This window comes from Pelecanus crispus, chromosome 2 (genome assembly GCF_030463565.1).
Source record: "Pelecanus crispus isolate bPelCri1 chromosome 2, bPelCri1.pri, whole genome shotgun sequence".
Classification (NCBI taxonomy): domain Eukaryota; kingdom Metazoa; phylum Chordata; class Aves; order Pelecaniformes; family Pelecanidae; genus Pelecanus; species Pelecanus crispus.
In genome coordinates this window covers 19,050,851-19,339,208 of record NC_134644.1, presented here as the reverse complement: position 1 = coordinate 19,339,208, position 288,358 = coordinate 19,050,851, and the positions used below count along the sequence as shown (strand labels likewise).

At 41.1% G+C, this 288,358-nt stretch overlaps 4 protein-coding genes across 18 annotated transcripts; 2 read left to right on the top strand and 2 right to left on the bottom strand.

Annotated features, from left to right (window-relative positions):
* The first annotated feature begins 49,358 nt into the window (after positions 1 to 49,358).
* APBB1IP (amyloid beta precursor protein binding family B member 1 interacting protein) lies at positions 49,359 to 122,949 on the top strand. Of its 2 annotated transcripts, none has more exons than XM_075705563.1 (14): positions 49,359 to 49,409; positions 67,619 to 67,690; positions 71,050 to 71,137; positions 72,956 to 73,248; positions 79,525 to 79,602; positions 82,054 to 82,213; positions 85,650 to 85,771; positions 93,708 to 93,782; positions 95,149 to 95,292; positions 98,825 to 98,935; positions 111,912 to 112,010; positions 112,983 to 113,100; positions 119,483 to 119,580; positions 121,959 to 122,949. In XM_075705563.1, exons 2-14 carry the CDS (start codon positions 67,619 to 67,621, stop codon positions 122,484 to 122,486), a joined length of 1,986 nt encoding a protein of 661 aa, XP_075561678.1. In that variant the 5' UTR covers positions 49,359 to 49,409; the 3' UTR covers positions 122,487 to 122,949. The 2 variants fall into 2 exon arrangements, with proteins under 2 accessions (XP_075561678.1, XP_075561677.1); XM_075705562.1 differs by lacking the exon at positions 49,359 to 49,409 and adding an exon at positions 55,420 to 55,472.
* An 8,664-nt stretch (positions 122,950 to 131,613) lies between these two features.
* On the bottom strand, positions 131,614 to 158,458 carry LOC104026279 (protein nucleotidyltransferase YdiU). Its single transcript, XM_075705157.1, has 19 exons — positions 158,260 to 158,458; positions 156,799 to 156,917; positions 156,424 to 156,552; positions 155,603 to 155,667; positions 155,442 to 155,498; positions 155,244 to 155,342; positions 150,640 to 150,707; positions 149,845 to 149,932; positions 147,982 to 148,051; positions 147,298 to 147,370; positions 146,470 to 146,553; positions 144,287 to 144,416; positions 143,574 to 143,618; positions 143,406 to 143,487; positions 143,223 to 143,315; positions 140,163 to 140,242; positions 139,245 to 139,288; positions 132,968 to 133,047; positions 131,614 to 132,630 (listed from the first exon to the last, which is right to left on the bottom strand). Exons 1-19 carry the CDS (start codon positions 158,456 to 158,458, stop codon positions 132,508 to 132,510), a joined length of 1,728 nt encoding a protein of 575 aa, XP_075561272.1. The 3' UTR covers positions 131,614 to 132,507.
* A 517-nt stretch (positions 158,459 to 158,975) lies between these two features.
* Positions 158,976 to 182,720, top strand: PDSS1 (decaprenyl diphosphate synthase subunit 1). Of its 2 annotated transcripts, XM_075705395.1 has the most exons (12): positions 158,976 to 159,110; positions 160,814 to 160,869; positions 161,419 to 161,424; positions 161,721 to 161,847; positions 162,222 to 162,352; positions 169,241 to 169,382; positions 170,178 to 170,289; positions 170,378 to 170,487; positions 177,154 to 177,234; positions 177,416 to 177,529; positions 181,685 to 181,765; positions 182,523 to 182,720. In XM_075705395.1, the coding sequence occupies exons 1-12, from the start codon at positions 158,976 to 158,978 to the stop codon at positions 182,661 to 182,663; spliced, it is 1,236 nt and encodes a 411-aa protein (XP_075561510.1). In that variant the 3' UTR covers positions 182,664 to 182,720. The 2 variants fall into 2 exon arrangements, with proteins under 2 accessions (XP_075561510.1, XP_075561509.1); XM_075705394.1 differs by lacking the exon at positions 161,419 to 161,424.
* A 1,399-nt stretch (positions 182,721 to 184,119) lies between these two features.
* On the bottom strand, positions 184,120 to 267,674 carry ABI1 (abl interactor 1). Of its 13 annotated transcripts, none has more exons than XM_075706016.1 (12): positions 267,418 to 267,596; positions 257,874 to 257,907; positions 243,348 to 243,515; positions 213,792 to 213,968; positions 203,808 to 203,822; positions 202,978 to 203,078; positions 199,341 to 199,481; positions 197,023 to 197,123; positions 195,758 to 195,838; positions 193,936 to 194,112; positions 186,521 to 186,706; positions 184,120 to 184,812 (listed from the first exon to the last, which is right to left on the bottom strand). In XM_075706016.1, the coding sequence occupies exons 1-12, from the start codon at positions 267,552 to 267,554 to the stop codon at positions 184,637 to 184,639; spliced, it is 1,494 nt and encodes a 497-aa protein (XP_075562131.1). In that variant the 5' UTR covers positions 267,555 to 267,596; the 3' UTR covers positions 184,120 to 184,636. The 13 variants fall into 13 exon arrangements, with proteins under 13 accessions (XP_075562131.1, XP_075562130.1, XP_075562132.1 ...); XM_075706015.1 differs by lacking the exon at positions 257,874 to 257,907 and adding an exon at positions 190,952 to 191,038 and having other exon boundaries at positions 267,438 to 267,596; XM_075706017.1 differs by lacking the exon at positions 257,874 to 257,907 and having other exon boundaries at positions 267,438 to 267,596.
* Between the last annotated feature and the right edge of the window lie 20,684 nt (positions 267,675 to 288,358).

The following is a 288,358-nucleotide window of genomic DNA, read 5'->3' as shown; positions in this document are numbered from 1 at the left end:
AGTCAGTATGGATGTTCACATTCAGAAACAGACTCAAGCCCAAAAGAAAGCTACCTGAAACATAACATTTATTTTTACAATTATTCGATCATTCAGAAATATAAGAGGAGAAAGATAACAAAATCTGTCTTGCTCAAAACATTGTACAAGGCAAACTGCAGACTGTGTATTCCTCTCCTTTTGAAAATGAGTATGTATGGGGGTTCAATATTCAATTACCACTCATCTAAATCTGTACAGAAATTCCTAGCAAATGGTTACAGTGAATATCAGCCGATGCATATTGTGATACATTTAAGGAAACAGAAAAGACAAAAATTTGTAAGACCAAGGACTAAAATGAAAATCTATCATGAACTGATTGCCCATGTAACTTGTAACAAAACAAATTGGGGCAAAGACTTGTCACAAACACAGCTGTTTAATGTATGGCACCAAAATCGAAAGACATCCTTTTCTTTGTGCCCAAAGAGCTCAGTCATCCCTCACTCCCTAGTCTCTGAAAGTCTCTTTACAAGAAAAATGAGTTAACTATGAAAGCAAAAGATGCCAAGAGTAGATAAAGAGATTGTTGTAACTACCTCAACTACATCTACAGTAATTTGTCTATCATTTACCTATAGCATTACCTACATTCATCTGATGAGCCTATCTGTCTCCAAGCCAAGAATACCTCCAATCTAGCAAGCAGCCATTTGTCAAAACCTCTCCCAGGTTGGAGACCTACCTTTTTACTGCCCTTATCAGCTAACTATTATTGCCACTTTTATGACTGCTAAGTCAAGGCAGTGATAAATGAGACCTTCCCCTGCTCAGAGCTTTTCACTGGAACAAAAAAAAAAATCCTCTCTAGTAGTCAAACCTGCTACTGGCAGCCTTGATGGGCACAGAAACACCTCTGGGGCAATGTGAATGCAATCAGCGCTTAGCGGCCCTGAAATCAGAAAACTTCTTTCCTGCTTCTGTTTCTCAATAGGCTGCTGCAGCCCCCCCATCTGCAGCCTTCTCTGGCCCACAGGGAACCGCACTGCGTGGCCACACGCTGCGGGCAGTGCCCGGCTTGGCTTTCCCCTCCGCCTGTCTGGCTGCAAGGACACGAAATCTGGGGGGATGCAGGCTGGGGCCACTGTGGCAGAGGAAACATTGGCGTTGGATGCATGAGTTTCTGCTTTTGAACGGAGGCACTGGGTGTTTCAGGGAGGGGTTGTTACTTTTTGCAAGGTCCCACTCATGTATAGCTTCTCACCCTCCTGGTGTAGAGACAGTCGTTGCTACTGCCCGGCTCCTAAGACACTGTTGTTAACAGGGCTACAGTGCTACTTTGGTGATCGCTAAGGGTATTTTAGTTTTGAAGTCTGGACTGAGCTTGAATACAGGTTGAGTAGCTGTCACTCGAAGCAAGGATCCAGACCTCAGTGATGTAGCTTATCAGTAACAGTAGTGCTACTGAAGTAAGGATTTTCAATTTACCAAAAATACTGTATTTCAAATACCTATTTCAAAGTGGTTATTTATTAGAAGAGAGCAGATCCATGTGGATCTTTTATATAGCTGGAAATTGCTAATAAATGATTGCATAAGAGAGTTCGTAGGTTTCACTCCATACATTTAGATGCACATGACTAGGAGCCCTCAACACTTGCTATCCGAGTCAAGTCCAGTGAATTTCTATCTGCTGGCTTCCTGGGAGGCACTGTGGTATGTCGCACATGCTACAGATGTGACCTACAGCACAGACAGAATGAAACCATGGTCTTTGAGTTATGTCAGAACTAGTTTTTATTTATCGATAGAGGACTACCCACAAGATTACCCCCATCCCTCATATACACCTCAGATGGGATACTTGCATAGTTTAGCATGCCACACTGAACACATCACACTGGCATTTTTACAGTACAAAAATTAAGGGTATATGTTACAGTTCCAGCCTAGAAAGGCCCTCAGTTCTCGTTTTGATCTGGGTTCTGGTATCTGACAAATCGCCGCTTTCCTCTCAGTCCCCAAACTCTGCTGTCCTTTGGTAATGGTAAAACCCACACAGGTGACCGTGTGTTGGGCAATTGGTGCCTTCCGTTTTAACACTCTGTCTCCCATTGTTCCCAAGAAGTTCAAAAAGATCAATAGTGTATCGTACAGATTCACTTGACTCTGTTGTCAAGTGACGTGTCCTGTGCTCCTACTGACTTGCGAAAATGCAACCCACTTCAGGAAGATCTCCATGATACAGCATCTTTAATTTCTAGGCATTTTGCTCAGATATTCAAACCAGGTTGGGCTCCTGGAACAAATTTCCCTTAAGCTGCAGTTAGATACAGCACTGAATACGGGCAACCTTCCAAGCAAAGCACTACTTACCCTTAGGAGTACAGCAATCAGCAACAAAAATGCTACAACAGCAAAATAGCTTCAACGCACCCCAGCCATACCTAAAGCTTAACATATCCTGGATGCTGGTCAGGTCCCACGTACTCCTGCTCCTGTGAGGGCCAGGCTGCAGTGGGACCCTCCATCATGCTGACTTCTGAGCTTCAGCAAGGGGTCCCTCTCACAGAGCCAGCCTGGCCTGTTTACTCAGCGTTTCCACACGCTCTCTGGCCTGTTTCTGGCCAAAAAATATTGTGCCCAGCTTGGACAGAAACAAAACTTCAAAGACTTTGATACCTCTATTGGGATTTGAATACTGCCTGCAGAGCTGGCCAAATCATTATCCCTTGTGTCCGCAGGCAAAGTTACAGAAAGTACTTTAACACTTAGGTGCCTTTTAGCAAACAACAGTGTCACACCAACAGATCAAGAGTCACAGACCAGTCACTGAGCATTATACACCTCCCACATTTGCCTTATGTAAATAAAATGCTAGCATTTACAGCTCGAGTCCCCCAGATCCTAACCATCAGTCACATTTGTTGTGCAAGTGTATTCCCATTACTTCTAGGACCTACAATTTTACACTTACACATACCAATACCATCTATACAAACAAATTCCTTGCAGCATTAAGGTCTGCATTTAATATTTTCTTCATCACATAAAGCTCACTTGAAGGGACTTTGCTAAGGGATATTTCATGTGAAATAACTGTCCAACCACTGTTACCAGGTATCAAGGATTGTTTATTTTGCCCACTGGAACTGTTACTGTTTATAAATCCAACTCAGAACCTGATAATGCTGCCAGATTTATACCAGATGAGCTGTGTGGAGCAGAGCAGATTGGTAGAAAGAAAATTTTAATCCAATTGTGCACTTTCATGGCCCTAAGAGCAACTAGAAATAAAATGGCTTCTGGCATAACTTCAGAAAAGCCATAAACTGTTCTACATGATGTAGCTGCCATAATCTCAGAGACCACATCTAAATAAGTGGGGTTGGGAGAAAAAAGCATCTTTATGATAGTCTTCACCAAAATAGCTTTTATAAAAAGTGTTTGTGACCACGAGCTAAAACATCCATTTCCCCAACCATGTATTGCAAATCTTAAAGAACTTGTGTTTCTTATTAGTCAGAATATTAACATTAGTATTAGGACATTTGGAGCATTAACCTTATAGTCATAATTAAACCAGCTGAAGTATTTGATCATTTGGATTACCTTGAAGATAAAGATTATCAATTCTGAAATAGATTGTATCAGTAGCACACCAATAATATTGTAGGTATTTATCATCATCTTGTATGCAGAATAGGAAACACACTGCTTTGTGTTTTGGCCTCTGGAAATCAAGTGCCAGGAAGACCGGATGAAAGCAGATCTTTTCTATATAGTTGACTTCGGGGCCAATTGAAAAGGTAAGAAAAGTGAGGTATGCACTCTTCTCCCGGGATATAAGTGAATTCTCAAGAGCACATGCATACACATGGACCTGAAAGAAGTTTTCAAGGACATCAATATTTCAACAGCCTAACTTAGAGCAAGGGATGGTACCAAGAGGTGTGAAATGCTGTGAGAGCACTGTAACAGAAACAGGTCACCTCTAGGTATGAAAAGCAGACCCATGGTAATCTGTTAGTGAATTTATATACTTCCTGAAGTGGGAATTGAGAAAATGAAAAACTCCACTGAGAACAGGGCCTATGGGTGAATGGTGCACCAAAGTCCACTCTGAATCTTACCCCAAGTTATGGAAAGAAGAGAAATGACTGCATGCTTCGTCATGGTAGCAAGCACATTGTAGGCTCTAGATTGACCATTATGGCTTACTTTACCAAATATCATTTCCATAAAAAGTTACTGTTCTTAAAAGCAGAGCTGTATGATGTTGGTGGATAACTTAAAATTGTGCACTTGATTTTTCCCCATTTCACTTTGGGCTCTGGCGTACTTATTCTGGCTATGAAGTGGTTCTTCAAGGCTCACAGCAGGTTGACAGGATCAGGCTTGTCAAAATATTCTCAAAGCTTGCAGCACGAAGCGCAGTGACACTGTACAATAGGAAAGCAGACTGTTTGCTGCCTTAGCTTGAGATATGCAAGGAATGGGGAGAAAAGCTGGAAAGAGAAAAATGCATATTTGTTCTTAGCATTATAAGAGTTTTTACTTCCTTTTTTAACCAAAGAAAGGAACTCCTGAGGACAGTCAAAACACAGAAGATCAAAACCCAGTCTTGACCAGAGGAGGGGTTTTGCATGCTTTAACTGTCTTGTGCTCTTCACAAATACTGCTGTTATTACTCCCATCATTCCTGCAGAATGCCACTACCCTGGTCTCCCAAGGGTGTAGGCAGGTCCAAACAGGACAAAACATCTCTGGTTATGCACATGTCTAAGCCTTTCAGAGGTATCTGGTGCTTAAGTGTATGTGGTGCTTCACAGATGAGTATGAGAAGGAAGCCTACAGCTAACAGAACAATTCAAACCACAGTCACACACCAAAACATGAGAAAGCAGAAGTAAAGGTGCACATCAGGGGTGGAGATGTGGGAACGGTGGATTTTCAGCCTCATGGCTAACCATGAGAGGAGGGTGGACAGCAGAATAGCTGAAATCAGAGGAAAAAAAACATTCATGGCTGATCCAAAACAAATATTTGCAGCTTCCAAGGCAAGACAGCTGTCACTGCACCCCTCTAGCAATGCCAAAAGGTGGGGGAAAGGTCGGTCACCTTGGAACATGGGCTTCAGGAGGCTGAAGCAGGTGTGGATAACAACTGCTGCCTCAGCCAGGATCATGGGGCTTGGACACTATTTTCCAAGGATTGATCAGATGTGTTTGAAATATATTATGTTTGTCTGGCATACAGGGAGAAAAATATCCTCAAAGAGATTCTAGCACGAATCAAGCCTATATTAAGTCCTTGATATGGCAGTAGGTTGAAGCAAATGTTTAAACAAATCTAGGTACGTGTTCAAGAAGAAGAGAAGTACAGAGCATTTTCAGGCATAAAGGCATCTTAAGCAATTTGTCTTACCTACTTGGCATAAAGCACACATTTTCATTTTCCTCTCCTAATAAAACCAACAAATGTACTTCTCCTTCAACAAACAGCATATTTTACAGTATATACTAAATCTTTTTACTTTTTTGACCTTCTGAGTAGAGTATGAGGCTTTTATTTGAGTTTGATGCAAAGCATCTCCAGCTCTTTATTCAAGACACCTGCATTTAATCTATGAATATTCTCAGAAGTTTTTTATACTCTGCAAGAGAAGGCTGCAATCATGCAACTCAGATGTGATTACCAGTCTAAATCACTCACCAGGTCACATTTGCTTTGAAAGCCCATATCTATCATATGGACTCCTGAACTGATTTCAACTTATGATTTAAAACAATGAAGCAAGTCAGGAAAAACTAACTGTGACAAGAACACTCCATCAACATCCCACATGTACAGAGGTCCTTAAGACACTTAGTACATGTCTACATTATTGACTGCAGTATAATAGAAAAATACCCAAAGGAGACTTAAATGAGCAACATTAGGTACCATTAGCAGTAAAGTGATGCTAACGTGGAGCTCAGAGAAGGCTCATTTATCTAATGAGAAGCAGTACCTAATATAAACACAGTTAAGAGGTAATGATGAAAACTGAGGTTTGCATGCCAAAACCCACAAGCATATCCAGAGGTTTCCCAATATAAGCTGGCACTCAGTTAACACAATTACCCAACTTAATGTTCCAGCTCAGCAAAATACTTAGGCATATTCAGGATACTCTAATGTTACTGAAGTTTACAGAAGTTGGTGTGTGGGAAGTGCTTTGATGAAGAGACAGAAATGAAGCCAAATGTGATAGACATCATTTTCAGTTGAACAAATTTTCAATTACAACTGGTTGAAACCCCAAGAATTTCTTTCAGAAATTTCTGAAAAAAAACTAGTTTAAATTCTCATACATTAAATTACCTGAATACTGGAGATTGATTTTTCCTTCTCCCACTTTTCTCCCCTTCTATCTCCATTCCCCCTACCTTCCTTTCTCATTTTCCTTTCTTTCCTCTACCTTTCCAGTGGAAAAATGGCAAAGGGGAAAGTTGGAGAAATTGTTTTCATAAGAAGATGTAGAAACTTTTGAAAATCCTTTTTCCACAGTTGTTCTTTTAGAGAAAATGCTATTTAACGTAAGGATATATATATATATATATATAAAAAAACACGACAGAGTTTTACTTCAAGCTTCTGCTAAAGCCAGGCATTAACACCCTTCTAACGAGGAAACTACATCCAGCCTTTTAAGACTACTCAAGAGATGCCATTTAACAAGATTGCACCAGACTGTCTGGAGAGCAGTTAGTTTCTCTTCTGAAGAGCCTATAAACAAAAGATGCAATCCTGCAGGTCACAACGTGCCTGCAGAGCTCCAAGGAAGGACTGAAGAAAGCTACACAAACTACAGCCAGCCAAGAAACTCTGTTTTAGCAATAACGATTCAATTATTTAATGCAAACAAGAGCATCTTGGATCCCTCTTTTGCAGTCATTTGGTTTTCATACATCCAGAGCCAGACAATGAAAGGCATGCATAGATGTAGAGGTGCTGAAATCCAGCATATTGGCAACACAGCTATTTTGAGGCCCCCTCACTACCTGTTTCTGTCAGGCAGCACTACCGCAGCAGCACAGGCACTGCCACTACCACAGTTAGTACCTTCTGAGCCTTATTTTAAGGCAAACCCTCCAGGCAGAGGATGGGGCACCAGACTTGGTTGCACGGCATGCTTCTAGACACATACATATGAATGTTGCACAAGTGAACGTCAGACCCCTGAAGAGAAACATAAGGTGAATCTGAGAGAGCCATTGTACACAGCCGTCAAAGATCAAGATGGTTTGGGCCATTATGGAAAGGCCATAAACCATATTAGCCCCTGAAGGCCAGAAGAGAAGGGGCAGTTTTGGATCCAGCCTGGAGGAGGATGGTTCTATTTTCACCAGTATTTCACAAATAACTCTTTTCTCCTTCCTCTGAATTTCATCCTTGGCTAATTTAGGCTATGTTAATTACATTTGTAATCCCCTTCTTATAGGAATTATTTCTTTGAGCCCTTCAAATCAGTACAAATGCTATTGTTGAAAAACACACCGTGTAAAATTTCTCTTTTTTCTCTTTTAATGGAAAAGGCTGAAATAAATACCAGTTTGGTCTCAAATTGGTTTTTGAAGGAATCTGTTTCAAAAATATTTCTAAATGGAGGTCATTTGACAGCACCTCTTTCATTCAGATCTGATAAACAATAACATCTCCGAAAAGAAGAAATAGTTGTGTAATTTAAAATAATCATAAAGAGTTTCTACTGAGAACACATGAGCTTTAACTTGCACAGAGCCTGACAAAAGCAGAGCTATGCTACTGCAAAGATCCGATCAGGACCCCGCACAACACTGTCAAAGCTTCCACATATGACAGAGAGCCTATGAAGCACCAAGGCAGGACAAATTTCTTCTTTTAAAAAAATGTATTCTCATTTTTCTTCTCTGTATTACTAGGGTGGTAGCAATGACCAAGGTAAACTGTACTGCTCTTTTGACAAAAGTATTTATTAGTATAATAGCATCAAATGCAGTTTTCATCTTCTCAGACCTACAGTTACAATAGTGGGAACAGTAAACAGGTAGACTAGATGATCTCTAGAAATGTGTACTACTACTGTTCTTGTTTAGTGCAACTTCAGCAAACACAGGTAACTAATTCAGATAATATCTGTGAAATCCTGGCCCCAAGAGTCAGGGGTAAAAATCGCAACAGCTGCAATTAGTCTTCCTCAGAACAGAACAAAAACACCAGTGAAGACTTAATGTTTTATTTATTTCAGTAAAGTTCTCTTAAAACATATTACAATATAGTATTAACAGAGGCAAGTGTCTAAACAGTATTTTTAAAACAAGGTAATATTTCAAAGTAGGAAATTTCATAAAAAAGCACCACTTGAAACTAGTGTAGTTTTCACAGTGTACTGCAATCTGCAGAGACCACAGAAGAGAGGAAGCATCCATGACATTAAAATAGACTTAACATATTCTGCCCAGTTTTGACTTCATAAAAAGCATAAAAAATCTGTATAGGTAATAAAATATATTCAGGTAAAATTTTTGAACTTGCAAAATGTTTCACAATCAAAACAATGCAGGTTTTTGTAAGCCAAATCCTCCTCCTTCTTGTATGAGCAGCGCTATACAACCTAAATTATCTTCCTCCTGTAATGGTCCGAGTTTTCTATAACAACTTGTTGCCCATTATCTGCAAAACGTAAGTGAAATAACCACCTGCCTTCCTCGATGTATTAACTTAAACTCATTCTGTACAGCTAGATTCTGCCAGCCTCATACTTACTGTATTACTTTATGAATACCTCCACTTGGAAACACTCTCTGGCAGAAAGGATTGGAGAGACTGTCTCCAGCTATTTTAACCATATTCATAAACGTGGTATCAAAAGACACAAAAGAAAAGTTTTTAAATTAATTCTGTACTTCACAGTATTATGTTGTGCTACTAACAGAAAGAAACCATATGAAAAAATAAACAAAAAAGTTCGAAAGTTGTAAATATAATTAATAAGATATACCTGTCAATAAAACATGCAATTTATTACAGCAAATGGGATAAGTGCCACAAAATTAGCATTCATTGTACATTGTCTTATTCCTCTTGAACTTTATCTTACTTAGGATCATAGTGCACCACTTAACATTGCATGGCATGAGGCAATATATATCATTTTCATAGATGCAAAGGCTATATACTATGCCGTTAATTAGGCTATCATAAATCCACACTGACTCCAATACACTCACTCCAAATTCCTGTTACTATAACCAAGGTCAGTGAGTGGCCTGAACTATGGATTCAGGCTTTTTTTTTTTTTCCCCTCCGAAAGGGAAAGATGCAAAAGAAGCTCAAATGATCAGCCTTTTCGTGCTTGAAATAAGGCCAATCTTGCTGTAAGTTGCAATTAATACTACATATTTAATAGGACTTTTTTTTCAGGTACCTCATCACAGATGACATTAGCAAACAGTATTAGACGCATTATCACCATCAGATGGATGCAAAATACTGCATTTCTGCCACTGTGCATCTAAAAATCTGAATTTAAGGGCAATTATGGGCACGCCCCCCAGAATCCTCCAAGAAGCTTTACTACATTGAAGAATTCACACTCCGAAACCTCTATAATAATGTTCACTTGTACCTCCCTGGTAGTTTCTACATCCTTTAATAATGGTGCATTTAAACGCAAGTACCACCGATGTGCATAATACAGGATTTGAGCATCAGTCTCTTCCATATTCAAGCAATTCCACTGATACCACAATCTCGCTCAGATAAAGCATACTCATACAAATCATGCCATTAGATTTGCTATATGCTATATATAGGCAAATGCTTATTATATTCAAGTAACATCTGCACTTTGCTAAAGTTGTACCAGATTATGTCTAACATCAGATCCTGGTATCTGCTACACAGGTTTAAATGTATAATGACTCTTAAGTTGTCATTATATGGGGAGTGGCAGCCTTTAACACAACTGCATAGCATAAAACAGCAAAGGAAAATAAAGGGTTATGGCTGTGAGAAAGTGACTTTCTTAACTCCCTCTAAAACAAAACCATAAGCGTATCCTTTTGAGCCTTCTCTAACATTGTCTTCCCCTGAAGTCTTACCTTAGAAATACCCAGGTCTGCTCTCTGCAGAGCTCCTCCGACACCACATGCCTCCTTCTACAGAAAGCAGATGGATGTATCAGAAAACTTTGACTCCTGTGGCATTTCATCTTTGTTCAGTCTCAGTAGACCTCCAGAGTGAAGCACCCAGAAAAACTGCTCTGCTCCTAGGTAATGCAGCTCTTCCGTATGTAATAGATACAAATGCTCTCATTCCAGAAGTCTTTCTCTACCAGTACAAAATATCCTCAGTAACAACAACAGTATTTTGCAAATGTTGAACACCTTTAATATTAATTTTAATTCATCCTTCCTTTTGACCTTGCAAGAACAAACGAGAGCCTGGCTGCACACAGGCACTGAGACCTCTGTCACAGACTTTGGGGACACCAGGATTGAACTTACTGTGGTTTGCATACTTACGCTGGCTTCAACACAATGCCCAGTGAGGTACCTTGTGATGGACTGCTTAGACTTTGCAGCTCAAAGCAAGAAAAACTACTGTTCTATATTTGGAGCAGGAGAGGAATTTATCCAAAGCCTGCATCTTTGATTATATGCTTGAAGAATAAAAAAGATGATGCAAAGAGAACTGCAGGTGTTAAGGACACAGTTATAAAGTTACAAGTAAAAACAGAACCACCAGATAGAAGTCTTCCACTTGGGTTCATTCTTTTACAGAAAATTATAGGAGGAGACCATACAGCAAAAACAGTGTGACAAACTCCAAAGCAGGAGAAGAGCGCAGGAAAGTACATGTATTTTAGATACACATACTCAGGCAGACACATATATTAAAGTCATATCGTGCATAATATTCCTTCTTTCAGTAAGGTTGATGTAAGGCAGCCTGCAAGTGCGTTATTAATGTCCCTCTTCTGTAATTACGTATGTGACATACATATGCCTATTCATTAGTAGGGATGGTAAAAGAAGGCTGGAAAGAGTTGAGCTGTGTGACAGAGCGTGCCATTTACTTCTAGCAAAAGAAATGAGAAAGGAGACTAAAGCAGTATTTGTGGAGGAGAAAAGAGAAAATGAGAGAAAACACTCTACATAGATTAGAAAAAAAAAAGAATAGTTTGATGGAAAAGTTGGAAGAAGACAAAATCCGTGTCGCTGAATATACCATTTCTTTGAATTAACTGAGCGATTTAACCAAAAAAAAACCCCTTTTTAAATTAAGTACCTGTTCAGCAAAATAAATATGCTTGTGAATGGTGTTCCTTTTTGGTCAGAAAAATATTTTGTCATTATATGAAATGTAATAAAAATGTGTTTAATTTCCAAAAGTCTCATTTTCAAGACATCCTTTTAATACTCATTTCTTTTCTCCTATATACTCTCACGTTTTAGAATAGACTTCCTTCCACCTCATCCTGCAACTTTTCACTGGCAAAACTAAAAACAGGAAAAAGCCTTCCCAAATTACTTAAATGCAGATTATTTCCAAATGAAATTAGAACAGTCATTAGTTCCAATGTTTTTGTTGTAAAAACAATGTTCTATTTTTGACCCAGGTCCATTTTTATAATATTAAGCATGTACACTCCAGTGTTACCATATTATCACCTCTAGTTTGAGGCACGTTCTCTCCATTTATAGAAAGCACAACGTTTTGTAAGATGTAGACAAATTAGCCTCAAAGTGCATTTAGTCTTGTTATTAGCCTGTGCAGTGAAGAAACTGAAAGCAGGTTTCCATTATTTGGCTGTGCTGCTTTCAGTTGCAGTACTGAAAGGTATGTATTTACCCTCACCTGCAATTTTTTGTGGTCCAGAAATAACCAATTTTAAGAGACCGCTTTATTAAAAAATAAGAGAGTTTGACCTGAATTCAAGGTTCCCCTGCCTGAAGATGTTAATAGAAGTAAAATCTTGGAATACTGAAAGCTCTCTTTTCTTTAAATACTGATCATTCAGTTAAGATTATATTTAAATATTCCTAAAATAGAGAGCATTTTAGTGGGACCATCTGCTCATGTCAACACAGTATAAGGTGTCAGGTATGTATAGAATCAGAGTAGAATCCAAATGCAGTTTAAACCCCAATTCTGTGCTAACTTCACTGTACAGAAATTAAGATGAAATCCATAAAATAGATATACTGGTTCCATGTTCATGAGTGATCTGATTGATCCTTCCACGCACACAGTCAAGAGAAACTGATACCAGTGTTCCGTTATGTACTTCAAAAGATGCACGAAGGGACACACTGGTCCATATGCTTCCCTCTGGCATCTGACCTCCAATCTGCTGAGCAATTACTGTGGGTTGCACATGATCCACGGTCAACTGATTGAGAGTCATTTTGAGCACACTGCATGAGTGAATTAGCTTCAAGTTAAATGTAAGGCTGGCAACTCCCTTTTCAGTAAAAATGAAATACTTCTGAGCAAGCTGTCCAGAAGAAACCAGCTGTATCTGTTTCTCACTGGATGAGACCTGGGTGAAATCCAGTAATTTGTTTCTCACAGCTCCAGTAGGCAGACCTGCAACAGAAACTGTGGCTGATATGGCACTAGAAACTGCTGAAGGGATCCAGATGAGGCTAAACATACTAATTCCAGAACTATCTCCAAAATACCGAACATTACACTGTGCCGGAGAAAGTATCTCAAAGCTAATCAGATCTCCAGCACCAACTTTTGTGGCCCCAGAAGCAGATATAGATGTGTCTCTGTAATTTACCCCAGATTTAAATACATTCATTAATTCTCTGTTGGTACCATTCCTATTGATATAAGAAATTAAGGAGAAGCCCTCCCGGACACACGTATGACCCATGGAATACAGTGCTTGATGGAACACAAATTTGACAACGCCGGTTTCAGTGAACTTTATAGCTCTGCCATCATGAGATAAACTTAGCATGTAAGGGTCGGAAACAGAAATTATTTTAAAGGCAGGTCGATAGTTGGTTTGGTAATGCATTGCTGTTGACATCTGTGCACTGAGTGCCACAGCACCCGTGTCGTGGGACAACCAAAACAAACTGAGTGGGGTATTAAGATCATAAATATTTAAGTCTTTACTTTGATTGCAGAATTGATTTGGGCTCCTCAAATACACAGAAAGAGTTTGGCTGGGCTCCACTTCAGCAGCACTGCTTAAACTAGCGCTCTGGAAATACTTTCCTTCTGGCTGTTCAATGCGAACACCGCTCAGTTCATAGCCTTCCTCACTGCCATTCAGCTTTAAGGAAAGCTGCAAAAAATTCCTGCAGTTGTGCTTTACTGCAAAATTTAGGTCAGTCCACAACAGACCATGTTGCCTGAATACCAGGCTGTTATCTTCAACGGATAGAATTTCACAGGGAAGCTTTCCCTTTATCTTCAAGTTCAAGCCAGAGTAGACCTGAGAGATGCCAGACTTTACAGAGGGTAGAATGATGTTTGCAGCCCAAGACTCTGAGAGCTTGTTTTCACTGGTTGCTGAACAAACTGTATCACTGACAGCCGAACAAGGAATGGCCACCATTCCATCTTCACATTTTAAACACGCTTGGCATTCCTGCATTTCCTTGTTAAAGAAATACTCCTCTCCACACGTTCCCAAAGCTGCATCTTTCTCAGCAATTCCAAGGCATCGGAAACCACCTGTTCACCAGAAATGGACAATTTTTATTGTCATACCTTTAAAATACTAAAAATAAGAACTCTACAGCTCCACATACCAAGTATCTTTGATACATCTAATCATAAGGGAGAAAACAGAAGACAATTATGATGTTAGATCACTTTGTGCTATTAAAGGAACCTTGATAGCAAACAGAGGAAATATTAGGTGTAACTCACCTTGTCCAAACCAAGTCCAGTGGTTTAGAGTGGGAAAGAAGCTATATAGGGGCAATTCTAACCAAAACCTGTAACGGATCAGATACAATCATATTGTTCCAAAGACACTCTCCCTTCCCTGAGGTAAAAGGTGTGGTGACTAACTGGTGCACTGAGCAGCAAAGATATTTTCCACTAATGGAGAGTTCCCCTATACAAGGAGAAATGTGCACTGTCTGCCCAGCCATGTTACGGGGTAGCACTGCTGTAGCTGTGATTGCTAAAGCAGTGCTTTTCAACCCAAGGGACATGGACCCCAGGCATTCTGTGTACAGTTGTTAAAGAACCTGCAAGAGACAAGTGGGAAAAACAAAACTGTAAAGAGCAGGCTTAAAATCATTATGCAGAAGTCCACACATCTAAAAGGTGGAAAACCAGTGCCCTAAGACACAGGACAGCAGTGGTCTTGATAGTCTAAAGTTAAAATAAAACACCACTGCAAACAGTAAAGAGAATATCTAGAGGTGCCATTTGAAATTACTTTATTTGACATAAAGCAATTTTGTGGTGTTAAATGGTACACCATGACCTCAGTGGATCAAAGAACGCACACCCAAAGAGCAGGTTTTAAAAACAGCCTGTAATTTTCTGTGGCAATTTTCCAAGAGCACCACCAGCTGCCAATGCCTCCAGCCGGAGCCACTGGTGCCCAAAACGTTTGTGCATGGAGCCTTCAGGATCTAAATCAACACACAAGATTTGAGGCACCCTAAAGAATAATCACTTGGAGTTTGTACCTCAAAGCTTAATCACTAACGCACTCACTTCTGCTTTTTTACCACCATAATCAGAACTCAATAATCATCTTTCTTATAGCTCTTCTTAAATATCCTTTACTATCTAAATACTGTGTCATACATTTCCTTTATTCCTCAGCTGGAAAGTTGCTATACCTTTTGCTCTGAGACTGGGACTGCAGAGATTTGACATGGACCCCAACAAACCATTTTTCTCCATTGCTAACTCCAGGGTGGAGCTGGCTATGCAGACTGCTGATGCAGGCAGAAAAGCACACCACACATACTGCAAACTGCAAGACAGAGCAGTACACACGCACCTGGCCCACAAGGGAGGTCAGAATATTGGCTAAAATTCACCTCTGATACTACATTATTCAGCAGAGAACACCAGACACGGTGTTAATTTACACAGGCTTTATATATTCACCCTCCTATCTGTCTATTTATGTTTCATTCACTTAAGCGATGATTCTCCACTAACACTGATATGTAGGACTACACAATTTATGATGTGAGAACATTCTTTCTGAGGCCAGGTATTATTTTCTCAGAAGAGCTCACTGCAGAACACTAAGAATTTTCCATCTGAAAAAAGTCAAGAGAAACTTAACACTTTGTTTCCCCTGAAAGTGTCTGGCTTTTTTTTATGAGAAACAAAAGCCAAATAAATAAGATCACATTTTTTCAACTAAGAACATTCTAGAGGGACTATAGAAAAAAAATCACAGACAAACTTTCCTTTTGAAATCAGTTTTAACCATGGTATTATTGGTCACATGAAACTTCTTAACCAGTTTTACTTCTCATATCAATGGCTTCCCCATCACTGAGAAATACTGGCTGAACTGCTATTGAGTACACAAATACAGCTGGTTCACACAGCAGAGATCTGCAGTAGTGCCTAGAAATACTTTTCATGCTATTTGGGTCTTTAAAATATTTTAATATATATTTAAGGATTTTTATAAATATCAAGTTTTACAAATACATGTGGTGACTACTCTCACCAATCAGCTGTCTAGCCTTTTATTGGTTAGATCTGCAGCAGGTGTTCCCCCTGCATGTACTTCAAATAGGTGACTTCAAAGCAGCACACAGGCCACTTTATACTGTGGACACAGCGGCAAGAGCAGCATCCTACCCTTTGCCCAGAAGAGGTCAAGCAGGAAATGATAGCCAAACATCAGAAAGCCAGCACAGCAGCATGCTGTGACTGCTTCCTGCTTCTCTTTACTGCCTGATAATATCTCCCACCTCTTCCTGGCTCCTGCTCTGGGCACCGCTGCACCTGGTTTAACAGCGAGCAGCCCAGCTGTACTCAAGCTGGTTTTGTGAAATTGAGTATCTCTGCAGCACATTCACCAGTCCTCGCCATTCACGGAGGCCAGGCAATTGCAAGGCAATTAGAGTAAACCATGCACATATTTTTTCTGCTGTTACTACTCATAACTGCCTGATGCAAAAGTGACATTCAAGCTGATTAAGTATGGGAATCCATCTCTTTTTAAAACCCCTATGTCAAATTTGGATCATCACAAAACAACACGACTATTTACAAAGTGGGGCTATCTGTCTAGGTTCTCGCTCCTCTTCCCCTTGCATCCCACAGTAAGTTCTACAGTAAGTCCTCTTTAGTTTGCATGGCATTCTGGGGAGAGTGCCTGCAGCAGGGGAAGAAGGTATGATGTAGAGGAAAGTGGAAGGGTGAAGAAAGAGAGGGTCCTAGTTGCATGTTTCTTTATTGTTATTTGTTCTGTCTCCCTTCACACTGTACAGTGAATTGCTACAGATGCAATAACCTTTGCGTGCAGCTCAAGAAACCACATACAACATCTGGAACTCGTATGTCAGATCACATCCCTATCTCCCCTATATTACCCAAACCAGACATTCAGTTTCAGCCTCCCTTTTGACAAGTTAATTGCACTTGTATAAGATAATGAGCTACCATGAACAGACAGGGTGAAAGTAGCAGTCCTCTCCAATAAAAAAATAAAAAGAATGCTCTCTCTTCCATGACAGACAGGGACAACATTGACAGGACATTGATTCCTGAGCCAGGTGATGGGAAATAGTTTGCTTTCACATCTTCACAAGCCACCATTAAAACTGGGAGAGGAGGAACCAAGGAAGAGACCTTTCCTTTCAAGTACATTGCTACTGCCTTTCTGTGGTCTGACACACCACCACTATCTGTCTGTTTCTTGGCAGTATTTTGCCCTCAGTTACTCTCCTCCAGCAGTTGTATAGACCCACTCTTGGTCTGGGTCCGCCCACCACAGAACCCACTGGATAAATTCCTTACAGCCTTCCCTCTTCCAAGCCACAGACTAGAGCAACACCAAATGACTACCACATTGGTGGCTCTCCTTTCCCAGGGCTAGGGCCTTGTAGGCTTCCTTCCACAAAACCACCAACTCAACAAGGAGACAAAGCCTTGCACCTTTCCAACACTCTGTCTCAAATTTTGTGCCCTAAGCTGTCTTGCCTCTAAGTGCCCACCACTAAGGCTGTATAAAAGTGTCTTGCCTCTTCTTTTGTAAGACTGATGGGACCTCCTCTACAGCGTTTACCACATAAAGCAACACTAAGTGCTCTCTTCCTCTAGTCATTTCCAGTTTCCTGTGGTGTTTGTAGTAATACCATCCAACCCACCACAGTTCCTGCCCAGAGGAAGTAAGGACATATAAGTGAGCCCATGTCCTCTTTTAGCCCTTTCCTAGGACCAATTCCCTCCCACTTTTTACTCCACCAGTGGCAGGGCAGGAATAGTACAAAATCACTCATAATCAGCTGAAAACAGTCCTTGCCCCTCAGAGGAGCCACCCTCTTTTTACAAATAAGAATTCTAGAGGAGGAAAAACATAAAACCTAATGAAGACCTCCCTTGGTTATTTGCCTGGGAGCCTTCAGGTAGACGTCACAACTGGTGAAATGCTCTATTTGATCACAGAGCTTCTTTCAAGTTTTTTTGGCTGACCAAAAGTTAGACAAGTAGAAAGCAAGCTAGTACCTGGATATAATTTGCTCCGTATGTCTACTAATTTTGCTCTTTTGCGTCTGATTGCCATGAGAAGTAATGAAGGCAAAGTCTGCAGTGCAGAACTCCAGTCAAATCTGTTCCTAAATGTCTGAAAAATTCCCCCAAGACCCTGCAAATTATGGAAACTGTTGATTGTTCCTCAGTATTTGACAATATTGTTGCTAAAGGAGAGTAAGATTGATGGAGGGAGGCCTTATAAGAACCTTCATTAGATCAAACCAAATATCTACCCCAGTGCAGCAGAAGGAAAATTACAAGTATTTTTCTCCATTTAGAAATAATACCTTTGATTTTGACCCCATTTGCACCAGCATAAACAAGAAGAAATCAGGTCATAAGTGAAAATTAAAACCAAAGCATATAAAACCCCACAAAAATAAGGTAAAAGGGACCATCAATGCTCCTAGTGGATATTATGTCCTAAATAGCCCTTTGTCCACAAGAACTGCTATCAACTTACAGCTGAGTGTTTTTCAACCCCTTTGATTCCAGCAAGCTGAGCATGTCATTACTCACAAACATACAGGCCTGAATCCTTATCTATCTCCTTGGCCTCTTCCTGAAGATCTAATCACCTTCATTCTTTAATTATCAGAGAATATAACTTACCTGGAGTATTCAGGCATTTTATCCTCTCACCACAAATGCTTGGAGATTCAGTGCATTCATCTCTGTCCTGTAAATCACAAGAATCATATTGAAACACTTTAACTCAACAACTTAAATTTGAAACAGGCACTTTTTCAGGCTCTGACACCCATCTACCAGTAAAAGGCGTATGTAGGGATGGAGAGGGGGCTGATTCCCTAAGCATGTCGGAGCAAGACAAGTTGTTTTGGATTTGTCACCTGTTTTAACAACTATCCAAAAAGACTGCGTGGTGTCCACAGAAAGTTAGTAGTGTGCAGGTGACAAGCTAAATCAATTGGTTGTACAACTAATGCTTGTTACGATGCGTGATCTGTAAGGCAGTATCACATCCCCAAAAGCAATGCATCATTCGATTGGTCTTAAGGACGTTGTAACAATCGAGACAGTGTTAGAAAAGGTTCTTAAAGACCTTAATGATAATGACCTTAAATGATAAAGTCGTATTTCCCATCACCCTACAGCAGGCAGAGGGGAAAGAATAACAGGCTAGATTTGCATTTAAATGCTAGCATTAAAGAAAACTGAGACTAGTAGAGAGGGAACCGGACAGACTCTTTCAGGTTCTCTTCTCAGTATTTCGGGCTTAGGTCACCAGCTGTTTGGGCTCATGTTAAGCTAAGAACTGGGGGCAACACTTGACAAACAAGACTCTGCTTTAAATATCAAGTTCCCCATACATCTTAGGACTTCTAAACGAGAGAAAGTGACCAAAGAACCATCTTATTTTGCTTACATGCTGGTTTTGTATTGTATAATAAAAAGTATTTTATAATAAAATGTATTTAATAATAAAAGCACCCATGTTCTGTATTTTTATGTTTGTATGTTAAGCTGGAACTAGTTTTTACATTTGTTTTAATTGACAACTTTTGTTTCCAAACTTATAGATAAGTATCTGACCTCTAGTTTTGCTTAATAAAGCTTTCCTCTGCTTTTCAGAGATGTCTAGAAGTAGAGTGGACCGGGATTAAATAAACAAATTTAGCATGCATAAGTACACGTTTTAGGATGTCATTTCCTACCATGATGAAAAGAATGAAAGTCCTGCCAGCTGTCAGGATTGGGAAAGCATCACACCCAACAGGCACAAATTAGTGCCCCATTTAGAGCAGTAAATGGTAAAGAGAAAACCCACAAAAAACTTCAGGCAGACTTTGAAGTGCCATAGACCCATTTGGTAAAACACATGCTTCAAAGTGGATCGCTCTAGCTCTCCAAGCAGTTATTTCCAGAATGTTATCCCAGTATGTCCAACACAATACTTCAAAAACAATAACTGAAAGATACAGAATTATATTTCACCTGGCAAATCCGATCAGAGTTTGCAGAACACTCGGCCATTTGGAAAAAACCAGCAGGACACAATGTGCATTTTTCACATTGTGAAGGTGTCTTTTGGAAATTGCAAAATTCATCACTTTCACAAAGGCCACAGTCCAGCAAAGACTCCCCAAGATTAATCACTTTTGCATCCACTTCTACTTTATGCACAGAGAATGACTTCTGGAGATGATTTCTGACCTGGTTCTGAAGTCCTTGAAGATGACTTTCAAAATAATTTTGAATATCTTCTTGCAAACTCCGAAATGACATTTGTTTCACCGTATCAAAAAGCATGCCATACTGGACTTTGATCAGATCCATTTGCTCATACATTTTTCTTTGCTGTTCAAGAATCTCCCGTTGCTGGCTAACCAATACGTGCTGCTGTTCAGCAAGTTTTTGCTGCAAATCAACAATGATCTGCTGTTGGCTTTTTAGCATTTCAGTAAATTTCTCATGCCCTTTTGCAAGGTGCAGCTGTAGTATTAGGGCATCTTCAGATGGAACTTCATTTTCTCCTGAAATACAAATGATCGATTATTGTTCAAGAAAAGTAATTTTCCAGCTTGCTGTATTATCTCTTTAAAGGCATTCAAATTTTAATAAGTTAATGAAAAGCCTCACTAAATTCAAGTCATGATTATAAGGCCAGTTCCTTTACTATCTTTGAAGCCCCTTTATGGGACCACAAGGTCTTCCATTTCATAAGCAACAACATTTATAGTTGCAGACATTAAAAAAGTCCTAATCAAGCCCCCTCTTCAGGGCATAAATTAATCATCACTCGGGTTCAATAACAGATTAATCATTCCTATGTACATGTTCAAATGCAGTAAAGGGTAAATGGTCAGTTTTCACTGTAGAGGTGATAAAAAAGGTGATAAAACTTGCTGAGAATACTCAGCTATTAAGGGTAGTAAAAGTAAGGGTCAATTGCAAAGAGCTGCAAAAGGAGTCTATGATACTGAATAGCAGCAATAAAATGGCAAAAAGAAACTCAAAGAGATAAAGGTGAAATGAGGCACCCCCTGAAAAAAGAAGTCTTAGTTTTTTATATCAAACATTGTACTCATAGATTATTACCACTCGGAAACTATCTTGAGGTAATATATCTAGATACAGATGTTGGGCTACAGAGCCATGTAATCATCAGTTCACTGCCCAACAGAGGTCAAAAAGGCAAATAAAATGCTAGGACTAATTAGAAGATGCATACATAACAGAAGAGAGTGTATCATTATGACATTATATTAATCAATAGAGCATCTTTAATACAGCATGCAGTCCTGGTTCCCCATCTCAAAAAAGGGCACAGAAGAACTCAAAAAGTTCACAAAAGGGCAGCAAGGAAAATCCAACGTATGATGCTGCTACAATATGACAAAGTAGGTAGGACTTTTCAGGCTCAGAAAAAAAAAAAAAGAAACCAAACAACTGTGCTATATTACAGGTGTCCTAAAGCAAGTAGATATGGAAAAACTCTTCACTCTTTCTTCCAATACAAGAATTAGGGGACATTAAATGAAGGCAGCAGTTTCAATACATGTTAAAAGTTCAATCAGGTGCAGAAAGTTGCTGGCCCAATATATAAAATAAAGTCAATTTGGGCCTAAAAGATACACAGACATCAAACAGGTTCAGGAAATCTGAGCAACAAACTGCTGGAGCTGGGAAAATTATCTAGGTAAATACCATGCCATGCTTTCTACAGTATCTGCTGCTGGACACTGCCTGAGAATCCTCAGTCCAATATGGTCACTCATCTATTCTTATGCAGCACTGAATTTTCTTCAAGTGCAGAACATCAAGGATGACACAATGAAAAAGACCATAGACAGTTCCTGTTTACAGTTCCTAAAATACTTTACTGTTCAGTTACTTCTATTCACAGATAAGGCACATGTTAATTTTTATTTTTCAGAATTCATTTAAATATTAAGGTAGTTTGCAGGGTACTGGATTTGAGAAAGTACAGACCAGGATCCAGGAAAGGCCACACTCCCCATCCAAGTTGGAAATTGCAGATTTTGAAATATCTGGTAAATTATACCCCCAGATCTCCTTCTGTCTGACATGAACAAGTGGTTCTGTGAAGAGCAGAACCAATGTCACCTGATTCTTTGTGGATTTGTGTCTTCATTTGACCGGCTAAATAAGTAGTACTACCTTTGCTACCTTTCTTCTTCAGAATACAGAGCAAGAACCAAGCTGCTTTTGTCCTACCAGCTGAAAGGACTAACAGCTAGAGGCAAACTTTCAAATGCTCATATTCCACTCTCTCCTCCCTTTAATCACCACTTACAAAGTTTATACAGCCTTGCCTACTTTTAATACCTCTGTCCATTGTCAAGTTTGCCTGAAATCAGCCCATGGATTTGACAGATACTGAGCAGCAAGACAGTTACAAGCACACTGTGATTGCCTATCAAGATTTTTCGTCAACCTACATGGGCTCCATTTGTGCTTGAGGCTGGACAGACATTAACAAACTCCTTTTCAGAAAAGGAAATACAGGCAGAAGAGCACAGGTCTTTGCCAAGTATTTTGGCTGTACAAGTGACAACACAGTGCAAAAGGACTACGCCATGCATCAGCAAGAGTTATGTCTCAAAGCAGACGGAAAGCCTGTTAGGAAAAGGGCAGCCCTTACCTGGCCAAATAAAGCATATGCACCTAGAAAAATAGCTGATGAAAGCTGGCATATTGTGGCTTTGGCTACCATGTTGACTACTGTTACTTAATTGTTTCCTGGCAGATCTCTCTGTAAGTTTTCTGAGAGAGACTTCATCCTCTTGTCCTGCATTAATGATTTCTTACATGCTGGGATCACATGAGAACAGGGCTCCATGCTAGTACTGCAATACAGTTATCAATAAAAATAATATAAACCTAGCAAATAATGAGCACAATATTCTTATAATACCAGAAAACCTAAAATCTAAATGCATTCCCCTGGGAAACTGCTACATAGTACTAACAGCCATTGCATTTACTGTCAAAGGAGCTGTGTACATGTTTGCCTTTATCAACAACTTCAGAAGGAGATGACCTTGACTTTTAAGCTTGAAATGTTAACAAATTGAGGTTTGTAAAGAACAAATAGTAATGAAAGTAACAGCATTAAACTCCCCCTTTCTAGGCCTTTTGACCCTCTTTCTCAATGAAAAAGGAAAAAAGAAATAGCCTTCACAGAGGTGAGGAAAAGTCCAACTGCACCACTTAAAAGCCAGCCCAAGGAACTGCCTCTGGGGAACTGCAAGAGGGAGTGAATCCCATAGTCAAGGATATATCACCAAACCACTTTTCTCCAAAACTACTTTTCCTCCAGTTCTCAGTGGCTCAGATTCAGGGACCAATAACAATAATGTTTTGAATGATTCCAGCCATCACAAATTCTACAGATGGGGAGAATACAGACTCTTCTAAGACAGGGTTATTGGGCTCTTCCCATGCTGGGAATCTGGGCTTTTCTTACACACACAAGCAAGCTATTAGAGCAAAGAAAGGTTAACTAAAGCCCTGATTCAATAAGAGACATAAAGTAGAGCTTATTTTTAAGCACATACTTAAGGAGCATTGTCTTCAACCAGTAACTGTCTGGTTTGCTGGCAGTAACAATAGCTATAATTTCAAGTACTGATTGCAGTGAAGCTTACTCACATGATGGACCAGCTTTCTATTATCTCTGCCCTAAAGAGCCTTACAGAACTGTGTAACAACAGCTACATTCCAGTCAGTCAATTTAGCTTTGGCTCCTTTTGGCTGTCTAAAGCTCAGCTGCTGAGAATATGAGGCCTAAAAAAATCCTTTGTGACTGTTTTTTTTCTCCCATTTTTATCCACTTTTAAGTACTATGACTAAACTTATACTTACCGGTACAAGAGGCCCTTCACTGCACAGTACAGTCGACACTACTGGCAGTTGACAATGCCAGAGCAACAAGAGAGCGTAATAAAGCTCTTACACGAAAGAGAAGGCTCTACTGAAAATAAACTACATTCAATTAAGCAGAAGGGATATCTTGTTTGCCAAAAGAATTCTGAAGGAGAAGTCTAAAATAGCTTAGATGCAGAGTGCCCTAAATGTGGCCTTATTTCTCTCCATTAACTATATAAAGGTAAACATGTCACATGGGGATGTCTCTATCGCAGACGTCTAAAATTATGAGAATTCCACTGCAAGTGATGTTTACACACTAGTAGATGCCAGCAATCCCACTTAAGTACCTTTCCACATTGCCCAGACAAACATCAAACAGGTACACACACTACCAACACTCAGATGTTCCCATGACCACAGATGCAATATTACTTTCCTCGCACATGCATGCCACACACAGCATGGCAACGTCTGTTTTGCAGACATCTGCTCCATGCTTCCAGGATCAATCCACGGTGCAAACACAGTATCACATACAAACCTCTGCTACATTTCCTTAGTATGCCTGGAAAGGACGCGTCATCCTGAGGTCATGCTGTATGCCTCCTCAGGCACAATCTGCAACTGCACAAGGGGCAGACGCTAAAAGCAGGCAGTCATTCTACTGTGAGGAAGGGAAGGTGAGATCTTGATTGGGACCGGAGAGCAGAGGGCCATCCGATGGTGCCAGTCACTCCTGGTAACCACAGGAGATGAAAGCAGTGGGCTGCAGGCCCATGCAACAGCATGAGAACCTACAACCTTGTTGACTAGGTTGGGCAGGTATGAGACATGGCAGCTGCACATTATTTTGCCCAAATAGAGGTGTCTGCAGCTGCAGAGAAGTCGGCCCAAAAGAAAACAGAAAGATGGGTCTGATAGGAAAAATGAAGGGTTTAATGGCAATTAATTAGTAAGGAGAGAAACACAGAGGAATACAAAATGCTAAGACAACAAAAACAGGTCCTGCGCATTCCTTCTTTCGGGATGGCAGTCCTTCATCTGAAGTAAGGTGTACTCATGGTGCTGCTGAGAAATAGCAGTGACAATCTTGCAGAGGAATAGGCTCATCTCATTTGAAAAGGGAGTACAAGTCTGCACTCCAGCATCTTCCTTCACCTGGCCAACAGAAGTGGCGGTTCAGCTGCAGTTGGCAGGAGCCTTCCAGATAGTAGTTGTGGTGCTGGTAATACTGGCTGAAATGATGATGTTTATGTCATCCCCACAGAAGGGCTGTGCTGGTTCTGGCAGGCAGCTGATGGAGAGTGACAGTCATCTGCCTCATGCAGATGAGCCTGCAAACACAGACACAGTGCTGGGAATCAGCTAGAGCCCCTGATACTGGCCAGTATCTTGGAGGGCTCACATCAGGCCTGGTCTTCAGCAAGGATTCAAGTAGACTGCGCCTCACACGAATGGGGCTACACAACAGGTTGAACAGAAGATTATGGTGCTCACCAAAACACAGCCTTCTCCACCAGGTAAACTGGAGGGGAGGTCTCTCTTAGTGACTGAAGAATCACTGCAAATCTACTCATGGCCTGTCACAGAGCTGGTAGTCATAGGACAAGGTGGACCACCAGGTCTCCACCTGTGGATGGTGAATTCATACAGGCAGAAAAATGGCCTTAGGGTCACCTAGGCAGCATATTCCAGCTCCCCTGCTGTCTGAGGAGTGGGCAATGCAAAGAAACACCCCATATGGCTTGCCTTAGAGTGACGTGCTGAAATGGTAACCAGACAGAAATGTGGCCCTAAAAGCAAGAGAAAGACAGGAGCAGACACTGACCTGTTTCTTCTTGAACAGACCGTTTCCTTTGTTTTCAGCTACAGCACCTTAGATGTCAAACTAAAGGGCCAGACAGCCTTCTGTTTCTTTCTTCCACCAGGAACTAACTGTACCTTTATCCTTGATCTAAAAACACTAGAAATCCCCAAGACGAATTCTCTGCACATGGCTGCCAGAGAAACCTCCTCTTTGGGGATGATTAATTAAGGAAGAATTAGGAGGATGGGTGAGGTTATAGAGGTGGCAGATAATCTGTCATAAACTTTCCGACTGTGTGACAAGTTCCTGGAAGCTAAAATAAACGTACAATTGCCTGGGCTGGAGGCATACACCTGCGCCATCCATAAAATGTACGGACATCACCCCACAGTCATGCAAAAGATGTACTGTGCACAGGAAGAAGAATCCTGCGATATTTTCTTTGCCTCCTACTCACTTAAGTCACATGCTGAGCACATGGAGCAGCCTCATCTGACAAGACACTGCAAAGAGGACTGGGAACACAGCAGCCACTCTGAGGACTAGAGGAAACTCTGTGCACTCTGACTAACCCCAGAGACTCCTAGAGCTCAGCTAAGCCTGTCTGCAGCATATTCACTGCTGCACTCAAGAGGTCCCTAGATTTCCTTCAGAGGAACTCTTGCTGGTCCCCACACGCTACTGACCACCACGGGCAGTTCTCCCTGAATCCAGTTCTTCTCTGTGAAGTTACTGCACATCTGTAAGACAGACTCTTGCCACACCTGCATGAGATTTAACCACAAAATTTGATGGCAGGAAAGCCACCATCTCCACCATACAGACCGGGCACACCTCTTCAGTGAGCTCTCAGTGACTCTTTAGACGACTAGAACTGCAGTACGCTCTTCATGACCCTTATCTGCATTTGCCCTGTCATGTTCACTGCATGCTGTTTGAGTAGCAACTCTCCCCAGACAACTGTAAATGCATTTCCCCTAATCAGATGTCCAATTATCACGCCTTGTTGTTGTATTTGTTCTAGTAGACAAGCCATGCTGGAGTTGCTATGAAGAACCATGCTTATTTCCAAGACCCACCGCTCCAGCTGCAAATGGGGATTGAACAAGGTATTCTCTGCACTAATGCAGGAAACCCACTGACCTATGTTCAAAAGAAGGTCTCAGGCAAATGCAGACAATGTTAGAGGTTGCAGGCAGAGCAGAATACCAGATGCTTGCCTGTACACTGACTTGAAGGAAACCAAAGACTGTCAACATGGCTTATTTTTTTGTTTCTGATGCCAAGAACATGGAATTTCTGCTAGAAGTTGATGAATTCAGTACACTATTCTTCCACTCTTAGGAGAGAAAGCTGTGCTGTGAAGGCCTGGGTCCAGTCTTTGGAATGGGCAAAACATGTATATATGTCCTTTGTCCAGTCTGGACAGAAGTATGGCTACAGCAGGTCTCATCCACACCAACTGCAGCCATGATCGCTGCAGTGGGCCTCGGTGTTGGCTGGTGTCAAGCACTGTCACTTGCTGGCCACAAGACAAAAACAGTGAGAGGGGAGAACTTCTGAGGGTGCAGTTGTCCTCATCTGAAAACTCTCTCTCACACATAGAAGCTCATGTGTTACCACAGGTTTGCTCACTGTGTGCTTCCGTGAGATTACACAGTTTAGTGGGCAGTGCTGTACACTGCTTGCCCTCCAACACATACGATGCTTCTCTCTGCCGCAGGAAGGAAATGCATGCACAAATCCATGACTGCCACCGGCCGTAAGGTATAATCCATTCTTGACGCATTCAAGGATTTTAAGGGAAACTTCTAACCGCACTTCTGTTCCTCCAAGACTTCACCCAGCACCAGGCCTACAAAGAGCATAAAACTGAAAGAGTACAGTGAACTCTGCATTGAGTCTCCAAAATCCCCAGCATCTTCACTCTCCGACCCTTTTGCTTTAACTTCCCTTACTCTGTTTTCCTCTGAGCCATACCAGAGGGGACAGAGGACCTAACCCTAAGGCCTAGGAGATGAGGCATGCATGTGACTCACCATGTTAGCTGGAACTGCTGATGGTACTGGAGACTGGGCAGCACAGACTGATCCAGGTCCTCTAAAGATGGCCAAAGAATAAGAGGATGTTTGGAGAAAGAGCTCATGCTGAGCTGGATGCTCTTTGTAAGACCTTCATGGAGATACAGCATGTCTGCTTCCAGCACCATCCAAGAAGTATTAGTCTTTTCTGTCCATGCAGAATGCTCTTATTATTTGCCAGGGCTTGTATTACATAGAGATGGATTTTGGTAAGGCCAAAAGAAGAAAATGCAAATATCCTGTGTCCTTTTACAAACGGGAGGCATGGCAGTTATGATGAAAGTACAAAGACTATGCGCAGAAGCAGAGAAAATGGAGGCTAACCATACTGACTTCTCTGTTTTCTGTCCACCTTTGGTCACAAAGCACACAGAGGTTCTGTAAGACATCTGGGAGCAAGATGAAGGCAGACAGTCTCACTGCACTAGGCACAGGGGAGGTTAAATCTCAGCCCTGGGACTGGAATCGCCACTAAGTGCTGGAGTCTGCTTTGGAGGAGACGTCACTTCACCAAGTAGTTGTTGGTAACGAGGCTTGGCATTGCGCTCCGGTGTCTGAAGCAGCCACAGCCCTCGGATCAGCCACATGGATGTGACAAAGTTTAAATGACCTTCTTCACGCTTTCCATGTCAATGGGGAGTAAATCACCCTTCCTCATGCAGTTTATGTCTTTCAGATAAGGCATTAAAACAGAACCTGAACCGCTTTGTGGTCATTAATAAGATCTGCTGGTGCTTTTCATTAAATCCACATATCCCAGGCAATTACGTAACACCTTCTGCTGACCTGTGAGTATAAACATGGACGTACCTGGCTTCCTACAGGGATACTGAAGTGACCAGAGCGCTGCTCTCATCAACTGACAGACAAGTGCTCCGAATGATGTGCAGTAAGAGAGGCTCCGCAATTTCTTTCTCTTTTTTTGCTGCCTATTACAGCGAGACAATTTGTCAGCGGCAGCAAGTTTCTTACCAACGGCACCGGTCCGTTCATCCGGTGCGTGGAACATACACACACCCCACTGAAGCCTCGTAGGATGTTGGTATAAATTAAAACCCCCAGAAATACCAGACTGTGAAGAGAGAGACCGTTAGATGTCTTACACTTGTTTAAAAATAGCACTAAAAGAGGTTTTGCCGTGTTTCATCTGCTGTGGGCCTCCCACGTGCACATGTGTGCGCGGAGGGGAGATGAAGGGGAGAGGGGAGCCGGGGCAGCAGTTCCCCCGTGCGTCACGAAGCCCAGTGCCAGATCTGCCTCCCAATTCTCCCGAAACGAGAGGGTCTGGTGCCCCTGCGCGGGCGCCCCCACGGCCGGGCTCCCAGAGGTGCTCAAGCCCCTCGGCTCCGCGGACTCCTGCCGGGCCTGAGGAGACCCAGCGCCCCTGCGACCGCGGCGAGCCGCACCGAGCCGCCGCGGCCTGCAGGAACCCCGGTGGGGGCCCGGCCGCGGCCCTCGCCGTCCCGGGGGGGCCCTCCCGCCCTCCCGGCCCCCTCGGGGCGCCCCGCACCTGGCTTGACGTCGCAGGTGAGCTGCACGCCCAGGGCGCCGCCGCCCAGCTCGGGGCCGGCGTAGGCGAAGTCGTCCCCCGCGAACTGGGCGGCTCTGTCGGCGGCGCGCAGCAGGGCGGGCTCGGGGCAGCCCTCGGCGGGGGCGGCGCAGCCCGGGCCGCGGGGCCGCGGCCGCAGGCGGGGCGGCAGCCGGCACTCCAGGCCCTGGCAGTCGCGGCGGGTGGCGTTGGCGGCGCAGTCTGCGCCGGGGCAGGCCTCCGGCGCGCCCCCCCGGGCGGCGGCGTGCGGGGCGCCGCCGGCCGGCGGGCGGGGCGGCGGGGCGGCGTGAGGGGCGGCGGGCGGCGCCTTGCCCTGCGGCGGCCGCAGCGGCGTGGCGGTGTGGAGGAAGGAGCGCGCCGGGCGGCCGGCCCTGCCGCCGCAGCGGGCCCCGCGGCAGGACGGCGGGGCCGCCTCGCCGCCGCCGCCGCCGCAGGGGGGAGCGCGGCAGGGCTCGGCGGGGCCGCCCCCCGCGCCCAGCAGCGAGAGGCAGACGCCGAGCCAGCAGCGCGCCCACCACAGCCGTCTCCCCGGCATCTCCGGCCGCGCCTGCAAGAGAAGAGAGGCCGCGGCGGTCAGGGGAGCTGCCCCTCCCTGCGGGGCCGCCCGAGCCCGCCGCTCCCTCCGCCCTAGCCCGGGGTGCGCGGAGCTGCGCCCCCCCCCCCGCATCCCATCCCATCCCATCCCATCCCATCCCATCCCATCCCATCCCTCTCCCCCTCGGTCTTGCAGGTCCCGCCAGAGCATCCCAAATCCGGGAAAAAAACTTTTTACACCACCACCCCCCCCGCCCCGTCCCGTTCCGTTCCGTCCCTCCCCGGCGTCTCCCGGCGTAACCTGCGGGAAGGTGCGGGGCAGCGCCCGGAGCAAGTGCGGCCTCGGGGCTGGGCTCCTCGGAGCGGCTGCCCGCAGCGGGGACTGACCTCCTCCGAAAGCTGGAGGGGAATGGAAATGTGCAACATTCCTCAGGCTTCGTTAGCATCAGATTTCCCAAGCGCCTCCCTTTAACTCCTTCGCTCCTCCAGCCCCTCCCGGCGGCCCGGGGCGGCGGAGGGGGCTGCCCCGCCGCTCCCCGGCTCTCCCGTGGGGGCCGCCGGCCGGCCCCGCCGTGAGCGTTATCCCAAGGCGCCCGGCAGCGACGTGTGCACGTCGCGAAAGGTGGGCTTTCATTCCGGGCGGTTTTATTTCTCCTGAAAATTAGTGACCCCAAACCAACAGGAATAAAGTACACGCGCGACGCGGTTTTTCCAGCGAAGAAAAATTCACGCGGCCGGCCGGAAAAAGTTACCGGTAGTTTGGATTTCTTGTTTCTCACTTTGATCGTCAGGAACCTACATCGAAGATAACCGCGATCGGCGGCTGCCGTTTTGCCTGAGGCTACCTACAGCCGCAGCCTAAAGCGAAGGGGAGGACCGATCCCGGCTTTAGATGGGCCGTGCGGCTGCGGTGATGCCTACTGCTTTTTGATAACGCAGCTTTCCTAGAGCCTTTCTGGCAGCGCTCACCGGGACCCGTGAGAAGCAGCATACCTTTCAAGCGCTCCGAAGCGTGAATAACGCCCCGCAGCAGGAGCCACCTCGCTTATCTAATCTCTTCCACATGCTACTGGGGGAACACGGCACCGGGTATGTGGCCACTTCAGCACCAACTGCGATGCCGCGTTTTGTCTTTGGGAAGTTGGCCAGCACAGATACAATAGCTATGGGCAGAAGAACAATTACAGAAAATACCATTTATTGATTCGTTATCTTCAGCTTCCTTCCATCCGCGGGCTCACACACATGTAAACCCCCTCTCAGAGTCTCTTTGCAGTGCTCTCACGCAGTCCCTTTTCTATCACACAGAAAGGAAGAGAAGCAGCACGTTGTGCTTTTTTTCCCCCCCTTCAAATTTTATTTCAAACTTGTGGGGAATCTCCATTTTTTAATCCAGACTGGCTGATTTACTGTTTCCCTTGCTACAGAAAAAGCATACCAAATACATCACTTACAACCGGCTGGCATTTTTTTGACTAAGCATTATTTCTTTTGAAAACACCAGCTTGTCAAAACTGAAATGCTGTGCAGCAGCAGCAGCAAAGGCTGCAGACGCGGAGGGGTGGTACCCCCAGCTGAATGCTGGGGGGCTGGTGACCTGCCACGTTGCAGGGCTCCTGCCTGGGACAGAGATACCTGGAAACCCTGCCAGACTGAGTCCTACATGAAACCCCCAACAGTTCCTAGACTCTCTGCCCTGACCTTCAACTGAAGTAGGACTCTGGGGTCAACTGCTCCTGGGAGATTCTAAGTTTTCCTATGGTTTCCAATATCCCTACCACAAAAAGACATAGAATAAATGGGGATAAACCTCCAGGATCTGTCCCTCTAGGGAATCCAAAGCCCACCTGTGGTAGTATGGAGGTCTGCATGACCTAATATTTCTTCTGAATGAATACCTCTGTATTTTCTCAGGTTCCTTGACAGGTTTTGTAGCCAATACATTGCTACCACAGCTGTATGATTTTGGGGACACATGCCAGTATATATAAAGTAAAAGTCATCTTTTGATCATCTTCAGAAATGACACAGAAAAGCTATAGAGTTGGGGATGATTCCCAGAATAGCTACACCTGCAGGCTAATAATTCATGAAATGACAAGAGACACATGATGTTCTCAGTCACAGCACAAACCGAGAGCAACTCTACTGAAATTGAGGTGTTTATATACCGCTGGGAAAAACAAGAACATAATTTAACTTCAAACCTGAATCTTAATAAAAATATTTTTGCAGAAAAAAAAAAAAAGCCTTTGGATAGGCAAACATCGTATCAGTGATAGTGCAAATGAGAGTACTGATTCATGCATTTTGACTTTGGGAGTGCCTACACTGCAGAATGCAACATCGTGAAATGCTGCCATCAGTTTGACAAGCAGCATAAACATGCATACGCTATCCTTTATGATTGAAAAACTTGTGCATCAATTAAATAGGCAGGGGGAAAAAAGAAAAAAAATGTTCTGCTGATATCTAGTATAAGGCATATAAGCTGTATGACACTATTTGTAGGTACTATTTACTGGTGCCACAGAGTCACCCAGCAAACCTGCCAAAGATCCAACCTGAAGTCAGTGACTTGTATGTCAATATGCATTAAGCAGTACTTATCCCGCTCTTGCTTTCCTTCCCTGCATGGGCTCTGTGTAAGCAGGAGAAGCCCGTACTTCACATGTTTGCAAGATGGTTTGGTGCGAGGCATTTTTTTTTTCTCTTCATGGCATTTTTTGGATTGGCTGTGTTCACTAGCACAACAGGAGCGGCTCACATGAAAGAAGTAGGTAAGGAGGCCCCTACATCTAAACTGTGTGTAGTTTGGGGAGGCTACTTCAGACTTTGCAATGATTAAAATTCATACAGAATTGGTCTGGACCCTTATGTCCCCAAACAGGCGACGGTGCCCATTTGGTGGTTGATCCAGAAAAGAGCTTATGTTAGGTACCTCCAAAATGGACCCCCTCTGCAAGCACCAAAACTGAATGCAATAGGTGAGAAAGACTGGGATAATTGCTTCAAAACCGCGGTGCTGCTTTGAACCAGCACACGAACCCAGGAAGAACCCAAAATCGATCTGCTTGGTACCATCTTCAAGTAGACGCAGCAGCTCTAGCGTGTCCCGTGCAGCGGTAGATGGGCTTTGCTCGCCTCGAAATCCATCTCACCGAGGCCAAAGAGACCCTTTACAGAGGCTCAGCATCTCCTCAAGGCCTGCCGGAGCCCGTCGGGGGGCTGGGGGGGCTGGGGGGCCCTCAGCCGTCCCGGGCGGGCCCGGGGCGGGGCGGCAGCCAGCAGAGGGCAGCAGGAGCCCGCGCCGGCCCGGCAGCCCCGCCCCGCCCCGCCCCGTCCCGTCCCGTCCCGTCCCGTCCCGTCCCGGTCCCGCCCCGCCCCGTCCTGTCCCGTCCTGTCCCAGTCCACCTCCCGTCCCGTCCCGTCCTGTCCCGTCCCGTCCCCGTCCCGCCCGTCCTCTCCCAGTCCCCGTCCCGTCCTGTCCCCGTCCCCGTCCTGTCCCCGTCCACCTCCCGCCCCGCCCCGTCCCGTCCCCGTCCCGCCCGTCCTGTCCCCGTCCTGACCCAGTCCACCTCCCGTCCCGTCCCGCCCGTCCTGTCCCGTCCTGTCCCCGTCCTGTCCCAGTCCACCTCCCGTCCCGTCCCGCCCGTCCCGCCCGTCCTGTCCCAGTCCACCTCCCGTCCCGTCCCGTCCCCGTTCTGCCCGTCCTGTCCCGTCCTGTCCCCGTCCTGTCCCAGTCCACCTCCCGTCCCGTCCCGCCCGTCCTGTCCCAGTCCACCTCCCGTCCCGTCCCGTCCCCGTTCTGCCCGTCCTGTCCCGTCCTGTCCCAGTCCCCGTCCCGTCCCCGTCCCGCCCGTCCCGTCCCGTCCCGTCCCGTCCCGTCCCCGTCCCGCCGGTCCTGTCCTGTCCTGTCCCAGTCCCCGTCCCCGTCCCCGTCCCGGTCCCGCTCGAGGAAATCGCTTTCTCCGCACTCCCCCGCCTTTCCCCTCCGATTTGGCTCCCCGTGGCCGGTGGTTTGGGGTCTCCCGAGGACATACAGCGAGGCCCAGGCCCCGGTACTGGGCCCTGAGCAGCACCGCTTCCTTAAAGGCCGTTTGCTTTGTCAAAACCCAGATTTTTTCTGCTTGGTTCCTTGTTTCTAATCAGTTGAGGCAGCTGGATGTTGTAAAGTGTTCTTTTCTGTGTGCTCTCTGCATGAGCCAGTATTTTGCAAAATTCCGGACAACCTGTATTAAGCATGTTTGAAGTTGGACGATATTTTGCAATATGGATAACAAAAAACATCCAAAGCAGTCGCACATAAACATGATTGCTCAATATAATTAATTTTTTCTTAAATCTCCAGTTTAACCATGCAGCAGTTTTGGAAAAATTCCATGCCAGGTGCCATCTAAACCCCATTTTGTCTTCCTGCCTTTCACAATCTTTTACAATAGCAATGTAGTACAATTATTTGATCCTACAGGCTTTACAGACATGCTCAACTTAGCAATCTGAATTACTATTATAGCCAGCAGGACTGCTGACAGTGCATACCTTTCATGATCGGCATTGTTCTTTAATCAAAACCCAAACCAGAACAGAATAAATATTTTTGTCTGGTTGTTTTCAATTATTTATTTTTTACAAGTCTTTATTTTTCAGGCTAAAATTCCACATATTATTGTCATTTTTAGTAAATGTTGGTTTCCAAAGAAGATTGATAGTTAAATAAAGAAATAATTACAAACCAGATGGAGAGAATGGGAATAGTTCTGAGTTTTTCCGTTAAAGCTATTGGTATTTTTGCATGATTATTAACTAAGAAAGAAAGAAAAAGAAAATAATGAGAAACAAATCCTGCTACAATATATCTAACTCAATATCAGCCAGCATTTGAAACACCTTAATTTTGCTCAACACCTTGTATCCTTCACTGGTGGTCAAAGCATTATCAAATTTAAATTCCAAGGTGTTTTCAGTATTTTCAGAACTGCTAAGTTTCCTGTTTAGAAATGCTTGTTAATGTCTACTAACCTTCAGTCTTTATTTCTTGACTGGCTTTCAAGCAATTTATTCTGTACATTGTAAAAGGTTTCCTAATCAAAGTATAGATGAGCTGATTAATAGGACGTGCTTAGGGATTGACAAGTTTCTCCTCAAAGAGCTACCACCAACAGTGGCTGATACAGGGTGGATAGACCTCCAACTTTTATTCCTTCTTTCCTTTAATGATTTTGTGTCAGGCAAAATGGCACACAATGATATCCATGATGATTAATTTGCCTGTTACTATACCTTAGAGGACCAAACACTAGATAAACAGAGGAGAGAGCCATGTCACTGAAGTAGTATTGCTCTCTATGTCCTCCATAAAGAACTGACATCAGATCTTATGAGCTAGCCAACCTCCCTTAGATGTCTAGACTGTCATCCCTTTACAGGTAACAGTTTAACATCTAGTTGGTATGGGGAAAGAAATATCAACTCACAACTGTCCAAATGGAGAAGACGCAGAAACCCCACTGAACAATGACAATAATAAAACAATAGCCCCACAGAGATGCTAGGTTTTCATGCAAACAATAAAAAAGGGAAATAACATAGTTCAAAGGATACACTTTACTGTTGCTAAGTCGCACACAAGAAGTCAAGTTACCCTGGCATATGGGTACTGAGAGTCAGAAAAAAGAAGAGTTATTCTGTGTAAGAAGACCAACGCCATAGATCTCAGATGACCCATACTGCCAACCCCCACCTGCACAAAAGCAATAGCAACAATTCTGCAGTGTAGCTACAAACAAAAGAGGAATCCCCTTTTCTAAGTCAGTTTGGGAATGACCTCATTATCTGAACAATTTTAAGGCATCACTTAAAATAATTTCTGTATAGGTTGGTAAAAAAAAAACCCACATCAAATTAGGCTGATAGTACAAGTTTAGTCTTTGTAAGTTATGCTTCTATGGTTAAAACAGTACAAAGACAGGAAATACAAATTTTTTTTTCCAGTTGCTGAAAGAAAACTAGATCCTTTTCACAATGTAGTTCTTAATTGTACTATAGCTGAACAGGAGAATGCACACACCACAGCTTGAAAGGTTACTGATGCCATTTCACTGTTTCCGCAACCCAGTGTAGTATCTCTGTACGACAGTGTGCTGCGTCATATCGGTGTGCTAATTTGTTCTGCACTGGCTCACAGGGTTGCAGACAGCTCTGCAGATGTGCTCTGTGTTGCAATTGCTTCCTCCAAGTGAGCTGTATTTGCCCTGTGGATAAGCCTTCAGACTCTCAGATTCTGCCTATTCTAGGATTTTACAGCTGGAGCATACTACGAATACTTAGAAGTTGCTCATGGTTAGAATTGGTAAAAGCTCGGAATTCACATTGTCTGAGAAATCTCACCACTTTGAAATCTTAATTTGTCCCAGTTTAGAATGAAAACTGTTAAAACATTTCCTAGGAAATAGACATTCCAGTAACAACTTCATTTGGGAAACAAAGATCCACAGCATTTCCAAAAAGCAACAATTTCTTCTAGAGCAGTAGAGCCCTGAATCCCAGAAGGTCCTTGTATTCCCTGGATCCCCGAGACATGGAAGAGGCCACCATACAGGAGTAGATCTGACTGAATGGAAAACTGGCAGCTGACCTGCCTAGCAGAGAACTATCAAAAGTTATCTGTATTCCATTATAAGGCTTGCTGAGATAAGCTTTCATTAAATGTTTCACTCTCAATGAACCATCAACTTTTGACAGAAAACATTCCAGCAGAATGGTGTTTCCAAAGAGATGCATTCATAGCTGGATGACACAATGATAAAAACATCTCAGTCTTGGCTACACTAGCTGATCAGCGTTAGCTCAGTACTACAGGTTTCAGCCTCCTGAAGTAACAATCTTTGGGTCATCTTCTGTTCTCCTAATTGCTGATCGCACTCCTTCAGTAATGCTACACGTGAGCACTAGTAGCACAGCACAGAATCCTTGTCAATGTATTAATACTTGGATAGAGAGAATTTCTTGGACAGAGATTTTTGCATTCTACTTTGAAGGCTTATAGTCAGATTACCAGGCTGCCCAGAAATTCTCGTGATCAAACCACCTTAACAAGGAGTCTGTCTTGTTCTGCAGGGTCCCTATATCATGGTAGTGGGAACAGCATGCAAGTGATGAGAAAAGATTTCTCTCGAGCAACTCTAGAGTTAAGTTTTGGAAGACCTTATTGTTTTCACAAGCCTTCATAAAGAAGGTCTTCTGAGAGAAGAAGGTGTGCTTGAGGTACATCACATTAATGTATATTTGGGCCACCATGAACTGTGGAGCAGGGTCCCCTGCTGGACATAAAGAATGTTTTTAAATAAATGTCATCTAGTGCAAGAGATACCTAACTGTTCCATATTAACTGCTGTATTTCCCTCCATACATTGTTTCTAAATGGCTAGAGGACAATTTCAAATCTAACCTGTTGTCTCTCTTTTTCATTATAGGAGTAGCAGAAACTATCACTTACTAGTAAAACTGGCTCAGATTTTCCCATTATAAGATCTGGTTTGAGTTTTTTACACTTTTGCCAGTTTTCAGCTGTTTGGACCGATACATACTCTGGTAGGTGTTTGCCTCTGGCAGTGGTCTATAGAAAAAAGCGTAGAGGCCATATAAAAAACTATATACTGTATGCAAAGAATGTGACAGAAATTAATTTACATCAGCAGTCTTAATTCTGGCATTTCATAAGTCATGAAAGTTTTATTTCACAGCCTTAATAAAAGCTTTGGTTTTGTATATGCTTATGTGTTAAATATTTGGTATAAAATATATCACCAGCAGGTTACAACCTATCAAAACCCCATGGCCCCTGCAAAAGTAAACATATGTAAGTATGGTATAGGTTGGACTAAAATGTACCAGCTACTCTTGGAACATCAAAGAGCCCTGAGGGAAAAGAGATGGTGGTTAAAGAAAGTATTTTTAAAAGCTAATATGAGTGAAAAATGAGGAAAAGGTCCTGGATTCACTAAAATCAATGGTAAAGCACCCAGACCTATAAATGGTGTCAGGATTTCATGCAGAAAAAAACCCCAAAACCCTAGAAAATCTGGAGCTGGCTGGGTGCAAGACTGGATTCTTTATCTTTAAAAGTCTTCAAATTACAAACCAATGTTTTTCCAAAACAAAAAATCATTGGCTTAGTACAGAGTGTATGTGTAGAGGCTTTTGACTTGTGTTACAAAAAAGAACAGACTAAGACATCTAACATTCACTTCCAAAACTTCTGAACCAGGACTTGTCAATATGGAAGTAGGACAAGTTTATATTTTACTTTAGTTGCTGGATTCTGTTAAGATTAATCTTCCTGAAATTTAAAAAAAAAAAGCAACTGTGTTCAAAATGATACACTTAATGTTTTGAAAAGCTTTTGGCAACATTCCTCCTTATCAATTTATGTCTAACAGTCAGAAACAATGACTATGTCAAGCACTGGCCAACAATGAAGAAATGAAATCTAACCAAGGAAAGTGTTAGCTGTTAAATCTTCCAGCAAGCACTCCAGACTAGAGACACATCAGGTATGAATCTGATAATATTTCTACTTTGTTTTAGACAAGCGTACAATCTCTATTAAAAATGGGGGCTTGAACCTGGAATTCAAAATGACAAATTCTTGAGTGTTGTCTATTTTTCACTAATGGTGAAAAATATCACCATTCAGTCTTGAGGCTGCCAAAGAGAACAAAAAAGAAAACAGCTAGATCCCAGATAATTTTTATGCACACAACTTATAGCACTGTAATTTCAAAAAAGCCAGGCTGCAGAGTTACAAGAAAGGTGGGAATGCATCCTGGTGCCTTTTGCCTTCAGGGTGAAAATGGGAAGAAAACTGTAGTTACAGTAATTGCTACAGGCACTTTTTTCCTTTCTTTGAATTCATGAGAATTTCTCCTTTCCAGACCAACAAGGGGAGAAACAGCACAGGAGTGATACCATGGAGCATTTGTAGGTTTCCAGTTCTTTATCTTCATTCATCCAAGAACAAGTGAGTTTTTTCATATATAGGAAAAAGTTTTTCAGACATACCCAAGGAAAGGGCATTGTCATGAATGGCTTCTACAAAGATAGGCAGCATTGTAGCAGCTGACACTTTAGACCTGTGCATTTCCCTGTGCAAGCTTAGAACTAAAAAAAAAAAAAAAAGGGGGGGGGGTGTATTCTCAGAAAGACGACTAAATTAAGACTGATTAAGCTACTAAATACTGTAGACTTGATCCTCATTTACCCCATGTGAAGGAGCTTTACTACAGATGTGAATCAGGTGCTCTGTGTGTTTTCCAGCATATTATGAAACCTCTTGCAACAAACATCACGTATTAGCTTATCTTAGTGCCTTTCTATCAATAAGGACAATTCATTTTTCTCCTTAAGAGAGAAACTACACTCTTGCTGTATAAGAGAAAAGTAAATTAGCTTCCTTGGTTCCTAGTGCAGAATTCTGCACAGTAACCCACAAGGTTCTTCTCAATAATGCTCTGGTGTCTGGTGGTCTCTCAAATACCCTTTGTAAACAGTTTACATTGATCTTTGCTCCAAGCTGTGAGATGTTTATGGATTTTTTTTCAGCATGGCTATTTGCCCACCATCAAGAACCAAGACTTTATTTTGGTAATCCTAAAAATAGGCTAGGATCAATTACAAAGACTTTTCCTCAACAATGTACTTCTAAAATAAATTTAAAGCCTAAGATTTTGGCAAAAAAATTACATTAACAGTCAAACTGGAAATGTTTCAAACACTGATTGATCAAGACCCAGCTGAGTTTATTCTACTCAAGACAGATTTTCATCAGATAGTCCAAGAAGAGTGTTTGTTTTGGCCTCTGTTTCTAGAAATAATATTAATCTGGCAAAAATGTTGTTTCTATAAAGAAAAACGCTGTTGAGCAGGCTAAATATGTGTGTCTTTCTTCTCATGTACTACACTGGTTTCACTTACATCCTGTGTTTGCTCAGTATTTTCAGGAGCTGCATTAGAGTTTCTGTGCTGCGGTTAAATCACCTACCTAGCTCTCTGAGGTACTTACCTGGCCAGAGTTTGTGAGAAGGTCACAGTCCAATGCAGGTATGTTCAGAACACATCAGAGACCTAAAGAAGTGTTCCCTCCCCATTCTTCACCCATAAGGATTTGATTCATAGACAGCTAAGGTGCAGATTTCCACGCGTTTAGGCACAGTCACATAGCTAATGGGACCCAGTATTTTTTACAATCTGAGGTGACATTTAGGTCTTCTGACATTTTTAGGTGGCTTTCAATGCCTTTAGCAACCTGGTTACAAATGTCCAGTGGAAGACTCAGAAAACCAACGCAGGTGTTTCAAACCCTTGTTTAGCTCCTTCACCTCATCCTCCATTGCTTTATTACCAGTCTTCTGTGCTTTAAGGGAAAGATCAGGCTTCCTTACCCTCTGGAAATGTTTGAGGCAGATACATCGGAGAATGTGAGACCCAGAGTTACTAGAGGAAAAGAAGTCCATAAAAGAGATTAAACCTATGGAAATTTTCGGTTTTAGTTGAAGAGGATTACGCTTTTAATTTCATATGACCCTTGTAGAGGAAAAGTGGTATATAGTGTTGTCAAGCGAGACTACCTTCACTTTATGAGACAAGAACATATTTGCAAAGTTGTAAATGTTTAAGACTATTGTCTGGAGTATGTTCACATAAATGAGACATTCCTTTTGCCTGTCTGTATCATAAGGCAAGGAATTCTTTCTGCATAGGAAAGGAAAAGAAAACTGAATACAGAAAAAAAGTAATATTAAAGATACTGCACTGGTCTCTGAAAGTCTTATTACCGTTACAACAACCTACCACCAGTGCAAAGTGCAGAGTTTGCTTTTCACAGCCTTCACAAGTAACAAATCAAGTGCACACCATGTACGTGACAATACTGACTGCTTCAAAAATCAGTGCATGCCAGTTGCTGAATTTACTTGGAATGCACATTTATATGTTCCAGGTTCACTTGCAATGTATGCTTTTCAACTTTTCTCTTTATCCAGCTGTCAGCTCAAGCTCAGTTGAGCCAATGAAGAGATTTAAGAAAATAGTTGTTTCCACATGCTTTCCATCCATGCTGTAAACTGGGCAACATCTTTGACACAGACATATATGCAGATCCTCCCAGATCAGCTGTGTCTAGAGATTGATGATTATTTCTTTGCAGCACTAAAATAGGTGCCCTCTTTCCATATGTCAAAACTTGTATCATAGAATCGTTTAGGTTGGAAAAGACCTTTAAGATCATCCAGTCCAACCATTAACCTAACATTACCAAGTTAAAGCAAAGCTCTCATTTCATATCCTTACCCTTGGTCTCCAGATGTGGTCTTCCCCTTCTCATTTATTCTTTCTTGCTCTGAAGATTATTTTCTAGACCCAATGCTTTTATTGTATCACTTAGTCTCTGCATTCCTTAGCTGGCACTGGCTTCCCACTTACACCTAACACAAGCTGCTGATCTTCACTTTCAAGTCACTCTGTGGACTCTCCACATTCCACACCACCTCTCTTTCACTATAGAGTCATCAGCTCTCATCTCTCCTTTGCCCATTTATTAAAATTTACAAGAGCCTTCAGGTTTTATTCTTCACATCTGAAACTTCTAAAAAGCCTCTTCAAAAGTTTTTTTTAAATCCGGGGACAATGTAGTACACATACTTCTTATTCTACTACTGCTACCAGTACTTAGAAAGGTCTCTGTTAGCTGGGGATAATCTAAATGCTGCTGTAAAGGGTTTTCATTTGAAAATGAGCAAAAACAGTACTGAAGAGTGAAATATGAAGAGTACATAAACAATTTGAACTATGTCCAGAGATAATTCAAGAGATGAAAATAGTGTTACTGAGGCAAAAAGGAGGCAGGAACAGGAAGTTCAACATGAATAAGAAAGCACAGAGTATAAACACCAAATATGGTGGACTGAACATGAGTACGAGACAAGCACTTCCTTAATTGCTTTGCTGAAATACAGCCATAAAACAGAACACACCCCTTTTCCATAAAATCCTGGACAAAATTGGTTACGAGCTTAAAGTTATTTGTTAAGTCTATTTGAGAAAATAATCTGCTTATTTTCAGAGAAACATTATCAGCCAAAAGATCTTTCATGCTTATCATATTTTTAGAGCAGAAGGGACAGTTTTCTCAAAGGCAAGCTACATTATTTGAAATACTTTCTGCACAAATTTTACCCAAAACCCAAAGCCACATCCTGCCTTAATGTGCCCTGCAAGAAACTCTTATAATTGCTGCTGACATACCTAGTACATAGGAACCTGCATCCCCAGGAACATGAAAGACTAGCAAAGCATATGATTCTGGCTGGAATACTTAAGCTGTATAATGATTTTAACTACTGTTGCTGGGTCAAAGCTTGCTTTACCTTATTCTGATAGAAAGCTCTGTTGTGGTCAGCAGATGGTTGCGTCACTAGGCAAGAATACGAATGTTTGACAATTGGACACTCAAACTATCATGTGAGGAAAATATAATGGTATTTAAAATATTATTTATAACCATATTCTAAAAATAATACAAACCGTACATTGCAACTGGGCAGTGTAGAAACTTGAGTTATTAAACGGAAGAGGAAGTGAGAATTCACTTCCTCCTACTAAAATAAAAAAAAGCTACCAAAGGAAGCACAATGCTATTGTCAAGTTCCTCTTTTACATAATATTGATTCTATTAAATTCAAATAGAGCTCATATTCAACTTGTATTTAATGGAAAACTATATTGTCAACATCATCAGGAAAACAGTTAGCTTACTACCTCTATCTCAGTAAATCATTCATTGTCTTATGCTCTTGTGAATCATGTGAGATGCTAGTCTTGAGTAAAAAGTGATGCAACTGACCACAGGTGGGGTCATGTAATTTCTTTGCACAGTTGAAGGAGAGTCTCATGTTGACTCTTGCTTGGCTCACAGACTCTTGCTTGGCTCACAGCACCAACTATAGGCCATGGAGAGCTGTAGAAGAAGGGAGGATTGAAAGGTCAAGGTCTCCAAATTCGTAATAGTAATATTCAGACCTCAGCTGTACATTACCCTTATGTACTATCCTTCAGATAATCTACAATTTTATGGAGGCAAATTTTTATGGACTCAAGTGAAATAAAAAGGTTCCCTGGCAATCTTATTTATCAGCAGCAGTGTAAACCATCAAGCATGAGCTGAGACCACCGCTGCAGTGTGTTAAGCTCTAGCAAGTAGCTTTTCTTTTAGCATTCACCATACAAGATTGTGGTAGGGTGGAAACTTATGAATATTTATTTGCTTAACAATTGTCCTGTATCTTAGACAAATCTAACATAATGTTCTGAGGTAGCCAAGACAGGACAAAGATATCACGGTATGACATAGATCTTAGCCTCAAATTTTTGTATTGCATGTACCTTTTCTGTAGACTTAACTTGCACTGCTATGACATCACTTGTTCTGGCTCACTGGGACCTACCAGAAAGGACTGTCTGCATACCCAAGTTCCATCTGTTAATTTCATATGTATGAGCTCATTTCATACGCACCTTCCTTCGAGGTGGGGCAAGAAGATGAAACTCCATCTGTTTTCCCCATCTGCTTCCGTATTTAGTTCAATAATGTGAGGCAGGTTTTGCTTCCTACTTTGGCCCCTTATGAGCAGTAAGGGCCACACACCTAAAACCTATTCAGTAGGTACTGTAAGGATCTGCTGTAGAAAAAAGTAGGTCTGAAGACTATTTCTGAAGGTTTCCTTCAGTTCTTTCCAGACAGCCCTTACACTGATGGGAAACAAGTTGTTGTGCAAAACCTCCACTTCTCACTTCTTCACATTAGAAAAGAAAATACAGCTAGTTTATAGTGCTACTTTCCTCATACTATCCCTCACCCTACACACACATTATGACTGGCCAAATGCTATACACTATACATATGCTCTAAGTGACAGACATATTTACTATAAACAGCAGAGAACTTTGCAGCCTACTATTGACATGCAGCTACAGAAAATCAACTGCATGTGCAAAAAGATGTAACCTAGCATTTGGACTTGAAAACTACCCACTGAGATAGAAAGATGAGTAAATACATACTCAGATTTTGGGGATACCAAATAAGACCGTGAAGTGTTTCAAAGGCTCTCCATGGGCCTCCAGGCAATGGGGTAAATTTTAATATTCATGTGAATGTAACCAAACAGTCAACAGGGAGCAAGTAAAGGAGAAAGTTTAACACTGGTGTGATCAGAGCACCAACGTCAGAGCTGGCTCTCACATGAGTTAACGCAGGTTGACCTTTGGATGGAAGAAACTTCAAATGAACATTCTACCTGTGTAAAACATGCTTACAACATTTTAACAATCAGGGAAAAAAGTGCACAGGGAAATAAATCACAGAGGAAAGAACTACCCATTTCTTCATGGAAAGGGTAGTCAAGCATTGGAACAGGCTGCCCAGAGAGGTGGTGGAGTCCCCATCCCTGGAAGTGTTCAAAAAACGTGTAGACGTGGCACTTTGTGACATGGTTTAGTGGGCATGGTGGTGTTGGGTTGATGATTGGAATGATGATCTGAGAGGTCCTTTCCAATCTTAATGATTCCTAGTTTTTACTTTCATTATAAATGATCCAGCCACCAAGCCAGGAGGCGTGGGGTTGCTACTCTACCCTTAATTGTTTTAGTGTTGGACTTGGTAGTGTTAGGTTAATGGTTGGACTGGATGATCTTAAAGGTCTTTTCCAACCTAAACGATACTATGATTCTATGACTATTCTATGAAGTAAGGAAAGGGCTGAACAGCTTGAAATGAGTAAAATACATCATTAATTTATTTCTATCAATGGAGCCAGTTAATTCCATCTTCTTTTGTCTTCAGATGCCTTTTATATTCACTTCAGTAAGGGGCTTCAAAACCTTACTCATGTCATGCTTAGTTTGTCATACATGTGAAATCTAACACACGGATTAATAAAATCAAATGTCCAGTTTAAAATTACGCTTCTCATTAAGCTAACTTTTGTACACATTGCTCTGAGCAATAGATAAAAGCCTATCTTGTGAGCCTAAAGAAATAATCTTAATAATAAATGCTGACATTTTCAAATGAAGACCCTCAGGTTACAATTTTCTAGTTAATAACAAGTAGCGTTCTCAATAAGTTAGATGAGATTTCAATATTCCATTTCACAACATTTACAGTTTCATTTTAGGGGTGCAGGCAATTTCATTTTATCATAAGATTAATAAAGCTAATAAACAACATATGGTAGTCAGGCTTTTCGTACCTCAGTTGCAATTTGTGTTAGATGCTCAGCTCTCACAGTGAAGAAGTGGGCTGACTTGAACAGATGTTTTTGAAGAACAGAAAGGGATACTGATCCTCTATGTATAAACAGTCACAAGAAATATGGATGTACACAGAGTGGTATTTATATGTGAGAGCTGGAAAACTTAGCTCTGTCCTAAAACTCATTGAATCCAGGGAAAAAGCCTTCTTCAGGCATCTCTGGCTTTTGAATTCAGGCCTTTGAAATTTTAACAGTGTAAAGCCTGGACATGTAAATTGTTGCCTGAACATATTCTATATGTAGAAATGGGAGCCATTGACTAACCTGAGGCCCTACCATATACAGAAAAAAAAAAAAAAAAGTGGAAATCCATCTTCAAATCATCATAGTGGGCAGAACGCTAGTAACTACGCTTTGATCATAAACTTTTCAGAAGCACTTCTGTCCTAATTTCTGGCAGTTAAAAGCGTGAATTTGCTAGCTTCACTGCTGACTTTTTCAGATAGACTTTGACCCTCTTCTTCAGCTTTTCATCCACGTTGAGGTTTTGTTTTGCTTTTGGTTTTCCACTGTCAGAACCAATGCAAATAAGCTTTCCAAAGAATAGTTATGGAGAAAGAATTATATTCTCAGTTCTGAGTCACTGAAAGATGCCATCAAAAAGATGGAAGGACAGATGTGCAGAAAGAAATTGATCTGGTCTCTTTAGCGTGTTGGGTTTTAGCTTCTTCATTTGTTCTAATATTAAAGAATTATATGTGATGTGCTTGTTAACTAGCTTCTGTATTCAATGCAGTTGTACTTGAATTCGGTTGTCTGTGATTTTTCAAAAGGTATTTTTAGTAATTTCTCCCATCTAAACTCTCAAATGAGAGCTTTCCATCTTTCTCATAGGAAGTTTTATAATTTACAGGTCTTCCATAATATTGCACAATCACAAAGGAATATAAAAAAACCCCCAACCTCAAAGAGAACTAATTCTTTTTGGAAGAATTTAAGACCTATAGTTGCTACTTGCTTATCCCTGTACTTTCTGCTCTTGGCCTTATCATCTAGGAAGACGCAAAACAGAGATACAAATTTTTCCGGAATGCCCTGACACCTCAGTCTGGTGTGGTGCTGTGATTCACTTCACACTAACTGCAACCTCTTTAAGGTTTCTGGAAAAAGGTATCTTAGCGAAAGAAATTACCTGGTGTACCCCAAAGGATCATCCAGTCACTGTATCAAAGATTTTCACAGTGTCTGCAGAGTACTACCTGAAAAGAGGATACTCCATCCTTTAGATATCACTTGCCTTAAACTGATACTTTTTTATTCTATTTTGTAGCTTGTAGATATGCCTTTGCCCTCTATGATCGAACCCTTCATTCTTCCATCAGAATGAAAGTTGTTTTGTTTAAATAACAACAAAACAAACCTTTCAATTGTATTTTATGTGTTTTGCTATGACAAAAGATCTAATTAATACACTGATTAATATTTCTTTCCCCCTTTTTACTGTTGGCCAGGGACACAATGGCTTGGCAGTATTTTACATGTCTGCAGCCTTTCCATTCATAACACTGAGGGCTATGGGTTGATCCTGCATTACCGTGGGCAGGTAAGATCCTAGTCAGTGTAGCATCACATTTACCCTGTAGAGAAAATGAAGATCAGTCTCTAAAGTCATTATCAGTGTATAAAGTGATGTCAATGAAACTTAAGGGAGCACATATATGGTAAAACATTACTTTTTTGCCAATGAAGCGCTGGTTTCCTGACACTAGAAATGTTATCTATTTGTTCCCTTTCAAAAACAGATGTTCTGCTTTAACTCTAAATTATCTGCTGCTTTATAGAAACTTAAATTACAATGAAATCTACAAGGACTGTGGAGGTTAATAAAGCTCCCAGGAGCTGAGAGTGTATAATGACAGCATATCTACCCAGTGATCTACTCTCCCATGATAAGAAAAGGAAAAGAACAATTTGTGATTGCATGCGTTAGATCTTGAGTGATGCAACTGCTGTGAAACATGCAATTGTAACGTGGGTGGGGTGCATCTCTTCTTTCCATTAGAAAACAAAAAGCTTTTGGAGAAGAACAGAATGGAGGGCTGGAATTCAGGGGAATGATTCTGCTGCACATTCATTTTAGCCAAGAAAGGAGAAAGCCACAAACTTTGCCTCTCTAACATTAGGACACACACACTGTTAATCAAGTCCACATCTGCTGCAGCGTTTCCCTCACCACATTTCTTCCTTATGAATACATGATGGCCTCCACCCATCCCACTGGAGCACAATGCTCATGCTCCTCAATGCAGCCCAAAAACTTCTCAGACAGCATTCAAGATTTTCTGGGATTTCTATGATTTTCTCCTTGCTTTCTAGAGATGTGCTGTTCTCATCTCCACTGTTCCTCTTAGAATGATGCCCATCTGTTACAGCCAGGTACAAGGAGAGCTGGAAAATACTGCCATTCAACTTTCTCAGCCTTATCGCAGGATACTCGGGGAGAACAGGGACAAACCTAGATACAGAGAAAACAAAGGCTCATTTGTACAAGCAGAATAGATGTTTTCTACATTATCATAGCAAATATCTTTGTCATGTATTTCAGCAATAGCAAAATACGTGTGAAACCACTCGTGTAATCAGGGTGTGGCCATGTTACTGATAGGTCACATATAGGAGTGAAATAACACTTTTTGACAACGACATGCGCCATCTAATATTATTCTTTTAATATGTGCAAAGTGTTCACTGCAAAGTGCTGATTTGAAAATTGACTTCAGGAAAACTAAAAAAAAAAAAAATTGCCAAATAATCGTTTGACATTACCTCTTTCTTTAGCACCATAATGATCCCAAAAGCCAAAAGGAGCAACTGCAAAGAAAGTTGGCAAAGAGAATATGCAGTATCCATGGAATCTCAGACTCCCAAGCTGCTGAACTAGTAACTATTTATTAACTATGTGCATGATTTTTCAAAGTAGTTTGCCAAATTTAGATATATTTTCACGTGCCTGGCCAAAGATGCAGTTCTGACCTCAGCAAAGTCTCTGGTAAATTTTAGCCAGCTTCTCAGTGAAATAACTCTGGGTTTTTTTAAATAACATGAGCAGAACAACGTACTATTCCCTAAATGCATTCTTAAATATAGCTGACCTGTCTCAGCTGGAATTTTTCAAAGCAATTGCCCCTTAAAGCATTGAAACATATTTGCTGTGCAAAACATGGTGGTAATTTAAAATGCTACCATCCTTCTGGTATAATTGTTTTATCTCCAGCAGTGTTGGAGGAATGGAACATGGGATTTCTTGGCTGCTTTGGAGCAAAACCTGGTGTTTTAACATAAATTGCCTGTAAACACAAAATTAAGCTAAACTACCCGATGACTTTCTTAAACCAAAGTAACAGAAGTAGGTGGTGACATCTTCACCTTCATTCACTACACTGTCAGCGCCTTAGATATCTAAGAAAAATTTTAGCTAAAAGCATTGGTTTAGCAAAACAATGGACAATGAAAATAGGATTTTAAATCAAGAGAGGGGTCTATTTGCATGCTGCCTGCAGCACTTAGAATCTCCTCTTTTTAACTTGACAACATTAACTCTGCCGAGGGTGCACTGAAGTTTCTAACTGATGTTTGCCTTTTTAACCTCAGATGGAAACCCTTGAAATTTTTGGTTTTTTTCTCCCCATCTTTTTGTGGAATTTAACACGTTATAGAATTATTTCTACTCAGTGAATAAAATCTAAGTACGCTTCAAAGCAGCACTTTACAGTGCTACAAAATGACATTAAAATGCCATAAAAGCAATTTGCTGCCTTGCAGCAGCATTATTTAACAGCTGTAAAGTCGCTAAACGGAGCGGGGAAACAAACATATTTCTGTCTGAAAAGCAGAGAGCATCTGACAGCGCTGCCCAGCCGAAAGGCCCCCGGCCCTGTTGAGGAGGCCCAGGAGAGGCCACAGGAGAGGAGCGGAGGAGGCAGCGGGGCTGCCCAGGCCTCCTCCCGCGGGGCTACTGCCTCTGCACCGGCCGCAGCCCCTCAAGCCTTCACAGGGCGAGCCTCAGGCTCCGTTTTGTGGGCAGCCCGGGTGCCCCTAAGGCTCCGGGGAGGAGGAGGAGGAGGAGGAGAAGGAGAAGGAGAAGGAGGCCTCCCCACAGCGCGGAGGGGACGCGTCCGCCCCGGCTCTCCACAGCCCTCGGGCCGGCACCGAGCGCCGGGTCCCCGCGAGGGGAAGCGGTGGCGGGGAGCGGGCCCTGCTCCTCCCGCCCCCGCGTTGGAGCCCTGACGACCCGTGAGCCGCGGGTCGCCCGCCCGGGCTCTGCGGGGCGGCTGCCCCCGTGCCCAAGGCGGAGGGAGGCGCTGCGCGCAGCGGGGCGGCTCCCGCCGAGGTGGCCGCCCTGGGGCGCCCGGCAGCCCGCGGGCCGGCCCCACTTCCCCAGAGGCGGAGGGCGGGCGAGCTCCCGCCGTGCAGGGCTGCCGCGGAGCCGCCCCACGCCTCTTGCTCGCAGCGCCTTCGGAAGCCGGCGGTCCCCGCCGCCCGCCAAGGTAAGCCGGGCAGGGAGGGATTAGCCGGACCCCCAAGGGCTCCCAGCGCCAGCCCGGGAGCCCGACGGGGCGGGATGGCGGAGGTGCGGCCGCCGCGGGAAGCGTGAGGCGCCCGGCTGCGGCGCGGCGGGGGGCGCGGGGTGTCCTGCTCGCTGTGGTGAGAAATCGTGCCGGCAAACACCGGTGCTCGGGGTGGGGAGTTGCGGCAAGCCCCGCTCTGGGCACGGCTGGTGGCGCCCCGGAGGGCGGCAGCCCCGGTGCCCGGCAGCCCCGGTGCCCGCGGAGGGGAGCCGCCAGCCCCGCCTCGCCGCCCGGGAAGCCTGTGGCGAGAGGCACCTCTGGCACACAGGCCTCCCCCCGCGGGACAGGCAGCCTGCCGACGGTGGGCTGAAATGGGGTAACGAGATTTGGTGCTGCCGGGCTAGGTCCCGGTGTTGGCTGTTCTCTTCGGTAGGATTAACCTGAGTCAGACCTTCGCTGTGCCCAGCCCCTGAGGGGGCGAGGAGGAGACTGGTGGTTTGCCAGGCGGGATTGCAAAAGCTTCCTGCAGCCTCGTGGGGCGGGTGGGCTCGCAGGGGATGCGCGGTGCCCTGCTTTAGGTGCCCGTGTTGGGAAAGCGAAGGCAGGCGGGAGAAACCGCAGACCAAGCGGCCTGGCATGAGCAGCCAAAAATGTGCTAATCTACCAGTCTTAAACTAAGCATGTAACAAGGTGGTGTGGTTATGGCAAAACCACCAGTACAGGCTTCCAAGGAATGCAATTTACATCTCTCTGCTGGTGGTGCATTTGGCCACATGGTTTAGGGAAGAAATAAATGTGTCTCCTGACTTTGAGAAGGCCTATCCTGCATGATATCCTCCTCTGAATACCATGGAGAAGTAACATAAATACAGTCTCCACAAGCTTGGGGGTGGTTTTTCAATCCCTTGTGCACCAAAAGAGAAGTTACTAAATCCATTCGTTGTTACACTGGGAAGATGTATCTGGTAGGGTCTTTTAGGCAGTGTATCATCCAGCCTGTCTTGACTGTCATTAAAAATTTGGATGCAGGAATACAGCCTACAAACAAAATATGCAGGGTGCCACCAAACTGGGACAGACAGCTTGACTTTTTGAGGTCCCTTCCTGCCCCAGATTACTCTGATTCTGTGATTAGCGTGGCTCCAGCTTGACTCTATCCCTCAAAGCTTCCGTTGGCAGGATTTTGGCAGTCATTTTTCCTCTTTGGTTCTAATTCCCCTTTGTGAATTACATGACATGCATGTTTTGTCATCTGTTCCTGACTTGCTTCTAAAAGATACTCATTTCGCGTATGACACTGTTGATGTAATTTTTAATTAATTACTTGCTGCTGCACAAGAGTGGTGTAAATGTAGTGTTTCCAGGACTCAATTTAGTACATCTGCTTCATTAGGGACAAACAGGTAAGCCCCAGTGCTTCAGAGGGCTGTACTAGATGACCTGCTCCACCTGTGTAGGCTACTACTCATTTGTCTTCACTAACTTTACAAAGTTTTTTCTAGAAACTTTGTAAAGAATGTGAACTTAGGTTAAAACTTTATGTTTAAAACAGAATGTTTAACTTTTTGCTGAACCTGTTCAGTTCTGTTTTCCCCTGTGGGCTTTCTAAGGAGACTGTTACATTTAATTGTACTTCATGCTTTGCGTAAGCATTGCTTAAAAATTGAGATAATTTGGTTTGAAATATGGATTACAAATATCTTTGGGAGGTTTAATCAATGAAGCATTACAGATAGCCGAGAGATCCTTGTTTTATATTCTCAGAGAATTCTGATCCATCTGGGAGCACTGGAAAAATGTACTGTCTCTGAAAGGGTACTTTTAATCATTCCCTGTGTCTTCTCTTCCTTCTTCTTTAAATACCTCCTGTGGGTACTATAGACTCTTCTGGTGTTTGGAGGCAAATATGACTGAAGGCCCAAAGTAATTATTGAGTAAATTATGTTTTAATTGTTCATGCTGGAATTTGTGATTATTTGATGTGCAGTATCTTCAAGCAGGGTATGATGCCTTTGAAGTGCTAGTTTATTTTGTTATCAAATGTATTTATTCCAGTTAAGTTTGATTTTTACAGATCGAAAAGTCTGATTCTCACTATATTTGAGCAGTGTCTACTAGATCCCACACTATGTGATCATGCACCTGTGAATCAGACTGTAAACTCGATTTTTTTTTTTTTTTTTTTTAAAATTTATAAAGCTTTGGAGACTAACACATTTGGGAGGGTAACAACCTGCACAAAGGGGGCAACAGTATGAACAGAGGGGCCTGCTGGATGTTGTAACAGCTTAACTCAGTACTGTGGCCCAGGATTTCTTAGGTAGGAAAGAATTTACCCAACCCACTAAGATTTTGCTTTTGCCGTGTTTAACCTTTCCTGTTAGAAGAAACATCTTACAGCAATGAGAGGAACAAGAGGCAGAAAGCTTTCCTTCTCTTGCTCTGCAGTATGTGGTGAAGGGTGAGGTAGGACTTGGGTAACCTGTGGATGGAGGGATTGGCTATTGCATCTCTTTGGCCCTACAAAACGTCTAAGAAAACTACCAGTCTAGAGTACTGCTGGAGCTGAGAGAAGGAGATGCCTTGTTCCAGAGAGGACCTGTCTTGTTTGCAGATTCATGAACATCTGTCCTTTGAGAAGAAGATCTGGGAATGTGGATTTTCTTGACAGGGTGTTTATGTTTCAGAGTTGGCTTTACAGGAATGTAGCTGAATTTGGTTTTCCTGCATATCATTTAGATATCAAGGCCCCTATCCTTTCCTACTCTCTCTGCAAACTTACATGTGTTTTTCTTTCCCACAGACCTTTTTTCATCTTTCATTTCAGTATGTCTTGACTTGTTTTGTTGTAGGCCCATCTGACCTGTTGTGATGATGACTTCACATGGTCAGGTGCTAATCTAGGGTGAAAGTGAAAGAAAGACCTCTTATTTGCCTGCAACAGTATAGAAGCTTTAGCTTGTTTCTTTTGGAAGGTCTTTAGTGACAGTGGTAACTTGCATCCATGCAGACCTTCCAAAGCACTTCTTGGACTTCGTAGGCAGGATCTTCCTCACCCAACTTTAGACATTAGCATTTTAGTTAGTCACCTGAGGTTCTGAGTCACCTTTACAGTCAACAGAGAGAGATACTGCTAAAACTTGGTTCAGCTGCCCAGTTTTAGACAGCTACCATGAATCACGCTCTATAAAAATTTCTTTCCCTTCATTGGCTAAAAAGAGCGTGGGATGACCAGGTCAGATGCAGATGTCATAGAAACTCCACCATAATGCCTTTTCATGATTCGGAGTGATCCATCATACAGTAAAATTGCTCTTGGAAAAGCAGGCATTTTAGGCAGCTTTCCTTATCATCCAGCCTATTGATTCATGGCTACCCTAGATACTAACAATATAGCTGCCAGTGCAGAAGATAGTATGTTGCACTGTGAAAGAAAAAAGCTAGGGTGCCATGTTCTTCTTAAGTTTCTGTAGGAGACTTTGAGCATCTACATGAACATACATGAACATGTGTTCCTCACCACCCCTCAATATTAATTTATAGCATTGCTTCTGGGCTGTGAGTGAAAAAGAAACACAAATGACTTTGATCTGACTTACAACTTTAATGTGGGAATTCACAAACTAGTTTGATAATGACTGTTTAAAAAGTTTAAGTCTGTCATTAGTTTCAAAGCATTTCTTCCAATAAAGTGACCTTTTAGATCTGTGGCTAGCTACTTGCTCTCATAATTTTTGCTACCAGAAGCTATGTCAGCCTGCACACAGCACTGTTTCTTCTTGTTGAGCATTGATCCAGCATCCCATGAGTTTAGGCTCAAATAAATTAGGGATACAGTTATTAGGAGTATTAGGAGTATTTTGGGGAGTAGATGCATTATGAATCCTAGAAGAAAAAGAAGGTTCAGTAGGTATGAACCAAAGTTTTCTATGATACTCTGTTTAGAAATGCATACAGAGACATTTCTGATAGAAGTTTTGCACTGGATGCATATCCTCAGTCCATTTCCATTTTTACTTTCACTCTGTATTTGATTGTAATCTAAAGCAGCCGACGTAGAAGTGTGATATGTAACACACATTAAAAGATGAAACTGCCTGTGTATCTGCTGTCAGTGACGGGCAGACCCTACATGGCTGATACCACTAACAATGGAAAGTTCTCAGTTGTCCTCAGACAATCCAACTGATATAATACAAATTTTGGTGAAAATCTTCTCATTGTACTTACACCTATCAGGGAGAGTGGGGATGTATGGGGACCAAATCTGCTTCTGGCAGCATTGCTAGTCCCTCAAGCATAGAGAGACCAGCTAGGTGCCAAAATCATAGAGGCACTCACTGGATGCTTTTGCTGGTAAAAATTGCAAATGACCGTCTGAGTCCCCAGTTTTAGGCAAAATAATGTGTCTGCCTAGAAGGCAGCTCACCAAGAGAGTGGGCAAGCTCTACAGAATTGTCACTTACCTGCTGGCATCAAGTCTATATAGGCAGCAAATGAGAACTTGCTCCTCTGTGGCCTTAGTTGATCTGTTTTGGTACTCTCACTGCATCTTCAGGTAGCCCAGACTGCAGACACATGATTACTTTTCTTCTGCTTCAGAGCAAGACTTTGATGTACTTTTGAACATCTTCTAGTACTTTCTAACAGTACTAGAAGTCCCCATTCTCTCACTTTGTACGGGAATTTCATTGAAGCACATAAGAAGGGTATATCAGCCTAAAAAAGTGTTTTTGAAAGTTGATGTGGTTTTTGTCTCTGATTGCAAATTTTGAAAAATAAACATTTAAATAACAGTCAAGTCCACATTACTGTTCTCTGTGCTTTTTGATGAAATCTTGTATTTGGAAGATTTGCTGTACATGTGGCTTGGAGGGCATAAGTTGCTGAGATAACCCTGAGCAAGTGAGAATACGTGCTAAAAACATGAACACAGCTAACATTCCCGAATACTTCTTGTGGTTACACCTTAGTTTTGTACTTTGGTGACCACATCTTCATGACTGAGGGGAAGCTGGCAGACCTAATATTTGAGAGCGCAAATATAAATGATCCAGTGGTTTTGGGTGCCAGTCCTAGGAATGGATTCAGCATAAACTTAGCTGCAGTTTTGTCCCATGGGGGGCATGTTCTTCCATGAAATTTAGCAAAGCCTTTCATATCTGTCACTAGATAGACCTCCTTTGTCTCCCCTGTATTGCTATCTCTGACCAGATCAGTTGTTCCATCCCTCCTCCACTTGGTAAGGAAAAAAGAGAGGGAGGCAGTGGCATTTCCTTCTCATGGAAAACCTTACAGAAATGGAAGAATTACACTGGAAATGTCACAAGGTTCTCCTCTTGCTGCGTTTTCTTCCCATAACTGTTTCCTTTGTGCAGTTCAGGGCTTGCTGGGCTGTGGCAAAGCAGCCACAGCCATACCAATATAACATGCCATCTGTGGTAACTCAAGGCTTCCACTTTCCTTACAGATCTTTGTCTGAAACCCACTGCTTATAGCTGTTGTGGTCACTGTGCATTATATAGACTGAAACAGCTTTTCTATGTGGAAAGTTAGTAATGGGCCTTGAAATTGTACCTGACTCTTCAGTCAGTAGTAAAGCTGAGAAGAAGGTTTAGAAAAAAAATCTTCATTTAATTTTTCTACTACTCACTATGGTACTGAGCACTGTACTTTGGTGAAATACCCATAAATTTATTAAAGCATTACTTGATTTTAGTACACAAACTGTGTATGAAACATAGATGGGTTCAATAAAATTTTTACAAATTTGCTTTCAACCTTTTGCTTCACTCTTACTGTTAGAGCATTTTATGCTAGTGTCTCCTCTTCTTTCAGTCTTCCTTTCTCATACCATGTGTGCCGTCCCTTAAACATTTCTGGCAGTAATAGGAACATGTGATTGTAAGAGATAAGATGGTGACTTAGAGCTTTTGCCAGTGACTAGGGCCTAGCAAGAAGTTATTTGTATGGGTAGGCAGTTCTGTCATGGACCCTTAACGTCTAATGGCTCATTGTGGGAAGGAGTGAATGTTAGAAAAGGTGAGCCATTGATTATTCAACGTAGCAGCTCCTGCACTTAAATTTCATACTGTAACTTTTCATTCCGTTTTTCCTCTTCCTAAGTTTGTGCTGTTATTTTCATTATTCCACACTTAACATCTCTTGATTCTATAGGGAATTGGGGAGGGGAAGGAATTTCCCCCATTGTGGATCCCTGTATGCCTTTCTCTCCCATCTGTGGGCTTCCTTGTCTACCATTTTCTGCTTGTTAGACAATCTGTTCATATGGGATCAGCCTACCTTATGGATTGTGAAGCTAAATATCAAAATCTTCATTTAGTAGAGAGCTACTAGATACCCTTCCATTAGCTCAGTGGCCTGAGGATAAGGGAATTCTGGGAATAGTTCAAAAGTAGCAAATGGGAATGAAATGCTTATAGCCCATCTGCTCCATTGCAAGGTAGAGTTAGGCTGAGCATCCTGCTGGATCAAGAAATTATTAATAATTGCACTATTCTCATTTGCTGGCAATTTTTTTAAGTACAAGAGCATCTCTTCTCGTCATGTAGGTTCTGTACAGCAATGTTGGGTAACTGCAAAAAACAGGAAGGAAAACATTACACCAACATCAGCAAACTGCAGATTATGTGAAGGAATGTGGAAACAGAACAAATTTGTGCTACTCAGACTTACATTACTCTTTCACTATTCTGCTCTCCTATCAAGACAGGGAATAGGAGAAGCCTAGAACTGAGATTCATATTTTCTGGTAACTTGTATGTCTGCAGTTGTTTATACCTGAGTAGAGCTGAAGTAGACATGTTATCAACACAGGACAGATGACCCTAGATCAGCCTGGTGGTTGATGAGCTGAATCCACTTCCATTCAGCTTTCTGCCTTTCCCAGGAGAAGGTAAGTTGGAAGAATGGAGATCTTGTTCCTGTGTGCCAGTAGTCTGGCACAGAATAGGAAAGTCTTTCGTCTACTAATATGTGTGAACACACAGAACTGGAAACACGTCTCCTCCTACCATTTCATTCTATACAGAGAGTTTGTGCTGCCTGTATGGCTCATGGGGAGAAAGTAGCCAATCCTGACCATTCTGCAGTAGATAATTCTGTGACAAAGGAAAAAGAAGATGACTGAGTCTGTAGCTGTACAGTATTTCTGTAATGTTCTTAGACCCACAGGCCAGACTGAAGCACCTTGTCTCCTGGGAGGATACTATATAAAACTGAACAGAAGTGGCAGAGCTTTTGAGCTCCATAAAAGCAGTCCCCTTTGGGAGCTGACAGGAGGCTACAAAGTGAAGTTCTAGTACATAGAAATTGCTCCCCAGCTTTCTCCTCCCTGAGTTCGTGCTTTATGCTGGGGTTTCTTTATCCCTTTGCATAAGGTGCTTTTAACTCACAGTCCCCAGCTGCTTGAATATATTTGGGATACGTTTTCTGGAGCCCAGGATCCAGACTCTGTGTCTGTGCCTGAGTGTGATTCTGGAGAAGAGCTTGGTGAAGGAGCTGTCTTGCACCCAGCTTGCATGCCATATCCCTCTACACTCCTTTTCCATAGCCATAGCATATGCTGGCTGTCACTGGTTAAACGGTCTTCCTGTCCTCTCTCATCTTAGCACAAGAGCCCTTTGCTAACCTTCTCTTCTGGCCTTGAGTAACTTCCTCCTGACATACTGTGGATAGGCTTTTAGGTAGTCCCTTGTTCCTCTCAGCCTCTCTTAACCGAGCCTCTGGGACCATTCAATAATCTTGCCATCCTGCCACCCTAAGAACAGGACCCACAGCTGCTTCTCCCAAGCACCACTCTCAGCAAGTGGGATAAAAAAGAGTGTACATGTTTGGGGCAGTGCATGGGGGAGAGGGGAAGGCTGGGAAGCACAGAGGTGATGGATGCTGAGGCAGCGTCATCTGAAGGACGGCCTCAGACTCAGTGTCCCATGGTGCTTTACAAACATATATTAACTCTCATTGAAAATGAAGTACTCAAATATATATCACTGAAAAAGATGGTGGTGTACTTGTGCTCAGTTGCTGTACTCATGCATAGGAGTTCCTGTGGTATTTAAATTATCATTATCATCTTGGCAAAACAAGGGTAAAATACAACTGCTATCATAATTAAAGTGCAGCAGTGTAGCTTTCAGGTCTATGAAATCTGGGTCTTTTGGACTAATGAAGACTTCTTCCAAATTTCAGTCCTAACTGCAGGCTTGTTCCTCTAATACAAGTGAGTTAACTGTGAATTTCCAAAACAGCAAAAAAGGGAACAAGCTTTCAAGAGCTTTAATTCTGTAAATGGTATAGTTACAATTTATGTGAAACAGAAATAGGATCTGTGAGTTTGGGGTGCTCTTATCTAAAGATGTTTGTGCTTACATCTAGGTGGATGATTCTGGAGTTAGTAGAGCATGAGTTAGAAGCTTAATTATCAGGTATGCCTTTAGTGTTGCTAGAGACGGTTTGAGCAATGTGATACTAGGTAACATGGCAACTGGAGTCAAAATTGGTTCCACAGTGTATGTAAAAACACAGACATTTGTCTGGAGCAATCAATAGAAAATGCTAGAAGTGGTTTTTGTGGCATGGTCACCTGAAAATGCTCTAGTGCCCCAGGTTAACATTAGAAAAGGATTCTCTCACATGATTGTATTTATCTGCTGTTTTTATTTTAATCCAAAGCCAAATGTGACTTACTTTTAAACTAGGAAGGATACTTTGCAGTTGCATCAGTCTTCCTGCAGCTCCTAGTGCTTTAGTGTGTCGCTTTTACTCCATCATGAGCAGAGTTATGACGTCTCACCCGTCCCCGAGATAAATATGCGATGTAATTTCAGCTGCAGATAAACCTACAGTCATTGGCACACCAGATTTCCCAGAAGAATAGGTGATATGAATAAGAAACTGCTTTCAGAGTTATCTGTGTGCAAGCTTTTTCTTGGCAAATGCCACACTTATCAATGTTAGTTAGTGCTGGAAGCAGTCTAATTACTTTTGATCCATCCTTTTCAAAATACGAGTTAGTATTAAAGCAGAAGAGAGTTACAGGGTCATGTTATGTAGGTAAGAAAAAAAGTCAATATGCTAATTGCCAAATCTGATTGTGATTTTGAAAGCTTGGGGGCAGCTGCCATTTCTGCTTTATCACTCCAAAACTTCAGTTTCCTTTCTTAGCGCCTACTAGAATTAGTAACTAATTGGATTATTCTTCTGGGCTGAATTCTGCAGAGATAGATGTTAGGTTGTATTCTACTTGATAAAAATTGACCTAGTTGTCTGTTAGGGACTCTTTACTAGACATGATGCAATAGCTGGTTAAGGAACTTCCATCCTGCCTCACTTAAGTATATAAGAGACATTTGAGTAGTCAGTTTTTCTTGACACCTAACTGTAAAATCATTGTAAGAAGCCTAGTTAGATCTATTTCAGACCTGCAGTCAATTTGGCCAGCAAGTTGTCTCCAACAGTGGCTAGCATCACGTGCTTCAGAAGGAGGTACAAGAAATCCTGTGCTGGAAGGTATTTTTATTTATATCCTGTGCTGGTAAATTCTACGTGTGTACCATGAAAGCTTTACTTTGGTTCCAAACTGGTGAGCCTTTGTTTTAGGTCTTGAAACATGAGGTTCGTTGTCCTTGCCTGAAACTCTCTGAAATACTAACACTTCTAGCTATTACTGCTAGTAGAGAAAACCAACTCCTCAGCTTGCTAACTCACCAGTTTTGATGAAGAGTTTCACAATTACACTGTGCATGTTTTCCTGGAACAGTTGTGCAGACTTTCAGTTTCATTTACTATCCCATTGATTTTGTGTTATAAGCCAGGCAAAATGATGCCTCAGTAACTTTCCTCTAGGTTTTGATGCATTTTTTTATCCCACTACTTTCACATCTCTTTCCTATGACAATCAGTTACCCTCTTTCCAGCTTTGCTCTTTATGGTGGAGCTTCTGTCACTTTCATCTCTCTTCCCTAATTTTCCTCTCTTATTTCTGTCTTTGATATGGGATGATCTACTTTGCGTAGTCTGCCATAGGTAAGGGTGAATCTCTGATCTAAGTGATTTAATCACTGGGCTACTGGTGGGTCTCTCTAAAACGTTAAAAATTTCTTCATTCCACTCCAGAAAGCATTTGAGCATTAGTAGGAAGTTACAATGCTGGTAGTGGTCATCTGGATAGTCAAACAGCTAGTGTTCGTTTTGGTGGACTTGGTACTCTGACGCTTACATACTGTAGTGCAGGGACTAGGAGGTGAAGGTGTGTGACTTGTAAAAACATACTTCATGTATTTTTATCCTTGCTATTTGCATATTTTACAGTTTAAGAATAACAACAATGCTTTAAATTTAATTAATGTGTCCGTAACTGTTCACCAGATCACTAAGTGGACTGGTTCCTAATGCCGTTGGTAGCATGAATCCTCTGTGTGTCATTGTTCTACTGATACTATGTCGTTCCTCATTCCTTTTTCGACTGTAGCCCTTAGGTTGATGAAACTGCATCAACTCAACTGAGACCGAGTCGCAGAGATGGTAATCTCGTGCACGATACCGTTGGTGTTTCCTGTTCAGTATTGCACAAGGGTTTTGAGCTTGTTTTCAGATTGCAAGTACAGAAACCTTGTTACCATGTGACTTAGCCCACTCTTCCTGTTGAAAGGGACTGGCTCTCAGTAATTTTCAGAGCTATCAGATACTAACAGTTCAAACTCTGCTTAGTGTAGTACCATGCCTGTTTTTTTTGAGCTACACCATATGATGACCCTGTCAGATTTCATGGTATTTTTTAATAGTTTCTTTTTTAAGCAGGGTGAATTTTGTGCCATTGTTTTACTACTTGTTCTGTTAGCTTCCTGCCAAGTGATAATGATTCTGTCAAACAATTCCATTCCTATGTATTGTTCAGAGACATAGTACTGTTGTCTTACGTAAGTGTGCAAATCACAAAACTTTCTTCATTCTTAAAAAAATAAAGTTGTTTTCTTATTCTCTCTAGTATCTTAACAATCGAAATGTATGCAACCATGCAGAAATCATATCGTGATTTTAATTACAGAGTTCATATTGTAGACCAGGAAAGGCAGTTCCTGCTCCACCTGTTAGTGCGTGACACTAAATAACAAAGGTGAGATTCTACTTAACCCAGGTAAGATTGTGCACCTTGAGACTGAATGCAAGGACTGCTTCTCCATTCTTGCATCTGAGCAAGAAGTTTCTCAGTCAGTGTTTTTCTTTGGTGCCCTTGAATACTGGACCGTCCCCATGGGCAAAGTGTTGTTCATGAGCAACGTACTTTGCTGACAGTGCAAGCGCAACAAGTTGGACCACGGAGTGCTTCCCATGCATCTCTGTGGGCTAGCTTGCTTTCTGTGCATCTGCCAAATTTCTGTGGTGTTAGAAGTGAGGTAACTTAATTCCAACTTCCTAGCCCATAGCTCAAAAAATGTAGAAATTTACACCTCAATTTCAAAATAAGGGTATATATGGAGTAGATATTTAGGATAGGGAAGAAGTTTTGTGTGGGTCTGTTGCCAAGTTTAGAAATACAGTGCACAGGAGTATTGTATTGTCATCCAGGGCAGCAGGACTGGTTCTTGTGAAGAGGAAATGGTTGGAGGCCTCCTCACAAGGACACCTGAATGGGTGCAAGTAGGTCTTTGGAAATGGCAATAAAGCATGTGACAGAGAAAAGACAAACACTATGAAAGACACACACTAACAGGTAAGGAGAAGTAGGAACAAATATGCAGGAACCATATTTTTTCATTGGGTGAGCTGAAATACAAAGATTCTAGAAGTACAAAGAGTACAATAAAATACAAGAGTTTTGTCATTCATATCTCTTAATTTAGATTTAAATTATTCTTATCAGCAGAGACGCTGCTAAATCTGAAATTGGGAAGGTAAAAAAATGACAGATCTAGCAGGTCTGGGGGGCTGCTGGTAAATGGTGGGGTGGATAAATGTATTGATGAGTCAAAATACAGTGAGTTGATATTTATATATTATATAAACCTGTGAGAGTTTAATATGCATAAACTAAATAGTGAGATGTGGTGGTTAGAATAGCAAGCTGAAGAGAAAATGCCCCAATCTCTTAGAGATACAGTATGAGAAATGTGTGAGTATTTAAAAAAAAAATAAAAAAGGTTTTCATGAGAGCTCAGTGAGGATCTAAGAATGTGAAATTTGGGGGAAATAAAAGACAAGGAATACTTTTGCCTGTATGCTTGGTGTTACTTCAAAAAGTGGTCTAGAAGACATCAATTTGAAAATGAATCACTGTAAAAATAGGTTTCACATGTATGCCTTCCCACAAGCCCCTCTTTAGCATGTTTATTCTTGACAACCACAATTTCCTCTTTTTATTTTAATTCTCATCTTTTCTTTGCTTAAAATCTTATGCATAACATGGGAAACATTGTGAAAATACTGTCTTTTTTTTTCCTCTTCAGTTTACTGTAGTTGATAGTGATTTTAAGAGTTACTAGGATTAGTACTACATACAGAAAAAACGGACAAAAAAGTTACTGTTTAGTGGATATAGAGGAGGACTGAGTATGAAACTCAGTATTGTTCTGGGTACTTTGGTAAATATTTTCCTCTTTTTTGTTAATAGTAGCTCATACACCTGCAGGTTTCACTTTGAGTTTCTGGTTTGAATAAATTCAAGGCTATTTATAAAAGTCAAAAGAATTTGCTGGTCCAAAATGCAGCAACATCTTCCTTGAATGGGATAGTTCCCAAATCTCTGTATTGTTTTGTCCATTTGTTCCTATTGTGGCAGTCAAATAAAAGAAATGGAAATGATTGTGGAGAGGAGTCAAAGAGGAGGAGAGTGGATGGACACTCTTTTGCAGTTCCACATTTTGGGGACTCATTTTCCTAACTTTTGCTTTTCTAGCTCTTGACAAAATCCCTGGCGAATTTGGAGAGTTCTCATGTCAGTTTAAGAGATCATTCAGTGTGTTTTAACATAAAAATATTTTCAGGGTATTCAGTGATTATGATGTTAATTTTGTCTTCCTAAACCTGATCAATAAAAATTAAAGAGGAAAAAAAAAAAAAGATACCAGTAGGGGCAATGGCTTGGTCACAACATGGCTTCATCAGTCTGGTGATGACGATGGATGTCTGTTCATTGAAAGTGACACTGCAAAGGGACACTGATGTATTTCCTTCTCAAAATACATGTTCAGGCCTTCTCCCTTTCCCCATGTACTTAAAGTCAAAAAACACCCTAGTATTAAATGTCATTTATTTGAATTGATAAGGAAAAGTCATCAGTGACTAACTCAGCTCCAATTTACAGTGGAAGTTCTTACAGAATTCCTTGCACATCGCTTTTTCATAGGATTACATTATTTTCTTATGAATCAAATATGTCTGAAGATTCAGGAAATTATATAATTGCAAAGAAAGAAGCTCTAAATTTACTAGAACCTGTAAAAATCCCATAATTTGTTGGAAGTGTTGTATAATCCAATATTCAGTTATCTTGCCTTTTTTCTTTTTGTGTTAACTACTGAAGAGGGTTCTTTGTTTGTCGTCCCCCCCCTCCCCCCCTTTTTTTAGACAGTTCTTACTCTCCCAGTCTTCTGGTTGTAACCCAAGAGTAATTTTTTTGCTGTTTTTATATTTCTATTCTGGAGAAATATAGCAGAACAGGATTTCAGTTTGTCAAAGGAACCAGTGTGAAGACTTTTTCCTGAACGTAGATCTAGCCAGCACTTAAAAAACCCACAAAAACGTACAAATGGCTAGAGCTGGTAAAATTCCCGCAACACGTATTTTGTTCTGCTAAATCGGAAAACAGGAAAACATAAAATTATTCAGTATTATTTAAGCACTGATGAGATACTTGTCAGTATGAACTGCAGCTCCATTTTTTTGTCACATAACAAATCTGACTTCACTCTGCCTGATCAAATAAGTGCCATTTTGTCTATCCTTTTTATGCAAATTGATTCTCCAAGTGCCAGGTGTGTAGGAAGCTACACAGCTGTTGACTCAAATAAATGAATTAAGATTCAGTAATCATTTACCCAACCAGTATACTGCTGAATCTTACAGAAATGGAATTTTATGTAGAAAGCTATGTATGATAACTATGATACATATGGAGAGAGTGAGCCATCCAGTGTGGGTTTGTCAGCTGGAAATGAAGCAGATTAGATGACTTTAGCTCTCCATTTGCTCAGTCATGTGTGACGTGTGTTCCCTGTTACGTGGGCATAGCTGTGCCATCTTCACCATCGGGCTAGGGTTACCCTCAGCCCTGCCAACCGCATCCTATTAAAAAGTCTTTAGCAGCATCTAGTTCCCAAATCTTTAAGTCTTTGATTTCTGGGATCTGAGAGAACTGGGGAAGTTCAAAGTCCAGTTCCTGGTTGCCTGTGCCTTCTTTAGTTATACCAGCTACAAAAAAAGTCTAAAGCAGGTAGAATATGCCCTGAGCCTGACTGATGAAAGCTGTACAAGCCTACTAGTAGTGAGTTCTGGTGTTGGGGATAACATAGGTGGTAAGAGGACAAGTGGAAATTATGCTGGTCTTGTTTATGTAGATGTCAGAAAGACCAAGTCCAAAGGAGGCAGAACAGCTCAGATTGCTCCAGTATTAACTATCATGTTAAAGACATGCTACCACATAATTTTCAAATGACAGTATTGACTTTAGTGGTTCAGTGGCCTTTATCATCTAACTATGGAATAGTTACGTGACTCAAGATGCTCTATTAAAGGAAAAGCATTAAGATTGAAGAACAGGAGACTTGCTGGTCATCTTTTTTTGCCAGTCTTTATAGTCATTACAGTTGTTTCTGTCCTCAGTTGATTGCTATCTTGCATCAGGTTGGTCCTCATCCTGTAAGGTGCTGTGGTAGGTTGACCTTGGCTGGCCATCAGGTGCCCACCCAGCTGCTCTATCACTCCCCCTCCTCAGCAGAACATGGGGAGAAAATATGATGGAAAAGCTCATGAGTCAAGATAAGGACAGGGAGATCACTTACCTATTATGTCATGGGCAAAACAGACTCGACATAGGGAAATTAATTTAATTTATTACCAATTAATAAGACAGTAGGATAATGAGAAGTAAGAACAAAAATAAAAACATCTTCACTCCACTCCTCCCTTCTTCCCAGGCTCAGCTTCACTCCCAACTCTTCTACCTCTTCCCCCTCAAGCGGTACAGGCAGACAGAGAATGGGGATTGTGGTCAGTTCATCATGCTTTGTCTCTGCTGCTCCTTCCTCCTCATGCTGTTTCCCTGCTCCAGCGTGGGGGCCCTCCCATGGGAGACAGTCCTTCACAAACTTCTCCAGTATGGGACCTTCCTATAGAATGATAGAATCGTTTAGGTTGGAAAAGACCTTAAGATCATCGAGTCCAACCACTAACCTAACATTACCAAGTCCAACACTAAACCAATTAAGGGTAGAGTAATAATTAATTTCATGTTTCCTGGCTTGGTGGCTGGATTATTTTTTCATGAAAGTAAAACTAGGAATCATTAAGGTTGGAAAGGACCTCTACGATCATCAGTCCAACCATCAACCCAACACCACCATGTCCACTAAACCATGTCCCAAAGTGCCACGTCTACCTGTTTTTTGAACCCTTCCAGGGATGGGGACTCCACCACGTCTCTGCACAGCCTGTTCCAATGCTTGACTACCCTTTCCGTGAAGAAATTTTTCCTAATATCCAATCTAAATCTCCCCTGGCACAGCTTGAGGCCATTTCCTCTCATCCTATCACTTACTACTTGGGAGAAGAGACCAACACCCACCTCACTACAACCTCCTTTCAGGTAGTTGTAGAGAGTAATAAGGTCTCCCCTCGGCCTCCTCTTCTCCAGGCTAAACAAGCCCAGTTCCCTCAGCCGCTCCTCATAAGACCTGTGCTCCAGACCCTTCACCAGCCTTGTTGCCCTTCTCTGAACACGCTCCAGCACCTCAGTGTCTTTCTTGTATTGAGGGGCCCAAAACTGGACACAGTGTTCCAGGTGTGACCTCACCAGCGCCGAGTACAGGGGGACAATCAGCTCCCTGCTCCTGCTGGCCACACTATTCCTGATACAAGCCAGGATGCTGTTGGCCTTCTTGGCCACCTGGGCACATTGCTGGCTCCTGTTCAGCCAGCTGTCGACCAACACCCCCAGGTCCTTTTCGGCCAGGCAGCTTTCCAGCCACCCTTCCCCAAGCCTGTAGCATTGCATGGGGTTGTTGTGACCCAAGTGCAGGACCTGGCACTTGGCCTTGTTAAACCTCATACAGTTGGCCTCGGCCCATTGGTCCAGCCTGTCCAGGTCCCTCTGCAGGGCCATCCTACCCTCGAGCAGATCGACACTCCCACCCAGTTTGGTGTCATTTGCAAACTTACTGAGGGTGCACTCGATCCCTTCATCCAGATCATTGATAGAGATATTAAAGAGAACTGGCCCAAATACTGAGCCCTGGGGAACACCGCTCGTGACCAGTTGCCAACTGGACTTAGAATCGTAGAATCATAGAATCGTTTAGGTTGGAAAAGACCTTTAAGATCATCCAGTCCAACCATTAACCTACAACTTAACTCCTTTCACCACAATATAGGCTGCAGTTCTTCAAGAACTGCTCCAGTGTGGGTCCTTTCCATGAGACACAGTCCTTCAGGAACAGACTGTTCCATTGTTGCCCCCCACAGGATCCTGCCAGAAAACCTGCTCTGTGTGGGCTCCTCTCCACAGGCTGCAGTTCCTGCCAGGAGCCTGCTCCGGCATGGGCCCACCATGGGCTGTAGCTTCCTTCAGGGCATGTCCGCCTGCTCCGGTGTGGGGTCCTCCATGGACTGCAGTGTGGATATCTGCTTTGGAATGGTCCTCCATTGGCTGCGGGGGAACAACCTACTTCACCATGGGCTTTACCATGGGCTACAGGGGAATCTCTGCTCTGGCATCTGGAGCACCTCCTCCTCCTCCTCCTTCACTGACCTTGGTGTCTGCAGGGCTATTTCTCTCGCAGTTTCTCAATCCTCTCTTACAGCTGTTGCACAGCATTTTTTACCCTTTCTTAAATATGTTGTCACAGAGGTCCTACCAGTGTTGCTGATGGACTCAGCTTTGGCCAGCACCAAGTCCGTCTCAGAGCCAGCTGGAACTACTGTCGCTCTCTGACATGGGGGCAGCTTCTGGCAGCTTCTCGTAGAATCCACCTCTGCAGCCCCCCCCCCACCAAAAACTTGCCATATAAACCCAATACAGGTTCACACAAGCCCAGTGAACCAATAGGGCTACTTACATGTTTAAAGTTTGACTCTAGTGTGACCCCTGGTTTTGTCCGATCAGTACCAGAGTTCTCAATCCCTTGCAGGCTTGAGCCTCCTAAGAAAATGGTGCTTATAGTTCTTGTCTCTGGCAGTGTTCCATGTCAGACACCCTTTTACACTACTTCTCTCCCTGCAAAGGAACAAATTTATGAGAAAGAGGAAGAGGATTATTACAGTAGCTGTATCTCGCCAGTATCTCAGCACCACCAGTGTGTGGTGCTGTCCTCACGCCCCCCTCTTGCAACAAGAGCCACCATTTACTGTCACGCAGCAAGTACTCATTTTCCTTGTCTCAGTGCTTTCCCTCAGATGTCTTGAGGTTAGCTAAGACTGGAGTTCTCTCAGTGCACTAGTATTTGAAAGAAAATAGGGAGAAATATTGAGACAAAAAGTTGGTCATGTACCTAACCATAACCAGGTACTGCACTAGGAACACCTAGTAAACTCTTGTTGTATTAGTCATCTAAGCCAAAGAAAGAAAGCTTTTAAGGTGAGGCGATCAGGAATTTCTCAACCTCAAACTTTGTTTCCTTTTCCATCTCTCACTAGCTACATTTCTTTGATGTTTAAGATACAACCATGGTTTATTAGTTAGTGACTTCCTATGAAATGTAATACAAGGAGGTTGTTGGAACTCCTAAAGAGTGTAGAGCCCAAGTGTGTGTTTAAGCATATGCAGGATTGAGATTCTGATCTGTTAGTAGTTATTTCCCAACTATGGATAGAGGTTTTTGCAAGTCGTGAACAGTTGTTTTAAAGTTAATTGAGAATGCAATATAAAAGAACATTGCATATCCTCTGTCTTTGACTGTCACTGGCTTTGAAATGAACTTGTGATGATTCCTTGTTTGTGGATTTTTTTCTTTCAGATGGAGCAAACATGTGATGATATAGATGAAATGTTCAGCAATTTACTTGGGGAGATGGACATGCTGACCCAGGTAAATAATGCTTTTTTTCCATCAAGATTAGAAAAATAGCTATTGTGTGTTAGAGAAAATAGGCAACTTCTACACATTTTTCATGTACCTCCACTCTGAATAAATACAGATACATTATTCTGAAAAACCTTCAACTAAATTTCTCTGCTTGACATTTAAAACTAGTGGCCTGAAGAATAAGGTAATACCAGTGCAGGCTAGATTGTTAGAGAGCTAGCTGCTTATGAAACACATTTTCTCCAAATAAACAAATAAGCAATTTAAATTCCTATGGACTCAGTCCCAAGAAATGGAAAGATTATGTCAAAACAGGAAGAGTTTGAGTCAGAATTTTCAGGTATAAATGCTTTGCATACATGGGTAAATGGGATGTAGCCTGAGCGTCAAATGTAAACTTTGGAAATGAAAGCAACATTTTGAATATATGCATAAGAGTAATCTTTATATGTGGCTAAATACTGAGTTACAGCTAGGGTGTCATTCAAGAATTTATAGAGACACTATTGCCAGTGCACAATTCACTCTTGAGAGGAAACTATAAAACAGCATGAGCCTATTTCTAAACCTATAGTCATACTTCCTGCAAAACCTGATGAAAAGAGAATTTTTATTTCTAAAAAAAACCCACAAAGTCTATACAGTTGTTGTATGTATTTTAACAAATGCATGCTTGAAAAGACTTAAGCTGTCATCTTGGATTCTGTGTGAGTTTGATTGCTTACAGCCTCTGTTTTGAGGGGTCTTTCCTCTTGGTGAGTCCCGGTGCTTGCCAAATTAAATACCAATAATTCTGAGCCACAGAATAGGAATTATGCTTAAACTGTGTGAAAGCCAAGATTTCACATGACATTTTTATCTGTCAAATCACAGTACTTTGCCCCTTGGTAGCCTTTCTGCTTTTTAAGGGCTTTTTATAACCATGCATATTTATTTTATATATATCTGTATATAAAGAGGGAGGGGTTTAGGGTCATTTCATTTCATTATTATGCCTTGAAAATTAACAAAAGACAGCTTGTGATAAATTTTACCTCCTCAGATTGGACACAGCACTGTTATGAGTGCAGGTGATGGGAAGAGAGTAAGAGAGTGAGCCTCTTCTCTCTCCACTCATCAGTGCAGTACTGGGTGGAATGGGATGTGTTCCTAAGATGGAGACTGACTCCTCCTCCTCTCTAAAAGTGCTGGCATCACCTTTTACCTCAGCATTGTGTGGGAGAAGGAGACAGGCATGTCTGAAAGCCTGAAGACTTTCAGTTAACAGACTTGCATTTGTTAATTCCTCTAGACTCTTAATTTCCAAAATGAGACTGTAGATAGTTTTTCACCCTTTTTCACCTATCTGTCTGTTCCTAAAGTAAGTGTAAATGATAGAAGTACACAGAGATGCCTTCACATTGCATAACAAGGCTGAAAAATAAATGCAAATTCAGAATTGGGCTTTTCTGCTGTTTCTATGTACTTCACTTCAAACTTTTTTTTAGCATTTCAATTGTTGTCTCTTTAATTTCCTTTTGCATGTACTTTCATTTTTTTCCTGCATTTTTATGGCCATTATGACATGTTACAACTTCTTGTTAGATCAGTAATGAAAGTATTTCCTTTATGCTCTTACAGTCTGTTTCATGAACACATTTTGTGCCCTCCCTTTTTCTCTTTTTTTTTTTTTTGTCTTGGGCACTATAAAACTATCTCATGTGCTTCATTTCTCCCTCTTCCCCTATTTATACCATGTCTATTTTTTATACAGAGTGAGTATTAACACAGAAACAATGTTTAACGGTATCACTGCTTTGGTTTCCAGCTCTGTATAGCTTCAGAAGAAACCAACATGTCCTGGGTGGGAAATAGGTGAAAAGAGCTGCCAAGAAAAACATTTGCATTAACTTTCATGGAAAATGCCTGTCAGTTTCAGGCAACTCTAAGAAATGTAAATGCCTCTGGTACAAACTGAATATGAGCACCAGTAGACAAACATTTCGCAGGGATGTATGAACAAGGGTATAGCTTGTAGTATATACGTAGTATCCTTCCATTCTGCACAGTATTGGTAAGACCTCAACAGGGAAACTGCGTCCAGTGTTAGCACTGCATTTTGAGGAGGAGGAGGGCCGACTGGAGAAAATCCAGATGAAAGCAATGGAAATGACAAGAAGGAAAATGGTTGGACTGGATGATCTTAAAGGTCTTTTCCAACCTAAACGATTCTATGAAAAGAAACGTGACCTATAAGAACAGATTGCACGAGGTTGTTTAGTGTAGTGAAGAGGAGACTGATAACAATAGTGAAGAGGAGACTGATAACAAGGCAGCATCAGAGCAGAAAGAAGTACTTGGTTCCTTATGTCCATGGAGAGTAGGGCAACAGGGAATGGTCTTCAGCTGCAGCAAAGGAAGTTCAGGATAGGCATCACAGGAAAGGTTTGATGGCAGGAATAGTGATCTCAATAGTGAAGCAGTGGAACAGATTGCCAGAGGTGATGATGGAATTTGTCTAATAGGAAGCTTTTAAAATCAGGTTAGGTATACATTTTTCAGGTATGACCCAGGTATAACTGACTTGCCTTAGGACAGGTGCATGGTCCAGACAGACCCTTGAAATTCCTTCCAGTCTTGTCTACAGTGTTTGCTTATTAGAGGTATCACCTTCCTCACTGTGGAAGGGAGAATGTATCTTGTTCTATCTCCACTGTATGCACTTTTCCTAACTTGTGAAGTACCGGTTCCCTGCGTGCTTCCTAAACAACAAGCCACAAACTAAGAATTCTCTATTTAACTGTGTAGATTTGCAGTTTACATTGCAGACAGCAGCATGTTTTGTTGTTTGTTGTGTTTGGTTTGTTTTTTTTGTTTTTTCAAACAGCATGAGAAAGCAACAGCTAGGTTACATTTATATTAGTAAATAAGGCACTCTGGAACAAATGTCACTCTGTAGCTCAAATGTGTACACAGCTAAACTCTTTTAACACCCTCCTCCCACCCTCCTTAAAAAAACCACTAAAACCTAAAAATCAATCTGGCTTTATCCACTGTCTCTGTTAGAAACAGCCCTAGCCTCTGCTGTTCCCCACACCAGGCCTGGGTGTTGCCTAACAAGAGTTCCAGTTGGCATGGGTCAACATTGTATTGAGAAGCATGCAAACCATTAAACGCTTGGCATGATTGTGAGACAGTGCTTGAACCTGGCCCTATTTAGTTTACCAGTATAGGCATAATCCCAGAAACTAGTGTGTGTCATTCTGTTCATTGAAGAAGAATCAATTTCATTAGAAAAATCCAGGTAATTGATTTACAAATGTTAATATCTGTAATAGTAATTATGTCATCAGATACCTGTTGTTTTTCTTCTACCTTAACAGAGTTTAGGAGTGGAGACTGTACAACCTCCATCCCCCAAAGTGTCCAACAACGAATTCAGCTTTACAGTTGGTTTTAAAGATTTAAATGGTAAGTAGCTGAATGTACTCTTTCATGCTTTTTATGCTTATATTTTTATACTCATTTAAAACACCTCACAGCAACAAATGAAAAGAAAAACTTCAAACACCCTTGATAAAAAAGAAGAAAAAGGAAAAACCCCCAAAAAACGGTTTGCTGGAGGGGGAGGTATGTTTGTGTGTCTCAATTTAGGAAACTTCAAAGGGGTGAAATTTTTTTTAAAGGGACATTGCTCAGTCTTATATAGGAGTCAGACTTTTTAAAATGTCTGAGTGTAGAGGAAAACAAAAATGAGAAGTCCCCCAAATAACTTTCTAAAATGCAACCTTCTTTATGTAAAGATTTAACTTAATAGAAGACGAAGTTCCTCAGTGTGAGGTCAGAGCTGCATAAGCATTTTTATCCAGTGGAAGTATCGGCTTCAACTGCTTCCACTTTACATTGCTTATTCTCATTCTGGTCTGCACTGTCACTTTTCTATGTACTGCTGCTTGTTGAGGCTCTGTGATGAACCGAATAAGGGAATTTATCCAAGTTTAAAAAAAGAACCCTCCCTTTAGTGTTGTTTGTGTTTTGTTTTTTTTTTTTTTTCTTTTTACGGGGAGCTGGTTGTTTGCATTTGCCAGAGTTGGTTTTAACCTGTGTTTTTGTCCCAGAATCAGTTCACTATTAAGCTACCTAATGCCTCTACCAGCAAAGTGGGTAGAGGTATTTAAATAGAGAGAATCATAAGCCAACTTTCCCACTGAAAAGAAAATCTTATGAAAATACTCTATTAGCATAACAGGTAAAGCAGAATAAAGTGAGACAGTCTAGTGACATGTTCACACTTAGTCTGATGAATGTTCTATTCTTTGTTGGACTATACTAGCATTTTTGAGCTCTCCATCCCTTTCCAAAATCCCACTTAAAGCTTTCCCATTTTGTGATTTTTTTTTTTTTTAACTAGACTCTTCAAAGAGGTTTAAACCACTGAGTCTGTTGGTTCTTAAAGAACCCTTCTCTTCTAGAAAGCTAAATCATGATACACGATGTTATTCCGCAGGTTCTCTTATACTGTGGCTAGTTCAAACAACCAAAGAAGAAATTGTATATGAAGTTCCAGTGTAGGATTTTATCTTATACTCTGACAGGGTAGAAGACAGAACGCAAAAGTTACAGTATTTCTATCTAGTTGATAGGATGCTTTTGAAAAGAGACTGTCTTGTTTGTTCTTTGCATAAAGAATCCTCAAACCCCTGCATATTACCTGAGGTATGTCACAGATGTTGATCACACAATTACTGATGTGCTACAAATGGTACCATACAATTTCTTGTGTCTTAGAACTCTTCTGAGTTCTGCTTCATGTTAATTTTAGAGTTGTAGACTAGTAGTAATATATGAAGATATTCTTGATCTAGGCCTCAGTAACATGGTTTGTTGTGTGCTATACTGAAACTTGCTAAGCATTTATGTATGTACTTAACTTAAGTAAGCAGGCTAATGGGAGATAGTGGAATTTCTTGCATCCATATCACTAATCAACCAGAACCTTGCTGGATGAGGGCCAGGTTTCATAACATCATAAGGACCTGAGACTGTATCACTGAAAGTGAAGCTTCCTGTGTATTCATAGAGTTCCTTGTACTCTGAACTTCAGTATGACCAGATTAATGGCTGTTCCTAAAACACATTTGTTTCTTGAACCCATTTAAAATGTTGTTTCCTTTTCCATAACGTTTATATCTTACAGTAACCATGCCTTCTGCAATTTAATCTCCACTGAACTGGAAACAGTGTTTTGCATTGCACTCACTCTGACACATTTTGTGGTTTTCTTTACAGAATCCCTAAGTGCTCTAGAGGACAAAGACCTGGATGCTTTAATGGCTGATCTTGTAGCAGACTTAAATGATGTTGAACAGCAAACTTTACAAGTGCAGAAAACAACTTCTGGCAACCATCAAAGTACAGTCACTCAGCCTTCAACAGGCTTGGATAGTGACATTTATTCTAAAGCAAGTCCCTATGTTACCATTACTGGACGGTTTGGGGACGACTTGCCCCCTCCACCTCCAGACCCTGGTTTAGACCTACCACCACCGCCACCACCACCTCCACCTGAGCCACTCACCCAGGTAAGCCTGGGTGGAACCTTGTTCTAAGTGTTCGATAGTTCTTGTAATTTTGCAAGTGGTATTTGGCATTGGAACAACAGTGGATATCGCAGGTAGAAACATCTTGCAATGATGAAACATGCATGAACTGTGGAGTGAGAGTTTTCTTTTATTGTGGGCTCAGCAATTTCTGCCTGTTCCTTGACCTATTGCCCATTTCTTCGCCTTCCTAATCATCATTTTGATAGCCCAAGACAGGCATAAATCATTGTAAATGGTTTACGGTAACTGAAAACTTGTCACTGAATTTTTTTAATAAGCGCTGATCAGTTAATACCTTCTCATAGAGAACTTGGCTTTGGCATCAGTGCAAAGCATGGCCAAAGATTCCACCATTTTGTGAAGATGTCACTGCGTTTGTTCATTGCAGCCTGTGTTATTGGTACTGATGAGACAGTGCTGTGGATGTTTCCCAGATCCATCCCTGGCCTAACTGATTTCTTGCCATAGGAAAAGCTATTCAGTTGTGTGAAACTCGGCATTTGCTAGGAGACTGGGTGCAAGGCTGAGCACAAGAAGTACCTCTGCTAATCCCAACACAGAATCACTCTGCTCTTCTTGGTCTTGCCTTTGAAGGGAAGTAATGAAGACCATCTGCAATATGGGACAAATGCTTTTTACTTAGGAGGTGCCAAAGTTATCAGTAGGTACTATTTATAAACAATTGCCTTACCTGTACACTGGAATTTCAGACTTAGCACATGTTTGTGTTTCTTGCAGAGCTGTCTTAACAACTGAAATCAAATGTGATATTTCTAGTAGAAGCATTTGAAGTTCATTTCTTTGACATGAGGTTGTGGAGAGGGAGATAATGTAAGAATTCTGCCCTGTGACAGCCTTATAGGGAGAGTACGTGCATTAGAAGAGTGATGCAGCCCAAAAAACATGAATCTGAAATGATGAAAGATCTAAAAGTATCTCTTTCAGTATTCATATGCATAGTCGCTATGACTGAGAGAAGGTGTTTACATTTAGGGAATGGAAAGATGTTAGGGAATGTGAAAAGTGCTCTGTCAGCCCATGTGGAACTGCACTGGTCAGTTTTGCTTAAAACCATAGGCAATTCATTGCAGATTAAAAGTCCACACAAACTGAATATGAATCACCTCAACATCACTGCTGCCCCTGTGTTTAGCATCATACAGCAGACATATTTAGCAAAAGGAACAGAAAATTTGGTAGGAAGAGGACTTTTCTGATTATACAAATAGTGATTCACTGGACAAAGCTTCATTTGGTGCATAGGACCTTTCAGTGCTGTTTGAACAGTGAAAGTTGTAAACATGTGGGAGGAACCACCATTTTTCTGTATCTCAAAGATAATAGTTAACTTCCTATCTTAGAGGAATATCAATGTTTGCAAAAACAGCAGCTAGACAGCTTCAGAAGCTGAAGTATTTTATTTAACTAGTATAATTGATATAGAAGAGATGCTGTCAAGGTAAGTTCTATCCATTGTCCTACAAACATGTCCCCATCTTGATTTAGACTCATGACCTTTAAGGAAGTACCAAGCTTCTAAATAGTCTGGGTTGGAAACTCAGGAAGTATGGTCTGGAAGGGTAGCTGGTTAGGTGGGCTGAGATTGGCCAAACTGCCAGACTCAAGGGGTAGTAGTCAATGGTTTGCCTGCTGGTAACAAGCGGGATCAACGTTGGGGCTTGTATTCTTCAACATTTTCATCTGTGACCTGAGTGATGACAAAAAAAATCATCTGCAGATGTGCTGAACGTGCTTTTAAGTAAGGGCACTGACTGACAAGATGAGTGGCAGAACTTCAGTGCAGGGGGACCTTGAGAAACGTGAGGACTGGGCCAGCAAAACCCTCAGAAACCCAGCAAGGTACAAGGTCCTGCACCTGGAGTGGAATAACCCCATGCATTTGCACAGTTTGGGAGGCGACAGGCTGAGCAGCAGCCCTCCTGAAAAGGAGATGGCATCCTGGTGGATGCCACATGGAATAAGAACCGTGAGTCCAAGGTCATCTCAGTACGGGAAACTGGCCTGTGTTTGGAAGAGCATGGCCAGCAGGCTGAGGGAGCCATTATTCCTTTCTCTTGGCACTGGTGAGGCCACACCTGGAATACTGCACCTTGTTCTGGATGTGGAGATACTGGAGTGTCCAGCAGAGAGCTACTGGGATGGCCAGGGGCCAGCGAGGACAGGCTGAGGGAGCTGGGCTTGTTTAGTCTGACAGAGGAGGCTGGGGAGTGATCTAATGACAGCCTAAAAATACCTAAAACTGAAGGGTAGCTGCAAAGCTGGTGGAACCGAATTCTCTGTGGTAGTGTTAGGTCATATAACAAGGGGCAACAGCTACATGTTGTAGCTTTGTAATTTCAGACAGGACATTAGGAAAACCTTTTCCATTTCAGGCAGTCGTGTAGCGCTGGAACAGGTGACCCAGAGAGATCACAAATTCTCTTTCTTTGGAGGTTTTCCAAACTTTGCCAGGCAAAATCGTGACTGACCTGATCTAGTGTTGGTGACAGTCTTGCTTTGGGCAGGAAGCCAGACTACAGACCTCTCTCCCAACCAGCGCTTTTATGATCCTGTGATCTAAAGCTCACTGAAATCAACAGTGCTGTACAGTTCTTTCCCTTGAGTCTTGTACTGAGCTAATTCTGTTAGCTGGCATCCTGCATTACCTGAGGGTCAAACAAGATTTCAGAGTGAAAAGAGGATATATTTGCTAAACACAACTGGAATTCTGTATGCAAAAAGGTAGCTGGAAGTCACTTCTGTCTCCCTCAATTAAAGTGTTCCTTTGAGATTGTGTGCTGAGTTAAATTTCCAGCAGTGTTCTCTGGTCTCTTTCCAGATACAGGGAGAGGGCAGAGAAGGATGGGAACAGGAGGTAGAGGCATTTCTAAGGAATCTGTCTGCAGTAGTTTTCCTCATTAAGGCACTGGTTCTGCTTTCTCCCACAGCCCTTGTCTTATTTTCTGATACAGGTTGTATTCAAATACTGATGGCATACCCATTGTGTGGCTCACTGTGAACAAATTGCCTATAGGGCTATTACACAAGTTGCAGTGTGAATGATGGAGGTAATAACCATTTAAAATTAATATGGAAAGAAATTATTTCAAATTAGTATTTACTGTCTTGGTTAGTATTTGCTTTGACATGACATTTCTGCTCGGTAGAATGAAATGCAGCTGTAAATGGAGTGTATTTTGTTTCATCAAAATCCACATTCCTGTTAGCCAGGATTCTTCATAAATGATTCTTGAGCCAATCAAGGCTGACGTTTTAACACTTCTGGTTGTCTGTAGTCAAATAAGAATAGTGTTAATTATTCCCAATGCACCTGCGATACTAAGACTCTATTCTCTAACCTTTAAGTGTGCCAAAATTAAGAAGTACAGCCTTTCTTTGAGGGAAGCATAGAGCTTTCTCGTAAGTTCCCATCGACTCTGGCATTTCTTTTTAAAACTGTCCTTAAGCTAAATAAGTCTACTACATTTTCTATGACATTATCTGGATGACTTTTATGTGCTCCTGTTTGAAGATCCAGAAAACGTGGTGATGATACTGTAGTGGGAAAACAAATCTTTTAGCCTGTCAAAGCATTTCTTTAACAGTGCTAAAATTTGGCATCTGATAGCTTATTTACTTTGCATCATTTCCTTTTTCTACATTAAGACACAGGTTATGAAAACATGAAGGCTCTCAGGTGAGAGCTCTGTTGCACAGGCTTGTACAATGTGCGAACTCTGTTCAACACGGGTCACATGCAGGTGAAGCCCAGGTTATACCTGCCTAAAATTTTCAGCGGAAAGCCTGCCTGCACCACACTCAACCACTTTGGTTAAAGTGCTTTTCCTGCTTCCCAAACAGGGGTGTTTTGAGATGGTAAGGGGAGGGCCATAGTGTGAGAGGCTGCATGCTCTTCCTTCTGTAGAACAGTCAGCCTTACTGCAAAAGCCACTTTTGTCCAATAGCTGCTGTTCAGCTACAAAAGCTGTTTTTGGATTCTTGAAGTTAAGCATCTCTGAGCTGTAGCAATGCAAATTTCCATACCTGTGGAATAAAAAAAAGACATTTTTTAACTGATTGCCTGGTATTTATAGTGGAGAATTTGACAACAGCAAACATGTTTGAAGCCATCTCTTTCAGGTTGCACACCTCACCTTGTATTTTTGACATCCTAAAGTATGCTAGTATCCAGGGGAAGCAGTGATAGAACAAAAGATGTCTAGTTCAGCAAGAGTGATATCAGTCAGGAGTACTTTAGTTAAGGTTGAACCTGCCTCAAACCTTGGGATGAATAAGATAACCTTCTCAGCTCCTTTTTTTGCTATGAATCTATGATATCCCTTTAAGAAGGAGGTGGTGGCAATGCTTAGTTAGGTCTAGTTTCTTGCAAGTGCCAAAGACCACTAAAATTACGACTTCAGGGTAGAAAATGGAGGCTGAAGGTAACACAGAGAAAAATCTTCTGTGGAAGCAGGGCAGGAACTTTCTCCCACAGTCGTTGACTGAAGTTGGATGTGCCTGTGAGTACCATAGCACGAAATCCTACCCCTTTAAAACAAAGGAAACTGCAGAAGTGAGAGAGCGCAACAGGGACAGTGAAAATCAGCAGAGAGGCAAGAAAGCAAAGACAAGACAGTTTTCGGTAGGGGTGGTGTCGTGGTTTAACCCCAACTGGTAACTAAGCATTACACAGCTACTTGCTCACCCTCCCCCCCCGCCCCAGTAGGGTGGGGGAGAGAATTGGAAGAGCAAAAGTTAGAAAACTTGTGGGTTGAGATGAGAACAGTTTAACAATTGAAATAAAATAAAATAATAACAATTGTAATGATAACAATTATAATGATAGCAATAATAACGATAACAATGATGATGATGATAATATAATAAAAAAATGTAGTGAAAAGGAAAACAACAGAAAGAGGAACAAAACCCAGGAAAAACAACTGCTCACCACCCACTGACTGATGCCCAACCTGTCCCCAAGCAGCAATCGCTGCCCGTGGCCAACTCCCCCCAGTTTATATGCTGAGCATGACGTCATATGGTATGGAATAGCCCTTTGGCCAGTTTGGGTCAGCTGTCCTGGCTGTGCCCCCTCCCAGCTTCTTGTGCACCTGGCAGAGCATGGGAAGCTGAAAACATCATTGACTAGCGTAAGCAGTACTTAGCAACAGCTTAGCAACATCAGTGTATTATCAGCATTATTCTCATATCCAAAACACAGCACAGTCCAGCTACTAGGAATAAAATTAACTCTATCCCAGCTGAAACCAGGACAGGAGAGCAAGGATTTAAAGTGGGAAGGAAACCAAAACCTCCAGTAGTACTAACAGTGCAAGGCAGCCCCAGGAACCACGGTTACTTGCTGTCCGAAATGTACTTTTCCAACTCTGTGTGTGACTCGGGGAGACTACTGGAAGATAGATGGCAAAAAGAAGTGGTCGCAATGTATACACCAGTCACAGAGGCAACAGTAGGCACTGGCATCTGGTACGTGTACCTAAAACTCTCAGCAGCTGGGGGTCCAGAGTCTTCTTGGATCACAAACCTCACTGATATTAAGAGAGAGTCTTGATATTGATACAGCTGCTTCGTAAAAGAAGAGCCGGGTGATACTGGGATTTTTAGGAACCTTACTGTGGCATTCAGCAAAAGCTGGAATGAACTTGAGTGCTCTAACTGTGCCTGTGTTAATATGAATAGGTCCGTTACTAGAATAAAAAGCTATGGTATCATCCAATTTAAGGAGGTGTTTCTCTCAGTAAGTATGTGTGCAGTAAGAGCTTGTATGTGGCAAGTGAAAGAATTCAAGTAAATTAATGTACTTAACAGAAAGTGTAAAATTTTAGGTGGTATAATTGCAAGCCAAGTTTTCAGTAAGGTCCTAAAAACTCTAATTCTCTTAACCCTAATGAGAGGTGAGTTTTCTTCCAAGCGGCTGCATCCACAGTGCTGTTTCATTCAGGCTATATGTTCCTTCATCTTCTCTCTTCTACCAGCTGTACCCCATATCAAAATGTAGAAGAGTCCAGTTTTCAGGCATTCCTGTAGCATTTGAGGAACAGATCATGTAAGAGCTGTATGCCTGGGCAACAAAAGGAATCGCTGGACTTGTAAATCAAAGCTTTGGCTGGAGGACATTAGCTATGACAGGCTTTATGTTCTGGATATAAATAACAAGAAACAACTCTTTTCAAGTAAACATAAACTGCTGGCCTTAACAAGAAGTATACCAAATATCTTGTGTCTTTTCAGGAGGAACAAGAAGCACAGGCTAAAGCTGACAAGATTAAACTTGCACTGGAGAAACTGAAGGAAGCCAAAGTTAAAAAGGTGAGCCTTAAAATAATGAAGAGCTACCATAACAGCTAAGTATCTATTATAATTCTTCTCAATAATAAAGTTCTTAATAAAATCGTTAGGCTTTTTCATATTTTGTCTGTAACTTGATTCATCTAAAGATATTCTGTGGAGCTGTCTTGTCATCTGCCTGAAGAGAAGTTTCCAGGAGAATGCTGCCTCTGAGGGACATATTTTTTAGAGGACTTGGAAGGCTCTGCCTCTTTTTTTTCCAATGTTGGGGCAAAGTGCACTGTTCAGTTGTTTTAGAGAAAGTGGAATGTATGTAAAAATGTTGCTTACTTATGCTGTGCTGATTCCAGAAGTATTAAACTTTTCTTCTACAGTGGATGTGGATTTAGCTAATCCCAATTAAATTAATGAGGGTCGTCTTGCTAAATCTTTTCGCAGCAGTGTAGTAATGTACAAGGAGAATAGAAATTATTTTAGACTAACAAATTAGAAAGCTTCCAGACAGTGTCTGCACAGTGCTGCAGTGTGTCATGTAATTATGCCCACTCATCCTAAGCTAGTGTTCCAGCTGAACTCAACAGAAGCTGCAGATATTCAGTAACTGAAAAATGGATGTGAACTAAAAACGGTCATGACCTTTCAGCCTTTCTCAAATAGGAGATGGGAAGTGCTGGAGATCAGAGCTTCCAAGAAGAATTGAAGCTTCCAATAAACTTGGGGGTGTCCAGACTTGAGATGGTTCCCACAGAACATTTTATGTTCATGTACAAATGCTACTTCTGAGAGAATGTGTTGGGAGGATTTCACCAGTGTTGTCTTTGGAAAGCTCTATAGCTTATGACTGCTCATTGGTCACCCTCTTTTCGTTGCAACGTTAGCAATTCTCCTTTGTAAGGAAACATTTATTTTGAAGACTTCTTTTTTTTTCACTTTTTTTTTCCCCACCCTGAATATTTGGAACCATAGAGTAGAAGTAAGCCTTAATCTTCTTGTGGCTATGTCACTATAATGAAATTACCATGTCATTCTTGAATTCTAAATTGACTAAATAATTGTCAAGAAAACTGGTCCTCTCTCTTTTACCAAAAGTGGAGGGCAGAAGCCAGGGAGGACGGTGAAAAGCAAGCTCACAGCCCTGGACTTCAGGAGAGCAGACTTTGGCTTCTTCAGAGTTCTGCTTGGAAGAGTCCCATGGGATAAGGCCCTGGCGCAGGTTTCCCGGGGAGGTTGTGGAGTCTCCCTCCTTGGAGATACTCAAAAGCCATCTGGACAGGGTCCTGGACAATGGGCTGTAGATGGCCCTGGTTGAGCAGGGGATTGGACCAGATGACCTCCAGAGGTGCCTTCCAGTCTCAACCGTTCTGTGATTCTGTGAAGATGGAAGCTGCACACATGTTCTGAGCAGTCAACTATAACCAGACAAAAATACCCTTTTTGCCCCAGATATGTTGTAGATTATGCATGTACAACATTTCTGTTTCTCTATAATCTGCACTACGGCTCAGTTGCTTATTTTAGAGAGGAAGTTACTTAGAAGGGCTGGAATCAAAGCAAGTTCGGGTTTTTTGTTACGTTTGCTTTTACTTTTCAGAGATAGTGTAGATTTTCTCTTGGGGATCATCACTGTCTGCTTCTACCTGATCCTTAACAGAGATTGTCTCTATAGTACCAAAGCTTCTTATGCACACATTTTAAAATAAGGAGCTATTTAAACAAGTCCTCCCAACTCACCAGTTTAGTTCCAGTTTCCATGTACAGATCCTGTAGGCAGTTTTTCTTCTGTTTTCACAACTAATGGAGTATTTTAAGTACTTTCCTTATAACGTATTTGCAGTTCTTCATCACTTTTATGTACTTCAGCATTTTCTTGCATCGTTCCTCTCTGAAAAAAAGTGCACGCTGTTTCTCATTTAACAGATACGTCACAATATGAAGAAATAATTAGTGTATTAGGTTAATTTGTCAATATAAGTAATTAATCTCTTTTCCTGTTGATGGGTGTTGGACTACTGCCCATCTTAGTACAATCTGATTTCAGGTTAGTCTGTTGGCATGGCAAGATTCTAGATTCTTCCATTCTTTTTCTCATTTAAAACTAAACTTTCCACATTTCTAGCTTGCATTAAGGATATTCTGTCCTTTTGTACTTGGTTTCCCTATCAAGCATTTTCCTTAATTGCACATCTAGTAGATTTAGAGAAGAGATTAACTTCTGCTTTTTCTCCCTAGCGATTTCACCTTTCCTGAAGTCATGCACAGGACAAGGTTCAATTTCCTTTTTGAGAAAAGGTCTTTATTTTGGTGGCAATATAATGTGAAAGCTTCCAAGCTGTTTTATTCCCTCAGCTTACTGTGGGACAGGGTGCCTTTGAATCAGTAATAACCTTCAGCCTTAATTTTTCTTATCTGTGTTAGCAGATTCAGACTAGCCTTTTCTGAATTTAACTGACTCTTCTGTGACTCTGTACTCAGCTTGTTGTCAAGGTGCACATGTATGATAACAGCACAAAGTCACTAATGGTGGATGAGCGTCAGGTGACACGGGATGTTTTGGACAATCTTTTTGAGAAAACCCATTGCGACTGCAACGTGGACTGGTGTCTGTATGAAATGTACCCAGAGCTGCAAATTGGTAAGTGGCATAGTGGCAGAGCATATAGCAAATAGATATAGTGTTATGCTACTGGTAATCTTGAAAAGATAATTAATAACATTTCTCCTGCCCGTGTGTCTACTAGTGTTGGAACATTGCAGTCTCTAAGCTGAGGGATGCTGCAGGAATGTACTTGTGCTGTTCTTGCTGTAGAATTGAGTCTTCCATTTGTCTGTGCTGTAGGCTCCTTGCCCACAACCATTTCCACTATTCTGTTTTACACAAAGTGAAGGTACCATGTGAATTTCATTGTGTTTGTCAAGGCAGTGACAGACCCAAACACACCAATACTCAGATCTACTCTTTGAAGGGAGGATGCAGTGCTGAAGTGTTGTCAGCAGGCTGTTACATACTGGCCAAACAAATGTTGTAATTAAACAAGACTGCCTGAGAAGTGTTTCAGTAATTTCTAATGCTTTTTCACTTGTAGTTTTCTTAAGTGTAGTTGTGAACAGGATATTGCTCTCTGATGGGGCTGCAGCTCTGCTGGTGGTACCTTATGATTTAGGAAGTAACTAACCTGGCCCCCAGGTCCCTAGGAAACAGCTGTGCAAAACTTATGTATCGATCAGTGCAACTTAATGAGTTTTGTTTCAAAAAGGTTTCAAGGCCAGATTAAGAATGGAGTATTCTCCAATTGTGAGTTATTTCAGAATCTTGTTATTGTCCAGGCTGCAAAGGTATTCACATCAAAAAGAAAAGCAAAATTGCCACAACTTTCTTCCAGGTCGCATTTGACCTAGAGAAATGGGAAATTGTCAAACAGCCTTTAGCATTCTCAGTTTACAGACTCCTAGCAGAGATGTAAAAAGGCACAAAGAAAGTTAATTATCAATATTGCGCTTTGAAAGAGCCCCAGGAATAATCATCCTGCTAAACTAAACCAAAGAAATGTAAAAATAGCTGGAAAAAGCCTGACTGCTCATGAGTAAGGAGATACTTATCTGCTTGTAAGAATGGCAGAGACATTAACTACTAATCTGTTCTTTCTACTCCATTAAGATGATACATGAAGCAACGTTGCTGCATTCTTTTGTACCTGCTTATCTTAACTAAGGAAAGACTGGAAATGTCATTAGACTCTAGAAATGTCACAAATATCACTTTGAATAATTTTAGAGTGTTTTCTTGTCTTGGAAAGTTGCTCCCTCTGGTCTAGTGTGACTTGGACAAATGTTTCTGAGTGTTAGGATGACAGCATATAAACAGATTGTTTTCTGAATCTCCATAATCATTAAAAAGAATGTACTTGTGTTTCTTCATGATCTGGATAGACATTTTGAATTCCCCATCACACAATTAAAACTGAAGGCATCATGTGCTACAAACATTGGGGTTAATCAGTAGACTTCTTTTTTTTAAATAAAAATTACTTGTGTTACTTTAGTCCCAACTAATGCTAGATGCTTTGGGTTAGCATTAAGGTATTGGTATAGTAAGTAATTACTCTCATAATGAATAAAAACTATTTTAAAAGCCAGGACAGAAGAAGAGTAGGAAAGGAAATAAATCAGTAGCTGGTTCAGGAAAAAAGGAAAAGTCTATGAACTCGTGATGCAGAGGTCTATCACCAGGTCCAAATCAGCTGGGAATGGAGCCTTTTTGTTTGCAGAAGGGAATTTTGATATGGATGGAATGCTACATATTCTTTCTTCTGCTTCCAGTGCACAGGAACATGCAGTTAATTTTGTTCAAAATCAAAACAATGTGAACTATTCCTTATTCTTTTCAGTATACTTCTTGGCAGTTCTAGATAGCTCTAATACTGTCAGCATGGTTGGAAGACAGGCTTTCCTGCACTTTCCCTTTCTGCCTGCTTTCCACGTTAGTATTCAAGAGAATAAAATTACGTTTACTTTAAGAAGCAAATGTTTCAGGCTGAACTGAAAGTCCAAGCTAGTTTTATATCAGAAGGTCCTTGACAAGAGTATCATATATACTGTTATTTTGAAAGACGATCATTGCAAATAAAATACAGTTTTAGATTAATTGCATGTTAAATATCACAAATAATCTCAGTAGTGAGATGGAGATATAACACTGGGCTGTGCATACCAGCATGTATTTTGCAATAAATTTAGTGTTAAATAACTAGTGTTACAACCTGAGAATTATTTTATGGCTATGCTGGACTATAAGATACTGTTTACCCTTCAAACTGTTTCTTGGGCTTTATGTAGTGCTTTACATTTCCAGTGCATTGCAGAAGTATCAGTTGCTAAATGAAAAGTGTTATGTTGCTTGTGTTGTTAAAAGTTACTGTGTACATGTGAACTGGCCCTGAAGCTAATCTGATTTTGTGAATTTAACTAATTCACAAAATATACTTTTGATGGGATGTACTGAATCCTTGTCAAAAGTAACAAGGAGTGTTAAAGAAAGCCTACAAAACATGTGCTCTGTTATCTCCTCTTATACTAGGCCGATCTAGGCTGTTGAAAGATGTGATCACCGCAGACCACTGAAATGGGTGTACAGCTGTTCCCAGGGAACTGCCAAAATCATACTGAAAATTGGAGCTGGGTGAATTCCCTGCCCCAGTACTGAATTGGTAGAAAAATGCAGTTTGGGTCCTTCCAAAACTGCCTGTCAAATTATGCTCCTTTTCCTTCCAAAGGGAGTTCATGTGACTGTTCAGCTACTTTGTACAAGTGAAGGGGCAGAAGAAGAGATTGGAGTTGCCTAACCTCAGCATACCCTGTGGCTTTCGTGGGATGGGGATCTGGGTTCAGATCAGCTCAGGAAGGGAGAGAACTAACACTAGGTCTCCCACATCTCTGGTGAGGTTTTTAACTACAGAGATGCTGGGTGAAACTGTATCTTCAGATCAGTTCTCAGCCTGTCTTCCTATTTCCTCTCTTTTGCTATTTCTGTTTTTAAATATAGTTGCTTGAAACAAAACATTTTATTTTCAGTGCATAGAATTCTCCATGCTGGCAAAAAGCAATTTTTCATTTGTTCCAATAAATAAAAAGACAAGGAAATAAGTTTTTACTATTTTTTTTTCAATTCAGTAGCCAAAGTGAATATATAACCCCTCCAATCGTACTGCAAACCTTAAAAAACAAAAGCAAACAAAAGCAGAAAGCTGTTGAGAGACACGGGTGTAACCATTTACTCCTAGTGGGTCACTGTTTCCATCCTTTGCAGTCTTTGGGCAACAGCACAGAGATGCAGGAGGAATCCAGGAGCATGCCAGAGCTACATAAGGCATCTTCTATAGCTGATTTGCCCTTCCACATGACACTCTTTTCATGTGGTTTTGCTCCCTTCTGTGCAGTGGAAAAGAGTGCTGGGCTGTCCAGCTCTGAGTGAACATCAGATAATGATTACATTCTTACACAGGAATTTCTGCAGCCTCAGGAGAGGGGGGAGTGAGTTTGAGTGTCTTACATTACCTTTTCTGTTTCTCCAGAAAGGTTTTTTGAAGACCATGAAAATGTTGTTGAAGTGTTATCAGACTGGACTCGGGACACTGAGAATAAGATTCTTTTTTTGGAAAAAAGTGAAAAATATGCTTTATTTAAAAATCCCCAGGTAAGCTAACATGGTATTTGGATAAGAGTCTAAAATTATGTCATTTAGTCTGTATGCTGCCTGTTGCATTATTAATTTGCTTTCAGCTCTGTCAGTTTTGAATTAGAGAAAGCAAAACTTGTACTTTCAACAAAAAAAAACCCCAGAATGTTGAACGCAAGGATTTTTTAAAAAATTAGTGCTTTCTGTTCTTTTCTGATATTATTTTACAGTCCCATCTGCAGTGGTAAAAAATGAAACCCGTAGTTCTCCACCGTTACAAGCTGTTGCTTAGGCACAGCTTTCAGAACTGGGGTGAGATGGCACAGCTGTAAAAACCTGGCCTTTGTCATTGCTACAGTTTCTCCACTATTTCTACTGATGAAAATCAACATTTTCTTGAAGGTCCAGTTTTTGCTAGTTGTACGTGAAACTTCATAAAGCGTATGCTGAGTACTACAGGGAGTTTGTCTGGATTTCATTTAGACTGGGAAGAAGAAGAAAAAGAATTGGGTGAAGAGTAACTTGTGCACACTAACTTTGTAAAAAGAGGGTCTGCACACTGAATTGTGTCAAATTATTCAGGATAGGTGTATACACAAATGATTTATTTCTTGTGATATGTGGTCAAACCCGTATTTACAAACACCATAGCACATACAGTTGATGGATTCTGGGACACTAGATCTTTTCCCCTTGTCAGCGGTCTGTTAGCTCATTGAGCATCTGGTTTGTTCCTGAGGGCAGCAAGAGAAAAACGAGCATTTCATCATTGCTGAAAAAATGAGTTGAATATATAATTCAGCGGCAAATCTCACCAAGCTGCTCATTAGGAAGTTTTTTTTTTTGAATGAGCCAGTGTTTCAAATAAAACCTGCAGTGAGGAAGTTTCCTTCATTGACATAACAAGTATGCACGGTCAGGGAAAGAAAATTTACCCTGCGGTGTACATGGATTGATGTTGATTTTTAATGTGAAACAGCAAAGCAAAGTTTGGAAGTAAAACATACATGATGTCTCAAGATACCATACTTTCTAATGCATATAAACATACAGCAGCAGAGGTTTGATTGTACATTTGATTTGTACACTAGTAGTGTTATTTGGGCAAGTGGCTTAGGGCAAGGCTGTGAACCTCGCATAGGACGTAAATCTTTGATGAAGATTCTGGGCATTTTAATTGCAATGAACTTCAGAAATAAACATGACCTAAACCAAAACCAGAGTAAGAGTGTAGCTGTGTCCTCCCATCTCAGGACATGCTGAGCTAGATCTGGACATGTCTGCAGTCCTTGAGCTTCAGCCCCTCTGTGATAAGCTCTAAAATGAACAGCCTAAGGAAACTGGATCAGTTGCAGCTATCACACTATTGAAATATTTTGCCAGTAATAAAGTCCAACCATCTGTCAGGCTTAGTAAATGCAAACATTGTGAGGCAGGCAGAATAGTACAGTCATATCGGCGGTTTGTCTTTTTGGCAGAAAATAATCAGTATTGTACAGACAGAGCTCCCACTAGATAATGAAACATGGTAAAATACATGATCTGGAGTGAGACCCTGAAAAGGTAAATCAAGTGGAAATGCTGAGTTGGTAGCAGGCAGGGTGTATGATTACCTAACTAACTACGTACGGAAACTGTGGTGTAACCAATCGGAAACTGAAATCCAGTGCTCTGATACTGTGTTCTCAGTATATTCAACCTCCTCCTCCTAGCTCAGTCAAGGTTGCCTTCTAAACTAATTTTGTGTGTACAGAAATTGCAGAATGCTTTTTTTGATACAGCCAGTGGTGGTAATGCAGCAGCAGTTGGATTCCTTGTTGGTCTGTCTTAGTGCTCATTCTGTTGGAGGTTGTCTGTGGAGATCTCACAGTTTTGTAACTTGCAGATATTTTCCTGGGAAAAAAAGAGGCAAATTCCAAAGGTGGCCAGGTGCCTACAATTTATTCTTACACAAATTAATGATACAAGTTTTTCATTACAGAGGTTTGATGCAATGAAATGCTTTAAAAAAATCTTATTATGAAGATGTCCCGATGCATTGCTAAAACAAGTGGACCTCTGGAGAAGGTCTATGACCTATGTCAATATTCGTTGTTTCTTTCTGTGAACTAGTTATATACCTAGTACAGATTAAACAACATTAATTAAATGTGTTTCATTTTCTAAGGAAGAACTGAGGTTTTGAAATGCAGGATTTGTCCTCTATGTCTGTGCTAGCAACATGCTGCTTTACTAATGCCAGTGGCTTTTTTTGAAGATTGTCATTCTTGTCATGCAGTGCTCTCTAATATTTTTCTGCAGCTTTGTTTGTGAAAACAATTCTTTAAAGTATTTGGAATACATTTTAGACGGGCACACTTTTGTCCTTTCCTTACCGTGATATAATTTACCCTCCAGGGAACTTACGGTAAAAGACCATTCCCTGAATGGCATCAGTGACTCATCTACAGAGATGGAGTGTCACAAGTCTATGACTAAAGAGTGAAACAAAAATACATATTGGTACACGTGCAAATAAAGAAAACCTTTATAACATAGAAAGGTGATGCTTTGTCATGTGGTTGAGTCATGCAGTGCTTGACTCTTGAAAGGAAAAGTTGCTGGGTCTCAACACCTCTTTTCAAAAAGCTCAAAGAATAATTCACAGCTAAAAGAGACTCTAAAGAAAAGAAAAATTTAGGAAATGCTTTTGCTTCATTTAAACAGGGTTTTTTGTAAGGGGCAGCTGAATCTAAGCTCCTAACTGTAAATACTGGTCATGCTCTTAGAACACTGTATTTGATTTTTGCTTACATAGATTTTGATTTCCCGTGTTTCTCTTTTGCTGCTACAAGCAGACAGGATAAATTCAAACAGTGCAGGTGACATTGCATGCATGTGGTGGTGTTTGGTTTTTGGTTTTTATTATTTTTGGACAGTATTTATGAAAATTAATGAAAATCTGTACAGTGAGTACTTTATGCTTCTGCTCCCTCATATGTAAGCCAAAAGCAAGAGCTATACCCTCTAATGGAGAACCCATACACTGAATCGACATTTTATTTCTTCCAAAAAGCAAGAATACTAAACAGTGTGAGAAGGAGCTGGAGTAAGAATTTGTAATGTCTTTCATAACAGGACAGCTGTAGTGAGTTCCACGCTTGAATATTTATTTTGACGTCAGTGAAATTGGGCTAGTATCCACCAGGTGATGCTTTTGTTTTTCACCACTTTAGCCACCTTTATGAATCAAGGTTTTTCTTTTGTCTCCACTGTTACCCAGTGAAAGAAACATAGAAGGGTGGCAGGGAACCTGATTATTGAGTGTGCTGGCAAATGCAGAAAGAAGTGAGAAAAGGGAAGTGTTTTTCACTGGACTCCCACTGTTTCGTAATCTTAATTTCTCTCTCTATTAGTGTGTCTCAGACCATGGTATAGTTTCAAGTTGAAGATGCTAGTTCAATAAATGTTTTTCTTTTTCTGCTTTGGAACTGTAACACAGAAACAGTCTTTACACATTTGAACCATTTTGCAAGTGACTTTTAATGAGCTTAAAGCTCAAAGCTTTTAGGTGCTTTGCTGTTAGCTGCATCCTAGCTTATGTACATCTTTCATTTGTTCCATGTTCCTCCCTCTTTGACGATGAAGGCCATCATCCTCAAGGCATGAAGTGTCAGCTGTGGTGATTTCTTCAAACATTACAAAATCAAGTAAACAGAGTTGAAAATTAATTTTTTGGGGCTTCAGAAGAGCTTTGCCCTTAGTACACAGTTGCAATGGGCTGAAATGGGATGTGAACTGGCCGGTTCTTGCCTCATTCTGGGTGCAGTTTGGATGAGCGTGCTCATTGCAGAAAGAAGATAGTCATGAGTATGGAGCAGCTGCCTTGTTTGCTGCACACTGTCTGATCTGTGCTGTTGTGGACCTTGCAGATCTTCGGGAAGAACAGTTTCAATAGCTTGAAAGCAAAAATACAAGCTAAGCAGAAGGGAAAGCAGGGGAGGATGCTGCCTTGAACACCTATTTTTTGCTGTGTACTGACAAGTAGCTGCTGCATTCCTGCTTGGATGGGGCTGTGTATGAAAAAAGATGAAAGTTACAAGAGAGGTGCTGTTTCACTTAGGAAATTCTTTTTTACGAATATAGAGACAGAGAACACCAATCAGAGAGTTTGGCAGTGCAGTAGTTAAGGCTACTGTTTCTACCATGATGCAAGTTTGGTTTGCTTACATGCCACCAGACATGTTCTTTGATACTATTGAAAACACCTGTCTTCCACTGTTTGAGGGTTATACAGTGGAGATACAGCCTGAATTTTTTACCTGCCTTTCCACACAACAGGAGGTGGCTGTGTCCGTAAGTGGAAAGGTACTTTACAGTACAAAGCACAAAATTAACTTAAGCTGGCTATAAAATCTTTACAGGATTTTCTTTTGTGCAGATGGAATTTCCTGCTACTGTAAAGCCATAGATGGGTCATCAGCTAGTTTTGCCAGTGTCCTGCGTAAGCACAGGGGGAAATGCTGGTGTAATGCCTCTTAATGATGTCATACCTGGCTAGCACTACATGTCAAAACTGCCACTGTAGCTCTGCATTAGTCTGAGTCAGGCAGAATGGCTGGCATGGGAGAGCAACTGGCTTTGTGTCAGCTTCAGCTGGTCTGGGTGTGTAGGCACAGGGAATAATTCAGCAAAAGCAGTCGACTGCTCACCTCTGCAGTAAATAACCCAAACAGTGCAAACAAAGCAAACCCAATGACAAAGTGTGCCAGCATGCTTTGTTTTGTTTGTTAAAATAACCCTTTATGTTTGCTTTCTTATGTTATCAGCCCAAGAAGATGAATCCATCCTATTAAGTAAGCTCAGCTCCCTATCAAAAGAAAGACAGACATTGTCTTTTGAACGTAAAAAATAGTTAATTCTTAAATCTATAGACGTATGCAGAGACCTGCCCTATAGCCACATCTTGTCCCATTAATGACCTGACATCCCAAACCAAACATGCGTTTCCCAGTGGTGTCCTCAGACAGGAAAGAACTTGCCTTTTATGATGACCTTTGACTACTGGACTTGGAATGACCTCTTGTGGACACGTGGTTTGCCTCCTATAGTATGAATGCTTCTGACCAAAAATAGGAGACCACACAGTGATAAAACAAGTACAGTGTACAGTCTGCTCCCCAGGTTTTTAGCTGCTGACAAATAGTAAGTACCATGTACTTCCAGATTTCAGGGTAGACACATGAAGGAGGTAATCAGTAATAAATGAAATGTGTGTTGACAGGTGAAAGATGACAGTGTACACCTAAACGCTGGTTTAGGTGACAGAGCCCTGTTTCCCTAATGAAAAACCTGCCTTGGTAGAGATCCAGCATGGATATCATTACAAACTTTCTCTCTTTACCATTGATTATGTCAGTACAGGGTGGTCTGTGTTTCTGCTAAATAAATGCCAGATGCCTGAATGTGAATCAGTTGTAATCAGAGGAGCTTTGTTTTCTTATTATCAGTGCACTGAAGGCTGACTAGGCAAGATGAATGCTCTCCCCACTGGTAGTAAAGCTGATGAGCCAAGCCTCGTTGAGACAGTGATAAGGGGTACTTACCTTGATAAATCTTTATTGTGTATTTTAGGGGTGGTACTGTGTCTTTATAATGATCTATAGGAGAAGGCGGCTTAAAGCTTGCATGTCCCTCTACTTTCCAAATCCATCCCAAAGTGTGGAGGCCCAACCCAGCCTAACAGTGCCCTCTGAGGTTTCTCTTCATACCTTCATCAATGCAAAAGTGGGTGTGCCAACATCAAGCCAGCAGTGCTCCCTGTGAAGAAGAGCTGTTGCCCATGTACAGAGGACTTGGCTGCAGCTGCTTAGAATGGTATACTTTTTTCCAGTGGGATGAGTGGAGCATTGTCACTCAGTCAGACCTATGGTTTTGGACTGCATAGACAGGCATCGCTGTATGGGTCGTACCGAGAACACACTTCTGAGTGGGTTTTGTTTTGAGCTGGTTTGTTTTTTTTCTGCTGTGAATACTGTCTTCAGATGCAGTCACAAAGCTGTGGTCCTTAATGTTTGCTTACCTTCATCCATGGACTAAAAATGTGCCCAGGCAGTCTGCAGGCAGCTGTGTGATGCTGCATATCTGAGAGAGGAACATTGCTGTGTTTCCTAGCATAACTGTCTATTGTATTGACTGTCCAAGTTTCTTTTCTTACGTTCATACCACAAACATGGCATCAGCACAGGCCACATTGCAGGTGGCTGTTTTTCTGATGTCTCCTTTCTGATTTAATGTGAACTTTTAAGAAAGCAGTTTTTAAAGAACTGTTTTTGAGATCATCCACACCTCTTCCCCTTCCTCTTCTGGTGCCCCTCCAAAAACCATCTGCTATGAGACTTGAGGCTTACATTCTGGCTGTTCACAGCACTGCTTGAAAAAGAAGATGTGGTTGTGTGGAAGAGCAGGGTTTCACTTCAGATAAACCTCGTTGCTGTAAACATGGTATGCTGGCAGGGCAGGTTTGCTGCTTGTTGTTTCTTTCTTATACTGTAGCAATAGCATATTCCTTCATTTACACGCTTCTCATTTGTCTTTTCGTAATGTTTGCATTTGTGTTGCAGTTTAGTTGTTGTGGATTTCTAGGCATGTAAATATGTTGCCACGTTCTCGTAGTCTTGAGACATGAAAAAATGGAGAGAGATGAAAGGTCAGATAAACTCTTAGTTTTCTTCCTACAGAATTGCTGAAGAATTACAGAATTAGGAGTAATTTTTAAGTAGATACCTTTCAAAATTTGTTGGGTTTTTACAATTTTGTCTATTTTGTAGACAATGCTGTTTGTTTTATGCCCTTTGTTCTGCAAACGTAGCTTTTTCACTAATTCCAGCAAAATCAGTAAGACTGTCCCATGCACCAGCTATTTTCCAAACCCAAGCTCCTCTTCTACATGTACTTTTGTTTAGAAAATGATAAAACACAAGAACTTTGAATGTTATCATTCTGGCCTCCAGCTCATCGATCCAAATGCTACTTGGTTCATGGCATAGCTCCTTGATCTGCCTGCTTCCTTCCACCCAGCTGTGTTACTGTCTGCAGGCAGCCAGGCTCTGCTATCAGCTCATGCTTGCTGTTGAGCAAAGCCACTGCACATACTCCAGCACAGAAGTCGTAGCATGCTCCTGAGCTACCTTCCCACTGTCTGAATTTGCACATATGTCCAAGTGCTGTCCTTTTGTCCATCTGTACAATGCAGATGGATGCAAAATTGGTTTTGCTGTTTAACAGTGGGTCAATTTATTTTTACTGCTGTGTGCATGAGATGCTGTGCAGGGGCAGACAGGCACTGGGTCCTCTGATTTCTTCTAGATTTTTTAATACCTTCTTCACTGCATAAAAATACTTTGCAGAGCATGAGCAGGGGTTTAAAAGTAGAGAGTAGTAACTTTGGATAAGCACTTTTATTAAAAATTAAGAGCTGATTTGTATCCCAAGTACCAGATATGAAGTGTGCAAATTACCAAACTGGGTTGTTAGGAAAAATGCTTTCTAGCCTTTTGATACTGCATTTTATTATCATGTATCAGCATGCAATGAAATGTTATGTTCTCTACTGCCTGTAATAATATAGGAAGCGGTGAAAATTGGAATGGTAAAATCAAACCCATTGATCCAGAAAACCAGCCAAAAACATAAGCCAGTGTTTTTTAAATTTTGGGAGACTGTATATACATAGGCAAAATTAATTTTGTATTACTCTTGAATTACATTCAAAATGAAGAATTAAAACTCATGAGCAGGCAGCTGTGATTAAAGTTTTCTATAAGAAGAGTCCATAAGCATCTGCGTCTTGCATCTGCTGGCTTGGGTACTCAATATTGAAAGACTGAGTAACTATTGAATGAGTTTGTAGTAATCTAGTTACTTGTATTGCTGTCTTTAGAATGAACATCAATTTCTTTTGTGTCTTAATCAGAATTTCTACCTGGCAAACAAAGGGAAGAATGAAAGCAAAGAAATGAATGATAAAAACAAAGAGGCTTTACTGGAGGTAAGCCAACTTTCTAGGCTGGTGATGCAAATGTCACCAAAACTCTGCCACCATCTGCTCTGCAACAACAGTGTTTAGTTCTTTGTGGGCAAAAACAACAGGAAGTTCTGTGATGGTTGGTATCTTTGTGTCTAAGGTTTAATATGTGGATTTTCCTCTGCATCTGGTGCTCACCATTAAAAATGCAGATTGTATCCCCTATCAGAGAAATTAAACGATGGAGAATTATTTTGTTGTTATAGACCCCAGTGCCATGAAACATTTTTACTTAGTGCTTCTATAAAGAGTAATGCCATGATAACAATAAAAGCAGTGTTATACAAATATGAATAACAGAAGCAGCTGTGCCACACTGTTGGGCCAGCCCTTGTGACTTTATATTGTTGGTAAGGTTGATCAGTAGCAACCAATTATCTTTTGGGTTAGAAGTAGATGTACTTCTCACTACCTCAAATTATTAGCTGTACTACAACAGAAAAAGAACCTTTGCACTTTTCCAGAAGGTCTGTTCAGCCTCTTGCCTTTCCTGCTGAAGTTTTACTTCAGTTGTACGTTTGAGAGAGAAAAATCCAGAGCTATGTGAAAGAGAAGATTATCACAGTTCTCTTGGCAAGCACTTTGACTTTGGGAAAGGTTCACAAAGGAAATGCTGTTCTCAGGTGACTGAGGATTCCCATTTCAAAATTAGTGCATCTAATGAAGGCACCAGATGTCAACCAGCAGAAGTCCTGGTAAATTCTAAATTAAAACATTAAGTGATAAGTGTGTTGGCATTAAAAATTACCCAACAGTAGGTCCTTCAAGCAAACAATGAAGTATATTTGTTTAAACAGTGTTGTAATGTATTTCATTATGTGTATTTCATGTATTTCATTACATATGCATGTATTTCAAAGTGAAAGCAGAAATTGAGGGGTTTTTTTCTTTAGACGTTTTTAGAGCTCTAAGCAGTCCCTAAAGATTCTCTCTACAGAAGTATTTCTCTACAGAACCTATAGATACAGCAAGACCAGAGAAAAACCAACAGCAGTAGTACCAACCATTCTGTTTTATTGCCTTCACTGAGCACACCTATGTCTAGTTAAAACCTTTTGTAGGTTTTTGCTTGACACTTTAGATAATGGAGGTTTTACGAGCCTTCTTTTCTAGTGTGAGCACCTAACTTGCACAGCCGAGTTACCACATTAGCTTGGAAAAGTTTCATTTGCCTAAGGTGTTCATCTCCCTGGGGACTGCATTCCCCATGTTCATATGTTCATTGTCACAGAAAATGTCTTTATTTTTCAAGGGAACATTTTTCTGCTATTTATTAATAGGGTTGTACTTAAATCCATTTATTTTGTGTATTATTATTCTTGTTGCACAGGAAAGCTTCTGCGGGACTTCTGTCATTGTGCCAGAGCTTGAAGGGGCCCTTTATTTAAAAGAAGATGGAAAAAAGTCCTGGAAGAGGCGTTATTTTCTTCTACGAGCTTCTGGAATTTATTATGTACCCAAAGGAAAAACCAAGGTCAGGAAGCCAAATAATCCTTTTAGCAATAAAACAATTCATGGAGGTGAAAGTGAAGAACTCCCAAGGTGACATTTTAGGAGCACTGTCTGATGCATCTGAGAGGGTTGGGGGTTTTTTGGTTTAACTTTGACTACTCCACTTGTGCAAATATTAGAATATAGTCACTGAATCCTGTCACGTTTCTCTCCTTTTGATTTCTGTAGATAGATAAAAGCATTAATGAAATAGCACTCTTCCGGAAGTCAGTAGGGGAAAGAAAAACAGCACAGCACCCTTCAGCTGGTGTTATGCTGCCAAAATGCTTCACTGTTATATGGGTTCCCTGTGGAAGAATATTTTAAAAGTTTACTTGAAAACTCATTTCTTATCACAAAAAAGGTGGACTTTTACTTTGTTTGACACTGACTTTCTGCACCAGTAACCAGCATGCAGAAATGCTATACAGTGATCTTTACCTAGAGAATGCGTTGTGCCTTTTAAGGCTTTTTAAGACTGCCCTTTGTGTAGAAAGAAGTGAGACAGAGGCATCCACCTGACCAAATCGAATCCACTGACAGTATTGCAAAATATTTAAAGAGTCTGAATTGCCAGCACTGGAGAAGTAAAGGGGTCCTGGTCATGTTGCATGGAAGGGTGTCTGGCTTCTCATTTCCACAGTGATGAGGTAGAATGATGGCTTCTGGGACTGGTGGTTTTTTGGTTGTTTGTTTTTGTTTTGTATTCTGAAAACCATTTCCCTTACCACTTACAGCTCTGCTAATGCTTCATATTTGAAAATTCTGGTGCTGCTGCTGGAACTTTACTGTTACGATTTGTGCTGTGAAACTTAACTGTTCTGCTGTTCCCTGACTAAATTACAAAGGAAAAAAAATAAAATTGATGGCTTGTAAAGGAATGCTGTGCTGCTGCTCCAGTGACCTGTGTTTATAACCAAATCTCAGTGAAACACAGACCTAGATTACCTTGCTGCTTTCACAGCAATTTACTTTGACTTTACCTGACCCTGAGATAACGGCTTTCAGTCTTCAAATGATGTCGCACACACACAAAACATCCTATCAATTAGGAACTAGAATGCTATTTGGAAGGCACTTAAGGCGGAAAGAATATAAGTATAATCAAATGAAAAGTCCATCTTTGACATTTCCTTGTAGCCTGCCTTCAATGATGGCCAGTAGCACACAGTGCCAAAGCAGGGCAAGCATATGCTGATAGTTACCCAGCCTTTTTTCATCATCCAGTGATACCTATTTCAGTGACTTTCCATCATAGTGCAAAAGAGGAAAGTGCTTTCTTTTTTCAGGTGATAGACTGCAAACATAGGCTCAGGATGGAGCCACGCAGTCACCTTGTAACAGCTGTTTTAGTTTAACACTTTATTGCCTGTTAGTCGTTACAGCCTGTGTACCACCCTGCCTGTAACTAAGCCATTTTAAGCAACTGTGTGAGTGCTTCAAACTCACTATACCAACTCAGCTACTCACAGGGATTGAGGACCTTAAATCTAGTTCTTTAGGAGATAGTCACAGCTCTTTAAAATGGTACCACAATCAACTGTTTGCTCCTGCTTCTGTAACAGCCTTCAGCAAAAGAATGTATATATCCATACCTCAGCCATTCCGGAGAAGGCCAAGTCTCTTGGCTCAAATCTGTGTTTAATGGTGATTTAAGTTAGTTAGTGGACTCTGTATTGGAACAGCTGAGGCCTAGGTACACATGTCTTTTGTGGCGACCGTAATCTCTGGTAGATGAGCAGGGTGCAGTGAGGGTGCTAAACATCTTAAAGCACTGCAGTTGAATTCAGTAGAGTGCTTCAGTTTGAAGCCCTTAAATTATGAGAGTTCATCCCATGTCAGGGTGGGTGGTATGAAGAGTGCACATGCTTTTTGCTGTAGTCATTCAGTTGTGGGTAGAGTGATCTTTCATTGAGGTACAGAAACAAACAGTTGGCAGGCACTAATATCTTCAGCTGCTGCAGCTGTTTTGAAATTCATCATGTAATCATGTTTTTCACTTTTTATAAAAAAGCAAAGAAGTCTGGCATACCTTTGGCACTTCATGTTGGCTGTAAAATACATTGCAAACGTGAAAATACAGGGATATGTTCAGATAATTTTACACACGTGCCTTTGGTGTGTTTTGTTGTTTGGGTTTTTTTTTGTTAACAAACCAGGCACCAGTCAGTACTGCTGTCTTAACTTCTTTCTTCAGCATTATTCTACTTCTGTCCCATTCAAAAACATACTGTTAATGTACGGGGTCACAAAGCAACAGAATCAGAATTGCGGATACAATTTTAATATTTGTTTCTGTTAATTGCATTGCTTTGTCATGTTAACATTGCAGAAATACTAGCAGTAAGTGCCTTTGTCCCTTGCATAAAAATTTGTTCCTTATTTAGAAGAAAATAACAACTGCATTCATATTGGTCTTAATTGCCATTACCTGGTTCATAAAGGAAAGGAACAATTCGTTATACTGCATGGATTTGAGCACGTTTAGGAACTTACAGTGTTGGAAAATCCTAGGTCCACACAGTCAATGACAAAATCCCTGACATATGCTTGAGGAGAGACAGGAGAGAGAGAGGGAGGGAGAGAAAGAGAAGCCCTGTCTACATACAATATGGAGTGTTTCCTCTCCCCACAAATCTTACTTGCAAACTGAATTTGTAAATAAACCCAACTCAAGGGCATATTGTAATGAAAGTATCAGTAAGAATGAGAACAGCATGGAAGAACCATCATATGCAGAAATATAACCCCGTTCTTAGGGGTAGAGGCAGTTTGTGGTTCGTTATTTTCTTTTTTTGTTTTTTCTTTTTTTCACAATTTCCTCATTTCTCAGTTTAGCCAATGATGACCATGTGCCACAGCCATATTTGCATTTCCACTCACAGGATTGCAAAAGTTACACTTTGTATGCAGAGTTCTGCACTGAGAAATGTGCGAGCAACAGAAACCTTGTTACTTTACCAATGTATTGTGAACAAGCAAATATTATGATAAACAGAAAAGGAATGATGCCAGGCAATTTGAGAAAATTCAAAGCAAAACAGATGAAATGTGTGCTTATTTCCTGATGAGAGTTTGTTTGTTACATATACCAAAGAAAAACAAGCTCCCAAAGCAGTTTAGAACCCCAAACCTTCTTCCTCCTCTCAGAATTGTAAGGGTGTGGTTGCAAGACCTATATCTATTTTACTAAAGTTATTTCTTACTGTGGTGTTCTATTTGGTCTTATTAGCCATAAGCCAAAATCTCCACACAAAGCAATAAAGCATAACAAAACCAGAACAACAGCAAAATGTTGCACTGTGTTATGTATTATTCCTCATATGTACTGACCCTCTTCCAATTGTTAGGTTAAGAATGCACACATTTAAAATTCATCTTTCTTCAGTCAGCTTCATGACAGTTAAAAAAATAAAAAGCATTGACATTGATACACTTGAAACAAGTCCTATTAATGAGTTTCACATCAAAATTGAATTTGTTCTAACAATGATGTGCTTGGTTTTCATTTGTAGACATCGCGGGATCTGGCATGCTTCATTCAATTTGAGAATATGAATGTTTATTATGGTTCTCAACACAAAGTGAAATATAAGGCACCTACAGATCACTGCTTTGTCTTAAAGGTAATGTACAAGAAAAACAAGTTCTGCAAATGTCATACTCAGTTTCTTTTATACGTAAACATGTTTAAGTTTGAAGCTCCAGGGACCCTGATGAGATAGAATAGCTCCTGCAAAATCATGTCTGTTTTCTTCTTTGCTTCGTTGTTGATCATCAACATACCTTTAGAACCTTAATTTTAAGGACTGGTAGCTGGTAGTCCTATGATACATATCTACACTGCATCTATAAAGTTGTCTTCAAAACAAGGCTGAATATGCTTCCAGTGACTGACTGTTGAGGTGGCTGGACACATCTGGACAAATGGCACACAAGGCAGGTGTATGATGAGAAGACTGGCAGTCCCTAATGTTGACATTATGAACACTGTGGACTCTATACTAAAAAGCGTGTCTACTTTTTATTTGCAGTGTAGTCATACCTGTTGAGTGGTTTGTTGAACTGAGATGCAAAGTCTTGCAGGAATAGACATCTCAGATGACATATTTTATTGCACAACTATTTGTGGTAGGAGGGCAAAAGACGTTGTTCACCCACTCATGAAAATCAATCCTTGCTGTTGAAGTATCTCATTGCTGCCTCTCCAGGTACTACCACTGCCAATAGGCTGGGAATTCTGCATTCCTCTCAGGAAAGGAAGAGAAGCCCATGCTTTTCACATAGTTCAAATAGCAGAAATGGAGCTCTGAGGTTGCAGCAATAAGGCCTTGCTTGCTATCTGTCATTAATACAGATTTTAGAATACAGTGTGATTACTGTGGACAAGACAGGAGATAATCTTGTTGCTGCTTCGGTATTAAAGGCCTGCAGTGCAAACAAGGTATTAGAAAACACAGTATCTTGCCATCTCAGAAAAAAAGTATGGGAAATATTCACATCAGACATCACTTACAGTACCGCATTTCTGGCTGTAGCTGCACACTTACAGCACTTTTTTATTCAGTTTCAAAATGTCTGCTAGCCTAATTTACACATGGCCAAGCAGAAGTGGCTTATAGACCCAGACTTGTTTTCTGAAGCAGATGTATCTAATTAACACAGATGAGCAGTTTTAATACTATAGTTCTCCACAAAATGCTCTGCAAAAAACACTTTATCCTTTTTTGTAAAACAGTGGTGAGCCTTCTGAAGTTAACAGGTAAGCATTATTTCTGAAAAATACAACTTCTAATGAAAAAAAAGGAAAAGGGGAGCTGATTTAAAAAACAAAGGGAAATTGATTTTCTAAACAGATGACTGGTCAAAAAAGTATCTGACTAATTTAATAAGTTATTCACATTCCATTCAGATGGAACTAAAAGCATGGTTTCTGAAGTGTATGTAGCAATGTGTTTAACTGTTCACAATGATTAGGAAAATTTTCTGGACTTACTGTCATCTTTTGTGGAAAGAGGTATGCTATAAATAAGAACTTACACAAAAACAAGTCACAACTCAACTAAAATACTTGCTTTATTGGATGTGTGATGTTAGCACTGTACCCTCAACGTGAAATGTGAAGAACAACATCAAAAGCTCACTAGGGAAAGCTTTATGTGTAATAGGCCTATAAATGTAAGAAAGCTACTCAGCAAAACCGTTTGCTCTGATGATTCTAAAATGTGTTTGCAGTATACTAAAATAAACATCATATTGGTAAGATAATTATACCCGAGCAACACTACTTAGTGATGAATAGATTTTGTTACAGTGATTGTTCTTCATTTTAATTCCCACAAATCAGCATTTGGTAGGTTCCTGACAGGCTCGGTTTCAGACTTGGCTTCTTTTAAAAGTTGTCTCTTGCAGTGGCTGGAGTTGGTCAGGAAGTATGGGCAAGTATTGCTATCTTCAAATCTTCTGTTGTTTCAAAGGTGGAAGACTCCCACTTAGGGTGGCTTTCTGAGGGTGATGCAATGGAGAGTTTCATGTTTATTATAATTTCTCTACATTAATTTCAATTCTGTATATACCTTTTTGAAGGCATGGAGCTGAGATGAGTTCCGTTGTATTCTCTCTTACCTTTGGAGGTTGGAGCTGAGGATGTAATACATCTTGAGATCAGTGGGCTGAGGGAAAGAACGAAGTTAAATGTTGGCCTCTCTGATTGGATGCTTGGTGACACAAAAGTGTGTGGACAGGACCAGAGAGAATTTTTTTACACTTAGTCACATTTTGTTCCTGTCTGGTTTCATATGGAAGTCTCTCTTGCTGGGAGACACTTCACCTGAGATGTCAAAGGAAAACAAACCATCATCCTTGAGCTATTTCTCATCCTGCCATATTTTGAGAATAAAGTCCTCAAGATGAAATGACAGTACTTTTGGAGGCAGGTGCAGTGAGCAAAAGGCAATAGATTTAACAGGTAAACATTTGTCTTTATTATACTCATAACCTAGTAATTTTGAAAGAATTTGGATGCCCAGCTCAGTCCAAGCCAGATGGAAATTTCTCCACAGCCAAGGCTGCACTGCTGTGTCTTCACAGCTCTTCCATTCCCCTCTGTGTGTCTCAGGACAGTAAGCTCTGCAGAGGTTCTCTTCCAGCTACTTGCTTGTGTTGGCTGCAGGAGAAGATTATCTGTCTTTAAAGCAAATGGGGGAAAGTAATTGGAAGAGTAGCAGCCATGCCCATGCTAGCTCCTCACTGAGGGTGGCTGTAAATCAAAGGGATCTTCATGTTTTGGAAAATAGGTTAGTCGGCAGCCCTTATTAGCTCCAGCAAGCTGTAACGCCACTTGGAAAGTTTTTGAATAATAGCATATCACTACATTTTTTTAAAGAATTGTTGCTTTCTGAGGAACCCCTTAGGAACCGCTGTCCCAAAACAGAGAGCAGTCATCAGCCAAGTTACTTGCTCTGCTGTGTTTCGAACTTACCAAAAAAAACCTGCCCAGCTCAGAGGGAAGAGACCAGCTTGTACTTTATAGTGCAGGAGAAATGCAAGGACTTAGCAGCTTCAGCAGTATCTTGCATTTGTACTAGGTGGAAAATCCTGCTGAATTCAGAACCAGACATAATTTCCCAGCTTTGAGAATTGAGTTGCATTTATTTCTGACTGGTTAAGCTAATTGGCATCCTTATTTCAAGAATAGGGGAAATGCCCTTTGTTCATTCAAGAGGCAGCAAATGGCCAGTGAGGTGGGCTGATTTGGAGTTGAATATGGCCTCATGCTTGAAGGAAGCATACCTTCTTTTTCTCCCATCCCCATTTGAATGGTGAGCCTTCTAAACAAATAACTAGGCTAAAACCAGTAACATTTGTACCTGCCTTCAAAGGTCCTGTCTCATATTAGCAGAGAGGAAAGATACAACATCTCTTTTTACCTCCCCCCAACCTTGGTCATCTTTATGGTGTGTTTTTATGGAGGGAGGAGCCCTCGAGAGATTGTAAGAACGAGCAGAGCATTCCTGCTGTTTTTGCATCTATGTGCCAGGCATCACCAAGAACTTACAGGAAAGAGGAACCCTATAACTAATGTTAATCACAACCCTGGTGACTTGGTTTTAGCTAGAACAATGAGATTTCTTGGGTTGTCTGACACTGCCCTGAACTATATGGGCTTTTGTCTCAAAGTCTTCATGACATTTCTTTGGATGTTGCTTCACCTTGATCTCTCTGAATGAGATGCGGACTTTTTCTCCAGTTTCTTCTCTTACGCTACAGTCAAGTGAGGGGCTCACAGAGACAGTGAGCCTTTGGTCCTAGTGCCTGTCCTAGCTAACATGCTTCCAGTCACCAGGAGCCGGCAGCTCCCTCTGTCCTGTTTCTTTTTTAATCTAGCTGTTTAATGTCAACTTCAGTGGTCATACCTGGCTTACTTAGCTGATGCTGGCTTGGGTACTGGTGTTAGTGCAGCAACAAGAAGATCATGCACATTGTAGGCAGATTGCTTTGATACTTAGCCAGAAGCTGGGGTAGGTTTTGCAGCCTGTGATGTTGGAGCTGCACCTAGACTAGCTGTTTTAAACTAGCTCAAATGTAAATGTTCTTGGCTGCAGATCCATTCTGTAGGATGTTCCTCTTAGAGCTAGAGAAGCATGATGTGTTGTGAGTGCTCCTTGCCTACCATTTCTTCCCATTACATCAGCACCCCATTGTATAGCCTGTACCTCAGATGAAAAATGGGGAGTTTTTTGCTTTATTTGTTAACCATCAAGACACTGAGGCGATAATGGGGAAGAGGATGGTGTGCCAGAAACAGTTCAAAAGCACATCACAGCAAAAGAGAGAGCACTTCGCTGAGCTTACACAGGAGTTTTCTTTCAGGATGATTCAGGAGACAACTGCAGTAAGTGAACAAAAGAGCTGCTTCCTCATATTAGCTCCTCTCAGGCAGCAGAAAGCCCAGCTGGGACCAACCAAAAACCATAGCTGGCGGGTTGGTGTCGGAGAGCGGGATCACCTTTAGCTGTCCCTGTGCAGGAAACCAGAACCGATGTGGCTGGGTCCTGCAGATGAGAGTGCAGCCTGACACAGGGGCTCTGATGCAGCTGGCTTTCAGGAATCTTTAGGCTTTGGGGCAGCTATAAATCTTGAAGAACTGTTTTATTTCTCAGTAGCTACTTGGTCTGTGCTGAGCTATAACCTTAAATTGAATTGTTCTATACCACTGCTAAACAAGCCTTCCTCCCTCAAAGGAAGGCCCACATTTAAAAAAACAAAAAAACAATGCAAAGAACCCTCAACATATTGAAAATATTGCCTCTGAATAAGATAAATACTTCTGGAGCATCTGCTCTTGTAAACATGCAGATTCTTCCTATTTTCTACTCAGCCTAAATGTAATGCTTACAAAAACTTAAAGATGTCACCTTTCACTTTGACATCGGATAAAGTAAATCTTTTCTTAATAGAGACCTCCATATGCAGAAAAGAGGAAAGGAAAGGGCAGCCAAGTGTGAAAGAAGACTCTCACTCAAACTTGCATATGTCAAGGTCAGATCTGCCCTTCTGTTCCAGGCAGAGGAGGCGGGAGAGGGTAGCAGCATGGCTCTCCCTGCCACCCTGTGAAGAGTGATGGCCACTCCTGGGAGAGGAACAGCAAGGGAACAAAAATCTCTTTCACAGAAAAAGTTCACACACTTTCACAATTTCACACACTGCACACAGCAAGTGCGCAAGTTGGAGTGGTCTGGTTCCTCACAGTTGCCTTTGCATTTACAAATGTGAATTTTTATGCATAGGTTCCCTGTACATCTTCTCTTTCACCATCTCCTGCATTACATGGGGAATGCTGTGGAAATGGATGAGACCTTTTGTGCTTTATTTCATATTCCAAAGCCAAAAGCCTTCAAAACCAAGAGATTCCACCATGGAGGAAGGGGTCTATTCATCGTGCTAGCGACAGCATCCATTGCACTGAGCAGAAATTGTGAATGTAATTGGTTTTTTGTGCATTAAGAGTGTGTGTGTGTATGCACGCATGCTAGTCCAAGAGCTGGTTTTGTCACACCATGTTGAAAAATCTTTCAAAGCAGACAAATAGCAAGGTAATCTATATGCAAATTTACTGGTTTAGTCAGTCTGGTGTGCCTGTGACAAAGAGTGGATTTAATTATAGTTTATTGGTGCTGGTTGTGCTTGAGTAATCTGGAGGTAATGGTGCATAATGCTGAATTAATCTAGGATGAAAAAAAATGGTTTCCTGGGGATAAACTGAGACAAAGGCAAATCATCGTCTATTTCCACAGCTGGGTACATTTTCCTGTGCAGTCTAAACAGCTAAGTTTTCCTGGTGTCATTTGGAAACTATGATTTTTTTAAAAAAAATTCTAATGATCCAAAGAATTTTGGAAGTAGATTTTCAAGAAGAATAGCTTCTGTTTGTAACAGTGGCATCGTTCTAGCAGGTAATTTGCTATTTAGTCGCTCTGCTCCTGATTCAATCCTCCCTTGCACCCAGTATGCTCTGTCGCAGACTACATAATGTATTCAACACAATGACAGTTAAGAAGGTAGAAGGTGAGAATTAGCAGTGTAGGAGATAGCAAATGGTAGGAAGAAGATACAGAACAAATGGCTAGTGCAGAAAACAAGGCTAGGAGATTTTCTGTTTCTTTATGTGAAAGATTTGAAAACTGTCGTGTTAGCATGAATGCTTCATAGAAATATTTCAGAGTAGAATTCATTGCTAGATAAACTGAAAAAGCAAAAGCAGAAATACTGTTTATTACAGAACACTTTCAGATATGTGGGATTGCGGTCATAGTACATGCACACAGTTGTGCAAGATTAATGCATAAGCAATGGGGAGAATAAGGACAGAGAATGGACAGTGAGAAATGAATTATAATAGCTTTGAAAAATATTATTTGCTGCACAAAGCAGTCCTCTGGTTACAATGTCTATTACATATATTTTTAATGACCTAAAAATTTTGCCTCAGTCATTAGAGAAATGTAGGTCAAAAGAATAATTTCCTTGTAATACGACAGTTACTGTTTTATCTCTACAGTTCACACATGTCTTGAAAAGAACAGATAAGCCTGGTCATCTTAATGCAAGGAGTACACAGCATCAGAATTTGACCATGTTTAATAGTAGACAGCAAATTTGAACCACTTCAGGGTGATTTTTGAAAGGTGCTAAGTGTTAATTCTACTTGCAGTCATGGGAGCCAGAAGAGTCTCAGCTTTTCTGAGAAGCTGGCTCAACATAGCACAAGTTCATCAGTGAAGGATAAGATATCCAAAAACATTGACCATTTTGTGAAAATTTGGCCTAAAGCCAAAGCTTTTGATCCAAAGTTAGTCACTCTTTCTGTGCTTCTGTTGTTTCTGCCTCAGAGACTGAGCAATGATCCATATATTTAGGGCAAGGAATCCAATGAGATGCCTGAGTAACTTCAGTTTACTTTTCATCTTCAGTGTTGGAAGAAGGCAAAGCAAAAGAACGTTTTATTGGGATAATCTCTAATTTCATGCACACACGGCCTTTAGTCATTTTTTTTGGCCATAGAAACCACATTTTTCAGTTCCCATTTCTTCAGGTTTTCAATGTGTTCTATCTTTTTTTCCTTAGGCAAAGAGTTTACTTTATATCTGAAAATGTAATCTGTGCACAGATATTTTTTTAAACCTCTCCAGAAAATAAGGTATTTATATTCAAGTGCTTCTGCGTTCTTTATCTCTAGACAGTTGATACTTGTAGAGGAGACAGTAGGTCAGAGGAGAACACTAGATTCTGTTCCAAACTTTTCAGTGCTTTTCTGCGTGGAACACAGCACATCCCTTTGCAGCTTGATGTTTGACAGTTGTCTTTTATAATTCATGTTGGTGCTGCATGTTTCAGAGGCAAAGGTGATAAACCTATCAGAGGAGATGTTTTCAATTTGCTGTCAGATGATTTTAATGACCTTTTCAGGACATGGTATGCACCTTGTAACAAAACAATTTATCTGTCTCTCTGTGTGAGACGTGTGAGCTGTGGCATACTGAGGTTAGTGTCACTTTGCCTAAAAATACAGTATTTCTCACATGACTGTCATGATTAATATTGTTATGACCTCTATTAGTCTCACAGAGAGGTTATTACAGGGGCTATGAATCTAGTTTAACAGAAACAGACTTGCGTAGTGACTACAACTCTTTACGTCTGTGTGCTGTACTAAACAACTATCCTGAAACGCAGGAGCTGTGAGAGGAGGAAATTGGTTCACACGGATCTTCACACCCAGTCATCATTTCCAGGGACTTTCAGCTGGCCAGATTCTTCTCTGAATTGATTATCCTGAGTCAGCATTTTTATGTACTATCTAATAGATTTTGCATGTGACCTGAAGTTTTTAGTGGAGAGTCAAGCTTGTAAAGGTCACTGTTGACAGCAGAGGCTTCTGCCATTTGAACTGCTGAAGTAATTTCACTACGGTACGGTTCTTCCCAAGCGAGCAAGCTGCTGGGGTGGGGTGTGACAGTTCTTGGCTGAAACACTACACCTTCCTATCCCAAGTAGCACGCTTCATGCATCTAAAAGCCACAGGAAGCCAAATGCCTCCATCTGACGCACTTTCTAATAAACTTTTACAGGTATAAACCTTCAGTATTAAGCTTGGTGCTGCTGGTGTTTGGTCCTGTGGTCTGGACTTGCACACAGCTGAGCAGGCAGCCTCTGCACTGGCAGCATGCAACAGTCCTCCTTAGACCTGATCCAAAGCCCAGGAAAGGTAATGGGAATATTTCCAGTCAACCTCAGTGGGCTGTGGGTCCAGTACAAAGTTATGTTTTACGTGTCATTGGTAAATTAAAGAGAGCCAGTGCTGTTGCTGCTTCCTGGAAGGTAAGAGACAATACAGTTCTTAGCTGAAGTGAAGATACAGACTGCCTGCATGGCTTTGAGGTGTTTAACCTTCTTTATGAGAGCTGGGTGTTCAGCAGCTTGCTAGTTTGGACTCTAATTGACAGAATATACTTGTGACTCTGCATTTACTCATGGTTGCTGATTGGAGTAATTTAATCAAGGAACTGATAAGGGTAATTTGGAATAGGCCCCACTGGTGAATGTCACTAGTTAAGATGGATTGCCCAGTGGAGACAATAGCTAATAAAAGATAGGGTAGAGGGTAGGCAGTAAATAACTCCTATGTTGTCCAGTGTGGGACACTCTAGCCTTGTTCACTGACAGTTCCCTCTCAACTTCTCAGGATGGTGAGAACCCCACAGTCCCAAAATATTCATAGACAGGGTAAGCAGTGAGGTGAGGAAGCTTGCTGATGATGCTATGTTATTCAGATCATCGAGGAAAGGGCAGACTGAAGAGTTCTGGAAGGGCCTTGTGAGGCTGAGGTTCTGGGCAATAAAATTATAAATAACATACAGTCTAGGTATACACACAGTAGTGTGCATAGGGACAAAAGGGATCAGAACTTCACCTGTGAAATTACTAACTTTGAGCTGAGCTATACCATTCAGGAGCAAGATGCTGATATGGTATATAACTTGGTGAAAGCTTCGTTTCAGTGCTCAATAGTGGTCAGATATGTAAGTCAAGCATTAGGAACGATTAGGAAAGGCATAGAAGAGAAAACAGCGAACATTGCCATACCATGTGTATGGTTTCCCCTCACCTGTGCAGTTCTGGCCCTCTTGTCTCAAAGAGGATATAATCTTGGAAAAGGATTGAGGAGCAGCAAGGATAAACAAAGGTAAGGAACGACTTTCACTTGAAGAATGACCGCAGAGACTAAAAGCCTGTAGGCTGGAAAGGAGACAACTTGCCAGGCATATGATGCAGATCTCTAGGCGCAGGAGTGGCACAGAGAGGTGTGGATAGGGGTCAGCCTTTCAGTGTCTCTTCCAAAACAAGAATGTTACACAAAGCTAGTAGCAGTCAGGTTCAGAGTGAAAGGAGGTGGTTCTTCATAGAATGCGTAGCAGACTTGGGAAAATTGTTGCTAAAAGATGTTGTGGATGTCAGAACTCTCTCTGGGCTCAATAAAAAGCTGAAGAAGTACCTGGAGGAGAAATTCGTTGAAAAGCCTAAGTACGGAGAAACCCCATCTGGCTCAGAAAATCCCCTGACCTGAAAATAGTTGCAGACAGGGAGAGTACAGAGAAGGAAGTATCATATATGCTTGTCTTGTTCTTTCTCTTCCCTCAATATCCATTTGTGGCCACTGTCAAAGTCTGGATACTGGGTTCAGGGACCTTTGATCTGACACAGTACAGGTGTTCTTGTGAAACTGGTATTTCTGTAGGGTGCCCCAGAGGAGAGGTCTGCAGCAGCCCCTCTGAGCTCCGCAGCAGTAGATCCCCATGGCAGGGCTGTATCTATGTGCAGCACCACTACCTAGCTTGCTCTATGCCATGTCCTCCTCTGCCTTGTTTATGCAGTGTGCACTTTCTTCCAGGTGTTGCATGAATTATCAGTTAAATTATAGAAGTCTTTTTCTTGTAATAAGAAACTATTGGTAGGTGTGATGTTTGAAAATGAGGGGAGGTATGTAGACCCATTGGACTTTGTTGTCATGTAAAAGGAGGAGGAAAAAAAAAATCCTTGCTTTTTTCATTTTTGAAAGCTTTGGGTGCCATCTGCTGGGTTCAGTAGGACCTTACACACTGGAGCAAAATTGCTGGTTGACGGTTTAAAAGTGCTTGAAGAATTGAATTTACCCAGGGTTGCAGTGTCTTTGTTAGCACCTCCTGGTTCTTTTGGTTCTGTTGGTGATAACGTAACCCAGGTCTGTGGGATGTACTCAGCCACATAGTGTTTGCAGAAAAATGGCGAACACTATGACCTGTGCGAGCAGCTGAGTTCAAACACACAGGGAGCTGTAACGCAGTTACCCATAGCATTGCCTTGGGACACATGTCACTGTCTGTGAGACCCCTCAAGAGTAGTAGCCCTTTGTTTTTCATTTCCTCACAGTTATCTCCCTAGTGTGTTCACTCTCGCTCCATAATTTGATAATACAGGGGTTTGGCAGCAATACTGGCTTGCGTGGTCCCATCCTCTCATCCATCCCTTGCTACTTGTTCTCTCCCAAAGCTACAGTGCCCCTTATCCCCATGCTGTATGTGAGGCCATGTTGTGTACTGCTGGGTTTAAAAAAAATAACCCAAAACTATGGCATGATGAAATGGGTTATATTTAACCCAGACCAGTTCCTTTCATTTTTGAATCACGATGTGGCCTCATGAACAGTTGGGTCTGCTCAAGCAAGGGAAGCCTTGTGTCTGCAGTGCTGAGGGGGTGGCAGGGACACGTGGCTGAGGAGCAAGACCTCTGTATTCAGCTCTGCTTTTGAACCCCTGGATCACCCAGCAGTGGCCAGGGTTTGGCCTTCATGCCAGGGACATCCCAGCCACCAGCAGGCATCTGTGAGGAGACATCGGGCACCTACATCAGCCCAGGGCTGGTGGTCTGCTCACAGCACTCTGTGCTGCGAGGGATCCTGCTGAGTTCCTCACGTCCAGCACTGCTCTGCTTTGGGGTCTTAACGATATGTATAAAACCAGGGTCCTTGCTGCTAGGTGGAGGTATGCTTTGAATTTTCAACTGCACAGGCTGAAAAGAGAGAGGTTTGACAACAGTGAATCCTTGGAGCATATTTGTCTGCTTTTTTGTGCATTCACAATATTTCCCTAACTGTGCACCTATAACTCATAAGAACGTAACAACCCCATGCAGCGCTACAGGCTTGGGGAAGAGTGGCTGGAAAGCTGCCTGGCGGAAAAGGGCCTGGAGGTGTTGGTTGACAGCCGGCTGAACATGAGCCAGCAATGTGCCCAGGTGGCCAACAAGGCCAACAGCATCCTGGCTTGTATCAGGAATAGTGTGGCCAGCAGGAGCAGGGAAGTGATTGTTCCCCTGTACTCGGTGCTGGTGAGGCTGCACCTGGAATACTGTGTCCAGTTTTGGGCCCCTCAGTACAAGAAAGACATTGAGGTGCTGGAGTGTGTCCAGAGAAGGGCAACAAAGCTGGTGAAGGGTCTGGAGAGCAAGTCTTATGAGGAGCAGCTGAGGGAACTGGGGTTGTTTAGTTTAGTCTGGAGAAGAGGAGGCTGAGGGGAGACCTTATTGCTCTCTACAACTACCTGAAAGGAGGTTGTAGTGAGGTGGGTGTTGGTCTCTTCTCCCAAGTAACTAGCGATAGGACGAGAGGAAATGGCCTCAAGTTGCACCAGGGGAGGTTTAGGTTGGATATTAGGAGAAATTTCTTCATGGAAAGAGTAGTCAAGCATTGGAACAGGCTGCCCAGAGAGGTGGTGGAGTCCCCATCCCTGGAAGTGTTCAAAAAACGGGTAGACGTGGCACTTTGGGACATGGTTTAGTGGACATGGTGGTGTTGGGTTGATGGTTGGACTGATGATCTGAGAGGTCCTTTCCAACCTTAATGATTCCTAGTTTTACTTTCATGAAAAAATAATCCAGCCACCAAGCCAGGAAACATGAAATTAATTATTACTCTACCCTTAATTGGTTTAGTGTTGGACTTGGTAGTGTTAGGCTAATGGTTGGACTTGATGATCTTAAAGGTCTTTTCCAACCTAAACAATTCTGTGATTCTATAATATAAATAGAAATGAACACATAAATGAGGGATAATGAAGCCTTTTTCTTTGGTTTCATTCTTTTCCTTGCATATCAAAAGATGGCAGTATATTATTCCATCCAAGCTGCTAAAGACTTACAGCCTTCTCTGCTGTAGCAGGGGAACCAAATTCTTTCAGAGTCTTAGAGAGGATGTTCAGTCTCAGGCAAGTAGGGAGCCTGGCATTTTGGTGATCTTTGAGTTGCAATGGTACATCACCACATACCAATACTACGTTGATCAGTAAGGGGAAGAGATCCTAAATTTTGTCCAAAAGAACAAAAAAAGTTTAAAAATTGTAAAAGTTTCTTGTACAAACAAATGAAAAAGATTACTTCTGATGGTGTTGCATTTTGAATGATCCTCTATCTAGAACACATGGCAGTTTTACATAACTGTTGGCAAACAACAGCAAGAGTAAAGCAGAAGAAAAACATATAGGAAGAAAGCTAGAACTTGGCCCAAAGAAAGGCAGTCAGTTAGAAGAAAAAATCTGTTTCAGCTAAGAGTTTGTGCTTAAATAAATTTAACATACTCTTTGAAAACTAATCATGTTCAGCATTCAGTCTGGATGCCTTACATATGACAAGCCACAATGAGAAACAGACTTCCTTCCAGTGTTTATACATTGAGTGTTAGACCTTGAACCATAGCATTTGTAGACTTCATTGAACTCTATATCACTATTAGATTTCTATAGCCCTTGAATTCATATTACAATGCATTAAAATTATTTCAAAGAAATGCTGCCAGTGGCAACTCATGTATAGTTCATAATCACCATCTTGTTTATATTTTCTTATACTCTGTTTTTGCTGCTGCTCTTTTTTTTTCCCCCAAATCATCTCCATGTTAACATGATGCCTATAGGCAGTGTTCTCACCAAGGTCACTGTGTGGTGCCTTCATACTTTTGTGTAGTGATTTGATTTCTGTATTTGTCTTATTTTATGAATTAATATATTTCAGCACCCCCAGATTCAAAAGGAGTCACAATATATCAAGTACTTATGCTGCGATGATCAAGCAACCCTGCATCAGTGGGTAACAGGAATAAGAATTGCCAAGGTGAGATTAAAAGTAAATTTAGTTAACTATGTTTTCTGTAAAATCCTGTCTTTCTCAGGATACTGACTGTCATCACCTCAACTGGAAATACTGTGTCAAGAAGGGACATTCATGCTAACGTTACCATAGAAAGAAGGAGCAGAAGGGCGTGACCAGGATGGATTTGCTGAATACTCCTGTGCCCTAGTTATCAGTGTTCTTCTCATTAACATGGGGGGTGAATTCTGTAGCTATAAAACTCACGTACTCGTAAAACTTCCTCCACAGTTATCTGGCACAATAATAATAATACGTTGTGGCTAAAGATGTGCAAGCTCTGGTCAGTCCAGCTGTGACATTTCAGACAGTTCTGCCCAATTTGTCTGCCTCACCCTCTTCAAAAACATCCTAATTCACAGCCCATTGTGTTTTGCACAAAGCATTAAGGGAGATGGTTTTATACATAGCCCAGTATACTGGCTGTACCTGGCTATACAGACCTGCTCCTGTTAGGTATATATTCTTTTCTTCCAGTTCTCCTGCAGGGTGACATCCAACAAAGGTGTAGGGTGAACATCAAATTATTTTGTGTCTCACACTGACCGAGCTGTTTGCTCTAGGGCCCAGGATTCAGTGTCCCAAGTCTCCAGTCTGAAAATTTAATACTTGGAAAGCATTGGAAGAAGATATTTATTGAGAGCAGTTGGTTTTAAAGCCAAGGTTCAAGATGTTTACAGATACTGAAACAAACATAAAATGTGAGAATGATATCAGTAGGACTGTGTTTGGTCATGGGATTCATGTTTTATTGTGCTGTACGGAGATGCTTTCCATCTGGCCCTATACAAAAATAGGCACACCACTTGTAGAAAGCTACTAACAAAACTGGATAGGAAGGAATGGGATCAGAAAAGTTGTCTGAGAGCAAAATGAATGCTTGGCCTATGTTGAGCTTAACACCATGCTTATTGTATTGTTTTGATTGTTTTGCAGTATGGCAAGATGCTATATGACAATTACAAATGTGCAGTGAAGAAAGCTGGCTTGTCCTCTCGGTGGGCAAATCAAGGAACAGTGGAACCAGCTGCCTCTGCAGGATCCTTATCAGCAGGTACTGATGCTGTCGCAGCAGTTGGAATCACATTTATTGCCCTCTTCTGTCATCATCAATGTTGCACATAGTCTTTGTTCAGACAACTATCCCATTGTTTCAGCAAGATAATATCTTGTTCTAGACAGCCCAGTGTAGCTCTGATCTAGAGCTAGCAGCAGAGCTGTCACTTTAAAGTTAGAACTGGAAGAATACAAAGACAGCCCACAAAAGGTCAGTTTAAATCTGCATAATTTAATAAGGTATTTTTCTGATGGCACTTGAATACAAATCCTTTATCCCCCCCTCTACATTTTATGGACTGATGGTCCATGTGTTGAAGTTTTCTGTTTGCCCATGCCTACACTGGCTCTGTCGGAGCTTTTCTTCCAATGAGTAAAAGGGATGAGTGGGATATTCTGAGAATGATAATTTCAGAAAGAGATTATTATCAGGTGAGCCACTCTCATTCCCAGCTTTTTACTAATTTGCATGATAACAACGTGGGTGGTAGGAGAAGGACACAGAAGAAGAAAGGACTGGTTATTTTCTAACTTTACTTTTCCAGTAGCTTCATCATACTGCTGTGACCTATTTTATCATTGTACAGATACAACAGAGCATGATACTAACTGTAACTTGCATGAGTGTTTTTAGTTTACATGCTGAAGATATGCTTTATTAGGAAGGACATGCTGGCCAAGTACTTACTGTCATAAGACAGGCAAAGTCAAAATGTTGGCAGTTAATATTCTGACTTCTCATGTAGAAATCCTCCAAACACCTTTCCAAGGATTCACTTGGCCTTTTCTCAATACGTGTGAGAAGGGGGTGGTCTTTCTACTATTCCTTGGAGTCAAATCATGGCAATAAATGCACATTTGGGGTGGCGAGACCAAGTAACAGACTGTTTCGAGATCAGGGGATTTTCTGATGGTTGTGCATGGGGGTACTTTAGCGACGTGGATGAGACAGTCATGGAGCATTTTGTATTCTGGTGCTGACGGCAGTAGAGAGGTGGCTGGCCAGTGGGGCTCCATGCTGGTGCTACAGTCTGTACTGGATATGGGCAGGATCAAGGCCTTGTAAAGTATATATGCATCTGTATAACTTCAGCTCCTGACTAGAATCCAGGAACACTGCATGTGATCATAAAATAGACTGTTAATCTTAACTAATGGATCCCATTAAGTGGTTAAGTAGCCTGGAAAGATTTTAGTTAACGTATGTTGTCTCTATGGCAATTTTTGTGAAGGATGATTAGCGTTCTAATTGAGGCAAGTCGCTGTGATTCTTGCTGTCCTACAGTTATCATTACTGCCCTATATAAAACCTGGGGCCCGACTATAGTACTGTAACCTGAACTGCCTGACTGTGAGCAGTTGTTGGCTCGTGTTTTGGAAATGGAACAAAACATGTTTTCTTCTGTTCTGTTCTCAAATGGCTGTATAGCCATTTGTATGGGCTGATTTCAGTATAGGCTAAAATCTTCTATAGAAAACTACAGTCCTGTGTGAGCATAGCAGGGGGCTGTACTTTATTAACTTCAGTGGCAGCCAAAAGCAGTGCTCAGGAAGGCAGGTGGAACTTCCGTTCTCGTATCTCATGTAGCCTGTATATCCCGGTCACGCTGCTGTAGCCTACATTTGTGTGTTCGCGTATACCCCAAACTGTATTGTCCGTGGTTCTGAAGTGTCCCAAGTGCCAGGTGCATCTCAGGCAAAATACGTTGTTTGCCTCTCTGCCTCAGTATGTGTGTATTTGGACACTAAAAAAACAGTGTGTGTATTGTGTATAGTGTATTGTGCCAGCACGATATCATGATGTTTGAAAGATGAAGGGTGTTGCTTTATTCAGATGTTCCATAGCACTACAAAGTTCAATATTTTGCACTATATATCTTGGGTATCTGTATTTTGCATTATACTTGTACTACTTTTTTTTTTTTTTTCCTTAAACAAATATTAATTCAACATAAAATTTTGGAGAAATTGACTTGCAAAGAATACTGTAACTTCAACCACCCCAACATTTGCTGGAAAAGCAACATGGCGAGCTGTAGGCAATCCAGGAGATTCCTGGAATGCATAGACGACAACTTCCTAAGCCAGGTAATAGACACCCCTACCCGAGGGGACTCAATACTGGATCTGATGGTCACCAATGCAACTGAGCTCATCGGTGATGTCAAGACTGGAGGCAACTTGGGCTGCAGTGATCACGCGTTGGTGGAGTTCACGCTCCTGAGGGACATGGGAAAAGCGAGGAGTGCAGTCAGGACCCTAAATTTTAGGAAAGCAAACTTCCAGCTCTTCAAGGAGTTAGTCAGAAGGACCCCCTGGGAGACGGTCCTCAGGAACAGGGGAACGGAACAGAGTTGGCAGATCTTTAAGGACACCTTCCATAGAGCACAAGAGCTATCAGTCCCCAAGTGTAAAAAATCAGGCAAGGAAGGGAAGAGACCAACATGGCTGAGTCGAGACCTGCTGGTCAAACTCAAGAGTAAGAGGGAACTGCACAGGCAGTGGAAGCAGGGACAGGTGTCCTGGGAGGCGTACAGGGAAACGGCCCAGTTGTGTAGGGAGGACGTCCGGAAGGATGGAGTTGAATTTGGCAAGGGACATAAAGAATAACAAGAAGGGCTTCTACAGGTATATCAACCAGAAAAGGAAGGTTAAAGAAAGCGTACCCGCCCTGATGAACAAGAAAGGTGAACTTGTATCAACGGACGAGGAGAAGGCTGAGGTACCCAACAACTTCTTTGCCTTGGTCTGCACCGGCAACCTCTCTCCTCACCCCTCCCAAATCGATGGACCAAAAGATGGGGACCAGGAGGGTAAAGCCCCTCCCACTGTAAGGGAAGATCAGGTTCGAGACCACCTGAAGAACCTCAATGTACACAAGTCTATGGGACCTGATGAGATGCATCCCAGAGTCCTGAGAGAATTGGCTGACGTAGTTGCCAAGCCACTCTCCATGATATTTGAAAAGTCATGGCAGTCAGGTGAAGTCCCTGCTGACTGGAAAAAGGGGAATGTTGTGCCCATTTTTAAAAAGGGAAGAAAGGAGGACCCTGGGAACTATTGACCTGTCAGCCTCACCTCTGTGCCTGGGAAGATCATGGAGCAGATCCTCCTAGAAGATATGCTCAAGCACATGGAGGACAGGGAGGTGATTTGAGACAGCCAGCATGGCTTCACCAAGGGCAAGTCCTGCCTGACCAACCTAGTGGCTTTCTGTGAAGGAGTAACTGCATCAGTGGACAAGGGAAAAGCAATGGATGTCATCTACTTGGATTTCTGTAAAGCGTTCGACACAGTCCCCCACAACATCCTTCTCTCTAAATTGGAGAGATATGGGTTTGATGGGTGGACTGTTCGATGGATAAGGAATTGGCTGGATTGTCACATCCAGAGGGTCATAGGCAATGGCTCGATGTCCACATGGAGACCGGTGACAAGTGGAGTCCCTCAGGGATCCGTACTGGGACTGGTGCTATTTAACATCTTCATCAATGACATAGACAGTGGGATCAAGTGCACCCTCAGCAAGTTTGCAGACGACACCAAGCTGAGTGGTGCGGTTGACACGCCAGGAGGACGAGATGTTATCCAGAGGGACCTGGACAAGCTGGAGAGGTGGGCCTGTGTGAACCTCATGAGGTTCAACAAGGCCAAATGCAAGGTCCTGCACCTGGGACGGGGCAACCCCTGATGTCAGTACAGGTTGGGGGATGAAGAGATTGGGAGCAGCCCTGCAGAGGAGGACTTGGGGGTACTGGTAGATGAAAAGCTGGACATGAGCCGGCAATGTGTGCTTGCAGTCCAGAAAGCCAACCGTATCCTGGGCTGCATCAAAAGAAGCGTGGCCAGCAGGTCGAGGGAGGTGATTCTGCCCCTCTGCTCTGCTCTGGTGAGACCTCATCTGGAGTACTGCGTCCAGTTCTGGGGCCCTCAGCCCAGGAAGGACATGGACCTGTTGGAGTGGGTCCAGAGGAGGGCCACAAAAATGATCCGAGGGCTGGAGCACCTCTCTGAGGAAGTTGGGGTTGTTCAGCCTGGAGAAGAGAAGGCTGCGAGCAGACCTTATTGCGACCTTCCAATACTTAAAGGGGGCCTACAGGAAGGATGGGGAGAATCTTTTTAACAAGGCCTGTTGTGACAGGACAAGGAATAATGAATTTAAACTAAAGAAGAATAGATTTAGACTAGACATTAGAAAGAAATTTTTTACAATGAGGGTGGTCAAGCACTGGAACAGGTTGCCCAGAGAGGTGGTAGAGGCCCCATCCCTGGCAACATTCAAGGTCAGGCTGGATGGGGCTCTGAGCAACCTGATCTGGTTAAAGCTGTCCCTGCTTACTGCAGGGGGGTTGGTCTAGATGACCTCTAAAGGTCCCTTCCAACCCAAAGCATTCTATGATTCTATGATTTAAATTAAAAGTAAATCTTGAGAACAGAATGCATGAACTCACATACTGGATTGACTGAGTGTCCTTGGCTGGCTGACTTCATGTATAGCATATGTGCAGGTATGTGGCAGGAGTTGGTATATCAAACATTGCTTTTAAGTCTTGTGTAGTTTATGAAATCTATTAACAGAAGAAGAAACAGCTTACCATATAGTCATGTCCCAACTTTCTGGTATATCGTATTTGCCAAGTGGACCACTACACCTTGCACTATATAGAGCGGATCTTTCTCTGCTGTCTTTCATGTAGTTAAATCTCAGCGTGACTAGGGCAGCAACGTCTTTGAACAGTGTGAAGCCCAAACTCCTGCTCTGTTTTGGACAGGAGACAAAGTGAGGAGAGACAGTAACTTGCTCCACTTAAGGGCATGGCCACAGAACCCAGGGATTTTACATGTGTCTCTGCTGAGCACTTAGAGCCACAAGATTGGTTTTAGCTCTTTATTGAACTTCCATGTTAGTCCTTCAACAAACACAGACTGTAGTTTGAATGATCAAAATGGTACTTCAGATTAAATATGGTGAATGACATGCAGGCACAGGCATAAAACACAAGGACTTCATGTCATCCCTTGAAGCCTAAATAGCCCTAGTAAATTCAGTACACTGCAGAGTTTGTTTTACTGCTTTGTCAGTTGTGTGATTTGCAGGCATGGCAATAAAAATAATTTATTCTATTTGTTACCGTCTTCATGGAACCTCTTTGCTAATCAGAAAAATACATGTTAAGATTAAAACCGTCATTGTGTTTACACTTATATTGTAGACAGCTAAGGGTTCACTAGCATCCAAGAAGTACATGAGTGGAACTGTACTGGATCTCAGAACTGTAAATTACAATAGAGCTAAGGCAGTCATTAAGGTTTACAAGTGTATGTATGTAGGCACCAAACACTATCGACCACTTTGACATGTACAGCTTCCAAAAATCCTAGACTAAACTGGAGAGTTTATTTAATCCTCATCAGACTATACAGGGCCTGGGGATTTTTTCCTAATTAAACTGCCAGATTTTTTCCTTTGGTCTCTCGTTCATTTACTCTATTTGACAGTACTGGGTTATTTATGTATATCCCTTATAAACACAGTAAGAGTGGGCAAATGGTGGCCTTTAACTTAGCCAGCTAGCAGATCTTCACTAATCTGAGAATACAGTGAGGTTCACAAATCTTCCATGATTCCAGGTGGGGGAGAAGCTTTAGAGCTGTTAGATCATTTACTAAAGAACATGGATCAGTCCCTGTGTAGGATTTCAAGCCTTCAGTTCTCATGACTGTTATTGATATGAAACTATGGCACTTTTAGTCTTTAGGCTAAAGTAAAGGAAAAACAAATGCAATAAAAACTGAGAATGTAGTAATACTACAGCACACTACAAACTTCAAAATGCTGTTATGGCAGGTATTTAAACAATGGAAGGCCAGAGGGTGGACCTAACTATGCCAGTTTGATTTCTGCTTAGCTCCCCTTCCAAAGCCAGCTCCCCATCCGTATTCCCATGTCAACCTTAATGGTCCCCTTCTGTAATCACCATTTACAATAGTCAGAGGAAAAGGCTGTTCATTTGTCATCACCTGTACACACTCTGATAATTTCTGTCATATGTCTTCATAATTCTGCCACTTGCGCTTCCTGTAGGATTGTCAGCTACAACCATGGAGGCATGTGGACAGGTATTAGTTTTAATGTAAGGTATTAGGTTTATTTTCCTTGTGTAATGAACCGAATATGAAAAGTCACAAAATAAGCCTGAAGTAGAAAACAGACATCCTCGTGGATTTTACTGAGTTATGTATAAATCCTGTAACGAGTGGTTCCTTGGTGGAAGCTGTGAAGACATTTTTATAGTCTTATTCTTAGTTTGCTATTCCCTGATCTGGTTAATATCACAAAAATGTAACACTCTTCCCTCTGTCTCCTCTCCTTCTCACAGGTGCTGTTCAGGCAAACGGACAGATTCCCCAGATTGTTCGTCGTTCCAGTGTGGAATTTCCAGAGACTCAGAAGAAAGCAGATACATCAGAAGTACAGGTCAGCAGTTACTAGCAATGCACTAGCTAAATGTTACCTGTCAACCAGTTCTCCAAGTTTGGTTTTCTTCACCCACTGTCTTCCCCCCCTCAAAGTGCCAGTGTAGTGCTGTGACAAGGATTTGGCTCCTGGTCAAAGTGGCTGGTTCCTTGCTGCCCCTCCTCATGCTTTACACAAACAGTGTGCCCATTGCACAGAAGCAAGGACCCACCGATGGGAGGTGAAGGCACAGCCATCTGCCAGTTTTGTTCTTCAGAACAAATAGGTGTGAGTTCAAGTAGCAGAAATACGAATGTGCCTATTGGGACAGTCTCAAAGAGTCTGTGCTGCTAGAACCTCGGTGCTGTCTTCTGTCTGTGCCAGAAAACAGGTCTTGCTCTAGTAACACAAAGGATATGGTAGTGTTTTCGGCAGGGAACACTGTGCGCAGCTGAAGATGAGTGTGTAAGAAAGTAGAGGGTGTGAAGAAGTAAGGGAAAACATTACATGTTTTCATTAGGCTCTAAGTGCGTTCCTTGGTTAAGCTCCAATCTCTGGCTGTAAAAATATCAGCAGGGTACAGTATGAGGACTTCAAAAACGTCCTACAGAAGAAAAACCCTGTATTTGTTTTCAGTTCATTATTCAATCCCTCCCTTGTGCATAAAGCGCACAGGACAAGTGAAATTCAGTTCCTAGGAATTTTCTGTCACCTGCATTACCTGTCCTATTCTTCTTGTTTCTGTCTTTGAGTTCCTCCTTTAAAAAGATCTGTTTCTCTGTTCTGAATCTCACTTCCTCCAGAATAGATCATGTTCTCAGAACTCAGCCAGTGGTTCCCTCCTCCTGTGTCTCCTTTACTTCCGTCTTTGTAGGCAAGGAGAGTGAGGAGGAAGAGAAGGCAAGCATGTTATACTTAGCTAATGCCAGAATTAGTACTGCTGACTGCAGGGTTGCAGAGAATTTTTCTCTAGCAGAAGCAAACATGTTGCCTTCTTCATCTCACAGCTTCTACAAGCCTGGGACCAAAGGGTCAAGCTGGAGTCTTTCAGGGTCCTCTGTGCTACAGTTAGAGCACTAAGCTAGCTGGATCTAAACTGATAAATTAGCATAACCAGAAATGAATGTGTTAACAAAGTGTTTTCAGGATAGCAGGCTTCTCCACAGGTTTATAAGAATAGATAGCACATTTGTGTAGTAATTGTCAACAGCTACCAGCTGCTACCTGAAAAAAAAAAGAAGAAATTATATTCAGATATGACCAAATGGGCTTTATTTATCTTCAGAGTGTCAACTAGCAAACACAATTTAAAAGAAAAGCCACCTAAAATATTGTCAAAATGAACATCTCCATAATGAACTGCTATCCTACATTTTATTTTTCTTAACTTGGATGATGGATGCTTTGATTCATTTTTCCTTCAAAAAAGTTGTCAGGGGGTTTAAACGTCTCGTGACCTTGCAAACATGGCTAGGACTTGGTGGCTTCAAGGACCTGCTTGTTGCACTATTAATTCAAAAGCAGAGGAGGCGTGTGCATGTGCCTTGCCCAGCAGGCAGAAGACACCCTTCCCCAGGCTTATCAGTGTCCCTCGCCAGGTCACCGGTGGAGTATCGAAAGATCTGCACCACACAGAATTGTGACAGATGGCTTTCCCAAGTGCCTGCCTCCCCAGCACTTTGCAGTGCTCTCCCTCCCGCGCAGAGGGGTCCCAGTGCGCTACCTTGCAGGTGAATGCATGCCACACCATGCTGCAGAGTGCTGGGGACAGTGAATCCAGGCGCGTAAACTTTAAATTCCCACATCTCTCCACCTTCTTCCTGGTTCGCTGCTGTTGTGTCTAATGAGTTTGGCAGAGATAGGTGACTTCATTATTTTAGCTTTATCCAGAGATCCAGCAGTCACAGCTAGAATGGGAAATAGAGATATAGTGGGGACTAGAGCCAAAACTACATCTGCTTTTTATGTTCTCAAATCTTGCTTGGTATTTTTGGATGTAAAAACACAGCACAGATTTTTTTTTTTTTTTTTTTTTTAAAGTCTTCATGTTCTCAGAGAATGAATGGCAGGGAGGAACATCAAGAAAGTATCTTTATATGTCTTACTAACTGCAATTCTTAGAAATTTTAAAAGCACTCGTTTTCTGAGGACAGCACTCAAAGAAGTACTATGAATACTGTCAACAGGGAGATTTCCACTGTCAAACCTCTGTGGGCACCTCCAGAAAGAAAACAAAATACTATTTGCACTCTTCAGGCAAAATGTACTCTGCTTCATTTCACTGTCTGTCTACTGTCTTCTCATATATTTTCACATCTTTTCACTGTTCTTCAGCAGTGGCATTAGTTTACACATGCACTGACTGTGTCTTGCCCTTTTATTCCTTTTGCTTATTAAAGGCTAAGTCAAATAACATCAGTGTGCCTGGCCTGGCACAGCCAGTGGTGAGGCCACAGAAATACCAGAATAGAAGGAACTCACTGCAGCCTCCTCCTCCACCTGAAAGGCGGTCATCTGCTATTTCTGTTTCACCAATTCTACCCTCCAAAGTTAAACGAGACAGCGGCGCTTTCCTAACAGATCCAGACAGCTTTCCAGCACCACCACCTACAGTGAAGATTGATTTTCCACCACCACCGTCTGATTTCTATGAACCTCCTCCTGATTTTGTGCCTCCACCACCACCAGTCTCCAGCAGCGGTAATGGAGACCTGCCATTACCCCCTCCACCCCCACCTGTCTCCGGTAAGCCACCACCTCCAGCAAAGAAACCTGTGCCACTTCCTTCAAAAAGGCTAGAAAACACAGGACAAGCTGGAGAGCCACAGTCAGCTGGGCCACCTCCGATTGGGGGTGGAGGCAGGCAAGTGGATTTCATGTCTGACCTAATGAAAGCTCTTGAGAAGAAGAGGGGCAGCAGCTCCTGAACTCTGGGAGCAGGTGGACTTCAAGCCATAGCTGTTTTTTATGACGCATCATGGAAGGTTGTGCTGGATTCTCCTTCAGAGTTCCTCCTGGGGGTTCCAAGAAGTAAGGTGGGGTGCTCTCTGTCCCCTACATTGTCTCTACAACCTGCTCCTTCCTCCCCCCACCCCCCACCGACTACCATTCCAGCACCAGGCCAAGGTAAGAAATTGGCTGTAGAGTCTTGCTTCACTCCATCAGGACAGCCAGGGATGGTGGAGCAGCACTCGCAGAGCCAGCCAGTGAGTGAAATGCATCTTCTGTGGCTGTCTCTAGTAGAATTGGAGCTGAAGGAAAAAATAAAACAATGTTCTCGTGTGAATTTTGAGAAGTAGGAAGATCCCTTTTCACAGAATTCCCCTTCAAGGCTCTTTATCAGAAAACCACAAATTGTGGTTGGTTTTTTTTCAATATAAGGACCCCCTTTTCCCCTCTCTCAAAAAGTAGCCTGTCTTAAAAAGTAAAACCTCAGCTAGATTATTCTGAGATGCAAGGCGGGATCAGGGCCATTTCCAGACTGTCTCACCCCAAATATTATACACTCTTGTTTCCATATGCAACTCCAGTCATACCTGTCACCACTCACAGTTGCTGCCTTTAAATCTCATTTATTTGGTTAAGTTTTGAAATAAAAATTTTTTCTTGTCTAAATGTTGCATGCTTCCCTTGTTAAGTGTGACTTTTTTCTGTTGGTTAACATTTGTCTTCAAACTGTACCTAGAAATACTCTGTCTCCTGAAAGACTTCGTAATTATCCTGTACCTGATATAGAATCATAGAATCGTTTAGGTCGGAAAAGACCTTTAAGATCTTCAAGTCCAACCATTAGCCTAACACTACCAAGTCCAACACTAAACCAATTAAGGGTAGAGTAATAATTAATTTCATGTTTCCTGGCTTGGTGGCTGGATTATTTTTTCATGAAAGTAAAACTAGGAATCATTAAGGTTGGAAAGGACCTCTACGATCATCAGTCCAACCATCAACCCAACACCACCATGTCCACTAAACCATGTCCCAAAGTGCCACGTCTACCCGTTTTTTGAACACTTCCAGGGATGGGGACTCCACCACTTCTCTGGGCAGCCTGTTCCAATGCTTGACCACTCTTTCCGTGAAGAAATTTCTCCTAATATCCAACCTAAACCTCCCCTGGTGCAACTTGAGGCCATTTCCTCTCGTCCTATCGCTAGTTACTTGGGAGAAGAGACCAACACCCACCTCACTACAACCTCCTTTCAGGTAGTTGTAGAGAGCAATAAGGTCTCCCCTCAGCCTTCTGCTTTTCTCCAGGCTAAACAACCCCAGTTCCCTCAGCCGCTCCTCATAAGACTTGCTCTCCAGACCCTTCACCAGCTTCGTTGCCCTTCTTTGGACAAACTCCAGCACCTCAATGTCCTTCTTGTACTGAGGGGCCCAAAACTGGACACAGTATTCCAGGTGCAGCCTCACCAGCACCGAGTACAGGGGGATGGTCACCTCCCTGCTCCTGCTGGCCACACCATTCCTGATACAAGCCAGGATGCTGTTGGCCTTGTTGGCCACCTGGGCATATTGCTGGCTCATGTTCAGCCGGCTGTCGACCAACACCCCCAGGCCCTTTTCCGCCAGGCAGCTTTCCAGCCACTCTTCCCCAAGCCTGTAGCGTTGCATGGGGTTGTTGTGTCCGAAGTGCAGGACTGGACACTTAACCTTGTTAAACCTCATCCAGTTGGCCTCGGCCCATCGGTCCAGCCTGTCCTGGTCCCTCTGCAGGGCCATCCTACCCTCCAGCAGATCAACACTCCCACCCAACTTGGTGTCATCTGCAAACTTACTGAGGATGCACTCAATCCCCTCATCCAGATTGTTGATAAAGATATTAAACGGAACTGGCCCCAATACTGAGCCCTGGGGAACACCGCTCGTGACCGGCTACCAACTGGATTTAACTCCATTCATCACAACTCTCTGGGCTTGGCCACCCAGCCAGTTTTTTACCCTACAAAGAGTACACCTGCCTAGGCCATGAGCCGCCAGCTCCTCTAGGAGAATGCTGTGGGAGATGATGTCAAAGGCTTTACTAAAGTCCAGGTAGATGACATCCACAGCCTTTCCCTCATCCACCCGGTGGGTCCCCAGGTCACAGAAGGAGATCAGGTTGGTCAAGCAGGACCTGCCTTCCATAAACCCATGCTGGCTGGGCCTGATTCCCTGGTTGACCTGCACTTGCCTGTTGAGCTCACTCAATATGAACCACTCCATAATCTTTCCTGGCACCGAGGACAGGCTGACAGGCCTGTAGTTCCCCGGATCCTCTTTCCGGCCCTTCTTGTAGCTGGGCATCACATTGGCAAGCCTCCAGTCCTCCTCTAGGACCGCTCCTGTTAACCAGCACTGCTAATAGATGATGGAGAATGGCTTGGCGAGCTCCTCTGCCAGCTCTCTCAGTACTCTCGGGTGATCCCATCTGGCCCCATAGACTTGTGAGCGTCCAGGTGGCATAGCAGGTCATTAACTGCTTCCTTCTGGATTATGGGGGCCTCATTCTGCTCCCTGTCCCTGTCTTCCAGCTTAGAGGGCTGAATACCCTGGGGATGACTGGTCTGGCTATTGAAGACTGAGGCAAAGAAGGCATTAAGTACCTCAGCCTTTTCCTCATCCTTGGTGACAGTGTTTCCCCCGCATCCAATAAAGGATGGAGCTTCTCCTTGGCTCTCTTTGTTGTTAATGTATTTGTAGGAACATTTTTTAATTATCTCCTACAACAGTGGCCAGATTGAGTTCTAGCTGGGTTTTTGCCTTTGTAATTCTCTCCCTGCATGACCTAATGAGGTCCCTGTACTCTTCTTGAGTTGCCTCCCCCTTCTTCCAAAGGTGGTAAACTCTCCTTTTTTTCCCTGAGTCCCAGCAAAAGGTCTCTGTTCAGCCAGGCCGGTCGTCTTCCCCACCGGTTTGTCTTATGGCACATGGGGACAGCCCGCTCCTGCACCTTTAAAACTTCCTTCTTGAAGAATGCCCAGCCTTCCTGGACCCCTTTGCCCTTCAGGCCTGTCTCCCAAGGGACTTTCCTAACCAGGGTCCTGAACAGGCCAAAGTCTGCCCTCTGGAAGTCCACGGTAGCAGTTTTGCTGCCCCTCCTCCTTATGTCGCCAAGAACTGAAAACTCTATCGTGTCATGGTCACTAAGCCCAAGACGGCCTCCGACCATGATATCTCCCACAAGTCCTTCTCTGTTTGTAAACAGGAGGTCAAGTGAGGCACCTCCCCTGGTAGGCTCACTTACCAGCTGCGTCAGGAAGTTATCTTCTACATACTCCAGGGACCTCCTCGACTGTTTCCTCTCTGCTGTGTTGTATTTCCAGCAGATGTCCGGCAAGTTGAAGTCCCTCACGAGAACAAGGGCTAGCGATTGTGAGACTTCTGCCAGCCGCTTACAGAATGCTTCATCTGTCTCTATATCCTGGTTGGGTGGTCTATAACAGATTCACAGCGGGATGTCTGCCTTGTTGGCCTTCCCCCTCATCCTTACCCATAAGTGCTCAACCTTATCATCACCATTGTTGAGCTCTGTACAGCCAAAACTCTCCCTAACATACAGAGCCACCCCACCACCTCTCCTTCCATGCCTAGCCCTTCTGAAGAGCTTATATCCAGCCAGTGCAGCACTCCAGTTCTGGGAGTCATCCCACCATGTTTCTGTGATGGCGACTATGTCATAGCTATCCTGCTGCACAAGGGCTTCCAGCTCCTCCTGTTTGTTGCCCATGCTGCGTGCATTGGCATAGATGCACTTGAGCTGGGCTATTGATTTTGCCCCCAACGTTGCCATGCCGCCCCTGGGCTCCTCTCTAGCGAGCCTGGTTATATCCCCTTCCCCCCTTCGAACCTAGTTTAAAGCCTTCTCGATGAGCCCCACCAATTCACGAGCAAGAATCCTTTTCCCCCTTGGAAACAGCTGAGCTCCAACTGCCGCCAGCAGGCCCAGTGCTGTGTAAACCTCCCCGTGATCGAAAAAAACCAAAATTCCACCGATGGCACCAACCTCTGAGCCACATGTTAACCAGCTGAGCTTTTCTGTTCCTTTCAGCATTCTTCCCTGCCACTGAGAGGATTGAGGAAAACACTACCTGTGCTCCTGATCCTGCAACCAATCGTCCCAGTGAAGGGACTGAAATCCCTTTTGATTGCTTTAGGATTTCTCTCTGCAACCTCATCACTGCCAACCTGCATAACCAACAGCGGGTAATAATCAGAGGGCTGTACCAGATCAGGGAGTTTCTTAGTAATGTCTCTAACCCAGGCCCCAGGGAGGCAGCAGACTTCCCTGTGGGATGGGTCTGGATGGCATATTGGGCCCTCTGTTCCCCACAGGAGGGAATCGACTATGACAATTAGCCTCCTTTTTTTTCTTAACAGGGGCAGTCTGAATGCGTGGGGCTGACTGACTCGCCCTTCGGCAACCCCCTGGATGAACCTTCACCTATGAATGTCTCCTCCTACATTTTTTTCATCTGTTCTCCCATTTTAATACTCCATTGTTCATTTGGGCAGCATTCATTTTTTGTTCTGAAATAAAAATAGTTTCTATTTTGTTTCTGCACAAAGTGTCACAGTTAATGAACAGGCATTTTACTGGCAATTGGTACCACTTCAAATATTTTAAACAGTTTTTGCCTCTACCTTCTAAATTCTTCATTTTTATTGCTTCCAGTCTTTGTCTCTTCTCAGGCACACGATGTTCTAAGATTCCATAAATAATATATTGTTGTATTTTATCCGAGTACAGACAGCAGTGCTGGCTGGCCCCTCTCATTTGTTCAGATGATTCCTACTGTATTTGCACATTTTGGTGGCTGCATGAGCACATTCCTCCACAAGACAGCAAAGACCAGAACTTTGCTATGATAAAGCACAGGCTGCAAGCACTCGGTATCAGGGGGCCATACCCCTGACAGGTTGGAGTAATGCAAGGCAAAACATGCCTGTGTTAGCACTAGGAGGAGTGGGCAGTACCTGGTCAAAGCAGTGGGAGTGAAAGGACAGGCTCCCGGAAGGAGCCGGTGCAGAGCATGGTGACGGGCACAAGAGGAACTTGGGGATGCACAAAAGGTGTTTCAGAAGAGGGATGCTTCAGGCAGGGGAGCCCCAGACGAGTCACTATAAAAAGTTCATGTGACGTTCCGCAACTTAATCTGTTCTCAGTTGAGGCAAGCTGAAGCTGAGGGATGTTCTTCCTGCGGTAATCATGCCCATCCCCAGAGTTGCGGAGGTATAGCCATGGCACAGCCACTCCCCATTTCCTCCTTCCTTTCACTGGTTTGTCAGCAGTGTAAGCATTGGAAGAGTAAGTAAAGCTCACGTGGGGAGATGGGGGGATGTCTTATGCTGTAAACCATCTCTTTGCTCTGCAGCCTACTGTTGAAGAGCTAGCGTTGATAGCAAGATGCTAGAGCTTGTACACCTGTGTCTCTACTGTTAAATAAAAGAGGACGAGGATGCAAGCTTGAGCGCTGGCCTAGTGCTCACCTGTACTGCCGAACTGGGCCTAAGCACAGTCCCAGGCGCAATTCAAGGAACTGCCCAAGCCAGGCACCATTCCCAGAAGACAACATGGATGGGTTTAAGAGCAGGTTTCACTGCCTGTACAGAGAACCCATGTGGTGTAGCTGTGGCCAGTTAGGGTACCAGTTTGTGGGCCAAGGGACTAGTTCCTGGCCCTCTTACTTGCCGATATAGACAGAGACCATGCAATTCTTAGTGGTCTTCTAGCTCCCTTGCTTTCACTGAACTGAGCAAAAAGCTCTCACCAAGAAGAGAACTATGTTCACCAGTAACACACATTACCTGGAACTTTTGAATTGACATGCTAGAACATTCAAAAGGTACCTCAGCATCTCCACACAGCCAAACTGAGAAATGCTCTCGAGACCAGTGCAAGGCTCATAAGCTTAGTACAAGCTTTAGTTCCAACTGCAGGAGGAAGAATACTAACTAGCTAAAACTAAGGGTTAAAAAAAAAGATTCATGTTTCCCAATTGCTTTCTATATGTAACTGATGTCTAAGTATTATGCAGAATCATTGAATGCTAAAAAGCTGGGTGTCATTTTCTGACAAGGTATTAGGAGTGCACATCTTTGACACACTTAGCTGACAACAGCTGTCTGCTATCCAACTATTCTTAAATCAAATGAATTTGCTTTTATGAAATATACACCCAGCATCAAAATAAAGCAGAACATGTCCTCATAAAAACATTGCACAATAAGCTAGTTTCTCTGAATTCACAGAGCACTAAGACTTCTACACGGCTTTCCCAGCATTCACTCTTCTCACCAGAATGCTCAGCCTCCTGCCCTATTTCCTCCCTTCTCTTTTGTTACAGCACAATAAACTCAATTTTATACATTTTACATCTGCAGTCAATCATAACTCATGCACTTAATCTTACACAAAAGAAAAAAGTTAAGCTTTCTTTGAAACAAAAAGAATCAAAGCCTACAGAAAACTCCAGAAATCAGTTAAAATGCTGTGATGATTAGACCTCTATCAACTATTCTGTGTATGTACATGGCTGCATTGAATTCCTGAAATGTAAGTATTCAAACTCTCTATTCAAAGAGCAGAGTTACCGTCTTAATGATACACAATTATCTGGCTTTATTTGGTACAAAAAAGATGCTGCAAAATACAAAAAGCTCTTCCTTTCCAAGACTGTAAATCAAAGCATTTGTAAAATCCAGAAATTAATCCTTCCACCTCTGTCTAACCTATTGCCATACGAAATTGTCTTATTCCTGTAGATCGCGGTAGTACATACATTACTAGAGATTACAGTATTTTAGTCTGAAAAGATCTGAAAATGCAGCATGTTACTTTTAACCTTTCTCCATGCCTCAAATGGAAGCAGTCTCAGCAGCTGCCGTTGTCTTTGGGCTCTTATGTCACTGATAGAGAAGAAGGACCTACTTCAAGCAACCAGTTTTCTATCGGTCCTTAGGATTAGAAAGGGAGAGTCATGTGGAAAAGTCCACGGGTGGGGATCACCACCACAGACCCTCATAACTGTCCTCGACTACAGAGAGAGGACAACAGTACAAACACACACCTGTTTGATTACCAGCCACGGTATTTTTATTCCCCATCTGCTCTTGCATCACTGCTGTGTTTATGTAACGTGAAGGAAAAGTCAGCTCCAGAATTGCAGGTGGAAGCCAAGGATTTTAGGAAATTTGCCGTGAAACACAGCATTAATGCCTATGTTGTCATAATAAACAATAATGATTAAAATCTAGAAGTGAAAAGGGAGGTGGTACAAAATGCTGAGCACAATGTGGGCTCATTTCTCTACTTTTACAAAAATGCAGTTCAAATGTAGTGTTGAGGTAACTGTATTCTTCATATTTTTTTCACGTGCTCTTTGTCAGGCACCTTGAGAGTGGAAAAGTAGAAACTTAAATGGATCATGTGGCAAAACTATAGGACAGAACTATTTTTTATGGGTTATCATTGACAGTCTCACAATACATATTCTGTTTGAAGGAGAAACACAGAACAGAAGAGATTCAGTATCGTTAGGACTTACGAATTCTTATGGTCTTGCGGAGTATTCTATAGCAGTTTGATCACCATTAACAGTCAGTATTGACTATTGTGAAATCAGAAGAGTTACTAAAAACACATGGTGTAAACTGCATGGTAGAACTAGGGAAAAAAAAAATTATTTGCTGTCACATAGATCAAGGAAAGAGGACACGACTGAGACCAGCTGACCTACGCTCTGCATCCAGAGGAATATGTGAAACCAATTTGCAGTGCTTGCTTCATTCTTTCAGATGTTTTTCAAGAACCTGAGAAAAGCCTCACAATGAGCACAGCAGGCAGTACATATCACTGCTTGTAAAATAGCTCCCATCTGGGATGTTCTGTTTTTATATCGTGATTCTGGAGGCTTTCTTTACCTGTAACTATGGGTGAAGCAAAGGTCTGCTCCTTACTGTTACTAATAGGATTTAACATTTATAAAACACTTTGAAGAAAAAAGCGGTACAAAAATGCTTTGTATTTATGCAATTATTCCATGAGGTGAAGATGTGCAGGCAGCTGTGTTTGGCCCACACACAAAATAAACTTAACGGATGCTTGGTTCAACATAAATGAGAGCTCTTTCCTTTCACCTAATTGGAAACCAGGGCCCAAGTTGCAGTGCTTCTGTATTTACCCTGTGGGCACAAATACGTTCATCTTCAAATCATCGCTTATTTGCAGTGTACCTCATTCCACTGCAGTTGTAATGTTGATGTCCACACATTCCACCACAACATGTTATTTTGCTTGTAATTATCCGAGAAGAGACATCCACACCAATGTTTCAATCGGTTGGGAATGTAGCCCACTGCTGAAGGGCTTTTACAGACACCCCCCAGCAGCTCTCTCCTCTTACCTGGAGGTGTTGCCAGCTCAAACACTAATGGTTGCGTAAGAGCGCTTTCTACCTGCGCAAGCAATGTTAACCCAGGCTGAACTTCTGTGAGCTGCTTGAACTTCAGACTGGACTTTCAGAAAACTGTATTTAAATAACTATATTGTTTCTCACATTATGATACTGATATGTACATTTAAACGACTATATTTCTATTTGAACAGCTGTATAGCTGAGGGGAAACCATCCTGAATGATTGTGTTGATTAAGAAGTAAAGGCATTCAAATATCTTTTAGTCACTGAAAGATTTCTAATAATATATTTTTTTTTCCACACTAATTATAGTTCTAGAAATAGATTGGTGAAATGCTAATTATACCACTTAATAGCCTCTATTTCAGAATCAAGTGGCACTCAAGAAATTTGGAGATTCTAAAACAATCCATTTTGGATTTGGGAAGAGACAAGGTAATGTCAAGAAGTAACAAAGCCCCCAAATAAGTGATTTTTGCTGTAAATTTTCTAGCATAACATTGGACCCGATTGCTTATGTATTAATTTTGGCTTAATTATACACTAAGTCTTGTGATGTGGAATTGGAGTACCAAAGAAGGATAAATAACAAGACCCAGGACTCAAAGACTAGTCTTTCTCTGTTACTCAGGGGATTCTAATTAACAGCTTCCGTTGAATTTTAAATACTTTCCTTGCAAGATTTTTGTCAGCCCCTTACAGCATCAGGTGTCTGGAATCAAAAGGTATATTGACCTGACTACATGCATAGCGAGATACTTCCAAGAAAGTCCTTTTCCATGTCCAACCAGTGAAAATTACCTGAGGCATTATATCTGTGCACCAACAATCTTTCTACTACTATCAAAAGATACACTTTCAGAGAGCAGTGAGCCAGACTTGATAGGCACCTGACACTGGCAAAGACAGACACCAAATTTATTTTTGGGCAAGTCACTCCCAAGACAGACATCTTTGCTCACTATTTAATTGAATTTCCTTTAAATCTTTGTTGGCAGTTTAATGGGACAAAACAAGGTCAAAAAGAGAAGAGGTGGCAAGGTGTAAGTGTAAGATGATCCTCTGTTCCAACTCTGCAGAAGATTTAAGAGCATTTATATCTTCAGAATACAATTATATTTGAACAATGTGTAACAGCAAGGAGAACATTCATCAAAATACTGTATGATTAAAACTAGCTTAGGCAGATTTTAAATTGACCAGCCATTAAAAGTTATTGAGACCCACCTGATCGGCCATGAATTCTGAGAGGTTAAGTGTGACAGTTTGGCAGTACTTAAATATTGGGACACAAATTAATGCACAGCTGAATATGAAGGGCAGAGTTATAAATGCCAATATAATTTGCTGATGCAACAATACACAGTGGTCCATTTCTTTCATCTTCAGACTTTATAAAGTTGGTCAAGACCTTGTCTTGCCTAGCAGAGTAGCAGATTCCAGGGCACAAAGTATAAGGGAGAGAAGCTCCTGTGGCTTGATCCATTAATCCTGTTTGAAGGCCTGAGCTTCAACCTTGACCATCTTTCTTGCTTGTTCAAATTTGTCTCAGGATGAACAGCTTACTTGAAGATCCTTGGCCCAAGCTGGAGGGTGCAGGGAGTAGCCTGCTTTCTCAGCAGCCTGCTGTCTCTGAAAGGGATGTTGTAAAATCTGCTGTAGGAGATGAACCTGGAAGCAATAAAATGACTAAGTTTTTATACAAAATGTTTTCCTGCAAACAAGAAAAGTCTCTGCCACTTCGTATTATGCACCCTCCTGGCTCCAGAAACTACTCCATGAGTTGCTTACTGTTATCAGTACTACTATTAATACAATGACTACAATTGATGTTATAATTAATACTATTAACAGTTTTGTTCATATTTTTAAATTGTAATTGGTATTAGATAGTACAATGTTGGTCAAAGTGTAAGATATAGGTTCAAAGTGTAAATGCAACAACTCTTTCATTAACAATTATGCCAATTATTAATAAATATGTCAAGAAAGAAAGAAGTAATTTTACCTCCGAGAAATCATTCAAATTAGCTTTTTGCACTGCTGATTCTGCCATCCAATTCCTAAGTATATATCTAGGATTAACAGCTGAAACCAAAAGTAAATCATGTTAAGTTTAGTTAGACTTACTCAACAAAAGCAAAACACAGTCATTGAAACATGTCATTGAAATCTTCAAGAAGGTTTAATTTGCAGATCAAGAAAAAAAAGCATAGAAAGGAAAAGGAATTATTCTGTTTATTTTTATGAGCTGCTAAAATGATTTTTTTAAACTTGCACCATCAGTAATGCCAAAGTGCCAAACAAAAATTAGAATAGTATAGAACAGCACAATGATACACAAAGGATTTCCTCCTATGAACACCGGCAGACTTTTCAAATGTCATTACTTTACCATGGCCTAGGTTCCTGCTACACTGTTGGAAAGCATATTTCAATATTGTCAATACATGCCTGGAGATCATAAGAATGAGTACTATATTATTTAATGGAAAAAGGAATGATTGAGATATTTATTAAAGTATATGTACTTAGATACTCCTTCTTCTATATCATATATCCAAAGTTTGGCCACAAAAGCCTTTAATGTTGGATTTCAGCTGTATTTTTTAGAAATTACTTTTTCAACTTTTTCATTCCTTTTAGTTTCCTGGGAGGGGGACGGTTCACAGTTTCTTCCACAACTGTCTGATGTATCTTCTTGGAAACACCCATGACAGCTGCACTGCTTCTCTGGCATGTTCCAGGCTGATTGTGTCTAATTAGTGGTAGGGAGGTCGTAGGGACATTGAAAACAAAACTGCTGAATTAGTAACTCAGGTTGTATCTTACAGGATGGCAACTAATAACTCATAAAAGGAGTTCTGTCAATTCTCATAAGGAGGACAATTCTCATAAGTACACGTGGCCTTTATTATCAATTTTTTAGCAGGTAACGCCAACACAACTCTTATTTTTGCTCTGCAGGTAAAGCCTAGGAGTCTGCTTCAGAAAGTTTTCCCTTTAATTAATGGTCAAAACAATGTTACAGATTCACTGTAACAAACATTTCAAGCTTGCATTGTAAGTCTTAATTTTACATTGGTCTATGTATTTTCCCAAATTCAGTAACTGATTATTACCTGAAGAGATTAATCAATGATATCAGAGGCGTTATCACCCATGGACTTGAAAGCAGAAGTCTGTGATTTATGGGCATACACAAACTTCATCTGTTCCTTCCCTTTCCATTGATATCCCAGGAGGCTTTATATGAATAAATGTTAGTTCAAACTTCATATTTTATATATTTCTTTCAAAAAATCCATGTGCTCTATAAAATATTTTTATAAATACTCTTACAGCATATTTGAAAGCGTATTAGAGAAAGCAGAGTATTCATCAAAATCACCATCCCAAATTTCCCTCTACTCAGTTCCTCTAATCAGTTAGACATTATGTTATTTTATTTATAAATAATAAATTATATTAGGAGGGGAATGATCAGAAACAAAACTTTGCATAAAAGGATTAAACTTAATCTACTTCCATTTCCCAAATCACTGTTCTTGCATCTCCTTGTACTGCTTCTTCGGCTTGCAAACATAACTTGTTTATCCTAGCTGACTACCAAGACAACTGATGTCTTTGAGAAAAGCTATGACTGGCTCCTCCTAAGGTTCTGTGGTCAGACAATCACAGGACTTTATTCATATTTAATAGCTCCCCACTGTGCCTAGCGCAGTGAACAGACTTCTCTGTAATAAGTACTGCTTCTAAAAAGCACCATTTAACCGGCTAACAAACTAGAATTTAGTGAAGCTATGTAATCAGTGAAACAACACTTGCACGATTATTTTATGTATCACAATACATAAACTGAATGATAGCCATTTTAAGCCACAAGATTTGACATACAGCAGCATTACACAAAGGGCCTTTATGTTCTTTAGAAAAGTAAAGGACAAAAAAAATCACTCTCTGCTCTAAGTGCTGAACTCTGACCACTCATGTTGTTCTCTGCCAGAAGAGAGAAGGTGAAGCCCTCTTACAAGCTCAGAACATGGGCTGAAACTAGAAGCGTCTCAGGCGGCACTGCCACTCCCTCCTTTATAAAAGCTGCCCAGGTAATAGAACATTCCAGCACAATGTCCAGGTGCTGACTTCCACGAGAATGAAGACAGATGCAATCCACCCCAATACAGACATTCTTCTCTTTCACATTACCGCTGTTCTGTATGTACTTACATATATTAAACAAAAGCCAATGAATACGACTAGCTGTTTGGAACCCTGATAACCTCTACATAGCAGTCATGACAACACCTGCCCTAACTGCTAAAAAAGCAGTGTTTTCCCACTTGGCAAAATAATTTGCTCTGGCTAAGTATTTGATTTAATCCAGTAAATGGGGTTTCAATAGTAAAGTGTGATAACACTTTAGCTTAGAGAAGAGGGGGCTGAGGGGAGACCTTATCGCTCTCTACAGCTACCTGAAAGGAGGTTGTAGTGAGGTGGGTGTTGGTCTCTTCTCCCATGTAGTTAGCGATAGGACGAGAGGAAATGGGCTTAAGCTGCGCCAGGGGAGGTTTACGTTGGAAATCAGGAAAAATTTCTTTACGGAAAGGGTGGTCAAGCATTGGAACAGGCTGCCCAGAGAGGTGGTGGAGTCACCGTCCCTGGAAGTGTTCAAAAAATGGGTAGATGTGGCACTTTGGGACATGGTTTAGTCTAGTCTACCCTTGATTGGTTTAGAGTGGACTTGGTAGTGTAGGTTAATGGTGGGACTGGATGATCTTGGAGGTCTTTTCCAACCTAAACGATTCTATGATTCTATAACAATATAAAAAGAATATTTAAAAGGTGGAGGAGTTAACATATGACTCATACAAAAAATGATAATTCACATTAAAACCATGACACTCATATTAGCAGGAGACTATTTGTCCCAGAAATATATTCTTAACAATTGCAAATTGACAAGTTTCACAGTGGCGTTAAAAATATCTGTAATGAACAGAAGTGACAAGATAACTATGAAAGAGTAAGACAAGCCAGATAAGAAAAGGACAAAGCAGAATAAATTTTTGCTCTTATGAGCATTCTGTGATCTGGTCTACAATTTTTAACCTGTTTCGTTTGTAATGAAGTATGATTACAGACTTGTATTGGGATTTGGAGTGTCAAAACTTTTTGATTAACTTCTAAGGAACTAAGTTTAGGCAGTACAAGATAAAGTGCTACTAAGAATTAAAAACTAAATGCAGAGAGAAAAATAAAGCTAACGAATAAGTGATCAACTTCAAATGCTTCAAGGTAATGTACTTTGGGAAGTGAGATATTTTACTACACTTACTAATGATGAGGGAAAGGTGATGAATAGTGAGGTGTTAATGGCAATATATTTGAGGTCAGTCGATACTAAAGACAGCAATAGGAAATTTAGTGGGACTAACCAACCCATATAAACATCTAGAGAGCCATGACAGTTTTGTCTTTAACATGAAATACTGGGTAAAAATGCACAGTTGACCGAGCTGAGCCAGATTTCTGCTGCAAGTTGTACTGACAAGGGACAGCTGTTACAAGCAAATACTTCAACAACAACAACAACAACAAAAATTTAAAGAGACCACAAAGGGCATCTAAGAGATCTATTTAAATGTGTAAATGTAAAGAGAACAACAACAACAAAACACTGTAAGAAACTTCAGTCACACTGCACTATGGAGCAGCTAGCAAAAATGTAACAAGATTTTTTGATTTTGAAAGGAAAACTAAATTTTAAATAAAACAGTAACAAATTAACATCAGTAGCCTGTTACAAATTTCTGCAGCTCTGCTGTGTGAGTATAGAGTGATGATCAATTATTTGGAAGAAAACTAATTGAACCATGAATATTTGCATATCAAGTTTTGGACTGCTACCAAAGCTGAGACCACTAGTACAAGTGTGATCCTGGAGGCAAAACCTTTTCCTTGTTTTGTCCGTCCCCTGTATTATAAGATCCTCTGAGGTGCATGTGGAAAAACACAATACTGGTTTGCAGGAGATCATCCCCAAACTAGGATCATTTCTGATTTGGAATAAAAACTCAGAATGTCATGATTTTCTCTAAAAGCAGATTAAAAAAACTTAGAAAAACAAGAAGTGTGTTTAGACAGTTTTCAGCGTTAAATTTTAGCTGAGGAAAACAGGGGAGGTCGAAACCTCAAAATAATACTTGAGCTAAAGAGTCCCACAGCTGAAACTTCTTAACCCTACCAAAATACGAATAATAAACCAAACCTTTCTTCTTGGTAACTGTTTTCATATTAACTTTCTAAAAATACAGATAAAATTGTAAGAAGCATTCTTAAAAATGGATAGAGCCTTGGTTAGAAAATGTGGATGCAAACTTGAAGGTCCATGGGATGATAAATTGTGCCCTGTGTAGTTTTTACTGTCTTATTAATGAAAGTCAGTGCTATTTCCTGCCATTTTCCTACTAAATCAATTAAAGCTTTTGAAGAAAGCTGCCAATCGATATCTAACCAAAGAGTACAGCCATTTCCATTAGAAATGAGAATAAAACACCCTCCAAAGTAGCACAACATTGAAGCTTATAATACCTCTTGTGCAGAATTTGATCAGATCCTGCATTTCCTTCATTCCCTTTTGGCCAGAGATTTTCAGTTGCTCATTGTCTTCTATAGGCAAATTTCACAAATTTACCAAAATTTATGCAAAAAATCTCCCCTGAATAATTCTTAGAATTTCATATCTGCTGTTTCTGGTGTGACAGACAGCTAAATGCAGTATCTCTACCATTTTGTATTTAGAATAACTTGGCGATGTATTTAGAATAACTTGGAAACTCAAAGTACCTTCCTTTAACTTCCATGACTAGATAGTCCTTTCACAAGGAAGGAGTTTTTTCTCCAGGTGCAGAAAAAAAGTGGGTGCCTGTCAGAAACCTGAATTCCTTATAACATGTAGAAAGGACTTGGACATATTTGAACACTCAGACAAGTCTTAATTCATTGAGCCAGTACAGGATGCCTACCAGAATCTTTCCTGATGTTATCAAAGTTTCATCATCAGAGAAGAACAATGTTCTTCTGAGCAATGCAAATCGACACGTTCACAGGCTGCTAAAGGAAGCAAGTACAGATCAAGGACAAGGCGTTGCTTGCACTCGGGAAAAGTAGATACAGCAGAAGAGGAAGGGCATCTCTCACAAGGAAATCAAATCCCAGGGGCCCTTTCAGGGACCACCCTACTTTGCAATGAAGAGCTACAACTTGGGGAGCAGCCAGAGCACATCCACCATTTCAAAACACTATGGTGAAGCCCTGCTTGAGACATGACAAGATACAGACAACCATGTTCCCACAGGCAATAATTCTTAAGTTCTTGAAGGGAATCAAAAGGGGAAAAAAAATGAATCAAGTCCACAAGCACCAAAGCTTGGAACAAGCTGGAGGCCTGGCATCTCCTGAACCCCTAAATGGAAACTAAAAAAGGGAGTAAAAAAAAAAATTAAGGAAAAAAAGGAATACAAAAAGGTAAACAAATAATAAAAGAAAGAAAAATAAACAAGTAGGTAAATGAGGATTGATATGGAATAGACCATAGCTGGACAGCTCAGTTGGACTGCCTCAATGTCTGTATTCACACATGATGTGAGACAGGTCAGAGCAACCTTTGTGAATACTGATGGGAAAAGCCTTCTTCAAGAGTTCTTCATCAATTGTGATTTCAATCACCCGAAATATGAACAGACATGTGCTCTGTCATTCCAAACCAGCAGAATCTAGAGAAGAGCAATGTGGACGAGTAGTTGTGGTGTATTTTCATGATCTTGCACTCTTAGGCCTCAGTCAACTGATATGACTACAATTGTATTCTCAAAAGAAGGGGTTTGGGCCAGACCAATTTCTTCATAAATGCAGACAATTAAATTAAGATTTTTTTTTTTTTTTTTTAAGGAGGGGAGAGGGAAGTTTCCTAAGGAGAAAGTTAGCCTCATTGTAGCCAAGGAACTTCTTGATCATTTAGCTTATGTAAAAAGTACATATATATTCACAGGTCTAGCCATACACACATGGCTAAATTCTAACCACGAGTGAGTGAAACCAGAGGTAGTCACAGTGAATGTATAGCATTACAAGATTTGCAACAGTGAAATGAGAGTTTCTCCTCTTCAGAAAAACAGTACATTTTAGTCCTCCTCAAAAGGAAAAATAACTAAAACTAAAGAAACCTATGTAAATAGATAGTTGCCATCTCCAAGCATAAGATTCCTTTGGATTACTTTACTCACATGTCATTCTTGTTCTTCTCTTGGTGTCTGAATCACCCTTGTTACTATACATAAAAAACAAACCAAAAGAAGAAAAAAGAAAGTGCTTTAGCTAATGAGGGTTATGCTTATTTATTTTTAGAAACATTTTATTTGACTTTCCTTAAAATCATTACGTGTTCTGCTTTTGTGTTCAGTGGAAGCAGGTGTGAATCTCTAAGAATGATTAGACTTGGAAAAAACTGCACACTTTCTTGTAGGTTTTGTATCCTGCATTGGTTTTTTTCCCTAAGAATTGTATTTACTGATTAAAATTTCCAAGTACCTGATACATACTTCTTTTCACTACTATCAGCTATGCATACCATATATGACTAAAAAAACCCACATTGCACTCTTTATTGACGTAAGACAAAAGAATTGGTAGGAAGTTCTAACATGCATGTCCCTATCTATGCAACACCAGCAGTTTCCAAACACAGTCTGTGTATTCACAGTGGTTCAACTTCCACCCCCTGTCATCGTAAAGCAGTATTATTACATAGTAAAAATATATATGTATTACCAGTAATGAAACACTGTTCATTCCTATGTATTTGCAAAGCCTGTTTGTGATTCTTGGACTGAATCTGTAGGACTGGTATTTTAACAAAAATTATTAACTGAAGAAATCTGATGGGTTGCTCAATGAAGGACAAAAAATACAGACCACTCCTCCCATGTCATTTTATGTACTTGTGTGTCAAAACAGAACTACAATAGTAATTATTATGGAATCTAGCACAATCTAGAACCACAAAGACAAAAAAAGGCATATGAAACCATGTTTGGGCCAGTTTACCAGACCCACTAAAGAAAACCATTGCAGATTAAAGTTGCCTGCTTCTGGCAAATACACATCTGCTGTTATTTTTACACTTGAAACGGCATCAGACTTACTGATTTAATCTCAAGAGGTACATAGTAACCCATTCGGAAAATAACTTGTGTTTACCCAGATCCTGGAGAGCCCAGAACTCCTAAAGAGAAAGAAACAGTTAACAGTGGGTAATCAGAATTTTGTTTTGCTTAACAAAGCAAAAAACAAGTAAGCAAATGAATATTAAAAGGATTTAAGAGGGAAACATATGATGACCCTTCAAGGGATTTTCTCCCCCAAAATTCTACTACTGTCTTTTCCTCTGTATTTAAACTATTTCTTTTTGCTACCATGATACATCCATATGAATCCATCCCTGTTACAGCAAATTCTACCTAAACACCTTCAGCACTTCACCCCTATTTTTCCTTGGCTTATTGTCTGACCTATTTTATTTTTTAGGCTACATAACTACAGGTTTTACTCTCTTCTGAGTTTTGTACGTGGATCAGATCTATTTGTAGAGACTTTTTTTTCCCCAAAAATTGTGCAATAAGGAAAATATATTGATAAAGAAAGATAAGGTGTGGAGAAAAAGGGAAACTTAAGGCTACAGCAATAGAAGAAGACTGAGGAGAAGAATAGAGACAGTAGGAGAGGAAGAAGGGAGAGGAGACAGAACTTGGAAATGGCAAACAGGGAGAAACCGGAGCTTGGGGTTACTGCCTTCAGTGTTGGACAACAACCACAAACTAGGCTTCCCTGGCTGACTACACTGAGCTAACAGCTGCTTCATATTGCTCAGTTGAGAGAAAGTAGCCAAAGCTCACAGACAAAAAATGAACTTCAGAGAAAGAACAGATTAGAAAGAAATGGACATAGATAAAAGGAGGCAAACAGCAGATATACAAGAAACAAATGGGCAAAAGTTAAGTAAAGGAAATCAGAAGCAAAACCAAAGTTTTGATCACATCTGTGTTTTTTTAAAGGAATGGGAGTAAAAAATATAATGAAAGCCACATTTGAGCATAAAAATGAGTTAAAATTACAGAAGCGACTAAGAGCTGGGGGTTAGGCAGGTGGATGAGTGTGGGAGTCAAGCATTTGTTGAAAGATGTGCAGGGTTAAGCTGCTTTAGGAGGAATTTCAGAATGTTTCCAGTTAATACTAAATGTAAGGACTCCTGCAGTGTTCCCAATGGATTCTGGCATTTTTAGGTCCATTTTGGTGTGCAGCTGAAAAAAAACGTAAGTGATCTACAAACCAAGATGAGAACTTACTTTGCTATTGACAAAGTATTAGTGTGTGAATAAAAAGCAGGTGAAATTACTTTAATATAAAAAAAAAAATTCTTTAAAAAATAGAACTTTTTACCAGCATAAAATTGTACCTGCTTTACCACATCAGTTTTGGGACTCAACCTGTGGGCTAAATCATTTCATTGTGTGAAAAAACAGGTCAGCTGCTACCAAGTGAAGGCTGGAAATGACCCTCGGTGTAGTAGCAGGGTCACAACTACACCATGATCGTTAGCTCCTCAGCCTGCACCTTCAAAGAAGGGGAGACGGAGTTGCCATAAGTGCCACTACTGCAGTAGTCTGGGAGTGACTCCACACTGCATGAGGGTGGCTTCCGTTCTTCCTATTGCATGTAAGCCACTAAGAAATGGAAAAATCTCTTGTATTCTATGACAAAAATACATTCTCTTACAAACACACCCATCCTCTTATCACCCCCTCTGTACAAATGATTAATTCCAAAGCTACAGCTCTTTGTATTTTTATTGCTTAGCACTAGAAAATCTCAACTTTTTAACTATTAATGTCTTCAAGCTCATAGAAAAGGTCAGGTTAGACCTCTTACTTCAGAAGAAAACAAGGAAAACCAGAGAATTTGGTCAAAATCGTGTAATTATCTAGGACACAACTGGAAAAAGAAACAGTAACTCCTCATTTTCATTCTATGCTTTACATACAGTCATTCTGCTCCTTAAAACAACCTCCTAAGTCCACCTGCTCTCATTTTCAATTAGATTCAAAGACAAACAGAAATAAGTCAGAAGTCAGGGAAAGGCAATGAAGTTTCCCAGGCAAAGGGAACAATACTCCTCACATGGAAAAGGCACTGTATTAAAGAAAAGAATAAAAAAAATCATTTTGGCTCTTGCAAAAAGGCTTCCTATTTTTCTTTCCAGATCATGTACTTACAAGCTTTATTTTCAGAATTTCCCCTCTGCATTTTTATCCAGTTATTACTTGCCTAGCATCTCACTCCAGTTCAAACATTTCAGCTATATTTCCACTTCTAAAAATTGCACTACATCCAGGTAAGAAGTTTATCTCCCTTATTTTAATACTCTCATCTCTTTTATGGTTATACTTGGTCCTGAAGAATAAGTTCAGGCTGAGTTAGCAGCAACACAGGATGGGACAGCAGGCTGAGCAGGACACAATAACAAAATGTATTCTTATGCTTTAAGCTAAATTTAGAACCAATCTTGTGCCCAAGGAAAGGCAGAGGCCATGATGGGCTGAGATTTGAGCAAGAGTTTATGACGAGATGGGATGTCACTTATCATTAGATACCAAGACAAGCTGATGGGCCTGAGAGCAGAGGTTTAGGCCACCTGGTAAACCCATGTTAGGAATAGTTTGATTGACCAGAGGTTTAAATTTTCCTTATGAGCCCTGCCCAAATTCCCTTGTGTCTTGTGAAATACTGTCAGAGGGTATTCTTAAGTAAAACAAAAAAAGGCGGGGAGGAGAGGGGGAAGGAAAGTTCTTCCTAGCAGACCCATCTTAAATGTGAAGAAAATCACATTCCCACCTGTGTATGAATATTTACGACTACTCGTATGGGACCTGTACCAGAGGCTGAAAATCTGACTTCAGCACTCTTCATTAATGTATCTTTCATTAGCACTCTTTGTTAATGTATCCTTTATTACCAGACACAAGCTTAACATGGGGTGGTAGCATGACACAGATGTATTAGTTTCCCTGTCCCTTAATAATGCTACAATGACACATTTCCTAGACAAATCATGGCTTGTGACATCCTCTATTATACCAGGGTTATGTCCAGCTTGATTTACTCATTTTATATTAAGTATTCTGAAAATTGGGTGTTTGTGTTAATACCTCAGGAATATGGAGCTCCTTTAACTGGTCTTCAGTAATTTCACCGAGCTGTCGAAATGTCATTGTAAAATCAGCCTTTGTATCTTCCATAAGCTAGTGAAATAAAGATACTTCTATCAGTGTCCTTAAAATATGGGCTATCAGTTCAGATGTTTGCCAAGAAAATTAGCAAAGCAAACTCACTTTTAGGAGGAAAGCAATCAAATAGTTATCATCCTCATTCTCCCCAAGAAGACCCAATTTTGTTTTGAATAGTTCTGTGAAACTGAAAATAGTAAGAAAGTAAGGAAATTGTTACATAAAATAATTTATAGTATTGTGACTAGAAGGCTGAGTTCTGGAACTGCATACCGGATGTAATAGCGTTCACCATACCCCTCCAAAATCTGGGAAGCTCTGCAAAAAACAAAAGAAATGTCAAATTCTATAGAACTAAAATACTACTGTGGGTACAATCCTACTGTACACTAAACAATGAAAACTTCTTCTGTCTGATATCTCACCAACATTGATATTCTGAATCAACTGGGATCTGTAGTGGGAACAAGACTGAGGGGAAACATTTTAACAGGCTTCAAATACATAAATAGCTGCTGCAAAGCAGAAAAATACAACGTTCTTTGTTCTCATACTGAGTAAGAAGTCATGAGTTCAAACCACACAAAAGAAGACTCATGTTAGGAATCTTTACAATAGGATATTAAAATACTACCTCATTACTTCAGGAGGATGTATGGTCTTCATAAGTAAGCATCTTAAAGAACAAGCTAGACAAACTTAGAATAGAAAACTACAGGCAAAGGTCCTACCTTACTGAAAGGAGAATGGACCACACAACACCTAAGACCGCCTTCCAGTCATATTTTGCTATTATTTATGACCAATGAAAACCTTTCTCCCCTCTCTCCAACCTCATTCTGGCCAATAATTAATTCAGAATCAATTTCCACTTAGAAAAAAAGATTTTAAAAGCTAATCCCTTTCTTTCCTATGTAAATGGTGATTAAAGGGTCTCCCATCTCACTAGTTCTTTTAAGCATTAAGATATTTTAAGACTTACTTACAGCTTCTTTTGCCTGGGATCCAATAAAGGTTTTAGAGCTTGTAACAGCTTGCTCAGATTAAACAGCCCAACATTTGCCTGGTTTCCTATTTTATACCTCCTTTCATCATCAGATGTGTTTGGAACAAAATCTGTTTCAAACAAAACATTACTTTGCCACAACAGAGTAATTATAATAAACAATGAATGTGAAAATATTGAAGTGCATTTATTTTTATACTTACACAGCAAACTAATAAAAGCCCTAAAGTTACTAAATATTTAAAATCAGATCACAAGGATACTTTACAGTGAATTAACTCAAGATCTGTTATTTGCAAATCTAAGGAATACATCCCTCACAGACAAGTTCCCACGTGTCACAAGTGACCTTCTCCTATTTGAAGATACAAAATAAATTCAGATGTTTAAAAAGACCATTTTTACACTAAAAACAATGTCTTACTCAATGTTTTTACTATATATAGCGCTACTATTTAGCACACAGACTAAGGAAACAACTGCACACCAGGTTCAGGATTTATAAGTATTTTTGGAAAAGTAACATGAATAAACATGTGTTTAAATAAATAGGCCACGTAAGTAAGATTTGTTTCAGTTGTACAAGCAAGCTTTATGTATTCACATAAAAATCAGGGCTAACATGTTCCAATATGCAAATCCATTATTTGGGAGGTAACAAATATCTGCTATGCAAGTTAAAGGTATCCAGAAGTAAAATCTATGCATATCTGCAGCACCAGTCTCTGAATAGATGCAGCATGAACCCCTTGCTCAGATCAAATGCAGATAAGCAGATCAATGCACACAGCATTGCCTGAGTCCTCAGAGGACTTAATGGAGCATTAAGGAGGAGACCTGTGACACATCTGTCAGATCTGGTGATTGGTTCAAATCTGAATTTTAACTCTAAAGCATTTCATCTGGTTCTGGGGTGTACTGGCTCTGGCTGGGATGGAGTTAATTTTCTTCATAGCAGCCCTGTATGGCACTATGTTTTAGACCTGCGACTAGAACGGTGTTGATAACACACCAGTGCTTTAGCTATTGCTGAGCAGTGCTTGCACAGCATCAAGGCCTTCTCTGTTCTCACTCTGCAACCCCAGCAAGTTAGGCTAAGGGTGGGCAAGAGGCTGGGAGGGGACACAGCTGGGACAGCTGACCTCAACTGACCACAGGGATATTCCATACCATATGACATCATGCTCAGCAGTAAAAACTGGAGGTAGTTTTTCCAAGGCAGTTGTTGCTTGGGGACTGACTGGGCATCAATCTGGTGGCGGGAGGTGGTGAGTGATTGCCTTTGCATCACTTGCTGGTCGCCCCTGCCCCTTTTTTTCCCCTTCACTTACTCAACTGTGTTTATCTTGACCCATGAGTTTTTTCTCATCTTTGCTCTTCCAATTCTCTCCCCCAACCCGCAGCAGGGGGGAGTGAACGAGTGGCTGGTGGGTCTTAATCACTGGCTGGGGTCAGCCCACCATATAGAGAAAGATCTAAAACCAGAAAAGCCCTGTTTTTTCAACACAATCAAAACAATATGACATTTATTCTCATGAGATTTCCTTACTTTGAGGCTGCAGTCTCATGAAAACATACAGCGAGATAACCACTGCTGTTCTGAAGCTTACTCAGATGCAACCTCTAAACAATAATCTAATAATATGCATTTATGTACATACTGGACCTATATCTATCAATCCCAGACTGACTGAGTTCACACTTTCAAAGAAAGGTTGCCATGACTGGGTAGGTTTGATTTGTTTTCTTCCAACATATAATTAACTGTGACTATAAAGCTAGAGCATGATGTATGCAAAGTTACTGTATACCACTTTGGCTTTTGGCTACTTACAGCAATGTGCAATTTTTAGTTTCCTAGGTTTCTGCTGTAGCATCTGTTCAGTTGATGAAGTTCAACTGGAAACTTTCTCATGAAAATGGGTTTAATAGTAATATTTCATCAACAAGACTTTTAGCACTTGGAAATGCAACCTGTATAGTGTATCATAAAAATGACCTCTGATACATTTTTTTTTCCTAAAACTCTTCAAACAATACACATGCTTGGGATTTTTCTGCTAATAATGTTACGAGTTTTCATGCACACAGAAAATACATAAATTAATATAAAGAATTTATTTTAAGTAAAAAATTATATTTAAAAACAGGTGCTACACTCACTTGGGTCGTAGGAGTCCATAAATCCAAATGGAACATAATCTATTGTTATGGATAATAAACTGAAGTTATCTGTATTGCACACACCTACAATTAAACAACAAGGAGAAACAAAAGTTAAAATTCCACCTGAACCCTGTAGTCTCTAGAAAATTTGCTGAGAAATAGATCCACTGAATCTAGAGAACTTTGGAGCAGTTACCTTTCAGAACTCAGACTCTGGAAAATACTGTCTCTCTTACTCTTGACCTGGCATGCATTTTAAGTATGAAAATGAGAAACTGTTTGCTACATTATCTTGCACCTGGTTTCTATACCTAGGTGGCACTGTTTCCTTTTCCTTTCAGTGCTACACAGTATTGAAACAGCACCTTGCATATTGGTCATTAGCTGCTTCCTTGTGAGTTGACTGGGTGCTGTATTAGCAAGACAATGCTATTTTATTTTTCATAACATAAATCTGAGACAAAGGTGGACAGCACTGCATCCTATACACCATAAAAGGCCAGGTTTTTATGTAGATGCATCAAATTCAGAGTAATTAAACTTGTATCTGACATCAATACGTGGTCTTTGTATGTCTGACTATTACAACAATTCTGAGAATTCTTGCTCCCCTATTCTTGCTTCTGTCAGATAGAGTCATGCTTTAAAAGATCAGAAAGTGCTCCTAACTCTGTTATGAAAAAGCTTGTATATTAATGCATAACACATACTGCTGTAGGTGAAGATATCAGAACTGAAGAACAAAGTGCCAAATAAAAGCCATCTTTAAGTATATGACTATAAAGAGTCACTCCTGTAAAGCCAATGCCATCTACTGCAGCTTACCATGTGCAAACCCCACAGACATCCACAATGCAATCAGATTTGCAGTCTCTGATACGACTGTAGAGAAAAATTCCTAAAATCAAATACATTTTTTACTTCAAGTCATCTGAATCAAAAATATGGAAAACAATAAATAACGTAAACATTTGATTCACTTTAGAAGTATGTCATGCATTCTATTTTTAAATGTGTATCTCTGTCAGGACTTTTCATTCACATTCTAAATGATGTGACTGCACAATAACCTTATCCAGCAAAGATTATAGGTAAATAAGTACATACTGATGCCCTACAAGAAATCAAAAAGTCAAAAAAAGAAACAAAGACACTATATATACTAATATATACTACATTTATACTAGAAAAAGCATAATTCATCACTTCATGACCACTGCTCACTTAAAATCTGAGCAATAAGCGAACAAAAAATAACAGAAAATGGAAGCTTCCCAATAAACATTTTCATAATGAAAAGTGGTGAAGAATGTTCATATTTGACTTTGAGAAAAAAAACTTCAAGATGCAGGGCTTTTTTACAGAAGAGAATTAACAGACTTTCACTAATAAAACCTGGAAGCTTATTACAAATTTCAACACCTTTTAAAACTTGAAACTTTGAAAGCTTTGTATAATTTTTGTTCACACGCTTGTGGAAAATAAAAATAACTTTTAAAAAAGACTTACCAGATATCTATTTGAATCATTCATGGCTATTGATGGAAAATGTTCCTGGATGATGAAGTCTAGCAATCTTCTGTAACAGAAGAGGCAGAATTCTTCAAACAAAACTGGCACTTGTAGAACTGATAATTCAAAATTCTTGTTTTCAAACAGCTAAATGCTGATCTACAGCTTGCTGCAAACAGCTATTAGAAAATTCAATCAATTTATTCCAATGACTCTTGGATTAAGGCCTTCCAAATGCTTAGCGATAAAACCTAAGGTTCCAATCATAAATATGACTGGACACTGCCACGTAGAGTTAAAATTATTCCCAAGTGTTAAACTTCCAGAGCACACCAGGATCTGGTTTCACATGCAGTAATATCAAGTTTTTAGGGAAAAAAAAATTTTTGTATCCAAAAAAAAAGTGTATGATTACAAGGAATAATTCTACATCAGAATTCTCACAGAGAAAATTTTATGGCTGAATTCTTATGAAGCAGGGTTACTTGCCACAGTACTGGCCATTTCCAAAACAGTGCTGCATAGTCCTACCAGACAGGCTCAGGAAATTGGGATACATGCATTAAAAATTGCAAAGCCTGTCAGATGTGTATCTTTGCAGATCTAAAGCTTTAAAGTAGAGCGGCTGGCACTGTGTACATTTGAGAGCTCCCTGGAGGACCCTCGTGTGGTCAGAGCCAGCCAGGGCCACTGGCACAGGAAGCTGTAAGCACCACCTACACGTCGGGTAGGCAGCCTGGGCAAGGGTTGGACTGGGACAGGGGTTGTGTGCTTGCGCACACAAATATCTAGATTTTACCTTCTAATCAGGTTGTTGGAGCAAATCTTATCAGAGTACCTAGCAACCTGACCTTTAGAAGGGTGTCCAACCTATTGCCTCTGAATTCTAGCTGGTTGCTCCAGGACATCCTCTTTCAGAAGAACCTTCTCTGAGGAGGAAGCATAGACAGTCACACTAGCCTTGGCCTCCTCTTGGCCACTCTCTCTGAGGCCCCCTCCAAAACAGGCAGAAAGGGTCATCTATTTTGCATGAGTACAAGCGATCTTTACATGCTCCTTAAATCCAACAGGTCACAAATATGTTGACCAAAAAAACACCCAAAACAAAACTTAAAATCAGTTCCTTAATTCAGCCTTTTCAGTTTTACAACTAAAATCTTCTGTGAGATTTCAAAAAAAAAAAAAAGGAAAGACAGACAACTTAGACTGATGCGGTAAGTTAAATTGAATTATCAGTTACTACAATGTACAACTGCTGCTACGACCTCTTACTCATTTTTAAGCACCCCAGAACAATTTCTATTGCTCCTGAGGAGAAATGACCAACTTTTAAATATTTACAGTAGACCTAAAAATTTGTCATGCTAATTGCTTGACACAAATTAATATTGCTAAGAGGCTTAAAACCATGCAAGAATTTCTTACGCAGTATACTTCTCTGGTTCTGCACGTTTCTGGAGAGCATACTTTATACAACGTACTTATGCTAGTGATTTATTTCATATTTCTGTTAATTTAGCTCCACAGACAACTATGAGAAATGTAGGAACTTACACTTTAAATTTACAAATCTTTCCAAAACAAACAACTTCTCCCTAGTGCTTAGTTACCAGAACTATTTCAGCTATAAAACCTTTCTCATTTCATAAGATCCAGGCCTTCAAAAACATCTAGGGGGTTTTACCCTTATGAGGCAAGATCTTTTGTATGCTTGTATAAAAATAGCAGGTTATCTTTCTAAATTATGCAATCTTCCTTTCTAAATAATTTATGTCTAAATTTCAACTGTATGTATGCATTCTAATACATATTTGATTGTTAAGAAAGCTAATATAGTTACCATGAAGATTAAATTCAAACCTTTGTAAGTCCAGTTCCCCAGAATGAGCTAAGATTTCTAAGGATCCTATACGAAACCATGATTTGGCAAGACGTAGCACTATTGCACCTTAAATATAGACACATGTGTTTAAATGTAAACAGCAAATGTATCAGCAAAATAAAATAGTTTCATAGTAACAGATGTCATGAGTTGTTTCTATAGACACAGAATTTATATATGCATAGTTAAACTGGTATTTTTGTAAGTATGCTCAATGCATAACAGATAAATATGTATAATATTACTTTACTACACATACCTTTTAAGGATAAAGCTTAATTTGCTATACCAGCAAACACAGGCAAAACTCCACTACCGCATTAATACTAGAATTACTCCAGAGATGCTACCAACAAAGAAAGAACCAACATAAATAGATTTTTCCCCATGCTGTGCCATCCCACTCTTTTTCACAGCAGGTGTAGATGACGTAGCAACGGCACAGCCACAGTAGCATTCCCACCGCCCTAGTATTGCTATCAGAACAATGGAAAATTTCCCTAGTTTTCAATATCATTTTTGTAATGGCAAGTGAAAATAAAAATCATACCCCTACAACACATATGCCACACTCATAGCAGACCTGTTCATAGGGCTTCATTTCTTTAAGATATGTTTCAGACCGATTTTCGTAAGAAAGGTTTTATATCTTAATAAATGAAATGAAGCCTATTTAATACTTATTACACATATATGACATATTAAATCTCACTTTTGCAATGGAGAATTAAGTTACAGTGTTGCAACATATTATTTTGAAATGTGTTCATTACCTCTTTCTTTCTTGATATTTCCATTGTAAAACTGGTCTCTCCACACATCATCATCACTTACAACTAAGCTGTAACAAACAAGAAATGAACATTAAAAAGTTACCTCAGCAAAAATACTTTGCGATGAAGATCAAGTCATATTTCATACAACTTACTTTCATAAAAGAAAGATCTTTTTGCTGGCATAGCTTTGTATTTCAAATGACACAGGCAAACAGTAAGCAGAGGCTTACCAAGCTTCATTAGCAAGAGGCATTTATTCTGCGTTTATACAGTGTTGTCCAACTTCCATTACTCACACCATTCTTGGGGAGGGGGTTGCATTCAAAAAAAGTACTGCATTCATTTGAAACCTCAGTGACTGATTAGTGTGATGATAGCATTAAATAAGTCACAATTTCCCCGAGGACAACAGCGAAATTAGGACGACAGAGAAATTAGAAACCAAATTGTTGCATCAGATGGAGGTTGCCCTTTACATGAGCCAAAACTGTTGCCTCAGAAACTTCGGGGACAGATCTGGGACCCTTAGCAATCAGGAACTCTTCAAATAGTATCAACACACAAAAAAGGCGTAATTTTGGTGATACACTGTAATTACCCCTTTCTTCTTCACTGCTACTTGTACTTGGATTTTTAAAAACAATCTCTCCTTTCATTTGCCTTAAAATTCTGCACATCCTATAAATTTTCATGTTTATCCAAATATTAAGATTTGTGAGTGCTTGGAACAACTTTGCTTGCTCTAAAATATTTCACAACTTACATTCATTTTACAAAAGAAAATATGTAATTTCACTGTATTTTCTGTTATATCAGGGAAAAATAAAATGGAATAAATCCTCATAAACTATGCAAGGGCATCATATTCCCCTAAGGTTAATGTGTAGGAAGTTTTCTCTCCAAAGCAACTGGGATTACACTGACAATCCAGCAGAAGTAATGCTTGGTGCTATCTTCTGAAAGAGGTGTTGTCCCCTCAATAGGCACAAAAGACTTCTTGTTCAGGAATCTAGCAGCAGCAAAATTTAGCTCATTTTGTGTAATTCTTCTTTGTCTTTGCTTGCTGATAACTGGAAAACATTCTTCTCTTCAGGAGAGACATGGACCTGCTGGAGCAGGTCCAGAGGACGACCACAAAAAACATTGGAGGGCTGGAGCACCTCTCCTATGAAGACAGGCTGAGAGAGTTGGGGTTGTTCAGCCTGGAGAAGAGAAGGCTCCAGGAAGACCTTATTGTGGCCTTTCAATATTTAAAGGGGGCTTATAAGAAAGATGGGGACAAACTTTTTAGCAGGGCTTGTTGTGACAGAATAAGGAGTAACGGTTTTAAGCTAAAAGAGGGTACATTCAGACTAGATATAAGGAGGAAATTTTGTCCAGTGAGGATGGTGAAACACTGGAACAGGTTGCCCAGAGAGGTGGTAGATGCCCATCCCTGGAAGCATTCAAGGTCAGGTTGGATGGGGCTCTGAGCAACCTGATCTAGTTGAAGATGTCCCGGCTCACTGCAGGGGGGGTGGACTAGATGACCTTTAAAGGTCCCTTCCAACCCAAACTATTCTATGATTCTATGATTCAAAATATTTGGGTGGCCTGCTATTTGAAATTTAATGCAGCTACATATAGCTGCTAGCTATTAGGTAGTTGAAGACTGCACAGAAGCTTGCCTTGGAGGTACACAGAAAAGGACAAGAGGCAAACCTAACATTCCATTCATAAATATGACTGAAGACAGTCACAGAGTTAAAACAACTCCCAAGTGTTAAATTTTAAGACTACACTAGATTCTGGTTTTACATACTTTAGCATAAAAATTTTAGAAAGAATTTAGTTGGACCAAAAATGTGGGGTATGCATAAAAACATAAATATGTACACAAAAAAGGAATGATTTGTCTGAATTCTTACACAGTGCAGTTGCTTGCAACAGTAACTGTGGCTTTGAAACTAAATTATTGTTATTATATTCAGTATTTTTGAAGGTATATCCAAACTGAATGTTCTCTGTCAACTGCAAAAAACAGGCAGTGAATTGTTCCAGAAGGAGGGAAAAGGTATCCAGAAATCAATCTGCTCCTGTTACTGGACCTGTACTGATACAAGAAACATTAGGAAATTTTTTCAAAAAAAGATTCTTTTGGAAACAACCATATATAATTGGTATGTCTGTAGGTGTACAAGAAGTGCTGACATGACATGAGATGGAAGAAGAAAATCTTAATACTTCAAGAAAAACAAAAATTTTTAAAAACAGGGAATGAACTCCAGACACTAACAAAATATCGCGTGCATCAGAGCACTAGGGGACAGGAGTCAGGATAATAATGCCACTAAATTTTACTGTTTTGAACAGACCTCTGCCGGAAGGGTTGTTTCCTTTTGACTATGTAACTCTTAGCAGGCTCTCTGCAAAATTCCTGCAGAATACCAGCACTTCTCTTATTACTGACAAAAAAATCCATGGGGGCATCAACATTTGCTTAGTTACTAATACAAGTTAATGGACGTGCAACACTTAAGCGCTGGCCAGATAGCTAAGCAGCCACATAAAGATACCTACATTCCCACTACAAAAATAGATTTCAAATGGTCCCTGTAGTTGGTAAGCACCATTACTTGAGAGAAGGCAGCAGGAGACCAGATGTACACTCAACCACAGGAAATGGAGCACTGAAATTTCTCTTACACCAGAGAAGCTGGAACAGCACTCACAGAAGGACAGACAGATTATATCCCTCCCTACCCCTCGCTCTAGCTTAAGGGCAGGACCTTACACTCCCAAGTGCTCTGCATGCTGTTTTGCATGAACATCAAGCCCTATGCAAGTAAGGGCCACTCTGAAAACTATGTATATTGGCTCACTTTTTTGATCTAATGTGTAACACTGCTCACTGGTAGTCCCAGTATGTGACTAAAATGGTATACCATATGAGGACGTGTTCTTTATCTGGCAGTACAGTCAAAAACTGTAGCACCCCATTGGGAACACAGTACTTAAAATTAATAGAGCAAATCAACCTGCTGGGTGTTCTGGGATAAGCCGTAAGGCTTTTCCCCACACTTCTGCCAAGACTTGACAAGACCTCTGTAAGTGCATCCCACCAGCCTCAGTACAACAGCTCCCCATTGGGAAGAATATGGATATCAGCTGGGGTTTTTCCAAATGAAGTCTTGCAAACAGTCTGGAGAGCTTGTACAGCACTTAAGAGAGCCAGGCATTTAACCAATTTGCCAGCAGAGAACTAAAGCACACTGTGTACTCAATAGAATTTGTGCACAGTTAAGGAGTAATTTCATATTGGTTTTGCACTGAACAATTTGTTGAGATGGCAGCAAAGAAAGGCTATAACCTTGCCAGATGCTTTCCTGCTGATATTCAGACAGATTTAAAGTTTTGCATTAACAGCCAACAGCAAAGGGTCTCAAGGTGCAGTCAGTGAATAAACCATCAAGAATGTCATTTACAAACACCGCACTTCAACAGAGCAAATGGGTTAGAATTAATGCTAGAGAGATTTGCAGACACTTTGCAAATACAGACACCTAGCCATGTGGCAGCTCAGTACAGGCCTTTTCTACAGAACATTTACTTTCTTTAAAGCCTGAAATGCCAGAGTACAGACATGAGATTACTTGGAACACAAAATTAACTTCACATTTTAAACACAATCATCTGAAAAATTCAGTTTACTTAATTCTGAGAAAATAATCCAAATGAGTGAATGTGTTAGTTGTCTTTGGTTCAAACAGAATTAAATTATTTTTTAAAGAAATCTCCCTCTCTGCTCAAGGCATGTCTGGACAAAAAAAAACAGAATTGAGAGCAATTACCTACATTCAGTACTGCCTCCAATATTCACCTGACTGACAATTTTTCCTACCAATCTTCAAAATTGCAACTAGGTGACTATGACATTACAAAAATAGCCACTTTCAATATTTTCCTACTTGGCCTGATTCCAGAAAAATTCATCCAAATGTTTAACTTCAGTATAATAAAAGACTCACTTATTAACCATGTAAAATGTATTAATAGACTCATTGATTATCCACGTACACTGAAGTTATTATTATTTACAAGGCAGGAATCTAGTTCTGTTGGTTCTGCAAGTCTTTTGGTGAGCAACAAGAGAACAATTTTATTTTTTTAAAGAGAAGAAACTCTGGATTGCAGTATCATAAAAGCTGGAGAGAAGAGTTAGTGTTGGATTAATCACCCAATCTAACTTCCATTTTTTACTTTCTTTACAAAATGAACCAGATTTCAAATCAAAGGTAATTCAGTTAAGACAGTCTTACAAGTGAACAACAGCTGTTCACCGCAAGACACAGACAGTGCGCAGTATCTTATTTAAACAAAGCAGTACTTTAAAGCACACCAAAGACAAAAGTGAATGGAGTAATTGCTGGAGCTCAATATTACTGGCAAAGTTTTATGCAAAAATCTATGAAACTGGAGGGATATGTTTTGCTCTGATTGCATACATATGAAAAGAAAGATCTATCCTCTTGGAAACTAACTGCCCTGCTTTATTGATGCTTAGTGAAACTCAGTCACATTACCTGTAAATTAGGATGCTGTGAAAAAGAAAAGAAAAATACCTAGCAGCTCTGCTTGTAGGAATTCCAAGATAGTGCATGGCCTCACTACACAAAAATTCTCGCACAGAGGAGCGAAGCACAGCTCTTCCATCGCCATTCCTAGGGAGAACAAAGAAATAAGGAATAGGTCATAAAATCAAAGCAAATTTCAAAAGGAAAACATCCAGTTTTGGTGTACACAGGTTCACTGCAACTTACCTGGAGTATGGGGTCTTTCCTGACCCTTTTAACTGCAGTTCCCACCTCTCACCATGCCTGCAAAAATACCATTAGCATTTCTAACAGTACACCTCAGGCTTTGCATGAATCAGGTAAATAGAATACAGAGTTGAATCAGTCACTTAAAAAAAAAGTCACACCTGTTTGCATATACTCCGATCAAGTGGGCTCTTCCATCACCCAGCTGACCTGCCCAGCTACCAAACTGACAAAGACAAAAATCAAATTATTTTCTTCTATCATTTATAGCAGTTATACTTGAAACAGTACAAATTACATGCAGGTTCTCTGTGATGTACCCAATATGACACATTTGCTCAGGTAGTCATTAAGATACTGATCCCTAAAGCTGTATTTCCACACTCGTACCAATAATTAATTAGAAAACCACAGAAAAAGAATAATGCCAGTAATCCGCATTTTTTTTTCTCTACCTCCCAGCTATGATGTACAGCTACAGCCCTGTCTCTTTTGTATAATTAGCCTTTAAACTGACACAGCTCGTAATTTTTTTTTTTTTTAATTGGAAATTACAAATCAAATGCTACCACTCTTTTCCATGGATAATTTTACCTATTTCAATTAAACTTAACTCTAGGTAATCATGGTATTACAGTGAGGCTCTGCCCTTCTTCACTCCTCTGAGCTGATAATAGTTATCATGAATCAGAGCTTGTCAGGCTGCAGGGGTACTAAGCAGACTCCGCAGCTAATGGAAGTTAAAAAGATAATTTGCTTCTGGCATAGACAGAAGCAGAGAAAGCAGACATGGTACCGTGAAAGAATATTACAGTTGGCTTCTATCTGCAGCCCCTTATGAAGAACAAATCTGCAATCAAAGTGTTCATAAGTGTTCGTATACTTGCAGGCATATACTCATATATTTATAGGTATTATCAAGGTATAATTCACATGAAAAGACCTACATAATTCCACCTGGAAGAACGAGTACCATAGTTACCTGATGACCCCCATACCTATGGGCTAATGGAACAGACCCAAATATCACTTTCCCACCACTGACGAACTGAAGAAAATCAGATGTTCCTTTGACAGATATATCAAGATCCAAAATATTTTCAAGAACTTCCTGGAGGAAAAAAAAATACAGATGGTACTTGAATATGATCAAACTTTCAGTGGTAATGAATGTGTTTTCTCTACAGATTTCATTATTAAAAGACATCTCACAATATGTTTTAAGTGTTCTATTTGTTTAAAGTATATATTGATAAGATGCTTTCACAATAAATGGCATATGACTGTTAAAATATATTTTAGTACACGCATTAACAATCTCTACTAATTAGAGAGGAACAAAAAAGAAATAGCCAACCTTTGAAACAGCTACGAGCCGAACTCTAGATTTAAAAGGTGTGGGATAGACAATTGAAAAAATGCAGTTTCTCACATTACGGACATAATTTTCCTGGATCACATCAATTGGAAAAGCATCTGTAAACATGAAACAGACAAAAAATGTTTTTAAAAAAACAATTAATCATATTATTCTTAATACATATAATTTTAAATCTAATCAAAATACTTCCAAAACAATTAAAACCTGACTCTTCACCATGATGTGTATTAAGCCTGCATGAAAAGCAAGCCCAAATAAATTCAGGATTTATTCTATTTGGGATTTTTGAAAAGGACTGAACTCTGCAATTAAAGAAACTGCTAGGGAATGCTAGTTTTGAGATCTAAAACATGTTTAAATGTAGGTTCAATTAACTGTGATTAGAACAGGCTTGGGGCAGTTTTATATCGCACTCAGTTAAATGCCACCCTAAAAGATATTTGCACAAGACAGAAAAGTTCAGCTACCCCACAGCTGAACGATGTAGTGCAACAGATTAAGTCACTGTGCACCAGTAGCTGTGGTATGCAGTCCATACGCAGCGACGATTAGCAAGTAACCTAAGAAACCAGCTTGAAGTCTTCTCTGAGTAATGTAAACAGCGAACGAAGGGGTCAGAAGATGCAGTTCTTGCTGTAGCCTAACATACGTACTCAAAAGATGCGTCTCCTTCTTCCTTCAGACCTACTCTGCGCCCTGATCCATGGTAACAGAGGACAAATATTGTTTTAAAACACTGGACTGTGTGTTTTAACATCTTTATGGATTTTTGCTTGCAACAATCTTACGATTCCACGTTAATTATAAAATCCCAGTACCTCATAGTCACTGTTTTGTATAAATTGTAAGTTAGCATCTCTGCAGACTTGTTTCTCAGTGCCTCTAACGACAAACCCTGTTACAGCCAGCTGCCACAAGATTTATCACTGATTATTAATGCTCACAAGTAATTGTATCACTCGAAGAAATGATTTGTTATTAATGGGTTATCATATAAATTATCTTTATTATTACAGGTAATTCTGTATGCCTGAGAGCTATACAGCTTTGTGTACTTCAGGTGTCAGATTATCGCTTTTGCATTAACACGCAATCGGGACTTCTGCATCTCTTCATTACCATAAATTACCATTATTTGTTTAGAAAATATTTTTTTAAGCTTTAAACAAAAGCCTCCTTATGCCCAACCTAACTTTACTTTTAAAAGCAGTTAAGTATTCGACTGTGTCTCTAAGCTCTTCACTTAGTTACTGCTTTAGTAGCTTGCTACAAGCTGCCAGGCAAAAGCGCCGGCGCGGAGCAGGGCCCCGGCGCGGAGCAGGGCCCCGGCGCGGAGCAGGGCCCCGGCGCGGAGCGGGGCCCCGGCGCGGAGCAGGGCCCCGGCGCGGAGCAGGGCCCCGGCGCGGAGCTGGGCCCCGGCGCGGAGCTGGGCCGTACCGAGGAGGCTTTCGGCGGAGAGGGGCCACGCGCAGAGGTCAGCCGCCCGCCGCGGGCAGTGCCCCGGCGCGGGGTGCGAGGCGTTGGGGCCGAGAGGGGCCCGGCAGAGCCCGCGGGAGGCGCAGAGCGGGGCCGGCCGCCCAGCCCCGGCCCCGCAGGCCCACGCCAGCCAGACGGCCATCCAGGGGGGCCACCGCATGTCCCCCAAACCTCGCCTTCACCAAATCACGTAAGCAGCCGGCTTGAAGTCTCCCTCCCCTCAAAAACAAGCCCTCCTCTCTTATCTCTTCACAGAGATCTCAGGGGAGAGCCGGGGCCTCCTCCGAGCGGGAAGGGCAGGGCGGCTGTCGCTGAAGCCGCTGTCCCTGCACTGACTGGGCCGGGCCGGGCGGGCCGCCCCCCCACGCCCGCCAGGCTGGCTGGCAGAGCCGGCTCCGCGGTGACGGGCGGCGGCAGCCCGCGCCCTGCCCCACAGCCGGGCGCGGTGGCCGGGCCGGGCCCTGCCAGGTGGCGCCGCCGCTCCCCCGCCCGGCCCGCGGCCGCGCTCGGCGCCCCGAGGGAGCGGTGAGCAACGGCGAGCCGAGGGGCGGCCCGCGCGCCCGGATGTGCTGCCCGCACCCTGCGAGAGGGCGGCGGCGGCGGCGGCGGCGGGCTTCCGCGTCCGGGTCGCGGCCGTGCCGGAAGGCGGTGCCGGCGCGGCGGGCCTGGGGGACACCATGGCCTTGCGCTGGTGGTGGCGGTGCGGCGCCTCCTCCCGCCGGGCGCCGCCGCTCGGCTGCCTGCCGCGCCTCCGCCCGCCGGGGCCCGGCCCCCGCGCCCCGCCGCCGCCGGCCCCGGCCCCCAGCGCGGCGGTGAGTGCGGCGCGGCGGCGGGCGCCTGGAGGTCACCGGGAATGAATGGGGCGGCGGGGGTCCCCCGCGGGGCCTAGGGGTCGGGCGGGCGCATCTGCCCCGCGTCGGGGCCGCCGCTCCTTCGGCCTTGCCCGGCCCGCGTCTCCCCTCCGGGCCGGGCAGCGCGAAGGCCCGAAGGCGGTTCCGGCGGCGGCGGGCGGGCAGGCAGCTCCCTGCCCGGGGGGTGGCCTTGCAGGGGGCAGGAGCGCTCTCGGTGCAAGGTTAAGCACCGGCTTAAGGGTTTTCAGGGCAGGGTTGGTTACTGTTGTGGGGAAGAACCTCTCGGACTCTTCTCTAGGTGGGAGCGGGGAAAGCGATTCTCATTAGTGTGAGATTTTCACTGTGTTTGAGCGCAAGTTAGCATTATGAGTTGTAACGGGGTCAGTTCTTTCACTGCATTCGTTTACACCTTCCTCACAAGGCCAAACTGCTGTTCAGACCTGCAGTGGAGTGTTCTGTGATGTGTGCAGAGTTGTGCGTGACCCAGTCGTACGGTGTCAAGCAGCAGTGTAAAGGAGACAGTCTGTGCCCTCACCAAAGGAAGAATAGGAAGAGATCAGCTATTTTTTAACAACAGAAAATGGTGAGGGGTATGAGAGAGTGAACTTAGGAAGGTCTTGGCCATAGGGCTGGGCGCTGAAGTCAGACAGCAGTGAGTTGCAAATCTATTATAAGTTAGGGTTCCTCTCCTTCCTCTGCTTCCTTTGTCTCCTTGCCTGGCCTTTTTTCATCCTGTACACAAGGACGATGGAAGGGTGTCCTGGAGCCTGTGCGTTGCTCTTGTTTCTCTCCCTGCATCCAAGGAGAGAGAGGCTTCAAGTTGCTTACAAGGAGACAGAGGCATGAGAAGCAAGTTGGGGGAACTTTTCTCCAGTTCTAGGTCTCCTTGAGCATTTCTGTGCTGGCTTTTGGAGAGGCAGTTTGGTGAACGTGTGGATTGCAGTGATTTCAGGCAGGGTCAGCCCGCCCAGGCCCCTGAGTCAGCGTGCACTCCAGGGCACGGCTGGGTAGTTCTTGGCAGTGGTGCCAGGAGCAGAGCAAAAGGTGTGTTTCCTTTCTCAGCTTATCTCTGCTGGTATCGTGTACCTGGGACCGCGCCTTCCCCTGGGCTCCCTCTGCAGGGAGAGATCATTGGAGAGAGTGCCGAGTTTGGAGGTTAGGTTCTTGACATTTAGCAGGGAAGATGTGCAGGTGTAAATTATCATAAGAAGCAAGCTGAATTAAAATTGCTTCAGGGGAAACCAAGGACATGTTCTTCTGTTAGTGTAGTGGTTTATGGAAACAGCTCTTGTTGTTTTCTCTGTGCCTTGACTGGTGCAGTCCAGATTTATCAAATAGGGAACGTTTGAAAATTGTGCCTTCCATGAGTGCAAAAGCAAGGTTTCCTTAGAGCAGTTCTGGGAAGTTAACTGATAAGCCTTCTGGGCTGGTCCTGCCCAGAAGAGAAACTGAGCAGAAGAGTCAGTTTAAGTCAGAAGTTAATGTACATATTGGCAGTTATGTCTCACATGATATGGAAGGAGATCATGAGACTCCCTTTGCTGCTGGGTTGTTAAAATGGAGAAATAGAGCAGTGCTGATGAACAGACACTTGTTTTTTGTAGTCAGAAATTTTCTGTCAGTTTAAAGGTCTATTAAATTAACCCTGTTTTTCCTTTGTGCAGATGTGTCACTTTACCCAAAGAAGTTCAACTTTGTCATTTCCAAAAACATTTAATGTGTAAGTTGGAGATTCATATTGTTGTGTAATGGGTAAAGACATAGTTATTGGGTGAACTGGGTAGTTACACCTGTGAGCTGTAAACTTTGAAAATAAAGTTATTCACTCTAGTACATAGTTGGATAATTCTGCGTAGACTGCTGCTATGGTGCTGAGTCTGAATCTTAAGTCCTCCATCCTGGAGAGCAATGGGCAAAGCAAGAAACACTTTGAAAAAGGAAACAAAATAAGAGACATAAACTTCAACTCCAGGGAACATAAAAAAAAATCAGGCCTAAGCCTAATGCATCCAGGTGGAACTTTCACCCTTTATATATGAACTTTCATAGCATCATCATGCTACCTGGAAGTATTGATTTAATTTATAATGTAGCTGGGTGTGCAAAGGAGAATTTTCAAATTCAAGTCAGGAATATTTTTCCAGGAGTATACAGGAGAGGGAAGAAAGTAACAGAATAATTGTGTTACTGGAAGATGATTGCTTCGTCTCCAAATGTACACTGTGCTATCAATAGCGTATTCAAAAGGAACACACTGAGAGCAATGCAGTTTTATGTGTCTCAGAAGACTTCTGTAATCTGTTAAGGGCGGCGTGTGTGTGTTATTGTTTGTCAAATGCTGTGCTTTGCCAGCTCCTAAAAGTCTACGATTATCAATATATAGCTGTGCTGTTCTTGTCCCTTATTAGCTGGCTGGAAAGAATGTTTTGATGTCTTCTGTCTGTATTTTAGCTATTTGGTTAAATTTAGTGTGGGGGGAGAGGAGGAGGAAAGGCTTTGAAATGTTTCTGTTTGGGGAATTTAGGGAAAGTTTGCTTTTAACAATGTTGCTCTCTTGAAATACACTATCAGCAGGTTTCATCATACAAGTATATCCCACTTGTGTAGCTGCAGTAAGACAGTTAGCGATGAAAAATACCAAGACCCTTTTCAACTTGGTAGAAAAGACTTGAAGAATCTCTATGAAGATATTAAAAAGGTAAGGGATTTTGGTGACTGTTCTGGGATGTTGTGATGAGTCTGATCTTAATAGCAACTATTGCTTTGGGGGATAGCTATTGAAAGAATATTCTTTATATTTATGAACTGCTGTCTGAAATTGAAACTGAAGGCAAAGAGAGCATTTTTACATATAGAACATTATAGAACCAGAATGCAATTTTTTTTTTCCTGATTTTTCCTGGAATACATCATTTATGTTTCAGATTACTCATAGTAATTTTAGAAACAGCTTCGGCTTACATTGGGTGGAATGAATGCAAGCCATAACCTTATATATGCATACTGTTTTGCTTACACTAAACAGATTGGCTTTGTGAGTTTTATGCTGATATGTTCTTTTCCTTTTTATAGGAATTACTTGTATCTGCGGCAGAACTTAAGGAAATGTGTGATTATTACTTTGATGGGAAAGGAAAGGCCTTTCGACCAATGATTGTGGTGCTAATGGCAAGGGCTTGCAACATTCACCATAATAATTCCAGGTGAGTCAGTCACTTTTAGATATATGGACATATATCGTACTTGAAATTTATCATTCTTGTGTTCCTGAAAAATATGTCTAGTAACTTTATGAAAATAAAAAGCTTCTCAGTAAAACCTGAATTTAAGTTCCATTGTGAAGCTGTATTTTTGTAGTTAGCAGTGCAAAAGGAACTACTGGGTTTATTACATCCTTCCATGTGTAAAATTGTGAAATATACTGCAGTTGTAACTGGTGATGGATAAATAATGTTGTCAAATTCTGATATTTGTTAGGCTTTTAGCCAATTTTAGCCTCTTGCATAAATGCTTTATTAGTTTCAAAGACTATTACAGGTTCTATATGAACTTAATTAAAAGTATTTTTCATTTGTAACCACTCGTGTAGCTATTAAAGTCTTGTCACAGGTAAGAACACTGCAAGAAGAGACTTCCGTAGCTTTTTTTGTTATTATGCAGAAAAGCCATTAAGCAAGTGGTATGATTATAATCAAAGCTGTGAGACATTCAAAACAGTCAGAAATTGCCCCCATCCCCCAGGAGCAAGTTTCTACACTTTAATGTAAGATTCTAAGCCTAGAACTGGTGTGATCCTCATGTTCTTCAAGTTACTTGTCTTTTGAAAGTAGTTTTAACTGAGCAGAGCATCCTGCTCACCCTGTACTCTCTATCGCTCCTTGCTCTGGCTGATTTCAAACGCTTCTCTCCACACGTTCCTATCAGTTGTTATGTTTGCATTTTGAGGAAAGAATGTTGGCTGGAGTGTTCTCTGCGTTCCAGCTATGCTTCCAGTCTTCGCTCGTATAGAATTTCAAACATGAAATCTTTGGTCCCTTGCCAGAAGTTTTTCTAGACTAATTTATCAGTCTTAAGGGATTTTTCTCAGCTCTCGCATCGTTTTTTCTTTAGAGGTAGGTTAATGCCTTGTTGGACTTGATTTCTATCTCAGACAATGGCATCTATTTTGCTGCTTGATTGGCATCTCCCGGTGTACCCCTCCTATGTGAATATAATTTTGAAGGAGAAAGCAAAACCTAGTTGGCAGTGTCCTGTCCTGTGTGTGCCAATTCCTCTTGTTTTAGGAAAACGTTGTCCAGGATTAATGAACTTCACTCCAGCCCGATTCTGTTCTCCATTCAGTATTGCTCCTTGCCATTGTCTTAGAGGTAACAAAAGGAACAATATCGGTTGTGAAACTCCTCGTGCATGTCCTTTGTGACAGCACTGACTGGCTTAATATTTTCATGAGTGGTCTTGACATGAAAAACAGGAGCGTGGTGATGGCACTTTTTTGATGACAAAATAATTCTTGATGACATGCATGGTGGAATGAAAGGAAGCACAATAAAACAAAAATTTCTGCTTGAGCTCATGAGTGGGAGGCTCTGCTTGGACACTCATGAGTGTCCCATTAGGGTGTAACCCCAGTGTGATTTGCAGCCATCTTCTCTATGAAAAACCTGTGAGTAATGCTAGCATGCATCAACCAGAGTATATCCAGTTCAGCTATGGGAATGCTGATACCCTTGTGTAGCGCTTTGTGAAATCATCAGCGTATCTGTTCCTTGTGTTCAAAAAAAAATAGGTCCAGCTAGCTTCAGGGATGGACTGCAAAGATAATCAGGGAGATTAAAGGATTCATGGTCTACAAATTTATCAGGAACAGGGGTGAAAGAGCTGCTTAAGGCAAAGGACAATGTTGCTCAGAGGGTGGAAACTTACAAGGAGACTTTTAACAACTGGGCAGTGAGTTTTTGGAGCATCCTTCTAGTCAGAATAACAGGAAAAATGGTTTTATCTCATTCTAGTGCATAGCGTGAGAAGCTTATGAATGAAATTATGTAGTGTACATGCAATACCAAGAAGGCTGGAATTGATGTCATGTAGTGTAGGAGGTGAGCAGTGACTCAAAGACAAGAAGTAGCTGTAGAAAGAACTGAATTTACTTCTATATGCTCAAAGTGTATTTGCTGTCTTTTGATGTATTTGCTCATGGACACATTCTTGTCCATGCGTTGTGCTGTCGTGAAACCGTCAGGACCAGTTTTGAGACCTGCCCTACGCCAGGGAGAAAGTGTGATCTCAGAATTCAAATGCCACATATGCCTGAGGCACATGTTTGCTTTGCAGTAGCCAACTCTCAGCATAAGTGCTCTGATTTATAGATGCCCGTGTCATTTGGCAGCATTTGTACATCTGTTGCAGTTTTTGTCAGCACCTCCAAACTATGTTTGATGTTTAAAAGCCTCCTCATTAATCTGAATGTTCCTTGTATAAGGACAGACTGAGTCACTGTCTCTGTCATGTTGTTTTTAGAATGAAATTCTGAGTAGGGAGAACAGAAATGTTTCAGCAGAGGAAGAGAATGAAATCCCAGGGTATTTACCTTCCTCTTCTTTGCCTCATGCCACTTTTCTCTAAGCCTCTGATTGTAATTAAAATTCATATACGTTCATACAGGTCTTCAGTGTACTGTTTTTTGGTTCATGCATGATGACCAACAGCTTCTGAGGGTTGTGTAGGCCATGCCAAAAGAATATACTTTCATATTTTGGATGCCCACTTACTGTGCGTTGATGAAGTTTTATGGGCATTTTCTTCTCTTTTGCTTTTAAGCTTCTTGAGGCAAGCTGTGTTACATCTGCTTTGTATATACATATACTTCCAGTTCACACTGATACTGGTTTCATTATTGTTGCTTCTTAAAGCAGCATTGCTTCCAGGTCACAAATTGTTCTTCCAACTTTTTACTGTTTGTGAGGAAAATTGTATATGTAGAGAAGGAAACATTGCATATTTGTAGTTCAGCTACTCTGCTATAGACCTGAGGGGGAAAAAAAATGCTTGCTTTCCATTCTGCTTCTCCCGATACTTTTTTTTTTTTAAGATGTTTTTCTTCTTTCAACTTGTCATTGCCCTTAAAGCATTTTATTGTTCTTTTCCTCAGTTAATAATGATTCTTCTCCCAGACTTGTTTTTCTTTGTTGAAGCTTTGGTTCCCACACATATAATCAAAGACACTGGACAGAACATCTGTAGACCTGTGGGGTGAGCCAATATCCTGTGCTCTTCATCCCTAGCATTGTTTTTTTTAATTCTGCCTCTGGGGTTTGTGTTACTGATGTTGAGTTTCTGCTTCATCTTGCTGCCATTCTCAGTGGTCATATAACTTGCGGGCCTGTTCTGATTTTTTTTTTTTTTTTTTGTGCAATACTAGTAGAAAAGGTAATAATCTTCCTTGTTTGGCTGTTAAAATAACAAGATACAACTTCGTAAGGTTAAATGTCCTGATCTTAGGAGGCAGTCCACAGAGACCTCTTTGTCTTCACAGAGCCCCGCCAGAACAGCTGAGAATTCTTGAGTGAATGGAGGGGAACACCCAGGTAGCTCTGCTTACAGATTAAGTGACATGATCACTTATGTTTAGATTTGAGGAAGGCTAGGTATTTAGAATGCCCTCAGCAAGTTAACTGTCTTTCTAGAGTGAGGTCACTTCATTATACTCCTAACAAGGAGAATGACAGTTGTATAAAGAGTCTGAACTATTATCAAGAAGATAAGTGTCTGAAGCATTCATATTGTTCTGTGCTGGTATGTTAGTTTTTTCCCTTGACAATCAAAGTGTTAGAAGTCCAACCCTGAGTCCTTAGGTCCCTTGGGCAATGACTTTTTGCTTAATGATAGCAACTTACCTTTGTGTGAGAGTGAGAATTGTTGTAAAGAGTTTAAGTCATGCAGACCCTCAATTTCACACATCCTCTGGCTTCTTCACATACCTGTGTGCAGAATTTCACAGAATTATCACTTAGCCTGACTGGACCTCATGTTTCTGTTTCGGGTGTATTCTCCAGAGGTGTTAGCAAATAGGAGTTTTTATTTCTATTTCTGCAACCAAAATGAGAGAGAGAAACAAATAAGAGAAGGCCAAAGAATTATAGAAACATTTTGATAGAGAAAATAGTGAGCACAAAAGATTTAGGGGGGAAAAGGGAAATAAACCCATCAAAATACTGCGAGAAATACTTAAATATAATGACCTGGCTAAACGTGATAGAATAATATTTCCTAAAGATATGAGGACCTGCCAGCAGCTTTAGTCCTCTTTTCTTTCACTCCTCCAAACCATGGTTGTCAGATGCCTGTACTGTATGCTGGTTTTCAGCCGTTCTGTAATTTGCTCCTGTGTTAACACATTGTTTCTCTATGCTTCCCCTAGTTTGCAGTGCCTTTCTGTGTCACAGACTGTGTTTCTGAAACGTTCATTTCTTTCAGCCACAAGGACTTAACAGCAAAAGTGTACTTTGAGGAGTGTGGTCATAACACAGAAATTTTGCAAGTTCTTTTGCATGTTTCCTGTCTTTAAACTGGCAATGTTTACTTCCTGGCAAACACATTGCAAAGCTCTTTGTTGCAGACTGTAAATACTGTTTTGTGTGGTTTTTCCACCCTCCCCCCCCCCCCCCCTTTTTTTTTTTTAAGAGGGATATTTGGAGGGAGAGGTGTGTTTGGTTGGGTCTTTAACCTGTAAGATCAGCCTTGGTCTTGTTTAGTGTCCATGAAACAAGTTCTGTAACAGAAAAGACCTCAGAGTACTGTAGGTCTATAGAAGCTTATCACAGAATGAAGCAGGGGGTCCTACTGAAAAACAGAACATGATCAAGGACTTAAAAATTAATAGAATACATGTGTAAAAAGATAAACTTCCAGTTGTATAAAATTTTTGTGTAAATAGATATCATCTTGGGATGCCTTTACTTTGAGAATGACCTAAAAAAGGCATCTTTCCACTTACGGGACTTGGGGGGACCCAGTTATCTATTGTTACTTCTACTTTTTGCTTTTGTTTTGCAGGCGAAGCAGAATGAAAAATGGCAGGGAATGAGAAGGATCCTGTTTCTTGTGTGTTTTCCCTAAAATAGGCATGCTCTGATTCAGAATTAGTCGCACAAGATGTTTGTAGGAAAGTATGGAAAATTGTTTTGCCAGCAGTACGAAGAACCTTGCTTGAGACCTTGTAGAAATAGCAGTTTAAAAAAACCCCTTGAGGTTAAATTACCACATTAGATATAACATTCTGGGAACCAGACACATGAACCATGAGCATTCCTATGCCATTTTTAGTCATTGTCAGAGGTGAAATGCACTATAATGCAGAACTTTTCAAAACCTGCTTTTGAAATGTCTGTTCTTGTGCTGTCTTCATACTACTGAAAGATTTTGGTGTGTTGGTGAGTGTTGCCATTTACTGCTACTTCTCAGCAGGAAGTCCAGTCTGCTGACATAATTAATGAAAAAGGGAGTCCCCAAAAGGAGACCAGTTCGTGAAAGAGGCTGGAGACCTTTACAGTTTTTTGAAGGTAAGATCTCCTACTTAGTAACAATAGTTTATTTTGGAAAACTACTTTTACTAAACTAGCATTTGACTAAATTACTAGTCCACAGTAAAACTTACCTTCAAACAACCATGAGGGTTTCCAGCTCTTATTTTCTGTTGTTTAAAAGCCACATTTTTACAGCCTATGAGCCACACATCCTGCTATTGTTCAGGATGTAGAACTCCCACTGACAGCAATGCAGAGTTTTGCATAGAGGTAGGTGTCAGAACGCAATGTTATGTCAGCAGACTGCAAGATGTTCTTTCATTTTGTGATTAATCACTAGATTTTAATAGACATAGGCAATGCAAGAAGATTTTAAATTCCCTTCAGCTGAGTTGAAATGATTATCTTCTGTTTCTCTCAGTTCTTTTTCTGTTCTGCTGGAAAAGTGTGATTTGCTCTGTTATCTGTATACCAGAACTAAGGTATCTATATATCAGAAGTAATTTTTTCTTTTGTTGGTTTTTTTTGGTTATTGGTTTGGGTTTTTTTCTTTTGCTGGGTTTGGTTGGTTTGGGTTTTTTTTAACGTCCATGTGAGCTTGTTACAGCTATAAGGCAAGACTGACTGGGATAGCCATTTCTGGGATCTGCATGCAACCCATGATGAAAACAGGTAGAAAAAGATAGATACTAGAACAAGGCACTGGCAGGTGGATACTAGGGTAGATGGTCCTTTGTGTGAGCTAGGTTGGCTCTTTTATGTTCGTTTTTCCAACCTAGATCCCTAGATAATTGTTCTTATGTTCTTCCATTACCTTCTTTTCACTTAGTTTAAAAAATAAAGTACGCGTGAACTACTGAGAGTTGAATCATCAGTGTTAGATCTTCCCAAAGGCTGAATTTCAGTAAGTGTTAGGTAGTTAGAGTTTACAGTCCTAAAGTGGTTGGAGTATAATTCCAGTTAATTCCTTAGGCTTTTGAAGAACCTCTGAGGTCTTAAGATAATCAGATAAGATAAAGGATAAGATACATGAGTTATGTCTTTCAAATGTAGAATACAGGTTCCTATGCCTGCTAATCTCTCCAGCTTGCTGGTTAGTAGAGTTAGCCAGCTTTGGAGAGTTTGTGATGCTGTGTCTTATAGGTAGAGCAACACAGAGATAAGGAAAATTTAAAACTCTGCTACAAAGCTACCTGTCATTCTTTTCTCTGCCATTTTCCAGATTCCCATCTCCTTGGAACCGAGCATGCTGTGCTGTTTATTGCAGTCTGGATTTAGAGGGACTAGAGTCAATAACTTGGGAGTTTTGCAGTACTGTTAATGCAGCAAGGCAGAAACAGGCCTAATAAGGATGGAAACATCCCATTGCACTTACTGTACTAATGTGATCTTACTTTCTCTTGTTTTCCTAATTCCAGGCTTGAAAAATGGGGTTCAGACCATGGAAAAGCTGCAACAGCTGTTTTCAGAGAAACATTTTTTTGTTTGGTTTTAGTAGAGATTTCTTCTAGTGTATTGCAGCACATATAATTGATTCAATTATTTAACAGTTCCTGTTTTTTATTTTAGGGAGGTGCAAGCAAGCCAGCGCTCTGTGGCCATAATTGCTGAGATGATCCACACAGCTAGTCTAGTTCATGATGATGTTATTGATGATGCAAATTCTCGGAGAGGAAAAATGACAGTCAATCAAATCTGGGGAGAGAGGAAGGTGAGTTTGGTATTACGTGCAAGACTGGCCTTTGAGTTTCAGCAGAGCACAAATACCTAGGTTTTTTGTCACGCTACTGTCCTTAGCACAGTCTCGGGATATGCCAGAAAAAGTATGAGGAGGTGTGTACAGATTGTGGGTAAGACAAATATGTGCTCCTTCTCTGAACTGTTGGAAGCATTAGATAATGTATGATTGTAGTCTGATTCTTACTGATTTTACATTCCCTGTGGCATTCTCTGCAGCGCTGCTGGAATGCTTTGAACTTGTACCTCATCCAGAACACTATACGTTACCCTGATTCAGTAGTAAACGCAAAAAGGTTTTCAGTCAGCATGAACATTTTTTGATTTTTTGAGAGAGGTGTTTCTTCATAAAGCATTAAAAGGAAGGTCTTAATCAGAAAATGCAAGGGAAGAAGTATACTGCTGAAACATCAGAACTTATCATGGCAATTCAGAGCTGACATGGCCTAACAGTCACAACAGAATGGTCAAATGGGGAAGTAATGTTCAAAGAAACTTCACAGGCAAACACATATTCAGATATTGCATACAGGGAGGACAGTGCTTATATAGAAAAATATAAACAGCACTGTAATATAGGGATTCAAAAATTATTCCAATTTTAATATTTGGTTATCTTCTGTTTTCTCTTTGTTACAATGAGATATGTGTGCTTTATGTAGGAAGATGATGTGATGTGAGTAGACCTGCCAAATAAAGGAAATTGTATTGTCTGTACTAAGACTTACAGGAAAAGACTTAAAAGATCAATTTTTTTTATTATTATTAGGCTGTTCTAGCTGGTGACTTCATCCTCTCAGCTGCTTCCGTAGCTTTAGCACGAATTGGAAACACTACTATCATCTCTGTTCTAACTCAGGTGATTGAAGATCTGGTGCGTGGTAAGGTCTTTTTCTATTTTTATCTTCAGATTTGCTTGCCTAAGCAGTAAACCCACAAATAAAAACTCCCATCTGTGCAACTTTTTAGGTGAATTCCTCCAGTTGGGTTCCAAGGAAAATGAGAATGAGAGATTTGCTCACTACCTTGAGAAGACTTTTAAGAAGACTGCGAGTCTTATAGCAAACAGTTGTAAAGCAGTATGTACGTCTGTCTCTTCTAAAGTTAACATACCATACTGTAAGCTTCACAGTTAAACTCCTAGTTATTGCTGTTTTCTCTGGAGACCCTCCAAACCAAACCGTTTAAATGGTACTCTACCAGAATGTGAATAGGTTTGAGATTGCGCATTTCATCACAGTTCAGCTGTGTAGCCTCCAATATTGGTTTTCGCTCTTTTTTTATTTTTCTGTTTTATATTCATACACACATTTATTGTTATCCTCACTTGAATCAAAATAAGGTTCACAGTGGCAGCCTTTACTTTATGAAATTCTGCAACTGTGAGACAGTGCTTGTAATCTCAGTTGATAATTCTTGAGCCTGTAATTTGATTTTAAGTCATCTTTGACATCTGGTCCCACTCATTGGTGCCAAGTGGGACCTTAAATGATAACAGTGGGAGGAAACAACTAATTGTGTATACTCTACATTACATTGTAAAAACAGAAGTATGTACTTCTTGATTTGTTCGGGGGTTTTAATTATCAATTGCTATATCCAACCCTATCTGTCATTCAGTTCTGTTACTTCATTACAAAAAGATCTGATTCAAGATCATGTTCTTATTCAAAAAACATGTTTAGTTTCAGTGCAGAAAATGGAGAAGTGGGCAATAATATTGCCCCAAAAGAGAATTATAATTTTTTTTTTTTTAATTAAAGGTCGTATAGCTGGTGTACGCTATAGCAAGAGGGAGTTCTAAGAGAATTAAACTAAAAATCTGTGCTAGTGTTAGTCATCCTCCTTTGTTCTCAGAGAACTGGTACATTTGTGTAATAGCAGTTGAAAGTTGCTTAAATCAAAAGGATCATATAGAATGAGACACAGATTTTGTGTGGAGGGAAAATATCTTTCATTCTAGTTGGAGGAAAGACATTAAGTCTTCTGGATTGCTCATATTAATGGCAGTATGACCCTGGCAAGAATTTCCCTTTGCAAGTCTTCATGTAGTGGGCAATTCGACTAGTAAGGAGCATCACATTATTCTGTTACTGCTATAAAAACATACAGGTTTTTATATTAACTTTGACAATCTTCCTAAAAGAACCTTCACAGACAGAAGAATAAATCACCTTCCCACTGCGTGGGTTCTCCTTACAAATCTGCTGGTTTGAGTTTTTTCCCTTTCATAACTCACTAGAGTTAAGGTTTAAACACTTCCCTCCAGCTTATGGCTGTGATGCTGCTGAAAGGGGTGTTTGTCTGCTTTTCTTCCAGTGGTTTCTCTGAGTTGTTCCATTGCCAAATTGCTGGAGTTTGATATGCAGTAAAATTTGTGTTATAAAGGAAGAATGAGAGAGAGGTCTGTCTTTATGGCAAAACCATACTTACTGCACACAGTAGCAATGAATTGTGTTTATGTGTCTCCCTCGGTTTCTTTCTGCATGGATTAGGAGAACTCTGCTGATAGCAGTGAAAAGTGGGTTGTTTTTTTTGGGGGGGGGGGGTGTTTAGATAGTTTTGGCTACTAAGGAAAAGGATGGAATCGGAAGGGAGTTCTGTTTTCTGTAGTGAAAATGATAAGCAGGGTCATCAGTTCTAGCTTGAAAGGAAATTTCAATTGTGGAATCAAGGGTATTCACATCTTGTTTTCAGGGACAAAGTTAAGGAGAGAGATTATTGGTTTTCAGAACATCAGTTACAACCAGGCTAGTGTGTCATTAGAAGCAGTTCAGTTCCTGTTAATGATAGGAAAAAGAAAAGGGGTTGTTTCTGTGCGTAAATAAGATAAAAGCATTAACTGAAAAGATGATGTCAGACAGGTTCAGGTGGCATTTTAGAATTCTAGTGTCATGCCTTAGAGATGGAAGAGTAGAGTATTCCTGGAAAAACATCTAAACAAGATAATAGATAGTCTGGCAACACTGGTCTAGTCACTGCATTAGATACCCTCTGTGTTGCCAAAGCATTACTGCATTTAAATCAAAAGTTCTTTAAGTAAGCAAAATAATTTTTTTTATGGACAGAACAGTCTGTTCTAGATGTTAGAGCCATCCCAGTCTCCAGTTTATTTCTACAATAGTTCTGCGTGGGGGAATGTTACCAAAGTTGCAGTCGAAGTAGTACGTTGCAAAAGGAAATGGTGGCAGATGGCCCAGAGGGTCACTGAAGCCTTAGTTACTGAAAGGCATTTTTCAAAGAAACATGAGAGGTGACTTTGGTTCAAGAATTCAGAAACAATAAAGCTGAAGTGGAATTTCTATTAGTCATCAAGCAAGCTGGAGATGGCAAAATAAGCTGAGTAGGTTCTCTTTCTGTCTTTTTTTATCCTGCTGTAATGTGAATTCTTAACCCTCATAAAGCTGTTTGTATTTTGCATAGCATACTTTCAGAGGAGGGATTAAATCATGCTTGTTTTGAGATAAGTGTAAAGTTGCACTCGAGATTCTTGATTTCTCTGTTAGGAGAAAGCATGCAGCCTCATAAGTAAGGCAAGGCTGTGTATGGAAGGTCTGCCTTAGGGACTGAAGAAAAGGAATAGTCTGCAGCTCTGGATCTACCTGTGAGCTCCTGTTTTAACTAGTTCATAGTTTGGTGTGTGCATCAGAAAAACATAGCAGGGTGTGGAACTGGTGTCTAGGAGAGTAAGACCTCTGATCACCACCAGCAAAATTGATCCCCTCAGTCCAACTAGGCATGCAGACTACAATAAAGTCCAATGACAGATGTAGGGTAATAGCATCAGTAGCATCAGATACTATGGTCAGACAGTAAATTTCCTTATTTATTATTTAATATACAGTAACTCCTTTGGGGGTATTTCTTCTTCATAATGTTTGCTATGAAAAAGATTAGCATAAATATATCACAGGTATTCAGGCAGATAATCTTCACTTCTGTGAAAGTACATTCTTCATAAACAAGTACTTGGTTAACATGTTAAAGTATTAATTACTTGAGAAAAGGTCAAATGCATGAAAATGCAGGCTCAGGACAAGATAGTTGTCTGCTGCGCAGAGGGGGCTCCTGCTGGGTAGGTATCTTCCTCTCCCAGGTAGGCCTTCATCACCCCCTTCCCAAGAGCAGTTACCAAAAAGGATTTGAAGAGCCTGGAGGAAAAGTCAGCGGCATGCCCTGCAGCAGTGAAGGATAAATATGTACGGGGCTGCATCCTTACCCGCGTAGCCAGCACATCAAGGGAAGTGGCTTTTCCTCTATTCAGCACATGAGACCTCAAGGCTGGGCTCCCTCATACAAGACAGACATTCACATTGTGGAGTGAGTTCAGTGAAGGGCCACCATGACGGCTGGGGGTGGAGCAAACGATATGCCACGAGCTGGTTTTAGTCTGGAGTAGAGAAGGCTAAGGGGGAATCCTCTTGCTGGCTCCAGGTATGTAATGGGAGGGTGTAGAGAAGATGAAGAGATGCTGAGTGAAAGGATGAGTTGTACCATGGATGTACCATTCAATTAGGTATTAGGAAAAATTTCCCCATGAGGCTGGTCAAACACTGGAACAGGCTGCCCAGACAGGGTGTGGGATCTTCATCCTTGAAGATGCTCAGAACTCAACTGAACACAGCTCTGAGCAACCTGATCTAACTGTGAAGTAAGCTCTGCTTTGAGCAGATGGCTGGACCACATAACTTCCAGAGTTCCTTTCCAACCTAAACTATTCTGTGATTCCACTGGGAAGAGGAACAGTGCTCCTGCCTGGAAAAACGGCGGTGAATGAGCCACGAATGAGAAGGCAGGATCCTAACTGCTTCAGGAGATGGGCATGGAGGAGAAAGGCTGGAAAAGGGGAAGATTTTAGAGCCTTTTCCTTTCCACGGTGTCCACAAATCTAGGAGTGTTGAGAGCATACATCTCTTGTACTGTTTATACAAGCATATCCCTGCCCAGCAGCAGGTTTTCCACTCTGACCTGCAGGGTACAGGTATAGATGTGCAAGTGCTTTCAACTCCAGCTGCTGTATTCTCACATGATAAATAACGGAGCAGGATGTATCTACCCAGAGCTGATGATAGAATATTTTATGGATGTGAAATTCAGTAGAGGCAAGATTGGTTTATAGTCTCTCATGTAACATAAAATAATAGAAAAAATCCTTTGTTTTAAAAAGTGTGTTTGAAATAACACCAAGCAGATTGACTTGCTTTACTGAATTCAAAGAACCTTTCTAAAGAATTTGTTCCACTTGGTATTAGGAAAGATTTTTTCATCAGGATTTAGCGGAGGACAAGTCTGAATTCTTGCAAGATTAATTTTGTAATCAATCAGTCATATCAGGGGAGATACAGGATGTTTTCAACGGATGAGCTTTGTCATTTAGGCATATATCATTATATTGACATTGTTAACCTGATTTGTTTTTTTTAAAAGTATGCTATTACTCCAGTATGGCTTCAGTTAAACTTCATCATTCTCAGAGTGACAGGCTGACTGCGACAAGGCTGCCTGCCTGCATCCCAATGAGTGTCCAGATGGGGGCAATAATCCACAAGAGCAATTGGAGGAATTGGCTCCTGAAGCAACTCCCTGGTAGACAAGAGCCAGTCATGTTGCAGATCGGTGATGTGGTCATGGTCAGAGAGTTGCTCACTTTAGGTGTGACAGGCATATCACTTTCCTGGATTTTTTATTTTGTTTTGTCCTCGGAAATGTTCATAACCTGAATAAGAGCTATGAAGGTCTTCTCTTGCAAAGATGCAAGAATTTATTTTGCATTGATGAATTTTGCTTGTGTTACATTCTGTAACTCAAACTTCTCTTTTTTAAATGTACATATAGTGCTGTGATTCTTTAGGTAATGTCTGCATCCCCAGAAAACTGTCCACCTACAGGAATAGCTCTGCTCTGACCTTTCAGATTAAATGAGAAAGCTCTTCTTTTTACACGGTACCTCCTCTCCTCATCTACCAATTTGTGCCTACTCTGACTCTTTGCTGTTAACCAGGATTTTGTCACTGTTCTACTGAATTCCATATTTAAATTCTTCCCATGAAATGTGGTGGTAGGTAAAGATTTCATTGAAACAGGGTAGATGCAGCCCCCCTGCCTTGCTGATGTTATTTGATTTATATTACAGAAGCAACCAAAAGTTTGCTAGGCATGGTACAGCAGTAGATATTAGCTCTTTGGGGCAAATACTGCTATTTAAGAGACAAGCATCAAAAGGAGGATAAAAGGGCAAAATGTTCTAGTTTCATAGTTCCTAGCAACAACTACTTAAATATTTTATATTTGCAGTTCACTGTTTTAATAGCCTCCAGGATTTTCTATGATTAGGCATAAGTAGCATTATTTTCCTGCTATACTAGCCTCCTCTTTTAAATAAAATTGGGAAATGTGAGATGCTGTTAACATCACAGGCTTCCAGATTCCTCTGGGTTTTAACAATTATCCACAGATGCAGGTTATGACTAGGAAGTGTTCTGATGCTCTAGTTACCAAATGCACTGATGCATGGAATAGTCTCTAATCTTGTGTGAGTTGCATCACATTTGTTAGGATATAATGTTGTTTCTTATTTCCATCTTCATGTTCACCTTCAAAGCTACTATAGGACTTGCTTTTAGTTTGGGGTAGTGTTTTGTTTGGGTTTTTTTTTTTAAATGATTGTACCTTACACAGTCTTAAAGAAGAATATATATATACACACACACACATATTTTTATGTCATGTGGTTTTCCTAGCATGTATTTTTAGTCTTACATTAAGTAAAATGTATCTTCACTCCTTCCATTAGTCACAGCAGATTTGGAATGTCTGCAATAAGCCAGGATGGATTTTTGCCCCCTGTTCCTGCCTGCTTTATTGAAGGCTGAAATAAATCTGAGTTTTTAAATATAAACAACCTCATTTTGCAAAGTGTATAATCAATACATAAATGCAACAGCATAAGTGCTCTTACTTTGAGGCAAGATATTAATTCTCAAATCTTAGTTTGTGTCCTGTATTTTAGCTTTCAGGAGTTTATTCAGCAAAACTTCTGGGTCTCAAGTAGTCAATTCCTTTATCTGTACTCAATTAAAATGTTTTATTTGTTTATCTCAGTTTAGTGATATTTTTGTCTAGCTTGGTGTGCTTTCTTCATTCACTGTCTTTTCTTTGCCACTGTTTATCCCTTGATACCTTTGTCTGCAAGCTAATCAGCTCATCTTCCTGAGCAATTTGGTTATAGTTAACATCACCCTTAAAAATAATCTTATCTCAACTGTCAGTCCTATACTGAGTGCAACACATCCAGTTTTGTGGATTTTTATGAGGCATGTAATGTCCATTTATCTGTTGTCTGACCTCCAATTATAACCTGGCTGATTTATATATGTAATAAATCTAATTCCCCTGTCACTGGACTGTATATGACTACTAGCCTGCATGTGCAGTGTATCCACATTTCTTCTCTCTTCATCCTTGCATTATTATTTCTAAGTCTAATAAATATTTAATAAAGCTAATCTCTTTCCAGACTTGGATATATTTTTAATAATGCACTGCTGTTCAGCCTTGTTTTCTAATAAGCTTGGCTATTTGTGTGTATCTGTGATCAGAGATAAGCAAGAATGTGATACTGAGTCAGCTTTTTTTCCTTTCCCAGATCCCTACTGTCTGTGCTTGCTATGTTACACCTATGGTCAGAGTCTAAAAGTGGATGCTAACTAAAGATGTCTATTTACTTGGCTTTTCTTTCTTTTCAGGTTTCAATTCTAGGCTGCCCGGATCCCAAAGTTCATGAGATTGCATACCAGTATGGAAAAAATGTTGGCATAGCTTTTCAGGTAGCGCTTTTGTTGAACTAAAGGGAATCTAAAATCTAAACTTTTCCAAACTGCCTTAGAAATCGAAGTGGGCTGTCTTAATCCTTTCTATAAACCTCCTCTTAACAAGACTTACTCTGTATTTAGTTCTTGTTAAAATAAAGAAAGTTTTAAAATAATCTGTATGTTTACCTCTTTCCAGCTAATAGATGATGTGCTGGATTTTACATCGTGTGACAACCGTCTGGGGAAACCAACAGCAGCAGATCTCAAGCTTGGATTAGCCACAGGCCCTGTCTTGTTTGCATGTCGACAGGTAAGTCAGTCAACAGGAATCTATTTCCCCAAAACAAAAAGCGTACACTGCTCTTCACAGCACACGTAGAGGTCCAGCTCGAACACATCAAGTCTACAGCGTAGGTGATGAGCATGGCCTGGGCACATGTGAGAAATTGGTGCGTTCAAGATGGATGTAGTGTGCACACGCATGTTCTTTCAGACTGAGAAACACCTTCCTACACAAGTCATAGAATCATAGAATCATAGAATCATCTAGGTTGGAAAAGACCTTTAAGATCATCCAGTCCAACCATTAACCTACACTACCAAGCCCACTCTAGACTAATCAAGGGTAGACCAGACTAAACCATATCCCGAAGTGCCACATCTACCCGTTTTTTAAACGCCTCCAGGGATGGTGACTCCACCACCTCTCTGGGCAGCCTGTTCCAATGCCTGACCACCCTTTCCGTAAAGAAATTTTTCCTAATTTCCAGTCTAAACCTCCCCTGGCGCAGATTAAGCCCATTTCCTCTTGTCCTATCGCTAGCTACTTGGGAGAAGAGACCAACACCCACCTCACTACAACCTCCTTTCAGGTAGTTGTAGAGAGCGATAAGGTCTCCCCTCAGCCTCCTCTTTTCCAGGCTAAACAACCCCAGTTCCCTCAGCCGCTCCTCATAAGACTTGTTCTCCAGACCCTTCACCAGCTTCGTTGCCCGCCTCTGAACACGCTCCAGCACCTCAATGTCTTTCTTGTACTGAGGGGCCCAAAACTGGACACAGTATTCCAGGTGCGGCCTCACCAGCGCCGAGTACAGGGGGACAATCACCTCCCTGCTCCTGCTGGCCACAGCATTCCTGATACAAGTCCTCTTACCATTAGGCCCTTGTATCAAAAGCAGCACTAGTCTTTCGGCGCCCCAGTTCAAGTGCTTAACCTTTGCAAAGGGGCAGGTATTCAGAGAGTTTTTGCATGTTTTCTGCAGGTTATTCCTAAGTAGCTTCTCGCTTTATGTTCTTTCCTGAGACATCTTGTTCTCTCCAGGCTTGACTGTGTATGCAGACTTTTTGCCAAGTTCTGGGCTTTGTATCCATCCTGGGGCCAAGAATTTAAATCTCTGCCTAGCTTTTAGGTGGGCACCTCTATTTATTGGATTTGATCTCTTTGTCCTTGAGTCTTATCCAGTTACAAACATGGGAAGCTTTCCCTTCGGGGTGTAAATGTAGTAATTGTTTGGATAAGAGAAAAAGGAGTATCATAAATAAAATAAGCTTAGCATTGGTCAAGATTTTTAGTGGCTTAAGAATTATTTGCAGGGGTACAAGGAAAACAGAAGTGCCAGCAGCACCAAAAGAAACATTAAAATTGGTGCTAATCCGTAAAAGGGGAAGAAACTGGTTTAATGCACCTTGCTCAAGCTTCTGGTTCACCTGAGGAAAGAAGATTTGGGACTCAGAAAGCAGTCCCTCCTACCAGACTTCACAGCACAGTACAAAAACTGGCACAACTAGTTCCAGTAGAGCTCTAGTCTGTGATCTCATTAGAATCGCTCAGAGTGTAACATGGGAAAAGTTTTAAATAATTTTTAAAAAACATACAACTTTGTAACATTTATTTCCTCCTCTTTCTTAAAGAGCCTGGGGTGGGGAGAGGTGGAACATACGCATGTGTTTGTTTCCCCATCCTTTGGGCATTTACAAGGACACATATCTCAGAAAAGATAGGAAAGCAAAGAGTATCAGCCACTGAAGAATGCAGACAGATGCATGCTGAGAACAAACTCCTCTCAGTTCCTCCCCACAGACTCATCTGGAGGTTTCACAAACTTGTTCTTGAATCATTATTTCAGAATTTGTTGATAAGCAGCAGGATCTTGTTAGTCATCAGCAACTGGAGTTGTCTAAAGAACAGTGAGAGACTCAGGTACAGAAAGAGGATGCAATTGTGAAACTGTTTGTTCGTTTGTGTATTAAAGCTACTTGTATGGACAAACAAGGACATGTTGCAAATACTCTGATTTTGGCAGCAAATGGGTGACACTGATTGTCTTGTGGGTGTTGAATACTCCAATTTTTTAAATTAAAACTGTTCTTTTATTCATTTGTTTGAGTTGGCTGTCTCTGACTTCCAACTTCATCTATCATTTAATTAGCTTTATAAGATAAATGAGTTCATAATATGGAGGTACACAAAAAGAAAAACTGTCAGTTCTATTTTAAAATCTTACTTGTTCTTTGTAGGTCACTTTTAAATGCTTATCCTCATTTGTATCTTTGGTAGATGGGAAGAGTACGTTTTTGCATTGAAAGATAACTTGACCATCTTGCAAAGTTTTCCGCATTAACCGGAAGGCTTCTTTGCTGAAAATTTCCTGCTGTTTTCAAGAAACTGGAAGAACAGCACTACAGACTTTAAGTGATATATAAACAAAGTATAAGTGCTAAAAAAATTTGGAGCTTCAACAGACACTTATCTGTGCTGCTACTAAAAGATGTTTCATCTATTTGTATCTGGGAGTAAAAACTCCTGAGCCAGGACTTGAAGATAGTCCAAAATGTAACTGTTGTTAGTTACAGGCTGTCTTTTCTCTTGAAATTAATGTTACTGCTATCCTGCATACCCTTTAATATATCTGATAATCCTCATGTTGTCTTCTTGACGAACATACTTTACTTCTTAATGTGCTCTGGATCTTCAGTGACAGCCTCGCTTTTCTTCTTGTCCTCTCCCCTCCCTCCAAAATACATCTTTGTGCATTAGAATATTAAGGAGAGGCCTTTATACAAAAACTGTTTAGCTTGATGAGACCTATTTATTCAGTATTTAAAGTTAGTTCACTCAGTAAAAAAAACCCCAACACTTATTTTTTAAGGAAATATGCTAGTATATGTGTCTAAAGCACTCTTAAACTAGTAGAGCTGAAGAATGAGGGTTTATTTTTATTATAAGCATTCCTGTCAAATGCTTATATACTGCCCATTAAATCTGCAGAATGGCAGATTTAGTGCTTTAGATCCTTTAGTGCTTAAAAATAAAAAGTGAAAGCATATGCATCCTATATCATAAATATGAATAATATGAAAATGGATTATATGAACATTGCAATTAAATTGTCATTACATAGGAACAAAGCTAGGATCTAGAGAAGGCCAAGTGTGAGTCACCAATGAGCTTCTAAATGTATCTTCCAAGAAGACTACCTATGAATAATAGGGAAATGTCACAACAGTGAGGGATGCTACGTTTGTTCCCCAACAAGTCAGCAGATCTACAGTTTCAGGACTAAAGGCGTGCAAGGAAAGCAGATCATTGTTTACAAGTATACGGCAATAAAATAATCTTTGTTTGGCTATAAACCTTTCAGACAAGATGAACAAACACCTCTTTACTTTACAAATAGTTCTTCTGCATAGTAGCTGTCTTGAGTTGTGGCCTTTGTTTGTTAAGCATGAGGTTTTTCTGTTTCTGGACTGTCTGAAGAAAGTGCCTGCATGTTTAGGTAAGTGATGCAGTGACTTTCTCAGACAACTGACTTTAGTTATCTACCTGATTTGTAGGGAATTGAGTGTGCAATGCTAACTACAAATTCTACATGATTGAAAACAAAATACATTATAGTTTTCATTTTTCTCTTATAAAAATTTGTCCTGAGCTTTCCACAGGCAGAGCCTGTGTATATAAAATACCAGAGCAATGGAAAGCGTACATGGATTTAACAGTCTAAGGTATTACGAAGGGTTTTACAGGTCGAACCGTGCAATATAGATAAAACAAACCTCCTGGGTTCTCTGTTGTACACGTGGGGGGAGAGGTGCTGCTTCTAGGTGTGCCAACACTAACCATCATTTGTGATACACGAATACCTGAACCAGATTATACACCTGGAAGTAGCCACATCAGAAATTACCACAGTGCATCGTCTGCTCAATGTGACGAAATGGCAGGTGCTGACTTTCACTACCACTGGCTACAGCCAACGGCGCCAGCCAGTTTAAGTTTTAAATACTTGGGCTTTGCTATGCTACAGGCCTATGCAGATCGCAGGTATTAACCTGTATCTCTACCTGTATTAATGACAATGGCAGGGGAAGAGGACTGTACTGTGGTTTCTTTTTGACCTTAGCATGGCAGGCAGCTACATGGAAAACAACTCATAAGCGGTACAAAACCTTCTCCCTTTGTGCTTAGTTTCCAGAAATGAATGCTATGATAATGAGACGATTCAGTAAGCCAGGAGACGTTGAACGGGCTCGGAAATATGTGTTGCAGGTAGGACTGATACCAAGTATTTAGTTCCTGAAGTGCTGTCCCTGCTGAAGTCAGTCTGCAGTTAATTGCCTCTGAAGTGAAATAGCAGGGCTGTGTTTTCAAATACACGTGAAGTAGCATGCTACGTACAGTACCAAGCTAGTACTCTTTAGCTTTCTTACTAGCATGCTGTTTTAGCAGAAATTCTAGGTACTGAAGAGCTTTTTTTTCCTGTCCAATAGTATAAAATCCACATAATAAAAGTAAAAAGTTCATGCATGAACTCAGTTCCTTCATCTGAATAGTAGCTGTATCCAACAACTGGTGTAAGCAGCACGTAATTACCAGTCAGTCTTATAACTGGCAGCACACACCCCATACCAGTTTTAATTGACTCTGGTCTGAAAAGACTGAACAATTGTCTGTGCAAAATTAATACCTATTTTTTCAGCATAGCATGGTTTTTTGTATTTAGGCAGGAGGGGAGGGGTTAAACCATTAGTTTCTAATCCTACTGAATAGTATGTTATTCATACCAGTGTTGTTTTGTAAGTATACTTAAGTTTAGCATGGATGAGTTTTAGTATTTTGACACACTGGGCAAGAGATGTAGGATTCAATGAATGTAGAATGAATCCTCTTCCTTTCCCCTTCAGAATATAATTAAGTGTTCAGGGTACTTACTGACCTTAAAACTTCCCCCTGTAACTGGAAGAGGCAAAAGGCAGGAGGGAGGCTGACCAGTTCCCCATTACCTTTAACTGTCTTCTTATGCAAGAGTGATGGTGTGCAGCAAACTACCTACCTCGCCCAGCGCTACTGCCATGAAGCTACAAGAGAGATCAGTAAACTGCGGCCATCTCCTGAAAGAGAAGCCCTGATTCAGCTGACGGAAATGGTACTCATGAGAGACAAGTGAGAGGATTCCTTCTACTCCTTCTGGCAGCTATATACCAGACTGTGCCTCAATTTACTTCAAAAGTTATTTGCTTCCAACACAGGCTACCAAAAATTATTTTTTTAAATTTTTTTTTTAAGTTTTTTTTTTTTTTTTAAAGTGAAAGTTCAAAGTGTTTTATTGTGGTAAGCCACACAATTCAGAGCAAATCAAACTGTGCTAGATGATTGTTTTAGTGGGGGCTGTTAATTGTGGGGGGTAGGGCAGATGTTTACATGGTGATGCACAAAGGCCACAATGAGAATAAATACAGGTCAGTGTATGAGAACTGAAGTTGTTCCAAATTTCATTTGTTCACACTAACAAACAGAGCATGCATGTTACTATCTGGTAAACTCCTATGAAGAGAGATGGTTTGAACGCTTTCCTGACTGTTAAATTACAGAAGTTAAATACTGGAATTGTATATATGGAAATTGGTTTATTATAAAAGACTGTATGTAGCCTCTAAGTGGATATATACATCAATGAGAAGTTTTCCAATTCCTGATGAAATATGGGTATGCTACTGGTTGCTACTTGCTAGCAGTTAACAAGATGCAGAATTTGAGATTGCTACAGTTAAGAAAATGAAAGGCTCAGTATCTCTAACACACTAAAAATGAATGATTCAGCAGCCAGTCAAAGCTTCAACTCCATCACCTTCCATCACTCATTTATAGAGTTTATTCAATACCCTTCTAGGAGTCTGCTTTGAAGTCCCAGACACGTTCCTCTTCCAGCAGTTATCCAGTACTACCACATTCCTTTTCAGGTTATTTAAGCCACAGAATTTGTAGAACAGGGAAGTACCTCATCTCTAACTATCTCTGCCTGTGATCCCTTAGCCCAGTGGCCAAGTTCCTGTCATGTTTGTTCCCCCTTTGTCATATCTTGAGGACAAGTCTGCTGTCTCTGCTCAGCTGGGCACATCACCAAGCCAGATACAGATACACTGAGAAATGTAAGTTACGGATGGCGTCCAACTTACTGCACCTAGACAACTAGATTCAATCAAGAATCCTTGCTCAAAATAATTTTGGAAGAAAAGAACTGTTAAGAGTATGTATAAATGTGTAATTCAGGTTTCATATCTAATTTATTTGCCCTCTGTCAGTGATAAAGTCATGTTACAAACATTTGCTTTTCAGTACATTTGCCTGGGATAACACAGCCATGATTTTGCTAAGTTAGCATTCCAAACTTCTTTGCCAAGCCAACCAACAAAGTAATGGACAAGACCTTTGGTTCACTTATATATTTATGAATGGAAAAAGTCATAATGTAAATTTACTCATTAAAAAAACTTGGGTACAAATTACACATACATAAGACCACCCATTTTTTGATTCACATGGACACCTTAGACCCAAACAACTCATTGTAATAGACTTTAGTGAGAATACTCCAGGTAAAGATTACAACAATTGGAAGCATCTTGGATTTTTAAAAAAGTATATTTCAATACATAAGTTTGTATGCATGCTTTAAACAAATATAGTTCAAGAATGAGCAAAGAGTCTAAACAAAAAGTAATATGACCAGCACTAACATTAAACTTCTCATCCAGATTTTAATATGTTAGTCTAACGTAGTGTTAGTTACCATGCTGTACTGAAAAATGTAATGGCACAATCTGATCATGGTTCATTAAATATTATACCCTACTTCCCCAGAATATTTAGGCTGGTCATAAAATTAACAATGCATAAGTAAATAAGTATAACCAGTTATAGACAGTTGCTTGTTTTACAAATTGCCATCAGGTGAGACATACTGCCTCCAGAGACTTAGAGAGATGGACATTCAATCATACCATTAAAACAGTATGGCCTGAAGAAATGGGCGCATTTTTTTTTAAGTATATTAAGACATTTCTGTTAGCTTTCAGTTACCCCTTGTGAACAATCATGGTATGACTGAATACAAGACCCAACTTTGAAAAGCAAAGGATTTTAATCGGCATAGTGCATGATTGATTCAACATAATTCCCAGGAAACAAGCCAGTTACTCGATTGCAAACTCCTTCATACCAGCCGTCATCATTCTTCTTTATCACATAAATGATTGCACCCTCCATAAACGACAGCTCATCGTCTTTGTCCTTTGTATAGTCATATATAGCAACAACTGTGGATTGAACAGGGACATGTTTAGCATTTTATTAATAGCACCAGTATTAACATTTTTTGAAGTACAATTATTTTTTAAGAGACTAGTTTGCTGTCCAGGGATTTTCCTTAATGAAATGCTTTCCCCGTTGAAGTCCAGAAAATGAAATTTCACTTTTCTTGCAACATTAGCTACCAGTAAGAAGTGGGTGGTGACTACACTGAACGCTCAGTTAAACTGTTCACAGAGAGGTACAGGTGACCGCAACACAGTAAAGCAGAGCATACGGACACTTAAAAGCTGAACTATGAAATAACTGGCTCCATGAGTGGCAGTCATTTCTGGTCAGATTACCTCAAAAGCATATAGATCCCTGTGTAGGGATCTCTTGATTACAGAAAGCCTAAAAAAAAAAATTTAAAATAATCAATCTGTAGAAAAGGACCAATAGAAAAAAAATTCTATGCTATGGCCCCTGCAGCTATATAGCTGCATGTACTTTAGTGTATGGTCTTGTAAACATAGCTGCTTAAAGCCACTGTACAGGAGTGGATGGTCTTTGCTACAGAGCTTCTATGTGATAAGAAGTTTGGCGTTCCTTTTCAAGGAGCTACAATGAGTGCAAGTATAAAAGTTATTGTAGGAAAAAGTAGAAGCAAATTTACAGCAACGTCAGCTATTTTTCAGTAGCTGCTTGGTGAATACATCACTCTTTCCAACCTCCAACTCACTGTGTGCAATTAAAGCAGAGATCTCCCCAAGGAAAGTACACATCGCCACCAATAACACTGGAATTAAAAACTGCCACTATGAATACACAAACTTTGGACATCGCAGCCTTACCCTTCAAAACAGTTGATATGGATTTATGCAATTGATCAGTTTTATCAATTCCAAGAACCTACTATTTTACAAACACATATTCTCAGAAATCTGATGCCTTAATGCCTAGCGAATGATGATGCAGTGTATCGGTTATTTTCATCCCATGGGTATGTCCTGCAATGCAGTCCAGCTAGGAGTGACAACAGAACACAGCAGTTCTGCCCAGACAGGTATCACAGGTACCCTACCCCATTTCATATGCACTACAGTACCAGCCAGAGCATGAGAAAACTTGCAACACTGCTGTTGGCAAAATGGTCATTGTCAGAACACAGACAGCTCTACAGGCAGGAAATCAGCATCTCAATTATTCATGGGAAGAGACATTTACCATACAAGTTCATACCTAAGCAGAGTTTATAGTCTGCTGATCTAGAGTCACCGATAAGTCTCCAAGGACGCCTCACTACATTTTATAGTTGAAAGGCTCATGATCCACTCTGGCTATCTAGTTTGATGGGATAAATAGAGCTCGGACCTTCCGGCCTTTCTGCAACACTATTTCTAGATGATTGCCCAGCAATCCTGAGGTAGCTACGGACACAGTCCAGCAGCTCAGCAAAGATGAAAGCCATCTGATTTACATCTGCTTCTCATAGCGAAGGATTTTTTTTTTATCCATTCTACAATGCTTGAAGGTATTTTATAATCCTTCCAAAGAAGGATTATATTTTATCACATTAGGTGTAACCACAGACAAACTAAGAAAAGAACTGTTCAAGTTCTGACTTAGCAGGGACAATGATTGTTTTCATCAGACTCAAGCTAAGTCCTTCATTCCCTTTAGATAGCGTTAATCCTCTGATACTGCAGTAACACAGAGTTGCAACGCTTCTCTTACCTTTCTCTATATAGTTTTTAGGTGCCCAAGCAGGATCTCCATCTGCATAGGGATCACTGTACTGCACAACAGCAGCCTCCTCATCCTCATAATCCACGGGGGGTGGAGGCGGAGGAGGAGGAGAGTCATCAAACATCGGCATCTCATCAGGAGGCGGTGGTGGGGGAGGAGTCGGGCTATCAGCAACTAGAAATATTTGGAGATTTTTTTTTTTTTTTTCTTAAATCAAAACAGTGTGGAGATGCAAACAAACCTGAGGCTGTACACTGTAAATAAAAGGGGTGGGGGGACAACACACATAGCATGCACTATAATACCATGCACTGATTAGAAACAGAGGCTTTGTATTAACAGCTACAACATACAACTACATTTGTTATTAGTGGTCAAATCTATGTATAAATGCTACTAGAGTCAAAGCACATGCTGCAGGGCATAAGCTGAACACCAGCAGAGAGGAAAACTTCCTGCTCCGACGTCCATGCGCTGAGGGGCTAGCTGCAGCGGTTAGCTATGGGAGGACTCCGAGTGGCACCCTCTGAGCCAGGCAGCAACAGGCCTCTGGACTGGACCAGCAGCTTGATTATTTTTTAACAAATCCTTTGTCTATAGCAATCAATTTATTTCTGAACACTGCTTCCTCGGATTCCTTTTCTCTCAGAACTAGCATTAAGGGGACAAAAAGATCTGGTGTGGATCACAAAAAAGGGAAGAGACTGGTGTTTAAGATTTAACCAGGTAAGAGAAAGCCAAGTAATCCTTCTGCAGAAGAAAAGCTTTGTACTGATCCTTATCTTGCAGACTAGCTTGTGTGTGTGCACATATCCAGGATTCAATTAATAAATGGAAAAATACAACAGGCAGCTGCTGCTCTTGGGGAAAAAGTGCTCAAGGAATTAAGTGTATAATCCAAAATGTCAAATCCCTGCCCTGAGATTCTCCAATCAGCACAATTACAAGTTGCTTTGAGAAAGGGAAAAAAAGAAAAGCATTGTGGTACAAATCACTAACAATCACTTCATCAAATTAGTTTTCAGTAACGTTCACAGCAGCTGGCAGCAAAGGAGAGAGAGCACACTCAGATGCAAGAACTTCAAATCGCTTACCCTATTCCTTGGGAACTATGGTCCGCTATACACAGACCTAGGTGTAAGCACTATGAAGCCAGAGTTACTGAAAGGAAGCTAATGTCACTAAACTCCACTTTGTTATATAGCAATACAGATTTAATTACAAGATATTTGGGAGTCTGCACATTGAAAACACAGGCTGAAAAACACTGCTCTAGAAAGGGTTTGACTGGAAGGAGCCATCAGGCTGGGCATGTGCTCCAGAACGTGTAGCTCCAGCATACTACACTAATTTTGAGAAGAAAGCCAAGCTGCAGGGCAAGGAAAGAACCCCACTGAGTGAAGCTTTAGCTACTGCTAGTTACAATGGCACTGGAGATTAGCAATAGGGTTTCTGTTTGCTTTAACGCTTTTTACTTTTGCCTGGCCACTACTCCAGCAGTGACCAACTTTGGCTCTTCAGCCACACGCCCCTGACAAGGGGCTTGAGCATAGTTCCTGTGTCCTAGCCCAGTCAGACTGCTGCGCTGGTACAGGGGAAGCCAAATCTCCTGCTACGAGGGGGCAGAAGCCAGCAGGAGCTGGTGGGGCAGAGGCTGCCTCAGCCCTGGCACCCAGCCCACTCTCTGCCCCCTGAAGAGCTCATGCTATTCTTCACCTGCGAGCCCAGCTCCTCTTTAACTTGACCAGCTGAGCTGTATACTCCACAGCTCTCTCCATCAGTGAGACTGGCTGCTATTGTATCAGTGATTCCTCTCCCATACAGAAGCCCGTTTATGTCACTTGGAGACAGACTAACAAAGTCTTTGGCTGAGTGAACACTACGTCTTGCCCGTGTTACTGAATAGTACTCACAGGCAGGCTTCATTAATCCACCACAGACACATGACAACACTGTTTATGAATGGATTGGTTTTGTGCGGTAGTTTCGGCACATCCTTCACAAAATTTATTTCTCCCCTTAATTTCCATCTGCAGCCAGGAAAAAACCCAGTGTTGAAACAACAATCCTTTGAGATCTTGAGAAATCCTTACCTTAATAAATGCAAAAAGTCGTATTTATTCAACAATGAAGTTGCTTATTTGAGAAGAGGGCAGGAAGAGCAAGCGTGAAAGTGCCCACAAATACCCTAACTGAGATGCAGTGCAGAAACTGCATGCTTTATGGGAAACATTTAAAACAATTCAACTTCACATTTAAACAAGGGGAGAGAATAGAACAGAAATTTGACAAGTGCCACCCCACGGAAGTATTCCCCTGCCTCTTGGATTTTAACCTAGACTTTTCCTGGTTCTGAACTTAAACCAGGCATACTCTAGAATAGCATTACTTTCCCTAAGGGGTGGGGGGAAGCATACAGAAAACCACACTAAATGAGAAAGGTAAAAGGACCAGTATTTATACAGCTCCAAACTGAGACATCTTCTCTTGCATGTATTCACATCCCTGTTCTTTAAATGGGGACCAGCAGACTCCTTTTGAAAGGACTGGGTGTGACAGCACAGCAATTTACATCCAATCAGCTGTCCCTGGGCACCGAACACACTGGAAAACCTCTCTGAAGGAGATACCCACAGTTTGGGCACAGGGCGCAGGAAAAAAGAATAGGCGTTGCATAGTTTCTAAGCCCTCTGTCTTTGTCCTCTGAAAGAAGTCCACAGGGCAGAGGATGTTGCTTTCCAAACCCAGAGATCTTTATGATAAGGAAAAGACAAGCCTACCCACATGTCTCCATAACTCCACACCCCCGTAGACTTCTTGCAGAAAGTGAGGCAGATGAAAATCTAGCACGCAATGCCAAAACTCAACAACAGCCTCTACAGCCAGTTTTGCTGACCGTATGCGCAGACTGCCACATGCACCCCTGCCTCCAAAATGAGGCAGCAGCAGCTCAAAGCTGTACTCGTCATATAACTTTCAAACCTAAGGGACTGTTAAAAGAAAGAAAATAAAAAGAACAATTCCTATGACCAGATTTCAAGCTTCAGCTATTTTTGCTGCAATCTCATTCACAAGTCAGCTTGCATTTCGTTGTTGCACACACGAGTAAGTCTGTCCCTTTCACCTCCACTCTCCCAAGGGCTGTGTTATCTCCAGGAGGACAATACTTGGAACAATTCAGAAGCAGGTGTCAATTTTCTCAAGTTTATCTGCAAGTGAAGACATTCTGTAACCTTCATCTTCAGTAGGTTTACCTCTATGCTTTGAGTTTTGGAAAGGTTTGTCAACACAATTTTGTGGCATGCTATTCTACATCAATATGATCCTTACTATTCTACATCAACATGATCCTTACTATTTACCTACCACAACACCAAAATACCTTCTTTTCGAATGAGAACCAAAGAGATGCCTCCTATCTCTAGGGGAATGCTCAGAACATGACCACTTAAAAGTTCTAATGGGAAGCTGAACAGCTGCACTAGTCAGATCTGGGGGCCCCTAAATGTGTGCTGGAGCTACATTGCTACTATGTAGTGGTAGCCCCTGAGATCCTAGCAGACTTCACTATGGCTCCCAAACACCTTAAAAATATGTTATACTTGCTTCATGCCCTATCTACGTTGCATTCATTCTGTTGTTTACAGAACTGCAGTCTACTCCTACAGCAAAGATGTCCCCAGATCAGCAACATGACTTTACACCTGTACTAGCATTTGGGACAGTAACACTCACCTGAAATGAATCAAGCAGTAATGGTAAAAGCAGAGTTACCAGTATAAAACACCTTGCAGCACAGATCATAGCCAGGGAGCATCTCTCACAAACCTAACAAGTGGACCTATGCTGCAAGAAGCTCAGTAGGGAAATCTGGCTAGAGGACACAAAGAAATGAAGAATGAAAGGCTGACGAGAGGAGAAATACCTTACAAGCTCCTTTGTAATAGCATTAGATTGTAAGACTGCACATTTTCAACTGAGTGTACAGCTTCCTGAAAACTACGACAGCATTAGAGTCAACGGTTACACAGGACATATTTTGACAGTCTACATAAGCCTTTCTAATAAAAGCTAATCAATTACCCCTAGTGAAGAAGCCCCAGGCAGGATGATTCAACATTTAATTAATATTTTTAATTAAGATACATTTCTACATTCACACCAAGCAGATGCCACGTATTTCACACTGTATTTCTATAATAAATTTGCAGTTCAGAACTTAAATGGGTCAGTAATAATCATGCACATGTTATAAAATATTGAAGAGTGTGCCCTTCAGCTCCAATAGCATATTGACACTAGAATGCAAGATGGTATTAGCTTCTGGAAAAGGAAACAAAATAGAGTCTGACTTGCCAGCCATGCATGCTAGAAGAAAGTATGCTCTACCCTTTAACAGCTCAGCTTATCCAAACTTACTGTTTTCCTGCACCCTGGCCACGAAGCCTGTGAGAGGTATCTGTGGAGTCAACTGAGGCATAGGGGGAGGGGGTGGAGCAATAGAAACTGGTAGCAACACACACACACACACACCATATCGGGAAAGTCAAACAGACAAAGGGGAAAAAAGAACAAAAAGAAAAAAAAAAGAAACAAACAAAAGCAGCCGTCAGTAACGAGGACCACAAAACAAAGTATGTAAAGAACAACAAGAACACACACACAGAAGAACCTTCTTCAAGCTTGTGTTTCCAACAAGGCTGAATTCGTTCGCCAATTGGTTAGCCAACTGAGGATCAAAAAGCAAAGCATGCCCCTGTGTTTAGCTGAACAAAAGTCTGAGCGCAGGCTGTGTGTCTGGAAGCTCACAGGGTGCACGTGTGAAGGGACTTGCTCCACTTCAGTTGGGGAGCACACAAAACTGGGCTTTTTGTCTTGCTGCCAAGTAAGGATTACTCAAATTTAGCAGTTATCTTTTAGAAGTACGGTACTAGAAGTAGAGGTGATGTTTCGCAGGATTCTGGACTCCTCCTCTAAGAGCAGAGTAGAACACTACATCAAGCGCAGCAAAGCAGCACTGACACAAGGCAAAGACAACTACTTTACAAGGGAAACAATGCTGCAACATACAGAGAACACCTCCCGTAATTTTGTTCTGCTGGGGCGGGGGGCAGTGGATTGGCTTACTATGTTTTTGTTTTACATAGAAAAAAGGACCTTGTTGCTTGTTGGCAGGAAAACCAGAAGGGTTTAGAGCAGAATGGAACTTTATTTTAAATTATTAAGTCCTCTGTGGTTAGAGGCAGCCAGCAGCCTAAGAGGCTGGCAAAGGCTTTAACAGCTACAACTGGCTACACTAGTGCACAGAGCTCCCCAGGAAGCACTTGCAAGCTTCTCTCCTCTGAAGTATGTACCTATTCGGTGAGTAATGAGATGTGGGACACATGGCACCAGTGCTCAGAGATGCTGGGCTGACAGCTGAGATGTTCAACTCTTCCCTCTACAGGTAGGAAAGAGGCGTGGTAGCAGCAGGGCATGCCATTCAAAGTATCAGCTCTGGCAGGACATCTCCCCGTGAAGGGTGGGGGAAAGAAAAAAAAAGAAGAAATCCAACAAAACATCAACTCATTTGTTTATACCGTGCCCCTTCTCAGTATAATTTCTCTTGCACTGAAACAGAGAAATTCCTGTGAAGGTGGGAATTCAGCAGGGCAATCCAGTTGGAACCAAATTTGAAAGAGGTTCTATACTTCCAAGTAAGCAACAGTTTTAAATAAAGCCATAACTAAGATTAATGTTCGATGAATAAAAATGGAGCATTTAGTTCATTACAAAACCAATAATCAAATAAACTGTATGGGAGAAATGATCAATAAAAGAGGGAGAACAAACAGGTTTCTCACAAAATTGAAGTAAACATCTAAGAAAAAAACAGAGTATTTGTTAGCATGGAAAGTAAAACCTTAAGGAAACATGGGACCTGGATTTAACGTCAAGACAGTAGCATTAAAAAATAAATAAAAAAATAAAAATCACCAGTTACAAGAAACAGAGGAAAACAGTTTAAAGTAGAAAAACACACCCATCAAAATACTGTTTAAAAAATGCTGACAGTCAGTATTTTGAAAACACCAGAGAGGCTAGATTAAGGAACAGCATCTGCATTTGAGCAAAAAATTGCTTCGGACAAATGTAAATGTTCAGAAACAGTGGTGTGCACAGCCTTTAAGACATCTGAACTATTTCCAGAAGTAAAGCCCTGTTTATTCAACAGAACATAACTGTTCAAACAGGAAGGAGTTTCTGTTGTTATGGTGAATTAATTTGGGGGAACAAGAATGTGGAGGAAAATGAAGGGCCAGTATGGGTGAGAGAGAACAGGAGGAAAATCAGGATCGGAGGGAAAAAAAAAAAAGATAGGTACTGTGTCTGCATATAAAAATGCTTTCTGATAAATGTAATACTTCTAAACCACTGAGAAAACTCTTCACCTCGGTGTCTCAAACATTTTATATGTATTCTTTCTTTAAGAGTAAGTACACAACAGCGAACACTGGTCCAAAGTGATCTTCAGCCCAAACATCAACATTTCTTTTTAAAAGAAATATCACTCTGAAGTTTAAAGAGTTGGCACACTGAAGAACACCACCAAAACCCATTAGAGGACTATCACTCCTCTACATGTATCTGGTCAAAATTTGTGGAAATGGCAAGGAAGATGTTTCCTGATAGAAACAGCTTTTACCAACACTCAAGTAGATCCTGATTTTGCAGATCCTTCTGCAGTGAACCTCATTTGCCCTGTTGGGTAGGTAGGCAGGATGCTGCTGACTAAAACCTGCTCACTTGCCCATGACATCCATCCCTTCCCTCATTCATCTCCATCTATACTACTACTAGTGTGGAAGTACGGAGGAGTCATTTGCTAAAAAGAGAGAAACTGAGCTCTTCTTTAACAGTCAAGCTTAAAACTAAGAACAAAGGAGAAACTCGGAATCAGGAAAGGATTTGGGAGAGACAGAGACAAGGAGGAACTGTGTAATGGGAAAAGTTTGTTACATGAGCGCTGTGCTCTGACAGTACTCTCTTGCCACTAGCCCAGTAGTGGAAGGACTGTACTACAACCATATTAGGTCTCCTGCAAAAAAAAAATCTGGTTTTAGTTTATGTTCTCCAAGCACACCTGAAATGCTAAGTATAATGTGCCTATAATTAGATAGGCAATCATAATAATTTCTTGTCATGAGTAACAGCAAACAAGGCAGAGGGGAAAACAGTATAATTGCATATAGTGCAATCACTGTACAACTTCAATATGGTTTTTCTTGTTTGTTTTTCCTTCTATTTTAGGAAAGAAAGCAGTAATTTGATTGATGCTCTTCATAAATGAATTAAAATGCCATGCATGCTTTTACAATCATTTTGCTCAAAACAGTTTGTGATTTCAGAGCTCAGAAGCTTACTTGAATTTTGAGAATAAAGAGGCCCGCCATTAACATGAGGTTGAGCAGAAAATGGGGCAGTCACAGAAGGATTCCGTCTGTATCCACCAGAAGATGCTGAAGAAGTGGTAGAGTTGTGTCGCGAGATTTGCCTGGTCATTGTGCCATACTGGGAACCAGGAGCTGAACCCGGAGCAGCTGAAAAGCATTAGCCAAAGGAACCAAGGAAAAGACTTAAGCAGAGCATTACTTGGGATAGAATGCAGAAAATAGAAAAAAGCCCAGAACATGGGAAACACTTGATTACAGGTCTCCAATAATTTAAGGCCAGTAACAGGAGATTAACAGAAAACAAACATCCCTGTTATAATCAATAATGAGGAAAAAACACACAGGACATAAACCAACACTCATATAAAGGGCATTTGAGAAATGCTAAGAACTACTTTGAGACACTGGATTGGACTGGAAAATAGAATCAGTTTCCAACTCCTAAGCATATCTCAATTCTACATGCAATACCCTTTATTAAAAAGCACACAGGAAAAAAAAAAATCCACATTCTGCTCAAAGCAAATGTTTTCCATTGTGAACCAGAACTTGTCTCCAATCTAATATAAAGACACTCTAACAAAACACTAAACGAATGTCATGAGCTTCAGACAGTTGGCACACTTATTGATCATATTTGCTAGTTGTGCTTTTATATTGATGGAATTTGCACTAACAAATCAGAATCACCGATGCCAGCTGACAGAAAGACGTCACTCATTCTTCAGGATGAACACCCATTTTTACCTTCCACATGTTTGCTGCACAAACTTCAAGGTTAATAAAACAGTAAGTTCTCTTTTGGATTAACCTCTGACAGGTAGAGAAAAGAATCACACCTTGCAAACTAATGAATCTCACATGTTGAGGTCACATGGATCAATGCAATTTTTAAATGCAAAAATTGTTTTGCAATAAAATGTTTTGTGCTTTTATATACATATGTATGTATCTTACATAAATATAAACAAAAATGCACACACACACACATATATACACAAACAGTGTGCGATCAGAAGTTTGCAGTCCTGTAATACTATCCAAAGTCACTTTCGCTTAACACTTCAGTAAGGGAAAGTGCAAAGGGTTATGTGGGTCAAAGCCTCCAAAGCTAGTTTCATAACACAATCAATTAATTTTGTCATCAGCCTGTGATAAGAAAGGGTGGGGTATTTTTTCCTGCCTGTTTTGAAAAGTACTACTTTTAGATCCCATCCTAACAGGTATATGTAATGCTTGAAGCAATTTTTCAAGAACTGTTAGTTCGTATCCTCATGTCTTCCAGCTTGCCACCCGCCTGCAGCGTTACAGAATCAAACCCAAGCCACTGTGACAGACACTTCTGCTTTTCAGTCACTTCACGCCCACAGGATAAAATACATACATCACCCTACAGATCAGCTACCACTTTTAAAGCAGTGTGCAACTGTTGTGGCTTAGTTTCAGCTGCAGGAGTGATACAGCAGAATACCAATACTCAAGCTGATTTTGAGTTCTTATAGATCACACTAATTGGATCTTAGCTTTATTAGGAGCAAAGATTTCAAGCAACCAAAAGAACCAGCAGACTTTTCCCCATACCTTGTGCATTTACCTTCAGAGGCTTTAACCACAGGAAATTAGTGGAGATTAGATTTGTTTAAAAACAAACAAAAAATCCCAGAACTGATTGTTATACTAAAATCACATAGACCCCACTACAGAAGAAAAAACACCCTAAATCCATTAGGAATAGATGATTATTGATTATGCAGCATGACTGCAATCACTTCAGCATTGACACAAGTCTCACCTATCAGACTGCCCATCGGGAGAGGTGGTGGCAGTGGTGGTGCTGGCGGGGCTCCAGGAGGAGGAGGAACAGAAATGTGTGCTAATAAAATAGTTTATATTCCCAATTAGGCCATATATTTAAAAAAAAAAAAAATGAAATAAGAAACCACGGGCACTTGATAGGCTTCCCAAACAAATACAGAAATTCAACTTCAGTCAACTGATACAAACTCAGGTCCTTATCCTCCACAGGGTTCTGTACCTGTAGATCTTTATTCCCATTGATTTTTATGGGATGCCAGATGATAGTAAGATTTCATGCCTATTTTGACCACTGCAGGATCAGAAACACCTGGGAAAGGAAAGCCTACATGTGCGTAAGCAAGTGAAGACTTGTCATCCAAGGAACAGATACTTAAGAGGTGCAACAGCAAAATTACATTACACCAAAACTCCACTGTTTTCTTCTGCAAATTAGCTTTATGTGCTTACAAAATACACAGATAATAAACAAGTGACTGAGTTGGTTTATTACCAAGATAATAATTCTGCTGGCTTATAATAAAGAAGGATCCTACACATTCTCACCATTCATCATTCTTGAAGACAAGGTATTATGCTTTTGATGCCAAGAGATCCTGCATGGTTCTCTTTTATTGCTGTGCTATCTTACACACGCTAGTTCTCCTGCCTCTCTCAATGATCTCCATCATAGCTTAGCAACTTCAGACTGTGATAGTAGCATAAACAACACTGGTGGATAAGCCTGAATTCTACTACTAATAGTGTTTTCGTACGTCATCTTCTGTGTTTTATTTGAAGACTTTTATTTAATTAAAAAAAAGAACATGTACATACCATCATTGGCAGATGGTAAGGTTAGCAGGCTATTTCAGAAGACAGCATTTCCCATCAAACATACAGAGTTGCTGCTGCTTCTCAGGGCATACAGAAATGCCAAACGGTAGACATGCATTTAAAAATATACTCATGCTTTAAAAGGGTACACCTCTCTCCTTCTATCCCCTTCCCCCCTTGATTATCTTGTAAAAACATGGATTGGCAGAGGTGTTTTAACAATCTACTATTCTATAATGATTGTTCTGCAAGTACTTTCAGTAAAGAACTAAAACTTGACACGTCCCTCAGCACTCATAAAAGATTTCCTGACTAGGATGGTGCTTCAGGACAGTTTCTACCCCATCATATTCAGTCAAAATCCCGCTGCAAACACAAGTGACTTACATTACAGCCTTAAGTTAACATGGGAAGAGTCCAACATACCTGGTCCGATGGTTGGCGGTGAAGGTGTAGGCACGGCAATGGGAATGCCAATACTGCTGCTTCCACTATTCTCTCGACTGCCACTTCCTCCACTACTACCGCTATAACCGAAAAACACAAGTATCAGCACAGCACTTCCTACAAAGACCTATCAACAGTCACACTTGTGCAAGCTCTGCTAGCCTAACTCAATTGTCAAAGACTGTTGAAAAATCCCCTATAAAATGCCTCTGTCTACCTACAATTGCATATAGCTAATCAAGTCTGGATGCATTACACTCCTAATAAATGAAATTAGCTAAGCTGATAAACATCACTATGCATAAAATGTCTAATTAAATGCTTTAAAAAATAAAAAGGTAAGCAACCATACCAGTTCTAGGCAGTGGAGTAACAACTGCAGGAATAGTTCAGAGGCCTTGTAATAATTGAAAGTAATAAGCTGGGGCTGGAAGAGTTCATGCTTAAACTATAAATAATTATTTAAGATTATTCATGCTGTGGGCTGAAGGAACATTTCTTCTACTCAGAACAGAAGTTTAGATTGAGAACTTTTTAACTGAGAACAGCCACAAGAAACCAATTGGGGTGAGATGTGGTGTGGATAATTTTCTGTATATCTAACACTCCCACCGCACATGCACACACTTTTTGTGTGTAAGTTTGTTTCTAAGATAGTCTGAAAGGTAACAGTACAGCCAGGTAACAATTTGTCTAAGTACTGTTATATGATATACAAATTAGAGGCCAGTGAATCAGATTTTTACAGAACATACTTCTAGTGAACTACTGGATAAGATTTCTACACATGCCTTTGGAGGCCATAACACTTCTTTTCATTGAGGAAGCTGAAAAAGAATCAAGATTCAGGTGGAATCTGTCCTTATTCTTAACCAAGAGCACTCCTTAGGCCAAGGCTTGAATTTACATGCATTAAATAGGTAATATAAAGGGAACTAAGTAGACAAGATGTTTTGAAGCCAAAACAGCACTTTAACTCATCCATGCTAATTAAAGAGTGCTCAGTGATGTTAAAGTTTGTTTACCATTGCTGAGTAGCTACAAATCAGTGCTGTCATGAGCCAAGTGCAAATCATTCAAATACATCTTAAGACAGTAACAGTGTTACAAAAAAGAAAATCAGTGATCTGAAATGGAAGCCAAGATAATTCCTTCAAAATTAGTGTTCTGTCTGCTGAAGACCTTGATCTTGTCACCATGGTTGCGGCTGAATTTCTAACTGCAGTCTACATAAAAGAAGATCTTGTGAGACAAGAGTAGGGAGCATTCACAGTAGCCAGCTAAACAGATTAACAAGATCTTCATTGCAGCCAGATTTAGAAGTTACTTCATTCTCACAGTATTTCATGATCAACTGTGTCCAAAATACTCTCTCAACCCCTGTTAGTGACCTACTGTGTTTAACTGCCTACTGGGAGTCTAAAAAACCAAAAACATTTAAGAAAGAAGCTCTCTAAAAATAAGCCAAAATCTTACTTCTAACTACACTGAATTCTTTGATCTGTTTTTTCCCTGCAGTTTGAAGCCTGTGATAAAAATCAAATTGAAAAAACTGAACTCACTCAGGAGGCTTAGAGAAAGATCTAGCCTTGCAATTTGAGAAAAAAATTACATTAAAAAACCCCAAACCAAACAAGGTTCACTTGGAACACCCTTCTCACTCAAAACACACACTACTCTTTCATCAAAGCCTTTAAGCATGTGGAAACAACCAGCTGATGCCAATACCTGCTCTGTGAATAGGTTTTATTTTCGACTTCTATCATGCTAGCACTGATTATGAGCATTAAGTTTTAGCCAAAAGAAAGCATTGGCAGTTTCAGACTACCTTCATCATCACAGTGTTTCTAATCAACAGAAATTTCCCTTTGCACTTAGTGGTCTTGAAAACAAAACAAAAAAAGCCCAAGTATATTTTAGGCTAAGGTTAATAATGCAGCTTTAAACCCATTTAGCACCCCTCACTACCCTACCTTGCAACTGCAGAAATTTTGAAGTTTTGCTTATTCCTGGGAAACAAATACCACAGAACAAAATATATTGATTATATGAAACGAGGCCTGTGGTTATGGAAGTAAGTTGCTAGATACAATGAGGCTTCTATAGAATATGAAGACACTTCTGTCTTAGAGAGGTCAACAATATGGCAAAGTTCTGTTAATGCAGAGCGGTAGAATAACTCACCTTTTGCCTTTCAACAAAAAGCCAACAGGCACAAAGCTTCAAAGCTTTTCTGTGACTTTAGTAAGCATCAGCATGCCAGGCAGGAAAAGAGTTACAGTGAGAAAACGCTCTACCTGTGAGTTCTTGGTCTCTGGTTCAAGGAAGCCGTCCTTCCTGGACTGTGCTGACTGCCCAGTCTGGCAGGACTGGTCATGTAATCATTGGGGACTGTTGGCGGTTTGACTGGCTCCAGGGTTTTGTAAGGAGTATTTCGTCTGGTCAAGTCAAAAAAAAAAATTGAAGACAGAAAGATAAAGGATCAGAAGATCAAAAGGATAAATGAATGAAGTAGTGAAGCCATTTGTTTTCTTAAGTTTTCATGGAGATCACTGCACAGTGACCCACATTACAATATATTAAACAAATTCCACCGGGTGGGGTAGACAGGTCACATTTAACTCTCTAAAGTGCTCTTATGTAGATAGATCCATAAAAGTTAGCTTACAGCACATAAGCTGATTTAAAAAGCCTAAACTAAATTTAACTCCCAAAATACATTCTTTGAACTACATAACATACAATAGTTACACCTGTGTAATATTCTGGGGTTACCTTTCAGTACACTGCACATGACAAACTCTTCCACTGTAACAATTTCCTCCTTCCTTCCTCCCTTCCCCTCCCCTTCAAATGCTTAACCATCCTAAAAGCATTCTTGGCTAAAGGTATTCAACTCATTAAGAAAGGAGTAAGGCTGAAAGATTCACAGAACGAGTTACATTTGCAATCACCAGTGCTTTTCCGAGTAGCATTGCTTCACGCAATAATCAAGCAATCTCGTATCACTTAAGCAGATCTTAAAGTGCTTCACAGATGAGCTTCATTGTGTCCATTTTGCAGCCCAAGACAGTGAAGCCCAGAGACTTCGAAGGTGACCTAGCAGACTGCATCAAGTCGGAAATACAACACAGATCTTTCGAGATCTATTTACCAGACTCGCTACTGCCTTAAGAACAGTGCGTTTATTGTACTGAATTGCAGAGCTCTTCAGTTCTCACCAGTAACTAAGAGATCCCTTGCAAATCATGGAATTTGGCAATGCACCAACTAAGCAAAAACAAAAATACAAAACTACTGGCATTTAATCATTTGTTCAATTACTGGTTATAACTGAGTTGGTAAGTTATATGGCTTCCTGGTATTTTAAGAAACTTACTGACTTCCTTTTTACAATATGGAATGCAACAGTACTAAATTTTAACTATAACATTTTATTACTAAAACGTCTCAAAGGGAAAAGTGGAAATACCATAATTGTTTGCATGCATTGTGGTGTTTGTAAATTTGTTTGTTTATATGAAGAACTCCAAATGATTTTAATATGCAGACTGCCACCACCTATAGATCTGCCAAAAAAGATCAGTCGTGGGAAAAATAAAGAAACTTGGTATTCCAGCTGTAAGAGATACAGCTCTAAATACGACCAAATCAAACGATAAGCAGGGAAGATTTTAAATCTGCTTGCAACGGAAATAACCTTGAAAACTAAAGTTTTGAATTATTCCACCTTGGAATGCACTGGCAATAGGAACTACTACACAGCTCTGTAATACTATTTATTCTGCCTGTACAATTTAAAAATACTGTCAAAAGCAAACCCTGACTACATCCTCAGGTTCAGCCATGCCTCAGTTTCTCCTTTGTTCTTCTCAGCCTCATTGAAGAACTCGAACTCTTAAGCACCAGAGAAGTAAAAAATAATTTCTTTCCATCACTCAAGTCCAATCCTTCCCTTTGCTTTTCTGCCAGCCTTACGCAAAGGAGGAAAACACTCTTTCCTGACACTGCCCAGCGCTCCCCACCTCACTGTCCCCCAGTGCTTCACTGCAGCGCTGACGCCCGTTGCCACCAGGGAGAGCTACAGGGAGTCCAAGGCCTTGCTCTGCCCCGGGACCCTCAAGACACAACTGCAACTACTCCCTCCACCCAGCTCCAGCACTCGTTCTCCTGTGCTACTTCCAACCTGAGCATCCAAGGTTTTCCACAGTGTCTCCCTGCTCTGGTGAAGAGACCTCTGCTTCCTGCAGTCCCCTTCCCTTTTCAGCCCAAGCGATTTCTGTGCAGGACTCCCTCCCCACCATATTCCTTTACACAGTCCTGCCTTGGAGGGACAAGCTGCACAATAGGCAGTATGTACTCAAAGGCCTGTGTTACACACCAAGCTCATTCTGATTTTACACGCTTATCTCTGTCTTCTGGATTAAAGGGAGAAGAGAAGCAACCCTTGCGGTTTCTAGCAATTTTTTCTGCGTATATTAGGGAAACAGTCATGCCTGTATTTCATGCTTTGGCAGAACACGGCTGCTCAAGACAAGAACTGTACTTCCTGAACAAGAAGGGCAGATAGAAATCTGTTACGAACCCACATTATTCCTCCCCCTCAGCCAACTGCTGCCTCTTGTCAAGCTCATCTGGAAATGACATTCAGCTGATTAATCATTATCAGGCATCAGCTAAGGCAACCAAACAGCTCTGGCTTGTTCAGGGGGCAGCATTAGAGAGAGGCAGCTCACCAGTAAACCAATGCTGCTGTTTTACTAAAAAATGCTGCTGTTTCACTAGTAAACATCCAGGAGGATGTGAAAGCACCGCCCAGCTTCCCAGGGCTGATAAACAACTCTCTCTCAGCTGGGATAAGACAGACAATTGGAATACTGATTGCATGCCCTTGAGCAATGGGAATTTTCACAAAACATGCTGAGGAAACCTCTAGGGTAATTTCTCTGCAGAATACACAACAAACACTGCCATCATGAAGCAGCAAAGCATCAAATCGGGATTAAAAAAAAATCGGTCTTCAACAAAAGGAGTTGCTGCTCTTTGATTTTCCTTGACCATTGCTCCTGATCCCCATCCTGTTCTGTCTCATTATTCATCATTTTTCCAGCTACCCACCCACCTCTCCCAGACAACACACCTGAAGCCAACACAACTATGGCAGCCAGCTCAGTGCCTCAGTCCCCCATAGCATAAAGGAAAGACTGAGAGTGACAAAGAGGTAGGTCTTGTTTAGGACGTCTTTTGGAAGATACTGCACAGACAAAAACCATATGGCACGTGCTCTGAGCTTCTCAAGTATTAATGTTTTGGTTCCTAGCAACAACTACTTGCTGGCACATCAAGATAAGCAGATTTCACTCCCCACAGGTCCACAGCAGCAAAACAGATGCTACGGCAGGGAACTCCGGTCACAGTGGGACTCAGGAATAGCAAAATCCTTCCTCATTTAAGCATAAAAATAAAAATGCATAAGCCTGAGAGAACCAATGTTGCCAATGTGTTCACAATGCCAGGAATTTTGCTTAGATAATGCACAAATATGGCACCACCAGCCATTTCTTACCTCTTATAATATTGAGAAATGAGCAGACAAAAACTTTAACAATGAAGTCTTTCCCACAGTGAAGTTAAAACTTTATCGATATTCTTTTGTGTCACTAAGGATTTCTCCCCAAAAATCAGGAGTAACAATAGCTGCCTCATTTACCCATATCTATAATAAATCGATCCCCCATGAAAAAACATTCTTTCAAAAGGTCATCATGAAAATAAGAGTCAGTGCAGCTGAAAGGGTTTATACAGAAAAGGTAATTGTGGTTTTTGCTAAACGCAATCACAATTGCCATCTATCCATGTATTTAAGAAACACCAACACCAGCACAATTAAAACTTTCTATTACACAGGCAGGAGCAAGCAGTCTTCATTCTTACCCCAGAGTTCCCCGGCCTGACATGGGAGGACTTGGTGGTTTTTGTGTAGGCGGATTTGTTCTTGACAAGGTGCCAGTTCTTGCAGGCTGGTTATTTCCATGCTGAAATAAGGGAAAACATGATTTTATTTTTATAACAGAGCAGCTCTATTATTGACAGGTTTTGGGTTTTTTTTTTTAAGTGTAAGAATATGAAGTGAGAATTCCCAGACAGCTGTCAAACAGCAAGTTTTCAGCTACATGCAAGACAGACACCAGTAAATACAAAGAGTCTAAATACAAGCTTAATGTTATTTTTGCTATTAATTTACAACAGACATCAGAAAGGTAGGCAATTGACAGTCATGTACAAATCTCTTACATCCTCTTTTCTTTAACGGGAAGCCACATTTGTGTTCATCTCCATTAGGGCAATAATAATTTAAATCAAACTTTAACACTGACAGCACAATACAGTCAGCATGGGCCCAGAATTTCTCAATTTCCCCTGCTATTTGACTAACAGAGTCATTCAGGTTGTCTGGGAAGTCTCCTGCAAAAAATGTAAGTGAAGGGAATCAAGGCATCTACTGAATTCAGAGCAAAGCACTACATGTGTTAGAGAAATTAATGTATCTATGTATAAATGCAGATGTCAATGTATCGCAGATACATTGACACACACTAAACGCTGTAAAAAAAAAAATCAAGTATAGCATGTTTAATCTAAATATCCTATGGAAAGCAGAGGAGAGCATAAGAGAGCACTAGTTTTCAGTTTTAATGGCTCTGCAGCCTCTACTATCAGTCACATGAGGCGCTGTGGGTCAAAGGAGAAATAACACTTCTTACCTTGGCTTTTAGCCACTTAACGTTGGCAAAAAAAGGGGGGAAAAAGGTAGAAATTAATGGCAGATCCATCACAACTGATAGGACAGGTTAAACTACAGATAATCACATTTAAAAGAAAATCATTTGTGTCTACTGATAATTAGCTACACATCCTGGTACACTATCAGAAATTTTACTGGCTCACTTAGTCATTGAAAGTTCTGTGTCTGACTAAGTGACCACAGGAAAAACACTCCTGTCAAAATTAAGTATAGCTAAGCTTTGCCAGATTTGTTTGCCAGGCTTCTCATGGGCAGTAAAGGGTTGAAAAGCTCTTTGCTGACCATTCAAGTCCAAACCCAAATCAATGCTATTTCAGTGGCAACATACACTTAAGAATTTGTTCACAAAACCACAGTTTCAGCTATACGGTGCAGAATAGACTTGCCTGTTGTTTTGACACTTAACCTTCATGTATTTTGAAGAAATCCTAGCTGCTACATTGAATGGTAAATAAAGAAAAGGGAGTTCTCAAACAGGATGAGCAGCAGGGCCCTTCACCTCTGGTTTATTGATTGAAATCTGATTCAAGCCAGCACAGCGCTGGCTGCTCAAAACGGTGTTGGCAGTGCTCTAATGATTGTTATTCTGAAATTTTAGCTCTTAGAATCAAGTCATTATATGACTCCACTATATCACTTTTACAGGCTTTGTGATTGCAGAGGAAAAAAAAAATTATGAAAACTTGGCCTCATAAGGAAAACTAATGTAAAATTTTAAATAAATTCAAGCCGAGTTCTCTAATTTTGTTCGGGGGGAAGACTCATGTTTTTGAATAGGGAAAAGGGTTAGTTTCACTGATTTAAAAAAAAAAACAAGCAAACTCAAAACCCCAAAACATTAAATAATCCCAATGATATTTTTGAGTCGTTTGGAAATAAACTGTCACTTCCAGAACAAGCATCCTAATGCACAGCTTTTCAAACTGCGGTTTGCACCTTCTCCTCCTCCTCCAAGAAAGACAGACCAGTTTAAAGGCATCCATGAACTCGGGAAAAAAATAATTAAAACATGCTATACAGCAATGTGGATATGTGAGATTTCTGACAGGGTCTGCAAAACCACTGAAAAACAGCTGAAGTTTACAAGTCAAAAGAGGTTGAAAGCCACTCCCCTTAAGTTATTCATATTACAAGAACAGAAACACAAAACCTGCTCCAAAATTCAAATGAAAAAGTTTAGCCGTGGTAAGTACATTTACAGGTCATCCCATTCACTCCCAGTCTAGGCAGAGGTTCATCAGCAGAGTGGCAGAATTAAGGCATTTAAACCACTTTTGTCCGAACATACTTATTTAGTGGATAAACATGAAGGGTCAGTTTCCAGGATGCCAGCATAGTCTCCCAAGTATTATATTTTTAAACCAGGCTTCTAACAGTGAAATTTGCTTTCCCCCCTCACAGGAATATATGACCCTTCCCCTTACTTCACAAGTTGCCAAGGGCAATGGCATAATACAAGGAATTTGTTAAAAGAGTCCAAAAAGTAAAACTCTCAGTCCTGTCCCTCCCAGCAGCCATAGATCGAAACCTTTTAAAGGCTTAAAAGGAAGGGTGGCATGGTTTCTTACCCAGCCTCTACTACTAAATTTGCCCACCTCAAAAATATAAAACCAAAAAGCTTCCTCTCTTTCCTTCCCTTATGCAGTGTCACTCAGCACTTATGGTGAGTCTTTCCACCTCCTCCTTAATCACTGTCACATTCTGCCTCCACTGCAGCGACAGTATGAATATCAACATCTAGCAGTGATTCAGGAATCTTCATCTTATTTCAAACCTTTCTATTGCTAAGTACTGTTTAACATACTAAACATGTATCTTAAGTCCAACAGCTCTTGACCTTTATTCCTATCTCCACCCCTGCGTCAGGTGAGCTTCATCTCTTTTGCCACCAGTTAAACAATATACAGATACATACTCTTCTTTATTGTGCAGAAGAATTAGTAACTGTTGTCATACTGTTTTCTATAAGTAAAAAGCTCTGTACATGTCCTCTCTGCTGCTATCAATATAAACAAGAGTCATACGGACAGGAAAACACAGAAGGAATGAACACAAAGGGAACAGGAATTCTTATGGGAGAGGAACTCCTGATCCAAAAGATAGAAGTAAGGGAGGAAAGCAAATTAATTTAAGCAAGATGAACCATATGGCTATTTAATCATGGTTAATAAGCTAATTAATTAGGAGACATTTTCTTGTATTTATTGCCTGAGCTTATGAGGTCAACCTTGCTGCATTTCTTGGTCCAAAAACCAAACATAGTGCCTTCTAAGCAATCAAAAAAAATTGCCTGGAACTGGGAACAGTTTAGGCAGCAGGGTCTAGACTCATCATGATTTTAAGAAAAATGGGAAAAAAGCAGAAAACCAAAAGGAAAACCAGATACATGGGTTTATGTAGGTTCAAGCATCTCTCTACAAATGCCTCTAGGCCAGCCAGCCAGTTGGCAGAAGAACATAACCATCATCACGTGCCTGATCAGTACCAAGAAGGTCAGAGTCAGGAAGGAAGGAAATGCAGGGCATGAGGAAGAGAAGCAGCAGCATGCATAAGGTGCACAGCTTGAAGAGGGAAGAGACTGTTCTGAGAGGGATCTATAAAATAAGAGAGAGGAGGTGCAAAAGGAAAAAAGCTTAGTCAAATGAAGAGCAGCACTGAGAACTTCTGCAGAAGCTGTAAGGAGCACGACTCCCTTCTCCTCTCACTAGTTGTATTACTGTACACACAGGAGACAAATTTCAGCCAGATACCAGCACCCCGGATGACATACACATCAGAACAAAACCACAGTGTGTAGGCTTGCTGGGGATGCTTGTGATGCCAAGGCAGAGAACTAGACAGATCAGGATGATCCCAGAAACAACACAGCATGGTAAGCAGCAGTATTGGGGTTTCTTGCAAACATCATAGCAGAGACATGGTTGAAAGAAGCAAGCAGAACAATTTTGCCTTTCCAGGGAAAACCTGCCAAGCATGTGGCAGTCCTGGATAAAGTTTTAAGGGTTGTCACAAAATTAAGAGAAAGAAACCACAGTCTCAGGTTCAAGAAATAGGAGTCAACCTCGCTGCATTTCCAAAAGATCACAGCTAGGGCAGTGGCACATCTGCAGGGTTTTGACAGTGTGGGAGAGTAGGCTGGCCAAGGACTGAGAGCCAGCAGTGGGCTGGAAAGGAGTAATGCAATTAGGACAATGGGCAAAACAGGTGTTTGCAACAGCCATGCAAGGCATTTATCAAAGCCAGAAGTGAGGCTGCTTATGTAAGTGATGCCAGGAATTCAGAGCACCTGGACTGAGAATTTTAGCTGTGGGTTTGGACAGGACAAGCAATGTTTTGGGACAGTCGAGCATTGACTGTAAGTACCAAGTAAGAGGTTGACTTGCTTAAGGCAACTGTTTCAGCAATTCCAGTGTGCTCAGTTCTGGTAGTCTAAACAGTACAAAAATACCTCCTGACAAAGGCAGTACTGCAGGTTTCTGTAACTGAGGCCAAAGGGACAAGACCAAGAACAGCATGAAAGGGTAGGGTGTGAAGCAATCAGAATTATCTACTGATAGCCAAAGGATGTCCAGACATTTGAGGGACTCTGCTGGCTGGCCTCAGGATGCAGTCGTCTAACTAACTGTTCTTAATAGTTTCCATGCCAAGTAACAAGTCATTGGGGAAGTCATTAGTCATGATTCAGGGAACCAGAAAGCTATTATTTGAGTTATAACCTGTGTTTGGAAAACTACGGCTAGGGACATCACACACAACTCATTTACATGAGCAAATGTATCTATAAACACAGAAATACAAAAGGCCACTTGCACACAGGAGCAAAATCCTTATCACACTGATGTCCAGCAAGTTTCTCCTGCACATTTCAGCTTTGAACTCTCCAATTTCAGACTGCAGAAACTTCAAATCTCTGTACAGGTTGGTTGTACTTCCCCTGCTGTATGTCACTCACTATTTCTCCAACTCCTGAATTTAAAAAGCCAATTTCACTCTATATCCTGCTATACCCAGGATCACTGAAAGCTGTCATTAAAGGCCATCCAATACAAATGCTGATCAATAGAAACAAAGGTTTAAAAACTGCACCAGTGTAATCTGCATTAATAGCATGTATCTGGCAAACTCAGAACTTTAGTATGTATGCTGTGTAAAAGCAATAACCAGCCTTAGATCCGTTACCTTTGACCAGTAATCACAGTCATCAACTGCAACAGAAAAAAACCCATGATTGCTCTTGATGACTCTTTAGTCAGCCTCCCCTTTTACTTAAAAAGGTATTTCCTTTATTAGTCAAGCAAGAATTATCTGAGACATCCCTACAGAAAGGCAGCTGGCCATAAGACCTTTTGAAGTGCTATTATGTATCTGCAGCTAGGCTATTCAATTGCCTCGTAGGCATCCTCATAGATTTTTGCACAAGATTGCCTCCTGTCTCATCAGTGGAGCAGTTTTGGAGTACCACAAGATGACACAGTCAGAGCAGGAAAGGCAGCTGGAAGGGTACTTGTACATGAGGGTATGGGATACCTGAGGAAAGGGTACAGTAAAGCACCAAGTCTACAATATGGTTTCCTTACAGAAATCCAGATATGGACTTAGGGAGAACATGTAATCAAAGATATTTTTCAGAAGGCAGACTGTACGTGGGTGTCAGACACTCAAGGTAACACACTTCTGCCACTAGTTCTGTGCAGTTTTAAAGAAATCATTCCTGTGTCTCAGTTTCCTTATCAGAATGGGTCAGAAGCCTTTTTTTGTTCTCTAGTTCCTTACAGTCTATTGTAAAGCCGATTACTTTGAGAAAATTTAGGTTCCAAATCAATTTTTCTTTCAAAATTGAACATGAGTAGGTTAAGTCTCCAGTGAAATTTTACCTTTATCTTTTAACTATAACCTTTCCCAGTATTATTTGCAGCCTGGTAATTACATAGTCTTCTGTTAACAGTAACCAGATGTAGCTTGTCAGTATTGCTTCTCTCTCCTTTATTTCTTCTTTTTTTTTAGTTTCCAAACTGAGCAGGCAAAAATTTTCAAGTCACATTTGACCTTAAAATGTTTTTACATATTAAACTACTATTAACATAACAAAAACATGCTTGTGGATGATAGACAAACTTTATATTGTTCCCTCAGCACTCAGTAGTGTTGTTCAGAGAACGATACTGACATTACTGCCTTTAAATACTTCAAGCTTTTTGAATTCTTTCCATTGGTAACTTTGAATCTAGCTACAATAAAGTAAGGTTAATGTAAAAAAGATTTATTTTCAAAATTAGAAAATAAAGACACCTCATAGTTTTGAGTTTTCTTTGCAAGCAGAAAGGTTTGAAACCTACATTGTATCAGATGACACTACACACACTTCTAAATTCCCAGTAGCGAGTGCCCTATGAAAAGCACACAGTGTCAACACTCACAACAGAGTCATTAGAGCTGGCAACAGGAAGAGTTACTTTTTCCCCCAGAGAAGCGTTCTTTACCCTACAGCAATATTTACTGTTTGGCCATGACCCCAGAGGGATGATGTGACATTAATGAAATTGGCAACATGACATCCTTTGAAGCATGAGAGTCTGATAGAGGCTAATACAGGGACAAAGGCAGCAGGGGCTCTGGTTCAGGATCCCTGGCACACTTCATTTTTATTACAGTGAATTATTTAAAAGTTAATACTCAAGTGGCTAACACATAAAAGGTCTTATCCTAACGGGGAAGAAGCACGATTAAGTAGCCTTCCACCCTCCCATCAGCACCTCATCTGCTTTTTTGTTTTTCACCCACACAGACATAAGCATAAGGACTACAGGTGAGTAGGGCAGGTTGAGAAGCATAACAAGGGTGAAAGCAAGGCTTCCTTCTCTAAGCTTAGCATTTGATAAGTTTTAGCCCAATCCCTGCTTTAAAGGAGTCCTTCCAATTTCCATTTGCTTGAGAAAAATTTCTGAATGCTTAACTCCCGTTTGACTTTCTGGGCTAGAAAGCTTCTTACCGTTTTAATGCACTGAAATGTAAGTGGTTTATGGTGACAAAATTCTAACTTTTTCTTAAAACAAAGCTGAAAAGTGATCAATCTTCATATACAGATCAAGGTTGGTTTTGAAGAACTATTAATTCCACAAAACAAACTCGATGCAATTACAGCTATTAGGCATTTCAATTTAGCATGTATTCAACATTTTATCTGCCTTTACCATAAGGCATCATTTCAATTTCCTACTTAGCTGCCATTTTACAAATTGCTGCAATTCCACCTGCCTCCTATTCGAAAAAATGATTATAATAAATTCAAAGGCCAACTTCAGGGCTTTTAAGGCAGCTTCCAAGCTTCCTCCTCCTTCTCCCCCCTCTTAAACTGAGGATTTTCTGTATGAGTAATTGTATTTGACCTATTTATTTGCTGGCACACTTTTTTTTTTCCCCCTTTCACAAAAGAAGGGGAAGAGAAGGAAGGAAATGTTAAAGTAGCCTCTGCCTCATAATTTTAAACCAAGCTCTACACAGGAAGGCAGGCTCTCACATCACAACAGTTATTCTTATTTACCAAGAATGACTTAGCTACATTCCCTTATCCCCAGAGGGCGACAGCTGACCAACTACTTAACAGACTGGCAAAAACACTTGCCTTTGTGTTTACTGGAGCCATCTACACATAATACTAGCATTGCAAGGGAAAGCCTTGTCAGTAACAAACCAACTTTAAAAGCCCTCCTGATTTTGACTTGATACTAGCCTTGGCTTCATAGGTATGTATATAAAAAAGCAACTTCACTCCTTTTGGAGACTTTGTCTGTTCCTGCCCCTGCAAAGGGAGTAGAGCAGCTGGGGCAGTTTGGGGCTGCCATGGAGCTTTCAGGCCAAAGGAGAAAAGCACCTCTGCAATCCTAGGATGCTCTACAAAAGCTTTTCTACCAAGAAGCTGCTGGAGGAGGAAACAGCACTGCCTTCCAAGGAGGTGCCTCCCATCAGGGAGGAAACCTGCTATAGAGAGTAGCTGCTTACCATCACTGCCATACCCACCCTCATCGTCTGCCCCCACAAAAATTGTTGCATATATGTTAAACGGGGTGGGGGGCATGTAGAGCCCTTCTCCATGCCTCCAGCACAGGCATCTGCTATTGCAGCCCCTCTACACAGCCATGAGAAGCATCAGACAGACACACAAAGAAAATGAGCTGTGAGTATGCATAGGACGTGTTTCTGTATTTGCTCAGATGGAAGATGTATGGGGGAAGACAGCATTTACTCTGAGGATTACTCATCTTCCTTTTTTTTTTTTAAATTCTGAGAGACAGTATTTTTATTTACACTTTTTATATAAAACAATTCAGGATCACCCCTTAAAATATACTGGGTATTTTAATGACATTTTTCCTAGGATCAGTATTTCATGAAATGAAAGCAGAAACAGGCAATAATCCAGCCTGTATCTTTGCGTTCTCTTTCTTGTATTTTTCCTTTATCAAATCCTGGACCAGAACACAAGAGTCCCATTAACAGCAATAAATTGTCATCTACAGATTTCAAAGCGTTGCGTAATTTTTATTTAATACTTAAATGCCAATGTATGTGTTGTACTGTATTTTATTGACAGTCGCCGCAGCAGAATACATTCAAGGACCTGCAAGTCAGTCAAATTGACAATTGCTCTAGGCAGAACTCAAACTTCTTTTCCTCTAGAAAAACATGGTTTCTAAGGCCTTATTGGGCATGCTGCTGTCCAACTTTGGGTGAAATCTTTGGTCAAGAAAATAAGACTTAACAGAGTCTAAAACATCTTCTAAGACATTTTGGACAAGACAAAGTTTGTAATTCAATTTATTGTATGCTTCCCCCTAATTTGTATGTTCAAGAGGCAACTCAAGATTCTCAGCATCATCCGTTATTTGCGCTGACTGCCAACAGGACCTGATCCAGTTTTCTTAAGTTGTTTGGTTTGATTTTCTTATAACAGCACTAGCTACATCTAGGTTTGCAGACAAAGCAAGCCACTTCCTTCAGAGCTATGATATGTGTCAGTCTCTCAGAATCACAGTAATATGATGGCTAAAAACATGCAATTATGTCATTCACTATCTCAGCCCACTCTTCTCAACAGTGTGTCCAGTGAATGTCAACACTGGTAAAGGTGTCAAATGCATGACAGCCATCTTGAACTACATACCTAACACCTGGCTGGCAGCTTATTTCATTTGTGTAACAAGTCTACATAGAAAATACCAACATCATTTTTTCTACTAAGTGTTTCATGCCTTCCATAGTCATAAAACAGACTTAGGCAAATCACTCAATAAAGAAACAATAGGAAGATATAATTTGTAGCTGACTTGTAATGAGTTGCTAATTTGGTTATTACTGGAAGCTATTTTACCTCTGAACAGACTAAGCTTTTAATATAGAACTAAACCACTAACAGTTAAAAAACCCTTTACTAAAGACATTCCCTAAGAGCTGCCTAGAAATAGGTAAACAGCGCCTCATTTCCACCCCCTAAACAACAGGGGGTTAATAAAAATAAAGACAGCAGTACCCCTAAAAGCAAACAGTCATACTGGAAAATGCAACTGCTATACCCTAACAACTTCAGTGTTTATGGATCGAACAACCTGTTTTGAGCCTGCACAATACAAGTGGTTCAGCAAAGCATCAACTTCAGACACTAATAGCAATTATTCTACTTTTTATTAAAAAGTCTTCTGCAGCACTTGATCCCTGAAGCACTTCAATGCAGAAAACAATATCCTGACACTGAATTTGTGGATTTCTGTATTCTCTATTCATAGAGCTCCCTCCTTGAATGCAGAGACTGTACTGAGAAATTATCAATTTCTCTGATGCCAGTGTTTCTTTTTTACAGCAATTCAGGGCATGTCTTTCAGGCTTCTACATAGGATTGTGCTTCATCCAGTCTGGCTTAAAATTATTAGTGTAAAACAACCCTAAGAGTTACAGGTTTAGCTACAAACAAAACAAAAAAATCAGGTAGTTCAAAGTCACTACATTAATTCATAGCCTAGAGCTGTCACAGTATAGAGCTACTTTCTGACTTGTGTTGGAATTAGACTCCTCTGGGCATTTGGAGGGTTACTACGAAGCAGGAGGTACCCTGGCACTCTTGTGTTGCGTAATTCTGAAAGACCTGTTCCTCAAGAGCTCAGCAATTCAAAGGGCACACAATGGGCTGATCTAGCTGCACAACTGACTGACCAGAGTACATCAAGTTTTAGAGGATACAAGGGTGTGGAATAGAAGCTTTTTAATGCCATTCAAGAGAAGATTGTTGTGAACTGAATATACCTGGAAGGCCTGCTCTAGGGGGATACAAAGCTATTTTTTAATAAAAAGATGCCCAGAGACCAAAGGGTGTTATATTAATTTACTTCAACTATGACCATTTCAAGGGAGGCAGACATTAATTTATGAAGGCTTTTATTTAGAGAAAAGGAAAATGAAGCTGTCCGAAAGCACAAACAGGAGACATCAAATGCCACTGAGATTTAAATGCCAACTAGCTGCCCCCCTTCCTCCTCATCACCCTCCAAAAAACCCCACCCCATCAGCCAGTTTCCCCCATAACAGATGACTTAATTTTTCTCAATAATGAAAGAAATAATGAGAGTGGCAGAGACAATTTAATCAGAGGAGGAAGGAGTGATAACTTTAAAAGTCAGTCATGGCTCTTTCAACAAGTCATTAGCCTAAGATCATGAGCCATTATTTCCAGACACTGTGACTACCACTGACAGTCACAAGGTTACGGCACACACTGCTCAAAAAACCCTCACTGTAAAACAATCCATTTTGTTATTGGAATGTTTGTACATGGGAGCATATCAAACCTGTAATCCTTCCTACCATAAATGAACTAAACATTTTAATGTCAGTAACGTTCTGCTCTGACCCTATCTCCTGGTCTGTGTTACTTGGAGTCCTCAGGTATTCTTACCTTTACGCCATGGCCAACATCATCCAGCACCGTGTAGTCTATAGGTTTTCGAATATACCTTACAGGACGTTCCATGTTCGCTGGCGCTATAATTTTGTGAGTTCTCGATGTGTTCTTATTGGTCGTCAAAATGCCTATCTCTCTGCGAGCGACCTTTTCTTTATGGATGTCCACAGTCTAGATTAAAAACAAGAAAGTATGGGTTTCTTTAGGCATTTGCTGTTTTCTTTACAGAGCTATCTACACGTTTAGGCTTCACTATAAGACAGAGTCTGAACCGAGTTAATGCTGCTGGAAGGATGCCAGTTTATTGATGAAGTAAGTTTAATCTACATGAACATTGTTTGAAAATTACACTTTAATGAAATAACCAATATTAATAATAAAATCACAATTACACATTACTGCTTTGACACACTAAAAACACTACACAGATACAGTACTTGCAGATTAACCCTCAATGTTCTTATGACTGATGCTAGTAATAAATTACTCCAACTCCACAGCTGGGAAATCAGGACAGACAAGCGAGGCAATCTGCCCACAGCCCCAGAGGGGGACTAAGCTTGGGAAGTCTGTGCAGTAATTTCTTTCAGCAAAGCCATCAGTGCATATCAGAGTAAGAGTCTGCATAGGGAAGGACTAATTTCAGCACTGAGGCTAGCTTCAGTCATACTGTTTATAGCAGCTTTACTAAAAGAAAAAAAACCAGAGCCTCAAAGATGCAAGTACAGGAATATAAAATATGCTGAGCTCCATCATTTTATTAGGAAATACTAAGAGACAAAGAAAGGTCAGTCCAGCATTTTATGAAGGGTCAACCTAAGCTACACATAACAGACACATGCTTCTACATGCAATATAACCACCGCTTAAACCCTAGCTGAAGAAAAACAAGTACAAATCAAGCATCAGATGCCATAGGAAGTCCCACCTCTAGGAAGTCTATTTCAAGATTCAGGGACTGAATCTACTGGTTTAAGTACCTACTAGAACCTCAGGATCTCATTGCAGGAGATGGTATCTGACAAAAACCACCACTCTAAGTGACTTTGAACAAAACCTATCAAGCCACCACTTTTTCCACTGAGGAAAATAATTCTCAAGTCTGTACGCATCAATTCCTCCTGGAGAGACTGTCATAGAAACAGAGTCAAGGTTCAGAAAGAAAGAAAAATCCTTGTCCATCAGTACTCATTTAGGTACGTCTCTAGAAATGGCCTAATTGAAAATGGATATTGTGATGTGCAAGGTTTTGTTTACTGAAGCAGGGTCAAAGATGAAGCACAAAAATAGTTTATATTTCACTCTACTTCTGTATGAGGCAAGATGAAAAAAGCAAGGTAAGCATCCAGGAAATGACCATTTCCAGGAAAGCCAGCATTCAGTGTTCAGAGTTCACTATAAATGCCTCCAGTTGAACTGTTTTTTTCATTAACTGGTGCACACGCTCAAATAATCTTAAATTCTCCTGAGTAAGTACAGGAAGAAATAAAATCCTCCTCAACAGCTTTGATACGTGGCATTGCAGATAAGTGGGAACACAATTGGAGAAGCACCTAAAAACAGTGGTATCAAGCAAGCTTGTCTTCACAGCTTAAAGCTAAATAACAAACAACTTTTAACGTCACGAAAAGTTCTTTTACTTAGGAAGCACACAGAATCCTAATAGATAATAAGAGTTGTGATTTTCCAGAGCAATGCAAGACATTAAATATGTATGTCTGCATTAGCTTATTTGGAATAAGTTAATTAAATGTCCCAATAAAGCTTTGGAGCAAGCTTTATTATTCTAAATACTCATGCTCTGAAAAATCCCAAAGTCAGGTGCTTTATTAAGCACCTTTCCAAATGAGATAATCCTATACATCAAGCATTTACCACTACATCAGTATCAGATATCAGCCACTGCACCCATGTTTGTTCTGGCAGCCAATTTCACAGACAACAGAGTGAAGACTTAAAAACAAGGCTACCCATATTTCTTCAGCTCCAGCTATTATTTGTTCTTTTCCTTTTAGAGACTAAAATACACATTAGTTCTGCCTTTTAGCTTGCTTTCAGTGAGATCAAGAAACATTATCTGAGTGCTGTGCTACATGTTCTTAGATCACCTCTTTTCCAATCCCTCCATACAACCTGAACCTTTTTGTTCAATGATACTACAAGGCCTCAGAACTATCTTATAGAACTCTCTAATAATACACAACTCTTTGTATTTCGTAATACATGAGCACCTCACAGGTGAAAAAACCTTTATTTAGAGTCACCTAAACAACATAGCAATATGGCAGGCTGAGGAGAATGTTAGTTTAAGGCACATACTACAATGTTTTAAAAGAGGGTTTTAAAAATATTACTATGTCCCTTGAAATAAATCCATGCTTCTACTTCATTCTCACAAACAGAATCTGTTTTTACTAATAAATTCATTTTTTGTTCAGTGGATGGACAAAAATGCATCTTTATACTAACAGTTCTCTTAACATTAATGTCAAAAGAAAAAAAGAAACAAAACAAAACAAAGCCCTTCACACAACAAAAAAGATTATTCTTTTCCTAGCAGGTAGTCCACAAAGACTGACTTTTCCTCCCTGCAATGAACAATGAAAATTCTGTAAGTTACTAGAGCAGAGGAAAAGAAATTCCAGGAACAGATGCTGTACCATACATGCTTTGGAAAATGACTTAAGTAATCTTGCAACAAATTCGTGTTAATAGGAAAAAAAAAAACTTATAACAGGATAAGAACATACATTAATTATATCAGACAGCTTATCCAAAATTAAATATAGAGCAGTGAATTGTCAAGTCTTTCCACAGATTTCAGTAATGTAAACCAAGCAGAGAGAAGACTATCTGTATAACAGTGCAGGGCCAGCAACTTATGACACGTATGTAAATCCTGAACAGCATGCAGGCATGCCTGTACAAGAGACTATTTCACTGTTCAAAGCAAATGAGACTGCGACTCTTACTTCATCTGGTACACTGGAAAAGCAAGGCGGTATTTTGCCCCTATGCAAAGCAGCAAAGCAAAGGCTCCCAGCATATGCTTTGCCCAGAGCAATATGCTGCCCATCAGCTACTAAACAGCATCTTGCTTCAAGAAATAATGACTTTTTCTAGATCTACAAAGACTGCATGTTATTAATTGCTATGTGATCATTATGACAAAGAAAGCACATAACAGTTGTTCATTTTTGTATTGTTATTTATACCTATTTGCTTGATGATGATGTGGAAGTTTACTGTTTAGTCATAGGCAATGTCTTCCACTTCCAAAAGAGGAAAAACCCAAAACACAAGCAATTTTTAGCAGGGTAGCATAACTATCCAGCTAGACAACAGTTAATTCCCAAGAGAGACAAACCACATATACCAGGTAACAGCCAAACTAGACCATTCTCAAAGTGCTGGCCACACTCGGCTCCTGCAGCTACGTGTAAGTGTCTGCTCTGATATGGTAACAAGACAGCTAAGCAATAGTTTGTGATTTCATACACAAAACCTACTTTTAAACATCAAAGACTGACAGTAGCAAAGTATGGCAAACTGGCTTAGGCTAACACAGGTTAACAAGCACTAGCAAACAGTCAGACCAGCTTCAAGTATGCTTGGCCTATGCTGAAACATAAGTAGCATAATTTAAAATTTGGGGAATAGGGATGGAATTCTCACTCCTAGACAATATAATCCAGCAGGAGAAAGTCCATCATTGTACTGATTTGGAGAAAAGGGAAAAGACAGCCCTTCCAAAAGCACAATATTTTTCCTTTGGGAAGCAATTTTAAACTAAACCATCAAACCAACCCCTTTGCCACTATAACTGGGTGCTAGGGACCATGCCAGCTAATCCCAGAAGCAAAGTTAAGCTTGGAGGTTGAAGGAACCATTAATGATTAGCTGCCTCCACTATCTGTCTGCTTCAAACCATATAAAAAAAAAAAAAAAAAAAAAACCAACCCCAAAACAAACAAACCAGTTGATCAATAGGGTGTATGGTTAAAATTTAACTGTTTGCTTCCTCAGAAGTAGCCTCAAGGCCAAGTGCAGCACAGCAATGATACAGCAAATGGTTGTTCTTTTCTCTTCTTTTTCTGTGCTGCAGTTACCGCTCTACCCATTTGCTACAGTGTGCAATCCCAGGACAAACACTTCACAAGAAACAGAGACTGCAGTACATCTGGCCAACCTAATTTGAGGATATCTAAATATTTTATTAAAGCCCACATATATAGAGATATTTAAAAAAAAAAAAAAAGAAAAACAACTTCAAGCTTTGACAATCTTTTTAATCCTGAACGACTGCAACTCAAATTTATGAGCCAGATACTCACACAGCCACTGTTTCTCTCACTAAATGCATGCACAGCTGGTGAAGAGCAGGGGAAAAACAAGGGGAGGTGGGGGAGGGGAATCTCTATAAATCAACACAGCTAATCAGGCACTGCCAACTTCAGGCTGTCCTGTAGTAGCCTCACTACACTAATACCACAGATTTACACTTTAGATTTGTGTTAAATTAACTGATACTCCAGAAGCATTGTGCAGGAAAACTCCACTTCAAGTTTCCTACTCTGCTCCTCCCCAGTTCCTCAAGAATGAAGCTGTAAGAGCACATACGCTCACCTGGCAGAGGGGCCAGGAGAAGCGCTGTGTGGTGCTGTACAGCTATCTTACCAGCAAGCTGGAAAAAGCTGCGAGGCTTTTGGGAAGAGTGGAGTAACGGTTAGGGGAGAGAATAGCAGGTACCCAGTTCTCTACAGTGAAAATGGTGACTACCAGGTAAAAACAGCAGAAAAACAAAACCCCCACAAGAGAGTCTAAGATAGACTTTCAGTGTAGGAAGACACAAATTAAAAAAAATACAAAATCCGCCCCAGCACCAAAAAAAAAAAAAAAAAAAAAAAAAAAAAATTAAACCACCACAGACATGAATTTGAGTAAGAGTGAAAAGTCACTTCAAGGGCATTTCCTTGATTTAAAAAAATCTAACATCCAAAACACGTTAGACCAAAAAAAAATCCTAAAATTACACCACAATTTTTACTGGCAGTTTTTCATGCCATTTCATGCAATGGTTTTAGGAACTTTTATTTTCACATCATGAAAGTCCTTCAAACCAATGTCCTGTGCTGCACAGAGCTGCAAGTCAGAAACTTTTCAATTTGTCCCTAGGCTCCCTCAGACAAGAAGGAACGGAGGCTCAAACTCCACGGGCTTCACCAAGCTGCTACTTTAGAGAAACCGAGGAGAAAAGGAAGGCCAAACAGCTTATTAGCAACAGCCTTCTGTAATTTTGATGATGTTTCCCTTTTTTGCTTTCTCAGTTTGTAGTTGAATATAGGGTTGGGTCTGTTAGTAACACTTTATTTCAAGTAAGTAAAGCCCTGGTTACAGAGTAATCAATGTTATACATATCTAAATGTTAGCAGAATAGATCAGAATTGCTTTATACAAGCAAAACCACAGACATAAGACATATCAGCCATGCATGCAGCATGACCTGTTACCACTTCTCACCCCCATCTTCCTAGCATACTTGGTGTAATCACACTTACTGAGTCTTGGTAACCTGTTCTGCACAAAGCCTATGCTGTACTTCCTGAAAGTAGTATGTTCCACACCTCAAGTACTGCATGTGATTTTGGGCACACAATATAAGAAGGACATCAAACTATTAGAGTTTGTCTAGGGCATGGCGACCAAGGTGGTGAAAAGTCTTGAGGGCAAGATTTACGAGGAGCAGCTGGGGTCACTTGGTTTCTTCTGCTTGGAGAAAAGGAGGCTGAGGGGTGCCCTCATCGCAGTCTGCAACTTCCTTGAGAGGAGCAGCAGAGGGGGAGGTGCTGGTCTGCTCTCTCTGGTGACCAGCGACAGGACACGAGGAAATGGAATGAAGCTGCATCAGGGGAAGTTCAGATTGGACATTAGGAAAAGATCCTTCACTGAGAGGGTGGTCGGTCACTGGAACAGGCTCCCCAGGGAAGTGGTCACGGCACCAAGCCTGTCAGAGTTCAAGGAGCATCTGGATGATGCTCTATGTCACATGGTTTAGTTTTAGGCAGTCCTGTGAGGAGCAGGGAGTTGGACTCGATGATTCTTATGGGTCCCTTCCAACTTGAGATATTCTATGCTAAAGCCACCATTATTAAAAGGCAAGTTAATGGAAAGAACATTCATTCCATATCTAAGAGCAGTGAAATTCCCTTAACCAAAGGGCATTGCTGGCAGTATAAGAGAAAAAAAATGGCATGAGAAAAAAAAAAAGTAAAATTTCTAGTCAAAGACAAGCAAACTGGAACACAGATTTGACGTATCATGTCAGGCTAGCAACTTGTCAAATATGATATCTCCTTTCAGCAGAAACGGTGCCTGATGTTACACAAGACACTGGGCAAAGACACAGGTTTCAGATTGAACCTAGTCAATAAAACTATGCAATATGTGGGACAGTGAGTGGTCCAGAGAAAGAATTTTAGTTTCCTTCCTTGACCTCTGAGACAATTGTCTGGATTCCAAGATTACTTGTTCATGTTTGAATATGAAAGGTAAGATCTGCTCTGCTACCTGCAAAAATGAGCCACAGCTTCAGATTTTGTTGCTCATAGCAGGAAAATACATAGATAGTTGAATTTTACAAATATTATAACAAACACCAAGAAAGAAACACTTTCCAGTAAATACACATTTTTCTATTAAGTACTACAAGCTCATACACCCAGACCATACACTGTAGTGTTAACCAAAGGAAATAAACAGTAAGGTGTTTCAGCATCCCGTAATAAAGAAAAAAAACCCAAACTCTCACTCTTTGCAATTTGTGCCTAGACCCAGCTTTAATATTAGCCGTTATTGCCATTCTCCAAAACTACAGATTTCCTTGTCTTGCTATACAGTTTACACAATAAGCCTCCCTGAAATTAAAAAAATCTGATAAGACTAAGAACATTAACTTGTTCTGTTTTAGAAATACAGATTTAACCCACTGCTACTTCCATAAAGAAACCATATTTAATAAGACTTTTTAAATAAATGAGTTATGGTTAATTGAATAATGGCACTGAAGAGATCCTGGACAACGCACATTATACAGGCTAGCTGCAAGGAAGTCAGTTTGACCTACAAAAAGGACAACAAAATCCCCAGCTTTAATGAGCTCAGCCAGACAGCTAACTTCTTCAGGGAGAGCACCATTTTATGCTGTTACTTTGTGAAGGAAATTCAAAAGAAAATTTAGTATATTCAACACAGGTGACTGTGTGTTGAATGTAAACATGTTTACACTGCAAGAGAAATATTCTACAGAAAAGCTCAGTTATGGGTTCAAGGCACATCAGGCATGAAGAAGTGTGAGTAGTTTGAGTTTTTTAAGACATCACGTACAATCAAATATCTACACAATGTTACAAATTATACCTTTCATTAAGTCTTGATGACAGTGCAAATAACTTACTATTACTATTATTATATTATATATATTATATAATATTATATATTATATTATTACTATTGCTTACATATTGTCTGATCCCCATCAAGATAGAGTTCAAGAAACTCAAGAATTTACCTAGAGAAATAAAATAATTTTTTTCCCCTCTCTTGTCCAGGAAAGCCTGAGTGCTAAGCCAGGCTGGCCTCACTGGAGATGCAGACAGCAGAGCACCAGCGCAACAGGCACTGCTCACCCTTGTTTATCGTTACACACACACACACACTCTCATTTATCCTATGGGGATCTTCTCCAAGGTATGAGGCTCTACTGGCATTGGGAATTATAATTGTCAATTCCATTGACTATAAACAGTTTGAATACCCCAGCTATGTCTGCATCAACTCAGTTATAGACCAAAACTGGGCAGTTTGGTGGGCACCTGTCTCTTCCCAGTTCTTCAGCACAGACATCTGGTTACATTAACCAACATCTGAGAAGCATATAAAAAACCTGAAAGAAACTTTGACAGAAGCACTACCCTGTTATCAGTGACTGGTGGGACCAATCCTATCTCTAAGGTAGAAGCAACCTTTTATCATGCCCAGTTAGCCATCAGTTGTGTGAAATTCAAGTCCCTAGTTAGTTCTGGACAAATCTTCACCTCAAGGTACCATTCTAGAAGTTTTATACTGGTTATCTTTCACTTTCACAGTAAAAAGGGGAAAGGTCCTCCTCACCATTTCCACCCCCGCTCAAGAGATGAATTCAAGACATCTTTAATGGTCCCTTGGGCAGCCAGCAGAATCAAGTCTGCTAAAGTACCATCAACTTGTCAGTCAATCCACAGAAGAAAGCCAGTCCTAGCAACAAGGCTTTATTATTTCACATATACAATCATTGAAGGATTGCCTGAACACCAGCATCTAATGTCATCTGAGAATCCTCAGAATATCCTGCCACGCCTTCTGAAGCTGCACCATGAAAGACAGGTCTCCTGTCACCTCTGACGCATTTAGACATCTAAGTTTCACCTTGTGTGTTTGCTTTGTATGTGGTGCTGGCAATGTAGGAGGCAACTGAAATAGATTTAAGAGTTGTATTTCCAGAGCTGCAAATCCAGCAACGTTTTCTTGCAGGTTTATAGATAGAAGATTCTCACACACTCCCTTCTGCACACAGACAAGTTACAATAGTAGGACAGGCTCCCCAGAAAGCTTCATCTCCTAAAATCCTAGTAAATCCAGGCCTCTTAAGGTAAAAGGCTAGAGGAGCCAGATAAGACATGTCTCATGTAATCTGATATGTCACCTTCCTTTTCCTGCAGAGAAGGTTCACAATCAAGAGCTTTTACAGATTAACACAATGAACTAAGGCCATCAACACATATACAGCAACTTGCACAGTCTATATAAAATGTTCACCATCATCAGAGGGGGAAAGAGACTAGACAGAACAAAGGAAACATAATGGAAGAAATACTAAGTCCTATTTCCAGAGCTAACACATATGTAAAGGCACACATTTTTTTATATATGTATATACATAAGCAATATATATTTTTAATACATATAAAAAACCACAGTGCTAACAATGCATTTTACTAATATGATCCAATGTTGGGGGGGTTGAAAAGTGGTGGTTGTGTTTTTTATTTTGACAATTTATCACTGGACTTCTTCAATTATGTCTGGACACAGATTATATGCCAGTTTAATCCTATAGAGCTAGCCCCTGACTTAACAATTTAAATCTTTTTCTTTTTATACACTTGCAGATTTTCTCAGATTCTCCTAGCAATCACCATCAGCAGAAAGCCAACCAGATTTCAGCAAAGGTTTGAAGGTATTTTCCACCTTTACATAAGTATTTTTCCTGTGAAATCGGAACAGATGGGCGGGGCATGTCAGGGAGGGAAGTATACCATAAGTACCCCATTTAGTCAGGACAGTTTGCTTGCTGTATGGTTTTAGAATTCAGAAGCACAGAATGTAAAACAATAATGCACATAGTCCATAGCATGTCATGCTCCAGAACTGCATTTCTTAAGCTGTACCAATTTCCATGCAAGGCATACTTAACAGAAAATTGATTCCTGACCAACAGAGCATGTGCTTGCAAGTGTTAAAATACTCATATGTCTTTAAAAAAAAAGAAAAAAAAGTGGGGCATTGATAAGCCTCATTAAAATCAAGCAGCTGAAAATAAGAGTTATAGAAACAGGCTTAAAGCTCACTGGCTATAGACAAATAGCCTCACCTTTAGCCCTCTTGCTTTTATGAAACTGGCAGCCTTTCTTCCAAAAGCAAGACTAGGATTCACTGAGGATTGGACTCAAAGACCCCAATTTCCAAAACACAATCTGTGAAGTGGCACATACACCTGTATGACAGCACTGAAAAGAAGAGGGAAGAGAGGTCTGTTCAGCTAAAGGATTATTTATACAGGTGTTTTTCAGAGTACCCTATTGGCAAATCTAGTCACACATTCTGCTGGAGAAACTGAGCAGAAAGGGGTCACGCACAATGGAGGCATGAGGCAAGGACAGACCAGAGGGGCTGGGAGCGGGTGCGTGACATTCTAGGACAAGAATCAGAGCAAAGAAACCAGCCCACTTGTCCAAGAGCCGGACTTGAGTTCATGCCTGATTTTTCTTTCCTGGTGCCAACTGGAAATGGGAGGACTTCTATGGAGGACACATATTCATCCTTCAGATGGGACAGAAGGAAAGAAGTTTCTCACATTATTCTGTAACGGCTACTTCAGAGTGTGTTCATGCAAGATGCTGAGAACATAAAATGGGGCAGCTGAAGGAAATCAGTAAGTCTCACCTGTGAAATGCTGCCTCACAGAATTATGCTCTATAAATGTGGAGCATGTAATGGAGATATACAAGGGTGTCTCATCACACCTTCACCTCCTGCCCCCCACCTTCCCCAGCCGAAAGGAAGATGGTATCGACACACAGCATAAGGAAGGGAGGTCTGCAGCACTATCTTTGGGAACAGGGAGAGGGATGTGGAAAGGAAGACTGGCAGATGGCAACTGAAGGCAAATGGAGTTCTAAGTCCTACAGAGGAAGAGATTTTTAGCAGCTCTACAGAGGCCCTCATTATGGAAAGAAAACAGTTAAGACAACAGTCCTCCCGCCTCCACATTGCATTGGTGAAATGCCAGAAGCACTTTGCTAAAGTTCACTTAAGTATGGGGGAAATGGAACTTCAAACATCTGGAGTATGGAGGTCAGACAGTGCTGCCGAAGCAGCTGGCCGGGCACGCAGGAGGCGGCTGTCTGCTGGGATGTCAGTCAAGTGAAGGGAAGAGGTGGGATGGGTCTGTGGCTAAGAGCAAGAGCCTGGAAAACAGCAGATTGAAGCTCTATTCCTGGCTCCGCCAGACTTCCTGTGCTACGCCAAGCAAGTCGCTTCGCTGCTTGGGCCAGCTTCTCGGAGCTGCCCACCTGCAGCAGCTTTGAGAATAGACATAGACAGAGTGTAGGTGGGCATAGGTATAGGCAACGCTGCCATAGCTGTCTGCTCTGAGCGAAACACAGCAACAAAGATACACAAGATTTCTCTGTAAAACAGCTTCCACTGATGTTTTTAATTGCTAGTGAAAATGCAGAAGTGAGTTATGGATCATACTTCCTGTGCTTTGGCAAACCATACTGCCAATTTTAACTGAGCAGACCAAACGTACACACACTTCAATAAGTAGTGCATTGTGAACATTACTCATTTTAAAAAAAAAAAGCAACCCCTCCAATGACCTCTGATACTTGTTCATGGGGAGTACAACATGAGTTTTTGCATTCTTGCTAACTTTTTTTTGGTCTTTCAAATTCAACTGCTAGTTCAATTCCCTCTTCAAGAGTCTGAGTATAATAAACAGGTAGAAAAAAAAATGCATCAATAACATAGATCTCTGTGGGAGGACACAGAGAAGGGGAGATGAGGAAATTATCTGCAGTATCTTCTACCTGCCTCCTAAAGTCTGTGGCTTTTCAGCATCAAAAGCTCGGAGTGGGGGAGACGAAAGTAGCTTCTATGTTCTAACACAAAATCCCCGATCACTCTAGAATACATTTTCCAGTATTCGCTGGAGATTCAGCTATGGCTGAACACCACACACCACCACTTCACAACCCTTGTATAACAGGAAGCACAGACCCAGCTCTGCATCAGATCAAAACCACAGTGCATGGCAAATTAACAATTGCTAACCATCCACTTGAGTTTCATGCTGTATGACAAACACCTTTCTGAAGGACAGTTCTTTTACTCAGTCCTCCCTCTGCCCCCCTCATCTTCCCCCTTCACCAAGACAGGATTCTGATAAGGGAACTACCAAGGTATATGCCCTCTCCTCCAGTGAACTGTAGATGTTCTACACAGTGAACTGAATAGACATTCCAATGATTAACTAACACCAGTTGCATTGCTAATACAGGTTTCCAGAGGAAAAAACTATCTAAATGGAACCAAAGACTTATTAGTTATATTTGAACACAAGCCAGAAATGCAAAAATCTGCTGATTAAAAACAATCTTTAAAAACAGAAGACACTTCAAAAAGAGAAGTGTTTCAAGTGTACATTCCTACTGATTGATTTTGACAGAACAACATTTGGGATGTGCAGTCATAACACGTTACATTTGTATTCAGTCTTAAAAAGGCACAAAAAGCCGATAAATGCTTTTGATTATGCAAAGTCAAAATCCCAACTGGATGTGTGAGTGTATTTCAGTACCTGAAATTAGATTTTAGTAATTTCAAATTTCTTTTTTGCTGGGTATTCCTCAAGATATGCATGCATGAGTAGGCTCATTTAAAAAAAAAAATAGAAGAAACAAAATATGCTTATGCGAGCTCCCACATGAGAATTTCAGCATTTTTAAGTGGCTGAATGAGCCCTGCTTTTCCTTACTGGTAGCAATGCACTTGTCTAAAATTAAACAAAACATACAAATCTAAATATATTCTTGACTGAAGAAAAGCACAAGGACAGAAAGGAAAAATTAAACAGCTTCTTCAGTAGTTTGGACTCACTAAAGAACCACCATGGGAGTAGAATAAAATTGTATGTCGAACGAAAAGCATTTTGTGTGCCAAAAAAAGCAGCTTCATAGGAGATGAACATGTGCAATTGCAAAGAGCACTGCAGGTGGCTGAAAAGGAAACCATCTAAAAAAAGCCTATAAAAAAATAAACTCAACAGAACAAGTTTGAACTTTCTGAAAGTTTGTCTGAGGTAAAGAACTGATAAAGCTGGAATAATGACAAGCCAGAATGCTCATGCCTGAACAAAAAAAACCCCAAAGCCAAATGCCTCACATTTAGTTGTAACTTGGTATTTCAGACTGGGGGGGTGGGGGAGGAGAACACATCAAAAGAAGTGAGCTAACATAGCTTTAGCTTTAATTTATCACCTCTTTAGTGCTTTAGTTTATCACCTCTAATAGCAAAAATAAAATATTTTCCAACAATAAAGGTTATGTTACATGGTTGAGATAGTGGATTTATTGCATATCTCAAAATAATCATTATGCTAAAGAATAACAAAACTCCCACATAAACCCTATTCTGATTTGTCACATATACTTACTTGAAAGTTTTCTGAATTACATTTTCAGACACACTTTTCTGAAAACAAACCAACCAAACAAAAAAAACACCAAAAAACCAAACAACCCAAAACCAATAAAGAAACACAAGCAAAACCCACACATACATACACCCACACAAATTCCTCTCCCAAGCATCCCCCTTCTCCACGTGAATTCAGGGCCTATGAGGTGTCTAAAATTGACAGTCCTGGGACAGATTGTTCCCCCCAGACATAAAACAGAGACAATATATGTGGAAATGATGCTGAGTATCATTTAGCCACCTGCCATCATAGTTTTAATCACAAATCATCCAAGGCACAATGTTGTTTCTATACCTCTTTGATCATATCTCATTTGATGGCAATGATATAAGCTAGTGGGAAATCTGCTGGTTTTCAGTTGGGTCAGCACTGCACCAAGAGTAAGTTGTGGGTATTAATTAAACAGCTATCAGATGGCTAAAGGCTGTACTATCTACACCACAAACCCTCTTGGCTTAGTGCCACAAACAGAGCTTATCACACATGAAATTTCTTTTTCTCGTTTCCTATATATTCGAAGGTTGAAGAGCACATTTTCTCCAGAACAGAACCATTACAGTTCTGGATTTTTTCAAGATTGCGCACAAAGCAAACAAGGCTCTATGGCAACAATTTTGTTGCAACACTATGAGGTGCTAGTCCAATGGGAGGATAAGCAGCAATGGCCTGTTTTTTCCTCTTGTCCCCATTGCTGGTGAGTCTTATCAGTAAAATAAGATGGCAGGAACAACCCTTAGGCACTATAGATCCCACTTAAAAGTATTCAGTATGTTTATTCCACTCTGCAGTTAACTTACTAGCCATACTACTACCTTCAGCATATTATTGCAGCAAAGAGCTCTTCCATGACACTTTAATATCAGAACAACTAGGATCTGACAAGCTCCTCACTTTTGTTTTCAAAGACATATATAGAGCAAGACAGTTCAACTTTCTGACCCAGTCTCCCCTTTTTCAAACCTCCTTCAGTAACCAGCTATCCCTTCTGAAGGTACATCAACAGAGGACAAGCTTAGAAGCATCATGAACTTCACTCAGCTCAAACTTTTTCTGAAATCCCAGTTTCCACAGCATTACGCATGGAAGCCTATTAAGATATTCTAGCAAAAAAGGAGATTTAACAAAAATTCCCTCACATATTTCCTAAGACTGTGTTACTATTTTGGACTGAGTCATACAGACTTCTTGCAATTTGGGGTATATTAAGTAAAAGCAGAAGACAGACAACCAAATCACAAGCACGTATGCCGTTTAGCAATTCAATAGGGTGGGGAGGAAGGGACAGGCAGAAATGGAATTGCTAAGGCTGCTCTACTTCTCCATTGCCATTTTAATTTCTACACACAACTAAAACAGTAAGTTACACATTGTTTCTGTAAATGGATTTCCCTTAGCCTCCTACTCTTGGCCATGACTGATATGAAATACTGCAATTGTATCTGGTGGGAACATCCACATGGACTCACCAGTCCTAGCAGCACTTACTCCATACCCAGCCAAAACTTGTCTAGACTAAGGCTGGGCACTCTGGCAGAGGAAACCATGCCACCCGTCAACCCCTCCTCCAGGACCACCTCTCAGACTTGTACATGCATGCACCCAGCAGTGAGCTCTTGGCTCCATCCTGTGCAAGTGCACCTGAACACAAACGCTGCAGCCTGATGGCAAGTTGAAAGGCAGTACAAGTCTTGAAGTCTTGTGCTTCATTGAGAGGAGGACATCGCTATGTCCCCGCTGCTGAATGCATTATCCCACTACTGTTACAGTAAATTCATTAGTCAGACTGATCATGTGTTCAGAAATTAGACATTTCCACTGTGCAGTTATTAGCATAATGATTAAACTTGATTGCAAATGCTTGGGGAGGAGTGTCAGCCGTTGGGGATGACACACAGAAAGAAGTCTGTAGAAAGAAGCAGCCAGAAGTCTGTAGTTTTCAAGATCTTGTGTCTAAGATAATTGAGCCCACCATTTGGGGTGGGAGGTGTGGCAGGGAACAAAACACTGTCTGGCACAAGAGAATAGCAAGAAAAAAAAAGAGACTGGCCATCTCTTAATGTCACTTTAGGCAAAAGACATACACTACAGAAATATTGACCAGTTAAGTTTTTCAAGCTAACTGAGGAAGGTACACTGGTGCACTGGCAAAGGTACTCCAAACGCCGTGCTGGGTTACAAGCCTCTGAACTGCACGACAGCGTTTCAAGAGAAGGCCTTACAGCTCCACAATAACAACCACCACGGACTCATGCACGACTGGCCACTGACCTGTGCAATACCGGACAGGGAAACACACACAGAAGAGTTACTGAACCTCTGCAAGAAACCGAACCGCGCAGGAAAGTGGTTGGGATCAATATACTGCTACAGTTACCTTAATCAGGGAGGGAGGTGTTGGCGAGGAGTAAAATATTTCCCTGAGAGATAAAGAGGTATGTCAGGACACAATTTAATGGACTACAAAAAGACAGCTGTGCAAACTTCTGTGGCCTGCCTCCTCCCCGCTGCTTTGGTAAAGCCTGGTTTTCCTAAGTGAGGTTAATGTACTTTTTGGATTTAAGCTGTGTATATCCATTTAGCAATACAGACAGTGTTTACGCCCAGAAGTACACAGCTAATGTAAACAACTATGCATTTGTTTTCATAACTACCACAATGAAGAAATCTAGGCAAATGGGCAGGAGGGGAAGAGTACACAGGAAAAGTATCTTTATTCAAGTAAGATCTGCAGACTGCTCACAACCTGTTTTTCCAGGATGTTTGCTTAAGTCATGTAATTGTTTGCAGAACCTCTGCTTTCTAAAAATGCATTTGGAAAAATTCACACCACATTTTCTTTATTCTGTTTCTACTGATTGTATCATGCTTTTAAACATTATCGAACTAGGTGACCTGTCATTACCCAATAATGACCAGTCAGCAGCGTTCTCTCAATCTTATTTCAGGCAAACATTTCAGTTGGAAAACAGTCTTTAAAAAGTTTTTCAAATAATTTCCAAAAGAATAAATGCATTAGATACATTTATTCCAAGTAATTCAGCCAGCTCTAGTAGAGAGCATCTCTGAAGAGTTTCTGTATTGACTGAAGGACTACAAATTTAATGCAGCCCAGGGAAATACAGTTTCATAAAGATGTTGAGTTGAAAATAAAATGCAAGTAACTTGGAGTTGTGGTCCCATCAAGCTGCTTTGCTCCCAGGTCTGGAGGTCTAGAAGTAAGAAGCAAGCTAACTGGGACTGAAGCTTGGTATTCTTCTCACTGCCAGCCAAGAGGTACACTGCATTGCAGGAAGAATGCTTAAAGCAGCAAAATCCCAAGTGATTGAACTTGAATTTCTCTCAGTGAGAGTTTACAAAAACCGTCCCCCACTTCCTGAAGTTTCATTATTTGTTAATGTGCCACAGCCTGTACTAAAAAAAGGGAAAACCACATTATTTTAACCAAAACACCATGAACACCCCCAGAAATTCTCTCTTCCGGTTTTAGCATCCAGATGCCAAAGTAGCACCAAATGCTACCAGTACATCAGGGATGCTTCAAAACTGTAATATATGAAGGACAAGCACTTCTGTGGTCAGCTGCCATGCTACTGTCAAAATAAGGCATTTACAGACAAATCTACAGGTCACATGGATGAACACCATCCATATAGCACAGAAAGAGATATGCTTAATTATAAATCAATTTAAGAGGAGACTAAAACAGTGATACATAAGTGGCGAGCAGACCATCCTTAGTGTGCAGAGGGGAACAAATAAAATAAAGCATGGTCTAGCTCCTGTCAGCTTACAGGCTTATAACCCTACCAGTGCTGTCTCCTAACATGAGATTTAGGGCATATGACGAAACTAAATTCAAACACAGTGGCACAGGTAAAAGATTAGATAGTTGAGAAAGTCTAGTTTGTTTCAGGCTGTTTGACTGGACTTCTCTCTTTACCTTAATGACCCATAATTATATGAAGATAGCACATTTCTGGTATGACTTACAGGTTTCACCTCCCCAGTGGAGATTGTCCTGAGTTACTTCAGCGTCTCACTCATCAGCACAGCAGGCAAAAGGTGCCCTGAGTTGGAGCACTGGAATAACACAGTATTTCCACCGTTCATCCACTCTCAAATGCCATATTTCATCTGCCAAGACACACACGCAGATCAACTGCATAATTTCAAGCTAAGTTTATTTTTTAAAAAACATCCAGGTTTAAATGGTACTTGAATGTCTTCTACTTAACAGGCATAAACAATTTGCTAGTCCACTTTAGCTGGAATGTTATTAGCTTGCCATACACTACCTATCAGCTATTAGAGAGCAAAAATATGTACACTGCTCAAAAACTTCAGTAACACCTTTTCCAGCCTAGTTTAGGAGACAAGCCTTATCCACAGCACAACTCATCTCTTTTAGTCCTGTACTGTACATCTGGCCATTGCTGCATCTTGCCGAATACTTGACTTAACAACACATGTAAGAAAATCCTATAAATGGACGAAGAAGGATCAGCTTCCCAAAGACGACGTTTATCCCCTTTCCAGTCAGATAAAGGTTGATTTGTGGTTTGAAGGTTTATCCTGCAACCTTATACAGCCTAGTTTTGAACACAGTTCAAAAACATAACTTAAAAAGAAAAACCAACCCCATAAGACACCGAGTTCAACAAGAAAGCAGAATTTCCTACAATCAAATCAAGCCTTTCAGGCATTAGTCAGTATTTTTTTGTTCTTGTATTTTCAAAAGATGGCCCACCTGACCTTTCCTAAAGCAATGATATGTTTTATTATTTCCATCATGACCCCTCTTAACTCTAAGGTCCCCATCCTACTTGTTCTCACTTTGTATAAAAGCCTGATAGCTTTTAATCACACCCTTGTTGCTCCTGGTTCTGCCACATACAGGAATTTGAGATAGCATGACAAGATCAGGTTGTCAAGACATTTTTCTCTTGCAAGCAAGGAACAGAGAAGCCAGTTAGAAAAATTACAAGCTATGCTTCAATCCCTGTGTGAGACTACACTGAATTGTCCTGATGGATCCACTGTAAATAACCATCCCAGGACATGTGAAGGGAAAAAAGCAAGTGCTTTTAGGCATGAATGGGTGAAGCTACAAAACCACTGCACATTAGCATTCACACAAGGGTACATTCAGGAAAAAGTCATAGCTATTTAGCAGATCCTCAAAGAGGAAGCAAACAAAAGATAAGATCTGTGATTCTATGGTCATGTACTACCTAGATATAATTAGGCACAATATTAGGCAAAATGATTAAGTAATATAACTATTTGCTGGAACCAGGAATGAACATTAGAAAGGAAAATTACAACTTCAGTACTCTATTTTCTGAAATTGAAGAAGAGGCAGACATACTTTTATGGTGGCTACTTCTACATGCACAGCCAGCATTCCAAATGGGAATGCCTGAAAACACGAATCATGGCCTCAACTACTTGTCAGTAAAACTGTGCAAGTGCAAAACGTATTCCGATTTTTCTCAAAAAAGAAATACCCTACATACAGTACAGCTTTTAACCAAACAAATCTGCAATTTTATTCCCACTACCACCATGATGCCCTTTCCATGGTGGCACGAGCAGCAGGGTCAGTTAATAATCAACAATATTCTCCAGTAGAGTAAGTAGTTCTGAAAAAATAGTATTTGTGGTAACCTATTTCTATTTAGGTGTTTAGCCATAAATTATATCAATAAATACAATTTCACACACACTTTTTTTCATTACAATAAAGGGAAGCTTTTCATTTTGTGCTCTGTGACTGCCCCAGTGATGCAGAGGTCATACTGTCCCAGATGATGTTGGGGAAGGGATACACACCGGGGCACAGCAGCCACATGACAAGTGTTCGGTAAGATTAACACAGTTGGATAGATTTTCACACTTCATACACACTTTTTCAAAGTTACAATAAAACAACAGAAGTTGTCCCAGCTTTAGAAGAGCAGCTAATAAGTCATTCATACACCTCCTATGAACGAATAAAAGAGTTTGTTCACTGCATATATATAACCTGTAAGGGGGCTTTTACAAGACATGCATAACAGATAACAATGGGTCCCAAAAGGCTGCTACTAAAGAGAATAAAGTCAAACCAGCAGCAGTATAAAGAGTGGCAGAACGTTACTGCTGGCTTTAAAATACTCATGTGATTCATTACTTGGCTTTCCATCTGCAGATCAACATTAACTAAGCACTTAACACGCCCCCCAATAAAACCAGCCAGCAGAAAGCACTAAGCAATTCCCTTCTGAACGGCACAAGAAGTCCAGCCACAAGCACCCAGCAGCATGTGTCCATGTGCCTGAGTGGCATATTATGAAGAGGGGTAGCTTCAGTGATGCAGTACAACCAAGACTCATCTGCTCCACAATAAGCTTCTTGTACTTGCTTTTCCCCAAATATAGTCAGCTCAAGCACAACACTACCCAGCTACCATGAAAACCAACATCCCAAAGAGCTGCATGGGATGGTGCAGATACAATGACTGACTTAATGGTTTGGTAGCTGGTTACCTGCTGCTGTATTAGACACAGTTAGAATCACAGAATCATAGAATGCTTTGGGTTGGAAGGGACCTTGAGAGATCATCGAGCCCAACCCCCCTGCAGTGAGCAGGGATTGAACCTGTGAACTTGGCGTTATTAGCACCATGTTCTAACCAACTGAGCTAACCCGGTGTTCTTAAAACCATCACCCCATACATAGTATTTCCTTTTTGCTTTGCCCATATGCCACTAAAACATTGACAGAGATAAGAAAACCCTAATTCAATGTAAACTAGGAGCTATTCACATGTGAAGACTGCTGGTTTGCTGAGACTTGAAATAGAAGGAAAATTAATTTTAAGCAACAATCTAATCAGATGCATCTGAAGAAAAAAAGAAAAAAAGACTCCTTGAGAAGTCCAATATGTGACTTTACAGCACGGTAGTGATGCATTTCATTTATGTGGTATATCTTCCAGATACGAGAGGTTTTCATTAAAAAAGAATGATTGCACAAACACCCTCGACTCCTTTGCTGCACAAAATTATCAAGAAAGCCTTTCAGAGTAATGTTCACAGTCCTGGGATTTTTGGCTTTGATTTCAGAAAACAAGAGGCTGCGTCAGGCCTCTTAATACAGTATTTAATGAGGTACCTAGAGCTTACAGCCAAATACCCATTCAGCAGAAAGGAGGTTTTAATGGTCTAAAACACATTGAAAACTGTGCATTCAGACTGCCCTTCTACCAGACTGTTGAATGAGAATCAGCATATGAAGGAATTCATTACAGTCCATGGCTATTAAAGTTAGCAACTTCCCCCATTCCCCAAAAACACACTCAAACCCTGCATTCCTCTCCCTGAAAAAAATGGGAATAAAGAATGACAAGGAAACGAAAGTTTCTGGCTCCATCAAAGCAACTGCCCTTCCCCATCACAGAAAGGCTGACAGTTGTAGTTGCTCTCTCACAGGTGTACAAAACTAAGTATCATGGGGTTTTTTTGTTTGTTCATTTGTTTTGATTTTTTTGTTGGCAGCATGTTGGGGTTTTTTGACTGTATCAGCTGAACTGTACAGGAATTACAGACAGATCCTATGTGTATTCATTTGTGGTCATGAAGGAAATTTCTTAACAAAACAGCTGACAAGGCAACCCTTACACATTATACTACATTCTGAGCAATTTATGTATATCATGTAGAAGCTGATAGGCACAAAGTTAACAATTTTCATAAGCATACAGATAACCGGAGTAAGCACAGTACAACTTCTTGGAGCCTTGGCCTCTCCCACGGAGAGTACAGGAAGAACAGGATGTGAAGCAGAGGCCACAGAGATAACTGGCAGCACTTTATTAGGAGAGGGAACATCACCCAAGGCAAGGTTAATTTAAATAAAAGGTGCAAGTTTCTTCACCATAGTTAGAATATTTGTGTCTGCTGACAAGCAAGGGCAGTCCAAGAGAACCAGAGACAAGACATTATCTTTCTAAAGTATACAACATTAGATGATGCTCTAGTTCCTGCAGAAACACTTGGTCTCTTCGTGCACTTTTGGACACGCGGAAAGGAAAGCTAGTACGGAAGTGGAGCTCACAAGGATTTGTAGACATGGCATGGCAGATTCTCCCCGACTTTGTAGTTATCCGCCCCCTCACCATTTAGTTCCTATAGCTCATGATGTTCCTTGCAAGGATACAAAGAGCTTTTAGGATATATCCAGCTACTGCAGCATAACAGTGAGAAGAGACACCAGAGGGTAATCTGTTCCAGTGCTGCACCACACATCAAAATAAAAAGGATTTTCCCAACCCCATGTACTAACCTGCCAAGCTTCAACTTGTGGCTAACTGTTCAACATTACACTGTCACTACCAAGAGAAAGACTAACTGCAAAGATGACAGAGCCAGACTTAAGTACTTGTAGGCTACCATTACATCGCTACTTTGCTTCCTCTTTGTCAGACTAAACAAGCACAACTCCTTCAACCTCTCCTTGTAGGCTGCATGCTCCATGCCCCTGACAGTCCAGCAGAGAGGGATGCTGAGATGATCTCCAGTTTCCCTAGATCACTCTTGAACAAGGCAGGGGTGACACAAAAAAAATGGACACAGTGCTCCAGGTGAAGCCTCATCACTGCACAGCACATGATAATCACTGCCCTTCACCTGCCAGCTACACTCTTCCCAACACAGCCCTGCCACACTGTTTCACTTACTCAGATGGCCTCGTGTTGTTGGCTCATGCTCAGCACAGCATCCACCAACACACCAGCTCCTTTACAGCAGGATGGGTACTGACACAGTCATCTCCCAGCATGTACAAATTCAGGGGGTTATTCCACCTCAGGTGCAGGGTCTTGCACCTTGCCCAGTTTCCCAAGGTTTTTGCTGGCTCAATCCTCAAGTTTCTCTGCACTGAAGCTCTGCCATTCAGCATATGAATCACTTTTCCTAATTTAGAGTTAACCCCAGCTTTGCTGAGGACATGCTTTATGTCCTGAATGGTCTCCAAATAATATTCTGAACAGTGTGGGCTCCAATATTGACCCTGCTTGTTAGCAGCCATCAACCATTTGCTAGTTCTGGCTAATTTTCTTTCCAGTTAACAGCTCTTTTGTCCAGCCCATACGTCCTTCATGTCAGAGAACAAGATCAGACTTTTAAGCATCCTCTTCTTTTAAAGAGGCACCTTCAGGGTAAAAGTACCTGGACAGCTGTCCTTTGGAAGCACAGTCATCACTAAGAGGATCTGGAGAGGTCTTTTGCTCCCATTCATAAGTGTACTAAAGTACTTTACATAATTGCTTGTTCCTAGGCATGACCACCCACATTCATCAGCAGATGATGTCACATTTTCTACCCTCTTTCTACTTCTTGGCTTTCAAACATGAATTTGAACTGTGTTGTGACCACATACCGCAATCCATGAATGCAGTGTCACATTAATCCAAAGGACAGACACACACACTCTGAGAGAAAGCTCTTTCTCACAAACTTAAAGAGTCCCCACTGTACATGCACTGCCTTTTGCCTCTTCAAACATCAGAGACCTGCTGAGCACCTAACAGGTCTTGTGCTCTTCCGTGGCATCAAACACCAGTTACTGTGTTTTCAGCTTGCTACTAAAGAGCTCACCCCTTCAAGCCCCAGAACATCTTCAGCAGAGCTTCTCTGAAACCTAATCCACATCAGTCCTGACTGGTTGCTCACCCAATGGAAAATGCCTTAGTATTTGGGGCTGGGGGTGGTGTGTATGCATGATTCAACAAAGGCTACAGCTGTACATTTCAGAAGTCCTACAAGAAAAGATAACATCTGTGTATTTCATTGTTGCCCCTGACTTTAGCTAGACAACCATACCATAGCAACAGAAGGCATTTGGCTTTCTGCTTGCATGCAGTATTTGAATTACACATGCAATGAATTAGACATGGATGGTGACAGGCAAGATTCTGCTAAACTAGTTCAGGGTTTGTGGTGGGTTTTTTTTTTTTTTTTTTAAGTTCTAAAAGCTTCTAACTTTTAATGGTGTCAAAAGATGCACTTTTTTTTTTGAGAGTTATGCTTTCAGAAGATATTGGTCTGTAATAGTCCCTATTTTGCATTAGGGGAGATCTCCAGATGCAGAAGAAAACCTTAACGCTAAATGTTTAAGGGGTGCAGTGTTTCCTGGTTCAAATCATCATTTCTTAAAAAGAAGTCTATTGCTTGCTTCATGCTTCAAGAGGCATGGATTTAAATACCAAGTTATTTAAAAACTGTTTATGTGCAGGAAAAAAAAAAAAAGAATAGTTGCTACACCCAGTACTGCAGCTGCTCTGACATAAATGTGAGCACTGATCTGCTACATTTTTCGGTTTTGACACAGTAAACAAGGACGTCCCTGTCAACCTATCTCTCCTCTGACGAATCTGGCTGTCCCATCTTCGTTCTCTTGAAGTTTGTGGAAGTGAAGCAGCAAAAAAAATTATCTCAAAGTACCTGTTTAAGTCAACTCTTGTTTACAAGAGGAGGAGAGGAAGAGGGAAGAACAACCAAGAAACACTAAGTCAAAAGAGCAAAAGAACATAGGCCCAAATTTCTAGAGGAGCAGTTTTCCCTTGTCAAATATTCAAGCTACAAAGAGGTGAATTTTTAACTTCTCTACTAAAAACCACTGATTTTCAGAATGGAGGGAGGGATATGAGAAGCTTTTTTAATCTTATTTTTTAAAGAATTAACTCACTGGCTCAGGGACGCATGCAAGAATGGCACAAATGAACAACACAAGTTTAAACAGCAAACTAGAATTTAATTTAATACACATAGGAAATAAACATAATGAAGCATAAACTGCATTCAGAGCACAAATATACAGTGTCTTGCTTAATTCATCATCAGGGTACATGAAAAAATCCTGGGTTTATTTAGTTGCAGCACACCTTAAGAAATATCATATGCTGAATGTTAAGGTCTTCATTTATTCCCCACCTCAATGTCCAAGGTCCTTCCTGGTGTCTCCCATTGCAGGCTGACCCTCAGCTTCTCCTTTCCTCTTTCACTGCCCTGTCCAGGCATGCACTCATCCCCCCTAAAATTGCTACAAAAGAAAATACTACCTATTCCAGACACCTTACACTTCATATGCTATGAAGAAAGCAAAACACCTGGCTATTGCTGTTCAGTCTTCTTCAAGGTAAATTTCTTTTTGGTCACTGCAACTGAAGGCATATCTATACTACAGCAGAACTGCTGCTCTGCATTTGTGGATGGACAAGTCAGTAGTGATTGCTAGGAACCATGTGGGGCACAAGTCCTTCCTCCATTGCCTTTTTACACAAGTGTCCTATAGGGAAAGTTGAGATGGCACACCATAACAGTGCAGCATTCAGGCTGGCTCTGCTTTCACACCTTAGGTCAAAACTAGTTCAACTCCTAACTGAAATTTCCTTTCTAAGTATGGCCATACTCAAGGCAAATAAAAACAAACTAAATCACTAAATAGGAACTGACAGAAATATGCAATGTAACTGTGACTGCAACAGAAAGCTTGTAGTAGGGAATCTAGAAGTATATATAGAATCATAGAATCATTTAGGTTGGAAAAGACCTTTAAGATCATCAAGTCCAACCATTAACCTAACACTGCCAAGTCCACCACTAAACCATGTCCCTAAGCAACACATCTACGTATCTTTTAAATATCTCCAGGGATAGGGACTCAACCACTTCCCTGGGCAGCCTGTTCCAATGCTTGACTACCCTTTCCGTGAAGAAATTTTTCCTAATATCCAATCCAAACCTCCCCTGACACAGCTTGAGCCCATTTCCTCTCATCTTATCGCTTGTTACTTGGGAGAAGAGACCAACACCCACCTCACTACAACCTCCTTTCAGGTAGTTATAGAGAGCAATAAGGTCGCCCCTCAGCCTCCTTTTCTCCAGGCTAAACAACCCTAGTTTCCTCAGCCACTCCTCACAAGGCTTGTGCTCTAGACCCTTCACCAGCTTCCTTGCTCTTCTTTGGACACACTCCAGCACCTCAATGTCTTTCTTGTTGTAAGAGGCCCAAAACTGAACGCAGTATTTGAGGTGTGGCCTCACCAGTGCCGAGTACAGGGGGATGGTCACCTGCCTGCTTCTGCTGGCCACACCATTTCTGATACAAGCCAGGATGCTGTTGGCCTTGTTGGCCACCTGGGCACACTGCTGGCTCATGTTCAGCCGGCTGTCTACCAACACCCCCAGGTCCTTTTCGGCCAGGCAGCTTTCCAGCCACTCTTCCCCAAGCCTGTAGCGTTGCATGGGGTTGTTGTGACGTAAGTGCAGGACCCGGCACTTGGCCTTGTTAAACCTCATCCAGTTGGCCTCGGCCCATTGGTCCAGCCTGTCCAGGTCCCTCTGTAGAGCCTTCCTACTCTCAAGCAGATCAACACTCCCACCCAACTTGGTGTCATCTGCAAACTTACTGAGGGTGCACTCAATCCCCTCATCCAGATCATTGATAAAGATATTAAACAGAACTGGCCCCGGTACTGAGCCCTGGGGAACACCACCTGTGACTGCCTGCCAACTGGATTTTACTCCATTCACAACTTTTTGGGCCTGGCCATCCAGACAGTTTTTTATCCAACAAAGAGTACACCCATCCAAGCCATGAGCAGTTTCTCCAGGAGAATGCTGTGGGAAAGAGTGTCAAAGGCTTTAGTAAAGTATAGGTAGACAACACCCACAGCCTTTCCCTCATCCACTAAGTGGGTCACCTTCTCATAGAAGGTGTCGTGGTTTAGCCCCAGCCAGCAACCCAGCACCACGCAGACGCTCGCTCACTGCCCCTGTCCCGATGGGATGGGGGAGAGAATCAGAGGAGTAAGAGTGAGAAACACTCCTGGGTTAAGAACAGTTTAATAATTGAAATAAAGTAAAATAGTAATGATAATAGTAACAGTATAATAATGATAATAATAATGATATACAAAGCAAGTGACGCACAATGCAATTGCTCACCACCCGCCGACCGATACCCAGACAGTTCCCGGGCAGCAATCGCTGCTCCCCGGCCAACTCCCCCCAGTTTATATACTGAGCATGACGTCATATGGTATGGAATAGCCCTTTGGCCAGTTTGGATCAACTATTCTGGCTGTGCCCCCTCCCAGTTCCTTGTGCGCCTGGCAGAGCATGGGAAGCTGAAAAGTCCTTGACTAGCATAAGCAGTACTCAGCAACAACTAAAAACATCAGCATGTTATCAACATTCTCCTACTAAATCCAAAACACAGCACTATGCCTGCTACTAGGAAGAAAATTAACTCTATCCCAGCCGAAACCAGGACAGAAGGAGATCAGGTTACTCAAACTGGACCTGCCGTTCATAAACCCATGCTGACTGGGCCCAATTGCCTGGCTGTCCTGTACATGCCGTGTGATGGCACTCAAGATGATCTGCTCCATAACCTTCCCTGGCACCAAGGTCAGACTGACAGGCCTGTAGTTGGTCCGAAGTATAGACTTGCTATCTTTTTCCCCCAAATCTTGCCTAACAGGATGAGCAGGATCTCTTATACCAGAAGGGTTTGCAAACTTCTCCAGAACAGCAATCAAGTCTCTGCTCTGCCGTATCAAGGCAGCTTGGAAAGGTCAAGGCAGCTGGGCAAGCTCAAAGTCAATATCAAGAATTTAAGCCAAAGAGCTGAGCTGTATGTGCACAGCTCTGTATATTGGGTGTAATAAATAATTATGTGGCTGCTCACTGCAGACCCACACATTACAGCTGAAAAACAACTATGCAGAAAATATACATGCAGCTGAGCAGGCTGTTGCTCTGGCTGCTACGTGAAAGCCAATCCTGGAGCTGTTCACTGCCTCCGTGTGCTCAGAGCAGCGCTGCCTCACCACAGCATGATTACTCATGTGAAGCCTCTCTGTTTGCTCTCAACAAGAAACAGAAGTAGAATTAATTTTTTCCTATAAAAGCAAGCAAACTTTCCATCTGTAAAATTAAGCTGCAGTAACAAGAATATAACACACCACTCCATCACCTAACTTTTCATGAGTTTTTTTTCCAGTGAAGAAGGTACATAGCTAGGAAAAATATTGAGTGGCTACTAATCAAGATTAGCTACCCAGCCATTTAGCCTAGAGTCATTCTGGAAAACATGCACAGAGAACCGAAACACAGTAGAGGAACAGAAACCGCCTGCAGGTCAGAACAGCCACAGGATTTTCTTCCATAGAAAGCAGAAAGGTATTTTAATCAGAAAAACTATCAAATTGTAGCTTATTTCACAGATATCTGCTCTATGTTGCAAAACCCAGAATTGAGTAATTGACTGACAATGCCTCAGATCTGTGTTTCTAGGCAATACTTCTTTCATGGAGAAGAATTCCATTTTGAGAATATGTTCATCCCCATGCTTTAGTGGCATGAAAATACTCATGACTGATACAAGCACGGGGAAAGACATTCTGGAGACCTCGGAGAATTTAGAAACAGTCTATCAAAGCAACTGCACAGCAGATTTAAGATATGCAGTTGAAGCATTTGAGCAGAAACATTTCAAAGCAAATAGCTGAGCTGGTATGTATGCATTATCTGTATCCAGTTTAATTCTACAAAATTAGTCTGCAGAGGTTCATTTATAAGCAAGGACTAGTTTCAGGAAAGACCAACCAGGACAGAAACTACAAGCAAGTGACCTTGCTAAACACTTCTCAAAAGCTCTACAAAGCATTGATTGTTCACAGTCTTTAGCAAACAGTTCATGTATCAGGTGACTCAATAGCTTTCAGCATAGTGCCTTCAATTCAAGCAGCAAACAGTACAGAGGGTTAACACCTTTTGTGCTAGTATCAAACATTTTGGCTTTTTCCACGGTTAGTCATATCAGTGGGCCAATGAGAATTTAACAATAATCACTTCACACACACTGCAGCTCTGAAACATGTAAGAAAAGATGTGCTCAGTATAAAAGGGCATCCAATGCTTGGGAAAGCCGGTAGGTTCAGTCCTTTATCTAGTTATTTCTTCAGATGTAGTCATAAACCTAACATCAAGAAATCTCTGAATACTTGACAGAACAAGAAACTTTCCACAGCAATTGTACTTCCTCCTACTTTCCTGTTTCAGTGGCAGGTACTTTTTAAATATTTGATGCAGCTTTTAACACTGTATAGTTCTTAGCACATACTAACTTGACAAGCCTTTTCAAAAGGTTTGTTACTAGGAGGGCCCTTCCACATGCACTGGAATCTTCTCCCTGCTGACATGCTTTCAGTGAACCACTGTGCTGCCATTTAACAGAAAGATTTTTAGAAGCCACAATTACTCTAAAAGAACAGTAACCAGAGGCTAGCAGGGCCTACAGGGAGACAGACAGCAGAGGCCATGAGAAGCTTTTTCTTTCAATTATTTGGTCTAAGGTGTACCACTAACAAGGTACTGGTTGACCAACAAAGGTTTTGAATTCACCAGCTGCACTGAAGAACATTTTAGGTTGAATCCTCCAAGATTTGTTCATGAAATGTCTCAGATAGGCATAGGACATAAAGCCCAAAGATCCAACTGAATTTCGATAAGAGCATATGACTGAGTGGGCACTGGGCCCTCAACAACTCACTCAAGCTCACTTCAGAACAGCAATGTAAGGGTGAAATAACTGAGTGGATCCAGTCCCTCCCTTCCTTGGTACTAGTATGGCACACACCTCATTATGCAATAAGCCACTTCCAGGTTAAACACAGCAGACATTTTTTGGCTGAGTTACCATACAACCAGACCAGTGCCAGATCAGGTATAAGGCAGCCAGCAGCAGCAACTCTCCCTCCTGAGCAGCAGCCAGCTAGGGTGAAGCTTCAGCCAAGGGAACACAGGCTGCCACTGACAGGGACAGGCCTGTTCTTTCCCATCACCTATTTCCATGTCCTCCCTGCACCAACTCTAGCAATACTGTAGTCACAGTACAAAGCAGGTCAGCTCATTCATCCAACTGCCTTGGCTTGGAAAGAGTTTGGCTTGAGCAGGTAGTGGCAGCATGTGAACCCCTCCTCCCTCTCCACACAACTCACGAAATTACAACCTGCAAGGGTATGCAAACAAATGAGATTACTGCATATGTTGCAATGTTAAATAAAATACCACCACTCCTATGGTACTTCTACCTGGATTTCCTTCAGAAACAGAATCCTTCTCTCTATCCCTCCCTCAACTGCAGCTTCAGATCTTGGAATCTTAATAATTAACTCCTGCTTTAAACCACATATAATCCCAGTGCTTCTTGATAAAGGAACTGTTTTATTTCAGTCATGACCTCTATCACAAAGCGGCTTTCATAAATACTAAAAGAAAAAAGCCTTACCGTTTTCTACCATGTTACTCAGAGAATTCAAAGAAGTCAACATAAACTACCCAACTCAATAATACAAGAAACAAGATAATGCCTCCTCCAATGTTGTTAGTCCTCTATTTAAAAAAAAAAAAAAAAAAAATTACCTGGGAGATATGGTTGATGGAGGACTCCATCCTCCGTAGCTGGGATGCTTGGATGTCCAGCAGTTGTAATACATTGTTGGCCAGTGCATTGATCTGATAAGCAACACTGGCTAGAGATTGAGTTGTGTACGCTTTGGTCTCTTCTAATGCTTTCCTTTTATCTGGAGCCTGTAAAGCAAAAGAACAAGATGTTTGCTTAAGGCCAGGAAAAGGGTGGGGGATGGGGGAAAAGGACAGGAACAAAAAATATAATCTATATTTAGAAGAATCTGTAATCAAGAAGATCTGACTGTGCAAAGTACTCAATCTGCATCTACATTTAAAAAATTCTCAATAATAAGCAGATAAGGAATCTGAAAAATATTTAACCATAATAAAATTACATGCCAAGAAACAATTCATTCAGTAGAAAAGCCAACACTATCATGATTTGTTGGAGTTGAGTTTCTAAAGCCTGTCCAATCCTTCATTTCCCGAAAAGCCTCCAATTCCCCAGGAACACTGAAACGCAGCTTTCGCTATCTCTTATGAGGTCATGCAGCTCAGGCCAATTAAAGACAGAAAAATATTTTCCCACAGTTGGGTGTCCCCTACTGCACACGCCACCTACAAAGCCAACCCTCTAGCTATGCAGACTACTACTCCCACAGTCCAGAAGGGCGAGTAGAGCATCAGGATGGCATGCACAGAGGGCTCCTGCATGCAGAAGTGTTTGTGAAATTATCCCTCCTCACACAAAAGATTAATAAACTTTCCTTGACAGCTGAGAAAGTTCATCATTGACTGAGAAGACACACATATTTTGAGGTGTCAGAAAGGAGCACAGCTTCCCCCCAAAGAGGGGGGAAAAAAAATTATAAGGAAAGGATCACTTTCCCACTGAAATCACATCTTCCTAAGGTAAAGTCCTCAGTCTGTCCTGAGGCATTGCTCCCTAGTCAGAGGGCAGGTTAGTGTCCAAGATCAGCAACTGCTTACATGACTCGAATCACTCAGCCCAAGTAAGTCCCTTCTCAGTGGCAAGATGGGGGGGTACCAACACCACCTCCACCTGGGAAATACACGTGCACCCCACTCTGAAGCGCTCCCTGGATAACAGCTTGGGAGCTGGCAGTGGAGGCCATGTACTTAATCCGTTACCCAACTTGCAAGCCACAGCTATCCAGAATTCTCTTTTCTTCCCTTTGTAGGAAAGGTGCACTGCATAAGGAAGGATCTGCAGTACACGATGACTCAGTGCTAGCATAGTTTCTTCCTCATTTATTTGTGGAATAGTGAGTTGATCTCAGCAACCAAAAGGAAAGGTTCATATTAATAGTCCCTTCCAACCAGACTTCTCTATTTTTATTGTTGATTTCTTTGAATAACACTCAAACATCATATGCAACAGTTACAATATTAAGCACAAAGTTAGGAAACACAGAAATTCCATTTGCATTCAACTGAGCCCTGTGTTTTCCAGTTTCCATGCACTCATTCATTCTTAAATCCTGCCTTTCATTTCTTCACCTCAGTATTTTAGTTTAACATCCACAAGTGTTAAATCTGTCCCTGAGTTAAAGTATTAAAAGATGCAACAGCTAATAAGGAATACTTCTTGTCTCTCTCACTTTAAGCAGAAAACCAGAAGACAAGCTGTTCCTATACATTATAAAGTTGCAGCATGACCTAAATACTGCAACACAAGCTATGCTAGGCTAGCTTTTAATTAAAGATTTTTTAAACAAGGGTGAATTCCCCCCCAAACCAGGAAATTTGTTCATATTGATGATTAACATTCCTAGCAGTGTTTTGATGCTTATTAGAACACTTGGTTAATGCCACCCTTCAAACAGATTCACATACAGATGCCTTCTACAATGTGAAGCAGCAAGAACAGTTTAACACAATCTGTTGCCAAGAGGTAAAACAGCTATTGTGTGTACTAAGGCCACACTACGCAAAACTCCATTTCTTAGTATTTCCAAATGCAAACAAAGCTACCTTTCAGCTAAAAAGAATACTGACGTTTCTAGCTGTCAGAAAACATTAGTAGGAGTCATTTTGCTTCTTTAGAAAACAAACTTTGGTAGTGAAGGACCTGTAAAACAACTACTAGAGGTTCAAGAAGCAAGTTTCCCAAAGCACCCTGGCTTTCCAAAGAGACATTTTAAACTTCAAACTGTCACTAGCAGTGACTAAAAACACCGTCCTACTGAGCTGGAGCCTGAAGAAAACCACCAATGATTTATACTTGAACTTCTACCACTCTGAACAATGGTCAAAATGCAGGTAGCAGCTTCAGTGATATCTGAAATAAAAGGTTTACTGCACTAGACAGCCAATAAGGCAGTAGTCAACACGATTCTAACTTTATATAAACTCAAGTGCAGATCTGTAGCCTTTACTCAAGCTGTTTTCTCACTATGAAGTTTAAATGATTTTAGGCTGAACACTAACTGGTTACAAAGCCACAGCACTCAGAATTACTGAGTGTTGTCAAGTAAGAAAAAGTCAGTGTATAAAAAGTTTATTTTCTTCTCTAATGATTTAGATGTTTACATAATTACTATAGTCAAAACCGATTCTGCACCCATACAATTGCCACTATAAAAAGAGAGTAGGAGCTTATTTACTGATTCTTCAGTTCAGTGACACATCAAGGTCAAATGATGAGGAACCTGTCCATCACTCGGCAGCTGATCTTTACAAGTTGCATAGTCAGTCAATTTTTTCTTCCCCTCTCCAAACTGCCACCCACATAGGCACATCGCCACAACAGTCTCTGCGCAGTGTTCAAACCATCTGCCCTCCCAGCTTTCTCTCTCTCAGCTAATTCCCACCATCTTCCAGTTCATGTAGCACGCAACTACATGTACAAGCTTCCTCCAAAAATCACATCAGCTCACACTGCAAAGCATCTTCGGAAGCCAAACTTTCTGTTGCAAGCACACCAGTCCATACCCTCATTACCTGTTCTCCGACCTCCATTTTCCCTCTTTCCACTTCAGTTCCATTCATTGTGCTTGAAACTCCCTGTAAGATAAATGCCCCACCAGAAGAACTGGCTCCATTTGACCAAGGTCAGAAAGCAGTTCATCAGATCAAACCAAGATTGGCTGCCCTAACAGAAACAAATTAATTTGCCTCCTCAGTATGTGGCATGTGTTGCTCCACATTTTTCATCTTCAGCTGTTGGAATACGTGCACACTCAAGCACAGAAAAACCCATCCAGGGTAAACTACTAACAGAGCGCTGCCCTAAAGCACCTCAATAATCACCAAGCTAAATAGAGCTGTTATTCAGTGCCCAATACCTGTTCAGATGCTTGGCATTCTGTTCAAGGGTTTGATCAAGCTCAGCAATCAAGCTACAGGAACAGCTTTACACTCAGTTTTATATGCCTTTGCTGTTATTGCTCATGCACATTTAATGAATTCAACAGTGCAGTACATTTGTGTTTGCTTCACAAATAAACACAAGATAATTGTTTAGTTTTACATCGTGGTTATCTTTTTAAAAAAGACTTCCACCTTTCATTAATTGATAAAAGAGAAAATTAGGATTACTACTATCAGTTGCCACATGGATTTAGCAATCTCTATCACATATCAGCATTCACAGAATGCAACTATACCAAAGTCATCAATACACACATCTGTATTCTCTTTTGTTCATGTTGCCATTTGTTTATCTCTGACATTTACAGAATGCATACATCCTGATAAGACAGATACTACAGATGAGGTTTCAAAGTTCCGCTTCCTTCACTAAGGTCTTGCCATTTTAGCTCAGAGATCTGGTCCCAACAAACTCAGGAATTAAATTCTACTAAAAAACCAAAACAACACAACAACAAACAAAAACAAACCCAAAAAACACCCAGCCAAAACTTTTAGCTTAAGTTAGCTACAATCTACAGCACCTCATTTTTCAAGTCAACTGAAATACTTTTATAGAATGGTGAAGATGTACGTCCAGGCAGTGGCTTGGAGACTCCTAGATATCATAGGATCATGGAATCGTTTAGGTTGGAAAAGACCTTTCAGATCATCCAGTCCAACCATTAACCCAACATTACCAAGTCCAACACTAAACCAATTAAGGGTAGAGTAGCAATTTCATGTTTTCTGGCTTGGTGGCTGGATTATTTATAATGAAAGTAAAAACTAGAAATCATTAAGATTGGAAAAGACCTCTACGATCATCAGTCCAACCATCAACCCAACACCACCACGCCCACTAAACCATGTCCCAAAGTGCCACGTCTGTATGTTTTTTTGAACACTTCCAGGGATGGTGACTCCACCACCTCTCTGGACAGCCTGTTCCAATGCTTGACTACCCTTTCCGTGAAGAAATTTTTCCTAATATCCAATCTAAACCTCCCCTGACACAGCTTGAGCCCATTTCCTCTCATCTTATCACTTGTTACTTGGGAGAAGAGACCAACACCCACCTCACTACAACCTCCTTTCAGGTAGCTGTAGAGAGCAATAAGGTCGCCCCTCAGCCTCCTCTTCTCCAGGCTAAACAACCCCAGTTCCCTCAGCCGCTCCTCATAAGGCCTGTGCTCTAGACCCTTCACCAGCTTCCTTGCTCTTCTTTGGACACACTCCAGCACCTCAATGTCTTTCTTGTATTGAGGGGCCCAAAACTGGACAAAGTATTCAAGGTGCAGCCTCACCAGTGCCAAGTACAGGGGAACAATCACCTCCCTGCTCCTGCTGGCCACACTATTCCTGATACAAGCCAGGATGCTGTTGGCCTTGTTGGCCACCTGGGCACACTGCTGGCTCATGTTCAGCACTTAACCTCCCTGAGTACTTAATCTCCCTGAGAACTAGCTGGGGACGCTCCAAGGTGGAAAGAACATATTTCTGGAAAGCGGCTTCCCCACTCAGAAAACAGGGGCACTCGAGTCTCCCTAAAGCAAGAGCTTGTAACATCATGTGGAACTTCTGGATGCATCTATGAGTTTGAAGTTGCTGCTTCATTGATCCAATAAGGCTTTTAATAGCTCAAAGCTGGTTGTAAGGGTTTATTTGTTACTTCTGACTCCTAATGGCAGAAGGCTTGGGCATTTCTAAACCATTCACAATGTATGTTCAGCTTAGACCAAGTATTCCACATCCAAGCTGCAGTAGTGCGTTTCAAATGTTTAAATATACCATACCCGCTAGATAACATTTACCTCCTGAGCCAAAAGTCTAATTTATGTTGAAAATCAAGAACCGTAAATCCAGAGATCACTGTAAATAACTGCGGAGCTATGTACTGAAATAAGTAGGTAGCCCATGGATACAGGTTCCCCCTTATCCATAGTTCATGAAGCTTGTTAGACCGCTTTGTAAACATGCTGCACCATGGTAACTTTTTGGCTGTTACTGATAGTTATTACATCAGAGTATCAGCTATAAATGAGAGAAGAAAGTCAAACTGGCAAGTCACAGCAGCAAGTGCCACAAGTTTCTATATTCTGAAGAACTTTCAGGAGCCAGCTACCTACCTAGAAGCCATTCAAGGAGATCTAAACAGACTGTGGTTATTACTAGCAGGTGCTCAGCAGGGAGTAGTCAGGGTTTCTCTCATCACAGATACAGCCTTAAGGGATATCTATCATTCCAGAGTGGCAGAGGAAACTAAGGCTTCAAAATTTACAAACAGGGGCTGCTTACACTATATATGCCATCCAGGTAATGACAGAGTATGAATCAGATGTGTCAACTGTCTCCTGGAACAGGCTTACTGTGCTGATGCCATACAGCAATCTCACTGAAGAAACTCTCTCTGTAATGCATTAGGCTAGCATTTACTTCAAGGACATGATGCACTGAGTATTTCCCAATATCCACAGAGCTATACTAGGCCTGGTATTTATCTGCCTACAAGTTACAGACTGTTCCTCACTGATCAGCACCTCAATTCCCCCACCAGAAAGTGAAGTAAACCATCGGGAGAGTTAGTTCAGAAGTTTAAGCTCAACCTTTGTCCAACATACTAGCACAAGGGACATCCTCCCATAGCACCACAGATAAGACTTCAGAGGGTCACCAGTACACTTAATCTACTGTCTTTCTTCAACATAATCAGTCCCAGATCAGCCACCATCAGTATTCTTGTTACTGGAACCACCTGCTTTGCCATTCATATTGTTACTATCATCAGTAAAAACAACTGTGGGAAATTTAAAAAGCATTTACATGCAGACAAGGAACAGGAAGGGACTTAGTACAAGCACAGCCTGATAAAATGAGAGGGCAAACCCAGCCTCCATACAAAGGGGAACTAAAGCCAAAAACCCACATGTTCCAGAGCACAGGCAAATCTCAACTCAAAATTCTGCATCACAAAGATCAGTAATACAACATGTGCAGTAGAAAAATGTTCAAGTGTTTTACTGAAGTGATTTGCCATAACTTGTCATTTTGTTGTACTTCTCTACCATTCCTGAATTTGTGTGGGAGGTTGAAAGCTCAAGATTTTAATTGCCCAATAGCTTGCAAGCTATTAATAGCAACATATTGCAGTCACTGAACATGTCCACCTCCTGTCCAAGGCCGCCTTCTCTCCAGGGGCACTCAATCCTTCACTGACAGTGAAAACAAGAAATAGAACAGACTATCCAACACAACTCTCTCTGCACATAGTGAGAAGTGGTGTCATATGAAAGTATCAAACCTCTCAACCGCTTAAATAACTGGTTGTTCCAGGAATATGAAGGAATTTAAAGACAGGGGAGGCACAGAAGGATGCCTGACCATTCAGAACAGTTCTAAAACCCAAGATCCCTCTCACTACAGTAACCCCAAAATTAAAACCAGGTTGATTAAATTCTTTCAAGTCCATTCAGTAAACAGTAATTCTGCCCATCTACTGAGGCAGAAATCCTCAATAAACACAGGCAAGCTAGCATCTACAATTCAACTCAAGTGAACTTCCTTCCAGCATCCACAATAAAAAGGCCCACTGGTATGAAATAATACCATGCCTGTTGAGTTTCTCCAAGATAAGATGCAGTAACTCAGCTACACCAAACGCAGAGGAACTGGTAGAACTTGAAATCTCCCCAGGTAAAACCCTTGCACAATAAAGCTGGCATTCATTCAAGGCACCAGACAATAAGGTGATCACCACCACAGCAACAACCACACCACAGCCCACAAGCAAGATTTCAGTCTTTCCTGACAAAAATCATGGACTAGTCAGCTATTCCATCTCAAGGATCAAGACACATACCAAATTACTGTAGTTTAACAAACACATAGGGCAATGTAACAAGCACTGCCTATAATTCACAAGCTCTGTTTCAGACAGGCCCTTCCCCCAAATCCTGTACATGCAGGACAATCAGCTAGAAGCAAATCCTTCATTTCCATCAATAATATTCCCCTGACCAGTCCTGAATAGCCTTGATAGCAAATTAGCATTTCTATGGGCTGGGACCAATTTAGCCAATCTGCCTGTGTGCTTGCAGATTTTCTTTTACTTGAAAGTTGCTTTTCATTCTGTTGATTAACTGTAAAAAGAGTCTCAATTTTTCTAATCATTATCTCTTTTGGGGGAGGTTGAGGGAGAAAAGTTTCTTCATTAAGGGGAGGTTCATTCCAAAGGAGAGTTTGAGGGACATGCCTATGTTATATATACACACGTATACCCCACAGTAGTAAAAGTGTATGAGTCTTGGTAACAAAAAAATGCATGTATATTGATGCTCCTTAAAAAAAAAAAAAAAGTGTTTAATTTCCTCAGATACACTGATACAGATTATCATCAGATCCCAGCCCATTCTGACCTGTGTGTACACAGCAGAGACATGGGTCTTTGAGATTAAGCTTCCAGTAACTACATTACCCTCATATTTGTTTTTTACTTAAGCTAATCGACAAGTCCACAAGATGTAGCATTCACAACACTCTGACATAGCTTTAACAGGTCTGTAAAGGAGGGCAGAAGTAGCCTACAAAACCACTTTTTTTTTTAAACAGTAAATAACTTAAAAACCCCAAACTTAGGAATTCCATTTTAATCCAGGCTGTGAACATTACAGCAAGAAACAAGTCTATCCAATAGGAGAGCTATTTACAAAGCAATGCTGACTCTGACAGATGGAGCCTGGGAAGATATGTGCCAGCTGCTCTGTTAGCAGCATTTTCTGCCCAATGCAGCAAACAGTGTTCACGTTGGCTCTAGACTAAACCACTCCCCTTATTAAAAAACAAAATATGTATCTAAATATTGTTGAAAGCACAATTTTCAATTCTCCTGCCAAATCCAATAGAGAAGATGTCACAGTAAACAAATATGTTGGCACAATACATTGTTAATGTCAGTTCTTACAGTCTGTATATATATATATAGCATGTAACACTGAACTAAAACAACAGAAGCAGACATGCCCATGTGTCGTTTTCACACAACCCTTGTACACTGAATTAGTAAGACTTCAAGACCGCATACCCAGCAAGCTTAAGAAATTTGGTCTGAGTCTTATTTTCTGTGTTTAACATGATTTAGACAACACAAGCTCCAGGACAGAAACCACATCTTCCATTCCTGTAAAGCACTGCACAGTTTTAGTATGTACAGTTGCTTCAAAATTACACTTTTAACTTCCTTGCAGTGCCTATGATTTGCCTTATGACATCAAACACACAAACTTCTTCAGAGCTGACACAAAGCAGGCTGTGACATCAGAGACATCAGCCAGAGCTCCAAATACAGACTAATGCCACCCTCAGACTGTCAGCCAGGCAAAGAAACCTTTGGCACTTCCATAGCAGCCTTCCTTCTTCAAAACTAAGAATGCTACCCAAGGCTTTCGAGCGTATGATTATTTCAGCACACTAGACAGCAAGTAATAGGGAATTAGAGCACTTACATTCCATTTGTTTCCTTATATACTGTCTCTCAAACATTCATCGTTTGTTTTCTGTTTGTAATGGGGCTTGAAATTAAAATAGCTTTCTGTTTACCTTCTTAAGCACCAGCACCCACCCACAAATTTTAGCTCATCTAGCAAGGACATGCTCACTGATAAGTCAGACTTGTTTTTCACTTTTTTTTGGTGAGAATAGGAAGGTTACAGATCAGCATTTATTAGTTACCTTAAAATTATCTTTGTAATGTAGTGGCAGCAACACAGAACCTAACTGGAGTGAAAAATCAGAACTGGGTAGATTTTCAAGCAATGCAAGTCTTTGAATCAAGACGGCTTGGAGTACCTGTTTTGGGCCAAAGCTCTTCAGCTCATACCGCGTGAAGAAGTTAATTTTCATAATATCAATGATAATAGTTCCTTCTATGGATTTTATTTACCTCTTCAGTTTACTCTCAAGGACTAGTGCGCGCTCACACAGTGAAGAGTTTATCTCAGTTTTGACAAATCAAACTGAAGGAATAAGCCCAGAATACTACAACAAATCTCTATCTGAAGACAAGCAACATGCTAAAATTTGATGACCTTTTACAGATGAGCTTCCAAGAGTACCTTTGTTTCCAGATCCTCACTCTCTAGTCTTCCCTACACTCTAGGCAGGCCTGGAATCATACCAGACAGCATTGAGCAAGCAAGGTTAAGACAACAAGATTTAGCATAAAGGATCAAATTACAGTGTCACCTCAGCATGTCCTGGTATCACAGATTATATGTCAATGGTGCTCTGAACCTGTACAACAGGGTAACCTCAACTGCTGTTTGCAAGACAGCTACATACTGAACGTCAGCATCTGCAAAAGGGTTGGTCCAAAAGCAAGCAGGCTTAAAGCTACACTCTGCACCACAACATGTTTCTCCACATGGAGAGTCAGAGATGACACAGGACAACAAAGCAGGGAGGGAAGTGGGGAAGGAGAGCATGCAAAGTCATTAGCAGGCCTGTCCAGCTCCAGGGAGCCAAGAGTTACACAGGCCTTCTGACATGCACCAAATGTCTGGACTGCAAGCGTTCCTAATTCAGGAAGAGTTCTCATGTTTAAGAAAGTCACTTTCAACACACAGACACTGCCCAGATTTTACAGTTAAGGCAGTTCCCAAACATCACAGTATTTTTAAAACAAAGAAGAAAACAATGGCCATTACAGGGTCAAATTATCTGCTTATACTTTGTGACACTACACTGCTGACTATTTAGTGTCTTGAAGATCAATATACTCACTCCAGCAGGAAACCATCCAAGGGCTTGCACGTATCTCACAACACTGGCGCAACGTGCTTAGACCAGAAATCAGCAGATCCCCAGTTTTGTAGTAGCTTGCTTCCCAGCACAAGGCACACACTCACATAGCACACAGGCTATACAGTGATCTCATAGTAATAAAGTAATGGACTGCAATACAAGGACTGATTGTTTTTACAGGAACTTGCATGTAAGTGGAGAAAATCAACCTAGTTTCTGTTTCTATCTGATCACATAAACAGCTGCTAATATTGCTTAGACTTTTATGTACTCCTGGACCTAACTGTATAATTTTTATCTGATAGTGCCTGTAAGCACACTACATCCAGTTTCTTTTTGAAGAATTACTTTTTATTATGTTAAAATTTGAGCCTATGGTTAGGAACAGCATTCCAAAACCTTTCACACATAAGCTCATTTGAATACTGAGTTGTTTCAATTGCAGCAAGAAGGAATTTAGCTCCTCAAAAAAAAAAAAAAACCCCACAAAAAAACCCAACCACAAACACACACAACAGAACAAAACAGATGGCTCAGGAGAATGGAAAAGAGGAGAGGGAGAGAGGAATGGCAAGTTAATAATATACCATTGTTTCTTTCCCCAAAAAAACCATGAATAGGACAGTAGGTAACAAAAAGCAAATAAATATGGTAATCTCCACATCCAGCAAGAGATAAAACTTAACTTACAGAAACCAACAGAAGACAGAAAGCAAGTTCTTCAATAGGAAATAGAGTGTCAAATTCAGGAGCGAGGGGGTTGTGTTGTTTTGTTTTTTTAAACTAAGCCCTTGGAGACAGAGTTGCTGTGGTGTTAGTTAACACAGCAGTCCAAGTGAGTAACTTTTCCTAGAAATACAGCTGCAATACCTCTGGCAGACACAATTACAGCAAAGTTTTCTAATCCATGTTGAAGTTCCACTGGTGTTTTGATGTTGCTCCTCACATGATTTTAAAGACTGCTTCCCCTTCATGTACAATGTAGAGAAGGGCAGCTTTAGGCAGATGCAGGAGGAGCAGAGAGTCATACAGATGACAGGAGTGCTTGCATTTCCATAAAACCACATGCAGAATAGTCACATCCACATCACTCCCTGTCTCCCCCTCCGGTAGTAGCACAACCCTGAACTATTCTATTGCAGCACTTGCAGTAGGGTCACCAGGACTTCTTGCTACTATTCGTCTGCAATCAGCCTGACAGATGAGTGCCCTTGTTACAGCCACAGAGGAGCTGTGTTCAGAGAAACAGTCCTTTCACAACAGGAACATGTCAGCCGCAGTTGCGTATCCACCCATACCCACACTGCCGTCTATCTGCACATCTGTGTGCCCCAAACAAAGCTGAGCACCTGCCCCCATCTAGTTAAAACACAGGGGAGGCCAAGGGAGGACATGCGAAACTGTAGAGCAGCATGTGGGACAGTGTATCAGGCATATCCGACTGGTTCAAAGCTTGCCCCTTGCAGGAACAGCAGAAGTCGTAGTCCAAGCAAATTATATACCAATTAAGTCTGCTGGCAAGGCTTAGCTACCAGAGATAAGATTCCTACTATGATGCAAGCAGATGCATGCAAGCGCAGGACTAGAAAAATTACATTTCATAAGCCCTGTTCAAAACTCTTTAAACAGCAAGAAGCAGCCATGTCAGTAGCAAAAAGAAGTTATAACCTAAAAACACACTCTCAGTTTTACCAAAGAATATACAGTATTGACATGTAAATAAAATCCTGCATTAATAGGAGGATGGAAAAGTAAAGACTATTTACACAAAACCAGCCTAAACACTGAAGATATACAATCATAAAATCATAGAATTGTTTAGGTTGGAAAAGACCTTTCAGATCATCCAGTCCAACCATTAACCCAACATTACCAAGTCCAACACCAAACCAATTAAGGGTAGAGTAGCAATTCCATGTTTCCTGGCTTGGTGGCTGGATTATTTATAATGAAAGTAAAAACTAGGAATCATTAAGATTGGAAAGGTATGTCCAAAGCAAAACTGGAGACTGGTCTTTTTATCACCTCCCCTCCTAACCAGCTCTTACAAGAGGAACTACTTTTCAGCTTCCCACCTTGTCATTTTTTTTAAAGTAAACTGGAAAGAAAAAAAACCCTTTTCTGCTCAACAACTGCAGAAATTCATTTTCCTAGACACAAAATGAGAATTTTCTTATCATCATGAATGGCTGCATTTTTGCACCCATTATACTTAAAGATGATGCATTTTTCTTAACTTTTGCAGTGGTTAGTTTGCATTTAGTTACTTTCTGAGGAGGCAAGAAGCTTAAATGAGTTTCTTTTGCTCATTATTCATGTTTGTGTAACTCCTTCACAAAGGCTCCATTAAACACCTCTTTCCCTCCAAGTCCAATTTTAAAAAGCCTCCTGCTTTATGAGACTGATAAGCATGACTCACAGTATTCCCCACATTCATTCCCCCAGGACTCGTGGGATGTTACACAGCCAGAAAGTACCTGCTTCGGTTCATACGCCCCCACCCCCAGCGCTGCTGCAGTAACCCCTTACAGCAACCTGGGAAAAAAACCTAAAGCTACCTCTCTGTCAGCTGTAGGTAGGAAGCAAATAGTAACAGTATTTACTTTTAATGTTGTCCGTCTACCACATCACAGTTGGCATGACTGCCTGAAGAACAGCACACAGTGAAGGAGGGTTACACACTCTCCCCCATTCCTCCTGTGCTTTTACTCCTACCAGAAACTTGGTTGAGAGTTGAAAGTTGCTCAAGACCCTCAACTTGCTTTTCAGTCATCCTTCAAACCATTCCCATTTTCTGTTAGCAAGGCAAAAAGTTATTCAACATGGATTATTTTTTAATCAACTCTTAAGCCCTTTCCGTGCCCAAGGAACATGCTCAAATCCCCACACGTCCCACATTCAGGGCCAAAACCATTAACTTTTCTCCCCTTGGCAGAGGAGTAGCAGCCCACTATGTCCCTGCATACATGGCTCCTACCACCAGGAAACAAGCCTCTCTCATAATTACAGTAAATAACTCCCTCAGTCTCTGAACCGTCAATATTCACTGCAGAGTACTGATAGGAGCTGATTTTGCAGTTCTTGTTCATGGATAGCAGGTTTCCGAAGAGGGAGTGTGTGCTACAAAGCTTTCTATTGACTGTCATCCTTCTCCGTTGGTTTAAAGGACAGACTGCTAAGAGGGATGAAACATACATCCAGAAATGACATGGCCACTATTCAAGTGATACAAGACTTCTCAATTACATCTATGGCAACAACAATTTTCTCTAACATTCAAAGCTAAAGACACCTTAGAAACTAGATACAAAATCTGTTCCCATTTAAGACAACATGTACTTGCAATGCTCCCAGACAAGTCTCAGGACTACTGTGGCAACCAGATCATTTCAGTGCTGGGAGAACATACGGTATGCTGCAGCAGGAAACACACCCACAGTATTTGAAGAGAGGCCTTGTAAAGCCAAGCACTTTCAAACCAGACGCACATTTTATCTAACACAGCTAAACCCAGGAGTTTGCATCACAGAAACAATAGCTCCTCCCAGAGATTTAGAAATCCTGCAAGTCAGCCAGCAAATCAAAAGCCCAACAATCCCCAGCCAGGTCTCCAAGGATCTTGCCAACATAAGTGCATTGATCCATCATATCTCTATTTGTTAGTCTGATGCTCTCTGAACCTTGATTGAAGCATCATCCAAGCCACCTGCCACAAGGCCTCACAGTGGGAACACCAGAGGATATAATAAAATTTTATAAAAACCCTTCAGAGCTCCGTTTTGTGAATATACACCTACTAGCATGTTAACAGAACACCATTCCCCCTGACATGTCCACCTTTCCCTCACTGTTAAGAGATCCAAAGCCCTCCAAACAGAGGTGTTTTATTAAGCCCTTTCCACTCCTTAGTCTCAGAGTAACAAAAGGACCAGCTTCCTGAACAAGACAGATTTCTTATAAAGGAAAGGCTTGGCCGCGTATATCCGAGAGAATTTTACTAGGAGACAGAATCATGTCAGTCCCATTGCATACCACATCTCCACAGCTGCCTTCTGTTTCCTCTGTATCCTGCTCATCACAGCTTCCCTAAGTGGTTACAGACCACTTCACAGCCAAGGCCTTAGCCTCAACTCTGTGCCAATAAAGATAATCTAAAAAAGAAGTGTATATAAATGCCTTCAGTAGCTGCAGGTTTCAAATTATTCAAACCCATGCTAGTAGAAGCTGTTTGTCTGAAAGGTATCATGAAAAACAGCTGCATAATTTAAGCTGCAAGGCAGTAAAATATGCAGTTAAATAACAGAAAGAGATTAATTAAAAGAAACAGGCAAGGGAGAAGAGGTTTTCAGATGACATCTGAAATGAGACTGAAGTCAATGAGGTAGAGAGCAAGCATATAAGTCTGTTTCAGAGGCACATGCTGTGATGAGAGCACTCTTGCATCAATGGCAGCAAAAGAGAAAGTACACAGTATTTGGCAATAGGAGAAGAGCAAGACAACAGGTCTAGGAAACAGCCTCCAGCAAGCAGACAGGAGACTTCAACAATGAGAGAGAAATCAGCAAATTCACATTAAAATCACAGGCTAGGAGAAGCACCTGGGAAGAGAGAAATAATGTCACTAGTAACATTTAGTGACATAATAGCGACTACTGTTATTAGGTGTATGAATGTGAAAAGACAAGCCATAGCATGGCATTCTGCAGCTTCGATGTTACTGCAGATGTTACTGCAGCTTAGATGTCTGATGCAACTGCCTGGACACCTTGTTCTTCTCTTGTCTATTTGTTTTATGCAGACATTTTCTTATCTTAGGCTCCCGAAAACACAGAATTATTCCATGGGGACCACAGTTCAAGCATTACTTTGTAGCACGCCTGCTACAATAAAGTCAAGTAAGATGCTCAACTGACAATGACTGCTGCAGGAGAAATACTGGTTGGTGGATTTGCTGACCCTGAAGTACAACATGGAGATCAAAGGATGAAAGTGAAGATATACATCTGATGAAAGATTAGCTGGGGGGGAAAAGCCAACAAAAAAACCCCACACTTGCCTGATAAAGTATAGCTTACAAAAAACACTACCTTGTGAAACGCTGGTGTGAAAGGAGCCAGAAGAGTCTACACTTCAATTTTTTTTTTCCAAGGATATCAAAGAATTGTTATGTTTCGAGTAGTAAACAAGCAATTTTTTTTCTTGGAACTATTTATAACCTTAAGACCACCCAGTAAGAACATTACATTCAACTCTAAGTCAAACCAGCACTTGTTTTAGTAAGCCTCCTCTGCCCAAGTTCCAAGAGGCCTCCCTGCTTTCTTAACAAAAGTAGGAACAGTACCACATTTTACTCCTATTTGTCTTCGAGGTTACAATAAAATCAAGAAAGCAATGCTGAGTCTCTTCCCTGTAAGTTCTTTAACTGGTCATCACTACGGTATCAGAGCCTCCTTGCACACGGAGCAGCACGCTTGCTCTTTAATCAACTTGCTGTACTCTTTCTGCAGCAGAAGTTATTTTGGGCTCTTTGGAGAGGGAGGGAAGACATTATCACAAATATATCTGCTGTCTTAACATAAGGAACATAAGAAAGCTGTATCTCATTGCAGAAGAGACTACCTTTACTGTTCTTTTAGAAGATTCCACCGTGGCAGAAGATACAGTACAGCACACATCATCTGCAACTGTTATGAAGAGCCTTGATCATAGGAGAGGCCCAAACCAAGAGAAGTTTTGAATTTCAGAGCCTTTTTCAGTTTGCCAAACCCAGCACTTACTAACTAAACATATCTGATCTGCAATCTTAGACAAGAATATTATTAAAAATAAACTCACCTTGTAAACAGTCTTTTTCAGGGCAAAACTGATTTGCTTTGTCAGCTTAGCCAGCAGGTTGGCTACCAATTTTATCTCATGTTAATACAGATTGTTGAATTTTACAAGTTGTATCCAAAAATGCTGCACTCACGTTACGCTCCAAGCTGAAATTCTCCTGCAGGGTCCCCCCACCTTTTCTCCTAAAATATCAGCATCACAGTAACAAATCTATGCTTTGTGAAGCGTACATGGCTCCTGCTAACAGCATTAAGAGCTTGCATAAGTAATGAGTAACACTATTTGCATAGTTTCAAGCAAAGGTGGCATCTACACTCATTAATTAACCCAAGGCAAAAAAAGCATTCCCTCTAATACCAAGGGGAGGAGTTTAGAGTTCTGCTTTCATTTGCTGCTCAATAAATGGATTCCTCAAAGAAACCACCCATTAGAAGTGCTCTATCTTTTATTTCACTACCTGGCCCTGAACCGATGAAACACTTGACCGAGCCCCTCCAGCGCAGTCAGAAGGGCATGCTGACATGCTGGAAGTGAAGGAGGAAAGGCACCTGCAGATACCATCTTGCTCACAGAGCTCTCTTCAGGAGCAGGTCGTAACCTATTCTCCACAGCACCCTGATTTTGGCCCTCAAGGGCTCTGTGCAAGTTTTGAGCTGCAAAGGGTTATTTCTACAACCCACAGGAGACATCAAGTCTCTGTCTGCAGCAGCTGCCTCACCAGCAAGGTCAGGAAAAGGGAGGAACCACACTGAGGCACCATATCTACTATTACAAATTCAGCAGTTACTTCCCTTTACTTAGAAGTGGAGGGAAGGGAGGATCCCTGTGACCAAGCCCACCTGCCTCTGTCACCAGTGCTCAGATGGGGGGGGGGGGGGGGGGGGGGGGGGGGGGATAACACACAACAGAGTGTAAGGGGTGGTGGCGGAACAAATAGCATCAGAGGAACACCACTCTGGGTAGCACAAATACTAAAGGGAGCAAGAACGCTCGGGTAATTATGAACAAGCCTGGACACTGAGTAACTGAGGGTCCACAAGTCATTTCCTACTGAGTAACAACAAATAAAAACGACACTGTGCTCTTTCCTACTCCAAGTTACTAATTAAGGACCGAACACAGGCACAGAGAGAGCAAGATACCCTCTTATCCCTCAAGGATGTCTTACTACACCAGAACTGACACTTCATCCACACAGCTGCCACCCTGTTGTTCTGTGGATAAATAAGATTTCAGTCAGCAGAACTATCAAACACAGACTGCCTTCACTAACGAGAAAGACAGTGGTATCTTCTAGTGCCTCTGCCAAGACAGAAAGACCCACCAACATGCAGACAGACAGTACTGTGAGCATTATGTAACTCCAGAAGTTTGCAAAGCCAAAAATTAGAATCTCAAGGTTCTTAGGAGAGGACATACGTAAAACTCTTAAAAAGCAATTGCTGCTAGTGAGTTCAATGATGGTTTCAGGTGCATCTTTTCCCAAGACATTCACTGCACCGTCTCTGTGGACACTCTCTCTGCGTTTCTGCAAATACGCACTTTTTGCTGTGTTGTAGTGTAACAAGAGGCAGTTTGGAAAGCGGGGCGGGGGGGGGGGGGGAGGGTGCACCACACTCAAAGTCCAAACAATCAGGTTCTGTTCCCAAATCTGACAGCACGTCCCTATATGACCTTCCATGAGTCAGTTATGAATTCTATGCCTCCATTTATGTTTCTGTAAAATGAAGACAGTTCAAAATACTAAACAAAGATACTGGGAAGTTGCATCAGGTTTTTTGTTTCAGAGTTTGGGTTTTTTAGTTAAACTTAGATCAGTAGCACAGACACTAACAGGAACTTTGCTCTCAGAGGTACAATGCTTCCTACTTGTACACAGCCTGCTCCTGTACTCTTACCTTTACTACAATGTGATCCACTTTATAAGCCCTCCTCAAGGCCCATCTATTTTCTCTTTACCATAAGAGCTACTTACTGCAACAAACTCCCAGAGATCCAGAGGGAGGTAAGTATTAGACAGTTGCCCCTCCTACTGATGTCTTCTTCCTTCCTTCCAACAATTCCACAGGGCTGGGCACAGCGAGAGCAGCACAGAGAGCAAGGATCACATTTAACATACATTGACAACAGACAACCTGCAAGCTTCTTCCTTCCAATGTATGTGCAAATGGAAGGGAGTGGACAGCGCTTCCTTTGTGGAAGAAGCGGTATGCACCTGTAAAAGCTTATGCCAATGCACTTTACTCCACCTGATTAAGGCAGCACAGTGCTGACACAATCATCTGCTGAAATACTAATGAGAAATGGAGCAGGAAGAGCAGCTGACATCTTGCTGGCTTCTTAAACCAAGTGTACCAAAATTAACAGAAACATTTCAAATTTGGAAAAGCTGGTCTCATATCATCTACCTCCTTTGGACACAAAACAGACATACAACACTCTAGGATCCATTTCCTGTATATGCAAGGTGATTGCTTGCCGATTCAGTGAAGTTGCACTATGGTCTTATTGCTGCTTTTGAGTTAAATACACAGCTGTATTTTCCAAAACACAGACAACGCATTGGCACAGAAGACCTATAAGCCTAGCCCACCAACCTATACCCAAATTATTATCATTTTTAAAAAAACCACACACACAGAACAGCCAGTGCCTTTTATACTGATGGCAAACATTTGCTTGAACTACCTTAAAGAACAGTGCTTAAAAGCATAAGCTAACACCTTTTCTTAAAGAATATGATTTAAAACAACAAAGGGCAGTGGATGCTACATGCATATTTTATCTTGTTGCTCCCAAGCTCTCTAATTTTGAATTATATTTTGGTGTTACAGAAAGTGAACTGGCTTAATTTGCTTTTTTTGTAAAATGTTCCAAGTTCAGCAATGAAACCAGAAAAAAAAAATTCACTGTGTTTACTCTCAATACAAACTCATTAACCTACAAACATAAAAGCATGCAAGATCTCCCAGCACGTAAAAGATTTGTATTAGTGGCAATTTAACAAGTTTATCCTTTTAAAGCAGGTCATTTCCTGAATTAGACATTCTGAGTGAACTTCTTTGTACTGAACTAAGCTAAGCCACTTTCCGTACACCAGGCAACGAAACTGAGTATCAGATCAGTTACCAACATTTAAGGCAAAAGAAACACCACGAAAAAAGTTCCTTCCTTTCCAATATGTACTATCTACTGTATAGGAAGCGCAGAACATGCAACCTATCAAACAGAAAGGATTCCTATATGCATACTGGAACATAAGATAAGGATTTGTAAAACTTCTTGCATGCAACACTTCTGCTCAACCCCACACATTTACTTTTCTACCAAGTGGAAAGAGAGTTCAAATTTTCTGTAACAGGAGTCAAACTGAAATCTGTCCCTGCTTTTGTCTGTTTTACCCAGAATAGCCTGTTAACTCACCGTTCAGTTTCCACATACCAGTTGGAAGCTACAGAAGGAAATAACATGACAACAAAAAAACCCACGCATTTAGGCAACACAGCACTTACTTCCTTAAAAGGTCTTTCAATTTATTTTCTAAAGCTGCTAAATCTACCCACTAGAGACCATCAAGATCAGAATTCACACAAGTAGTACATATTCCAAGCTATTCATTTAGAGGTTCTCACAGTCATATTAAAATCATATTTGAGCTTTAAAAAAAAAAAAAAATTACAAATGGATCTTCCCAAGTGGTCTAGAAGCAGAGTGATGAAAACTATGTATCTGCCTAGGCATAAACAAGCCTGTAAGAAACATCCAATTTAGATGGCAGGGGAGAGTTGTAAGCAGTGCTTTGTAGCGCAGAGAGCCCTCTCTGTGCTACACCAGTCAACTGAAGTTGTTCAAAAGGAAGTCATCAGTGCAGTAACACTGGAGACACTGGTTTCCTGTGTCATTCTAACACTTCATAAGCTAGTTATTGTAAATAAGTTCAGTAAAAACTGAAAATAATTCAATTCAGCCATGAAACTAACTGAAGAATCTCTCTGGAAGTTAATATTTTCAGCTGAAGACTCATAATTAGAACTGTAAGTGCTTTAACTCCATATGTTATTTCTGTATTAGTGCTGATAAAGTTCATACTGTTTAGGATACTGATGAAATTCCTCACTAGTATCTTCAGCTTTATGCTACAGATTTTCAGATAACCTTTCACAGTTACACGCACACTGAAAGGGGCTAGTCCCAGATTTTATTTGCAGGCAAAAGGATTTGGGGAAGGCACTAGGTACTGGAACTTACATTTATACAGCATCTATGAAGAAGTTTCATTTATTTCCATTATAAGACAGTTTCATCACTCCCCCCCTTGCTTAATCTCACTGTACATTATTATAAAGGTATGCCAATTCACAAGCAAACGTCTTCATCATAAGATAGCAGAGTCATACCAGTATTCTAAAGAGGGCCAGGAAAAAAAAATAGAAAATATTAAGAAAAAGTGTAATTTCTCTATATTTAAGAAAACTTACTTCAGGAGACAAAAACATGCTTCCAGTTAAAGACTCAAGGTTCAAGACCTACTCTTAAAACTGTTCAGAGTTTAAGTCTCTGATCTAAAAGAAAATAGGAATCTAATTTTCTACCTGCTTGTCACTGAAACTTCCAACCAGAAACATAACAGATGTTAAATCTTGTCACAGATTAAATACAGTAACGTACTTATAATGCCTTTTTCCTTCCAGTCAAAGCCAAAATCCCCACCAATAACATCAGAACTTCCTTCAATTACCACTTCTACATTTGGTTTCCTTTCCCTTTTTTCTGTCTCCCTCTCTCTCCCATCCCCCCCACCCCCGACTGCCACCATGCTGTATTTTACTTTTAGCACTACAGATCTTCCTTAGAAACTTATTTGCTCTGCTTCTCCCAAATTCTTTTCCTTTCCTATCAGATAAACCTTCTAGATAACCAGAATACACATGGTCTGGAGGGCAAACTGTGTTACTGCCTGGCATTCCGATTTATTCACAATTTGCCTTAGCAAGAAACTGCTTCCCACTTTTCTAAGAACAGTGATTTTCAACTTGAGAGTTGCAAATGCTGTCATCTTTCCTGAATGCTTCAGTAAAAGGATGCTTACTGTCAACAGAGTTACATTCACTGTTACGAAGCCAAGTTCCACCCAGGTGAGTTTCTTCTCCCCACTGCTTCCCTCTCCACCCCCCCCCCCTTTTTTTTTTTTTGAGGAATCCCTAAAGACTTTGAAGACAAATTCTCTTCAAAAAATCAGCACGACTGAAATTTTACCAGAATTATTCCCAGATTAAGTGAAAGAGACAAAACAAGATTCATATGTTTTCAGATCCAAAAATACAGATAAAGTTTGAATACAGCAATACTGGGGGTGGGAAATGACCCTCCTGCTTAAGTGAGCAAGGAATATAAAACATAAGACTGAGAACATCAGGAGTTCTGAATAAATATCTGACTACTGTTACAATTACTGTAAATTGTTAGCACAAGGACTCAGAATAGTGAGACAAACTTGTTCCACCTCAATGCTTGAGCACAGAGTGGGTGACAGTGCAAGGTAATTTTTCCTACTAAGGAGCATATAGCCTTTCCTACAGAAACAGAGAAAACTCTCCAAATTCAAAGCTATCCAAACTCAAAGAGGCCAGACTGAATCAGTTACGTGCTACGGGATAAGTTATGATGCGTAGCCACTTCTGAACTATTTTAACACTCACTTCACGGCCAGGTTCTGTTCTGATCTGCCTTTTTTGTAAAATGCTCCATTACATTAAAATACAAACACTTCATATTATGTGTTGGTTTAAGCCTCTTCCTCTCCTCCCTTCCCATCCCACAATACACACACACTCCCAAGTCTCCTAACCCAGTGCCCTGTGTCATATTGCCTAATCCTGCAGTGGCCCCACCACAGGCACTGGAAGTATAATCTGTTCAGTAGTCCAACTGGAGAGCAGATGGCTTTGTATAAAGTGCTGATTAAAAAAACATCCATCACACATTAAACTCCATCACACATTAAAAAAAAAAATGTAATTTTATCAATGTATTTGCCATTTTTACAGAGTAAATGTACAATGCGTGTACAATACAAGAGAGGTATACGTTTTTCAAAACCACTGCACAAGTCCTCATTAGGAATTTTAGAAATCCAGCTTCCTTTCAAAAGGGGTAAACACAGCTGTACACAGATAAAACAGACCGCACCAATCCCACATCCAGCTGACCTTGGTACATGATACGAAAACAAGCTACCAAATTTAAAAAAAAAAAAAAAAACAACCAAACACACCCCAAATGACCGGATGGGAACTAGCTCAAGTGTTGGGTTTTTTGGTTTGTTTGCTTGAAAAAAGAAAATACAAGTTTTAGGACTCTGAAGAAAATGATGTAACTGAAGATTCTCTGTAACTTTCTGACATAGGGAAGAAGTCAGGAGCACAAGACAGGTCAAAACTTGTGCCGCAATTACCATGCTCATGTATTTGTCATATTTCCCATGAGTAAAACCAAATGAACCTCGCCTCTTAGAAGCATTTATATCAGCAGCTTTCTTTGGGTGGAGCAAACAACTCGGAAGAGTAAATAGACATTAACTCATACTACCTCACATACCACAAAAAAAAAACAAACCCACTTAAAAATATGCCTTGTTAGAGCAGTTTTAATCCAAGTAGCTCATTTAAAAAAAAAAAATCTTCATATTATTAAAGCCGTGTTTTCAAATTTGCTGCTCCATTACTAAAAACAGCAAGACAGCTCACCAACAATGATGGATGCCAGAGAATTTAATAACCTGTATTAAAGACTCATCACAGGTAGTCTAGTATTAGATTCAACAAGTTCACCTTACAAGCTGTCTAGTAAGTAGTGGAGTTTATTTGCTTTTCCCCTTCCTTTTTTTTTTTTTAACTAAAAAAGTAAGAAGCTGAATTTGAGCGTCTCTGGACAGTTCTGTATCCACATCAGTATGACTATGTATACAGATTTACAGAGCTATGTGCTGCAAATCCTGAAAAAATAGCAACAGTAAATTGTGCTTAAAGAAGCTTCACAAATATAGACTTCAAGCAAGGCCAAGAAGCACTGGCAATCGGCGGTGGGGGGGGAATCCACACCGACTGGTGGAGACACCCTACAGCCAAAGGAGCCTCTTCCAGCATCGGAGACCCGGTCTGAAACGATCGTCGTAGGCCGCCTGAGTCGCGAAGCCCGCGGGAGGCGCAGATTGCCATTTTGAAGCACCACCTCAGGCTCACGCATCGGCGCCCGTACACGGGCAGCTGCTTCCTGCCCTCACAAACCCCTCAGGGCAGCGGCGCGGACCCCCCGCGCCACCAACGCCCTCCCCTCGGCCTCGCCGAGGGCCCAGCGCGCGGCTCCCACCGCGGATCCCCCGCGATGACCGCATTACGTGATGTCACTCGTGTGCGGGGCCCCTTCCGCTCCCCAGGCGCCCGCCGCGCCGCTGCGGATGGCGGCCGCGCGCTGCCGGGCGGCTCTGGCGGAGCGCGGCGGAGGGGCCGCCCGCCACCCGCGCTCCACGTGAGGCGCGGGGGGCGCGCGGAGCGGCGCGGCGCTGCCCGCCTCAGCAACCGTCACCAACCGCCGCCCCCGGGGCCCGCCGGCTTCCCCCAGAGGGAGCCGCGCCGCCGGGGAGCGAGGGGGAAACCTGAGGTACCGGGTCCGAGCCGGCCGCACAGAGAGGCTCACCGGCCCTCACGCCCCACTCCCCCCCCAGCCCAGCCCAGGGAGGTCTCCGGGATGTGACTCATAATAAATAAATACGGGGGGGGGAGGGAAAAAAAAAAAAAAAAAGACACACCCTCCGAGCCGGACTGACATAATAACCCCCTCCCTTCCCCTCCGGAGCGGGGGGAGGGAAGCCCAGTCGTTCGGCTGGAAAAGTTGAAAGAAAAGGCAAACCCAGGAGAAGGGCTGCGGGGCGAGGAGCCGCGGCGGGGGCAGCCGGGCGCCGCCGGTGCTCCTCAGGCGGCTCCGGCCCCGCCGCCCACACCGGAGAACCGAGCCGAGCCCAACCGAGCCGAGCCGAGCCGAGCCCAGCCCAGCCCAGCCTCCCCGCCAGCCCCGGTGCGCTGCCCCACCGCCCCTCACCTGGATGTAGTTGTTTTCGCAGTAGTCGGCGACTCGGGTGAGGTTCTGATAGCTCTCGAGCAGAGCCCGCTTGCCAGAAGGGATTTCCTCCTCTAGCAACATCTGCAACTCTGCCATTTTCCACCCCTCCGCATCGCTTCCTCTTGCATTAAAGAGACAGCGGCAGCGCCGGGCTCGCAACCCGCCTGGTATTGTGGGATTCCTCCTCGCCTCGCTTTCGTGAGCTCGCGCTTTCCCCACCCATCCTTCCCCCTCCAAGGGGAGGGGGGAAGGAGAAAAAAAAAAAAAAAAAAAAAGGAAAAAAAAAAGAGGCAAAAAAGCCCACCCCCCGCTTTGCAAAGCAAGCCGGGAGCTGTAGGCCGCGTCGCGCCACGCAGGGCGCATGCGCAGGGTGAGGCCGGGCGGGGCGGGGCGGGGCGGGAGCTGCTCATGGCCGCCGCCTGCAGCCGCCGCGGGGAGATGGCGGTGCCCGGGGGCCGCCTGCCCCGCCCGGCCGCTGCGGAGAGCGGGAGGGCGGCAACAGGGCTGTCGGACCGTCCGACCGTCCTTCGGGGCGCCTAGAGGCGGGGGGAGACGCTTGTGTCTTTCCCCTGTCCCCCTGAAAAAAAGCCCCAGCCCCCCCCCCAGTGGCTCGCTGTCTTCAGGAGAAGCCAAAAGGGTCTGGGAGGGAAGCGCTGCCCTGGTTATCCAGCCGCCTGTCAGGCTAGAAATTTGTAAGATGGCAACAAAATTGGTAAAACGATAGGAGCGTCGAGATTAGGGGTAATTAGTCTCTTCCCAGGGGGTTACCCGGAGCGGGAGCTGGTGGGGGAGAAATACTGAATCTAAGCTGTGCAGGTCTTTGTGAAGCCCTGCCCAGGAGTAATAATTGACAACTAGCGTTTTTCTGGTTTTAGTTTCATAAGAAGAACTTAACTATTTGGCTGAAGGAAATATGTTATTCCTGCCACTCGTTTACTTCAGTTATTAATCATCATTCAAGGCCTCCTCTAGTTGCTGGAAAGGTATGGAAGGTAAGGGTCTGGTGATTAGTATGATCTTTCTTGCGTGTGGTTTTTTTTGTAAGCAAAATCCTGTTCCTGTGATCATACCAGAAGAAAAGCCAATAACAGCAGGTGGCTTCTATGCTGAGTGTCCAAGCCTGCCTTTGCAATGAGTAACAGGCCCAGAAGAAGCTGTCTCCAAGGCCCGTTACTCATGCCTTGGCTTTGTGTGCTGTGTGCATGCAGTTACAAACGCAACTGGTATTAGTCCTTGCATTTTAGTAGCTGTCCCAGAGAAATTCACAGCGGTGAAAAGTTGGCACGTTTCAGAAAAAAATAAACACAGTAAGAGCAGACTGCCTCATCTCTGCATAATCGTGTAGCATTTTGCATGTCCTCTGGACTCTATCTTCTGTTGGCAGCACTGAAAACCATTCTGGTCAGGATTCTTTGGTATATCTGCTGATGTCTCTAAATCAAGGTGGAGAGAGGAAAAATAGATCTGCCTTCCCCTCTGAGGTCAGCAAAGTCCAGCATCTTGGTCTAGTGGAAGTGAGGATGAATGGTAGGGAGCCTGGGAAGGACCGGTGGGCCTGGGAAGGTCTTTCCTCTGGAGTTACAAAGAAACCATCCCCTGGCTGGGAACAGCTAGACAGGTGCTGAGAGAGATATTTGAGTGCTGTCTGGGACAGCAGAGGAAGGAGCTGGTACATTTGCAGCACTTGGTGTGAGGTAGAAATGCATCTACATTGCTATCTTCTGATGGTTAATTCATTTGCCAGCTTAGCAAAATTGTTTCCAAAGTGGCTTCAATAACTCTCTTTAAGACAGCATGTAATTTCCAATAAAACATTTTATTTTGGATTCCAAGTACCCCTTTAATGTAAAATAATTAAATTTGATCTGCAACACTACTGTGATACAGACAAGCTTTTAACGGGTCCCAGGGCAAGCGTGATCAGAAACCATCTTGGGCACTGGCTTCTCCTTGTTTTCAGCTGTCGTAATACAAAGACAAATTTGATTTCTCTATTCAGTCTGGCTGCAAATTGCTTAACACCCATTGGCTTGGATGAGTCTGTAATTGCCTACAGATCACAGACTGACTTCATGGAAGCTGTTAACATCCTCAAATGTAGTACAACTGTTGGCAGCTCTTCTTAAAATGCTGTTGCTGCCCCTGTACCAAGAGACAGCAGATGTGTAGGGCCTTGCTTGTCAACTTTTTGCAATATGAGAAATATCAGTGGTGTGTATTTTGCTAAATGTATTGTGCTTCACTTCGGCCAGCAACCTAGTCCTACAAGCAGATGGCAGGACAGCAGCTGAGTGGGGCAGTCTTGGCTCCCAGGAAACACACCCGCCTCAAGCAGTAGAGCAGAGGCTCCAGGAGGCCTTACAGCCACTTTCCCTCCAACGGATCTCGACTCAAAAGGCCTTGCACAAAACAAAAAACCTACCAACTCTACGTCAAAATGTGCTCGCAATTCAAGAAGAGCTTGGAAGACCGCGTCAAAGAGCGCCACCTTGTGACATCTGCATTGTGACTTCAGCCTTCCTGGCACAGCCGGGCGTTCTTCCGGTGCCTCATAGATTGACCCGTTGTAGATACAGAAACACCAAAACTATCTCCTCGCTGAGCTAGGTCAACTCCAGCAGGACTTTTTAACTTAGTGCCATACAACCACAGCAGTATTGCTGCGAGGGCCAAGCAATGCAAGACGCGCTGGGAATCGTCGTGCGGACGTGCTCAACTTGTTAGATCAGCAGGCCATATTAGCTCCTACCCCATGCTAGCCCTCCTGCTTTCAGAATTACTCTCTGCAGGGTCACTTCAGTGTCTTTGCAGTGTGTTCGTCATGTCTGAGGTTCTCAGAGGGTTTATTGACCCAGATGCAATAGACCCAAGCTGGCTCCATTAGTGTGCGTGGTGTGTACACTGAGCGATTCCGAAGCACCTGAAAGCACAGAGACATTCAGGTAGCTATGCAGGTGCTAGCCAAATCTAGCAGAACCAGCACTGAGCCAGAGCCAATAAACCTTGGACTTGAGCTCACCTTTGCTAGTGTGCATCTGAACCGTACTCACTGTTTTTTTCTTTAGAAACTATTTTATTCTGGTTTGGGTTGGTTTTTTTTTTAATTATCACACTTCCCCATTGCTCCAGATAATAAACTGCTGATTAGAAGGAAAAGTTAACTAACTTACTCAATATACTTGAAGTGTGCAAGAGAGCTGGGAATGAAAATTTTCCTGCCTGGGGCAGCTGGACTGGTAGAGGAAAAAATGTAATGATGCTCTTCAAGCTCCACCCAAATGATCACCTGAATGAGATCTCATCCGAAGTAAAATGTGTTTTTATACCTCTCGGTGTCTCAACTATTTCACTGAGATTTGCCCCTTCTCAGTGGGGCATGATGATCTCCAGGGGCAATACTGTCCTTCTGGGACATAGCCTGTTTTTGACTGGAAGAGAAAAATGCAACTATATTCTAAGTGCATCTGTTTAGAACAGCATCAAAGTAGCAGCATCAAAGCAAATTCTCCTGCACTGTAATTTGTGTAGCTCTATAACTGTCTATTCCCTTTTCTAGGCCACAGATTGACAAGTGTCTTTGATTTTCACCTGGGAACATTACTTGCTTTGGTAGTGTTGACTGCAAAATAACATTCTATTTTTTGTTGGACTGTTTCTCAGCAGTATCAATTCCTGATTCGGTTGTTTAGCTGCACAAGCACTTTTGACAGTGCAATGGAAAGGGACATGAGGGATCTGAGGAGGCAGCTGGTAGCACAGAGGACATAGGGACTGCTCATATCAGCCACATCAGCTCTACTGCCAAATGCCAAGTTTCATGTTCTTGTAAGAAAATTTTTGTTGATTACAGTGATATATTTACAAAAGTGTGGCTGTACTGGGACAATCCGACAATCCTGCGTGAATACTTAATGCTATTTTTTTTTTTTTTTCTGGGAGCAAAAGTCACCTTTTTGGTATTTCCTATACCAAATTAGAAGTAGCCACCCAAGAAGCTATATAGTTGTGTTGGTGTGCCTTCCTGTGCTTTAGATCTAACCCACAGAGATCTAGCCCTGACTTAAGAAGCAGAATAATTAACCGTATTGATATTTCAGTTATCGTCACCATGTGTCTGAGTATTGCAGAGATGAATGGGGCTGTTCCTGCTTCTCAGAGACAATTTGTCAGGCTCTCTGCGCTCTCGTGGGCACTTCCATGTGCCCTTTTTTCCAATTAATATTTTTAAGGTTTTCATCATGGCTGTAACAACTGGAGATGCTCCCTTCCGCCTCTCTGGGGGAGCAGGGGTGTTGGGGTAGGGCTGCATCCTCAGCCTGGTCCAGGGACCCCATTGCACCCCCCTGCCAGTTGCTAGGCAGCCGGCAAGCTCTGCACGGCAGAGCCAGCACACGCCAGCCAGGCATTGCTAGGCAGCCTGAGCTGCTGGAGAGCACAAAAATAATAAGATTCAAAATTGTGGCTTTGAGAATGCAGAAGGTAAGAGTGGCACAAAAATAAATAGTTCTGCTGTATTTTGACATGACCTTTCTCCTCTAATGTATTTTCACTTGCAGGATTTGCCTTCTGTCTCAAACTCATTTTTCATAAAACTCTCTCCATCCCTTCTGTGTGCTTATCTTTGCTCCTCAGCAGTGCTCTGGTGTCAACAGTCCTTACTTTTCTCTCACCTCCACTACCCTTTTCTCAATCTGTCATCTCAGTTGTTCCCCTCCAATGTTCTGCTGGATCCCCTGTTCCTTTGGCCTCTTTCATTTTGTTTTTCATTCTTTCATCTTTCTCAGCCTAGCCTCCAGCCACCGGCTTGCCTCCTGACTTTGCCCTTCCATTTTCACTGCATCAAAGAATTTCTCCCATATCTTCTGTTCCCAGCTCCCAATCTAGGTCCCTTCTGCTGCCATCACTTCCAGCTGCCCCTGCTTCCAGAAGGTAGGCTTATCTTCTTAATCCCTCAAAATACTGCCAAGGCAGAGGAGGCATCCACTGCCCTAAGAGCATGGGAAAGGTGGAGCATCCAGACCCTGGTGATGCAGCCATACATATGCAGAACCTCAAGAAAGCCCATTTCTTTCTTCCTAGTCCTAAACCAGGTAACATGGGTATTGTGTGGCAAATGACAAGATGGCTTCCTTCTTACACCAGTAATAAATGAGGCTAAACTATTTTGTTACAAAAACATTCTGAGGAACGACTGGCTTTAAAGCAACCACTTAAAGCAGGAGGCGGATTTCTGACAGTAATCCTTATTAGCAAATGTTTTTTGGCCTCCTTTTATTTAATGGCTTTGAGGGGGTAGTTTAAATATGAAAAGAATCAATCCTGTTGCAAGAGGTAGGTACTGAGTGAAAGTCAGCTTTCTGAATAGACCCATGCAGGTTTGGCCCACTCATTAGAGGGTAGGTTGGAATTTCTTGATGAATACTGTTTGTTGGAGGAAGCCAATCCTTTAAAGTGGAAGACTTTCTTTGATATGTATATATAAAATAAAACTTTCTCTGGGAAAGGTTTTTCACCCTGCACAGAGCTTCTGGTCAAAAGCAGACAGAGAGACACCTTGCCCAGTAAAACGTCGTATTTGGATAATTAGCAGTGAAAGGGAATATAGCTGATCCAAAGGCAAGTATCCTGTGTCCCTGACTTGAAAGCAGGCACTGCAAGGTGGATGCCCCATGTCAGCAGTGTCGTACTCACTTAGCTCTTTGGAGTGAGCGTCCCTAGCAGGAAAAAACACTGCTCAAGGTCTTGAGAAATGTTTTGAAGTCTGAAAAAACCATTAGCACCATTTCTGTTCTGTTTTGCATCACTTGATAAAGGCTGTAAGAATAACACAAACAAAAATGTTCCAGAGTGAATGCATATACCTGTAGAGCCACCCCAGGCTTAGTGGGGCTTATTGGCTCAGACATTATTTGCAGGGTCATCAGGAATATAACTGCTTCCTTGAGATACAGAGCCTAAGATAGCTTTGCAAATTCATGCAATACTGCAAATGATGTCTTGAGATCACTGGCTAGTGCCGAGCCCAGAGTGAATAAGCTCTTCTGGACTATATTTACTATATAGAAAACTGAAGTGTCTCTGTTGGGTGTTTCTTGGAGCATCTCTATTATCGAGGTTTTTCTCTTCTCCATCAGTTCCCAGTCTCCTGTGATCAAGATGATGGAGAGTTGCCTGTAATAATACCATCATCTAGTTTATATGCACCTCAAAATTGATTAGTCCACGCTCATGGCTATACCTAACTGCAATCTCTAGCCTAATTTATTTCCTATCTTCAGTACTAAGTTTCTGTACAGGAACTGGATGGGTAAAAACCAGAAAGCAGTAAATATCTATGTTTCATTCTCATGTTTCAGAGCTAACATTTGATCTATCTCTATGGATTTTTCATTTTTTTATCAATTGAAATTATTTATGTATGTCCATTCTTATGCTAAATAAAAAGAAATCAAACACTTATCAAAATGTTCTTAGCATAATGCAAAGCCTTAAAAGAACATACTACTGTGAAGATAATTTAATTGTACAATTGCAGTTTTTCATTGTATTTGAGGAAATGTCAGCATGGATAGGAATTACTTTTACATAGTTTCTATTTTAAGGATTGGTGTTTTTCTAAGCCCTACAGGTTTTTTTGATGCAGATTAAAAGCATTCCTATTCTGTACTGATTAATTGATATGCCTGTTTTGCATTTAAATATATGCTTCATTGAATTGCAGCTTTCCATCATAAAGCAGAAAAGAAAAAATAATTAAATGATAACATCATGCTACTACAGAAAGAGTGCTATTTTCCCAATAAAAATAAATATTTGACAGCAATTCTGCAGTGATAGTATTTCTCAGCACAATATTTGGATGGCAAAATCAGGCACAGCATAATAGTACTTTTTTTCAGCAAGTAAAAACACATTACAGTTATTGGGTCTATTCCAGCTCCCAGTGAAACAGTAAAGCTTCAGCTGGAAGCAATATTGAGTTTATGGGGTTGAGCAGTATTTGACAAGGTGTATCTTCAATAGGCATTGAAGGCAAAAGGAATGGGACTGGATGCACAGCAACCCTCAGATGCAGTTGTCTACTAGAAAATAATTTTCACACTAAGATAACATTGACATCCTCCTTCATATTGTCCCAGTCAAAGCCCAAACACAGACTGTGCAGATAATGAGGGTAAAAAGTCATTACACATAGACTGAGGCTATTCTCTGTTGGGAATATTTAAAAATAAATCAGGCCATTTAGTGCAATCCAATGGAACTTAAAGGGTAAGCATTGGCTATTCAGAATAAATAGGGGGTTTCTTTCCTGTTACTTTTCATTACATAACAGGAACAATCTCTTGTGCCTATGAGATTGATTACATGTCTCAAACTTAGTTTAGATATTAATCAATCTCAGCAACCACCTATTGTTTCCTGTAGCATAATGCAGTAAAAATTGTCCTTTAATTACCACTGATGAAAGTTACCTGCAGTGAAAGCGAATATATGCCACTGGAAAACAACTTAGTTCAGAGGACAGCAAATGCAAATATGAACAATCTTTATCATGCACAAGCACAATTAGAAGTGAATATTTGAATTACCGATGGCAGCTTCCTGCTATGCTCAACTACTTGATGTCAACATTAGCTGTGAATGTTTTGATTTATTTGGTCATAACCATAATAATCCCACAGTATTTTTCTGGCCAGTGTGTTTCCTAAAGGGTTGGGGACTTTTAAACACTGTCATGTAATAAATACGTACTTACTCAGTGTTAAAAATGTTTCTAACATTCTTTAAAATAATTCTGAGTGTGAAGTGGGTTAATTACGCTTGCCATCACTTCTCTTTAAATGTCTGACCCTTCACTCTGTATCTGACATGTCTGTACTTCTCAAAATTTCTTTGGTGTATAAGGTGGAGTCTATCTAGGTTTTTACATCAATTGGAAGATGTCTCATGACTAGATATCTTTGCTTATACACTAAGGAAAAAAAAAGATTTAATACTGTTCTGACTGCAAAAGAGATCAAGATGCTCTTTAACATGGAAGATATAGTATAGACACCTCACTGTACTGTATGTGAAATTTGTAGTTAAGTTTCCCCTTGTAATGCTTTGCTTTCAGTTGCTTATACAGTTGCCAGTCTTAATTTAGCCCTATTAGCACATATTTCTACTTCAGACTTTATTTTTCCCCTTCAGGGAATTTGTGAGATGGAAACAAGAAGAAATGCTTTCTATTGAATCCATTACAAATATTTCAGCCAGGAAATTAAACCCCCAGCAGCTCTGTATTTTGAATGAGGACTTTCAAATTTGGCAGAAGGTAGTTTCAAAGCCATGCCTCCTGCTCTTCCTGAGAAAACCTGAAAATATTTGGTTAATTCCTAAGTTTCTAAAAGCAATATATCTGCATACTCTCATAGAATCATAGAATCGTTTAGGTTGGAAAAGACCTTTCAGATCATCCAGTCCAACCATTAACCCAACATCACCAAGTCCAACACTAAACCAATTAAGGGTAGAGTAGCAACCCCACACCTCCTGGCTTGGTGGCTGGATCATTTATAATGAAAGTAAAAACTAGAAATCATTAAGATTGGAAAGGACCTCTAAGATCATCAGTCCAATCATCAACCCAACACCCCTATGCCCACTAAACCATGTCCCAAAGTGCCATGTCTATACGTTTTTTGAACACTTCCAGGGATGGGGACTCCACCACCTCTCTGGGCAGTCTGTTCCAATGCTTGACTACCCTTTCCGTGAAGAAATTTTTCCTAATATCCAATCTAAACCTCCCCTGACGCAGCTTGAGCCTATTTCCTCTTGTCCTATCACTTGTTACTTGGGAGAAGAGACCAACACCCACCTCACTACAACCTCCTTTCAGGTAGCTGTAGAGAGCGATAAGGTCGCCCCTCAGCCTCCTCTTCTCTAGGCTAAACAACCCCAGTTCCCTCAGCCACTCCTCATAAGGCCTGTGCTCCAGACCCTTCACCAGCCTTGATGCCCTTCTCTGAACACGCTCCAGCACCTCAATGTCTTTCTTGTATTGAGGGGCCCAAAACTGGACACAGTATTCCAGGTGCAGCCTCACCAGTGCTGAGTGCAGGGAGACAATCACCTGCCTGCTCCCGCTGGTGATTAAGTACCTCCTACTCTCGGTAGAGTTTTTAAGAGTTAGGATACAACCACTGAGGAATTGGGCTACACTGATGATGTTTCACTCTGCACTGCAAGGGCCAAGGGATTTTCTCTGGATTTTTTTTTTTTTTTGAACACACAGTATCACTGTGATGGATAATGGTATAGAGGGATTGTATCCCCTGGCACCTGGAATGTAACAGTATGATGAATTCTGGGACAAGAGATAGTGGAGGGGTTTGCAGGGAGCAGAAAGAAGGGGCATGTACAGGGTTGAAAGAGAAGGAGAAGAAGAATAGGTCAAGAGGAACTATGATGGGATGCAGGTTGTTTAAGTATGTGGTGTAAGAGGATGGGCTAATCATGGCAGAGAACAGGAGGACTGAGGAGAGCACTAAAAAACTGGAGACACTTCGCACAGAGGACATAGACTTGGACTCAGGAACTTATTTTCTCTCATTTTCTCACAATAGCCAAAAAATTCACAGAAAACCCTGGACTACAGTCTACAATCATTGCCAGTTACTCCTGCTATGTAAAGGTTGTTTGCTGTAGATCTGAAAAATCAAATCCTAATGTCGGTACTGATGTTGACCGTGCACTTAACTCTTAGCAGGTTGAAACAATATATTGACCAATTAATTACCTAGTGAGTGCCATCATCTTATGATCTCATAGACAACCTGATACTTGGCTGGGTATCATCATACCCAATCACACCCCTAATAAAGGGGGCAGGTCTTTTTTATCCTAGAAATTTGTTGAACAGGCTCTCTTTTGAAAACTCTTTTGGTTTCCAGTGGAAGAAAAAATGTTTTGTCAAAAAAAATTGGGCTGAATATCTTTGCTCAAATGGCTAATATACATAATTTTTAATTATTTTTATTGCGTGGCCTGAAAGGTTCCTTAGCTCATTTCAGATAAAAGAATTCAGTACTCAAATGCTTTCTTGTTCTGCATTAGGAAAAGAGCAGCAAATCTGACATATGGTACCTCATTCAAAGATATTATATCTTCATAACTGAAAAAGCCTCATTTCAGTTACCTCTTTAAGTGTTATTTACAATAGCCTCATGCTATAATAGTCTATAAGAACAATAAAATTGCTATAAAGTGATTTTCCATTACAGTTCTGTGATGAATATAAACTACATCAACCTGTAACACAAGCCTATAGCTTAAGTTATTCTGTTGCTGCAGTTCAAGTGAAAGCCAGGTGGTGCTGGTTAAAGTAGCAGTGAGTCCGTCACAAGCCTGCTCCCTTCCAGCACGGTCACCACTGGCCATCACACACAAGTGTTAGGGTGGTAGCTATGAACCATTCCCTTGGCACATGGCAGACACCTGCATTTTCTGGATCAGAGTATCGCTTATTTTACCCCTTAAGCAATATTAGTAAGAGTTAGCAAATGTCTATGAGAATACTGTGTTTATCAGTAGAAGATATTGATAGGAAGGCCTAGCAGGTCATCCAGTCCATCTGTTGAATATGGCAAAATTGTCCTCTGTACTTCACAGTCCAGCTTTTTATGCTCTCTAATTTTAAATTTCCCTACTGAAAACGGCCTGGAGTTTCCAATACATCAGCTGTCAGACTGTTCCACAGTCCACTATGGTACTGCACAGCTTGTGCAATGCTAAGGGTGACATTGCCATATGACTTTTCACAGATTTGCATACAAATGTACTTTTCAAAGGTTTAGTGAAGCCACAGGGGAATATATTTATTTAAGTGCACAGGAATAAGGGTCACAGCAACAATCTAACAATTCATGTTTAATCCATTGCTAGGGCTTATTCACAAAATAGAATGTATAAATTATGCTGTCCAATGCATATCCATTGTTGAGTGAAAGTTTTTAATCACATAAAAGGAAGTATTTTTTCCCAAAGTAGCTCACAAGCTACAAAAGATAAAATAAGCAAAAAGGCTTATTCATTGTGAAATAAGAGTTTTCCAATGCAGGGTAATACCAAAACAATTATATCAATTTCAATTTCAGGCCATAATGTATGTCAGAAATCTCACAACAGCAGACTGGTTTTGTGTGTTTGCCCCCCAAAAGCAGATCTCTCATATTGTTTGCTTCTGAATTTGTGTAGGAAAACTTCAAAATAATGAAAGAAATGTGTTTTGCCCTCAGTTGGTGTATATTTATTTATTTAAGTGTACACCAGTTGTTTTACCTGATAGTGGCTAAAACTGAAAACTGTATTTGATATAACTTATCTTTCTTAACCTTCTCTGTTGGTTAGTAGGAAGAGACTTAGTCACAAGTGCATTTGTTTTCATATAAATCAGTAATCTGAAAGCTGAATTCAGGACACAAAGGCAATATATAAGTCTCCGATTCTAGCTGGAGGGCTGGTATGCACAGTATTTCTTCTCACTATTCCTGACATTTAGAAATCTGTTTTGATATTTGATTATATTACTCAGTAATTAACCCAAGATAATTTAGCGTATCTTCTCCTACCAATTAAAGTTATTTGGGATTGCTCAACCATTTCTCAACATCATACCTGTAGAAAGAAAAGGACTGAAATCTGTTTACTATAAAACATATCACCATGTCTATTATTCAGGGAGGGCCACATTACGTGAATGAAATTATGTCACAGTGGGATGAAAGAATTGATCCTATCTACCTACCTAATCCAGATGTTTAGGACACACCTGATTTGTGTGTGTGTGTGAATGAATAAGCATGTCTACCTCATAAATACAAAAGCACCAATAAAACAAAAAGTGTGCTCCAGCAGGACAGAAATACCTGTTACTGTATTGCCAAAGTCCTTCAGCTCAGCTGCGGGAGCCTGAGTTCTTCACTACAGGATGGTGTAACTAACCCTGGTGACAATACCAACTGTGCTATGACCACAGAGCTTTGCTGAAACATCTGCATCCATGCAAGAGGCTTGTGCTGGCACAGTTTTGTAGCCAAGGCTTGGCCATCCTCACACAGCTGCACCAAGAGGACTCTGTAGCGAGGACTTGGTCAGCACCTTTAAACTGTTTAACTGAACCTGGTTTACTCTGGCTGAAATGAGTAGAGGTGCATTTATGAGAGCAGTTCCAGAAGCACATCAGAGGGCAGCAATCAGCAGCTGTGGATGTGCAGGAGATGGTCACCTCTTCAGCCATCTCGGAAGTAGCTGGCACGGAATGTGTGAATGCAGCCTGTGTTCATGGAAAGAGGTTTAAAAATGTATTTACTTTAATAAAATGTAATTTAACTCTGTCAACTAAAAGGGGGTAAAACTTGAAAATCAGTAATTTGCGTCTATTTTGTTTTTAATTCCCAGCCTTTGACTAAAGTGGGAATTCAGTTTCACTACAGTGAGTTGACCCCTTGTTCTAGCACCATTCTGCTCTTTTGAGTAGTGCCTGATCTGCAAGCTAATCTGATAAATGAAGACATTTTGTGTACACATGGTATGCATTTTAAAGAGCTTCAGTGTGTTAACAAACTGCTCTGAATATGGTGGGCCCCACCAGGAAGCACATAATTTGGGGGACATGAGAAGGAGATGCAGACCGAGGAAGTAAAGATGGTCCATTTGGAATGACTAAGCAGGCACCACAGCACTGCTTTCTAGGGTGGACATGAACCTTCATTTACTTTTAATGCAACTGTTTTAAATGTGTTTTCTCAAGTCATTCCCAACCCCTTTTCTATACCTCTTTTCAATAATGTAAAACATCCAGATCCATTGATTTGGGGACTGCTTCTTTGCACCCCCAAATTTCCCATTTCAAGACATGTAAGACAACTTCATGTTTTCAATATCTGAGGTAAAAAATATAATCGTTTTATCATTTTTGTGCATATTTATTCTGTTATCATCGATTCCCTATACCAGTTATGCCACAAAGATTCTTTAATGAAATATACCACAATGGTGTTTTAGTGATGCAGATGACAGCATCCAGCAAACATGAAACTCCTTCACAATGGTTTGGAAAATATCCATCTGTGAGTCCTACTGTGAATGCAAATCTGAGTCAAGAAATAAGGATAATGGCAGGTGGCAGAAGAAAAACACAAGGCCAGAATTCTTGACAATCAAGGGCTCCACCTTGTAAATGTACACAGGTCTTAATTTTACTACTAGAATCAGTGGGATGCTCAGGATGTTGAGCTTGAACATGTGCATAATCACAGACTTAGTCAGTGCAACTGCTATTTTGTCTTAGAAGACACATATTTGGCCTGTGGTTACAGTGGTTTAGTCGTTTAGTCCCTGTATTGTGAATGTCTCTTGTTCCTTCCTCTGCTTCCCACACAGTTTTGGATTTGCTTATGCAGAAGAAAGGGGGAGCTGTGGTGGGAGTGGGGTCAGAAGGCTTGTGCAGCCAGGAGAGCACCCCACTGCCACGTGAGCTACAGCACAACCCACCTAATCCAGGGAGGAATGGGCTCTCCAGTCTCTGCCTTTGATCAGTTTAAAACTAATATATTGCTTTTACCAACAGCTCATAATGTAGTCATCAATTTCATATATAGCATCACTACTTTGTATATTATATATGTACAAATATATGTGTATATAGTAGGTCATTGCATTGTTTCCTTTATTATAAACCAGAAATATGTTTCTGTACTTTCTCCGAAGACTTAAATATTTTTAAAACTTTTTGAAAAAGGACGTCAGTAAATAGTGTCCACAGTACATTTATCATTACATAGAAATTTAGACTTTTGGATAGACAGCGCTACTAATCAAAAGCCTTAGTTTTTAAGACTTTTTTTTTAGAACTACCATGCAAAAGAATGAGAAAGCACCACAAAAGTTATTAAGTGAAAAACAAACAACAACCCCCTCCTGCAAAGGTTAGAAGCAGGATTGAGCTGCTTATAATGCATGATTTGCTAAAGTAGCTGACAGGCATTTATCTCAAGGGTTCATGCAAGTCAAAGGTAATCTGCAAAGAAATGTGTACCTCCCTTATTTTTAAAAATATCTTTAGAAATTCAGAGGCCCTTCCACCTGCGGGATTTCGATCAGACAATGTAACAGTAAAATACCAGGAGAGGGAACAGAGCAACAAAAAGAGATCTTTAATCACAGTGTTTAAAACCCGATTTTTTATTTACATTAAAAGGAAAATCAAGGGAGATCTAGTTATCTGCAGGTTCTAAATTTAGATCTTAAATCAGCATGTACAGAGTAATCACATCCAAGAGTTTTAAATGAGCCAGCAAAGAGCATTGTGGACTGTTAATAGTCATTCTCAGTCAGTTTTCAAACATTGGAGAAGCTCCAGAGCACTGAAAGAAAGCAAAGGTTGTGCCAATATTGAAAAAATAGGTATTGTAGTCCTATCAACTTAATATTGATCTCAAGTGTACGACAGAATGACTGATAGGAGATTCCATTAAGAAAGAATTAAAGAAGGATAATTTAATTAATGCAAGTCAATAGGAAGGTATGGAGAAGTATACATATATTCAGGATAACTCAATATCCTTTTCTGTGAGAATACAAGCTTGATAGATAAATGTAACTGTGTTGTAGAAATGTATTCATACTTCCAAAAAATATCTGACTGCATAAAATTTTGATTGAGAAACTACAATAAAATTTTAAAAAATAAATTATTATTGTAAATAGAAAATCAGCATGGTGCATATTAAATTAAAAAATGGCTGACAGATTTCAAATGTGGTCACAAAGGGTGTACTGACCTTGACTCCTTGTTGTTTAACTTATTTTGAATAACCTACAAGAAAACAATAAAATCACTGCTGATAAAATTTGCAGAGAGCACAGTGATTAGGAGAGTGAAAAATAATTTAAAAACCAGACTGACATGATAGAATAACCGATAAGCTAGTTGCAAAACCAGTGTAACTGAATACAACCAAACAACGTTCCATCACTCTGAACAAGAGCTTTAAGAGTACACACTTATAACATGGGTCCTCAGCTACAAGTAGGGTATGAGGATCCTGTGCTTTGAGGCCTTCATCCACCTCTACATCCAAAAGGGTCAATGAATTCTGGACACATGAATGAGAATATTGAGTTTGGAGAAGGCAATATCTCAGTCCTCTGTTGCCTCTGACGTTAATACAAGTATTACTGCAGCATTGTACCTAGCAGTAGTATCTATGATTCAAGAAAGATGTTAAAATATTGGAAAGACATAAGAATGAAAGAATTAATTCACTGGAGTGAAAGCATCAGTGAATTCAATTCTAAGTAAAAGAAATCAAGAGGTTGTTTGATTTCTATTTATAAGGATTCCTAGGATTGTTGGAGAACCCTTCAGGAGGATAATATCGAGCTCTCTAATCCAGCAAACAAAGCTACAGAAAGATTAAAAACTGATAATAAAAGCTAGGCAAACAAACAGAAGAAATAGAACGTATTTTGTTGTTCTGTTTCTTTTGTATGGCAAATTTGTAGTACTAACTTTTGATTTCAGGATGTTTTAAAGCGATCTATATGACACTGAATGACTTATAATGCCTCCCAAAACTGCTCTGTGACAAACAGACTCCAACGTAACTGTTGTCACAGTGACATGCCTGTCCAGCTCCCTGCTTAGTTTAGGGCTGCATTTCTATCTTTATCTGCAGCAGAGTGACTTCACCTTTAAACACCTCTCTTTAGGTGCATTCAAAGACTTCTATGGATTCAATGATAATTTTTATTTCATACAGCTCAATTGTCTCTGTTTCTTGGGTTTTTTTTAGAAACCAACAGTGTTTTACTTTGAAAACTATTCAGCAGGTTTGATTATTTTTTTTCTACTTTTTGGGGAACACGAACTGATAGCTGTCTTTCCTCATTAACCTTTCTGGCATTTGCAGAAGCTTTGCTATTAAGCTTCTCATGCTGAACATATGGTATAGTAACCAGAACATTTTAGTGCAAAGGAAAGAAAAAAAAACACTTAAGACACTTAATTTCCTAAGTTTTCATCCATGCCATTTATTCATCCAGCAATTTTCTGCTTAAGAATTCTCAGCCTAAAAATGGCAAAAATGGCAAAACCTGGGTGGGTCTGATCTTGAGATGCTCTTTGTTGCCGTAGTTTACCCATCTCCCTCACCTCAATGAAGTGGACAGGCCTTATCACCCCAAAACTCTGAAGCAGAGATGACTCCTTTATGTTGGTTGAGCAGAAATGATCTAACAGTATAAACTGAAACAGTTCCTGACCTGAACATCAAATTTCTTTCTCAATAGAGCTTCCCAGATAAACTTCCTTAGATAATGTCCAGTACCAGACCTGACCTGAATAAGAGAGTGAAAAAGCTGTGGTTTATAGCTAGAAAAAGTGTCTAGCTGGCACTGACTTCTGAGGAAGTCCGATTTTTTACTAGGACTTGTACAGCAACAGAGCTGGGTGCTTATGGGGATTGTAATGAAGCGGTGGTCCTGTGCTGAGGCACCCAATTAAACTCAGTCTTAAATCCTTCTGAGAGCTTGTTTGTTGGAGGACTCACTCCACTAAATCACCCCTAATCTGTTAGATTAGGTTGTTGAAACCCATTGACCAAAACCATAGTGGTATATTTTCTGCCTGAATAAATATCCAAAATGATAGACATGGGCCTGAAAACACTTGAGTTCAGTTATCTTTGCCAGTTATATTCCAGGTTTTGCACACTGGTAAGTGTATATCATGAAAACATTTCCACAAAGTCATTTTTCAGATTCGCTAGAAATAGTAATAACAACTTTCCTTTGCTAGAATTTTAAAAGAACATGCATAAACCAAGGGTGTTTTGGCTTTTCCCTTCCACATATTGGGGAAAAAAAAAAAAATCACAAGAGCTGTCTGGCTATAAATACGCCATTGCATAAGCACATTAATATGATACAGTCACAGTATTTTGTTTGCTGTTCCCAAGAGGCAAATTACACAAGGATAGGCTTCTAAATCTTTAGCAGCAGTAGTTGTGAAGATAAGAAGCACAAATGTCAAAACAGAAATAATATACCAGACATAGTTAGATTTTTCAGAGTCAAATCCTACTCATCTGCATTATGAAAATGTGTAAAACCATAAATATCCCCAAATCAACTAAGTAGCTCCAAATTTATATCACTGTAAATGACAGCACAATTTGATCTCCAGATATTGTATTTTTTACTGAAGGGAAAAGAATAAGTATTTGTTATGAGCTGTCTGCTGCTGTTGTTTATAAGAAGACACAGTTTGCCATTGCTGCAAGATCAAACTACATACTTTTCAAAGCTCAGTTCATGGCTGCGTAAGGATTTTTTAAATGTTCTTTCTAGAATATGTGAAATCTGAATAACTCTGTTATAACTGTCTCCTGGCTCTACAAGAATAATACCTTGAGGCAATAAGGAAAACTGAACTTTATTAAAAATTTCATAAAAGAAATGAATAGTAAGCTGGGAGAAGAAAAGAGGGGCTTAAGACACAATATGGCACTGCATTATACATTAGATCTACAAAGATATAAACTTGTAAAAGGTTTTGACTTAATAAGTACTGTATAGTTCAATGCAAAATCAAATGCTGCTAAATGTCTTTGGAAGTATGATCATATTTTGTTCTTCAAAGAGCATTTTATGAAACGGATCTAAGTTTATATTTTTGTTACTGCATCCTCTTTTTTGAAATATGTGAGAAGTGGGGAGGCATGGGGGGAAACAAAAATGTGGCTCAAAATACTGATTACTGAAAGACCTGAGATACCTGAATTGAATAGCTCAAAAGAGATTTGAAATTGATATATTACCTTGAACGCCTCTGACAACATGGAACCTAATCCTTAGGCAAAGCAGCTTCCATTAATAATGGTTAAAAATAATTTCATTACTTAATCCCCACCTGTGAAACAAATCGGTGTTTCTAGTTGAGTTATTAAGGGGTGTATCTGAACCTCGCAAGGAAACTTCTATCCCCAAAAGCATTCTTGCTTGTGTCAAACCCGTCCTTTGCCCAGAGGGCTTTTCGTGAAGAACAGGGATTGGCCTATGTAGGTGGACAAACTTCAACTGCTGTTTTTGCCGTATTCATGGTAGGCAAATAGTTCTCTTTCTCCAGAGCTGTTGATTTGGACACAAATATCCTTCATTATTTGCTTAAAATCCTGTAAGTAAATGTCGTCATTTGATACATTAGCCTTTCTACTGTAGAAAACTACTCCTTATACTCCTCCTTCTGAAAAGCTCTACCCTTCTTAGACAACATCTTTCTATTCTTCATCAGCATGGAGATTTGACTTAGAAATTGTAATGCTAATTTAGTTCTTCATAATTATGACTATTAGGTTTTAAATAATTCATTCTCCCTCCTCGCTGGATTACATACTTCAAAAAGTAAGCTTTGCTAAAATTACATGCTCTTGGATCTGGTAGCTTACAGAACTTGCACATAATGCATATGAGACTATGGTCTACTTTCTTAAGAACCATTTAAATATATTTCTGTAAAATACACTGCTATGATTCAGACCCTTGAGGGAGCAATAGGCATAATTGGTTCCAGTTTCTGCCTTTCACTTGCATAATTTAACTGACTCCTTTATCCCTCAAGTAAAATGAAGGTGCTTTTCAAGCTGGACTGGGATGTAGCTTGGCACTGGAAGCAACTGCTAGAAAACTAAGGCAGACCTAGGATACAAATGAGAACAACATGAAGGGACAGTAGCAGCTTAAACACAGCACAAAATGAGGATTGTAAGGTAGCGCAACACATCAGACTTTGATAGATTGTCCTGTGCCATAACACCACTGGATTTGATAACCATCCCTAATCCATCTGTGAAGCATAGGTCCAAGGTTACACTCAGGGTCACGCTTGTCTGCCTTTTCTCCAGACATCCCCTAAGCGTACTCCTTCAGGGACTACAACAGCACACTTCCATACAAGATTTTATGTGTCTCAACTTTTCCAGGGATGCCGTATGTTAGCAATTCACAGGCTCTCCATAAGCAGTTTGTGAAACACCAATGAAGTGCAAGGATAGCAAAGCACTGAGACATGTTATGTGTCACACATTGTGCTCACTGCCAAATCACACTGGTAGTAGAGTACCATGGCATCTCCTCTCTCGCACCTCAACTGACGGGCATCACTGGGCACTCTTTCTGTCACGGTTCCCAATGTTTAACTTCCCATACATTGCATCAAAAAAAGAATAAGAGTTGGTCATACTTATGATTGCTCTGGAGACTGCTCTTGCAGTGCAATAGAAACACAGCCCAGTTCAATATGTAGATTATAATTAGATTTTCCAAGCATGTGGTCATTCCCAATAGGTACTCAGCAGACAACAGAGAAATGTCATATAATTTTGTTCGCTGAAGAATGGAGTCTAGACCCTCAGCTTGAGACAAAGCTGCAGATCCATTCCTGGATGTCTGCAACAGATGAACGTGTCTCCTTTGTTACCTGTAGTCCACATTTGATTGTTGTTAACCCTACATGGAAGTCACTGCAATGAGAATGCAAAATGTATACACAGGGACAGCTGATAGCAATGCTAATTAGTACTATATATGAGCATTTAAATTAACTAGTCATTTGTGATATGTTCTCACAGGCTCACCAGGGCTCAAAATTTGCCTCTCATTTACTATTTCATCCTTGTCTCAGGGCATGATGGTACTGATTATTTTGGGTTACTACAACCGCCTCATTCTGGATCTGCAGATCTCACACTCTCACACATCTTCAGCACAAAGAGGGCAGCTTCTCTTTCTGCGCACAGCCGTTAAATAGGTTGTCATTTGCATGTCTTTTAAAGCCTACTTCCAGTGAAAGTCTGGGAACATTAATTACAAAAATGCAGGCTGCATTTCTCTTAAATCAATTAAAATGGCAAAGATCATTATAGATTTTCTCAGGTAAATAGAATTTACACATCAGCTGGCCTCACAAGAGGCGCTTGGTTACTTTTTTGCAGTTAACTCCTTGCATGCTCAAAGAATCCATATTTATACAGAGACCCACTTATCTTCAAACAAACACTTCCTTTTGATCTGAGCTTCTGTCATTCCTACCTTCATGGATAAAAAAGATGATAGATCTTAGTACGTAGCTCACAAGAGCCTCAGAAATCTATCACTTGAAACGAAAAATTCAAAGAAATTAATCTGTAACATTCATGTGAGTGGAGCAGTGGTGTTCGTAACACGGGTTCATCGTTTGCCCAGCGTGGGGAATCCTGTTTGAACACCTCTGGAAGTGTCAGCTTCTCTCCAGCAAAGCTCTCCCCTGGCCAGCTGGCTGCTGACCTTGCGGAATGTGCTAGCTCAGCAGAGCAGGGGCTGATCTGCTCTAATTCCCTCTCTCTGGACCTTTTCTTTCCCACCAGAGGGCATATACGGTGAGCACACAACTGCCTGCAGAGGAATTTCAAATATATATTGTGTACCAGATAAACGAACGGACTCGAATGCCAAGATTTTGTACTCAATTCCATTCAAAGGGACTATTAATTCGTCCTGTTGCTCGCTGGGTAAATTATTCCACTTGCTACAAAAGCAGTTGGTTTAGCATACTTTTGTTTGACTTTGTAGAGTGCTGGATGCGCAGCGCTTTTGAATAAGGCCATTCATTTATTTAGCCACTGAGCTAGCTGGTGGTACTGTGCTGGTATTCACCCTCATCTCCAAGTACCATGGAAATAGTTACTCCCTGGGTTCTAGGCTTTTGAAATGTCATGCCTAAAATTTTGATGTAAATAGAAGTCATTAAAGCTATTACAAAAATGTGTGGCTACAGTGGTAATTTAGGTGAATTACGTGGAACTAGGTGTGGGTAG

Bases quoted from the DNA above. Each gene is read 5' to 3' on its own strand.
- APBB1IP (XM_075705562.1), top strand. The intron at 67,691-71,049 runs GTAAATAATGCT...CTACCTTAACAG, and splicing joins AGATGGACATGCTGACCCAG to AGTTTAGGAGTGGAGACTGT. The intron at 79,603-82,053 runs GTGAGCCTTAAA...CTCTGTACTCAG, and splicing joins AGGAAGCCAAAGTTAAAAAG to CTTGTTGTCAAGGTGCACAT.
- LOC104026279 (XM_075705157.1), bottom strand. From the start codon at position 158,458: ATGCGGTGGCCCCCCTGGATGGCCGTCTGGCTGGCGTGGGCCTGCGGG. The intron at 156,918-158,259 runs GTACGGCCCAGC...TCATGTTTACAG, and splicing joins CTCCGCCGAAAGCCTCCTCG to ATGCTTTTCCAATTGATGTG. The intron at 156,553-156,798 runs GTTGGCTATTTC...TTTTTCCTCCAG, and splicing joins GGCTCGTAGCTGTTTCAAAG to GAAGTTCTTGAAAATATTTT.
- PDSS1 (XM_075705395.1), top strand. From the start codon at position 158,976: ATGGCCTTGCGCTGGTGGTGGCGGTGCGGCGCCTCCTCCCGCCGGGCG. The intron at 159,111-160,813 runs GTGAGTGCGGCG...TCCTTTGTGCAG, and splicing joins CCCCGGCCCCCAGCGCGGCG to ATGTGTCACTTTACCCAAAG. The intron at 181,766-182,522 runs GTAGGACTGATA...TTCTTATGCAAG, and splicing joins CTCGGAAATATGTGTTGCAG to AGTGATGGTGTGCAGCAAAC.
- ABI1 (XM_075706015.1), bottom strand. From the start codon at position 267,554: ATGGCAGAGTTGCAGATGTTGCTAGAGGAGGAAATCCCTTCTGGCAAG. The intron at 213,969-243,347 runs GTAATTTTTTTT...TTTTTAATCTAG, and splicing joins CCATCAACCATATCTCCCAG to ACTGTGGACATCCATAAAGA. The intron at 197,124-199,340 runs GTAGAGCGTTTT...TTTCGGTTATAG, and splicing joins CAGAGACCAAGAACTCACAG to CGGTAGTAGTGGAGGAAGTG.